The sequence below is a fragment of the Pelophylax lessonae genome (assembly GCF_965119305.1).
Source record: "Pelophylax lessonae genome assembly, chromosome: 13".
In the NCBI taxonomy this organism is placed as follows: domain Eukaryota; kingdom Metazoa; phylum Chordata; class Amphibia; order Anura; family Ranidae; genus Pelophylax; species Pelophylax lessonae.
The window spans coordinates 159,038,820-159,327,177 of record NC_138780.1 but is presented as its reverse complement, the minus strand read 5'-3'; the positions used below and the strand labels follow the sequence as shown (position 1 = coordinate 159,327,177).

Here is a 288,358-nt window from a genome sequence, read left to right as displayed (position 1 = left end):
TAAAGCGTGCTTAAAATAGGCATAGGAAACAGATATAGAGGTAGATAGATAGAGTACCACTCAGTATAGTAGATCCCTATGTAGTAAAAGAATCCCAGACATAAACAAACACCTTAACATGGCTCACCAAACTTGGAAAGGACGAGAGCTTAAAGTAGGGAGCATATCTCCTCTGCTTGTATGCCGGCTGTTAAGCACAGTAAGGTTAGAGTAAAGTCACGGGTATCAGGGAGTATAATGTTAAAGTATTGTTGCTAGCCATATATAGCTTACCCCTTGCCACGCTGTTCCCAGCTTCCGCACAGTCCTCACCGGATGGGGAACCTCCGCCATACCAGGGCTTGTAACTGGCGCCCTTAAATGGCGTGGATCCCGGGCGGTTCGTCAGAAGACGTCACCGCCCCGGCCACTCCCACCGGACATCGCTCGAGAGCAAGCGCGGGGACACCCCGGCGAAGCTCTCGGCTCTGTCACAGGTGTGTGCAGATCACACAGAGGCAGGAAATGCCTCCGTAGTCCGCTCTGGTGCCACAGGAAGTTCCGCCCAGAGAGGGCGGAACCATCCTGCGGCCTATCCGGCCGCACATATCTCACTGATGAGGCCAACCTCCATGCTTACCCACACTGCCCCCACAGGATCGGTCCGCAATTGCATGAGAATTCTAATTGCCTGAAATGAAAGACGAAACAAAACAAAACAGAAATTATATACTTAAAATGCATATATAAAAACATATTTCACTATGGTACAGAGATGTTCCTGACAAACCAGGAGATATGTATCAGTAATGTATTTATTTATCAAAAATTATGTAACCATGTTTATTTTTTATATAACATTAACCACTAGTAAGGGCATTCAATAGTAGTAGCCCTAATGGAAGAACAGGGGCTAAACTGCCCCCTACTAGGAACACTTCTATACTTCCAACCCCAAAAAAGTTGCATTTTTCGACTTATCACAAATCCTCAAGATCATAATATTGATGAGAGAGAGATTATAACATGAAAGACTATTTCTTATACATTAGGAGAAAAGGAGAGATATATGTGCCAAAGACTCTCGTTAGTGTAAAGAGGTATCGGAATAGTTAGATATACAGGGGGAGGATGACCACGCCAAAACCAAGCAGACACCCTGACCCACATATCCCACACAGGGCCATTATCGTAACCAAGGTATGCTACTCAAGATCAATTAGATCTATTAGTACTAAGTGAATGAAAAGGCCTTCATAGAAAGGGTTTGTACGACTGGGTTTCGTTCAAACCCGGTCTATATGTGGCATTGAGACGCTCTATCCAGAGAGTCTCTCTCTGGAGAATTTTTTTGTCCCAGTTGCCACCTCGAGGATCCTGAGGAATGACCTCAAGCACATAAAATCTTGCCTTTCTGGGATTGAACCTGTGGTATAGGTCAAGGTGTCTGCTCACGGGCGTGATCATCCTTCCCCCTGCTGACACGTACACATGGTCATTTATCCTCTGGCGAAGCTCTCTTATAGTTTTACCTATATAGAACATGCCACAGGCACAGTGCATCATGTATCCCACTCCACGGGTACTACAGTCAGCCCGAAATTTAGGAACAAATATTTCCCCATTAGGTAGGGTATATTGAGTATTCTCCTGTATCCAAGGACATAAGGCGCATTTGCGACATTTATAAGTACCTCTACATGTGGTTACTTTATTTCTGATGGGTTGATAGTGGCTTGTTGTAAGTTGATCTCTTAAAGATCTTGTTCTCCTAAATACAATTTGGGGGTGTTTGCCAACATATTTGTTTATAACCGGATCATCGCGGAGAAGATGCCAGTTTCGTTCAAGAATATCTCTCAATACTCTTTCATGAGAGGAGTATTTGGTTATTAGTTTAACTGTCGGTTGCGTGCTTGAGGGTTTGGCTCTAAAGATGAGGCTGTTTCTATTTTGAGAAAACGCTTTGTTGAAAGCTGCTCTCAACAAGCGTTTACTGTATCCACGAGCCATTAGGCGTTCTCGTAGGTAATTAGCCTGTATTTTGAAATCGCTGTCAGATGTACAATTACGCCGTAGGCGTATGTATTGGGCATATGGAATACTACGTATAAGCGCCCCTGGGTGGGCGCTAGACGCATGTAATATCACATTTCCGGACGTCTCCTTTCTATATAGGTTAGTCGTCAGGTGTCCATCCACATGTTTGAGCACCGTTAAGTCAAGGAAATTGTTTATGTCTGGGATTCTTTTACTACATAGGGATCTACTATACTGAGTGGTACTCTATCTATCTACCTCTATATCTGTTTCCTATGCCTATTTTAAGCACGCTTTACATATACTCATTTTGGACTCTATGTGGCAACTGTCTGTGTATATGTAACCCTGGTCACCCTCCCACTATTATGGTGAGAGGTAGGCTGGATACTAAAGTGACTACACACACATATTTACATATGTATATAAAAGTAAATTAATATACATGATATGTATTTTACTATAGGGGTGGCCCACAGACGCATGGGGAACCTCTATATGATGGTGTACATCCGTTTAGAAACGCATGACATTTGCCCATTCTTACGGTCCAGAGTAATTATGTGTTTATTCTCTAGCCCCTTTTGAGGCAGATAATCTATGGGCTCTATGGGTGCTTATATACTCTCATAACATGCATGAGGCACACTTATTCTATCACTTTGGAACACTCGAGTTTATGGGTTTAGCACTCTCACGGGCTTTCTCTTAAAACGATATCATAGAATATAAATGCCCACTATTCTGAGAAATATTGTTCTTTTGCTCTCATCCATTCAGATAATAGACATGGAGTGATTACCCTCACTACTATGTCATTATATATTGCCTATGTTTGAGCTTCCCAAAACGCACAGTCCTCCTCGTTAAAGAATTCCCTATGGAAATTGAGATATGTGCCTGACTACTATATGTACAGGTATGTATATATTTTTCGTCCGTATACTAGATACATAAACATGATATACATGCTGATACTATAACTACAGCATGGATCCCCACATATACTCACTATTGGCAGCCTCCATTGTTTCCCCTAAACCCCTCTAGTGTCTGAATGCAATCGAAGACTCAATGTTATATTGTGTTGATATAGTAAAAGTAGAAGGACTCATTTGAGATGTGTAATGCGATTGTATGTAATTAAAAGGAGAAATAAATGATATGTAATTGTAATTATAACATACTGGAAATGAGGTAACATATATATGTAACTTATCTAAACACTGTTATTTTTCACACAGACAAAAGAAATGATATGCTCCAGATGAAGCTTTTTTGTCTAAGAAAGCGAAACATGTTGAGCAAAGGTCATATGTTACATGGTGAATGTTAATCTATACTCTCAGTTGACCCCGCTGACCGGCACCTTACTACTTGGGTGTCCGCCGGCGGTTCTCTTCTGATACCGAGTAACACGTTTCCAAGAATTATATGACTACTAATGATCTTGCACTCTGAACTGTATGTAAATCACTGTTATAAGTTCTATGTACTGAGATATTGTATAGTATAGACCATTTATTGGTCTTATTGTGTCCTTAATACACAATTATCTGCCTGTATTTCTCCATGATTTTAAATATATATTGTTTTGTTGAATAAAATAATTTTTTTAAAAAAACTCTTGTGCCCGAAATCCCTGTTTCCCAATCCTTCCAAATGAATTAGTCAATTGAGGATAGGGGCACACCCTAAATAGATACGTCATGGCCAAGATGGCTGCTATCTGTGGACACATGACTTGTAAAAAAACTTCTAAAGCAAGTTTGGTCTCTGGCCGTCTCCTGTAGCATGGCTGCGGTCTCTGGCCGTCTCCTGTAGCATGGCTGCGGTCTCTGGCCGTCTCCTGTAGCATGGCTGCGGTCTCTGGCCGTCTCCTGTAGCATGGCTGCGGTCTCTGGCCGTCTCCTGTAGCATGGCTGCGGTCTCTGGCCGTCTCCTGTAGCATGGCTGCGGGCTCTGGCCGTCTCCTGTAGCATGGCTGCGGGCTCTGGCCGTCTCCTGTAGCATGGCTGCGGGCTCTGGCCGTCTCCTGTAGCATGGCTGCGGGCTCTGGCCGTCTCCTGTAGCATGGCTGCGGGCTCTGGCCGTCTCCTGTAGCATGGCTGCGGGCTCTGGCCGTCTCCTGTAGCATGGCCGCGGGCTCTGGCCGTCTCCTGTAGCATGGCCGCGGGCTCTGGCCGTCTCCTGTAGCATGGCCGCGGGCTCTGGCCGTCTCCTGTAGCATGGCCGCGGGCTCTGGCCGTCTCCTGTAGCATGGCCGCGGTCTCTGGCCGTCTCCTGTAGCATGGCCGCGGTCTCTGGCCGTCTCCTGTAGCATGGCTGCGGTCTCTGGCCGTCTCCTGTAGCATGGCTGCGGTCTCTGGCCGTCTCCTGTAGCATGGCTGCGGTCTCTGGCCGTCTCCTGTAGCATGGCTGCGGTCTCTGGCCGTCTCCTGTAGCATGGCTGCGGTCTCTGGCCGTCTCCTGTAGCATGGCTGCGGTCTCTGGCCGTCTCCTGTAGCATGGCTGCGGTCTCTGGCCGTCTCCTGTAGCATGGCTGCGGTCTCTGGCCATCTCCTGTAGCATGCCTGCGGTCTCTGACCATCTATTGCATCATTCCCATAGTCTTTGAATACATCCTGTTGTCTCTGATGATAAATATTCAATCATTTTTATGTGCAGCCCTTTGGTGAAGTCAGGAACTACACTAAAGAGCCCCCCATATCAACAAAGCTGACCACCACTGGTCTAGCAATGTGACAACAGGTAGCCAGTAAATGAATGCATAAAATATAGAGCCATGTTGTAACCAGAGGCACGAACAGAGGAATCTGTGTCTCAGTGAAACATCTTACCCTTATTAACAGCTGAGATTATATGAGGACGCACATCCAGCTGAGTCCAGTCCATGTCTTCATGAGAATTTCTAAAAGAAAACACGATTTGTTAAAAACATGACAGCGTACGCACACAGTGGTTATCTATATTCATCACCATAAGGCTCGGTTCACATCTATACAAAACGGATGCATTTTGAACCACATCTGCTTTGCATGACATGTGAATCAAACCGGCTGTCAATGGAGCTGGTTCACATATATGCGGTACAGTGCGAAATTCGCCACGGATCTAAAAAAAAAAAAAAAAAAGACTCCTGTGCGTTTTCTGAGCACTGCGGTGCAATCAGATGCAAATTCCAGGCTCATTGCACATCTCATCAGTTTTAAACACGAATTTGATCAGGGAAAAAAAAACAGCCCCCCCCCCCTAAAATAAAATCTATTTCAGGCCCGAAAGGTATAGATTTGGGGGGGACCCCCACGCCAAAAGAAAAAAAAAAACCGGCATGCCCCCCCCCCCAAAATCCATACTAGACACTTATCTGAGCAGCAGTCTTGGCAGGCCAGGAAAGGAAATGAAAAGGAGGGGGCGAGCAGGGCCCCCCCCCCCCTCCTGAACCATACCAGGCCACATTCCCTTAACCTGGAGGGCTTTGAAGTGTACAGATCCATTGTCAATGAGGACGCCGACCCAAAAAGAAAAAAAAAAAAAAAAAGCTTTGCTCGCGACGAAGGCTCCCGCTGTCTGCCTGTAAGGGTGACATCACTGACCGATGCATGTTTTCTCAGGTCGGTGGTGGTGGCAGCATAATTGACAATTGATCGGGGGACATCATTTTTGACAAGTCCTTTATTAAAAATACAGTCTGCGTTTTTATTTCCTATTGACACTTTTTTTGTTGAATGAGTAGGGTACAATGTATCCCTACTCATTCACATGGGGGGGGGGGTGGAATATTCCAGATTCATACAAGCCCCCCACAAACACCAGCCAGGGTTGTGGGGAAGAGGCCCTTGTCCCCATCAACATAGGGAGAAGGTGCTTTGGGGTCGGGGGGGGGGGGGCAGCAATGTTTTTTCTTTTACAATCGGCAGCTGGTGAGCCATCCATTGTTAGGGACCCTACGGCCGGCTTCCCAGCCCGCTTCTTACCAACCATCTAATGTTAAAGACGCAGCTCTAAAAATTTGCCTCATAACTGCATCTAAATCACAGCTGATCCGCGGCTTTGGAAATTCGCTGTGAAAACTGAGGGGAAATTCATACCGGACATGCGTGAACCTAGCCGAAGGTTCAGCTCAAGGATTTCTCAATGACGAGTCCAGGACAGGAGATATAGAGAAAATGAAACCTGGAATTTAAAGAAATACAGCAGTGGCATTCATTTTAAAAATACTAATTGCCTGGCTGCCATGCTGACCCCTTGGCTTTAATACCGAGTCTCTGAATTTCAGCAAGCACACAGATGGGGACGGTCCGAGGTCCTAACCTGTCTATATGCTCCAGTTCATTGTATTATACAATGGGGACTCACATTTTTGAAACAAAGGACAGCAATGACAGCCTCCACATCTCCCATATGACCTCTCTGTTAGTCATTGTTTTGATTGTGTATGAAGGCTGCAGATCAGGGATGGGGGGGGGGGGGGGGTCAGATTTCACTTGCTACATGCTTTATTAAGTCAGTGACTCAATGTGTTGAAGCCAGAGGATCGGGATGACAGCCGGGGGGGGGGGGGGGGTGTATTTTTAGCAGGAGGTCTGTGTTCATACTTCTGCAGGAAGATTAATGTGTAGATTTAAGTTTTTCTTTAAAGTAGAAATATAGGCAAAAAGGTTTTCCCATTGGATAGAGTAAAGGAGGGTTGTAACTCCTGTCAGGTCTCCCCCCCCCCCCCCCCCCCATAGGTGTGTCCCATTGGGGAGATTTCCCTTCACTTCCTCTCCCAAAGACACAACAGGAAGTGGGAGGAAATCTCTCCAAAGTGAGGAAATCCCTGGTTGTCAGAACTAGTGTCCCCACTGGAAGATGTCCCCTCTTTTCCTGTTCTGGTGACAACCCAAAATGTGGGATGTTTTTTTCGCCTTTCAGATGGACCAGTTTAACCCATCTCCAATATATATATATATATATATATATATATATATATATATATATATGAAAAAAAAAAAAAGTTTTACCTTTAGTTATAATTGACTGCTAAAGGGGGAGGGCTAAACGTTTCTTCATTTTGGGTGGAGCTGGCAATGGGCAAAAAAAAACAAAACAGAAATCAGGCTGGGGGTCTAACATTGGTGTCCCCTTAGAGGAGATCTTCCTTCACTTCCCATTCGGGAGACACAATAGGAAATAAGAGATCTGTCTGAAGTCAGGGGACATCCTCTCTTAAGGGCCATACACACTATACAATTTTCTTTCGATTTTTTTCCTTCAGACATACCAAAACCATATAATATGAGGTCAGACCTAAATACTTTCAATTTGTACGCAATCAGGCCGGCCCTTGCACTACATAGAAAAGGTAAATCTAAAGGAAATCTGACAACAAAAGTTGTATAGTGTGTATCCAGCTTTAGGGTACTTGTACAGATGCTTGAACATCATTATTCCTGCCAGATATTTCTTGAGTTTATTTTTTTTACGTATGTGCACAAAATAGATTCCCAGAATGCAATTCTCTCTTTAGCCACCTCAATACCTCCATACACTATATTACCAAAAGTATTGGGACGCCTGCCCTTACACACACATGAACTTTAATGGCATCCCAGGCTTATGCCTCGTACACACATGCGGATTATCTGCAGACTTACCAAAACCATATAATATGGAGGTCAAACCTAAACACTTTCAATTTGTATGCAATCCGGCAGGCCCTTGCACTACATAGAAAAGGTAAATCTGCAGACAAAAGTCTTCAGATAATCTGCACGTGTGTACGAGGCATTACTCTGTAGGGTTCAATATTGAGTTGGCCCACCCTTTGCAGCTATAACAGCTTCAACTCTTCTGGGAAGGCTGTCCACAAGGTTTAGGAGTGTGTCTATGGGAATGTTTTACCATTCTTCCAGAAGTGCATTTGTGAGGTCAGGCACTGATGTTGGGATCATGGTTGCGGTTACAGGCATGATCCTGGTGATGTTTCTTACAGTGAGACATTCTGTAATTAGTATAAGTGACCCAAGTGGCTCTACAGCTGCTGGATCACTATAACCAGAGGCAGAAACCTCCCCCAATCCCATCCCTGGCTGTCAGCAGAACTAGTGTCCCCAATGGAAGATGTCCCCTATTTTCCTGTTCTGGTGGCAACCCAAAATGTGGGATTTACTTTCAGTGATAATACAGGACAGGACAGAGAGGGTGACTCTCCCTAATGGGGACACAGACAGGGGCTCCAATCCCTCTCCACTCTTTAAAAAAAAAAAAGGGTTTTGTCTTTAGCTCTACTTAAAGCACCATAGGACAACCCCTGTAAGAGTCCCTATGGGCCCCGCTATGGGGGTCTCCGCTCACCTCTGCGGGCCCGGGTCAGCTCAGTACACACAGCTCCAGCACCCGCCTGTCCCATCTTCTACTCACTGCGAACACCGCGCCCTCTCCGCAGCCAATCACCTTCCAGACAAACAAAGGCTCCTCTCCAATCACAATCCACATCGCTGGCCGTCATATCCCACCCATTGGCAGTGACCAGGGACAACAAATGTCACGTGCTCTCCGAATCCCGCTCCCATTGGAGGCATCCCCCGTACGCGGACGCGAGTGCGGGACTTAGTTTAACTCTTCTGCTGCCAGCGGGAGTGACATGACAGCAGTCACGGCGCTGGCCCGCTCCGCCTATCCTGCTCCAACAAGGGGTTAAAGGCTGGTACAAGCGTCCTGGCCAATCCGGTGCGGCGGGGAGGCCTCCTGCTGCGCTGTGATTGGGCGGAGGCGGGCTGTCAGTCGCGGGAGATGAGTGAGGTGATTGGCGGGCGCTGTGAGGAGCTGTGAGGGAGGAAAGATGTCCACCGATGGTAAGAAGCTGGTCCGCTCCCCCAGCGGGCTCCGCATGCTGCCTGAGAACCGGGCGCTCAGCAGCCCCTTCTGCCTGGAGGAGCCGCAGTGGGTGCCGGATAAGGAGGTAGGTTGTGGCGTGCAGCTCCAGGGGAACCTCTCTGGGGACACTACAAGTCCCAGCCTGACTGAGCCCCTCCCCCCCCATACCTGGGGGACACTGACTATAAAGAGAACCTGTCACCTCACTCTGCAAACTAGATAAAGGGGGAGGAGGGGCTAAACTTTTCTTTATTTTGGGTGGATTTGGAAATGGGCTAAAAAATAAACCACAGTGCACTGGGATTTAACATGGGTGTCCCCTGGGGGGAGATCTTCCTTCACTTCCTGTCCTGGAGACACAACAGGAAGTGAGAGGAGAGAGTGCTTGGAAGTTGGGGGACCCCCACTATTAGGGTTCTTATACATTGTACTCAGGGTTCAATGCCATTATTATTATTTCCTGTGTTTATTTTGCACATATGTGCTAAAAATAGATTATATCCCCCAGAATGCAATTCTCTCTTTAACCACTTCAATACCGCTATACATAAAAAAAAAAAATATATAAATATATATACACATACACTCCGCACCCACTTTATTAGGTACATCTGTTCAATTGTTTGGTGACAAAGTGCTCATCAGCCAATCACGTGGCAGCAACTCCATGCATTAAGGCATCTAGACTTGGTAAAGACGACTTGCTGAAGTTCACATTGAGCATCAGAATGGGGAAGAAAGGGGGGTTACCTGACTTTAAATGTGGCACGGTTGTTGGTGGCAGACGAGGATTTCAAAAACTGCTGATCTCCCGGGATTCTCACGCACAACCATCTCTAGGGTTTACAGAGAATGGTCCGAGAAAAAGAGAAAATATCCAGGGAGTGGCAGCTGTGTGGAAGAAACCAGCTTGGTTCAGGATGATGGGCATAAGTAACTCAAATACCTACTTGTTACAGCCAAGGTATGCAGAATATAATCTCTGAAAGCAACACACATGGAAATTTGAAGTAGATGGGCTACAGTAGCAGAGGACCACACCGGGTGTCAGCTAAGAACAGGAAACTGAGGCTACGATTTGCACAGGATCACCAACATTGGGCAATAGAAGATTGGAAAAACATTGCCTGGTCTGATGAGTTTAGTTTTCAGCTGAGAGATTCAGATGTCAGGGTCAGAATTTGGCATAAACATGAAATCATGGATCCATCCTGCCTTGTATCAATGGTTCAGGCTGGTGGTGGTGTAATGGTGTGGGGGGATATTTTCTTGGCACACTTTGGGCCCCTTGGTACCAACTGAGCATTGGTTAAACCCCACGGCCCACCTGAGTATTGTTGCTGACCATGTCCATCTCTTTATGACTACAGTGTCCCCATCTTCTGATGGCTCCTTCCAGCAGGATAATGCACCATGTCACAAAGCTCCAATCATCTCACCACTGCTTTCTTCACCATGACAATGAGGTCACTGCACTCCAATGGCCTCCACATTCACCACATCTCATCCAATAGAATACCTTTGGGATGTGGGGGAATGGAAGATTGGCATCATGGATCTGCAGCAACTGAGTGATGCTTTCATGTCACTATGGACCAAAATCTCTGAGGAATACGTCCAACACCTTGTTAGATCTATGCCAGGAAGATTGAAGGCAGTTCTGAAAGCAAAAGGGGGTCCAACCCGGTACTAGCAAGGTGTACCTAAAGTAGCCAGTGAGTGTATGTGTGTAATTAAAAAATAGATTTATAGAATATGTACGTGTGTGTGTGTATGTATGTATGTATGTGTGTATGTATGTATGTATGTATGTGTATATATATATATATATATATATATATATATATATATATATATATATATATATATATATATATATATATATATACACTCGAGTATAAGCCGAGTTTTTCAGCACATTTTTTTGTGCTGAAAACGTCCCCCTCGGCTTATACTCGAGTCAAGGAAAAAAATGTCCTCTCCGACGGGTTTAAGGTTTAAAAATGGCGCCGCCCGTCGCATACATGTTACCGCGCACGCGCCGCCGCCGCTCGTGTAATTTCGGCTATTCCCGGCGCCGCTCGCAATGACGTGTCGGCGCCGGGCGGCGCCATTTTTAAAATGAAGGCGCCTCTGGAACAGGTAAGTGAAACAGCTTCACTACCTGCCATGGGCTGCGGGCACACTACGAGGGATGCAGTGCTGCGGGCATGGTCCACATGTACCATGTCCACAGCACTGCATCTCCTGTAGTATGCCCACAACCCCGGATCCTCTAGTACCATGCCAGTACCCTGCAATCTCCTGCACCATGCCAGTACCCTGCAATCTCCTGCACCATGCCAGTCACCCTGCATTCTCCTGCACCATGCCAGTCACCCTGCATTCTCCTGCACCATGCCAGTCACCCTGCATTCTCCTGCACCATGCCAGTCACCCTGCATTCTCCTGCACCATGCCAGTCACCCTGCATTCTCCTGCACCATGCCCGCCGCCCTGCATTCTCACCCTAGGCTTATACTCGAGTCAATGATTTTTCCCATCTTTTTGTGGTAAAAGTAGGGGTCTCGGCTTATACTCGGGTCGGCTTATACTCGAGTATATACGGTATATATATATATTCTCGATCTAGCTCTCCTTATATTGAGGTGGTATACCAGGATCTTTGTTGCAAGTACAACCATGATCCTGGTACAGTTTTTTTTTTTTTTTTTACAGGGAGCGATTGTGTGTCTAGTAAAAGTGATCCAAAAGGCTTTAGAGCCGCTAGATCACTTTTATAGGTGGCAGAAGGGTGTCCCATCACAAAGCCTGGTAAGGATACGAGAGGCGGCATCCAGTTCCTAGGACACAGTGAGAGGATGGGATGTTGTTCCTTCTGTTGTGTGATGTCAGGAATCGGGTGTGACAAGGATCTGATGCTTTGGAGGCCAGAAGAAAGGAGACCCCCGGATCTCCATATGAGGAGGACCTGTCACTGCCCATGCTGTCACAAGGGATGTTGTTCCTTTGTGATATCAATAAAAAAAACAAAAAAAAACCCTTTTAACCACTAGACGACCGCCCGCCGCAGATGTACTGCGGGAGGCAGCCGCTCCTGGGCAAAACCCCGTACATGCACAACGCTCGCTCTGGAGAGTGTAGGGGGCGAGCACGCGCCTCCGATTGCCGCCTGACACCCTTGATCGCCCCCTGCTGACAGAGAAGGACGGTCGGCTGATGTAAACACAGCCATCCGTCCGTCCGTCCTTCTGTCTGCAATGATCGCAGAGACCATGTGATCCTGCTATATAGGATCGCATGTCTCTATAATCCTTTCACAAGCCCAGCCCCCCCCCCCCCCCCCCACAGTTAGAATCACTCCCCTAGGCTTACATTTAACCCCTTGTTTACCAGTAGTATTAACCCCCCCCCCCCCCCCCCCACAGTTAGAATCACTCCCTTAGGCTTACATTTAACCCAGTGATCACCAATAGTATTAACCCCTTCCCTGCTAATGGCATTATTACAGTAACTGTGCATATGTATAGCACTGATTACTGTAGTAATGTCACTGGTCCCCCCAAAAGTGTCAAAAATGTCAGTTAGGGGTCTGATCTGTCCGCCGCAATGTTGCGGTCCCACAAAAAATCGCAGATTGCTGCTATTACTAGTTAAAAAAAAATGACATCTTTCCTGTAGTTAGTAAACGCAATAACTTTTGCGCAAATCAATCAAAATACGCTTACTGTGATTTCTTTCTTTTTTTTTTACCATCTTCCTGGCAGGATATCTTAGGTGGGTTCAGACTTGTCTGTACACGCCTGAGCTCATCACTTTATCTTAAAGCCCGGCACACTCATACCGAGCAGGAATTGGCCAAATTGCAGTACACGTGTACTGCTGACTGTCCAATAGAAGCCAGTCTTCTGTTAAACAGTCTTGCTGGAAAAGCAGCATTCGCTCAGAGCTTGCAGGCAATGGCTGATCTGTGTATTTGAGCATTGGGGAGTCCGGTGGGAATGGGGAGCGTTGTTTGCTTTTAGCCTTTGTTGTCCAGCCTATATTCGGCTGCCTATAAAGTGTAAATGGAAGTTATTTTTATGATGTTGACAATTCTGCTACAAGTCAGATTGCTGTCGCCAGAGGCGGAGGAAGCATGCTGGGGCTTGTACTGTCCTCCCCAGAGGATGTCAGGGTGTGCTGGCACTTGTAGTTGTACCTTTCTCCCATTTCCCCAGGCAGTAAAGGTATGCTGGCAGTTATAGTTCCACCACTAAGATATTCAGGGTGTGCTTGTACTTGTAGTTCTACACCTGCCAATCGCCATCTTTTCCACTATGATGGCAACATTTCATTTTTTTTTTAAATGAGGTAAAGGCTAACAGCCTGTTCACACTACTCCGACTTGTCAGGCGGCTTGGTCTCCTGGCAAGTAGCGCTCCATTCTGTGCAATGGAACCGTTCTAATCAGAGCGATTCAAGTCGCTCCGACTTAGAAAAAGGTTCCTGCACTATTTTTGGGCGAAGTCGGATCGGCTTGCATTGACTTCTATTATGAGAAGTCGTTTGCAAGCTACGATGAAGTCGTGCTGTACGGGTGACTTCAAAGTCGGGGCGACTTTGAGTCGGAGTAGTGTGAACCGGCTCTTAGTCCACCTTATTCAGAAAAATAACACCTAAATATTTACCGCGAAAACAAATTTGCATTTTTATTTTTTAACTTTCATTTAATTATATTGCATTGGAGTCTGCAAAGTACTGACCTGCAGTGATCAGTGACTGCAGTGCACAGGCTCCTGCAGACTGTTCCTCCAGCTCCCTGTCTGTACAGAAGAGCGGGATTTCAGTCACTGAGCTGGAGGAAGTATTAATGGACTACGAGCGTGCTGATCACCACATTTGTGTTCCATTGAGAATTACAAGCCTGTCCCCTGCGGTGGCAGATAGGACTTTGAAGTTTGTTCCTTCATAGATCTTTGAATAAAAAAAGCGGTGCAGGGGAGCCCCGTCACTGCCACATTTGTTTTAAAAAATGACATTGGCTGAGAGGAGAAGAACCCCCCAATTCTAAATACCGGTGTAACATGGTGCAAAAGGTGGAGTTACTGTAGCCTTTAACCACTTAGTGACCGCCCCACGCAGATATTTTGCGGCAGGGCGGCTGCTCTGTGCCAGATTACATCCCTAGTAGAGATTGACTGATTATCGGCAACACCGTTATATACTTTCCCCGATATATCTGTATCGGCATTTGGATTTGCCGATATTTAGGTAAAGTGCATGTACCGGGGTGATGCCTGCAGCTAGAGGCATCACCCCGGTACCGGTGTCCATAGCCGACGGTCGGTTGTCTTGTTTTGACAATCGATGCGGCTGAGAAGCCGCTCGGCTGTCATTACAAGGAGTGGGAGGGGACGTCCAATCCCCGTCCCCTCCCGCCACCTTCCGCGTCTCGCCCAGGTCTCCCGGGCATCCTACCTCCACCGCCGCCTAAGAGAAAACCCGATCAAAGCCGCATTCGGTTCTAATCGGGTTTCCATGTAAAAAACCTGGAAGTAATGACATGACATCACTTCCGGGTACTCAACGCCGAATTAAAAAAACTGACAGCATTCAAAACAGCCAAACTTGGCGGTTTTTTTTTTTTTTAATGCTTTTCAGTGCCGAAGAGGGGGTTGGGGTCTTTTAGACCCACAGATCCCTCCATAAGGAGTACCTAAAATAAAAAAAAATGTCCGAAAATATCGGCCGATACCGATATCTGAAATATCGGTATCGGCATTAAAAAACGATATTGGTCGATCACTAATCCCTAGTATGTGATCTGACTCTTATGGGTCTTGGGCGTGTGCCACCGGGACCCGCCGATTGTTCAGACGAAAGGCAGACCGCTGTTCTGTAAAAGGGAAATGTGCTGATTCTGTGTTCCTGCTAAGAAAGAACACTGACCTTTACATAGTCAAAGCACCTCCCCCACAGTTAGTAATCACTCCCAGGGAACACAGTTAACCCTTTGCTCGCCCCTGATGTTAACCCCTTCCCTGCCAATGTCATTAGTACAGTGACAGTGCTTATTTTTTTGCACTGATCACTGTATTGGTGTCACTGGTCCCCAAAAAGTGTCAAATGTAAGGTGTCCGATTTGTCAGCCGCAATATCGCAGTCCCGCTATAAGTCGCTGATCTCCGGCATTTTTAGTAAAGGAAAAAAAAAAATATGCCATAGTTTGTAGCCACTATAACTTTTGCACAAACCAATTAATATACATAGATTGGGATTTTTTTTTCTTTTACCAATAATATGTAGCAGAATAAATATTGGCCTAAATTGATGCAGAAATTGGATTTATTTATTTATTTTTTTCGAAATGTTTTATTGCTTAAAGTATAAAGGGTTTTTTTTTATTTTTTTTGTGTGTGTATATAGCGAAAAAAGTAAAAACGGCAGAGGTGATCAAATACCACCAAAAGAAATCTATATTTGTGGGGGGGGGGGGGAGGCATACATTTTATTTGGGCGCAGCATCACACAGTAATCAGTTGAAGTAACGCAGAAAATGGCCTTGTCATGAAGGAGGGGGGGGGGGTAAACCTTCTGGAGCTAAAGTGGTTAAACATTGTGCTGGGGTGCAACAAATCCATCCTTTTGTGTAAGTTACAAGGTAGACAAATGTATGGGAACAGATTTATGGATATCTGTGCTGGGAAATGAGGAGTGAGCTAAACAAACATTTTAGTAGTTTTAATGGTGCCACTGTTTAGGTCTTCAGCTATAACTAACAACCTTGTCTCTGTGTTTGACAATGGGAGGGGCTAATGATCAGATCAGCTGGTATCCTAAAGGCCCGTACACACTTGACGGAAATCAGACGAAATATCCTCAGATTTTTTTTTTTTTCTCTCTTGCTCAGCGTTCATAACCGTTTTTAGTTGACAGTGCATAAAAATGTTCACAAAATTTCTCGTCCAATTTTTTTTTTTTTTTATTTGGACATTTGTCCCTAGACTTCCGGGTTGTCAGCAACTTCAGATCATGCGGGGTCTTTCGTATCCGATTTTTCACGGACGTACTGCATACACATTAAACGAAAATTGGTCGTCTGGGGACGGACGATAAAAATTGAAAAATTAAAAATTGAAAATGTCGGCATCGGCTGCTGAAAGTTGTGTACACACTAGCTGAAAATCATACGATTTTTACCTCGGACGGGAATTTTCGGAAGATTTTCTACTGGTGTGTACCCCACTTTAGGCAGAATAATTTGTTGTCTGTGCTTGGTCTGCTAAAGGGATGACTGGGGATCATGGTGTCTGCCTTCACCAATGACAGCTGTGGCAAACTGAGGAAGAAGTTTTTTTTTGTTTTAACCACTTGACCGCAAGAAGACCCCCCCCCCCCCCCCTTCATGACCTGGCCATTTTTTGTGATACAGCGCTGCGTTTCTTAAATTGACAGTTGTGCGACACTGTACCCAAATAACATTTGCCCACACACACAAATAGAGCTTTCTTTTGGTGGTATTTGATCACCTCTTTGTTTTTTTGTTTTTATGCGCTATAAAAAGATTGTCAATTTTTGGAAAAAAAAAAAAATTTCACTTGCGTTCACTAATGGACACGGCTCCATTTCTTCTTAGACCCTTGGCTTATGCTGCTTTCTCTTCAGGAGTAGGACTAGGCAGAAACCATTTTGGCTACGCCCCTGAGGCAGTCCTAGAGGGTATACCATCACTTCCTACTATAGGACTTCAGTTATTTTCTGCCTTGTCAGGAGTAAGGACCTGGCTCCCTGCTGTGATCTGCGGTCCTGGCATTTTTTCCTTTTTTAAATGGAATTTTTTCTTTCTCTGTTTTCTGTTCCTCTGTGAAGCCAAAACATCCTAAAGAAATTGATTTACATTCCCTGGGTGTACCTGGCGGTGACTGAGTTGATTCAGAAATCTGATTCTTTGTTCTTTATGGATGGATCAGGCTGCATCTGCTGGGACCATTTCTAAGTGGATCAGACAGAGGGTTCTTGCAGGCCTATTCTATTAAGGGTCAGGTTCCTCCTTTCCCTGTTAGGGCTCTTTCACACAGTCCGCCTCCGTAGGCGGATCCGTGCTGCTCAGCAGGGGATCGTAAACGCAGATCCCCCGCTGAGCAGGCAGGTGAGATCTCCCTCTTCGCTCTGTGTGCGGAGAGGGAGGTGTCAGAACCCCATGGGGGAATCAGATGAGAGCGGAACGCCTGTCCGCTCTCATCCGATCCCCTGGACGGATGGAAAATAGGGTTTCCATCCGTCCAGATTTCACGGACAGGATCGGATGCAGATGGCAGCGGGTGTCACCGCTGACATCCGCTGCCCCATAGGGATGCATGGGGGATCTGATCAGATCCGCCTAAAAAACTGACAGGTGGATCTGATCGGATCGCTCGTGTGAAAGGGGCCTTAAGTGTCGGTTCACACTATGGCGACACGACTTCGGGGCGACTTGAACAAGTCGCCGTGCACCGCGACTTCGGCACGGATTGTACTGACTTCACATAATGGAAGTCAATGCAAGTCGCTCCGACTTCGGCCAAAAGTAGTGCAGGAACCTTTTTCTAAGGTTTTCTAACTTGAGTCGCTCCTATTAGAATGGTTCCAATTGCACAGCATGGAGCACTCCTGGGCCTTCCGTCATAAGGAGTGAGGTGCGGTTCAGGTGTGCAAGGTGGCTACGTGGTCATCTGCACACACATTCACAAAGATTTATAAGATGGATGTACTTGCATCTTCGGCTGCTGCGTTCGGCTGCAAATGTTTTGCAGGCTGCGGTTGCAGAGGCTCCCGCCTCTTGAGGGTGTATTTTTTTTCCCCTGTGGTGAGCTCCAGTTGTTCCTGGTTGAGCTCCTGTTTTACCTGGTTGGTTATGTTTAGCCTTGTTGGGAATTATATGTATTGCTGTGTTTTTCCCACCCCTCATGTTGATATTGCTTTGGGACATCCCAAGGGTCTAAGAAGACATGGAGCCGTGTCCGTCAGTGAAAGAAAGAGAACTGGATTTTTGTGTTACTGTAAAATCCTTTTCTCTGAGGTTCATTGACGGACACAGCATTTGTCTCTCTGTTTGGTTGAGTTTTGTATTCTTCTGACACTGCTTGTTACAAAATGAAGTCCTATAGTAGGAAATGATGGTATACCCCCTAGGACTACCTCAGGGGCCTAGACAAAATTTGTTTCTGCCTAGTCCTACTCCTGACAAGAGAGCAGCGTAAGCCAAGGGTCTAAGAAGACATGGAGCCGTGTCCGTCAGTGAACGAAAGAGAACTGGATTTTTGTCTTGCTGTACAATCCTTTTCTCTGAGGTTTACTGATGGACACAGCACCCACCTCTCTTTTGCGTTGAGTTTTGTATTCTTCTGACACTGCTGGTTACAAACTGAAGTCCTATAGCAGGAAGTGATGGTAAACCCCCTTGGACTGTCTCGGGGGCGTAGCCAAAAATGTTTCGGCCTAGTCCTACTCCTGACAAGAGAGCAGCGTAAGCCCAAGGGTCTAAGAAGACATGGAGCTGTATCCGTCTGTGAACCTCAGAAAAGGATTTTACGGTTAGACAAAAATCCCTTTTTCTTACACTCTGCTATAAAACCTGTCCTATAAAAGAATGTAAAAAAATCAAATTTCCTCATAGATTTAGGTCAATATGTATTCTTCTACATATTTTTGGCATTTTTTTTTTTTTTTATGTATATTGATTTGTGCAAAAGTTTTTTTTTTTTTTTTATCGCATCTACAAACTATGGGGTGTTTTTTTTTTTTTTTACATTTTTTTTATTTTACTAGTAATGGCAGTGATCCGCGACTTATAGTAGGACTGTGATATTGCAGCGGACATTTGGACACTTTTGACACTTTGTGGACTAGTGACACTAATACAGGGATAAAACAATATGCACTGTCACTGTACTAATGACACTGGCTGGGAAGGGGTTAACATCGGGCGTGATTAAAGGGTTAAACGTGTGCCTAACCAGTGTTTTTCTACAGTGTGGGGGATAATTTTACTAGGGTAAGATGTGGATCCATGTCCCTGCTTTGCAGGAACACAGGATTTATACCTTCTGTACTGACAGAATGGCCATCTACACCAGTGTTTCTCAACTCCGGTCCTCAGGGCACACTAAGGCCCCTTTCACATTATATATATATAATATAAATATAACAGTAAAGCAGGTATAGGGTGGCCCTCAAGTGGTTAATTCTACTGCTTCTGGCTGTTGATGGCAACAATGATTTATTGAGCATATTCATCCTGTACAGCTGGTTTGTTAAGAATCCTGGAAAGTTTGTTCACCAGTTCTACAACCCCCCCCCCCCCCCTTATCTTCTACATACCAGAGCAGCTCTAAATTATCATTAGAAAATGTTTAAATCCTATGTTATCAACAAGAAAATACAGATGTTTGGTGTGATTGAAAAGTGCAAACGAGTGAGCAAATTGTTTGTACAGATTGCGAGAAGAAACAAGATCTAAAGCCCCGTACACACGTACTGATCGTCGGCCGAACGATCGGCCGTCTTTTGTCCGGTGCTGTCGTGTCTGTTGAAAACTGCAAAAGACTGCACACACAAATGTTAAAATTGCTGCGCTAAAACCATATCAAAAATCTGCACTAATAATAAGATCAGTACATTAAAAGTCAATCTCCGGAAAGCAGCTGACACAAAAAGATAGAAAACGTGTATCTTCACAGAAATATTATAAAATGGTGTTGCGCTAGTCCATATCCAACAATGCTGATAGACAGATGAATATATGTAAGAGTAAGTCCCCATACACACGTGCAGATTATCTGCAGACTTTTGTCTGCAGACTTACCAAAACCATATAATATGAGGTCAAACCTAAACATTTTCAATTTGTATGCAATCCGGCAGGCCCTTGCACTACATAGAAAAGGTAAGTCTGCAGACAAAATACTGCAGATAATCTGCACGTGTGTATGGGGCATAAGTCCCCAAAGTGTCGGATCATTATGTTCCTCAAAATTCTACAAACCATACCTATCTTTGCAAATTTATTTAAAAAAAAATCCCAGGTACAGAAGTATTCACAGCCTTTGTCATGACACTCAAAATTGAGCTCAGGTGCATCCTGTTTTCACTGATCATCCTTGAGATGTTTCTACAACTTGATTGGAGTCCACCTGTGGTAAATTCAGATGATTGGACATTGGACACACCTGTCTAATATAAGGTCCAACATTTAACCGTGCATGTCAGAGCACAAACCAAGCCATGAAGTCCAAGGAATTGTCGGTAGACCTCCGAGATAGGATTGTAATGAGGCACAGATCTGGGGAGGGGTACAGAAAAACTTCTGCAGCATTGAAGGTCCCAATGAGCACAGTGGCCTCCATCATCTGTAAATGGAAGAAGTTTGGAACATCCAGGGCTCTTTCTAGAGCAGACCACTCGGTCAAACTGACCAATCGGGGGAGAAGGGCCCTAGTCAGGGTGTTGACCAAGAACCCAATGGTCACTCGTGACAGAGCTCCAGTGTTTCTCTTTGGAGAGAGGAGAACCTTCCAGAAGTACCAACTCTGCAGCACTCCACCAATTGGGCCACTATGGTAGAGTGGCCAAATGGAAGCTACTCCTCAGTAAAAGGCACATGACAGCCCACCTGGAGTTTCCTAAAAGGTACCTAAATGACTCTCAAACCATGACAAATTCTCTGGTCTGATGAAACAAAGATTGAACTCTTTGGCCTGAATGGCAAGCGTCATGTCTGGAGGAAGCCAGGCACCACTCATCACCTGACCAATACCATCTCAACAGTGAAGCATGGTGGTGGCAGCATCATGCTGTGGGGATGTTCTTCAGCGGCAGGAACTGGGAGAATAGTCAGGATTGAGGGAAAAAATAAATTCAGCAATGTACAGAGACCACCTTAATGAAAACCTGCTCTGGACCTCAAACTGGGGAGAAGGTTCATCTTCCAACAGGACAACGACCCTAAGCACACAGCCAAGATAACAAAGGAGTGGCTATGGGACAACTCTGAGAATGTCCTTGAGCCAGAGCCCAGAGTTGAACCAGATTGCACATCTCTGGAGAGATCTAAAAATGGCTGTGCATCGATGCTCCCCATCCAACCTGACGGTGCTTGAGATGTCCTGCAAAGAAGAGTTGGAGAAACTGCCCAAAAATAGGTGTGCCAAGCTTGTAACATCATACTCAAAAAGACTTGAGGCTGTAATTGGTGCCAAAGGTGCTTCAACAAAGTTTTGAGCAAAGGCTATGAATAGTTATGTACATGTGACTTTTCTTTTTTTTTTTTTTAATAAATTTGCAAAGATTTTAACCGGTTGCCGACCGCCGCACGACTATATACTGCGGCGGTCAGCCCCGGCCAGGCAGAGTGACGTATCGGTACGTCACTCGCCTGTCACTGACTTGCGAGCCTATAGCGAGCGAGCGCGCGCCCGCCGAGGCGCGCGCCCGCCGCGGCTCGTTCACAGGCAAGTCAGTGCGTGTGACCGGCGGACTCGATGTCCGCCGGCCACACTACGATCGCTCCTGTGAAGGGAGAAAGACAGAGCAGCTTGTGTAAACAAGCTGCCTGTCAGTTCTCCCTGTGTAAAAGTAAAGATCTGACCGTTCTACTATGTAGAACGGTTGATCTTTGCTTTTACACCAATAGCAATGTCCCTACACAGTAGAAAGCACGCCCCTAGGACACACTTAACCCCTCCCTTCCCAATAAAGTTAACCCCTTCCCTGCCAGTGTCATTTTTGCAGTAACAGTGCATATGTATAGCACTGATTACTGCAGTAATGTCACTGGTAACCCCAAAAGTGTCAAAAATGTCAGTCAAGGGTCCGATCTGTCCGCCGCAATGTCGCAGTACCCAAAAAAAAATCGCAGATCGCCGCCATTACGCGTTAAAAAAAAAAACACCAAAAATGACAAAAATCTTTCTCTTTGTTAGTAAACGCGATAACTTTTGCGCAAACCAATCAAAATACGCTTTTTGCGATTTTTTTTTTTACCAAACATAGGTAGCATAAAACAAATTGGCCGAAAAATGTTAAAAAATTTTGATTTTTACTTTTTTTTTGGGGGAATTTCATATAAAAAAATGTGAAAAATATTGTTATTTTTGCAAAATTTACGCTCTTTTTTTGTTTATAGCGCGTGATCAAAAAATCGCACAGGTGATCAAATACCACCAAAAGAAAGCTCTGTTTGTGGGGAAAAAAGGACGTCAAATTCGTTTAGGTACAGCGTCGCACGACCGCGCAATTGTCCGTTAAAGTCACGCAGTAAAAAATCGCAAAAAAACCCCTGGTCCTTTAGCAGCCAAATCCTCCGGGGCTTAAGTGGTTAAATAAACTTCTTTCACGTCATTATGGGGTATTGTTCGTAGAATTTTTGAGGAAAATAATTTAATTTAATCCATTTTGGAATAGGGCTGTAACATAACAAAATGTGGAAAAAGTGAAGCGCCTTGAATACTTTCCAGGATGCACTGTACAGTACGTATCATATAAAACCTCCTACACCCCACAGATGCCTGTAAAGTGACAATCCTGTCTATGCAGGTAGTGCTGTCCTTCCTTCCTCTGTGTTTGGTGTATAACAATCGATTTGTTTTGTTAACATATTTTACGAGCATTTGCTGTCATCACTTTACATCAACTGTAAGTAAACAGTATTTAGCTCGTAAACTCTGACTGCTAAGCACTTATAATTCTTCACCTTGCTATGATTTTAAAGAATTGCATAAAACTGGAGCTCCTCATACTCTTGTAAAATGTTAATGCTATTTAGAAAGTACATTTTTCTTTTTTCATTTAACCACTTAAGCCCCGGAAGATTTTACCCCCTTCCTGACCAGGGGGTATTTTGCGATTCGGCACTGCGTGACTTTAACGGACAATTGCGCGGTCATGCGACGCTGTACCTAAACGAATTTGACGTCCTTTTTTTTTTCCCCCACAAACAGAGCTTCCTTTTGGTGGTATTTGATCACCTGTGCGATTTTTTTTTTTTTTTTTTTCCATGCGCTATAAACAAAAAAAGTGTAAATTTTGCAAAAATAACAATATTTTTCACTTTTTTTTTTATATGAAATTCCCAAAAAAAAAATGTAAAAATCAAAATTTTTTAACATTTTCGGCCAATTTGTTTTATGCTACATATGTTTGGTAAAAAAAAAAAAATCGCGAAAAGCGTATTTTTAATGGTTTGCGCAAAAGTTATCGCGTTTACTAACAAAGGGAAAGATTTTTGTCATTTTTGTTGTAACGCGTAATTGCGGCGATCTGCGTTTTTTTTTTTTTTTTTGCAGTACTGCGACATTGGGGCGGACAGATCGGACCCTTGACTGACATTTTTGACACTTTTGGGGTTACCAGTGACATTACTGCAGTAATCAGTGCTATACATATGCACTGTTACTGTAAAATGTCACTGGTAGTGAAGGGGTTAACTTTATTTGAGAGGGAGGGGCTATGTGTGTCCCTAGGGGCGTGATTCTAACTGTGATTGGCTGTGGCTTGAGGTGTAGGAACAATGATCAACGGTCCTACATAGTAGAACCATATGATCAGTGTTTCTACACAGGGGAGAATGACAGGCGGCTTGTTTACACTAGCCGCCTGCCTTTCTCCCGCTGTCACGGACGATCGTGAGTGAGCGGCGGACATCGAGTCCGCCGCTCACACGCGCGGGGGGGGGGGGGGGTCCATGACCGCGCGTGAGCGCGCCTCCGGTGGCACGCGCTCGCTCCCCAGAGTCTCACAGGCTAGTGACATACCGGTACGTCACTTTGCCTGTGAGGGGCTGACCGACGCAGTATATGTACTTGCAGCGGTTGGCAAGTGGTTAAACTAAAATCTGATGGTGATCCTGTCACGAAGGTCCTTGTTCAGGTATTTCTTGTTCTGGGATGACAGTGTCTCCTAACTGTGCTGCTACACCCTGTCATATGGACTTCGGACTTATGATGAATTCTACATGTAGCCTTTTTTAATTCCTATAATCCTGTTTCACTGTTGTCTCCATCATTTTTGACCCTCCCCGGGAAATTCCATCCAGCCATCACTGGAGTCCATGTAAACAGGAAATGGTTGCAGGAGATCAGCAGCATTGTGGCAAAGGATGAAAAGTGCACAGAGGAAACAAAATGTCATTCTGTTAGGTTTTATACGTAGGGATCGACCGGTATCAGTTTTTCGTTGCCAATACCGATATATTTTGGCCATCGCATATCGGTATCGGCCGATATTTTGTACATCCTATGTCAGGGTCCGAGACTAGTCTTCTCCTCCTCCAACCATTAGGTGGTGGTGCACATGTAAGGGTAAAATGATATCACATAGGATAATTCCGTTTAGAAATGTTATTGAATTTGCCACTCACATAGCCCTTTGCTGTGGGGGCTCTCAACAGGAGGCAGGGGCCAGGAGCTCCAGCCAGGGACCCGAGAGGAGGAAGATCCAGGCTGCCCTGTGCAAAACCACTGCACAGCGGAGGTAAGTATAACATGTTAATAAAAAAAAAAAAAAAACAAGATTTTACAATCACTTTAAAGCAGAAGTTCCACTTTGTTACCCCCTTCTTCTTTTGGAACCTTCTTTTTTTTTTTTTTCTTTAGGGGTTATGCACAGAGTTAAAGCGTTTGTTACCCCAACGCTTCATGTGGCTGCTGTACCGTGTACTTATTTGAGAGAGTATTCTGTTCCCTTTCTATTGCTTCCTTTATGTGAAATCCCTGATGTTCCTGTCAGTCCCTCTGCTTTCCTATTAAAAACTGACCACACTAAGTAGGGATGCACCGAAATGAAATTCTTGGCCGAAGCCGAATAATAATGAAATGTTTGGCCGAAGGCCGAATACCGAACGCGGTGTTTCGCATTTTTTCCATTTATTTTACCAATTTTTTGTCCTCTCTCTTGTCCTCTCATGTCTCTCTCACTCTTTCTCTCGTCCTCTCATGTTTCTCTCTCTTTCTCTCTTTCTCTCTTTCTCTCTCTCTTCAGTGCACACTGCAGCCTTGTACCATAGGGTTAATGTTAGTGACACTGTAGGGATTGGGAAGGATGCTGGGAATGGAAATCAGGAAGCATGCAGGCAGCCTTGTAAATTTTAATTGCAGATACAGGGCACTGGGCAGGTCAGGGTTAATGTGGTAACATCAATTACTCAGTGACAGTCAGTCAGTGTCAGTGTGGACTCGATCAGATTATACAGTGACAGACAGTCTCTCATAGTGGTGGTAGTAGGAGGCTGGAGGTGGACTAGTAGGAGCCTGGAAAGGAGCACAGCCGCATACATACATTACTCACTCGTGCACTGCAGTCCGCCCCACACATTCAGTGAGTCTTACTCTCCTCCCTAGTTTTTTCAATGGCACATTCAGGAAGCCAATCACGCCGTGAGTAGCGGCACAGCGGAACCAATCAGGTGTGCAGGCACGCGTGATTGGTTCGCTGTGCAGCTAATCACGGCGTGATTGGCTTCCTGAATGTGCCATTGAAAAAACTAGGGAGGAGAGTAAGACTCACTGAATGTGTGGGGCGGGCTGCAGTGCACGAGTGAGTAATGTATGTATGCTCACCGCTGAAGTGTCCCGGCTTCCCCTGCCTAAAGGCCCGTACACACGTACCGATCGTCGTCATACAAACGTCGGCGGACGAAAGATCTGCCGATTGTACGCTTGTTAGTATGGTGCCTCCGACAGATGTCTGCGCACATTCTGCGGACAAGAGTCTTTCTTGCAAACATGAAAATTTTTGTATGCCGACACCAGAACGGACGATTGTTCGCCAGTCAGTACAGAAATCAGCCGACAGACCGCAGATTTGCAAGACTGGGCATGCTCAGAAAAGAAAAAACACAGGGAAAGTTAACCATCACATGACATCACTTCTGCAGTCAGCTGAAGTCGGCAGACAAAATTCTTGTGCTGTCTTTGCACTTTTCAACAGACATCGACATCCTGGGGAGAAAAGACGAACGTTTGTATGACGACGATCGGTACATGTGTACGGGGCTTAACACGGAAGTCTGTGAGTCCTCCTGTCCTCCTCCGAGTCCCTTCCCCCTGTAAATATCGTGACCTCGGCGATATGAATATCGCCTACGGCCACAGAACGATAGTCGATATCATATCGACTATCGTTCAGCCCTATTGTTCGGCACAAAATTATTCGGCCTTTTGACTTATTCGGCCGAACACCGAAAGTGCTATTTTTTCTATTTTCGGCCGAATAATGTTCGGCCGCCGAATATTCGGTGCATCCCTAACACTAAGCAGGAGAACCCCATGGTCAGCTCTAGCTATGCTGGGAACTCAGCCTGCTCTCCTCTAATAATCAGACTTGTCCTGACACGCCTCCGTTGCACAGCCATTCGCTGGGAAGCTCAGTGTACTGTTGCTTCTTTCCCCCCAGCTCCTAAGCAGCTGAGAACAGAGGGAATGTGAGGGAGAAAAGGTATTGAAAACGTGTGTGTGTGTGTGTGTGTTATCCACACAAAAATGTTTTACCTTTCATTTCTATTTAAAACTGAATGGGCTGTTTATACAAGGTGATCGTTTATAATCACTTTAAGCATTAGGGCCATTTTCTGCGTTCAGAGCGTACTGTATTCCATGTAAACAGTTGTGCAAAACTCCTTTTAAATAGGAGCTGTGTAAGGGGGAAAAAATTGCCTACTCTTCTGCGTATGTACCATATTTTATACTCCATTTATGTAAATCGTTGCTAAGGGCCGACATTTAAATATTAACTAGGTATAATTACGTGTTAGCCCTGAATGGTTGTCTACATCCTAGCAACTAAGGGTGCTATGTGGCAGGAGTTCCCTGTGTCCTAGTAACCAACAGGATACATTTTGCTCTGTGCACATGTAAATGTTAGCATAAACGTTTCATGCGTACGTTGCATGGGCAGAATTTTATGTAGAATCTTAATGCCAGTAATTATACACCCTGTGTGCAAAATGTGTAGACCCAATTTTTTTTCTTCCTGCTAGGGAGAATTTCCTTCACTCTCTTATGTGTAGATGCAACAAGGATTAAAGCCTTGTACACACGCGTCAAATTGGCAGGGAATTTTCGGCCAACGCCCGATCTGCCGATTTTCGGCTTGTTAGTATGATGCTTCCGACAACCGACTCCGACTTTTCGGCTGAAAAAAAAATCTGGTGTGCAGACTATAAAATTTTTGTTGGCCGTCAACACAATGGTCGATTTTCCATCAGTCAGTACAGATTTCGACAGGGAAAAATCTGATGAGCAAGACTGGGCATGCTCAGGGAAGAAAGAACACAAAGAAAGCAATCCAACACATGACATCACTTCTGAAGTAGAATTTTGTTGGGCGAGAAAATTCGTGTGCAGTCTAGGCACATTCCAACCAACAAAACACCAGTCTGGTCAAAAGACGGACGATCGGTCGGCCGATAATCGTTGCGTGTGTACGGGGCTTAAGGAGAAGTGTGCCCTAAGGGCCAGTTCACACCACAGAAAAGCAGTCAATATGCGTTTCTGCATGTGCGTTTACATGCACTTTTGACATGGTTTTTTTATGTGTTCCAGATGTGTTTTCCTCTTCTCTTCCTTCGTAATTTTTTATTTTTTTTTGATGCAATGCATTCCAGTGTGTGTTTGATGTGTTTTGCCACATTGCAGTGCGGTTCCATTTCCATAAAAAAAATTCAGCATGTTCTACTTTTGGTGACAGTACTGGAACTCCCTACAGTTGTGTGAACTAGAGATGCATCCACATTTCAGTGGCGGAAAATAGTGTTTTCGGCATTTTGCCAATAGAGAAAAGGGTGGTCATGGTGTGTTTCTCTTTCGTTCATTGACGGACACGGCTCCAGAATCTTCTTGACCATTGGGCTATGCTGCCCCCTACAGGAGTAGTACACTAGGCAGGAAAAACCTTTACCACGCCTATGGGTCAGTCCCAGAGGGGTTATACTCCCACTTCCTGCTATAGGCTTTTAGTTTGTTTTTTTTTTTCTCTGCCTAGTCAGGACCTTGTTCCATGCTGGGATCTCTGGTCCTGGAATTTTTTCCTTTTTTAAATGGAATTTTCTTTTTATTTTTTTTATTTTCTGTTCCTGTAAGAACTGCAATCAACTGCCAGACTGGATATCCTAGATTCTTATGGTCTCCCAGTCCGGCCAGCGAGCGAGACCCGACCTCAGCTCCAAGCTATGTCGACCGCGACATAGCCCCACTGAACGGGGGCTGGCCGGCGAGTTAAACGTCTCATGAGGACGCACAGACCTGGTCATGACCTGAGTCGCAGCGTGCATTCTGATGGTGCGGGGGTCTGCTTGGAGTCGTGCCCACCCGGTTTCCATGATGTGGTAAGTAGTGTCCCCCCTTCCCCTGGTGGCCTTTTGGGGTGGACGTGAGCCCCGCCTGTTCCCCTCCTTCCTGCATAGCATCCCCCCTCATTTATCGGTGTCCCCCCTGGGACCACCTCCCATTCACCCACTCCTAGCTACAGAGTCTTTTAGGAAGTCAGACTTACTATTTGCCCTCACGGATGGACCTCGCAAAGAGTTGGCTGCTTCTCCTGTGACCATTTCCATATGGATCAGACAGACATGGATTCAGGCCTATTCCATTAAGGTGGACAGTGCTTACTTGTTAGCAAATAATGTGCAAATATAATATTAAAGTGCTGCGTGCTTAACAAAATAAATGTGCAACTTTGTGCAGACACACAAGGATGGTACTCTCAACACCTAGTGCCGAGTAGATTGTACCGTCGAATGTGTCGATCATCGGATGTAAACGATCATTAGTTAGTGATAAGTGCAAAGGTGCATATGTGCAATGAGTGAATAAACGGTATATAAAAACTTTTATTGTGACCTCCTTATGCAGAGGGAACTAACATCCGTGATAAGTGTCATAAAATCAAATAGAATACAGTATGAGATGAAATGGAGGTAAAATGCGCCTTTTGCGCGTGCTAAGAGTGAGGAGTGCTAATACCGGAGGTAAAGCACTTACCAATAACCTCTCCCTTATACCACTTGGTTAACTGTTTCTCCCTCCTCCTGATGACTGCAAGATCTTTACTGTTGGTTGTTGCACAGGTATCGTTGCGCGTGTATCTAGGGAGTCAATGTACAAAAGACCAAGAGCGCTTCCATTGCGTAGTACAGTATAGCATTGAGGGAAACAAAGTAGCGACTCACTGTTAGGAAGTTCACCATCAGCTTGTTGGTGGATCTCCGGCGTGTGTGGCCGTGCGGTACTTCCGCGGTCCACCGGCCAGAGCCACCTCACCGGAAGTGACGTATGACACTCTACGCGTTTCGTCACTGCGACGTCATCTGGGGCGGTCATCTGTTGATCGACACATAGACGGTACAATCTACTCGGCACTAGGTGTTGAGAGTACCATCCTTGTGTGTCTGCACAAAGTTGCACATTTATTTTGTTAAGCACACAGCCCTTTAATATTATATTTGCACATTATTTGCTGACCAGTGAGTACTGTGCACTTTTACTTGATCACACACAACAAATTGATTTGCTGTACAAGGTGGTAGCGCCCCATACCAACACCTCCCGACCCCCCACACACAATTTTTTACCCTTGCGGTAAGTTGGAGGCAGCATAACCATCTGATCCCCACAGTTTTAAACAAACTATTGGTTCGGTATTTGTGTTACTATCCATAGCGCGGGGGCACTCCAACTCTCATATTCTTATTCCATTAAGGGTCCGGTTCCCTCTTTCTCTGTTAAGACGCACTCTACTAGGGCGCTTAGTGCCTCCTGGGCTTTTCGTCATCAGGCGTCAGTAAAGCAGGTTTGCAAGGTGGCTATCTGGTCGTCTGTGCACACGGTCACAAAGTTTTTATGAAGTGGATGTGTTGGCATCTGCAGATGTTTCCTTTGGCCGCAAAGTTTGCAGGCTGCTGTTTAGGGGGCTTGGTCCTTTGATGGAACTGTTTTTTTTTTTTTATTTTTTTTTATTTTATTTTTTTTTTTGGTGAGGTCCAGTTGTTTTATGGTTGAGCTCCATGTTGCCTGGTTGGCTATGTTTACCCTTGGGAAGTATTTTTTTCTTGTTGTTCCCACCTCATGTTTGACACTGCTTCGGGATGTCCCACGTAGTCAAGAAGATGAGAAGCTGTGTCCGTCAATGAACTAAAGAGAAAATGGCATTTTTGACTTAACATAAAATCCATTTCTCTATCGTTCATTGACGGACACAGCACCCACCCCTCTGTGGAGTTGGGTTATATTTCTTCAGACACTGCTTGCAAGAAAACTGAGTGCCTATAGCAGTAAGTGGGAGTATATCCCCCTGGGACTGCCCCATATGTGTGTGTAGCAGCATTCCCAGCCATTGTGCTGGATGTGGGTCCCCCTGGGTTACCGCTAGCAACAACAGGACATTTAAGCATGTTCTCCAAGTGTGAGCACTGAGACAATGACCAGTTCAGTATGTTTTGGGTTTTTTATATTTGAGAACTTGGATGGGAGAAGGGATGAGTGGGATACTCCTTTAGCGCAACTATGCACAATTTGCTGGGAACAACTGAAAAATGCCTGTTGACTTGATGCCGGTTAGTGCTGATTAACACTGGCCTGCTGCCTGTTATGCTGAACTGATTTCTGATCACCTCCTTGTGACTCAAAGTCCTTTTTGAAGCTCCCTTTGGCGCTCCTTGCTGAGGTAGCTACTTTATCACTCCTGCACTACTGACCACTTGTACACTTCAGGGCCCACAGCGGCACCCTCTCTCACACACTTATCTTCAGGGCTTTGACACTGGCACCCCCTTTCTAAGCCTTCTCTACTGGTTAGCTGGCTCCCGTATCCCTCTGACCTTCTGCAGTGGTCCCCTATCCTAGGCAGACCCCTGGGCAGTTTACAGTACTCACGACACGGCTTTCCTGGAAACTTCTGCCCAGCAGCTCCACTCGGTCCTCAGAACACTGGATCCCTCGCAGCCCAGCTCAACCTTCCGTCCTCTAGGCTGGCTGCCAAGGACCTTTCCTCACGCTGACAGGAGGAGAGACAACCGTCACCCCCCTCCTGGGACTCTGCTTCCCGCCAAAGATGCCCTGTCATGTGTCCCCCTCAGACTTGTATCCCTTCCCAGAAGGCCTTGCGGCAGATTCTGCCCTCTGGGATTCCAAGAGGTTTGAGACTCACCAAAATGTGCCTCTGGCTGGACGAGGATTTGCAAACCGAATGGTTAGCCAAAATGAGAGTGTGCAATAAACTATTATTGGAATCAATCATAAAGCAGAGACAGAGATATTTAGAAAAGATTCGTATAGATGTTAAAGACATACAAGAACAGTTATCTGAATTTGTAGATATAGCTTCATTTAACACATGGGATGGGAATGTAAATGAACAGGTGGTGAGCTTTGAGACTGAGCTTATCAGCAAAAAATCGGGCAAATTCGAAAGAGACAGGCAGGACTATCAAGAGGGACGGGAATTTAATTGGAAAAAAGGCCCTAGTCCGCGCTCACCATCCAGAAATGCGAGGGGGTCCAGGTGGGTCGAACACAATAACTCCCCAAGAACGGGACACACCAGTCAGGGGGAAGCTAGATCTGGAAGAGCCAAGAAGCCCGTCCCTAACTATAACAATAAAAATAAAAGAAACCCAAGGAACAACAGCTATATCAATAACACCAGGAAAGATAGATCGCAGGTTGAGACAAATGTAATAAATCTAACACAAAAAAATTGTGCAGGGACCCCCCGAGCAGGAGTTCAAACAGTGGGGCTGGTCCTGCCGGTAACCCCTCCTCCAGTGGAACAGTGGAAGATAGAACTCTTGACACCACTCCCACACAAACCAGTGCCACAGATGTGGTCGGGAGCGATGCCCAGAGTGAAGGAGCACTGTCCCAAACCCTTACTTTTTTAGGGCAGGGGGCTGTGGGGAGCTTCACCCCCACGGCCTCGAGACATCTCAATTCCCTCCCTCAGAGGTACCCTACAAGAAAAAGGGGAGAAAGGGAAAGAGAGGGAAAAGAGGAGGAAAAAAGACCAAAAAGAGGGCGGAGATAGGTGGGACCTACTCCACCATTAAAATTTATAACCTTTCTGGAACGGTATTTACCGAAAAAGAGTTAGACCTGTTAAGAAAGGGGCTTAATTTCGCCCCCCCCAGTTATCCGAATCTCTTTGAGCTATTCATTGACTTGAACAAATATGTCAGAGGGCTCACGGTCAAAAGATTCTATGCCCTTAAAAAGAACCCTGGCCCAGGATCCGTTATCCCGGAGGAATTGACCCACAATAGTGCTAGGGAAGAAGACGCACTAACCATCCTCGAGAGTCTTTTTGAGGAGGGGAGATGTGATGATCTTCCAGTAGGTCCGGAACTAATAGGAATGGACAAAGCCCTGATACACACCCCCTTTAAACCCAAGTCTTGCTTTTTCCCTCATTGGGCAAAGGGCAACTTCATACCTACATTCTATGAAGTGGTGTTGGAGGAAATCAAACAGGTCTGTCAGAATAAGAATGGGATGCTCAAAAAGCAAAATCATCAAGCAAAGGGATCCGAAACGGGCGAAAGTATGACGGACACAATTAAGAGTTTGAAAAACAATGAGGAGATTATTATCAGGCAGGCCGATAAGGGAGGGGGCCTGGTCATACAGGATCGATCTGCATACTTGGCAGAGGCCTACAAACTCTTGAATGATCAAGAGACGTACGAGAAGCTGAAGAAGGATCCTCTAGTGGAGTATATAACATCATTGAAACTACTGTTGGACAACGCGTTGGGAAATAAAGTGATTACAAAGAATGAATATCACTTTCTATTTAAGCAACACCCAAAAACCCCACATTTTTACCACATTCCCAAGGTCCACAAGGACCTAGAGAACCCCCCTGGTAGGCCGATAATAGCTGGCATTGACAGCCTAACTAGTAACTTAGGCTGTTACATAGACCATTTCCTGCAAGATCTGGTGGTGACTCTTCCATCCTATGTTAGGGACTCGAGTCATATGCTGGAGATTCTGACTCCAATGAAATGGTCTCCTCGATACAAATGGCTGTCCTTGGATGTGTCCTCATTGTATACGTCCATTGAACACATTTATGGCCTGAAGGCGGTTGAACATTACCTGAGCCTCAGCAACTTGCATCCCCTTCAAACAACATTTATAGTTGACTCCATCAACTATGTGTTGAACCACAATTATTTTTCATACGTAGGGGAATACTACAGGCAGATTAGAGGAACAGCAATGGGGGCTAGGTTCGCTCCCAGCTATGCCAATCTTTTTATGGGGTACTGGGAGGACCTATTCATTTGGAAGAATAATCCCTTCAGGGCGAATTTAGCCTTGTACGCCAGGTACATCGACGATATACTCATCATTTGGGATGGCACAAAGGAGGATCTGGCAGGCTTTGTACAACATTGTACGAATAACCCGTTCGGGATTGTTTTTACTCAGGTAATTGATGAAACCCGCTTAGTCTTTTTAGATCTAGAACTGCGAGCAGACTCCGATGGAAACATAGTCTCCAAAACTCATTTCAAGCCGAGTGGGGGTAATGCCTACCTCCATGCAACTAGCAATCACCATCCCAGATGGATAAGAAATATCCCCTTCGGGCAGTTCTGTAGATTACACAGGACCTGTACCAAAAGGACTGACTACGAAGAACAAGGTACAATCCTTAAAGAAAGATTTGTCGAGAAGGGCTATAAAGCAGAACATATTGAGGAGGCATATGTTAAATATTGGTTAATGTATGGGAGTGACCTCTTGGCCGAACACCCATCTCCGATAGATAGCCTCCAGCATACCAGCAACTCCAAGAAAAAGCCCCCCAAGGTTACTAGCACAGGGTCAGTCAGGTTCAGTACTGTCTACAGTAACAAAGCCTTTGACATCCAACGCGTGATACAGCGCAATTGGAAAATTCTTAAACAAGATCCAGTCTTGGGAAGTGTATTGCCACAAAGACCAGAAATAGTGTTTAGGAAGCCAAAAGACTTGAGGAGCCAAATCGCACCCAGTAGGGTTCGTAAACCTAAAATCTCTCGAGGGGTACCTACATCTAACCCGTGGTTCTCAGCCTTTGACCAGAAGGGAAACTTTAGGTGTGGGGTCAAAAATTGTGGGGCCTGCTCCTTCATGTGGCATCGGAAGAAGGAAGTAGCTGGGACAGACGGGCGAAGCCACGTGATCAAACAATTCATTAATTGTGGCACAAGCTACCTTATATATGCCCTAATCTGCCCATGTGGTCTACTATACATCGGACGTACCATACGACCCCTGAGAGTAAGATTCGGGGAGCACAAGTGTAGCATACTCAACAAAAAGACCAAGGAGGGACCGAGAGATCGTAACAACTACTCGGTACCCCGCCACTTTTGCCAGTTCCATGATGGAGACCCTACAGGGCTAAGGGTGTTTGGGATCGAAGCCATCAGTAAGGACCAGGATGATGGGGTGAGATTCCAGAAACTCTGCAAGAGAGAAACATACTGGATCTTCTCTCTGGGGACTTTAGCACCAGGGGGCATTAATGAGGATCTAGAGATCCATGGGGTTCTGTAAGGACAATGGGTACACTGAGTCTGATGGCTCCATTGATCCCCATACACATTTCCACATGTTCAGGTCGGATGCCGGGCCCGTAGGATAGCCTGTGCCGTGGGCACCCTACATTCGGTCTGTTCCTTCTCTGCTTTTTGATATCGGTTCTAAGGATAAAAAAACATGATCTAGATTCAATTTTCTAAATTGAATCAGGATCATGTTCTAGTTCGAGTCTCCGGAGCGGCATCCATGGATGTTGTTCTGGAGTCTCGGAAATATATTGTAGGACATGGTCCCATCCAGTTTGCAAACAGCCGTATAGTCGCAGGTTTAGCGGGAACCTGTGACTATCAGTGAATGATGATATCGGTTCACCCAGACTTGAGGACGGGTCTTTTCCCCTGGAGAGACGGAAAAGTCAATCCTCGGGTCAACCCTCAAAAGGAAGGTATATATGTACACCTACACATTCCCCTCAGCTATCAATTACTCTTTATATTGATTTTAATTGTCGGTTTTATATCGTGACCATATTGAGCATTTATCTAGATATATAGTGCAGCATATTCTTATACACGTGTTCATATCAACGGTTTTTGGACTCAGATTAACGTAGAGAAGGGCTCTGTCCATCCTATATGCATATTGTGCATATGTGGTGCTGCGTGCATGTGTGTGTGCATATGGGCATGTGATCACATGGCCGGTGTGGATCCTTGTACGTATGTATCATGCGCGCCACCACATGTATGCACTAGGACCACAATAGTACTAATAGTAAGAGGAAGCAAGTAAAATATACATATATCCATATACAATCCTCTCGAGTCCATTAGAGACGTATTGTGGTTTTAAATGGTTCCATATTAAGGGTGGAGGTCCTAGAATAAGGGACAGTGCTACAATTGAGGCTAAAATATAGGATTACTGGAATCGTTCATATGTAATCTATTAGGATATGGTGCTGTGCAGTAGGGGCGGTGCTGGTGCTCGTTGGACCAATGGAGGGCCAGGGAGGGTCACCATGGAGATGAACTACCTCGCTGTATGTAGCATCTCCATTCATGGGAAGTGACGTCAGCGGAAGTGATGTTAGCGGAAGTGACGACAGCTGGAACGCATCGCGGTAACCCGGAAGCCATGTAACGGCGTGCGTTCCACGGAGCCGGTGATCGGCATGTAATGACCGATCGGCTCCATATTCCGCATGAGTCCTCCCTCTATTAGCATTCTACGGAGCCGGGAGCCGGTGTATAATGATCGATCGGCTCCCCACCCCCGTTTTGACTCCCCCTGTTTGGTGCAGATCTTCTCCACGCCCCCCCTCCCTCTCCTGTATGATGAAAGAATTTGGGGATTGTATGGAGAGGAGTGGGTGAGACTATGGCCCAGACCACAGCAGACCAGCAAAGGTAAAAAAGGAAAATTATGGGGAGTATTACCAATAGTGATCACATTAGCTGCCCTCCATTGTCAGTTCAGGGAGCCCCTACAGTGTCTCTATATGCACTCGGCAAGCAACTCCATCAGTCTGTGATATCTGCTCATGGTAGTTTTTATGTATATGGTTTTTTATGTATATGGTTTTTTACTGTTATTATATTACATTTTAATCCTATTTTCATGCACATGATTTTAACTATATGTATACATATACATTTTTAGCATATATGTTTAGCATTGTTTTGTATCAGCATGATTGATTTATGTCACTATATACCACTAATAAGTGAGGTCATGAGAGGAAGAGCTGTAGTACTCTAGCCACTCCCCCGGGGGAAGAGACACTCCCACTTAGGGGTAGGGACTGGATCAGTACATCACTACATAAACCAAGGAGAAAGCCATGACACAGTGGCTCTGAGGAAGAGGCTGGGCCTCGAAACGCGTCAGCCGTCAACTCATCAGTTATGAACGATTGTATGGACTACACCCGGACGTTTGAGCAATTGAGCTTGATATGATTTATTTTATCTACGTCTGTGAGTAGCCATTTTTTAATGTTACTTTAATAAAGCCTTCTATTGAGGATAATGCGCTAGGTCGGTGCGCCCTTTTTTGTTTCTTTGCTTTCAGTACCGGTGGACTACCCCAGTCCGTTATGGGCAGCAAGACCTAAGCCATCTAAGAAGCCAGTTGTGAGTCCCGGGAGGAGTGTGGTCGAGGGGCCTGGATACCAAGCGCAGGAGGAGGGTGGTCACACCTTATTGTTTTTTGGACCTCTGGGATAGATGCAAGCCCTGGTGTGCTATTGGTCAGGTTTCCTCCACTGTCCAATAAGAGCCCTCATTGGACATAGAGGGGAGACTACCCAAGCTCAACAGGCACACCTGGAAAACACATGACAGCCTAGCTGAACAATCGGGCCCCCCCCATGATAAGCAGACAGGGCCTCTCTTATGGTTTTCCTAGCACCTACCTAGGAGGGTGCTACATCTGGTAACATATTTTTTTCCTGTCTAGTGTCCTACTCCTGTAGGGGGCAGCATAACCCAATAGTCAAGAAAAATCTGGAGCGGTGTCCGTCAATGAACATCAGAAAAAGGGATTTTATAGTAAGACAAAATCCCATTTTCTTTTCATAGGTCATGTGACTCAAAAATCTAACACGGGTGCTTTATTGGTGCGTTCTTGCTGCGATTTCAATGCATTTCAACGGGAGGTGCCTTGTGCTTTCTTCCTTCTTCTTTCACTGATTAAAAATGCAGCAAGCAAGACTTGTTTGTGGCACATGACCACCATGAATGTGCACTGCTCATTTTTAAACAAATAGAAGTGAGGGATTAGGAGAGGTTTGGGCACCCACAGAGGATGTCACAAAGACAAACACTGTAAAAACAATTTCACGGAGAATAAACTCTAGGACCATTAAATAGTATGAAAACCCAGCATTCCTGCCTCCTGATTTGTGCCTTCTGTACCACGTACTGGTATGAAGAAGTTTCCTGTTCTTAGTATTGCTTCCTTTGTGTGAAATCTCTGGTGGTCCTGCCAGTCCCTCTGCTTTCCTTACAAAAATTTACCACACTAAGCACGAGAGTACAGTGTGGTCAGTTCTCTAGCTGTACTGGGAACTCGGAGTGCTCTCCAATGATCGGACTTGTCCGAACACCCTTCAACCCCCCCCCCCCTGCACAGCCATTCACTGGGAAGATCAGTGTGTTGCTGGTTGCTGTTTCTCCTCCCCCAGTTCTAATGCAGCTGAGGGAGTGTGTTCACTTAATATTAGTATTTCATGTTTTTATATATCTATACACAAATGTTTTGCCTTTTCATTTCCATTTTAAACTGAATGGGTTGTTGTACGAGGTGAGGGTTTAAAATCACTTCAGGTCGTAGATGTGTAAGAATTATTTTCAGAGAATAAGGAGTTTAGTGCCTCTGTAACTTTTTAGATGTGTTGAGAAAGAAGAGCATTTTTCATTGATTTGAGACCTTCTACCTGGATATGTTGGTCATAAAATCAGCATTATGAAGCCAAAACTGTGCACGTCATGGTAAGCTTTCATCATCTTTATAGCTGGGCTTGTCCAGGAGAAGATGTGCTGCCTAAAGGTGAATCATGATTGTCACCTCTATGCAGGCCAACCTAGCAAGTCAACTTTGTTTTGTTCAGTTTGCAGTCGGTTTGCTATTTTGAGAAATGCTCTGTTCAGAAGTGATGGGGAATGACATCCAGAATGACTGACTGAATATGGAAATGTTCACAGAAAGAATAATAGAGAGGTGATTCTAAGTTCAGTAAAACCAGTATTTATCAAACAAACACTCAGAAAGAAGTGTAAATCGAGCTCCTCGCCCCACACAGACGTTGTGGTAGATCTCCTGTCACTGGCTGACCAGTAGCAGAGGGAAAGACCGATGCTGGAAGCAAAATGGCGGTTTGACAAAGGAGCTTCTGCACATGCTCTGAAACATGTAATCACCCCTTCTGATGTCTCTTACAGTCAGAAAAGTTGGTCAGTCATTTTGCTTCTGGCATCGGTCTTTCCCCCTGCTGCTGGTTGGATAGTGAGGATCCAAGAGAACTGTGACCGGAAACCTACTGCAATGTCTGTGTGGGATGAGGAGCTTGATTTAAACTTCTTTTCTGTGAATGTTTTTAACTGCATTTGTTTAACCACTTGCTGACTGCCATGTAGCAGTTTTACTGCTACAGTGCGGCAGCTGTGTGCCGGATCACATAGCTGTGACTATTCACAGCAGAGGATGGTCTGCAGGTGCAGGGCACTCAGTGCTCTTCGTTATGCCTATGTAAACCAGGGAGATCACTTTTCTGATGGGGGGGGGGGGAATTCTGTGTTCCTGCAAAGCAGGGACATAGATCCATGTCTTCCCCTAGTAAAAACAGCACACGGCTTATGTCAAAACACTGGCTAGGTACAGTTAAACCTTTGATCGCCCCTTCCCAGCCAGTGTCATTAGTACAGTGAGCGTGCATGTTGTTAGTACAGCGAGCGTGCATGTTGTTAGTACAGCGAGCGTGCATGTTGTTAGTACAGCGAGCGTGCATGTTGTTAGTACAGCGAGCGTGCATGTTGTTAGTACAGCGAGCGTGCATGTTGTTAGTACAGCGAGCGTGCATGTTGTTAGTGCAGCGAGCGCGCATGTTGTTAGTACAGCGAGCGTGCATGTTTTTAGTACAGCGAGCGTGCATGTTTTTAGTACAGTGAGCGTGCATGTTTTTAGTACAGTGAGCGTGCATGTTTTTAGTACAGTGAGCGTGCATGTTGTTAGTACAGGGAGCGTGCATGTTGTTAGTACAGGGAGCGTGCATGTTGTTAGTACAGGGAGCGTGCATGTTGTTAGTACAGCGAGCGTGCATGTTTGTAGCACTGATCACTGTATTAGTGTCACTGGTTCCCAAAACGTTTCTGTACAATTGTCCACCACAATATCGCACTCCTGCTATATATCGCTGTTCGCCGCCATTACTAGTAAAAAAATAAATAAATATAAATTTTTCAAAATTGTCAGCTTTTTTTTTTTTTAGCCCCAAAAAAAATGTAATGGTGATAAAATTCCCTTTGAAAAAGTCCATTTGTGGAGGAAAAAAATTACATAAATTTTATTTGGGTACAGCGTTGCATGACCATGCAATTGTCAAAGTAACGCAGTGCCGTATCGCAAAAAGTGGCCTGCTGAAGTGGTAATAAGTACTGGTGTTACTTCGAAGCGTGCACAAACAATGTCCATAAAGACCTGGACGAGCAAGTTTTTGCAGGCCAGTCAAGTTCTCCACCCCAGAGTCCTGACCTCAACCCAATAGAACACCCAAAAATTGTGTTTTCAGCATTTTGCCGATCGAGAAAAAAGGTGACAATAATAGTGTTGGAAATGTACACTATTTTACTGTGCTTATGGTGTGTTTTTCATGGGTCGTGTGACTCAATAACCACATCAAAAATGTAACATGGGTGCGTTATTGATGTGTTCTTGCTGCGTTTTCAATGTATTTCAATGGGGAGGTGTGTTTTTGGTGAGATTTTTTTTTTTTTTTTAACTGACCAAAAATCTCCTTGGGTTAGTTGACTCTCTGGCAGGGCGATGCATACTCTTGGGTCTGTTAATATTTTATGCTAGGAAGGCGATGGTGCTCGATTAATCAATAAGGTGATACCCCTATACAAAGCTACTTATTTGTCCCAGGGTTACCCTATGAACTTTGAGAAGGTCGGCACTTGTGCACAGATTCGGGGTGTACAACGGATGATCAGGGGTTCACAGACTGAATTCTTTCCCCCCTGCTAAGGTTTAGTTTATTATGAATGAATTTATTCCTCTGCAGGGACTCGCATTACATTTGTTCAGGTGATTCTAAACTCGAGTTAATATTCTTCCGATACATTATCCTGATGGTGGAGAGGGAACCGGAATTTCCTTATAATTCATCAACCCTTGATGTGATTTTATAAGAGAATGACAGAACGAGGTGTATGGAATGTTTTTTTTCCCCCCTTTATTTTGGGGGGGTTCTATAATAGGAGGTGTTATTAGTAGTTCTATGTTTTATGTATTAGCCGGGGAATGCCCAAAGGCTGTGTTTTGTACCTATACATCTCACTTTATCAATAAAAATAAAAAATTGACCAAAAATGCAGCAAGCTTACACCCCAATGTCCCTGTAATGCCAAAAAAAGAAATGAGGGGAATGGGGGTCCCTGTTAACAGGAAGAACTGACAACAATGAAAGCTGACACCAGTTCTAACACCAACTCTATTTCAGAAGAAGAGCGAGAAAAAAAAAGTATTGGATTGATGAGTTCTTATTCTGTGTTGGAATTGTAGGGTCTTTGGGGTTGATTTATAAAACTGGTAAAGCTGTGATCGTCCACTTATAAATTTTATCTCTTTTCTTTTAAGTAAAACAATTTGTTTTAAACACCAACATCGCACTCACTATGGTTTTCATTATTCTGTCTCTGAGCTCTCAACCAGTTTGCTGACACGTTGGCTCAGGGGTGAGATTCTTGCTGTACAGAGACAGCTCAGCCAATTTCTATCTGTTCTTTATTCTTGCTGTAGTCGGCAGATTCTACTGCTTGGCGTATTTCACTTTGTTTACTTTGCACAAAGGAAGTGATCCTGGCTGCAAATGCATGAACCACCCTCTTATCTGCCTCCGATATTCGTGTCTGTAAACCAGAACAATTAACTTTTTTCCTCTTTGGTCCATTTTTGATCTGTTAAATTTTTTGAATTGAAGGGCTTTGGCATATCTCTTAGAAGTGCACAAATACATTTTAATCCTGCCAGAAATCTTGCCCACGTATAACTTCCTGTACTGCATTTCTGAGGACTGCAGAACCCCCTACTCTTTGTTATGGAGCAGGTGACCTATGGTGACCATGCTGCAGTACCTTTTTCCTAATAGATATACAGCTGTCACATGATCCAGATCTTTCCCAGGATGTCTGCAGGGTAACCTAATCAGGAGGAGCTTCTAGTCCTCTGCTGCTGGTCAGATGTTCAGAATAAAAAAAAAAAACCTTTTGGAATACAGAGAGAAAATGTAATACAGAGAGAACATGTAATAATATCAATAAACCAGTTTTAAATTGAATTTGAATAATATATTTAAATTCAAATCTCTTTTTTTGGTGGACATAATGTGATTTGGGCAGATTTCTGCCAGTCACAAGCTGTATCGTGCCCCTCCAGCCCGTGTCTTAGAATAAGAGGGAGGTGAAGCCAACATTCATTTACATGTAATATCCCATCTCCGTTGTCTTTTAGCTGGTTAGTAGGCATGGAGGAGGAGGAGGAGAGATGGAGTGGGCTGTCATTACCCACGTGTGTGACTCTATAGTCACATGAGCTGCTCAGATGTGAAATGCTCAGCATAAAAACTCACTGAAAACTGAGCATGTGCAGAGTTGCTACCACAGCTGCAAAATCCCTAGCTGAATTAGACTTGGATGGAAGGGAGAGATGGAGAGAGCAGCAGGATCAACCAGATTTATTTTGCGGAATACAGAAAACGAATCTCAGTGACTGCGGGAGTATGAACACCATGTAATACACCATTTATTGATATTTTTTATGTTTTATGATGTGGGTTAAGTGACACTTTAAAGGAAATGAGTTTGAAGTGTGCACATTAATGCAGCCACCACATCTAATGATTGGCAGGCTGCATTATGTAATTTTTGTTCTTGGCTTTACATATGCTTTAACCACTAGCTATCAAATCGCGTACTTGTACGTTATTTGGCTTCAAGTGGTTGTACCATGGTGATGCCAGGTCCCCTGACAGCTTCCTGTACAACAGTCCCAGGCCGCCGTAGCCAAAGCATTCCATTGGGCTCTATCCAAGGGCATGCTTGGGATACATGCCACCAGAGGGCTCTATAGCTCTCTTCCAAACGCATCTCTGCCCAGACCAGCCTACTTAACTCAGCTGTCTGCTCCTTGTGCGGTTTATCTCCCAAAAACAGCACCCGCAATCCATACTGCAATCCATAATGGAGGGGAGGATTTTTCCCTGGTGTCGCTGCTCACGGGCTAGCGTTTTTCTTTCCAGAGTTCCAAGCAGATTGAATCACACCATCCTAGCAGGACCTGCTCGGACACTGGTCCCCTGTGCTGTATCCGCATCTCTCGCAACCTCCTTCCAAATTCTTCCATGGCAGCTGGTATCTGTACCTCTCCCCTTCTGCTATCCGGACCTTGGATCCCAGTGGAGGTTTGGATGTCCCACTTGACACCAATGTAACGGAACCGCGACCCCACAATGTGCTTGTGGGCTTCTGTCAGAATACCGCTTCCTTCAGTCTTGACCATAGATATGAGATATTCTAGCCGAGAATAGCTTGCATAAGATCTGGAACATTTATTGAACAAACACCAAAAAAGAAAAAAAAAAAAAAATCTATCTCTCAGGTGCCTGATTATTATGACAGGGCTTGACAAATTTTCCTGAAATCTAGGAGCCAGCTAAAAAAGTTAGGAGCCATTTTTTTTTTTTTTTAAACAGACAACCAAGCTTTATTTCCAAAAAAATAACATACTAAATTTACACATAAAGACGACTAGAACCCCACTCTCCTCTATAGTGCAATCGGATGGAAACAGACTGTCTGTCTGTTTCCATCCAATACCATCTGATCCGATCCACGGGATGGCTAGAAAATGGAACCACCATCCGTCTGTTTTTGGTGGACAGGATCAGATGGCGGCAGATTACTGCTCCATAGAGGAGACTGAAGGGTCCGATCAGGTCTGCCTGGAAAAACTGACAGGCGGACCTGATCAGACAGCCCGTGTGAAAGGGGCCTTCGGCTGTGGCATGGCGATGAGGGGAAAAAAAAATTATTATATATAATATATAATTTTTTTTTTTTTTTATAATAATTGAAAAAAAAATAGGAAAATATTTTTTTTTAATAATTTAAAAAAATAAATGAATAATAATAACCACACTCCCTGTCCACTTGCCTTTTAAGCAAAGGTAAGTGGACAGGGAGATGAAGCCTGCAAAAACTTCCCTCATCTCCTCTTGGGGAAGGAGATGGATAGGCATTGAGGAAAGGCAGGGGAAACAGCCATTAGTTACTGCTTGTCAAACTCCCTGCCACCACAAGAGAGCGCCAGTTCCCCGTTCTCTCACTGAAGAAGGCCAAAAAGCCACGGCCTCAATTTTCGGACGGCGCGGTAGTTCGTGCACTCGGTGAGTGGTTGGGGGGGCGCAAAAAGGACAGGACACCTCTTGAAGTGCACCCCAGGCGCCAGGTTGCTAATTCTACTCGCCAATGCGACCTGGCGCCCGGGGTTTGTCGAGCCCTGCATTATCATATGCAGATGAAATTGTGTACAGAAATATAATTAACATATCTAAGGAACAACCAACACAAACAGTATTCTACTTTCCCACTAGCAACTAATAGATGACGGTGATTTAATTAACTTGAGCTAATAAGCCAGCAGACTTGCGGTCATCGAGCTCATGAAGTACAATACACATTATTGGAAGTGTAAACACATCCCCACAGTAGATAATAGGAGAGTTAATCAGCACAATCAATGATGTATGGAAGACAGGTGGTTGAGCTGATATTAGCATCTGCCATGAGTCTTAATTGGCAATAGGCAGCTAGGCCTTTAACATGGATCCTAGGCCTAGAGTCCCAGAGTCTGTGTGTCTTGGGGAGATGTGGACATGAATCCAAAGTAACATTACTCCAAGAGTCCCCCCCCCCCCCCCAGGCATACACCCCACTAAGAGCAGTGTTCCCTCACAAGCCAGGGCCTGTAGGCAAGAGGCTAGCCTGCAGTCCCCTCCAAAAGCCCCTGTCCTGAGTGAGTTTGTCACAGTCACCAAATTGTTCATTCCATGCCTAGAAGACTTGGTGCTGTCCTTACAAATCATGGATGTCTTACAAAATACTAGATGTCGTTTTTGTCGTGGGGTGTATTATTACATCAACTAATTTTGAGTAAAACTGAGGCTTTTGTAATGCGTTAGATTATTAACCTTACTTTCATGTAATGATCAGAACAAATGTTCTATAAAACTCCGTTTTTTCCAAGCTTTGGAAATTGTTCTTGTGTTCATTGAGTAATTGATTAAAATATTACATTTTAAATGGGGTGTATTTACACTATACACTATATTACTAAAAGTATTGGGACACCTACTTGTTACACACACATGAACTTCATTAGCATCCCAGTCTTAAGCCTCGTACACACGATCAGATTATCGGACAAATTTATGTCCGTTTTTTGTTGCATGCTAGTCTCGTATGGAGAGTGAAGGTTACTTTCATACGAAAATTCTCGTACGACAGAATTCAACTTCAGAAGTGATGTCGTCTTGAATTGTTTTGTATGGGTTCCTTCGTTTCTGAGCATGCCTAGTCTTGCTCTTATGATTTTATTTTGAACTAAAACTGTACTAATTAAACAAAAATCAGACCTTATGTTGACGTACGGATAGCCTGCACATCCAGTTTTTGTCGTCCGAAAATTCGTAATCGGCTGTCGAAAGCACTATACTAACAATCCGAAAATCGGCAGATCGTTTGCCGGACGAAATTTTTCTTCCGATTTTCTTATCATGTGTACTAGTGATCGACCGATATCGTTTTTTTAGTACCGATATTTTGGTCATCGGATATCGGTATCTTTTTTTTTTTTTCGTTTTTTTTATTTTTCACAGGTACTATTGTGGAGGGATCTGGGGGTCTAAAAGGCCCCAAACCCCTCCTCTGCACTTAAAAGCATTCAAAACGCCAAGTTTGGCTGTTTTTGAATGCTCGCATTTTTTTTAATTTGCCGCCGAGTACCCGGAAGTGATGTCATCCCATCTCTTCTGGGTTTTTTTTACATGGAGAGCCGAATGCGGCTTTGATCGGGTCTTCTCTTCGGCACCGTGCAGGTAGCATGCCTGGGTCTCCCTGTGGGGCGGGAGACCCAGGCGAGCCACGGAAGACAGGGGGAGGGGGGAAGACATCCCCTCCCGCTCCTTGTAATGACAGCTGAGCAGCTTTTCAGCCGCATCGGCTGTAGTAACAAGACAGCCGACCTTCGGCTATGGACGCCGGTACCAGGGTGATGCCTCTAGCTGCAGGCATCGCTCCGGTACAAGCACTTTCCAAAATATCGGTAACCTCGTGCCGATTCCGATATATCGGGGACAGTGCATATCGGCCCCCGATATATTGGCATTGCCGATAATCGGGCGATCCCTAGTGTGTACGGGCCTTTAGTTTGTAGGGCTCATTATTGAGTTGGCCCACCCTTTGCAGCTATAACTTCTTCAACTCTTCTGGGAAGGCTGTCCACAAGTTTTAGGAGTGTGTCTATGGGAATGTTTGATCATTCTTCTAGAAGAGCATTTGTGAGGTCAGGCAGTGATGTGGATGAGAAGGCCTGGTTTAGCAGTCTGTTTTGGTGACCATGCTCATCAGGATAAACAGAGGGGTGAATCTTTCCAATGGGTAAACCAATATTTAAAACTTGACAGAGGATCTAACCTTTCCCCATGCCATGATACCCATGCCAAAAACAAATGGTTAGCCTAGAGTTGGTGGTTTATTTATTTATTTTTTTCTTATTTGCCTGAAATTTTACCATTTTTAAAAAATAAAAAATAATAATAACATTTAAAATAAAAGGCGTTCTTTTGATAAAGCTTTTGTTTATCTACAGGCTTCCTTTGACTGCTTACAATAATTGTGTGCCCAGTGATCTACACATTCTACTTCTCATGGGCAAGGGTCAGATTATATTTCTGTTTCAGTACTACCTTTGCACTTTTGAAAAGATACCGTTAACTCACAAATTTGCCACACCTACTAGTTTCTTAAAGATGACCTTACTTTGGATGTTTTACGCAAAGCTTTGGTAATAGACCTTGGTGGTATGGATTAAAAAAAAAAAAAAAGTAATAGATCTGCTGAAACTTTTTTTACCTGGAGGTGCTAGTCAAGTCATTTTTGCTGAAATTTGGGGGGGGGGGGGGGGGGGAGAATCAGCCAAACAGAACCTTGATCTTTCCTATTCAGAGGTCACATTACCAAATATTTAGACCTTTTGAACAAGTTACCAAATGGATGTAAAGCATTCTCTTCTTGGATGAGGTAGAGAGGTGGGGTGGTAACATCACGCTCTCCACCTCGTCCAATCAGAACACTTTTTGCATTTATTAAAAAAAATGCAAAGCATTCTCTGAATGGCACCCATGCTGAGCGGCTGACCTCCTGTACGGCACAGGGACCCAGAAGCAAGTGAAAATCGCTGGAGTAGCAGTGTCTATTTAGTGATTTCTATTTTCCGGGGGCATAGGCCTGGTATGATGTATACATAGTTATATTGATCCAAGCTAGACCAATGTATCTACGTAAAAAATATACCAAACCTGGGATTCCTTTCACTTCTATTTGCTGGTGATAATCTGCTGCCTGTCAAGTTTTTAATGCACCTGTTTTTGGATTCAGTTTTTTTATTTTTTTTTTTTTTTGTTTATCGAACTACTTAACCTTTTTTTACTTTTTTTTTCTTTGTGGCTTTTTAGTATAGCGGGTGGGCTAATATTGTGGACCTTGTTTTAAGTATTTGAATTAACAAAAATATCAATTTTCTGCATCAGATTTATATTTAGACTTGGTTGCCATTTGCCACATCCTTCATTGCTTTCTACCCCAATCATCCAGTATTCAGTTCATTTTATTTTGGATGTACTGTACACCTATAAGATTTCTATCTGTAAAGATGCAGTACTTAGAATAGATGAATATCTGCACCTAACTCTACTAGAGCTTCAAGCGGAGACTTCAGCTGTGATTTCTGTGCTCTGCTTCTGTCACTGCTTGTGAAAGTTTTTCAAGTGGCTGTCTACTCAGCTGCAAGTAATTTGTTGCTTGAAGCTGAACTGCCTGGATAAACACATGCGTGTCATCCTTTCATGACGGTTTCCATGGGTGCAGCTGTCAGAGCGCCTCTTGTCCTCACTTATGTGCAGTAGGTTGATTCGGATGCCTGTCAGCCAGAAGAAGCCAATCACAAAATGGTATTTAACGGATGGTAGATTGGTTTCACTGCAAGGAATTTTCACCTGCTTGGATGCAAAATTTTGAGGATTCGAGGAAAGAACTTTCATATGTCCTCTGCTCGGTAGTCAGGGGGTTGATATTGTGTTGATTGAGATGCTTAAATATAGTCCCATAGTCAGATGTTGGGTCTCCAGATGATTTTGGTATATCCAAACCCTTAAATGAAATAAAATATATGATGCTCGTTCGACTTGACCCGATGGATAGGCTTTCGTTATCTGCAGTTGCGACATGTGGTCAGGGCCCAGTTCCCTGTCACTCCTGTTCTACAGACGGATAGCTTGGAGGACGTGCTGGTGCAGGCTGAATTACCTAAGCCGCTATCGGCCATTTATGCTACCCTGCTGACAACTGACTCACCTGCGCTGGAGCAAATCTGGCAGCGTCCATGGACATACCTGGCCTGGATAGGGAGGACTGCTTGGGGAACTGTTCCTAATTGGTGGTAGCGTCTAGGGATAAACTCATCCAAACTAAGCTCCTCCATAGGGTGTATTTCACCCCCCAGAGGCTGCACAGAATGTATCCTGCCAGATCACCTACTTGCCCTAAATGTCTTACTGCAGAGGGTTCGTACTTTCACATGTTCTGGACATGCCCACGGGTGGCTGAGTTCTGGGGGTCGGTGTTTTGATATTCTTAATACTCGCTTGCAGCTCTCTGTCACCTGCGCCCCAGAGCTGGCGCTCCGGAGCATTCCAGATACCGTTAAACGGTCTAAATATGCTCACTTACTAATTTCACTGCTACTCTGCTATGCTAAGAAGGAGATTGTCCTTTGCTGGGTCTCCTTCCCCTCCCCCCACGACGGCCTCGTGGGAGGCCCTGGTTAACGGGGCCCTTCCGCTGTACAAACTCACCTATATCAATAGAAATTGCCCCCAGAAGTATGAGAAAATCTGGCAACCCTGGTTGGATTGTTAATATTTTTGTGTTTCTTTTGCCTTGTCTGCCCAATTCTCATGTATGCTGCTTATGCTATCTCTCTTGTATTTTATACCATTTAGTGAGCCCCCCGATTGATTGCCTTCTCTACCTGTACACCTGTCGTCCTCCCCCCCAATGTGATGATGTACACTGGCTACACTTTATTGCTGTATTCTGTATGTTTTTGCCTTGTTTTCAATAAAGAGCAACCTTGTTTTCAAAAAATAAAATATATGATAAATGCCTTGAGTCCTCTTTCTTCAAGCTTCAATCACGAGCACTTTTACCCCTTTACTCCCCGTGCCAATTTTCACCTTTTACGCTGTCACACTTTGAATGGCAAAACTGTACCTAAAATGAATTTTTTTTTTTTTTTCCACACAAATAGTTTCCTTTTGGTGGTATTTATTCACCTCTGGGTTTTTTATTTTTTGGTTTAAAAAAAAAAAAAAAAAAGCTGAACATTTAAAAAAATTTTTTAGTTTGTCAGAAAATGATGTAAATAAATAAGTCATTTTTTTTTTTCCTTCACTGTTGTGCGCTGATGAGGCTGCACTGGTAGGCTGCCATGATGGGCATTAATGAGGTGCCACTAATGCCGCACTGATAGGCATTGATGAGGAGCCACTAATGCTGCACTGAAAGGCAGCACTGTACAGTTGCATACATATAGTTAGTCAGCATGAAAAAAGATACAAGTCCATCTAATTCAACCAATGAAAAAAAATACAATCCCATATACACTATCCTATAAAACTGTGTGCCTGAAGGCAACAAAAAAAGGAAATGCATATATATTTTAAGCTTAATGGTTAGATATACTTTAGAGATCACATTTATTTCCTTGGGTTGTACTAAAAACAATGATTTTTAGTTCTGTGAGAAAATAGCGTGCTAAAACTTGGGTCCCCACCTTTGCCATAGTCTGTTTTTCAGAGAAATGTTACAGATATTTGTATTGGGTACAATACTACATTTATGGGCATTATTTGTAATTTTAGGGCCCATTCACACTGGGAACTGTATGTAAATCACACAGGAACACACTGTGGTTCCTGTGCGTTTCTCATGCAGTTCTGTGCTGTGCAGTTTCAGCCCATTCATTTTGAATGGGCTGAAAAAGCATAAAATATAGTGAATGTACCACTTTTGGAAATGCACTGCAGCCAAATTGCATGGTACCTTTGTACCATGTGATCTTGTGCAGGCAATCTTTGCCCAGACACCCATTGCAGATTCCAAGTGCAGTGCAATTGGAATGTGATGCTGGAAACCAGTTCAGAACGTGGGTTTCCTGCACGGCCTTCTAGTGTGAATGCACCCTGTTTAATTACTGGTTTAATTATTCTCCCTAGCTTTGTCCATGGGTGAATATTTAATCTCTGGTGCCAACTCAATCCATGGGTGAATATTTAATCTCTGGTGCCAATTCAGTCCATGGGTGAATATTTAATCTCTGGTGCCAATTCAGTCATACATCTGTTGAGGAATAAATGTAAGTGTCCATTTACACTAGAATGCACTGCACTTGCTATCTGCAGCGAGTGTCAGTACAAAGCTAACACCCCTAACTCGGGTCATAAACATGGTGCATTTGCCCCAACTGGATTGCATGATATCAAATCACTATGCGATCCCGTCGCAGTGCGTTTCCAAAAACACACTACTTTTGGTGCAGTGCGATTTAAAAATTATCGGGCTGAAATTGCACTGCACAGAACTGCATGTATATCGCACAGGAAGCACACCGCATTTCTGTGCGATTCACATGCAGTTTCTAGTGTGAATGGGTCCTAATACACCATGAGGAGCGATCATGTGATGAAAGTGTGCAAACTTTCCAACTCAGCAATCAGTAAAGGGAAGTTACTGGAGAGGACTCTGTTTTTAGAACACAGGGCTATGGATCTGCCATAAGTTTTGTACACTCTTTACTATAGTGTGTGTGTGTGTGTGTGTGTGTGTGTGTGTGTGTGTGTGTATATTTGTGTGTAGATAGATACAATTATTTTGTTGCAAAATATATCTCTATTTCAAAGTTTTAGTGTGCAAGGTTCACCTTCAGTGACAAAATTAACTCTAGTTCTAAAAAGTTGAAAAGTATGTCTCCATTTACACATGGCAACCAATCGGTAAGCTACAGATGAGCAAGATGATCTCTTAATGCTCTTAGTGGTTTTATTTCACAGTGCTACTTAAAATGAATCCGTTATATTTGGCCTTCCCTGGTTCCACCCTCCTCCGTCAACAACATGATAATGAATATTAAAAAAAAATAAAAAACTCTTCTGTTTTCATTGCATTCCTCATTTTGTTCCAATGATGTCATCACTAGGTCTTTCTGCACATCCTATGCAATTCACACAGATCACAGCGGGTGGGAGGGATTGACAGGGTGATAGCTTCCTGAAAACATCTCCGCACCCTGCCTTACTACCCCCTTTTAAAAGCCCTTAGCCCTGCTGCAAGGTATGCGAATATCAAAATGCCGAGATTGTCTGTCCGTCTGGAAGGAGTGGGTGTTCCTATACAAACCACCCTAGATAATGCCAACATGTGATGCTGCTGAGCCCTCCGTGATTAAAAGAACTGAAATCCAGTATGGTAATTTAAAGGGGCGGGCCAGGGAAAGTAAGGTTGGTAAGGAAAGGGCTTAGATCACGCGTGTCAAACTCAAGGCCCACCGGCCAAATCCGGCCCACCAGGCCATTTCATGAGGCCCTCTCACCCAGGGCTTCTGTTTAGCCAGAATGTTCAATTTCAGTACAAGAGAAAAGTCCATTTAACTGTGCAAAACTAAAAGTAAGGCTGAAGTTCAGCTTTAATAGGCCAGCATAAGATTGCTGGCTTTGTGTATGAATACTGATGTAAAATGTGTAACAGATGGGCTGTGGGCTGTTATAAAAATAAGCCATTCCCTTGTGAAAAGGCTGTGTGATCACTCAGTACATTGTGCGGATTTATATTAATAACACTTGGTTTTATGTCTTTCAGTGCCCAAGATGTATGCATTGTGAAGCAAAGTTTGACTTCATTAACAGAAAGGTAAGCAGTGACGTCTGAGATTCCAGCATGTTCTGATTTAGGATTCCCATCTTTTCTCTTATACTGCTAAGTGTTGTCATATTAAAGTGCTTACTCTTAAGTAAACCATCTCCAGTGATTTTGGCAAATCTCCAACTGCTTTATCTTTGTAAAAGCCCCCTTCTCTTCTCCACAGCAGCTAATAGACCTCCCCCATACAAACCAACCTGTTGGGTTCAGTGCTTTATGCATCTGCAGCTCAGCCTTTGGTATAGAAGTTCTCTGTGGCCTGGAATAATGGGGGTGCTGTCTTTGACTCTACAGTAGTCTAGATATGCTTATTTAGTTCCAAAGTGTTTTGGTGAATTACTTTGTTCTCATCCCTCCTCTAGCACCACTGCCGTAGATGTGGTAAATGTTTCTGTGACAAATGCTGCAGCAAGAAAGTGCCTCTGCCCCGCATGTGTTTTGTGGATCCGGTACGCCAGTGCGGGGAATGCTCCGTCATTTCACAAAAAGAGATGGAGTTCTACGATCGACAGATTAAAGTGCTGATGAATGGTAAGTAGTCATGCTCCTGTACTTGTGAGGAAGGGGTAAAAATATAGTTTATTATACAGCACTTCTGCACCAGCATCAAATACATCGGCTCTTTTTCTTAGAATGCTTTCTCATCGTGGGAGCGTCGCATTTTTTCATGTTTTTTTTTTTTTTTTTTTGTGCAGCATGTAGGGCAGCCAATTCCCATGAATGGACTTTGCTACAGTTCAAAAATGCACCAAAGTAGCTCCTGTACCCTTTTTTGGAGCTGGCTTTGGTGAGTTTTTGAATAGCGCGATTTTTCGAACGTTTTGTTGCGTGACAAAACTCCTGTTTCTTGCGGGTTTTTTTGTGCATTTGGTGTGTCATGAACAACAAATGACTCCTAAACACGCACTGTGCGTTTTTGGAGAGTTTTTAGCACCATCTGGAAACTTTGGCAGAATCATGTGATTCTGAGTCACTCCGATGTGAGCAGGGCCCAACATTTTCCAGAAAGGTATATGGTTTGAACAAATGATTGGGCAGCACAGTGGCTAAGTGATTAGTACTTCTGCCTTTCAGCACTAGGTTTGATACCAACCAGGGAACTACCCACATGGAGTTTGCCTGTACTTTTGTGGTACTCCAGACATATTGGTAGGCTAGTTGGCTCCTGTCTAAATTGGCCCTGGCATGTGTCTGTATGCATGTGATATGGTGACCTTTGATTGTAAGCACCTTGAAGGCAGGGACTGATATGAATGTAAATATATGCTTCATAAATTGTCAGCATTATACTGTATAACTACTTTCTATGGCTTGTACCACTTCTAGAGATGGCTTTCTCTCAAACAAAGTATAGAGAATATATCTCTAGAGAGTAGGGGACTTTAAAGGGAGTGATGACCTCATTGGAGGTAAGCATATACCACAAAGGTATTTAAAATTTATCAAAATGTATTCATATTTCAAATATTTTAATAGAAAAACATTACATCAATCAATAAAATCACATTCGCAGCGAAGACTGCGCAATTCAGTGTATAGACACTGATGTTCGTAGATGTGGTCCAACCCGTTTGGCAGAACACTGCTTCTTCAGGGAACTAATGTGTACATCTACATCTTAGATTTTCAAAGATAAGAACAAGTTATACATCTTGAATTCTTTCATTTTCTCATATGCATTATATATCCTATACATTATGCAGATCTATAATAAAAATAGCTTTATGCTCACCAACAGTCCACATTAAATTGTTGCCATCTCCAAACGATATGCCATGACCACAGCCAGATGACAGCCTACTAACACCCGGTGATGAACCAGGGTCAGAGGAATATCGGACCACACCTAGTTTGCATAGTAATCTTTTTCCAAACCGCTAAAATATACAGGTTTTAACAGGTCAGAGTGAGGCTATACACTAGGATCCAACTACCATAAAATATATTCTATCAAGTGTGATCATGCCTAGAATATATCAGTTGGTAGGGCCCCTAAAGCATGACCCCCCCCCCCAAGCCCCCCACGCCTGTTAGCCATAAGGCTACGGGGTATGAACACGCATCTAGGTATATATGGCCAGCTGTGTGTAACACCTATGTATTCTATGTCAAAACCCCCCCCCCCCCCTGCCGCTCGACCATCTAAATACGCTCCCACCAGATGCGATGAGACCGCAGGCCGGCCCATATGTCACATCTGGCGCGGGCGCCAACATAGGTGCGCATGCGTGGCCAACAGGGCACGGTCGGATGGTAAAAACCATCCCCCAACCCCCACCACTGATCGGGAGTAGGTACTCCAGTCAGATTGGATAGTCAGGAGAAACAGATTTCTCCTTCATCCAAGCTTGGTGCCCGGATATCTCTCAATTTGTACCACAGCCGCACCTGGAGCCTGCCATATCGCCTGCAGATGATCCAACACTAGAACAAAAAAAAGTCATTTTTACAAAACATAATAAATGTACATTATATTACATCACTGAATATAGAGCCCTATGTCTAGACTACCGTAAAGGGAAAAAAAAGCACCATTCTAAATTGTGTATAAATCTACCATAGTACCATAAATAAACCAATTGTACTTATGTTTAATGTATGTTATTCTCTATGTCACTATCCTTAGAGAAATGGCCTAAACAACATTGCTGTTTTAACCCTTGAGTGAAAGTTGCCTTCAAGTTAAAAATCCATCTGGCTTCTTGTTTTAGTATTTGCTTGTCATAATTCTCCCCCCCCCCCCCCCCCCGGATATTGGGGGATAGTTAGTTTCAAGGACAAAAAAGATCACTTGAGGATCATAGCTATGTCTTAGACCTACATGTTTTCCGATTAGCGTATAAAGGAACCCCCTGTTAGTATAGTATAGGTGGTCCTGTAACCTTCGCCCAAAGGTCCTTTTATTTTTTTTTCTGAATGCAGAATGATCCACATATGCACAAAGCCATGTAACCCACTCCTACTGTTTGGCAGTTAGCAAATGATATGGATTTAAAAGTACCCTCACTCAGGAGTGGAAAAAGATTTCCTTCCCTAATCCAACCCCCCCCCCCCACACCGAAATGCACCTACCCCTCCCACTGCTCCCTCTGAATCGTTGGGGGGCATATAGTGACTATGAACCAACCTGTCCCTCACTGATCAGGATCTATGAAAGACCACCTCCGGGCGGTTTTGTATGTATTTAGAAATATTATCATCCATTTGGAAGTGCCAGTTACGGGATAATATCTCCCGGACATGTTCCTGATGGGCACTAAATTTTGGGATCTTTTTTGTAGTGTTAGTTTTTCTAGTTTCCCTACAGGTTTTGAGGGGGAAGATTTAAGTGTTCTCTTTGATTTTGATTTAGTTCTATGATAAGCTTTCTTAAGAATCGGTTTACTATATCCACAGGTTAGCAGTCTATCGCGTAGAGCTTTAGCTTCACGTTAAGTCCTCTTTCCAAGTGCAATTACGCTGCAGCCTGAGATATTGGCTATAAGGGATACTATTAAACCAGGGGAGGAGGCTGGGCACTGCTTGAATGGAGAATAGTATTCCCTGCCGTCTCTTTACGGTATAGGGTAGTGTATAGGGAGCCATTTTATTGTAGGTATATTCTCACGTCCAAAAATGAAATGCAATGTGTGTCGGACTGCATGGCAAATTTTAGATGGTAGTCGTTCAAAGATAGATATGACATATATTGTGTTAGTTTGTCTGCGGTTCCTGTCCAGATGACCAGCACATTGTCAATATACCGACGCCACAATAATATGTGCTGCAGGTAGGTCGACGCTGCGTCGTCCAAAAACAGTGATCTTTCCCAACCCACCCCCCCAGGTACAGCTTGGCATACGATGGGACACAGCGTGTCCCCATCGCAACCCCCTGTACCCGGAGGTAAGTAGTCTTATTAAACAAAAAAATGTTGGACGTGAGAATATGATTTAATAGCTTACCCACAAATTCTGCTAGTGGCCAACTAGATCTAACTTGTTCACGAAGGAAAGTGGAGACTACTTCCACTCCATTCTGATGTGGTATGGATGAGTATAATGCCCTCTGTTATTGGCCACTAAAAGTGCTCCCTCAGGGATAGTGAGTCCCTCCACCATCTTTAGGAGCTCTAGGGTATCTTTAAGATATGAAGGTAGTCTGAGTTGACTGTCAACAAATCTACTGGCCATCTCAGTTTGATACCCAATTTCTGAGACTATAGGACGACCCGGAGGTTTTTGTATGGATTTATGCACTTTCGGGAGAGCATAGAAAGTGGGTGCTATTGGCCAATACTCAAAGATCCTTATCAATTATGTGTGAATAGTATGCGTCACCTAATAGGGATTTGAACTGTATCCCCAGATCTTTTATTAGAATCTGTGACACTACTTTGTACCATTCCTCATTTGAAAGAATTTTTAGACGCGTATCTTCACATTGATTTCTGTCCATGACTGTCAAATTGCCCCCCTTATCCGAAGGCTTAATAATCTGATAGTTATGGACAAGGTTATTCAAATTAACTTTAAATTATTTAGGCGCGAACGACATGATGCAAGTACGCTACGCCGCGGCCATCATTGATTATTAAAATTGTGGTAAAAAAATACTGCGCTAACAAAAATAGTGAACAAATAGCCGCTGACACTCCAACAGACTGTGATGGCAACCAAATATAAACATAAATTGTGCAGCGCTCAAATGTTAAAGTGAGTACAGTGGGATACACACTAAAATGCAAAAATAAAGTCCAATATTCAAAGTTAACCAAAAAAAGGGAAGGTGACCAGTCCCACATAGAAGAGTGAATACTTGTGATAAATCCCACACCAAAAAGAGAATATAATTCGCTCACCAGATGTCATGGACCCAAAGTACCTTACAGCAATTGGGTCATGCAGGCTGAAAGTGATGATCTCCTTGGAACAGATGGCAGAGGCTTCCACGAATTCTCCTCCAAATGGTGGATTTTTGTGGGTTTTGTAAAAATGACTTTTTTTTTTTTTTTTTTTCTAGTGGCGGATCATCTCGAGGCGATATGGCAGGCTCCAGGTGCGGCCGTGGTACAAATTGAGAGATATCTGGGCGCCAAGCTTGGATGGGGGAGAGAAAATCTGTTTCTCCTGACTATCCAATCCGACTGGAGTACCTACTCCCAATCAGTGATGGTGCTGTGCGGTGGTCGAGGGACGGTCTTTACCATGTGACTGTGCCCTGTTGGCTGTGCATGCGCACCTATCTTGATGCCCACGCCAGATGTGACCTATGGGCCAACGCGTGGTCTCGTTGCATCTGGTGGGACCGTATTTAGATGGCGAGCGGTGGGACGTGGAGTAAGGCTCGCTGCGCTAGCCTCTCTCGTCTCACCACTCTACGTGGGATAAAGTAAGGAAAGAAGATTGTTAATGGGGGAAATATTACTAGTCCCTGCAACGGTATGTCAGTAATTGGGGTTTATGCTAGAGATGTACGGTGCGTTTTTTTTATACATAGTGAGGAGTGGCGCAAGTTTGGTGAGCCAGTTTTTGCTGTGGACACATTCACTGGGAAGGGTGAGCTATGATGGTAATAGTTCATTTTGCCACCATGGGGGTCACATGGTCATGTTTGTGTACAAGCCTATATGCTATCCTTTGTGTGGAGGGAGATCCATATGCCTGGGGGGACATAGGATACATAGGTGTGACACACAGCTGGCCCTATATAACTAGATGCGTGTTCATACCCCGTAGCCTTACGGTTAATGGGGGGAGTTATGCTTTAGGGGCCCCACCAACTGATATATTCTAGGTATGGTCACGCTTTATATGATATGGTAGTTGGATCATAGTGCATAGCCTCACTCTGAGGTGTTAAAACCTGTATTACTCTTTCGTTCATTGACCGACACAGCTCCTGATTCTTATTAACCATTGGGCTAAGCTGCCCCCTACAGGAGTAGGCCACTAGGCAGGAAAAAGCTTGACCCTACCAGGGGGTGTACACCCACTCTCAGCTATAGGCACTCAGTTTTTTTTCTGCCTAGTCAGGAGTAAGGGGTTAGTTCTTTGCTGGGATTTCTGGTCCTGGCAATTCTTTCATTTAAAATGAATTTTTTTTTTCCTCTTTTTCTTTTGTTCCTGTGAGAACTACAATCAAGTACCGGACTGGGCGACAAGCTGGATAATATAGACCCTTAGGGTCTACCTAGTCTGGCCAGTGAGCGTATGCAGACCGCAGCTCCGCGCTAGGTCGGCCGCGACATAGCCCCACTGGACTGGGGTTGGCCTGCAAGCTAAACGTCCCGCGAGGACGCTTTTAAACGGGCTTCGGCCTGAGTCGTAGTGTTTCCTTCCCTGGGATGGTCGGACCCCCAGCCCCCTAAAATGTGGGTTACTGTGGGTCTCTCGGCACCCCCCCCCCCCCGGGTGAGGTCATGAGCTGGCTTTGCCACATGCTCTTAAGGGGGACTGGTTGGATTTGCTGCTGACCGGGCTTACCTGGTGCGCAACGGGGAGTTGAGCAGGGTTTTCTGCCATCCTGGGGGTCAGTGGCTAGGGCAGGGACGTCCTCTGGCCTCCCTGTGGCGGTTGTTGGGCTGGGGGAGCGGACGTTTTTACCATATGCGGCTAGGTGCGTCATGCGGCCGGATCCGGCCAAAAATTTAGGCCACAGCTTTGCATTCTACTCGTTGGAACCTATGTGAGGCAGCCCCTGTGAGGTTGGCTGAGGCCACTGCCTCCCATTTGGGCATTCACCTTCCCCTCTGCTGTCCCTGGGTGATCGGCTCCGCTGGGGCTCGAGCCCGGGCGCTATCAAAAATTTAGGCCCCCAGCTTGCGGCCTACGTCCTACTAGGCCATGCAGCAGAGTCGGGCGCCGCCATTGAGGGGGCGGCCCCAGTCCGTGTAGCTAAAGCCCCACTCTTTCTTCTTGGGCATCTGCCAGGCAATTGCGGCTGTGCCGCAATTGAAAAATTTAGGCCGCGGCTTGCTGGGCCATATTTTTAATGACCGTCTTGCCGCCATTATTGTGTGGGGCACCTGCCTTGTTTTAGCGAGGGTACCCTGCCTGCGCGTCATGGCGGGCACCCCCCTTTTAAGGGGGCTATGTCCTAGTATGTCCTCTATGAAGGGTGACCCCCCCCCCTGTTTTTTGCGGGGGTCCAATAGGTGGTCCATTTGTGGACCCTTGGCCGGCATCCCCTTTGCGGGATCACCTCCCCTAATTGTTATGTTTTCATAGTTACATAGTTAGTCAGGTTGAAAAAAGACACAAGTCCATCTGGTTCAACCAACAAAAAGAAGAAAAAAAAAACGTACTAAAAACCCAACCATACAATCCTATATACACAATCTTATACCCGCAGTTGATCCAGAGGAAGGCGAAAAAACCCTGCAAAGCAGTGTTCGTAGATGTGGTCCAATACGTTTCTCAGAACATCACTGTCTATACAGTGAATTGCGCAGTCTTCGCTGCGAATGTGATTTTATTGTATTGGTGATTCGTTTTTTCTTTTAGAATTATTTGAAATATAAATACATTTTGATAAATAAGTACCTTTTGTTGCATATGCTTACCTCCAACAATGTCATCACTCCCTTTTTAAAGTCCCCTACTCTCTGGAGATATATTCTCTATACTTTTTGGATACTGTATACATACCAGTAGTAACAATCAAGTAAATTCATTTGACGGGACCTTGAGGCTTCCCTAGAAGTGTCAAAATGGACCCTTGGGCCCTGTTCACAACTGCTTGTTTATGTGCATTGCAGTTGCAGTGTGTAGAAAGTTGCCTAATTGCTGCATCTGTAGTGTGGTTTCCAGAAAAATGTGCATTGCATGTCAAGTGTGCCTACACTGCACCCACAACAAAGAAATCTATAGGTATAGGTAGATCCTTTTTTTTTTTTTTTTTTTCCCATACATGGCAAAGTGACAATATATTTGCAGAGGACCCCTCCTTGCCTGGTACTTGCCTTACCTGGGCTACCTCTCATTCTATTGCTTCTCCACAGTAGACCCAAGTATTGTCAAAGCTGAGAAGGAGCCCCAGATAAGAGGAGGATGAGCCCTGGTTCACATTGGGTCGCTCCGACTTCGGGGGCGACCTGTGAAGTTGCGTGCACCGCGACTTCGGCGCGACTTGCACGGACTTCATATAATGAATGTCTATGCAAGTCGCTCCGAGGTCGCCCCAAAGTAGTACAGGACCCTTTTTCTAAGTCGGAGCAACTTGTGTCGCTCCTATTAGAACCGGTCCTGTACTACTCAATGAACCCGACGGTGCTCGACTTGCCAGGCTGACCAAGTCGCCTGACAAGTCTTAATAGTGTGAACCGGCTCTAAGGGGTTTGAGGAATGTAGTTTGCGAAAACATTCACTTTGCCCTTGCCATGGGAAAGGTGATTGCGTCTCCTGAGGCTGCATTCACACCTGAGCGTTGCGTTTTTGGGAGCTTTTTTGCAAAATGTGTGTAGGGTGTTTTTAAAGTGTTTTTGAGTAATTGGCTAATAGAGAATATATTCGGTTTCATCATTTGTTCTATTCTTCAGCTTTTTCATCTGCTTTTGTGTATTATTTATTTGTTTATTTTGTTTTACTTTTTATGTAAGGGGTACATTTATTATACATTTTTTGTTCTGTAAGGTTAGGGGTTAATATTAGGGTTAAGGTTAGGGTTTTTTTTTCGTTTTAATTATTATTTATTATTGCATTTGAGCAGGAAAAAATGCTCCAAAAACGTGTGACAAAACACACTAAAGCTCAAATCAAGCGTTTCCATGCATTTCTATAGAGCAAAAAAGGCTTCAAAAACACACCAATCAATTGTGCTCACATTTAAAATAATAACATGCAGACACACACTACTCAATCCTGCAGCTGATTTAATCGTTCACTTCCGTGGTTCCCTCGGTAACCATCCACCACCTTTTATGTGAACACTCAATGCAAAAAAAAAAAAACCCACTTCACAGCCCACTCAGAAGTCATGCTAAAAAAAGTTTGATGTTACAAGCTTTATTTTAGGAAGGGTCTATCCATCTGGTGGTGATCCTATTAGAAAAGATTTTGTTATATTCAGTTGAGAGACTTTGAATATTGGAACATTTCTCTGAGCTCTGTTCTTTTTAGATGTAGGTTTTAGGGTTCCAAGTTGTAGTTCAACTTCTAGAGTTTTATGTTTCTAAATCTAGTTTGCTGGCTGCGGTTTTATAAAATATTTAAGAAGCTGGCAATTTGAAAGCAGAAGACCTGAACATCATTCTTTAAAAGCACCAAATGGAGTCCTAATTTTATAATGCGTAGAATATAACTGGGGTAATATGAAGGACAAGTCTGTATACTCTGATACAATTTGGAAAAAAAAATGAAACATTAAATAGTACAAAAGTAATGAAGAAAAGATATCAAAGACCCCCAAAAACATCCAACCGTTTCAATATTTTCAAATATTTATTTACTCTCTTCTGTCTCCAGGTGCTACATTTGATATAACCCAGGGATCATCAGAGAAGTCTGAAACTGTCATGTGTCGACTTTCCAACAACCACAGGTAAAGGCAATTCCATCTGTACTTATGAACCTTCGCTGCTTATACTTTTCTTCCTGTGTTAACACACTGTGGGGGTGGGGGTCATGTGACTATAAAGGTGGCCATAGATGGATCGAAATTTGGCCTGTTCAGCAGGAACCAGATGATGTTCAATCATGTGGCCAATGTGAATTTCATTCATGTGGCCAATGTGAATTTCATTCATGTGGCCACTGCTATTGAACAAATAACTGTTGTGTGGGATAAAAGCCATTCAATCAACGGCTGCAATGCTGATCTGTGTATTCCTACAGTGGGGGGGGGGGGGGAGTCTCCCCCCTGTCTGAATACAATAGCACAGCAATGAAGATTCCACCTTCAATATTTGGATGGGGGAATCTGTGCAGTTTTTTTTTCATTCAGCCCACTGGTTGAACAAAATATCTGAACCAGATGTTGCTGGCTTAAAGGATAAATTCACCTTTAAAAAATAAATAAATTGCACATCCTTTTGCAGGTAGAAAAATGTGAATTTTTTTTGTGTATATATGTGAGTGTATATGTGTGTATGTATATATGTATATATCTATATCTATATATATATATATATATATGTGTAGCTGTGTGCTCGCAGGCAGTTACATAATGACAGGACAGGAAGGATCATTAAACTACCTAGAGCGCACTTGTAGTTCATTGAGAACTACAGGCCATCAGCCGCAATTGCTGATGGTAGTTGTAGTACTCCCATTCACAGTACTCTGTGAATGAATGACGCGGCTGGGTCCCCGCATGGCTGCGTTTTTTTTTTTTTTTTTTTTTTAATTGTGACAACGGGTGCTGGAAGAAGATCCCCGGCCCTCTGTCACAGGGACTCCTGGGGTTTGTCACGGGCTGCTCAGTTGGTAACATGTTACTAAAGGTGAACTTATCCCTTTAAAACCAATCTACTCACTGCAAATCAGGTAGGCTGGTCACTAATCGGTCATTTTACTTTTGTTTGACCCTTGTAGCAAGCTTAACAGTGGTTTGCCTTTTTGAAGCCATTCAAATTCTCATTTCGCCAAGGACAACACATTTCACTTTTCCTGTTTTCCATTTTTATATGTAGCAGTCTCTCCAGCCACAGAGGGGCAGTTTGTGAAATACTGAAGGTTGCAGAACAATTATCCGTTAACAGAGCAACAAGGGTTTGAGGTGGAAACCTTCCAGTAAATATGGCTTAAGGCAAAAGAGCTTTTACACTGCTCTTTTTTATAGGAAACCTTTTGCTGAGCAACATTCTGAAATTGCTAGTTACCTTATCATGCTGCTACTGTGGCTTCTTTGGAGAATCACGGACCCAGAGAAAAGTATGCAGCTTGGGAGTTGTGACTTTGATTGCATGCCTGTTCCTGGCTAGTGACATTTAGTGTTTTTCAGTGATAGGTCAGGAATAGTGGCCTGCTACAGCTAATAAACAATACATTCTTTTTGCTCCAAATTATATCAAAAGCCTACTTAAATAAAAAAAAAGAAAAATCAAAAATATAATCAACGCATACAGCACTCCCTTAAAGCTATTTGACCTATTTTTTTAAGGGGGTCAATTGGATTTGATAAGTTTTGTTTTTCACACAGGTAGTGACATGGTTTATGGGTACAGAAAAGAGCACCTTGAAAGAAGTGCACGGACATCAAACTGTAATAGGGACCTATGGATTCTTTGAACACTAGTTTATTGATGGACACTGAATATGGGAAGAAAAAAATATATGTGTGTGTGTGTGTGTGTGTATATGTGTGTATGTATATATATATATATATATATATATATATATATATATATATATATATATATATATATATATATATATATTATAATATATTTTCCCTTGCTTTCCTACACTGATTCCTTTTGTACATCTCTAACACAGGGGTTGATTTACTAAAACTTGTGAGTGCAAAATCCTGGTGCAGCTGTGCATAGAAACCATCTGCTTCCAGTTTTTTTTTTTGGTCAAAGCTTAATTGAAAAAGCTGAAATTTAAAGCGGATTGGCTACCATACCAAGTTGCGCCAGATTTTGCATTCTCCAGTTTTAGTAAATCAACCCCACGGTGCTTAGTATGTGTTAGGACTAAATAGCTATGTTTTCCTTTTGCCTGTAGATATTTGTTTCTTGACGGAGAGAACCATTATGAAATAGAAGTTGCACGGATTTCAGCTGTTCAGATACTCACCGAAGGGTTTACTCCTGGAGGTAAGAAGTTATTAAAACCTATTTTTCAACTATCTGGTAAGAGGTTAGTTATTTTCTCACATCAAAAAATTGTTAATGGCTGTGTGTAGAATCGCTAGACAAAACCGTCACCAATAGTGTAGGAGACAAAAGACTGGCCGCACACCAGTGATCTCAGCATTTTAATAAAACTTTGTTATAGATGTAAAAAGCACATACTGGGACATTCCCGTTCTGATATGCTTCACCCAAGGGTGAAATGTGTCAGAGCAGAGAAATCCCAGATGATAATTTTTTTTTTTTGTTTGTCCAGAACAATAAAGTTTTATTAAAGCACTGAGATCATGAGTACAGGCAGGCATTTGCAGTCAGGTTTGTGTGGGAAGCATAGAAAAGCCCCATTCTGCCTACACCTGAGTTTCCAGGCACTGGCAAACAAAGCAAGCATAACGCCACGTGCAAAAGTGGTGACATTTCTTGCTATCAACAGTGTGGGGGAAAGAGTCAGTTCCCTAAATATGATATTAATGGAAAAACATTCTACCAAGCAATCTACCTTTTTTCTAGTGACTACTAATCAACACTATTGAAAGCATGCAGAAAAAAAACTGATAAAAAAAAAAAAAAAAAACCTAAAGCAATTTAAGCAACTCTTATTGGTTGTGTGATGATGGATAAGCACATAGTCCTACATCAAAACAAGCCATAAAATTGCGTTCCAATGTCCTGAAGATGTTGCTAACTGCACTATTGGCAAGTAAAAGTTTGTGAACAAAAAAAAAGAATGGAGAAGAAGGATTAAGGGCCGGTTCACACTTCTGCGAGTGCGCCGATAGCATGTAATTCGGAGCGCACTGCTCCTTCATTACATGCGATCGGAGGTGCGGATGCGAATTCAGCCATACACTTTGTATGGCTGAATTCGCAATGTATCCGCACCAAACACGCACATGACCCTTTTTTCCAGCCGCATTCGGATCGGATCGCACAGTGGTTCACACTTGTGCGATCCGATCCTGTGCGAACTGTCAGATCGCACTGCGATATGCGATCAAACTGGGGGCGTCGTTAACATTTCATTGGCACCCCCAGCGTATCGCATATGGCAGTGTGAACTGCCAGGGGTGCGTTTGCGATGCGGGAACTTGTGCGAATTCGCAGCCTTCCCGAATCGCACAAGTGTGAACAGGGACTCAGCAGAAAACCACTCTTACTTTCCAGTTGTAATACGTATGCTTGTTGGTTTTTTCCTGTTGTGTTTTTTTTTTTTTTTTTTTTTTTAGGAACCTTTTCAGGGAGAAAAATATGACCTGCTATTGCTGACTTGTGAAAGATGCAAAATTCAGGTTCACCCTTATACTTGTTCTCTACTTGGTGTGTCACTGACTGACCTGAGACAAGCATGTAGACAGAAAAGGATCAGGACAGCTCACCTGTATACTAGTTCAAGTCAGTAATTTGATTTACTAAGTAACGGAGCATGGATAAGGATGACGGCGCTAAAGATTGCACCTTTAAAAATGTGTCCACATTGGTATTGTTTAGGACATTGCATAGATAACGCGCATAGTGCAATAAACCATAACAATAGGTCCAATTTCAGTTTATTATGGCCATATGTGTGAAACATGACTTCTGATTCGGTAGGTTGTTTTACATATTCTTCAATAGTCAGTCATTTGATTGGCACGCTTTTTATTACTGTAGCTTTTACTGACAATACCATGCATTTCTTTTTCACTTAACTAATGTGTTTTCATGAATGTATAGTATGCTCAATGATCTTTCTTTTTTCACTGCTCACGCTGCTTTGATGTACAAAGATATTCACACATACACCAGTCTGCTGGAGAGCCAATGCATCACAGAAGGTCAGAGGATGTGGGGAATGTGCCGGTCCGCATGTTGTGTCAAACCTGTGATTAGTTGCTTTCCAAATAGATATTTTTCTCCTGTATTCCAAAACCAATTCTCTTTAAAGTGGTTGTAAACCCTTACATATACCCAGTGAAGTGACTGGCCTTAGGTGATACACAGAGATGAAACAAATCCTCCTACATAGGTTGTACCATTTTATCTGCAGCCTTCCTGAATTATAAAGCTTGTCTGAGAGTTCAGAAAAAAGGAGCGGAGACCTGAAGTTACACTCTGCAGAGTTCAGTGACGAGAGCTCTGAGAGCAGATTGGAGAGAAGGACACACCCTGCCTCCACACAGGAACAGAGCTGAGGATATCAGTCAGCTGGAGCTCCCTCCCCTGTCACCATTTTTCTCTAGGTGTCAAGAAAACTTGTCAGAAGTGATTGATGCTGTGATGCTGATAGCAGAGGATTAAAGCAGCAGACAAAAGTGACACTTACTGCTTTTAATTAAGACAAGTACCCACTGTAGAGGGATATGATTTGTTCATATTTCATGTCTGAGGTTTACATCCACTTTAAATTTCACTGCAACCTAATAATAACTTACTAATCGAACAGTAGCATTCTTCAAAGGCTTCAGGCCAACGATTCCTGCAAACCTATGCTGATACTAGCCTGCATGCCTACAGTCTCCCCAGATTTGCTTTTTTTCCCTTGTGAAATTGAGATGACGCTGCACAGCAATCTACAGTAACCAATCACACTTCGATTTTTGTAATATTTTCATTTGTTGCTGTGGCTTCCTGCCATTTGTGTCTGCAGGTGTGAAATTGCAAACCGCGAATAGGCCTTTCTAGGTCAAGATTGTTTATTTTCACTCCAATGAATGCTGAACTCTAATAGCCATATAAAAGGTGCATTTACCAGAGGGTGAGATTACGTCTAAAAGAGAAAACAGTTTTGTAGTGTTGCCTGTAGTGCTTTGAGTAGAATACATATACTCCTTGTGATCTAAAGACACAGCTGTGTCCATGTATTTCTCATTGTGTACATTTTTTAACATTTCCACTGGGCAAACTGAGAGAAGGAAGAGGTTTGCCACTTTCAGATAGATCTTGGGTAACCTTTCCCACTGCTGATTGGTAAAGCTTCTTACTCAGAACACACCTGTTTGAATATGGCTGTGCCACTACCACCCATTGGAGTTGAACAATTTTTGTTGCAGGGGGTAGGACTCCAAATATTATTTACACAAAGCAAACCAGACTGTAACATTTACTAGGTCTCCATGGTTAGTCTGTAAAAAAAAAAAAAAAGATTCAGATGGTTTATCAGTGGGTGCACAGGCTTACCCACCAACATGTTAAATAATTTTGGGTCACCATTGAGTAGATTTCTAGATATGTTCCCAGCTCCTTTTTACCTGCATCATATCGTAGCAGGGCTTCTTGCTTCCTAAGACTGGGTTCACAATTATGCGAGTTGGATGCAGGTTTCTCCGCATCCAATTTTCATGGCAGAGTACAACTGGCTTTCAATGGAACCAATTCACACCGCCGGGGTGGCCGCGGTGGAAAAGGTCCTGTGCGTCTTTGGTTCCGAATCAGGTGCAAAATCAGACAGAAATTCTGACCTGATTCACACATGAATCGGTGAACAGGGGCGCACTGGACCCCCTGCTGTTAGCCGCAGCATGTGTGAACCTGGACTAATGGATTTTTTTGATTTTGGAACTTTTTTCATATTCTAGAAAATACAGCATTTTATAGTGAGACTACAAAGGGTATCAGAGCCGGAGATTCCAGGAAAGTCCGTACAGGCAGTCCCTGAGTAACAAACAGTGTTGGGGTAGTTACTCAAAAAATGTAACTAGTTACTTCTGTAAATTGTAACGAGATTACTTTACTAGTTACTGCATTTGAAAAGTAACTTCACTACTTATTACTTTACTTTCCTCTTTCTTAATTGACCGTGTAGAAGAAGATACATGACACTCTTTCTGCATAGAGTTTATTGTATAAACACAGGCTTTGGGAAACATGAGAACAAAACCTGAAAAAACAGAATAAAACATAAAGTGCAACAAAAAGTCATAAATTTCATCCCTCTCTATTCTTCGAAATAACAATTGTATCGCACGGCTTGGGTAACGCAGGAAAGCGCGTTCCTATAGCCTAGTAAAGTAGTGTAGTTACTTCCTATAGCCTAGTAAAGTAGTGTAGTTACCAATATTAGTATTGTAACTAGTTACGTTACTTCGTTACCAAAAAAAGTAATCAGTACTTTGTAACTAGTTACCCCCAACACTGGTAACAAACAAACATACAACTTACAAACAACTCATATTTACAAATGGAGGGAGAAGCTGTGAGAAGAAATCTACCCCTAGGAAGGGTAATTCAATCCTGTAAGAGTTATCTTAAAAAAAAAATAAATAAATAAAAAAGGTGTCTCCACTGAAGGTTTATCACCAATCCTTGTTTCCACAACAACCCAAAATTTTCAAATTCCAATTGTCACTGGGACAGAAAGTGAGGTGAAATCGTCTGAACAGGGGCACAGACAGCAAAACAAATGTTACAGGGGGGGTTAATCCTTCCCTATGCTATCCAAAAAAAAAAATGTAAAATTACTTTTTGGCTCGAGTTACACTTAAAAAATGTACCTGTTCCGACTTGCATACAAATTCAACTTAAGGACAAACCTACAAATCTACAGACCCTATCTTGTTTGTAACCCGGGGACTGCCTGTATCTGGCTCACACAGTGGAGGAAGAGGGAGTATCCGTATCTACTCAGCAGCAACAACCTACAATCATGTTTATCTCAACAAAACTGGTTTTCTTTTCATGCATAACTGCAATGCATTGCTCTGATCAGGTTTACTGTCTTTTGATATTGGGATTAATAAATGTAGCGGTCATTCTGCACGTTTTTTTCCTTTTTTTTTTTTTTGCCTTGTAAACAACGTGCCCTCGTTTTTGATTCTTTTGGCTTGTGAACATCAAGCAAAGTAAAGCATGAACTCTGGAAGCAGCTGTGTCTCTGCAAGCAATGTCTCAGCTTTACGCTTGCTTATTCTTGCCTTTCATAATGAAAAACAGGAATGTAACCGTATGCTGGATAATAAGCGAGAAATGAAATTCCTGGCATAATAGTAACAGAGGTCAGTGGTTGTTTACATTCCCCTGAACTGTGTGGCTTTATTTGATTTAGTTATAGACACTCAGGAGCTGGGAGGTAATGTGTGGTATTACTGTTAGGTCAGGCAGGTAATAGGGCAATGCTGTAAGACCTCAGAGGGCTACTCAGTTTTGGCTTGGGGAAACAACAGTCAAGCCTGTCTGTATTAGCAGAATGTGCTAAACACCCCCGGCAGATCTTCCTATGATGTGTTCGGTATTTTCAGCCACTTGCTATATTTTAAGAGGGAGCCTAGCCTCTTCCTCTCTCCTCCATGCATGCTCAGAAGAGCTGAGTGTTCACGTTTCTGCACCAATGTATTCAGAAATTTTGAAGTTTACAGCACTGGAACACAGAGACAGAGCTTAAAGGAGAAGTGCAGCCAAAGCTCTGTGACCCGTTTTTAGCAGGCAGAGCAGGGAGCTGCATCCAGCTACGCAAGCATGATTAAAAAAAAAAAAAAAAAAAAGATGGCCATACTTCTCTTTTTAAAGCCCACATGCAATGTGTGCATGAAAAGTAAAAGCCCATAGCGCAGACAACCTCTGGCACCATATCTTACCATCAGAAACCTCAACTACCTTGCTGTCTGCTGGTTCAGCCTCCTTTTTTAAAATGAACATTCCTATTATGTAGTGCTTGGCTGCTGACATGGGTGAGTTCCTTCTAGTGGTGTGCTGATATTTACATAGGAGCTTACAACGCTGGAACATTTTAAGGAGCTGTCCAGCAAATGTAAGGTATCATATGGTTCCAGAGGGTGTCTCCTCTGCAACTGTAATTCCTAATTCAGATTTCAAGCATACAATACAGATGCACCTTAACTGTTACATAGAGGAGTTGTTTGAGGCCAGTGATTACATAGAGGAGTTGTTTGAGGCCAGTGATTGCAAAATGAAAGTGCCTCTGTGCTTAGATACTGCGAAGAGGCCATGAAAGACTCTTGTCAGCATCATTCTGAGTTGTGTCATCCGGTAGGTACAGGAATATTAATACCAAGCACTGCCAGATACCAAAGTGCCATTTGCTAACGTTTGCAGATTTTTCCACACTCTGTCTGCAAATACCTTAGTCATCTGGATAGACGCAATGTGCTTGGGGTAAGTGCAGTCAGAATTTTAACCACAACATGCCACATTGTTGGAGAAATTGTTTATAAGGGACTGCTGCTTCCAATTTTCTAAATGAATAACCGTACAGAGGGGCTTGATAAATGCAGATATAATCTGTCTGCATTTTGAGTTCACCACTTGGCTAATGCCTAAAAAGTTTGTGGTGTCATTCCCTGTACTGAACTTGTAGGAAATATCAGATGAAGTCAGACATTTAAAATGTGTACATGAGCCAACCAGCATGCTGCTCAGGTTGTATGCTGCAGTGTGAGCATGGTAAAAGACGGGGCAAAAAAAAAAATCTCATAGGCTGACAGGCCACAGTCTTTATTTTTTTATGTCTGATATTAAATATGCTGCTGCTTGTTAAAGGTTTGTGTGGCATACATAATCTCTTTTGTGCTTGGAATATTTAAGTGTATGTCTATAGAATGGATGTGTATTAACTGGTTATGCAATATGCAGGAGGGAACAGCCGAGCTACAGGGATGCTTCTTCAGTATAAGAGTGCTGGCTCGGATGATCTCTTACAGATGAAGTTTACAACAAGTGAAGATTTTAACAGTAATAAGAAGACGTCCGCATCCTGGCTGGCCGCTATGCACAAGGTATCTGTATGATGTGTGTCATTGTGGAGGAGTCTCCTTTTTGTTTCTGCCCTGTGCATGGTATTGTGCAGGCCAGTCTGGCTAGTGCTTGTGGCCAACATTACCCTCCATTGTAGTTTGTAATGAAAAGCAATCTTTCTCTTTCTTTCATTGAAGGACACAGACCAGCATGAATCTTGACTGTAGGGTTATAGTGCCACCTTCAGGAGTAGGACACGTGGTAGGCAGAAAAAAATAAAGCATTGCATATGGGCAGACTGTGCCAGTAGCCAAATCCCCTCATCTGCTATAGGCAGCTTCGTTTTTGGTCTGTTTAGGAGTAAGGACCTAGCTGCCTGCTTGGGACCTTTTTTTAGTTCTCCCTTTTTTTTTTTACCAATCTTCGATTACACAGCTAAGCTGGTTGACAAGCTGGATAATTTAGATCCTAGTTGTCACCCCAGCTTGGCCAGCGATCACATGCAGACCACTAGTTATGTATAGCCAGTAAGTAGTCTCATGGGGGGACGCACATGACTAGATGATTTTTATTTTTTATTTTTCCCCAGCCAACAGCCATCCAACACCCCTCCTTTTGGGTGTCCCCTGTGTGGACTTCGGGACTGATGAGTCCTACCTGGGTCTTCTCCCCTGAGGTGGAGGTCGATGCAGGGGCAGTTTCTGCACCGCCAGCAGACCACGCAATGTCTGATCCAGTGTCGTTGGACAGTGAGGGTGAATCTTCTTCTGCTACTACTATTGTGCAAGAGAAAGAGCTGGTGTCTGCCTTGGGATTCCTCTGTGCTGCAAACCTTTAAAATTGAAGGGGAATATAGGGGGGCTGTTGGCTGTTCCCTTTGGTAAGCATAAACCGGTGCGTGTCGATATGGTGACTCCCTATCCTACTTTGCCAAATTTGTTAACAGGGAATGGTAGCGTCTTAAGCTGCGATTTTTGTGATACTGAAACAATTTTCAGTTCAGTGTCTTTTTCGAAGAGGCTCTTCTTAAAAAGTGGACCTCTCCCCCAGTTGTGGACCCACCTATCTCCAGGCTTTAATAAGGCTACTTTGATTCCAGTGGAAGAATCGCTGTTCAAGGACCTGGCCAACAGGAAGTCTTAAGCGGTCGCGCAATCCATTTACTGTCACTGGCTTGGCCTTGCACTGGTGTTCCAACCTCTCACAGAATGGGCAAAACATCTGCATCTGGGTTTGGGTAAGGAACAGGTATCCCCAAGCTAGGCAGGGTTAGCAGACCAACTGGGCCAGGGCCTCCAAGTACGTGTGCTAGGTGTTGCTGGATGTGGCACCTTAACACTATAAACTTTCTGTCTCAGCGGTGGTCTTGCACAGTGTTCTCTGGTTTAAGTTTTGGTTGGCGGGCCAAACCTCTTAGACAGCCCTGACTGAGTTACCCCTTTCAGGGAGATGGGCTGTTTGGTGCCACTGTGGATGACATTATCAGGAATCTCATGGGTGGTAAAAGCATCTTGCTATCACAAACTCGGAAGGGCAAGAAACCGTGGCGCAAGCAAGGACCTTCTTCACGCACAAGTGGCTTTTTTTGTTCCTCAGGCACCTAGGACAAGGAATCTAAACCCCCTATACCCCCCACAAATACCAAATGTTCCTGGCAGCACAAGCCCTCCATGACATGAATGTTTGCCCCCACTTGTTCACACAGGGTGGGATCGTCGTCTTCACTGGTTTGTAGATCTTTGGGATTCTCCTGACAAATGGGTCTGCAAGCTGAGTATGTTGGGCTAGAAGACAGAATTTCTTCTCCACCACATTCTTTCTTCCAGTCTTAGTCTTTCACCATCTGGACTACGTAATCTTTACCTAGCAGTCGAGGGCTTGCTTCATGGGGGGGGGGGGGGGGGTGAGGTCCCATTGCAGAGGGTGCAGGCAGGATCGTGGACGTTGGCCATGTTTGTGTAGTCCGTCACGTCACGGCAGCCATTTTCCCTTGGTCACGCATGACGCTGGAGACAGCCATGTGGTGATGCCGGGGCTCCTCTTTCTCCTATACCTGGGATAAATGAACTGGATGGACACTGATGGCAGTTGCTGGGTCCAAATATTTAGCGCTCCTTAGGCTGGTAGTGGTGAGTCTCTGGGGGGTCCCTATTCGCTCTCTCTCGCTCTTCCCTGCTGGGACCTGTAGTTCCATAGTGTTGTGGTTTTGTTTTTTGTTTTGTTTTTTCGTACAGAGGTCTACAATCGAAAGCCAAAAAACCAGGCTGGGTGGCAGGGTGGATAATCTAGATCCAGATCAAAAGAAACCATAATATTGGCACACAAATTGGCTGTGTAACCACTCCTGTGATATAAATAGCAGCAATATAGATTAGTCCATAAAAGTCCTTAAATGTCCATATGATTCTAAAATGCACCTGTGGCAGCCATCCCAGAGTAAGCCAACACTGTATTCTGAAAAGAAGGAAGCTGCTCTTAGGAGGTGCTTCCTTCTTTTCTCTTATCTAGATCCTGTAGTCACTCCAGCCTGGCTAATAAGTGCACACAGACCCTTTAGATATGTGCTGGGTCGGGTGCAACAGCCCTCCTGGACTGGTGTGGCCAGGGAATTAAACCTCTCGTGGGGGCACATATGACTGGGCACCTAACGTCTGTCTTGGGAGTGTTGCATAACGCCATTGATAAGTAAGCAGATGTCAAACCCCCTCCTTAGCCCAGAACAGTGCGGGGCACAGTTACTTCCTGGGGTAGTCCATCTTGTGGGATTCTCCTCCTCCCATTTTAGGTCGGTCTATCCAGCCAGTCTGTCCTATCCTTCTCTTCAGGGCTTCCTACTTCCCTGTTGGGCAAAGCTGAAGTATTTGGTGATTGCATGTGGCATTGGGACTATGCTACAGAGCGGTGAGGGAGCGCTGTGCCTGGTAGGGATGTGTGTCTGCCATGTGGTGTTGCAGCAGCTGGTGCCCATGTTTGTCATATCCAGGGTGGCTCAGCGGTGGCCATTTTTGGTTTTTCATTACATTCTGGTGCACTGTATTTTGGGTACCTGGGCTGCGGTATCCATCTTATTGGAGATTGTGGCCATTTTTGGGACCCCTAGTGATTTTTTTTTTTTTTTTCCAAATTCCTTTGCCTCTGGATCGGCTGGTGAGCTAGAACTTGTGGAACTCCTCTTCCTGGCAGTGAAGACAGCTCCCTGTGCTTCTCTGCAACCAGGGTCGTGGTAGTGATGAGTCCTAAGTACTTACAAAGGTCCTAGAATCTCTTCTTGCCCTTTTTAAGAATTTTAGGGATCCCAGGTCACTGGTTATCTAGACTACCTTCTCCCGAAGGACTCCTATCTCTTCAAGCTATCTACCAATGTCCACAGGACAATTCAGATGCTCCAATGTTTCAGCTGCGTGATCAACTTCCAGAAATCTGCTCTCTAGCTTTCTCTTCGCTTGGAATACTTGGGTGTGATCCTATGCCTGGGAATTGAGGTCAAAGACATCCCTCAGTGAGATTCTGCATGAGAGTTATAAGCCTCATGGTAGCCTCCTTTAAGGCTGTTCCATTCGCCAATTTTCATTCAAGACCTCCCCAGCATAACCTCTTAACCTGAAAAAAAGCACGCTTCTCTCAACTTACCCATCCTGCTGACCAGACAAGCAGGGGTTTTTCTTTTAGCTTGGAGGATCCTCCAGGCCAGCATTAAAACGGAACTGAATGCAAAAAAAAAAAAATGCGAACAGGCAGGCTCTTTATTGCCGAAGACGCATTCAATGTATCTTCTGGAATACAATAAACTACCTGTCTGTTCGCAATCCTCTGCATACCCTCATCCAGCACAAGGCCAGTGTGCCAGGATGGATAAACCTGGCACCAACCAATCAAGACAGCCAAAGGTCGGCGCTGGGGACAAATTGCCAGTGAAGAACCTTGCGGAAGTTGGACCGTAAGTATTTCTTGCCTTTTTAGTACCTTTTTAACAATGTGGAAGTCATTTCTTACTTATCGCTAGCAAGTTTTAAAGTCTTGTAATCTCTTTAGAAAGGCAAGAGAACAGGCCAAATGTAATTGTAAAAAGGAACTGGCTGCAATCCCCACGCTGAAACTGTTCTAGGCTATCTTTTTATTTATATTTATATATATATATATATATATATATATATATATATATATATATATATATATATATATATATAGTGGTTTGCCCATGCATCTGGCACACACCATTTTTTTTTATCTGAGTGGAAGTACTAAATGGACTGAATTTTCCTGAAAGGTTATACACTTGTAGAGTGTTTTGGAGTCTAGCAATGATTGATTACACTGGCTCTTGAAAGCATGTGCGTTTTGCTAGGGATGGCCAGGTGGTGATAAACTCCAGGAATGAACTGCACTATAAGCAGATCTGCAAATTGCACATGTCCAGAATCCGAGGCTGGACAACCAGAGCATGGATATTCACAGATGGCATGTACATTGGACACTAGACAAGTTTAGCTACTGTCATGCCTACACTGATTACAAGTAGGTCCTATGCGGGTTTGCCTCCGGTTCAGGTGCAAATTCAGGCAAACATTCTGACCTAAATCGCACCTGAAATGGTGAACAGACACACACCGGATCCCAGGCACAAACCCGTGGCCGCACATATGTGAACCCAGCCTAGAAAGCTGACTTGGATCATTTCTGTGGGGGAAAAAAAAAACTGTCAGTGTGCACACTGGCGGATTGTATTATGGTGGTCAGCACTGACACTTTCTGACACAGCTCTAGTCTGTAAAGCAGTCACTACCCTGTAATGTGTGTGGATGTTTGGGGCAACGTTGCTCAGTCTTTTATATTAAAAAAAAAAAAAAAAAAAAAGGCCATGGTGATGGTTTAATATATTTGTGCTGGCACATTTGTTTTCACCTAAATTTTTTTGATATGGTGAGAAGCATACCTTTTTATTTTAGTTACATTTTGTATACTTTTAAAGAATACGTCCAGGTATCAGAATGTTATTGGCTTGGACCAATGTAACTGTTTGTACCAAGCCTGGCCAATTCCCCTGGAAGCTGGAAATCACTGAAGTACACACTGCTGCTTCAGTAATCTCCACTTCCCCCTGGGTCTTGGGCTAAGCTGCTGCTCTCACGCATTGTAAACACAGGAAGTCAGCTGCTCCGCACGGGCATAATTCAGAGAAGGCTGTGTTGTCACGCTCTCCACCTTGTCCAATCAGAGAGCACAAATCTTTCTCTGAATGGCGCTAGTGTTAAGAGGCTGACCTCCAATGCAGCAGATTCGCCACTTATCACAGCACCTGGGAAGCAAGTAGAGATCACCAAAGTGTCTATTTCTCTTACGTCCTCCGACAGTCGCTGCCGCCTCTAAGTCATCACTAATGGGTATTGACTTCCGCTCCGCAGGAGTAGCTAGGCATAAGACTTAGTCAAAAAGAACAAAGGCATTTGCATATACACACCCATGGGGGCTGTCCCACTAGGTCAATACCCCCCTGCAGTGACCACTCCCAACTCAGTTTCTTTCTGCCTAGCGTCAGGAGATTTTGCCGGAGCCTTCCATTCAGTCCTATGGGCAGCCATTTTCCCTGAGTCATTGCAGCTTATAGTTCAGCCTTTTCTGACATCACTTCCTTTTCCTCTGAGGCAGCGACATCGGTGGTAACACACTGCGGGGCTCTGCAGACTATCTCTCTCACCCTTCTGTATTGTCATTTCTGGCTCAGTTTTCTTCTCCTGTTAGGGGGTCTTTTGTCACTGTACCTGTAGCGGTGGGCTGCGCACTCCGCAGCGGTTTTAAAGGGGCAGTACCAAATTTATTGCACTGTTTCATCTTGGGCAATGGATTCTCAGGACAGCAAATTCCCCCCAGCTTTGGTGGGGGGCCCCGGTTCTCCTGTGGCCCCTCTGAAACCTGATTTCGCCGCTGTAGTGGTGACCTTGGTGTCCAATATGGAGGTGCTGATGGCTGAACGTGCTGCTAGGAAGAGGCCCAGATTGTCTCTCCTCTGATTCAGATGGTGATATGGCTGCTGCGGCGAGCGTGCCCTTTTCAGGGTCTCGCTCATCCTTAGACCCGCTGGGGTCTGAGGGGGAGGCGGAGGTGGAGGGGGTTGATACTTCCTCCCCGGAGTCGCCTGAAGAGCGCGCGACCATGGATGAATTGATTGTTTCTGTAAAGAAAACGCTACATTTGGAGGATGAGCCCAGTCCTCCGGGCATTGTGTCCTCATTTGGGACACACAGGACCCGCAAGTCGGCGCAGGTCTTTCCCTGTCCCGATGAGTTTCATTACACTGTTAATGAACTGTGGCGCACTTTAAAACGTCCATTCCTGGTACCTAGATGGTTCAAATTGCTTTATCCTTTTGCGCCGGCTACGGAATCACGATGGTGTGTGCCTCCACAGGTGGATCACACTGTGGCTGTATTGAACAAGGCTACCTTGGTTCCTTCAGAGGATACCCCGGTTTTTCAGGATCCCACGGACCGGCGGTTGGAGTCTCTAGCCCGCCATTCCTACACGGTGGCGGGCTCGTTGCTCAAACCCATTTTCGCGTCAGTTTTGGTGGCTCAGGCGGTGGCTGATTGGACTAAGGTGCTTAGGAGCAACCTCGTGTCTGATGCTGTTCCACCTGCCCGGCTGGATATGGTGAATTAAACTCACCAAGGAATCATGTATTTGTGTGATGCGGCCTTAAATGAGGCCCCTTTGGCAGCACGCCTATCTAGTGTCTCGGTGCTTAACCGTCGACTGATCTGGCTGAAGAGCTGGTCGGCTGACCAGTCCTCACCGAAACAGTTGTTGATTTTCCCTATGCGGGTTCTCGCCTTTTTGGCGAGGCGTTGGATACCTTGGTAAAAGGCGTCACAGGGGACAAGAGCACTTTGCTGCCCCAGAACCCGAAGAACGAGTCCTTTCGTGGCAAGCGGGGTTCTGCGTCTCGATCCACTCAGGGGTCCTTTCGTGCCTTTCGAAGCCAATCGAAGGGCAAGCCTTTCGAGGGCCAGGGTAGCCAGAAGAAGCCCTGGGCGGGCTAGCAGTGCAGGACCTTCTTGCTCAGGGGGTGATTGTCCCAGTACCTCATCGGGAAAGGTTTAGAGGATTTTATTCAAATCTGTTTACTGTGCCCAGGAAGGAGGGCAAAGTACGTCCTATTCTGGACCTGAAAGCGCTGAACTGTTTTGTGCGCGTTCGGAAGTTCCGTATGGAGTCTCTCCGCTCGATGGTGTCCTCCCTGAGTCCAGGGGAATTCCTGGCCTCAATGGATCTAAAGGATGCGTATCTGCACATCCCCATTTTCGAGGGTCACCAGAGGTATCTTCGGTTTGCTATCGCAGAGGACCACTATCAGTTTGTGTGCGTTACCTTTCGGTCTCGCTTCGGCTCCAAGGGTTTTTACCAAGGTGCTGGCACCGGTTCTGGGCCTGTTGAGGGCACAGGGCATTGCGGTCTTGGGGTACCTAGACTATCTTCTTCTGAGATCGAGTGTCAGCCAGGACCTACTGCGCGATCTGTCCACCACAGTGCAGACGCTACAGGAGTTCGGATGGACAATCAACGTTCAGAAATCTACGTTGTCTCCATCGGTTCGCCTTCCCTATCTGGGAATGATTCTGGACTCTGCTCAAGCGAAGGTGTTCTTGCCGGAGGACAAGCTCCAGACCTTACAGGACGAGGTCAGGTCCCTCAGGGACAATCCGTCCTCATCACTCAGGACCTGTATGCGGGGCCTGGGGTTGATGGTTTCGGCCTTCGAGGCGATACCCTTTGCTCAGTTTCACATGCGGGCTCTCCAGGCGGAGATCCTGGCCAGGTGGGACAGACTTCCTCCGTCCCTGGATCTGAGTGTCTCATTGAGTCGTCAGACCAGATTGGCTCTTCTGTGGTGGCTCCAGTCCCCAGCGGTGTCGGAGGGCAAGTCCTTCAGTCCGTTGTTGTGGACGGTGATTACCACGGATGCCAGCCTGTTGGGCTGGGGGGAGTCCTGGGCAACCTGTCTGCCCAGGGCACTTGGTCGAAGGAGGAGTTCTCCCTCCCGATCAATGTGCTGGAATTGAGAGCGATAAAACTCGCTCTTCCAGTGGTCAGACCGACTTCGGGGCCGTCCTGTTCGGGTACAGACGGGACAATGCTATCGTGGTGGCTTACATCAACCACCAAGGGGGCACCAGGAGTGCCCGGGCGGCCCGGGAGGTGACCGACATTTTGTCTTGGGCCGAGACTCATGTCCTGGCGATTTTAGCAGTTCACATTCTGGGTGTGGAGAATTGGCAGGCCAACTGTCTGAGCTGCCAGACCCTGGACCAGGGGGAATGGTCCCTACACCCGGAGGTCTTCCAAATTCTGTGTGCGAAGTGGGGATCCCCGGACATGGATCTGTTCGCGTCTCGACTGAACCACAAGGTGGAAAGGTTCGTGGCAAGAATGCGCGATCTTCTGGCAGACGCCGCGGATACGTTGGTGGCCCCTTGGCATCAGTATTGTCTGATGTATGCCTTTCCTCCAATTCAGTTGCTGTCCAGGTTCCTCCGCAGGTTAGCCTCGGAACCACACCTGGCCACGCCGGTCCTGGTACGCCGACGTTGTTTACCTGGCAGTGGCGCCTCCGTGGGAAGATCTCCTCCTGTCACAGGGTCCGATCTTCCATCCTGCCTTACAGTTGCTGGCTTTAACGGCCTGGCTGTTGAGACCCAGGTCCTAAGGGATAGGGGTCTCTCCCCTGAGGTCATCCCTACCCTTGTCAAGGCTAGGAAAACCTCTTCTGGTAAGATCTATTCCCGTACCTGGAAGGCTTATTTCGCCTTGTGTGAGTCCAGGGGGTTCTCCCCTCGCTCGTACTCGGTGTCGAGAGTGTTGGCCTTCCTCCAGTCTGGGGTGGACCAGCGCTGGCCATAATCAAGGGCCAGGTGTCCGCACTGGCTATTCTTTTCCAACGCCCTGTGGCGTCTCATTCCCTGGTTCGCACCTTTATTCAAGGTGTGCGACATTTGGCTCCTCCCAGGAAGGAGCCCTTACCTCCATGGGACTTGAACTTGGTTCTGTCCGTGTTACAGTGTGCTCCCTTGAAAACATAAGAAATATATCGTTGCCTCTGCTGTCCAAGAAGGTTGCCTTTTTGGTGGCGATCACTTCGGCTCGCAGAGTGTCGGAACTGGCGGCGTTGTTCCCCGTACTTGGTGATTCACGAGGATAAGGTGGTCTTGCGTCCACGTCCCTCCTTTCTTCCTAAGGTGATCTCTGAGTTCCATCTTAATGAGGACATTGTCCTGCCTTCGCTTTGTACGAAGCCCAAGCATTGTACGAAGCCCAAGCATCCTAAGGAGGTTGCTCTGCATTCCTTGGATGTTGTCAGGGCGATCAGGGTTTACCTGTCGTCTACGGAATCCTTTCGCAAGACGGATTCCCTCTTTGTCCTTCCTGAGGGACCTCGGAAGGGCATGGCTGCGTCTGCAGCGACTATTGCCAAATGGATCAGACAGGCCATTGAACAGGCACCCTTCCCTGTTAAGGCGCACTCTACAAGATCTGTGAGTGCATCCTGGGCCTATTGGCATCGTGCCTCGGTGGCCCAGGTGTGCAAAGCTGCGACTTGGTGGTCGGTGCACACTTTTTCAAAATTCTACAAGGTAGATGTTCTGGCATGAGCTGATGCCTCCTTTGGCCGCAAAGTTCTCAGTGCGGCAGTGCCATAAAGGACCCTTGTTTTTTTTTTTATGGGTCCCTGGCTGTTGGTATTTGCTTTCCTGGGCTGTTGCTCCTGTTGAGCATTGTTTTCTGTTGCCCAGAAGGTTCTCTTACTGTGCGTGTAAGGTTCCTTTCTTTGATGTGGGTACTGCGTTGCCTTTTCTACGGTTGCGTCTCCCACCCCTCATATCTACACTGCTTTGGGACATCCCAATAGTGATGACTTGGAGACAGCGGCGACTGTCGGAGGACGTAAGAGAAAACCTGAATTTTTGTAAAATCTTACCTGTAAAATTCCTTTCTCTGAGTCCTCCGACAGTCGCCGCCCCTCTTTTGGGGTTTTTGTCTTATTACCTACTGCTATGCTACCAAACTGAGTTGGGAGTGGTCACTGCAGGGGGGTAGTGACCTAGTGGGACAGCCCCCATGGGTGTGTATATGCAAATGCCTTTGTTCTTTTTGACTAAGTCTTATGCCTAGCTACTCCTGCGGAGCGAAAGTCAATACCCAATAGTGATGACTTAGAGGTGGTGGCGACTGTCAGAGGACTCAGAGAAAGGAATTTTACAGGTAAGATTTTACAAATATTCTGTTTTTTTTTTATTTGCAGCTACCAGGGGCATTGACCCACTATGGTATATACATGGTTACATTGGCAATTCCTGGGCTTATTCTATAATGCTCAGTGTGATGGGGGCCCTTGGACTAATGTTTGTTTTTTGTTTTGTTTTTTTAATTTCTGCAGGCTGCAAAGCTCCTGTATGAATCCCGTGACCAGTGACCGAAGCAGGAAGATGAACAGTGCAAAGTTTTATTTGTAATTGTCATTTTTTTGATGCAATATAACAAATCTTCTATATGCCCGATATGTACAGCTAAGTTGTTAATTACAGTGTTTCTTTCATTTGCCCACTGCAGGCAGCCATTGCAGAGACAAGGACTTGGTGCTCTACAATGCAGCTTGTACCCCAATCGTTTTATGGTATATTGCAAAAGTAAATTTTCGCAATTGACAGGTTGGAAAATGTCTGGCATCAGTGTGGGCAAATGATAAGTACACCAGTCCTTTTTATAACCAGAATATTTCACTTTATTTGTGCAATATATAAATATATATAGAGAGTATATACAGTTTAATAATGCTTCAGTCTTTAAGCTCTCAAGACTGTGGGGCTCATTCAGACTCTTCCTTACTTAAGATTTAGTGTGGTTATTGTATGGAATAAGGACCACATATTGATCTGCATACAGTTACCTGTATTTATAGACTGAAAAATCTCATTCATTTAGGAATACAGACTACATTCAGAATAGGTGCAGATTCATTTGTGGGTGTTATGCGTTCTTCACTCCAATAATTTAATCAGAATCCCCAGCGATCACTGCCTGCATTTATTGTAGGAACATGAAGGTGTCCCCTCTCACACAGGCATTCAGTAAACAAGAGGAGGGTCCCTGTCCCGCTTTTGTTTAAAATTAGTATAATGCCTCGTTTCCACTGAGTGGAACGGTTTGGGTCGGTACAGTTTGGAAGGGTTAGACTGGTCCGGTCTATTCAGGTGAGCGTTTCCATTGCAAGTCAGGCCACCAGGGGTCATGCGGGGTTTACACCAAATGAGGTGTTTGTTTTGCGCTTTCGTTTGATGTGAGCATTGATGGTTTCCTGTCCGCCAATCGGTGGAATCTATCGTGTGACGCCAGTAGCTCTGCCCTAACCGTACCATACCATTTCCTAAGGCCCTACATCTGAAGGAGGACCAGGAATAGTGCAGTTTGGTTCGGTTGTATGGGCAACTTTTATAATGGAAACACTCAAGTTAGCGTACCAAACCGAACTGCTCAGTGGAAACGAGGCATAAGTGTAAAGTTAGTTATACAGAGTTGTTTTGGTCTGTTGCAATACTAGACATATCCGCAGGTAATCTTGCAGCAAAGGGGGGACCCTATTGTACAAAGTGGAGCGCTTACAGGCTTCCTGGAAATCCCATTGACCATTCTTTCACCACACTATTGCATAAGTAAGGGGCCAAACCTTTATGAATGGCAGTACAAAAGAAAATGCTGCATTTGCTTCACCAACCAGGTGTTTATCCAGCACACTGGGTTATATCTGATTGGATGTTGTTGATAAGCAGTGTTACTTTGTACTAGTGGTCTTGTCTGAGCCTCTCAATATATTTTGTTATTATTAAAGGTAGCCTTGTTTTCTCACACGAGTATGTGACTAGCCTGGATCGGAGAGCCAGGATTGCTGGAAAATTACTTTTTACACTAGATCTCAGGTTCTTTCTCTCTCGTACAAAAGCACTAACGTTTTTAGGATGAATGCAAAGCATGACTTGTTTGTAGCGGTTCATGCATCAAACCTGGGGAAGGTATTGCCCATAGTGACCAATCATTGCCTTGGAAAAATCAGATCTGAGAGGAAAAACAACAACCTTCCTTTCCTGCAGTTTGGGTGAATCAGGCTCGTGTCTTGTGACATTGTTAGAATAATGGTGGATAAAAAAATCTTCCTGTGGAATTAAAAAAAAAAAAAAAAATCTACTCACTGATCCGTTTCAGCAGTCTGAAATTCAATGACTTGAAAAACTGTACTAAAGGGCTGATTCTGGACTCAATACCTTGTGAGTTAGTGACCTGGAATAAGCAGGCACCTAGTTCATGCCCCGTACACATGCATCGATAGTTGGCCGACCGATCGGCCATCTTTTGTCCAGTGTTGTGTTGGTTGAAATGTGCTCTAGACTGCACACAAATTTTCTCGGCCAACAAAAACCAACTTCAGAAGTGATGTCATGTTCTGGTTTACTTTCCGTGTGTTTTTTCTTCTCTGAGCATGCCCAGTCTTGCTCATCAGATTTTTGTCTGCCGAAATCTGTACTGACTGACGGAAAATCGGCCGTTGTGTTGACGGCCAACAAAAATTTTATAGTCTGCACACCAGATTTTGTTCAGCCGAAAAGTCGGAGTCGGTTGTCGAAAGCATCATACTAACAAACCGAAAATCGGCCGATCGGACGTTGGCCGAAAATTCACGGCCAACTATCGATGCATGTGTACGGGCCATGAGTCTTGACTTTTGTCCTGCATGGTTCCTACATTTTGAAATGTTTTTTTCTAGAGATAACACCACTACCCCGTGTCCCGTTTTAGGAAAACTGGGAATTCTGATCTTTCTTTGACTGTCTTGAGTATCAGTTCTGGAGAAGATATTTTGTAACTGATTTTTTTTTTTTTTTTAAATTAGAAAGAGGTGTAGAGGGAAAATATGCACATTAGGCCAATCATACTGTGCCAGGTTTGTCATTTTTATGATGAAAGACCTGACAGTTCACCCTTCACCAAAGAAAAAAAAAAAAAATGTTTTTGAACTGTATATTGTAGCAACAAATTTAAAAGAACTTGTCCCAAACATGGGCCTAGGCCTCAGTAACTGTTGAACTTTGTGCTATACAGAATACACTAGAGAAGTGGTCCTCAACCCTGGTCCTCAGGGCCCACTAACAGACCAGGTTTGCAAGATAACTGAAATCCATCCCAGGTGATATAATTTGCTGCTCAGTGATTGCAGTACTCTAGTCTGCATCTCCCCAAGGTAATACTTAAAATCTGGCCTGTTAGTGGGCCCTGAGGACCGCAGTATACTCCTATCCAGCACTAGAGCACCTATGTGCTGGATAGGAGTATACTGAGAATCCATCTAAAGAAAACCTGTCTTGAGAGAAACAGAAAAGCTGACTCCTTCCCTAGCTGTCATGAATCTTGTGAAAATGTTTTGCATTTAATAATCCTTTAACGGAAACATTGTGTTGTCTGGTAAAGATTAAAAATTTGTCAGCAAAATATTTTCCCTCCTGCTCCCTCAAAATTTCTTATCACCGGGGTCAAAAAATGAATGCCAATTTGACCCTACTAATTGAATGAACATACTTTTCAAAAAAGAGTCTCCTAGTGTATGGCAAGTTAAATGAATGATCTACTGGAAGTTGTCCAAGCCTTCTGTAAGAATGAGACAATTAAGGGCCTTACTAAAATTGCATGAAGGAAGAGTGCCCATTCTCTCCAGCAATGCATTGGAATTAGGTTCCTTGGGCATGAGGATGGCAGAAGAGAATCGGGTCTGCCTCTTTCTTTCCCAGATCTAGATCGCACCTAATCGGTTAAAAAAAAAAAAAAAACTGCAGGGAAGGAATGCCCAAAGCATCTTTTTTTTCAAAGATGTTTGGGTAAGAGCATACATAGTGAGATTGTTGCTAGGGACAATGCTTTATTCCTATGTCTGCCTTTAATAGGGGAGAAATACAAAGAGTTGCAGAATTACCTTTTTGTTTTTGGAGTTCCTTCTTCCTATTTAGGCTCCATGTACACGGGACGTTGTTAAAAGTCCCTTTGAATGCTGGAATTTTTAGGACGTTTGAAACGTCCGTTCGGTCGCGTTTGTACCCGCGTTTAGCGGTGTTTGCGGGCGTTTGCGTTTAGAAGCGTTCCTAGAGGTCAAAAAAATTATTCCCCTTTAAAATGGAAAAACGCGAACGCTAAACGCGGGTCATCGCGTTCAGACGCGTTTGTAATGCCGGGAAACACACGTTCGAACACAAATAATTGCGTTCTAAAAAAAGTTCCTGAACGCAACTGCCTGCAAATGACTGTAAACGACCTGGTGTACATGGACAGATAAGATAAAATGTAGATGGGTTCAGGGGCTTCTGAAAAAAACGCCCAACTGCTCCTAAACTGCCATTTCCAGCGTCCCGTGTACATGGACCCTTATCTTGGAAATAGAACTTGATATGGGGTGGATTATTTATTTAGTTTTATCCCCCCCCCCCCCTTAAATGTTTTTAGGTGCATTTTCCATGTTTGGCGATGGTGGTGAATTGAGGTTTTAGAAGCAGCAATTACATGAAGAATTCTCTCATTATGTTTCACTCTACCAAAACTCCTTTTTTTTTTTTTTTTTTTTTTTTTGGTGCATGGATTCTTGCACCAGTGGAAAACCTGCCAGGGCCCGTTTTCAGTACAGGTTAATTTTGTGGTGCATAGTTTTAATTTAGATGTACATAATTTGCAGCAAATAACAGATTTATCAGACTTGCAATGTGTTACTCCTGGAGATGGGCTCTGGCATGTTTGGGATCCTAGTCCCAACCCACCTGCCCGATCCTGCCAGGAAGCTGACATTGCACACGACTAATGACAGGCAGTGAGACGTGGAGCGGTAAAATGTCTCTCTGCCTCTGATTAGCAGTGCGCAGTTCATCTTCCTGGCCGGATTAGGCAGGTGGGTGGGGAGTTGGATCTCGACCACACACAAGCCCATCTCTACTGAGCTGTGAAAGTAGATCTGTCCTAAAAGTTTAGAGTTGTTGGGAGTGTGGAAATAATTTCTCAGTAAGAACCCATTTGTACATTAAGACTTGTGTGCTCTTACACAACATCGATATGGAAATTGTACATCTTTTTACAAGGATTTGTAATTTTTGTAAATCTCAGATCTTTTTAGGCAGAGGAAAGCCTTAAAGGAACATGTGTAAATCAAGCTTGCGCATGTGCACTTACCTTTTTCTCCAGGTCCATTTTGCACGATGTATGATTGGATGAAGTGCTCTGCCAGCAGGGGGTGCTCACTGCATCAATGTATGATTGCTCTAGTTTAGCTGTTTGCCCCCTCCCTCCTCCTCCATACAAACAGCAGTGGGATTTATTCTGTACATCCCAGGGAGCAATTGATTCATGCCACGACTCTGTTAAATCAGTGAATGTAAAGGTCATGTAAACCGTTCAATAGCAAATAAGTTGGTTTTTCTTTACCTTATCAGAGATAAATGGGCAAACTTACTTCAGGCAACTTATCTGAAGAATGTGCTGGTTTTTCCACCAGAAAATTCCTAATTGTACACCACAGGACACAGAGGAGGTAATCATTACTACATATGCTTCAGGTCCATGGACACTGACTAGAAAACAATAAGGCATGCACCTCCCCACTGTTATTTTTTTTTTTGCTAGTGTCTAATGCACATCGCATTTTTTTTTTAGCTTCAGCACTTAACAGTGGAAAATCACCACTAGTTTTGTGGCATTCTCCTTTGGCATGTCCATTGCCCTGAGGGTTCTACCAAGGTGGGATTTTTTTTTAGAATTCCCTTTTGTAGGATACTGAGACAACTTGCTCTTCCCAGAGCAATCACATCAAAGATTGAGGCACAACATCCAAATGACTGCACAAGGCTGAAGCAGTTTGGATGGGCATGAGAAACCTTCAAGAAGGTAACCTCTGTCCTGGCCTAACGCTCAGAATATTTGGGTTTAATCCTGCATATGGATTCCACAGGAGAAGTGACTGTCTCTTTGAGCCCAGGTGGAGTCCCCTAAGGGTTTTGGAAGGTCCCTCAATCTTGACATGTATGAGAGTGTTGAGGAAGAGGGTAATAGCCTTTGAGGTGGCTCCCTACACTGGAGACAGACACATTGTCAGATCCAAGGGCTCCTACTGCTTGTCTCATACCACCAAAGATGAGGTTGGCCCTGGAATAGTGGATTCCCAGGCGGATGCAGGGAAATCCTTCTTTTCAATGAAGCGAAAGTTCTTTACAACAGATGCTAGTCTGTCAGGCTCGGTAGATGTGCAGGAGAACCTCTCTGTTCAGGGAACATGGTTGTTAGAGGAGCAGAGGTTTCAGAGAAACATCCTAGAACCTTGGGCGATTCAGCTGGCCTTCTTGCACTGGTGTTAGACTGCACCCTTCCTTGGAGACCCTGCAGGCAGACAATGCCACTGCTTCTCTTGGGCAGAACTGCACCAGATGTGGCTCTCTTGGCATCCAGATTTGACAACAAACTGGACAAGATTATGTCCTGCAAAGGGAATCTTCTGGCAATTGCAGCAGATGAACTGGTGACTTACTGGGATCTGTGTGTTTTTTTTTTTTTGGATCTATGCCTTCCCTTGAACTCCTTCCTCGCCTGTTATACAGGATAAATGTGGAGGGTGTGTTACAATGATCCTGATCACATTGATCTGGCCAGGAAGAATGTGGTACGCAAGCATTGTAGACCTCTTGGTAACCAAGGCATGGGCTCTTCTAGATCAGCCAGGCCTGCTGCTGTCTTATGGTCCTATTTATCCATCCTGCTTTACAGCTGCTGGCTTTGACAGTGTGGCTGGTTGAAGCCCACATCCTGAGAAACAGAAGAGTTTCAGACTCTGATTCCTACCCTTAGGGCTAGATGGTTAGCCTCTGGGAAGGTGTTCCTTCATACTTGGAAGGCCCATTTCACATGGTGTGAATATCATAAGTTCAATCCTCTACAGTATGTCATGAGGCAGATTGCAGCTTTTCTTCTGTCTGGTCTAGGGATGGCCTTAGCTTTGAGTACCATCTCTAGAGACAAATCTTGTCCTTGCTTTTTGGAGACCTGTCGCTTCTCATTTTCTGGTCATAGCATTTGTTCAGATCGTCACTCAGATTGTTCCTCTTGTGTGTCCTAAACTTGGCCTTTTTGGTTTTGTAGTCATCCCCCATTTGAACCCCTCTACTAGATTCCCTTGCCACTTCTTACACACACACACACAGTTGTATTTTTTGGTGGCTATTACCTCAGCTTGCAATCTTGGCGTTAAGCTGCGTTTTCCTGCATGGAGCCTTTCCGGGCTCTTCCTCAGGATAAGGTGATGTTGAGGTCTCAATTTCTCTTTCATTACACCCCAGTTGGGGTTGTTTTACTAAAACTGGAATGTGCAGGTCTGCATAGTAACCATAAAAAAGAATAAAAGTAGCGCCAAACATTAATTCGAAAGCGTCCAATATCAAGTCCAACAAACACAATGAAGTTCCCCTTGGGTGGGACTTTTTAGGCACTATTAGATCAAAAGTACACAAATATTAATTTTAAAATTAATATTTGTGTACTTTTGATCTAATAGTGCCTAAAAAGTCCCACCCAGGGGGAACTTCATTGTGTTTGTAGTTCAAGTTTGGGATGTGGCACTCAAGGGATCACTCCACATGAACAAAATGTTCTTAATATCAAGTCCAAAATCTCGCCTCTGATGATGTCAATTATTTGGACGACACGCGTCAGGCGACCCTGGAACGAACAGCACACCTTGTATACCACGGTTTCTTCATTTTGACATGCTCTTAACATATGCAAGTTTGGGTATCATTCTTTTATTAAATAAAACGCCAATCCATGCAGTCTGCACTATTGTCCTGCTTCTTTTCATCGAGGTATATCGGAGTTACATCTGAGGTGTTATGATTAGTTTTGGCGGCATATCCTTTCCTGGTTAAAGTATTTGAGTATATACATCGCCCTCTATTTGATCACCATCTGGTAAGCAGTTAGTGTGTACATCACGGCTGGGTGTTGGCTCCATCTATACTTCACCATTGGGATCTTGCTCCTACTTTTCCTCCTCCATATATCTATTGGACATTTTGGACTTGGTATTGAACGTTTTCTAATTACTGTTTGGCACTACTTTTATTCTTTTTTTTATGTCTACAAGTTTGTAATCCACTTTCTAGTTGGCTGCCATTACTAACACACCGATATATATTTATATATCACACTTATTTTATACATTTCTCCAAGCGCAGATATCCCTCTTTTTATTTTACCTGCATAGTAACCAATTCCAGTTTTTTGTTTTGTCAAAGCTTGACTGAACAAACCAAAGTTAAAAGCGGAACCAGATTTTTTTTTTTTTTTACACTCTCCAGTTTTAGTAAATAACCCTCATTATGTTTCTCTGCTTTTGTCCTACTCCTTAAGGGCTCTTTCACACGGTCCGCCTCCGCAGGCGGATCCGTGTTGCTCAGCGGGGATCGATCCGCGATCCCCGCTGAGCCGGGCGGATGACAGCTCCGTCTCCCCTTGCAGAGCGGAGAGGGAGGTGTCTCAGCACCCGCTGCCCTCTATGGGGGATCGGAGGAGAGCGGACCGCTTGTCCGCTCTCATCAGATCCCCTCCGATCCGATTACTGAACGGATGGAAAAATAGGGTTTCCATCCGTCCAGATTTCAGCACAGGATCGGATGCGGATGGCAGCGGGTGTCAGCGGAGGTGACCTCCGCTGACACCCGCTGCCCCATAGAGCTGCATGGAGGATCCGATCAGATCCGCCTAAAAAACTGATAGGCGGATCTGATCGGACCGCCCGTGTGAAAGAGCCCTTAGTGTCCAAAAAAAAGAAGGCACTCTACACTTTGGATGATGTTCACATTTATCTGAAGTCTATGGCTTTGTTTCATCAATGATTACCTGTTTGTTCTGCCTAAAGGACCTTGTAAGGGGTCAGGCTGCTACTAAATGTAATAGTTGTAGTTTGATTCTTCAGCTCATTTCTTAGGGATATGGGAAGGGTCCAAGGGTTTTAGAGGAATCTTTGTAATTTGAGGATTTGGGTTTTTCCTCCCACTTTAGGTTAACTGCTTTTGGAAAACTTTATAGCAATGAATAATCTATGCCCTATGCTGCACAATTAAGATTTCAGGTTTACCTGTAAAAATCCTTTTCATGGAGTACATCACAGAACACACAAATTTCACCCCCCACCATCCCTCTGGCTTGTTTCTCATTGCTTGCTACAAAACGAAGGTTTAGGGATTATGCCTGGCTGGAGGTTTCCTACCTTTTCTTCTGCCGTGTGCGGGTGAGGGTGACAGTCATGTAGCTGTATGACCTGTGCTCTACTCCATGGAAAGATTTTTGGTCTACCTGTAAAAATCAATTTTCTCATCATTTGTAGCTGGAGAAGTGAAACAGATGTAAGCCCTTACTAAAAGAAAATGTGTATTATGAATATTTGCCATCACGTTTCACCTTTTTTTTTGCATTTCAGTGTTTCTGATCTCCTGTAGCCTCTAAAGCTGGATACACACTATACAACTTTTGTGGTTAGATTTACCTTCAACTATGTAGTGCAAGGGCCGGCCTGACTGCATACAAATTAAAAGTGTTTAGATTTCACCTCAGATTTTATGGTCTTGGTAAATCTAAAGGAAAAAAAAAAAAATCTATAAAGACAATTGTAGTGTATATGGCCCATTAGTCCTCTCTCCATGCATTAATTGCTTAGGTCCTGCTTCCTGATAATGACAAAGAGAGACCATGCCTGCAAAATCTTTGTCAGCGTAGGTGCTTGTAGTCCCAACCAGGGGAGTGTGCAGCAGAGTGACAAATCAGCAGCACAGTTATTTGCCATTTAGTTGAAACGTCTTGGCAGAATTATTTTAATAAAGCAGCACAAAAAACTGAAGAACTTTAGAAATGATATGATAGTGATGGAGAGAATATAGGTTTTGTATTTGAAGCTGGTTGCTGTGAACAACAAACATTTCTTCCATCAAATACTCTTGCTTTAGTAAGAAAAGTTTGTTCTGGATTTCATATTGATAAAAAATAAATCAACTATTTTTCTCCTTCCTTTGGGACAAACCTGATGGGATGTCAGAACAGCTGCATTTTTTTTATAAATCCACCTGGCTCCAGCAGTGAATTTATATCACTTGTTCAATATTGCCTACGGTAGGGAAGGACAGTTGTGGGTAAAAAAAAAATAAGCGCAAATACAGTACTTAAGAGATAAATTGAGTCAGTTCTAAGGGTGATATTTTTAATATATTTCTTGTATACTACAAATACATGGCTGTGGACCAAGTCCACCCCTAGAAGCTAAAGCTTTCCTATTGTTCCAAATGTTAAGCAGCTCTTCTCTGTCTAAACTTCTATTCTGCTGAACTAGAGCCACAATCCATTGCTGTATAATGGTTGATTTCTGCCTTTCTTACATTTATTAGGGCTGCTCTGCAGCTTTTGTACAGTTAAAAGATGTTAAGTTAATAAAAAAAAAAGCACAACTGTCACACAATGTGTTGATGTATTTTTGCATAAAGTGAGTAAAGGGTTTTCAAACAGCGCTTACTGAAACCAAAGGGTTAGACCAAAAAAAAAAAACTTTTGGGTGTAGCTTACTTTTTGAACATTTCTGGCAGATCTTTATTGCCATTACCCCACTGCTACCAGACTAATGTGAAAGAGGTGAAGTCATCGCAGTGGAGCTAGATTGTGTTCCAGTACAGGGATCCTCAAATTACGGCCCTCCAGCTGTTGCAGAACTACACATCCCATGAGGCATTATAAAACTGACATTCACAGACATGACTAGGCATGATGGGAATAACAGTAATGGTTGTTGACATAGACAAGCACCTCAAGACTCTATTCAGACCCTTGCTATTCCTTTTGAATTGTACAATAGAACTTACTTTTGGATCTCAATACACAGCTATAAACCATGTATGTTGTGATGTACTATGATGGGGGGGGGGAAGCAGTCCAATAACCCCTTCCCACTGACAGTATGCATATATGTGCATATATGCAGCCTCACTGTACTGAGGTGTTTTTTTTTTTCTCATATATGCAGCATATCTGTGTTTGTGCTGTGAGGCACAGAGACCCCAGAACTCCCGATCGATGTAATAGCCTCTGATTGGCTATCGCATTGATTCTTTATCACTGCATTGAGGGAGAGATGCATTGTAAAAAAAAAAACAAAGTCAGTACATTTTGGGCAGGATTTGTTTTTATTTTTTAAAGCATTTTTTAAATTGGTATCGGGTAGGATAAGCAAAATTGTGCACTATTGTTTCTGGGCTGTACCATGGGTACATACAATTAACATACATACACTTATGTAGTATTACTGCGATCTGCAGGAGCAGAAGAATTTATTTTGAGTTGTTTTTTGGGGTAGGTTAAGGAAGGAGCAAGAAATATACAGCTACATTTAACTTTGTTTAGGGACAGTTTTCCTATAATAAAAAAAAAAAAAAAAAGTGATATAAATTACCATCTACCACCCAATTTGTCCTGGAAAAACAAAGCAAGTTATCATCACACCTACTGTGTGCATCCAGGTGGATTGTATGTACAGTTTTACTAACACATGTGAAAGATGCAAAACTCTGTTAAGGCATTAACATTTATCTTACCCTTAGGCATGAAGGGGTTAAAGCACACACACATTATGATGGTGTGTTGGCAGCCTATTTAAGGTAAATGGGTTGCTGTACCACAATACATGGAAACATCTGAATGGGCTCTATGCTCAATCATGCAAAAACTAAAATCACTGATACTTAACTTCTGCCCGCCCGCGCTATAGCCGAAAGACTGCTACAGCGCGGGCTCTAATTTCCGGGAGGCCGTCTTTAAAAACGGCCTCCCATTGAGTGACAGGCTCCCCACGCGCTCCCGTGAGCGCGCATCTGGGAAAATCTGTGTTGGCCGTGTCCCTTGGACCCAGCCAATCACAGATCGTGGTGAATGGCCAATCACAGCAGCCATTTACCACGTGATCGGACCGTGCAATGAGAGATGATCTCATATGTAAACATATGAGATCATCTCTCATTGCCAGCTCTCCTTCCTCTCACACAGAGACTGCAGTGTGAGGAAGAGGAGAGCCGATCAGCGGTAAGGGGACACAGAGGAATGTAATCAGGGCACTGATCACCAGTGCCCTGATTACACAAGAGGGGAAGAAAATGCCATCAGTGCCCATAGTGCTGCCAGTCAGAGCCTACTCATCTAGGCACTGACTAGCAGCACTATGGGCACTGAGTGTGGGCACTGATGGTGCTGCCCATCAGTGCCACCCGTCAGTGTCCATCAGTGCGGCATATTAGTACCTCCTCATCAGTGCCCATCAGTGAAGGAGAAAAATGTATTTATTTTCAAAATTTACTCACAGAAAATAAAAACTTTTTTTTTTTTTTTCAAAAATGTCTGCCTTTTTTCTTTTTTGTAAGAAATAAAAAACCCAGAGGTGATTAAATACCACCAAAAGAAAGCTCCATTTGTGTGAAAAAAAGATAAAAATTTCATATGACCGCGCAATTGTCATTCAAAATGTGAGAGCACTGAAAGCTGAAAATTGGCCTGGACAGGAAGGGGGTAAAAGTGCCCAGGAGGCAAGTGGTTAAAGTGATTTCAAAGTTTTTTTTTTTTTCTCTTATAAAAAAATGGATTTTTGTAAAATCTTACCGTAAAATCCTTTTCTCTTAAGCCCATTGACAGACGCAGTCCTCTTGATTAATATCAAATCGGGTTATGCTGCCCTCTACAGGAGTAGGACACTAGGCAGAAGGAAAACGTTCTGGCCACACCTTAGGGGCAGTCCCAGAGGGTATATCCTCTCACTTCCTGCTACAGGATGTCAGTTATGTCACAAAGCAGTGTCAGAGAATTTAACCCAACCCAACTCAAAAGTAGAGGGGCGGGTACTGCGTCTGTCAATGAGCTTAAGAGAAAAGGATTTTACAAAAATCCATTTTTCTCTGTCGCTCATTGACAGACGCAGTCCTCTTGATTAATATCAAAATCGGGACGTCCCAAAGCAGTGCCACAAATGAGGGGTGGGATAACAGAAATCAAAATCCAGAAGGCCCAACCGGAGCCAACTAGAAGCATCAAGGACTCGTCGAGCAAAAAGATGAGACCTAAGTGAAAAACCCAACAAACCCTCGAGGTAGACCAACAGTCTCCTCAAATTGCGGCCTGCAGAACCTTGCGGCCAAAAGAGGCATCCGACGATGCCATCACATCAACTTTATAAAATTTTGTAAAGGTATGAACCGCTGACCTGGTAGCCGCCTTGCAAACCTGGACCACTGACGCCTGATGGCGGAAGGCCCAGGAAGCACTAAGCGCCCGAGTGGAGCCTTAACTCGGCTTAACAGGGAACGGAGGATTCCGACCCTTAATAGAATAAGCCTGTACCACCGTCTGTCTGATCCATTTGGAGATAGTCGCAGCAGATGCAGGCAACCCCTTTTTGGGGCCATCCGTGATCACAAAAAGTGAATCAGTTTTACGAAACGAGTCCGTAGTTTTCAAGTATACCCTGATTGCCCGAACCACATCCAAGGAATGTAATGTAAACTACCGAGGATGACTGGGCTTAGGACACAGGGAAGGCAATACAATGTCCTCATTCAGATGAAACTCTGAAACCACTTTAGGAAGAAAGGATGGATTCGGACGAAGAACTACCTTATCCCTATGAACCACCAGATATGGGGGAACGACAAGATAATGCGGCCAGTTCTGGCACCCTGCGTGCAGAAGTGATAGCCACCAAGAAGGCCACCTTCTGGGATAACGTAAGCAAGGGAATCTCCCTAATATCTTCAAAGGGAGGTTTCTGAAGAACCGACAACACTAAATTAAGATCCCAGGGTGGTAAGGGTGTGCGCACTGGCGGAGCCAGGTGTCGCACCCCCTGGATGAAATTCCTCACCAAGGAATGAGTGGCCAAAGGTTTCTGAAAGAAGATTGCTAATGCTGAAACCTGACCCTTGATAGTGCTCAAGGACAATTTCTGCTCAACTCCCTGTTGCAGAAAGGCCAAGATTCGGGTCACCGAATAGGTACGTGGGGGAAATCCAAGAGATTCACACCACGCAATATAAGACCTCCATGTGCGATAATAGACTTTGCTGGAAGTCGCTTTCCTTGCTTTAATTAGAGTAGGAATAACTGAAGCTGACAAACCCTTGTCCTTCAGTACCTGAGTCTCAATGGCCAGGCCGCTGAAGCCAGCTATTGTAAAGCAAGATGGAAGATCCGTCCGTGAGACAGCAGATCCTCCTTGAGAAGAAGTCTCCAAGGAGCGTCCGCGACTAGCCTCACCAAGTCGACGTCCCATGCTCTACGAGGTCCGTCCGGAGTTACCAGGATAACTGGAATTCCCTCCACCTCTATTCTGCGAGGAAGTTCCCGCAGAAACTTGAGAGGATGGAAAGCATACCGTAGCTGATACTGCCCCAACAGGGCGATCAGCGCGCCTTTTGCATCCACTAGAGGATCGCGGGCACGTGCTACAAACCTCCGCACCTTCCTGTTGAGCCGAGATGCCAACAGATCCACATCCAGGGTGCCCCCATGAAGGCACAGCTGGTGAAATACCCCTGGATGAAGGGACCCTACCCCTTAATCCAGAGTCTGATGGATGAGATAATCTGCCTGCCAATCCTCTAGGTGATTGACCTAAGCCACAGCCGTGGCATTGTCCAACTGGATCCGAACCGGGCTGCCCTGGAGCTGCTTGGTCCAGTAAATCAGACACAGTCTGATCATTCTCAGTTCCCACACATTTATCGGAAACCTGGATACTATCGGAAGGAGTGACTTTCCCTGGGTGAGCATTGGAGACCGAAGCCACTAGACCAGAGACTCCCTGGTCCGCTCGCTCAACAGGATCCGATTGTCCAGGGAATCGGGATCCCGATTCCATTAGAAAAGAATCTCCCTTAGAAGAATTCTCCTGGAGGGAACTGGAAATGATCTTTGAAAAAAGTGAAGAAAACGTTCTGCTCAAGGAACGGGAAATACCGCTCCCTGTAGCATACGAATGTTGGAAGGGAAGACTCGCAACGGTCGAAGGGATCGAAACTCGATCTTGAATCCCGACCGTACGATCTCCTGAACCCCTTTGTCTGGGATTCAGGAAAGTCATGGATCTGGAAACCGGTGAAGACATCCCCCCACCCCAGAGATGGGTGGGGGCGTACCTTCAGGCTGTATTGGTTTTATCTTCAGGTTTGGCTGAGCCGGACTTTTGTTTCCCCGACCAGCGTCCTTTAAAACCCCCTGAAGGAGCTTTGCCCTTCTCGCTCGCCCCAGCGGAGCGAACAAACCTTTTATGAGCGGAAAAGGAAGGTCCTCGTCTGTTACGAGGTCCTTTACCCTTAGCAGTCTGTGGCAAAAAAGCGCTTTTACCCCCAGTGAGATCCTTTATAATCTCATCTAGGGTGGCCCCAAACAGGCGATCCCCCTGAAAAGGGAGATTAGCCAAGGCCTTCTTGGAACCTTGATCCGCCGACCAGCACTTTAACCACAACACGCGTCTGAGGACTACTGCTGACATCGACGCATGCCCTAACAAGGGAGTTGCGTCCAAAGCGGCGTCACAGTTCTGTAGTCCCTGTATGATCTGCTCCATCAAATCGGATGCTGCCGGGGGGATACCTCTCCCCTTTAAGTCACGGCGTAACAACTTGGCCCATTCTGTCAATGTTTGTGAAACTAAACCAATGGCCACCACTGGCCTAAAGGCTGATCCTATCAGGGAAAAAACAGAGCGGGATTCGGCTTCCACCTTCCGATTCACCGGATCCTTAAAGGACGAAGCGTCCTCCAACGGGATAACAGTGGCTTTATTTAATCTGGAGATCGGTGGGTCCACCACTGGTGGTACCGTCCATTTTTTAATGAGGGATTCCTGAAACGGATAGCGCCTAGCAATGCGTTTGGAAATAGCAAGAGTTCATTTGGGATGATACCATTCCTCAATCTTATTACCAAAGCATTTGGGTAAGGGAAAAACCTTCACCATCTTGGTAGGCTTACTAGTACCAAAGGGAATTTCCGTCTCGATTACCTCTGCCAGTGTAACCTCCAATCTTAAGGTTTCCCGGACAGCCACAACTAGTGCGTCCACCAACGCTTCTTCTTGCGCTATGGCGGAGGCATAAACGTCCTCCAAACTGTCTGAGGAGACATTACCTGAGACCACAGCCCCAGGAGGGACCTGCAGCTGCAGTGACCAGCTCAGAATCCGAATCTGAAGTATCAGATGAAATAGGGGTAGGCGGGGGTCGCTTTCTTGACCCCCGTCCCTGACAGGCCACCTCCACCCGGGATACCAAAGACTCCAAAACTGTAGATAATGCATCAATTACAAGTGGGGTACTGGAGGGTCCTGCGGCCACCTCGAGGGGATCAGGTGGGGATACATGCGTGGCAGGATCCATGATTATACAAAACACTTGCCAGGAAACAAAAAAATTTTTTTTTTTTGTAATCCCCCAGCGCAACAGCGCCCCTCAGTGTACCTGTTCCGGACCCCAGAGAGAGAGAGAGACCCCAAGGCTCACCACCTGATGCACAGAAGTTTTATCCACCTGCTCTCAGCGCTGTCTTGTTACAGACAGGAAGTCTTTTAGCACTTTTCCCGGGTAAAGGAGGCGGCCCCTTTACACGCCTCTCGGCGCTGCCCTGCTCCTCCTCGAGGTAGCTGGGCGTTTTCAAAATGGCCGCCCCCATGCAGGAGACACGAGGCTACGCCAAAATGGCGGCCTCGCGCGACCTGCGGGAGATGGCGGCAGCCTGTCACCTATGGGAAGATGGCGGCGGCCTGCGGAGGATGGTATCGGCCTGTGCGGCCTGCGGGAGGTGTGGGAGGATGGCGACCTGCGGACGGATGGCGACCTGCGGATGGCGGTAATCTAGCAGCCTTATGATCAGGTAGGATCTATCCCCCATACATGGCCATCATTCACAGTAATGCCAGCCACTGACTTCAGTCATGGTCCTTAAACAGTGCACCCTCATACAGTGACCTTAGATAGTCCGCTCCCAAACCAAGCCTCCTGACCAAAATCACACTCAAATGGGGGATTTGTAACACCTGTTATAGGATAGTGACCATCCCAGGGAGGGGCCCACGTCCACCAACACACCCGTAGGGGGAGAGGGGGAACATTTTACTCACCATACCGGAACCAGGCGGGCGCCAACTCCTGACAGAACCCCTCTCCACCAAAGTGGGGGGGCTGTCGACCAATACGGACACCGTGACTCAGTTTCCAACTGGTCGTTGGCGTCCAGGCGAGACGTTTAACTCGCAGGGTCAGTCCCTGTCCAGTGGGACTATGTCGCGGCCGACCCATCGCGGAGCTAGGGCCTGCACGCGCTCGCAGGCTGACTGGGGTGACCACTGGATCTCAGCATCCAGCCCGTCGCCCAGTTTCAGCATACTTGCTTGAAGATCTCACAGGAACAACTGGAGAAAAAAGCTGCCTAAAAAAATCTTGCCAGGACCAAAGATCCCAGCAAGGAACTTAGGTCCTTACTCCTAACTAGACAGAAAAAAACTGACATCCTGTAGCAGGAAGTGAGAGGATATAACCTCTGGGACTGCCCCTAAGGTGTGGCCAGAACGTTTTCCTTCTGCCTAGTCCTACATCGGGCAGCATAACCCGATTTGATATTAATCAAGAGGACTGCGTCTGTCAATGAGCGACAGAGAAATAAACATATACTTACCCACTCTTTTCCAGGGGATTTGCACAGACCAGCCCAGATCATCCTCTTCTCGGGTCCCTCTTCTGTGATCCTGGCCCCTCACTCCTGTTGAGTGTGCCCCCACAGCAAGCAGCTTGCTATGGGGCCACACGAGTACCATTCAGACATGAAGCCCCGACCCGGCCCCCTCGACTGATATACCCAAATGAAAATCACAAATAGTCTGTTTAAAAATACATTATGACCTTCAATTAATCACAGAGAGGCCATCAGAAATTTACGGCACACTATTACAATAGTGAATCAAGGGGCTGTGTGAAGTCCCTTATCGAAAACCAGCCATGCTGAGACTGGACTAGCTATCAGGGAGGTGTTTCCATGGATATCCATTCAGCTCAGATTTATCTATAACAGCAGCTCTGGTCCTAACACATTTCATTTTAAGGCATCATGTTTCAGAGTTTTAGGTCTGTTTTACACGGGTTTTTGCTTATATAGGAGTAGTGTGAACAGTAAGCTTTGACAGAGAATTTGCAGAGCTTTCACAATGCTTTTAAAATATCATTCAGCTCCGGTTTGTAAATGGGAGTGCTGATGGTCACATTAAACAAGCTGCTAGCAGGCTTCAGCATTTCGTGAGCTTGTTGCAAGCCTGCTAACAACTTGTTTAAAGTGGCAATCAATCAACAATTACAAACTGGAGCTGTATGGTACTCCAACAAAGCTTGCTGAAAATTCTTTGTCAAAGCATTCTCACTGCTCTTATAATCTGATGTCCATGTGAAGCAGGCCTTAGGCCTCTTTCATACGGGCTTTCCATTGCAGTCCGCCTGTCAGTTTTTCAGGTGGACCTGATCGGATGCTCCATGCCCCTATGGAGAAGCGGATTTCAGCGGTGACCTCTCCATTGATACCCACCGCTATCCGATCCGATCCTGTCCGTGAAATCTGGGCGGATGGAAACCCTATTTTCCATCCATCTGGAGGATTGGATCAGATTGAAAACTGACAGAGGAGAGCGGAGACCTAACAGCTGTCTCTGCAAAGTAAGCAGAGCCAGAGCTGTCATCCGCCTGCTCAGAGGAGATTGGCGGATCGATCCCCACTGAGCAAAGCAGAATCCATTGGGCGCACCGCCCGTGTGAAAGGGGCCTTATTATCTATCATACACAGCCTGTGAAAAAGGAAAAAACAACTTTTCCTGACAACTTCTTTAAAGTGGTAAGAAACCCCCCTCCCAGCAATGAAGAGACACCACTCTCAACCAATACGGGAACATGCTTTAGCATTTTTATTGATAATTTACATTTGTCATTTTTTCTGAAACCTATTTTCTAGATCTCTTCAGAAACCACTTCAGCGGTAGCAAATAAATTTAAACAAACACTTTTTTTTTCTTTTTTTCATTTTCACCATCACCACAATATATACACTTAATGCAAACATTGTAAGAGCATACTTAGCACAGCGTATGTGAAACTGCGTACACAGGTCTGTGGCATGGCTATGTCTGCACACCTTAGCACGCCCTAAAAAAACTTATGGTAAAGTAAATTTTAAAAATAAAAGAGAAAAAATACTTCTGGTATTAAAGCATGTACAGTGAATTCCAGTGACAGTTGTGGTTTCAGATTCACAATACAGTGTATGTAGCTTATTGCATACCTTTCATTAAAACTCACTCTGCCCAAATAACACAAACGCACCACTCTCTCCTCCTGGATTAAAACACAGTTTATATTTGAACAGCCATTAAAAAAAAAAAAATAAGTCCCAGCTCACACACCTAGACTTTATAGTTCCCCCAAACAGCAAGCATTTGTGTCCACCCTAAAAACCCCAGAAATCTTAACAGTCGTGCAAAGTGACCCCCCCATTCCCCCCTGAGCTGTAACAGCCTGATTTCGCCTATTACAAGACAGTAAAAAAACGAGGGCAGTATTTTCCCCTGCATGGATACTCTGGCTCTCATTTTACTCTACAGTGCACAACCCCTCTAAGCAATCTTTGGCTCTCAAGCTGTACAACTACAAGTCCCAGCTGCTGAAGCACCCCCATAGCCTGTAGTGTAGTTCAATACCATCTTATCACTTTTTCTACATTATGTTGTATGTTTGCCATCATCTTTCAACACACCTAAAACAATTTGTGCAGAACCTATGCCTATATAAAACAGTGTGTAATGCAGTGAGTTTTCTTCCTTAGTCATATATTACAAAGGTTGGCAATATTAATATTACAAACATGTTTCTGGTCTCAGGTTGGCGTTATTAATAAAACGTCTAAGTGTTTTCAATTGCGATTGGTCTTGAAACCAAGTTTTAAATAGTCTGACGGTACCACTAAAGCCTCATTACAGTAAATGTAGTGTGCAAACCACTAGATAGGAAAAAACAACAAGGTACTTCCTATAAGGTGTCAATTAATTTACAAACTCAATGGATGGTGCAAGCTCACCCACGGATTTACCATTGTAAGCAGAGCAGCAAAATCACATTTCTATAACAAATCATTTTCCCAATGCACCAGCTCTCTAAAGGAAATAATTTGCCATATATTTTTTCTTTCTTTAAGTTCAAAAACATAAGGGAAGCTGAAATGGCATTATGCCAGTTTCCAAAAAAAGTTTTTATATCCATTTTATTTTAAATCTATAGCACAGTGTAGAAACACACATTTCTAGAACCGTTTAATACATAAAGAAAGCTCAGAGCGCTATGGGGTTATATAGTGCAAACTCCAATGAAGGTGGCTTTATCCAAATCATTGGAAAGAGGCGTCCAAGAAGGGTTTTCTCCACATCATTCACTTTTGTAAGCTGAAATAGCTCGAGCTTTTAGGGCTTGTTCACAACATATCCATTGCACTGCATATTTCTGCACATGGATTACAACTTTTTTCTCTAGGTGTTATGTTCATACCATACATGCACAGTGACCTGCAGAAAAGCCCATCTCAATGGAACAAGTAAAATGATATACTGCAAAGTGCGAACAGAAGCCTAAAGCTCCACCTGCTGGATACATTGAAAACTACATCATCTGGCAAAAAAAAGAAAGTTTAATTTTTTTTTTCTAGTACTGACCATAATAAAGAATGTATGTATAAAAGCCATTGTACATTCCCTTTTAAAATTGCCCAAAATGTATTTTACTTTAACCCCTTGTGCCTGCACCTCCCAGCCCAGATGTTGGGGCGGGACTTATGAGATCATGTGATCGGAAAGATCCTGATCGAGCTTTCCGTTGGCGACTGGTAACTGTGTTGGGAGCACGCAGGGCACGGCTGTGTTTGCAATCGGGTACGCACATTTACGGCCACTCAGTGCCAAGGCCCATTCTGGGGGAGATTTACTAAAACTGGTGCAGCTGTGCATAGTAACCAATTCGCTTCTAGGCTTCATTAGCAAAGCTTAATTGAACAAGCTGAAGTTAGAAGCTGATTGGTTGCTATGCACAGCAGCATTAGTTTAGTAAAATATCCTTGCGTCTATGAAAAAATTCCCACTGCAACAAAAGTTGAATTTCAAAGTCCACATTGCTCACTTTAGGAGGCCTGTGCAAGACAACTGAACAAAAAAAAGATGAATGCTATGTGCTGCCCCAACATTAGATCAGAAAGGTGAATATACACTTTATACAGTATGCTCCAACTCATCCTTCTGGCTTTTTATACGGCTTAGACCAAAACCTACCTCAACCATAACTCCCAGTTCCATGCAGTGGCTTCAACCCTAAAGAAAGCCGGCCAACTGTTTCTCATATTTTCTGTATTACAATCCATTGGGGTATAACTGGACAATCCATTTAATGGCATTGTGGTAACAAACACAAGGTGCTAAAGTGACCTCTCAAGTCACAGAAAAATGGGAGCTTTTGGGTTATTCAACCCGTCACGTTCCTCTTAAAAGTGTACTATAATTTCTATGTTGAGAAGGCCTTTAAGAGAGCAGACATCGCAGTAACCCACAGCACCTAGTCCGCTTATTTGGTTTTGGCTACAGAAAACCGCTATGGGTAACTGCGATGGACAGCTCTCTTCACAGTGCTATTATCAAATAACATCCAATAACTCTTCTCCAGACATGAAAAGTGCAAACAGTAATCGGTCCCCCCCCCCATGACAATATCTATCACCAACAAAACAAAAAACACATCGCTCCGCAGCCTTCATAACCATACACTTCCAGTCCTCTCTATACACTTTGTGCAATGAACCTGCTTATTCTTCACTCTCACCTCCATCACTACCCCGTCTCAGGTATTCGTCTACTTACCAGTCCCACCACACCTGCTTCTTCCAAGTGCTGAAAACAGAACCTTTGATTACACGCTTCTGACTTGCAAATTAAAAAAAAAAAAACCCTTTTGGAAATGTGCTAAACAGACCCACAACAACTAGCACCCACGCACACACACACCAGAAAACGCCTGAGATGGAAGTGCCTTATGTAGCTGATGGTATGGGGTCCGGCCTTTACTCTATGCACTGGCACTAAAACATTACTGGCAGGAAAGCGGGCAGAATGAACAGATGCGGTAAACGCTTATTTACACCGAGGACTTCGTGTGGTACCGGAGGACAGCGTTGTCTCTCCACATCTGGACCCTGGTAAATCCGATCCGACAATAGTCCTGCAGAATCCATGAGCAGATTGTTTGAACGCTCAGCCTGTAAATGACCCAAAAGGGTATATAATACATCTCGGAATACACTGTACTTATAATGTCTGTCGTGCAGAGACAACATCCACAGATTGCCACTGATGGTCCATGAAATGTTTGTAGCTTGGTTTTCTGCCTTGCTTTCCAGTGTAAGTAGGAAATTTGAGGCTTTCTGGATTTCAAGCCAAGGTTCTCTGTCTGGGTTTTATCCGAGGGTAAAGCTGTGCAAGAGAAAATAAAGGTAAGCATGCAAATGATCAATGAATGTGGGACTCCATAAATGAAAAAGTGTTCCATGGCCCTTAGAAACCACTCTCCCTCATCGAGAAACCACTCTCCCTCATCGAGGTCTAAGGTAGCCATACATTTCTTCTGATGGAACTTTAGATTTAGAAGTAGTTTGAAGGGCTGCATGATAAAGGATGAATGGATGCTAAGGTAGGCTTAAACAAAACATAACTGTTTGTACAATCTCAGTGGTAATATTCCCATTACATTGCAATGTGTGGCTGAACAACTGGAACTGAACTTCACAGGTTGCCTCAGACAAAGGAAATACATTCATAAACCAAACTATTCAAACATGAATGAGGCCCTTGTGATTCTAACATTAAAGCATATCTAAAGCCACAAATGTAACATTGTAGCGTACTAGTCCTTGGTGTGGGGACTGCATTCATTTTCTGTTTTGTTTTTTTACAAGCTTCTTTTGCTTGATTTTCAAATGGGTACTCTGGAAATAACATATTTCCTGTCCCTGGGTGGCTATGTCATTCCTACATTGTATTTATGGAGGGAGCCACCCTAGGATGCTCTGCGGATATGGACTACAGACATTTCTGTATCTCATGACAACTGGCAGTTAACCACTTAAGCCCCGGAAGATTTTACCCCCTTCCTGACCAGGGGGTATTTTGCGATTCGGCACTGCGTGACTTTAACGGACAATTGCGCGGTCGTGCGACGCTGTACCTAAACGAATTTGGCGTCCTTTTTTTCCCACAAACAGAGCTTTCTTTTGGTGGTATTTGATCACCTGTGCGATTTTTTGATCACGCGCTATAAACAAAAAAAGAGCGTCAATTTTGCAAAAATAGCAATATTTTTCACATTTTTTTATATGAAATTCCCCCCAAAAAAAATGTAAAAATCAAAATCAAAACATCAATTGTTTTATGCTACCTATGTTTGGTAAAAAAAAAAAAAAAAAAAAAAAAAAAAAAAAAAAAAAAAAAAAAATCGCAAAAAGCGTATTTTGATTGGTTTGCGCAAAAGTTATCGCGTTTACTAACAAAGGGAAAGATTTTTGTCATTTTTGTTGTTTTTTTTTTTTAACGCGTAATGGCGGCGATCTGCGATTTTTTTTGCGGTACTGCGACATTGGGGCGGACAGATCGGACCCTTGACTGACATTTGTGACACTTTTGGGGGTCCCAGTGACATTTCTACAGTAATCAGTGCTATACATATGCACTGTTACTGTAAAAATACACTGGTAGTGAAGGGGTTAACTTTATTTGGGAGGGAGGGGCTGTGTGTGTCCCTAGGGGCGTGCTTTCTACTGTGATTGGCTGTGGCTTCAGCTGTAAGGACACTGATCAACGGATCTACATACTAGATCCGTGTGATCAGTGTCTTTACAGCGGGGAGAATGACAGGTGGCTTGTTTACACAAGCTGCCTGACATTCACCCTCTCCCCCGCCGATCGCCGAGTGACCGGCGGACATCGGGTCCGCTGGTCGCACGCGCGGGGGGGGGGTCCGTGACCACGCGGGAGCGCGCCTCCGGTGGCGCGCGCTCGCTCCCTAGACCCTCACAGGCAAGCGACGTAGACCTACGTTAGTTTGCCTGTGAGGGGCTGACCGCCGACGTAGATAGTCGTGCGGCGGTCGGCAAGTGGTTAAAAAAAGAATAGCTAGGAAGGAAGATATTCTTTGGTGCAGCTCACAGGAAGTGACAGAGGCACAGGATTTCTGGCAGGACCAACATGTATTTTCTCTATTTGCTGAAAATGTTCTTAGCTTGGGGGGAAAAAAGAAACACAAAGCCACCACATCTAAGGGCTGTAAGCTTCAATATACTGCATTTTTGATTTTTTGGGCTTACTTATCCTTATAGATTGAATTATGCATTTTACCATATATGACATGTCTATTGAAATGAATACTTTAAAAGCCGCTACTGCCACATTAATAGCAGGAGTGCGGATACATCTGTCTCCAAGAACCTAGTACAAGCCTTCTGGTGCTAAACAGAAGTGTTGGGAAGACATGCCCTTAAACCGCCTCTAACACTCTTCTCAACCAAAAGCTTGACCTAGCACATGCCCCAGTACTTATAGTTTTGAAACCATAAAAATCAAATGTATTATATGTGTCTCTGTATAGTGGAAGTTCAGACAAAATCTAACCAAGGCTTAAACCTGCTCCCACCCCCATTCTAAGACCATTCTATCCACCCTAGGAAAGAAAAGCTGCTTATACTTACCTATTTTGAAGCCACTCTGGTCCAGTCACATGATCTCTCCAGCGGCAGCTGCAGTGAAGAGGAGTGATCGCCGACAATGGCTGCAAATGCCTGTGCGGTGACGTCACCCATAGCCTTACAATGGGGCATCTGTTGTCGGTTGCCCCTCCTCTTCACTGAATTTGATGCTGGGACCGGTTTATATGACCGGAGCACTGAAACTATCAAATTACTTGTCAGCAGCTTGGTTTACCCTCTTCTGTCCTTCAAGGGTTCTAATCTCTTATGTAAATCTCTTATGTAAAGCACCTGAGCAAGAGCTTTGAGAGAATGACTTGAAAGGTTTTAACTTTGAGGATGAATTTTCCCAAAGCGCCTGCAGTTACATAGGTCAGTGAGGACTTGTTTTAATGTTCATTTGCTATTTGTTAGGAACATTTAAATACTCAATTGGACATAGGTTTGCCACAGGTTCACTTTAAACCTCAGCTCCGCTCTTAACACATTGCGTAACGAATAATATTCAAACTAACATTAAATCCCAAAGAACTAACCCTAACATTATCCCTAGGCACTATAAATTCTTTAAACCCATAATCATTGTGTCACTAGCATAAGTATTGGGTGCCAAAAGAACAATGGCCGTACCTCCAAAAACAAACCTCAAAATGCCATCAATGAAACTAGATTAACATTTGCATACCTATGGTGTGCATATACTTTATACTATTATAACCTGAACTTTTTTTGCATTTAAGAAACAGTTGATAAACGGTCTGAGTTTTTCTTCTGTTATACAAATACTGAGACAATAGCACAAAAGTAAAGACTATAATGGGACACTTACCCCCAGAAGGTTCTTAGGCACATATCCTTCCTTTTCATTAAGACGCGCCCACCACCAGTCTGTCTCTGTGTCATCTTTGCGTCTCAGAATGGTGATGGCGTCACCTTCCCGGAAGGACAGCTCATCTGCGTTTTGTGCTTCAAAATCCCACAGCGCATATACCAGTCCTTTGTTCATTACCCCCAGCTTCTCCTGTACACCTGCATTATGAAAGCACAAACACATTGACTCTTTGGCAAGGTCAATAATTGCTTTCTTATAAAATCATTGTGTTTGATGGAAGTGTTAAGGGTGAACCCCAGGTAGATCTAAAGTCTTAAAATCAACATAGCTCTGTATTCAATAATAGATCCTTAGCCACTTTAAAACCCGACTGTTTAACCAGACCAGTCCAGGCAATGTTTCAGTTTTCAGTGCTGTCAACACTTTGAATGACAATTACTCAGTTATAGGGGTTTTGGTGGTATTCAGTCACACGTTTCTCTTAGCTTTGGTTTTAAAACTTTGCAAATAAAAAAGTATTTCTTCATAAATTTGGGACAAAATTTATTTGGCTACATTTCTTTGGTGGGAAAAAAAAAAACTGGATTTTTTTACGAACTTACCATAAAATCCTTTTCTCTGAAGTCCATTGACAGACGCAGCTCTTATGCTTCTTAGACCATCGGGTAAACTGTTTTTTTCCTGCCTAGTACTACTCCTGTGGGGGGCAGCATAACCCAATGGTCTAAGAAGCATAGGAGCTGCGTCTGTCAATGGACAATTGAGAAAATCAGTATAGATTATTTAGTATGTGTAAAAATTATACAGTTTACAAAATATGGTATATATATATATATATATATATATATATATATATATATATATATATATATATATATATATATATATATATATATATATATATATTTGAAAATTGATCAGTCCTGTACTGACTTGCCCATCTAATTTCTTGAGGCCCTAAAATACCAGGACAGTACAAATAACCCCAAAATGACCCGCTTTTGGAATGTAGATCGTCCTAAGTATTTAGTAAGAGGCATAGTGAGTTTTTTTTTTTTGTTTTATTTTCTTTTTTTAAACTGACATTTTTTGGAAAATTATAAATAAAATGTGCTTTTTCCCCCAACAAAGTAGTCATTTTAAAAAGAACACACATCCTAGCTACTTCTCTTGAATATGGCAATACCACATGTGAGACTTTCCCAGCCTGGCCACAGAGGGGCCAAAATCCAAAAACCTACTGGCAGCCCCCAGGAATGCCATGTTCTCTGGCCAGGAAGTACAGGAGCCTAAAGAAGGGAAGAAAAATAGAGTTCCTGTGGTTCCAGGGGGGCAGTTGGTCACAGAGGATGGCTAGGCTAGTGTTTCCCAGGAACGTAGTCAGTGGCATGTGCAGATCGGTCACTTCAGCCCACAGGCAGAGACATAGCAAACAGGCAAAGGATCGGTCCAGGCAACAGGCACAAACAGGGTGAATAAACTGGCCAGGGTTAGTACTGGTAGCAGGCAGAGCCAACATAGCACTGGTGTGGCAATGATCAGGAACACTGCTGCTGGCTTACACTGGTCTGATGACACTGGTGCGGCAATAATCTGGGAGACCATTGCAGGCTTATATTGGTGTGGTGACACTGTGATTGGTGTGTCCGTGATCAGGGACAAAAATGACCGGTGCAGTGGCGATTACAAAATCGGAGAGTGAATGACGGTGATTAGGGCCACCGACTGGCAGCACAGGTCTGGTGATATTGTAACACTGTGGAGGTGATCAGAGACCATGGCTGGCAGCACGGACATAGAGTATTATCAGAGCAACCAGCCATTGTACATAATCACTGCTTCAGAAGTACAATGTCGCCATACTGACAAACTTACATTTTTTTTTTTTATATGTACTTCTCATGGGGAGGAAGGGGAGGGGGTTAATCGGGATTTGACACTATGATTGCTTTTTACAGTGATGATCACTGTATAAGTTATCTGCCTTCAACTATTTGGCATTCATTTATGAAGCCATTGTTTACTATTGTGAGTGATGTGACTGACCACACATATCACATGGTACAGGGTCGCTGTGATTGGCACTGTACCATGTGATCAATGACTAATCACAGAGATCACAGTAGTAAACAATGGCATCATGAATGAAAGCAATTGTTTTCTACTGGACATGGAATCACTGTGATTGGTCACAGCGCCACCGTACCAGGGCCAATTACAGTTGCTCGGTACATTGGCCAGTGATCTACTGTGTCTAGGGTACATCCTCCCAGAACGACGCTTGTCCCGTCTGACTGCTTATATACAGTGGCCTAGCGTGAAGAAGTTAAACAAGATGCTGCTCTTGAATCGAAGGTGAATGACAGTTTCAAAATACATTTGACTAATTTACCGTAAAGAAACTGTGAACATTGGATGTAGCCTTCCTCCATTTCTTCACATTTGTCAGCAGCGGTCTCGGTGTCACTAATAGTGGTGGCAAAGATGGCTGCCCCGCACTCTACCAACATCTTGCACAGGTGGACGCTATTACAAGAAGCTGCGCAGTGTAAAGGAGTCCTGGCAGGAGGAAAATACAGAGTGAGGACAAATCTGAAATCAGTACAAAATATTTATTGAAGAACTACATAATCAGTCAGGAGATTTTACTAAATCTGAGCAAACACACCCACCAATCTGTCTGTACAATCTCCACACACTTAGTGGAGGAATTCCATGGTAAAGCGAATATCTGCATTAAAAACTTGTAGTCTGGTAGAATTGTTGAAAAATGAAAGCGGACCTTTCATGCCCTATTCAAGGTTGCCAGTTTTCTGTGGGTTGGTGGGGGAAGAGAGCAGTTGAATGGTTTGTTTACTAATTGCTTTTTAATTTTATTTGCATCAGGGGGGCAGGTGCTGCCAAAAAAGCAGAACATCTGCTTTAAGGTCCTCCTTAAAGAGGAAGTAAACCCTCCTCTGCAACTTGTACCTATAGGTAAGCCTATGATAAGGCTTACCTATAGGTACTGTAAATATCTCCTAAACATGTACCGTTTAGGAGATATTTACCTTAAATGCAGTCAGACACATCACTGGCGCATGCGCTCTGAAGGAATGGCTGCTGGTGCCGTTCCTTCAGAGCCCCGTGCCGTGACCGTCGGCTCCCGTGCACATGCGCGGGAGTGACGTAACCGCGGGTCCAGCCAATCAGATGGCCGCATGCCGTGAACCAGGAAGAAGGGTGACAGAACATGTCACCCATGGGAGAGGTGAGCGGTCGGCGCTTCGGGGCTTCGTTCTAAGGTAAGTCTATCATAATGAGCTAGTATGCATGTATGCGTTTGTCTTTCAGGTGTACTTTAAAAAAAAAAAAAACAATAATAATTCTGAGGTTTACAACCTCTTTTAAGTGTTACCAAATCCAGTTAAATATATAATATAATATAAACCCAGTAATATAAAAAATGTTCATCAGTCCCCACACACTGCCCACAGCTTATAAATATATATTTTTTACATTAAAATACTGCATATATATATATACACATACATACATACATACATACATACATACACACACCTTGTTAGCTGATCTGTATACCATGGTCACGTGATACTCTGCAGAGTCCAGAGTGTTCATGTAGGAGGAGATTTCAGTGTTTCTTGAAATCCTCTATAGCCTGTGTCCTCATGCTTTTATGAGGTGGATCATCCATCAAGATGTGACATCCAACCCACTGTGTTCTTTTTTAGTTACTGGGCATGGAGGAGGAGGGAGGGTCTGGGCTGTCATTTAGGATCTGTAAACACGCCCACTTTTGTGATGTCAATACCATGTGACCTGAGTAGCTCAGCCAAAACCAGGACATGTCCTCTCAAGCAATAGAGACCAAACAGCATGTGCAGCTGAACTACACTTACGGTGTCTAATCCGAACTTGCCCAGAGTGAACTTGCGGGGGGGGGGGGATCTGTGCATACAGGATCACACAGCCTTTTCACACAATGCAGAGGATTTTTCACTTAAGTTACACAGTGAGTATAACAAGCATGCTATTATGCATCTACAGGCACATTTTACTGTTGTGGGTTTAGTAACACTTTAGAGAACTGTAGCAGACAGTAGATGTAGCACCAATTACTATGGGCTATGCAGTACAACACATTGTCTGACAGGATAGAAATTGGCCAGGTAAGCCCTCAAACTACACAGCTGCTGGTATATTTTTGAAAGTACAAAGAGATTGTGCAATCAGATTGTAAGATGTATAGCAAACTATCTGTTCAGCCATCTTTATCTGTTCTTGTTTCCAATCAGCACAGCCTGGAGCCCTTGAGAGGTTAGTAGGCTAAATTTCTGATGGTCGCAATTTGCATAATTTTAATGCCCTCATGACAATGCATACACCTCACTGTAAGGTACCTCAAGCACCAAGTGATGTATTGTGGGAAGAAGGCAAAGTACATGCATGTTCACTACCAGGACCTGGAACATATAAGGAGGGACTGACTAATGTGCTAAAATCTGTCACTGTCAGTGTTCATTATTCACAGAGACAGGTCTTAGAAAAACTCATTGTGTTTTTACACCTCAAAAGACTGGAAAAACATCCTCTGTACTGCAATTTGCTGAAGTAAAATTGCATGGGATTCAATTTCTGTCTTATTGAAGAGTTAAGCTGCCTGTGGATTATGCCAAGTCAGCAGTTAACCATACTGGGTCTAAGGAGGTAAGTTAATGCATAAAGCAGAATTTTAAAAAGAACAGTTTTCTTTCATGCCTGGGTAAAACAAAAAAACGTTCTGGAAGCAGACTGCACTTACCAGCCATCGCTGTCAGCAGCATTCACATTAACACCAAAGTCCAGCAGGAACTTAACAATGTGATGGTGTCCGGCACATACAGCGTTGTGCAGAGGGGTAATCCCCTCATCATTGGGCTTGCTGGGATCTTCCACCTGCATAAAGGCACAGTGTGTCATTACAAATCTCAAAGACACTATATCTTACCCCTATGGAGGAAGTGTCTGTACCTCATATATGATCCTCTGGACCAGGTCGAACTCCCCTTCCAGGGATGCATCAAGCAGCAGAGCTAGGGGATTGAACTTTACACGAAGTCCATGTCCTGTGCGCTCAGAATTTGGCTTCTTCAGATTAGTGCGTTTTACCTGCAGGCCAAAAAGTGAATGGTTAAACCTGAACTCCAGATAAAAAAACACCCTAAACCCAGAAATGCATTCCTTATACTTCAGTTTGTTTCCAGTGTCCTGGAAATCAGACAGAGGGTGGGACAGGATTCTGAGCCAACTAAGGCCCTACTGCTGGCAGTAAATGCTGCTGATCAACAGTTAGGACATGCTTCGAGAAAGAGAGGGCCCAGTAGAACAGCACGATTAATCGTTAAAAAATCACGATCTCCAATAACCTCTCCTCACGATCTTAATTCCGCATTTCCTCGATTCATACAGAGAAGAGATGTTCTCTGCTCACTTACAGCTGTCAATAAAAAAAAAAAAAAAAAGCCTCCAGCAAATGTTTATCAACATTTCTAAGGCTCCATGCACACAGGGCGTCATAAAAACGTGCTCCAAAGCTGTTTACTTGACGCCTGGAAAAAGCAGCTGTAAAAACGTGCTTTCAGTAGCTTTTTCCATTGGCGTTATTGCACGTTTGGCCACAGTAGCTTTTAGCAGCGTTTTTTCTGCCTCCATTCAAAATCAATGGTTCCCTATGGGAGCCTATTGATTTGAATGGAAGTCGCACCGCAAGTCGGATCAGGGTGATCAGACTTGCGGCGCGACTTGCGCTGTGAGAATCTTGAGGGGGAACTCCACGCCAAAATGGGGAAAAAAACGGCGTGGGGTTCCCCCCCAGGTTCCAAACCAGGCCCTTCGGGTCTGCTATGGAATTTGAGGGTAGCCCCACACCAAAAAAACAGCGTCGGGTCCCCCCCAAAATCCATACCAGACCCTTATCCGAGCATGCAGCCCGGCAGGCCAGGAAATGGGAGGGGACGAGCGAGCGGCCCCACCCCCCCTGGACCGTACCAGGCCACACGCCCTCAACATGGGGGGTGTGGGTGCTTTGGGGCAGGAGGGGCTCTGCACCCCCCCACCTCAAAGCACCTTGCCCCCATGTTGATGAGGACAAGGGCCTCATCCCCACAACCCTGGCCGGTGGTTGTGGGGGTCTGCGGGCAGGGGGCTCATCGGAATCTGGAAGCCCCCTTTAACAAGGGGGCCCCCCAGATCCCAGACCCCCTCCCTATGTGAATGGGTATGGGGTACACTGTACCCCTACCCATTCACCACATGTGTGTAAATAACGACAGGAGACGTTTTGGAAAGTTTATTAAAAATCTTCATCCGGTATTCTCCCTCTCCAATCTTCTGCTGTCCTCTCTTCTTGTCTTCTCCTCTCCGGTCTTCTGCTCTTTTGCTGTCCGCCCTTCTTGTGTTCTCCTCTCCGGTCTTCTGCTCTTTGGCTGTCCGCTGTTCTTGCCTTCTCCTCTCCGGTCTTCTGCTCTTTTGCTGTCGGCTCTTCTTCTTCCTCCGGTCCTCCTCCGACGATGTCTCCGGTGATTATGCCGGTCTCCAGTCTCTGCAGCTTATTATATAGCCATTAGGGGCGTGGCCGCTCGGTGACGTCATCGGGAGACCCCGCCCCCTTATGTCACAGATGATGTCATCTGTGACATAAGGGGGCGGGGTCGCTGCAGCTCCAGAACGCACAGTTCCTGGGGGTTTTTTTGGAGCTGTAAAACGCCTATGCCACTTGGAGCTCCTAAAAGCTCTATGTGTGCATGAGGCCATAGAATAACATGGATGGGCGTTCTGCAGCTGCAAAAAAAAACGTCTGACGCTGCTAACAGCAGCTCCAAAAACGTCCAGTGTGCATGAGGCCTAAGGCTTGGAGATAACTATAAACACAATGTTTTACAATGTGTCATTTCGTTCTTTTGGATCAAAGAAATGAACTTTGGTCTGGGAATAAAGGCAGTTTAACCACTTAAAGACAAAGCCTTTTTCTGACACTGGTTACAAATCAGTATTTTTTTGCTAGAAAATTACCTGGAATCCCCAAACATTATATATATTGCTTTAGCAGAGACCCTAGAGAAGAAAATGGCAGTTGTTGCAATATTTTATGTCACATGGTATTTTCGCATCGGCTTTTCAAACGCAATTTTTTGGAAAAAAAATACACTTTCAATGAATTAAAAAAAAAAACAACAAACTAAACAGTAAAGTTAGCCCAATTTTTTTGTATAATGTGAAAGAAAATGTTACGCCGAGAATCGTGATCTTTATTATAAGCAAAAATAAATAAATTGTGATTCTCATTTTATCCAGAATCGTGCACAGATATGACCTCTCTTTCGTGCTGCTTCTCTCCTGTCAGATTTATTGCTCAACTGTGATAAACAAAAGGTGAGGTCAGCTACCAGATTTTGCTGTCTGGAAGGGGTGCCTAAATTACATCACTATCTGAACACAATCCCTGGGCAGATTAATAGTTCATCCATATACAGTATATTTAACGGTGTATTTAGCCGTTTGCCTTTGAAGATGGCACATTTCAGTTAGGGTTCATTCACAACTCTGCAACCTTGCTTGCTGCATATTAATTGTGGTTTCCACCAAAACGCACCTTACTTAGGGATGAAGGCTAAAGTAAGTAAAACACACTTGAAAGTTCTAAAATGCGGTGCTATGTGCTTGGCTAAGAATTTGACTGGTTGGCCTTTGACACACCTCTATGTATACTGATGCTGGGGGCTGCCATTTTGTTAGTCATCAACCAGTCGAACTGTATTGTATGTGCAGTTTGCTCACCCTGCAACATTACCTGGCTGTCAAGAAGTGACATCTATCATGCCCAACTTAACTCCTGCTCAAAGCAGCAGCAGAGCGCCCCATGTGTAAATCTTTAAAGGGTTGCTGATGTAAATTTGGCTCCCAAGACAATTATCTTTGTTTAATAATTCTGTCTACCACTGGTTCCAAGGGGCTTTTGTGTAAGAACATGAAACAAAATTTGTCTGGTTCAACAGGAACCGGCAAATTATCGATCCATGTATGGACACTGTGGTTGTACAGAAGTGGATCTACCGATCAACTTCTGTACAAACACTCGGTCGCATTTTTCCCTCTTAAACAGTGCTGCAGGCTATAGCCTGCAATGCTGATCTGTGTATTCTGATGGTGGCGAAGTTCGCTGGTTGAAAAAAAAAAAAAAAAAAAAAAAACAGACTCATCTATGAGCGGTCTTTACAATATATTACATTAGATTAGATAGAGATGAGAAGTAGCCCTTTCAGTCCACCAGCTGTGGCCAAAAGTTATGAGAATTACACAAATATTCATTTTCACAAAGTCTGCTGCATCAGTTTTCAAGATGCCAAATTGCATATACTCCAGAACGTTCTGAAGAGTGATCAGATTAATTGCAATTAATTGCAAAGTCCCTCTTTGCCATGAAAATTAACTTAATCCTATAAAAAACATTTCCACTGAATTTGTGAAGAAGGCTTCAAGGCGCCCAAGAAAGTCCAGCAAGCGCCAGAACTGTCTCCTACAGTTGATTCAGCTGCAGGATTGGGGCCCCACCAGTGCAGAGCTTACTCAGGAATGCTAGCAGGAAGGTGTGAGCGCATCTGCACGCACAATGAGGTGAAGACTTTTGGAGGATGGCCTGGTGTCAAGAAGGGCAGCAAAGAAGCCACTTCTTTCCAGGTAAAACATCAGGGACAGACTGGTATTCTGCAAACGGTACAGGGATTGGACTGCTGAGGACTCGGGTAAAGTAATTTTCTCATATGAATACCCTTTCCATTTGTTTGGGGCATTCGGAAAAAAAACCTAGCCTGGAGAAGAAAATGTGAGATCAGTCCTGTGTCATGCCAACAGTAAAGCACCCTGAGATCATTCATGTGTGGGGTTGCTTCTCAGCCAAGGGAGTGGGCTCACTCACAGTTTTGCTTAAGAATACAGCCAAGAATAAAGAATGGTACAAAAACATCCTCCGAGAGCAACTTCTCCCAACCATCCAAGAACAGTTTGATGATGAACAATGCCTTTTCCAGCATGATACGGAGCGCATTGCAATAGGGCAAAAGTAATAACTAAGTGGCTTAGGGAACAAAACCTCAACATTTTGGGTCAGTGGCCAGGAAACTCCCCAGACCTTAATCCCATTGAGAACTTGGGGCCAATCCTCAAGAGGTGGGTGAACAAAAAAAAAACCCCCACAAATTCTGACAAACTCCAAGCATTGATTATACAAGAATAAGATGCCATCACTCAGAATGTGGCCCAGGAGTTGACTGGCAGCATGCCAGCGCGAATTGCAGAGGTCTTGAAAAAGAAGGTCAACACCGCAAATATATTTTTTTGACTCTTTGCATAAATGTAATGCAATTGTCAATAAAAGCCTTTGACACTTTGAAATGCTTGTAATTATACTTTAGTATACCATAGTAACATCTGACAAAAAGATCTAAACACAGAAGCAGCAGACTTTGTGAAACTTAATATTTGTGCCTTTCTCAAAACTTTTGGCCACAGCTGTAGATCTATGTGGCAGTAGGAGTGGTTCCAGCACCCACCAGAAGCATGTCGAGTGTAAATGAGCCCCCATGTTCCTGTGGGCTTACAAGCAGCTGCACAGTCTGCACAAATGTTTGGTGCTTTTATCGAAGCTCCACATGCCTGCCAATGGGAGATTTGTTTGGCATTATAAGTTTGAGAACAGAACTCCCTAGAAGCCCCTAGAGGAGTTTGCTCCATTAATCAGAAAAAGTGCTGTGCAGAGCAGACAACTACAGTATATGTAGCAACCAAATGCACAGACAGTAATGATTGCTGACCTGCTAAAATAGGTCTGGAGGACCAAACATGAGCGCAGGCTGGTACCCACACCTAGATATACTGCTGTATGCCAAGTTCCTCTAGGCTGCAGGATCATTAGTGAATCCAGACAGACAGCGCAAACAGGCTCTGGGGCATCAGTTCATTATACTCAACTGGAAAATGGATACAGATTCAAGTTTACTTTATCCTGCAGGACTGAAATGGTGTCCAGATCTTTTCACTAAAGGCTAACGCTAACCCAACAGCTAAAACACAGCTGAAGCAAATCTAAGAACAATTGTTTACTCTGCAAAAAATACCTGTAAAGTTAGGCATATCATTTGAGACACCCATCTATCACCATCATGTTTAAATATTACAAGAGTCTGGTTATGTAGCTACACTCTGAGTATGATGGTCAGTAATTATGAGCAAACCAAACAATGTTCGGTTCACTGGACATTCATGGAACACATGAAAAAAAAAATCTGCAAACCCAGTTAATGGGAGCCGAATCTTTTAAATATTTTTTTTTTACTTTTTCTGAGGGCAACCTGAAAGCATTTGGTGTTTTCATACACCCTAAATGGCAACATTAAAAATATACAATTCCTTTAAAAAACATGCTTGGTGGAAGCCGTAAACCTGCATGGCCGCCCTCCCTCCCCAGCAAGGCACCTTGTCCCAATAAGGGCCTCATTTGGACATCCCCAGCCCAGTGGATGTGGGGGGGGGGGTCTAAGGAGAGGGCTGATCAGAAACTGGAGGCCCATCTTAAGAGGGCCCCCAAGATATCGGCTCGTTCCCACTATGTAAATGAGCATGAAGTACATATTCATTCACAAAAAAAGCAAATAATCAAAACACACATGGTCGAAAAAGGAATTTAACAAAAAAAAAAAAAAAATTGGATTTTTGACTTACCGTAAAATCCATATCTCTGATATTCATTGACTGACAGCTTCAGATTTTCATAACCGTTGGGTTATACTACCCCCTACAGGAGTAGGACACTAGGCAGAAAAAAAGTCTGGCTACGCATGTGGGCAGTCCCAGGGGGTATACTCCCCCTCTCTCTGCTATAGGCACTCAGTTTAGTTACAAGCAGTTTCAGAAGAATTACAACTCCGCAGAGGGGTGGGTGCTGTGTCCATCAATGAACTTCGGAGAAATGGATTTTACAGTAAGTCAAAAATACCATTTTCGCTTTCGTTCATTGATGGACACAGCTTCAGATCTTCATAACCGTTGGGGTGTCCCAAAGCAGTTTTAAACATGAGGGTTGGGAACAACCAAAAAAATTCCCAAGGCTAAACAGTAGCCAACTAAGCAACAGGAGCTCAACCCAAACAACTGGAGCCCTCCTGAAAAAAACAATACACCCTCGAATAGGTCAGGTCCTCTCAACAGCAGCCTGCAAAACTTTACGGTCAAAAGAAGCATCCACAGTTGCCAACACACTTTATAAAACACTTTATAAAACTTTGTGAAAGTGTGCACCGACGACCAAGTAGCCGCCTTGCAAACCCACGTCACTAACGCCTGATGACGGAAAGCCCAGGAGGCACTAAATGCCTGAGTAGAGTGCGCCTTAACAGAGAAAGGAGGTAAGGCAGAGTCCAGAGTCAGGCCCAGATAGTCCAGCTTTGTGGATGGAACCAGGGAACACTTCTGAAAATTCTGAATCCAGCCGAACTCCTATTGTGATCTCCAGATTTTCCACCAGAGCAGAAGGAGACTCCGCTCACAGAAGGAGATCATCCAAGTAGCCCAGTACCACGATCCCCCATTGGAGTAGCAAAGCTAGCAACGGGGCTAACACTTTTGTGAAGACCCGAGGAGCAGAGGCGGGACCAAAGGGTAACACCACAAACAAAATGCTCCTCTCCCATGGCAAAGCGGAGGAAGCGCTAGTGACTGGCACATATTGGAATGTAAATGTAAGCATCCTTGATGCCGATAGAGGCGAGAAAATCCCCGACGCAGGGATGCCACCACCATGTGAATGGACTTCATTCTGAACTTCTGCACCCACACAAAGCAGTTCAGCGCCTTGAGGTCCAGGATTGGATGCACTTTGCTTTCCTTCCTGGGAACTGTAAACAGGTTTGCGTAAAAACCCCCAAAACATTCCGAAGTCGGAACCGGGACAATCACCACTTGATGTAACAAAATTTTGTACCGCCCCAAAAAGACCCTGTAAGTGGTCCGGGGACAGAGTTGGAAGGAAAAAGCCTTGCCGGGGGGGGGGGGGGGGGGATAAGAACGAAACTCGATCTTGTAGCTTCGTGGACCCACTTGTCTTGCACCAGGGAAGTCCACGGGTCCGGAAACCAGCAAAGACGTCCCCCCCACCCCCGATACAGGTGAAGGCGTACCTTCATGCGGATGGAGCCTTGTCCGCGGGTCTGGAGAAGCCCGCTCTTGGCTTGTCAGACCAGGTTCCTTTGGATCCTCCAGAGGAGGCCCTGAAAGGCTTCGAGCCCTTGTCAGTCAACCCTGAGGGATGAAAAACCTTTTTAGGCGAAAAGAGAGGCCCACGTCTAAGACGAGCTTCCTTGCCCTTAGTAGCCTGCGGAAGAAAGGTACTGTTCCCCCCTGTGAGACCTTTAATGATGTCATCCAGGGTAGCTCCAAACAGGCGATCTCCTTGAAAGGGAATATCAGTAAAGGCCTTTTTAGAAGCCTGGTCCGCAGACCAGCATTTGAGCCAAAAGATGGACCACTGCCAAAACAGAGAGCCGAGCCACTAGGGGAGCCACATTCAAAAGAGGCATCACAGATAAACCGCAGCCCCTGGACCAGCTGGTCCACCAGCTAAGCAAAAGGCAGGGGGGAGCTGTTCTCCCTCCAGGTCACGGAGTAAAAGCTTAGTCCACGCGGACAGGTTGCAACACCAGGGAAATGGTGAGTACCGGCCTCAGTGCCGAACCAGCTAGAGTGCCACAACCTCTGCCTTCCTGTCAGCCGGATCCTTAAAGACCAGGGACTCTTCAACCAGAATCATGGGTGCCTTGTTCATTCTGAAAACCAGAGGGTCCACCACCGGTGCAACAGTCCACTTCTTAAGAAGGGACTCCTCATAGGGGTGCCGCCTAGAAGGAAGCTTAGGGACCCCACTGGAACGCTTCAGATGTCCCCACTCTTTAGAGCCAATTCTGTCAAAACAGGCAGGGAAAGAAAACCCCTTTGCCGCTCTGGATGGCTTGTGAGTGCCAAAGGGAACCTGCGCCTCTGTCGCAGCTGCATCCTCCATCGTCAAGGTCTCACGCACAGATACAATCAGTGCTTCCACCAGCGCCTTTTCGTGCGCGGTTGCAGAGGATTCTGGACACGTAGTTTCAGACCCAGCAGGGTGACCCACATCCGCCGAATCAGATTCAGGATCTGATGAGACTGATGAGGCAGGGGAAGGCAAGGGGTGCTTTTTGCTAGCTCGAGGACCACCTCCAGGCAGGACACAAAGGACTCCAGGACCGCCGTCAGTGCATCGATCGAGTGTTGGGACCCGGAGGGCCACACAGCCTCAGAAAGGGGATCAGGTGGGGAGATGTGCTCCAAAGACTCCATGAGTCACCAGGGGGACGCCACAAAAAGTGTAAAGGAACAACCCCCACTGCGATGGCAGCACCACCCGGTTGCCGGCACAAACACCAAGTGATCATCAGCAGTGAGGGAGAGAACCCCCCATACTCACCACCCAGCAGAAGCCGGCATCTGCAGCCACGAGGATATCCTGCACTCCACGTGCGGCGATCAGGAAGTGAAAGGATCCAGTAGTCAGCACCAGGGGATGAGGAGGGGCTCCCACCGCCGAAATTGCCACCCACAGGGCTCCACTGTCCTGGCTGCCGCTATTTTCAATGGCAAATCACTGCAAAATTGCCGCCGGACTACACAAACATGGCCGCCGTGTATAAAAATACCGCCACGTGGCACCACGAGGGTTACAGGGACCCAGGAGGGAATTTAGGCCTCAAGAACAGACCTAGGCAGGATGGGGGACCCTGACAGGAGTCCCCACAAGGTACAACCTCCTCCAACACAGTCGATTGCCTGGTCGCCGGTGGCGCACCCCCCCCCCCCCCAGCCCCCATCACCAGCATAACGACCTGCCCCCACCCCAGGAGGTGGACCAGACCACCCAAACAGCCCCAACATATGTGGAGGGGGTGGGATGGGGGACAGATGACAAAGGGGGGGTGCCTGATGGGAAGGAGGGGAACCCGGGTGTCCGACCTTCCCAAGGAGGGGCCTATGTCCACCTCAAAACCCTCCAGGGGGAGAGGGTGGACAGCTACCAGGAACCCCCCTCGGACTGCCCCATGGGCGTAGCCATACTTTTTTCTGCCTTGTGTTCTACTCCTGTAAGAGGCAGTATAACCCAACGGTTATGAAGATCTGAAGCTGTATCCCTCAATGAACGAAATAAACTAATTTTGGCCATTTATTCCACCCATTTGCGAACAGCTTTGGTTGGGGTTGCATTAAAGTGATTGTAAATGATTACCTTGTAAAACAACCCATTAAGTTAAAAATGGAAATGAAAGGCAAAACATTTGTGTACAGATGTAATAAAAACAATATGAATACCTTCCCCCCCCCCCCCCCTTTTTCTTTTTTTAAAAAAGCGATCACATTACCTCTGTTCTCAGCTATATAAGAGCTGGGGGAAGGGAGAAGCAGCAGCATATTGAGCTTCCCGGTGAGTGGCTGTGCAGAGGGGGGGGGGGGGGGGGGGGTGTCAGGACAAGTCTGATCATTGGAGGAGAGTAGGTTGGATTCCCAGCACAGCTAGAGAACTGAACACTGTTTTATCCTGCTTAATGTGGTCAGTTTTTAATAGGAAAGCACAGGGACTGGCAGGAACACCAGGGATTCCACACAGGAAGCAATACAAGAAGAACAGGAGACATACCAGTACATAGTACAACAGGCACATATCAGGAATATGAAATGTTGTGGTAACAAACAATTTAATGGTGTGCCACCCCATTTACATTTTGTATAAACCTAATATATAGACAAGAAAACGTCTTACATGGATAACAATGGAGATTTTAGGTGGGATACTTACTGAAGGATTCTGGGGCTTCTGTGGCGGCACAGTGGCTGGTGCAGGTACCTCCTCTTTTACTGGAGATGCTTCTTCAAGTATTGGGCTTGGCGTCTTCTCATTGGAAGAGACTATGGCTGGATTATTATTATTGTCTTCAGTTGTATCTGAAATCTGGTTAATAATCTCACTACTAACCAGTTCCTCTGTGATAGGTGAGCAGACCTTGTTGTCATTGTCATCTGAGGAGACTTGTGGTTCAGGAGGTGGTGGCTGAGGAACGGGCGCTGCAGGGGGAAGAATGGGTGGCTGTAACGAGCTCGCCTCCTCCACATTGCCATTTGTGCTCGTGTTACCATTGTCCACATCGGCTGGCACGCTCACAAACTCTTGCGAGTTACACTGTTGGTAGAAGGGCGCAGCTTCCATGCCCCCTGCTAAGGTATTAAAACGCTGATACAGCAGTTTCTGTATGTTGGGGCCACTCGGACCTTCAGGCTCAGTTATAGAACTCCTCTTCTTTAAAGGTCTTGGTGCATTGGCAAGTTTTCTCCTGAGGGCCTCCAAGTCAGCATCACTTTGATACCTCATAGGTGAGTGAACGATGGGGGTCAGCTTGGTTGGACTAAGGGGACGAGGGATGTTTTCCACTCCATTACCTTCCACAACTGGAACGCTGCCATCCACTTCACCCTCTTTGTCACCACCTGGAGCTGGTGCACTATGTAAGAAAGGAAGAGGGGAGGAGTTGGACGATCCAGACTGGACGACTGGTTTGCCATATACTGGAAGAAATGGGGACAGGGTCATTAGTACAGGTTTGATATAACCATCATTGAACAAGTTTAAAGCTCAGCTCACAAGGACTCTCAGTTCTGGTATAAACAGGCCTAAAAACAAAACTGAAAAAAAAAAAAAAAATCACTTCTCATATTACTTTTATCAAAGGAGTTATGTGCAGTATAAATAATAATTAATTAGGCTGGTGGACCAGACCACTGCCAATCATAGTCCACTGCTACACCTGAAATATTAATAAATCTTAAACCAAATTCATAATCTCATTTTTTTTTCTTGCTAAGAATATATACATTATAATGACCTGGAATACAACCATGTCTACAGACTTTTGGCCTGCATAATGCTTAATGGCTCAGTCTGTATTGCAGGCTGGAAGATGAAGTAGGCCACCAGCAAGTTGAAGCACTTGGAGGGATATATCAAACACCTTGATAATCACCCTTCTAAGTAATATGACATAACATTAAATGGCAATGCAGAGATTACATAAGAGGTTTTCAGCAGCACAGCACCACGAAAGCATTGTAAAATATAAAGACACAATGGGGTTTGATTTACTAAAACTGGAGAGTGCAAAATCTGGTGCAGCTCTGCATAGAAACCAATCAGCTTCCAGGTTTTAATTTTCAAAGCTTAATTGAACAAGCTGAAGTTAGAAGCTGATTGGCTACCATGCACAGCTGCACCAGATTTTGCACTCTCAGGTTTCAGTAAATCAACCCCAATGTCGATAAGGAAGCACTTTCTTGTGCGTCTATTTGAGTCTATTGTGGCTGATAAATACTCACCATGGGTTAGAGACCTGCACCAGGCCCATTTAAACACAGCAGACCCACAGATTACAGTTACTGTCAGGTAATACCCAAAGTCCTTACTTTCGTCATATACAATTAAAAAGATCTGGATGCAAATGGTCTTGTAATCTATTTTACTACTTATGGACATTGGTCTTGGGGTAAAGAAAACCCATGCATATCAGATGTATCCTGCAAAATTTAAAAGTTAACTGCAAGACTCTACTTTGGGTCACTGCAGGCATAAATCACCTCTATAGTGGCTGTACTGTATATATACCACATCATTCAACTAATCTGCATGCAGAATACATTCCCCTTGGGCTAAACAGTTGCAAATTATGCATTAAAAAAAAAAAAAAAAAAAAGTTTTCAATAAAAAGCCAAAAACACAAAGGCTATTGGCAAAACTATCCACCCTCTTTGGTATATCATCATTTTTTGGCTCAAGTTGGAACACTGCAGTAATAATTTTCCATGTAAAATAATCAATTATTAAATCCATCCTATTGCACAAATCAAAATCAATCTTTGATCGGGGATCGGGTAAACAATAAAACAGACATATTGGGGTTTTTTGTTGCGCAGGCACATTTTTAGTTGTAATTTTTATTGTCATTTTGGATTGGGTGCTGTGGCAATGGGAGGGCCAGTACGGCTACTCAATTAATAACACAATATAATGCTTATTTATTAGATCCTATGAAGACCATCCATGAAAGGGAGGGGTGCATTATATAAAAATTACCATTTTATTGACTTTTCACCACCACACTTACCTGCTTTCACAGATTTGTTGAGGGTGTTATATACAGCTTGTTGATAGTTCTTTGGTGGCGTTGATTGTTGAAGGTACATAGAATAAATAGAACTGGAGTTTACAGTCTGTGGCCCTTTCCTAGGAGACTGTGGCCTGGATCCCTTTTCAGCAAGGAAAGGTCGGATGGCCACAGTTAAGGGAGGGTCAGGTCTAGTGTCATTTCCAGGGAACAAGGGGGAAGAGGAGGGTGGGTAGGTGGGGCTGGGCGGAACAGAAATCCTTTGCTGAATTTGCTGGGAGGAGCCTGGAGGGTGAGGATTAATTGGGGTAGGTAACGGAAGGGGGCGTGTACGTGCTGTGGGTCCAGAGCCAGGTCTGGTCAGGCTTCCATCTTTCCTCCTCTCCAAAGAATTTGTAGCACTCAAGGGAAGAGGTCCCTGGTACATGCCATAATTGTGTGGCAGCGTCTTACTCAACCCTGGGATTGGAGAGGGCAACTTCCCACCATCTGTAGACTGAAAACCAAGAACCATTAAGGCATTGAAAGAAATTCATCACAGAACTCTACAGAGTGTCACTGATGACCTCAGGAAAATTCTAGTTGTCTAGAAGTCCACATGACATGTTGTTAACACAGAGTCCCTGTACCAAAGCAATTATGCAGCACCTGAAGTCAGCGCATTCTGGCTGTGGGTCAGTGATTTTATTATAAACCAACAGCCAGCTACTAGTATTTTAAGAGGTAGGACCACGACAGCAGCTAAACGCAATGCGTAATGGAAATATAAACACGTGTACATATACTCTGTATTACCCTAGATCAGGGGTCTCCAAACAATGGCCCTCCAGTTGTTCAAGACCTGCAATTCCCATCGCTAGTCATGTCTGTGAATGTCAGAGTTTTACAATGCCTCATGGGACATGTAGTTCCGCAACAGCTGGAGGGCCGTAGTTTGGAGATCCATGCCCTAGAACAAAGGAAAGCATTCTGGCACTCTAATAGTTGATCGGCTTCGCCATCTATCTAAAATCCCTAAACAAAAAATTTTACAGGTTATTTTAAATAATTTTATTGTGAGTCGCTCCATGCAAAAGTGGTAGTCCAGTCACCAAGCACCAGAATGGTTATATGGGGAGAATCCATATACTTATGTATGTTATGTATTGACCGACTAGTAGCTGACATAGGGGGATTTTCCTGTTCTGGATTTAATTGAGCCTGTTGCTTTTTCCTGCATGGGCAAAAAAGCACATGTTCACTTAAAAGGAGAAGTTTGTCTTTTGGCAAAAAAAATAATAAATGCACATATTTTTACTGAAAAAATAAAAGTGCATTTACTATTTTGTCCTGCAGGAGTCTACATAGCATAGCACCAGCGATCGCTGAATCACGGGTGAAATGCCATGCTCCTGCAGACAAGCCCTACAGCTTGCAGCCTGTACCTCTGTATGGGCTGTCAGTTTGAAGGCTACAGGGCTTGTGAATGAACCACGAGTGCGCTACTCGGTACCCTCGTAGTTCATTGAGAACTATAAGCTGTCTGCCGTGGTGGAAGGAGGGACTTGTAGTCCCCCTCATTCACAGATTGTTGTGAATGAATGACGCAGATGTGCAGGCAGGGCTGCACCATTTTTGAAAAGTGACAGCGGGTACGGGGAGAGGATCCCTCGCATGCTGTCAGGAGTTACACATACGCAGAATCCTCCATTGTATACATGGTCTTTAAAACACAATGCAGATCTGCCAAAATAGCTTTCAAAATATTGAACAGAAAAAAAAAAAAAAAATGTGAAAACTTACCAGCTTCTCAGTGGGCCCCACTGCAGCAGACGGTAGGGGTTGGCTGGATATTGGTGCAGTTTTGAAACCAGCCTCCATATTTGTATCTTTCCAGTCAGACGTGCCAAGCGGAGGTGTTTTAACCACAGACATCGCATTCTGTTTTAGTGCAGGCCAAGTTGCGTCACCGGCTGGAAAACCAAAAAACACAAAGGTCTATAACGCATAGAACTGGGGAGCCACAATGACGAAGGAAAAAGCCTTAATTAGGATGTAATCATTAGTAATAAATATGTATACTATTGCATTAATACTAGAAAATTATAAAATTATATGTGATTGGGTGATTGTTTAAGATTGACACAAAGCGTTAATCAATTCAAATTTAACCTTTACTTTCATGTGTATGGTTTGGTGCAGCGTTAAAGGACAAGTGCACCTGTGTGATATAAATTATTGGTGATCATGTCCCTTGTAACTGAGTAAAATAATGGCACAAGCACTAAATCATCTAATCTCTGAAACAAAAGCAAAGATCCTAAGGGGAAGAAGAGATGGGCAAGGATTAAAAAAAAAAGAGGAACCAGCAGAATCACTACAGATCCCAGCAACACTTGCTAAGGACAGACAGCAAGAGCAAGGTATAGGGGAAATTATTCTCCAAATCTGCTAGTTTGGTCTGAGTAAAGCAAATAAAGTAGGTTAACGAAGACAACCATTTAAAACTATGGTCCAGTCAACTCAACACCTAATTTTTCTTTGGGTAGATACTGCTGGGTAGAATCAGGCCCCAGGACAGTGATGAACAGATATCTGCACCAAAGATCCCAGCTCCACACACAAACACGAAGAGCATTACAAGATGAAAGGGGGGATGTCTTGCCCTGTTCATTTCACATGGCAGCAATAGGGATAGGACTCTGGAAAAACGAACTTCACTTGACAAACTAGCATTTGGTTTAACCCACTGGTGTCCAACAAAATGTTTCCCAACCCAAGACCCTAGAAATGTCCAATACAAGTCCAATACAAGTTTATTTACCAGCTACCCCTATAAAATGATTAAAATTAAATCTAACTGGAAACTGTATGTTGATAGCATTATCTAGCTTCATGCTTATATGATCTATCCTATCTTTACCTAAACAGGGCTATCATTCCAGTCTGCTGGAGGTCATCTCAGCATGTAAGGCAGTGGAAAAAAGATATGAAAGTAGCATGGGAAGATTAAAAACCAGAAAAAAAACCTTTTACTTAACATCTGCGGTATGGTATTACATAGGGAAACCTGGAATAATGACACTGAACGACATCAACCGCAACCAGATGGCATGACTCCTACTCCCCAATATGTTATATAGTATAATCTAGGTAACAGAGTATTTGTTATATACTGTCCTGTATACTTTAAGCCAGTGGTCTCAAAAATGTAGCCCCGGGGGCCAGATATGGCTCTTTCCTTGCCTATATCAGGCCCTCTGAAACACTATCCCTCCCCTTGATACAAAGCTCTATTCTTCTATACCAGGGCTCTCTAAAATATGGACCTCCAGTTGTTCAGGAACTACAATTCCCATCATGCCTAGTCATGTCTGTCTGTGATTGTCAGAGTTTTACAACACCTCATGGGATGTATAGTTCTGCAACAGCTGGAGGCCTGTAGCTTGGAGATCCTTGTTCTATACCAACAATGGCGCAATATTCCTGTCACTGATACCAACAATAGGTCACTATTCATACCACTGACTCCAACAGTGGGGTACTATTTTTTCCACTGACACAAATGATAGAACACTATTCCTCCCACTGAGAACAGTGCTGGGGCACTATTCCTCCCACTGAGAACAGTGCTGGGGCACTATTCCTCCCACTGAGAACAGTGCTGGGGCACTATTCCTCCCACTGAGAACAGTGCTGGGGCACTATTCCTCCCACTGAGAACAGTGCTGGGGCACTATTCCTCCCACTGAGAACAGTGCTGGGGCACTATTCCTCCCACTGAGAACAGTGCTGGGGCACTATTCCTCCCACTGAGAACAGTGCTGGGGCACTATTCCTCCCACTGAGAACAGTGCTGGGGCACTATTCCTCCCACTGAGACCAGTGCTGGGGCACTATTCCTCCCACTGAGACCAGTGCTGGGGCACTATTCCTCCCACTGAGACCAGTGCTGGGGCACTATTCCTCCCACTGAGACCAGTGCTGGGGCACTATTCCTCCCACTGAGACCAGTGCTGGGGCACTATTCCTCCCACTGAGACCAGTGCTGGGGCACTATTCCTCCCACTGAGACCAGTGCTGGGACACTATTCCTCCCACTGAGACCAGTGCTGGGGCACTATTCCTCCCACTGAGACCAGTGCTGGGGCACTATTCCTCCCACTGAGACCAGTGCTGGGGCACTATTCCTCCCACTGAGACCAGTGCTGGGGCACTATTCCTCCCACTGAGACCAGTGCTGGGGCACTATTCCTCCCACTGAGACCAGTGCTGGGACACTATTCCTCCCACTGAGACCAGTGCTGGGACACTATTCCTCCCACTGAGACCAGTGCTGGGACACTATTCCTCCCACTGAGACCAGTGCTGGGGCACTATTCCTCCCACTGAGACCAGTGCTGGGGCACTATTCCTCCCACTGAGACCAGTGCTGGGACACTATTCCTCCCACTGAGACGAGACCAGTGCTGGGGCACTATTCCTCCCACTGAGACCAGTGCTGGGGCACTATTCCTCCCACTGAGACCAGTGCTGGGGCACTATTCCTCCCACTGAGACCAGTGCTGGGGCACTATTCCTCCCACTGAGACCAGTGCTGGGGCACTATTCCTCCCACTGAGACCAGTGCTGGGGCACTATTCCTCCCACTGAGACCAGTGCTGGGGCACTATTCCTCCCACTGAGACCAGTGCTGGGACACTATTCCTCCCACTGAGACCAGTGCTGGGACACTATTCCTCCCACTGAGACCAGTGCTGGGACACTATTCCTCCCACTGAGACCAGTGCTGGGACACTATTCCTCCCACTGAGACCAGTGATGGGACACTATTCCTCCCACTGAGACCTGTGATGGGACACTATTCCTCCCACTGAGACCTGTGATGGGACACTATTCCTCCCACTGAGACCTGTGATGGGACACTATTCCTCCCACTGAGACCAGTGATGGGACACTATTCCTCCCACTGAGACCAGTGATGGGACACTATTTCTCCCAATGAGACCAGTGATGGGACACTATTTCTCCCAATGAGACCAGTGATGGGACACTATTCCCCCCACTGAGACCAGTGATGGGACACTATTTCTCCCACTGAGACCAGTGATGGGACACTATTTCTCCCACTGAGACCAGTGATGGGACACTATTTCTCCCACTGAGACCAGTGATGGGACACTATTTCTCCCACTGAGACCAGTGATGGGACACTATTTCTCCCACTGAGACCAGTGATGGGACACTATTTCTCCCACTGAGACCAGTGATGGGACACTATTTCTCCCACTGAGACCAGTGATGGGACACTATTTCTCCCACTGAGACCAGTGATGGGACACTATTTCTCCCACTGAGACCAGTGATGGGACACTATAACTCCCACTGACACCAATGATGGGGCACTAGTCCTCCCACTGACACCAATGCAGGGGCACTACTCCTTCCACTAATGCCAATAATGGGGCATGCTCCCATTGACGCCAGGGCATTTTCTACTCACGCTGGCCACAGTCTGGCCCCCTCATAGTCTGAAGGACAGTAAACTGGCCCTTTGTTCATAAAGGTTGGAGACCCCTGCTTTAAGCTATTAACTGCCCTTTATGGGGTTGATATCCACAAACAGGAACCAAAGCAGAGATACCAATTACTAGCTTTTCGTGAAGGACTGATTAGGTGGTATGAGCAAATGCTTGACTTTTGTTCCAGTTTTGTTTGCTCTAGTTTTTGTTCGTCATCCCCAAAGTGCATCCCCTGTTCATTGTATTCAGCTGTATCAGCTATTTCCTGCAATTTGCTAATTTCCCTGCCCCAATTCCAGGTGAAGTTAATTATCAGAAAATAAAGACAATTAAAAATGTAATTAACCTAAAAAAATAGAGAACAATTATTTGAGAGTATAAACTATGATGGTGATTATCTAGAGCAAGCTTGGGCTTTATGACTGAAAAACGTCTGAAGGCCTATTGACACTTGTCCACTTTGATGCAGCAAAACACACGTATTTTGATGCATAAAAATTAAAATGAATTTCAAGTAGAAATCCAAATTTTTTTTATTTAAGGCCAGTTCACATCTATGGTTTTATGTGAAAGGCAAAAGGAAACTATATAGGCCTGTTTATGCCTACGTGTGTTAACATGCACGCTGCATGCAAACAAACAACGTGAATCCCACCAGAAGTTTAAATGCCTTGTACAACCTATAATAAGCAATCAGACTTTTACATCAATTTAGCTCCAGGTCTGATGATGGAAGGGAAAATTCTATTGGCTGCTGCAGACATTACAGACACGTTCTTTCACACATTTGATAAATGCCTATTGTGCAGCTACAGTAGCTGAAGCAAACCTGTCATTTAGAAGGCTATAGGACATGGGTCCTCAAACTACGGCTCTCCAGCTGTTGTGGAAGTACACATCCCATGAGGCAATGCAAAATTCGGAGATTCACAGACATGATGAGGCATGAGGGGAATTGTAGTTCCTGAACAATTGGAGGGCCACAGTTTGAAGACCCCTGTTATAGGATGTAATGGGACGAGGAAGAAGGTACGCACAGTAAATCTACACTATATTGTCAGAAGTATTGAGAGACACACGTGAACTTTAATGGCATCCCAGTCCTAAACCTTGTGAACAGCCTTCCCAGAAGAGTTGAAGCTGTTATAGCTGCAAAGGGTGGGCCAACTCAATATTGAACCCTACGGACCAAGACTAGGATGCCATTAAAGTTCATGTGTGTGTAAAGGTAGGTGTCCCAATACTTTTGACAATATAGTGTATATAACAGAAATCCAGTACAGCAAAGATATTTTCCTGTTTCTGCAATGTAGCTATCTAACATTAATGGTCTCTTTTCCCTTCTAATGACCCTGCCGCCTGAACCTGGATCACGTGCGAGACATAAGCATAACTCGTTCACGAGCTTCATGATAGTGTTCAAATACTTCCAAAAACTGGACTAAAACCTTTATCATTTAGACAACAATGTAAGTGCCAGCCTACTCTACTTCCCTGATTGTTACTATGGTGAATCTGCATTTCTGAAGAAGACCCAGCATGCCTATGGCAAGGAATATAGACACTTATTGCGGATTTATCACAGGAAGCCTCCTTCTGCCTCAGAGTAACAGATTAAATGAAGCAAATCTGTCAGCAAGAATTTGAGCAATTTCAAGGCAATCAGATTATTCTGTCAAATAAGACACAACATAAATTCCACAAGGTCAGACTTTGTGGACACGAGCTGGGGAGTGCTATCAAGTTCTGTCACTGTCCATATGCCTCTCTTCTTGAGTATGACACCCTCTGCACAAAACAAAAAAAAAAACACCAAAAAGATCCTCCTAAAAAAATTTGTGTTAAAAGTACACCAATAAAGGACAAAAAAAAATAAAAATTAATATAAGGGCTTACGACACCACCTACAAATATGTAAGATGTAGCTCTACAGCAGGAGAACATTTATAGGCCAAAGGACAGGTCAATGAACTAGGAGAGCACTCATCAGTGCCCCTGCAGCCCTATGAAACTAGTCTCTCTGCTGTGGTGACAGAGGGTACTTGTAGCTTATTCACTCACAGGAATCTGTGAATGAAGGATGCGGCTGTGTGGGCAGAGCCATGCACAGACATGCTGTTTTTTGAAAAATGACAGCAGGTGCAAGGAGAGGAACCCTGACTCGCTGTCATAGGGTGGGCGGTGGTGGTAAGGGGAGTGGCGGTTGGGGAGAGGAGGCAGGAGCTAGATCATGTTACATCCTAAGGGCTAGTTCACACTAAGTGTAGTCCAGTGCAACTTTTTTCGGCATCAAAAATGCATACAGTGTTTTCCATGTATTCCAATGGTCCTAGCTCACACCGGTGCAGTCAGTTTCCGGTGCAGAAAAAAAGCAGAACATGCTGCATTTTTTTCTGCACAGAACTATACTGGAACATAGCAAAAAACATCAAAAACACACCAGAACAGAGTGTGGTGTGAACTGGAAGCAAAAACCTATCCGGAACACATCTGGAGTGCTTTGGTGGAGTGGTGTGAGCTGGCCCTAAATACAGGGTGAATATGTTACATGTTCCAAAGGTGAACTTATCCTTTCATGTGACCTGAGGGAGCTGAAATTTCGAGTTTCCAAGCGACCGCCAAGAAACCTTAAAGCGGAGTTCCACCTAAAAGTGGAAGCTCCGCTTATTTGCTTCCTCCCCGCTGCTCTATTTGGCTCCTTTTTTAGGAGGGTGGGGGGGGGGGGGGAGCGGGTATCTGTTTTTGACAGGTACCCATCCCCACTTTCAGGAGACCTCGCCGCAGGAAGTTCTGCCCCGTCCTCCTTCCCCCACTACCAGGCCGTTCAGAAAGTGCTGCGCGCTTGGCGTATGCTCAGAAGGGGACCGGCTGTGAAGCCACAAGGCTTCACTGCTGGGTTTCCCTTAGAAGAAATGCCAACATCGCAGGACCCCTGAACTGATAAGTGTCCTAATATTAAAAATTAGCAGCTACAGTATTTGTAGCTGCTGACTTTTAATTTTCAAAGAGGGGCCTGGAGCTGGGCTTCAAGGATTTAGAGAACATCTGTAAAGAAGAGTGGACCAAAATCCCCCCTGAGATGTATGCAAACCTGATAACCAACTACAAAAAATGTCTTTCCTCTATGCTTGCCAACAACGGTTTCTCCACCAAGTACCAAGTCATGTTTTGCTTGGGGATCAAATACTTATCTGAACTGCAACTCAATTTATAACATTTGTATCATGTGTTCTTTCTAGATTTTTGGTTGATATTCTATCTCCATCATTTAACCACTTGCCGACCGCCGCACGACTATCTACGTGGGCGGTCAGCCCCTCACAGGCAAAGTGACGTAGGTCTACGTCGCTCGCCTGTGAGGGTTTAGGGAGCGAGCGCGCGCCGCCGGAGGCGCGCTCCCGCTCCCGCGTGGTCACGGACCCCCCCGCGCGCGTGACCGGCGGACCCGATCGCCGCCGGCCACTCTGCGATCGGCGGGGGAGAGGGAGAAAGTCAGGCAGCTTGTGTAAACAAGCTGCCTGTCATTCTCCTCTCTGTATGAGAGCTGATCACATGGATCTACTATGTAGATCCATTGATCACTCCTCATACAGTTGAAGCCACAGCCAATCACAGTTAGAATCACGCCCCTAGGGACACACACAGCCCCTCCCTCTCAAATAAAGTTAACCCCTTCACTACCAGTGCATTTTTACAGTAACAGTGCATATGTATAGCACTGATTACTGTAGAAATGTCACTGGTAACCCCAAAAGTGTCAAAAATGTCAGTCAAGGGTCCGATCTGTCCGCCGCAATGTCGCAGTACCGCAAAAAAAAATCGCAGATCGCCGCCATTACGCGTTAAAAAAAAAAACAACAAAAATGACAAAAATCTTTCCCTTTGTTAGTAAACGCAATAACTTTTGCGCAAACCAATCAAAATACGCTTTTTGCGATTTTTTTTACCAAACATAGGTAGCATAAAACAAATTGGCCGAAAATATTAAAAAATTTTGATTTTTACATTTTTTTTTGGGGGAATTTCATATAAAAAAAAGGGAAAAATATTGCTATTTTTGCAAAATTTACGCTCTTTTTTTGTTTATAGCGCGTGATCAAAAAATCGCACAGGTGATCAAATACCACCAAAAGAAAGCTCTGTTTGTGGGAAAAAAAGGACGCCAAATTCGTTTCGGTACAGCGTCGCACGACCGCGCAATTGTCCGTTAAAGTCACGCAGTGCCGAATCGCAAAATGCCCTCTGGTCGTTTAGCAGCCAAATCCTCCGGGGCTTAAGTGGTTAAAATACGCCTATGATAAAAACTATAGACCCTTCATTTCTTTGGAAGTTGGCAAACGTACAAAATCTGCAAGGGATCAAATAATTATTTCCCCACTGTAGAGCATTTACCCCTGGATGCAAACAGCGCCCAAGGGTGATCCTCTGTCCCTAACCACAGGTAATTGCTCCATGATCAGTTACATCCAAACACTGATGTGCAGCTGTAGCCTCCGTTAGCCTGTCAATCCAGCCATAAGAATTTGCAGGAATTTTGCTGCAGCTGGAGTTAAAATGCTGTGTGAATGAGATCCAACACTTCTACCAACAGGACTTCAATTCCGTTAATGTCTGGAAAAAACTGTACGTATTGCTTCACAACTAAGTTCAATTTTTATTTCATCTCACAGAATTCAACTCTTATTTCATCTCACAGTTCTATTTAGGGGTATGTGCTGACTTATTCAAATGCTTTGTTCAAAAGCACAAATAACCTGCATGATATAATCCAATCTCCATTTACTGTGGTCAAATTAAGCAAAGAATTTTTATTTTTATTGGCTGCTCGAAGTTGCTGCATTTTTGTACATTATAGATTAACCTCTGTAGTCCAATAGGCAGGGCTACCTGTACTTACATTTGATATATGATGGCATACAGCTATTTTATAATCGTAATAGTCAATTTGTGAGCGTTTTATAGCTTCTGCATACAAATGACATTTATAGGCCCATTGAATAGTCCAATAAAAAAATATCAGTTAAGGGTGAGCACTGGCTTCTTACAGCGTTACTAAACCCAGGAGCCTGCATTCACTAGATCTGGTCTCCCACAGTACATGGAAACGTAATTATTTTAATAAATTTAAACTGATAAACACCTTTTTTCATCAGCAGTATATAGCACTCTTGTGACTTCTATCAGTATCTGGGTAAAGCTTGTATACTGCTCTCACTGTCCTATAAGGCAGCAGGACCCCTGACCCTCTTTCTGGACAGTGCTGATTGGCCCTGTGCTGATCACATGCACTCTCTCAAGAAACAAAAAAAAAAAAAAAAAAAAAACACAACTCTATAGCAATACACCCCAAACTGAGCATGTGCAGCTTGTCCCCTAGTACTATGCGGATATGAGTTGGAGACAGTGGAAGGTGGTGAAAATAAGAGGAGACAGAATCAAACAGCCTTTTTACACAATGCAGAGGATTAACCCCTTAGGTTCCACAGTGAGTATAACAAGCATGTTTTACTGCATATAGAGTCTGATGTTACTGTTGTGGGTTTAGTAACACTTCAAATGAAACCGGTGTTAAAATACATAAGCTGCCATTGCTGAGCTTTCCTGAAATTGTCTGTTGCCTGGCTGACATGCTGATCAAATGGCTTTACCACAATCTCAGTCTGTGACTTGTAACAGTATGCAGAATAGATGTTCACTTGCTACCGGCTTGTTCTAGGTCAGTGACTCAAAGTATTAAAGTGTATCTCTAGGCACCCTCTGTCAAGTTATCAATGGTGTGCCTGTGTACCCATTTACGCCTCTATTTGTATTGTAATAAAGTGATAAAAAAAATCCCAAATTTTAGAATTTTCCCCTCACTTTAGATTTCCACTAACTTATTATTACATCTCTGGGAGTTGAACTGAAAGGAAATTTCCCCAATGGTACAGACAGCAAAAAAAGAAAATATGGCTGGGGTTTCAGTCCTTACCTACTCTCCCAAAAAGTTTTGGCTAAACATACTTTAAAGCCAGAGGCAGCCAGGCAACTAATGTTTTCAGAAGATCGGCAATGGCACAGTTTACATATTTCTCATTACAGGTTTTCTTTTTATCTTGCTGGGAATCCAAGGGAGGCATACATAGCCCCCCATCTCCGCCGCCATGTTACAGTTTTCTTTATGTATATAAAACCAATAGGGAGCATGAGAGCTCACCGTACCACCCACAGCAGAGGTGGAGCTGGCAACTCGGGGGGCAGAGACTTCACCGCTGATGATTCCACATGTATATAAGAATCAAGAGTGAGAGATGAATCACCCTTTGCAAATTGTAATGTCAATATTGGGTAGACTAATCTTTTGTTAGGGGTGAAACTTGCTAAAGCCACTAACTCAGCAGGCGTGAAAAGCAGGACTAAAGGGGATTTGCTTTATTGCAGTTACCTAGCAGGCTACACTACTACTAAATTATTGTTATCGGGGAAGGAAAACCTTTAAAGCTACTACAAATCAGAGGTGAATTAGTATACAGGGGCACGTTTACTAATAAAAGCTAGTTGCAATCAGCAATGGAACTACAAGAGGTCCGGCCAAGCAGACTCACTGTTTAGACTGTCAGAGAGGTCAGGTGCCTGATGGATGTGATCGGAGGACTGAAGAGAGGAAGTGGGAGATGACAGCATAGGATCCACCATAATGTCTAAATCTGAAACCTTCCAAGGACCTGGAGACTTTTTCACACACTCACCGTCTCCCTCTAGTGGAGGATGACGAGTACAGCCAGACACCCCAAGGTCAGGAAGGAAAGACATCACCGGAGAGAGAACAGTACAAAAAAAAAAAAAAGAGACAAAGACCAGGAAGAGACACAAGACATAGGACAAGACATTAGGATGCAAAAAGAAAAAGTGATGTGAGAAACGCAACACATACACTGGAACAGTACTAAAAATAAAAATTGTACTTTTTAATGAAGCAACATTGAATTTGCAAAGTAACTTTAAAAGGGAAGTATTGGGCCTCATTTTGTTTTCTATTTTATTCGTTAATTACAAATTTTTCACCCGTGACTGTTAGAAATGAGGTGGCCATATACGCTGCAAGGTGGCCAGATTATTTAGAACAGGGTATGATTTTACAGCTCTATTAGACCCCTCAAAACATAGTAATGTGAATCAGTTTGCCCCTTGTTCCAATGAACGCCATCCACTCTCATCAAAGGGTTTTTTTAAGTTTTCCTGTTGGACTGAGAGCTTAAAAAGGGCACCACTACATTTTACTAGTCAATAGCAGATATCACCACTAGATGGCACTGCAAACAGATTTAACCTCATACTCCTGGTATCCTTAGCCAATCATATTTATGAGAACAGGCAGCCAGGTTGGATTTCTATAGTCAATAGCAAACATTCTATCTAGCACCATAGTAAGCTGGGCAGGACCTGCTCCTGGACATGAATATTTGGGTAAATAGGTGGCTATGTTAAATTAATATTAATTTAAAAGGATGATTGTTTAAAAGCTGCTTCTCACCTGAATATCCAACTTCTATCTTATCTTTGGCCAACAGCCGTCAGCAGGTCGGTGTAGACTAATCTGAGTGTCCTTTAACTGCACCTTTAGCTCATCTCCCAAAATGCAAAAGGTCTTCCATTCACAAATTGGCTCTTAATGGGACTTTAAGACATTTATGAAAGCAAACTGTCATTGCTGACCCCTCCTAAAAATTGGAATTTACTTTTTTCTGGATTCAGTGATTTATGATGTGTCAAATGAGAACAAGCATACAGATCAGAAAAGAATGATCGTTTTATCTTTTGGTCAGTGACTCAAAGCACTGAAGTCAACAGGTGAGGTGATATTGCAGCCAGGCAACTAGCATGTTGAGTGAGGTTTTTAATGGTAACTTATGCTTTTCTCATGATGGGTTCCCTTTAACTATGAGGACCTTTACTTCCCCTTTAAAAATAAGACTGTAAAATCACGACATCAGATGCTGGTTAACACAGATGATGAAGAATGGTCAGATAGTTCAATACAGCATGAAACAGAATGTAGAGAATGATTAGATAAAACAAATAACCACAAAAATTACAGTCACTCCGTCTATAAGTCACTATACCCTTAAAACTGTTTTCGGCTAAAGCCTGGTACACACAGGCCAAATGTGGGGAGACATCAGCCAGTGTAAAAAAAAAAAAATGGCCGACATTTGGCCTTGTTTATTTTGGTCTGTCCGACAGAAGCTGGAAATTTGGACGCTTGGCTGGCTTCTGTCAGACCTGCATGCTGGAAAACCAGCAGCCGACGAATCCCGATTAGCGCTCTCAGCCAATGTCAGAAAGCGCTGATCGGAGTGCTCCGGCGAGGAGGGAGGGGGTGTCTCCATGGTCAGAACAATTGCTCAGCAGGGGAGATCGATTCACTAATATCGGATTGTTAGTACAGCATCTCTGTCCGGAGCTGGCAACTGTAGTGTGTACCAGGCTTAATTTACATTATAATAGACTGCAGAGCAACGGGGGTATTCTTTAGCACTGGGGGGAAGAACAAATTCAAATTGTTCTTCAGCATTCAGCCATCGAGGGAGGTGAATGAGACTTTCTTAACATATTGAACTATCACCCCATAAGTACAAGCCAAGCTGCACCTACTATGGGGTCAATTCTTACAATGTTTGTGTAATTATAATGCATGTGTTGCTGCTTTTACTGTACCTTGCTTTCACCATCTGTGTAGAATTCTAACAATGACTAAGAGCCCATTCAGACTAGCGCGACACGACTTTGGGGGGCGACCTGTAAAGTCGCGTGCACCGTGACTTGCAGAGACTTCACATAATGGAAGTCTATGCAAGTCGCTCCGAGGTCGCCCCAAAGTAGTACAGGACCCTTTTTCTAAGTCGGAGCGACTTGTGTCACTCCTATTAGAACGGGTCCTGTACTACTCAATGGACCGCGACCGAGCGCGACTTGTCAGGCTGACAAGTCGCGCTAGTCTGAATGGGCTCTTATTCACAAGATGGACAATTTGTTGTTATCTAAGCAAATAATAAATACAGTATTTCTTCCTTTATCTCGGCAATTTATTCTTATTGATATTTTAACATTTGCTAGCATGAAAATGTTTGCAAATATCAAAATGTAAAAAAAAAAAACGCACCTATAAGTTTATGAATGCAACAACATTGTCTCAATGTTTTCCCTGTCCCATCGGTCTAAAAACAGCTGACCTCCACTGATAAAGAATCTCTCTCTTCCTACTAGCCTGCAGCTGAGGACCACAGAGCTTATACCCCCTGAGGATTGCAGAGATACTGGCCTGACTCAGCAGGGCGATTGTTGGACAGCTGCAGCCAGTCCGCTGGTTTCACATAGAGAGCTGTGGTCCTTATCTGCAGGCTAGTAGCAAGGGACAGGCTGTATTAGTGGTATTAATTCTTACATTGATAGGACAGTAATTAAAAACCGGTTATACTGGGGTACCCTGAAATGATGGGTGCCACCTTACAAAAATGTTTTACCTAGGCTTCAATTCGGTCAACAAACCTTAAATATCTCCATCAGTAAAGATGAAGAGACTGTATGAAGGTTTTCATACCGTTAAATTGAGACCACTGTAGTCAGCACTTTTCTGATGCTATTGTGTACTCACCACACTCTAAAATCTGAGCTGTGAAGATACTTCCAAGGTGCTGAGGGGGTCTCCTCCATCACTATGGATTTCATGACAACTGAATAGTACCACAACATTGCAGGGGAAGAACTGAAAGAAACACTGCTATGTTCAGCATCTACAGGGCAGCAGGTCTCAGTGTTCACCCGTTACCAGTCCAAATCACCAAAAACTTCCTACAAAGATATTCAATTCAGGGCGCACTTATCCTTTCTATTTTCTTTATTGTGACAAATTTACCAAGTTTAGAAGCATTAAAAAATCCATTGGCCAATCACCGTTTTGCATGAACAAGTTAATGCTTTCTTGAGGCATAGAAGCAAAGAGTACCCTGAATATCTTTGTGGAAGGCTTTTGTAATCCTAAATAACTGGGGAGTTCCAGGAGATAGGATAAGGGAATACAATACATGCTTATTATATGAAGGGTAAAACTATTTATATGAAGAACTTTCAAGAGGATTCTTGTATGCCTAGGATATTGCATACACAGAACACAACTGTTTAATAGAAAGGAGGTTTTTACACTTCTAGTCCTATTCAAAAATATCTAAAAGAACGACTATAAATAAATCTTGTAGACCGTGCAACAAGTCTTTGTCACATTAAACCTACAAAATAAAGTTATACAGTTGAACAAAAACAATATAAACAGATGATGACATTTGTCTGTCCTTGTGTTCCATTGACCTACCAGACTTCGAGCGTGTGTGTGTTCCAGTAGCAGCAAGAGACAGGGACTGAGGTTTCACCGGATCGGCAGGCAGAGTATAATTGACTGTGCTTGGAATCTGGATGTAAGGGCCCACAGCAGCAACTCGCCCAGATGCCAAAGTAGACTGAGGAGATGGTGTCCCATTAATGCGATTCAGCTGTAAGTAAATCCAAAACATACATGAACCACTTGTCTTCTATACATTCAAATTATTTGGAGACATTCTCTCACTCTGGGAGGCATAAGGCATCTAAATCTAGGATGGTGAACCCCCATCAGAGCTTAATAGCTTAGCAGCAATTGCAACAGTGAGATCATTCTGTTAGAATATTTGCTCAGTCTTGTGAGAGGATGATAGGTGAAGTACATCCATCACCCCAATTTTTTATTTTTTTTTGTCTTACTGGCGAGATTAATGCTGTTTTGGTTCACACTGTCACCTGGACAGAAGGTGATGAGGAATCCAAGTGTTATATTTGGCTGGAAAAGTGGGAAAACTTCCACTGGGGACACATGGCCAGATGACAACTGTCTTACAGGGGATCTCATCTCACTTTCTACTGGGTTCCCTGGATGAGAAGTAAATGGAATCTTCCCAATGGTAAGAGAAAAAAAAACTACTGACAAAAGGATCTAACTCTTTCTTACTCCATCCAAACCTTAAACAAAATATAAAAAAGTTCTTGCTATAGATACATTTTAAACCACTGAACATTCCCACTACTGTGGGGCTTCGGTGACATTTTATAGGCTATGGATTCAATACAGGAAAGGATTTGCACCAACTGAAAAGTCATAACAGGGAAAATTGACTCTCCTGAGGGTTGAGCTGCAAGAATAGCAGATGAAGAATAAAGAGAAACATAGAACCTGCAAAGACTCTGCTTTGAATGACATGATGAAAATAAACAGCAAACATCATGATGGTGCTACATATCAAACTAAGTTTGTGGTAAAATGAAGTGAAATCTGGGCTAGGACAATGGTTAAACTTCGGTGGAGCACAGGGCTCAATTCACTAAAGGATATCACATGCAATATTAGGGTTATGTATCCAAATATCGCATGCAATAATGAACATGTCAATTAAATACAGGTTTAAGCAGTATTTGCCTAAAAAAAAAAAAAAAAGAAACGTACAGCCCAACTCCCTGAACAATACCAGGCCAACATGGGCCTCTTCCCCACAAGTCTGGCCCGGTGCTTGTGGGAGTGTCGCTGACTTAACAAAATTTGTAAGACCGTTTTGACAAGGAGCCCCCCAGATCTCAGCAACACCGCCAATGTGAAATTTAACGGCGAGTGTCCATGTGTGGTCAATGATGTCACCTGTTGGCCCTGTTCCCTATGATGTAATTGACCAGACATGCATAGGTCCATTTACGGTCAATGGCATCACAGGGAAGCTGCGTTTCAGTCGGGGGGAGCCAAGCGACTAAGCGGTCGTGTGGTCGGAATTTTTGTTTTCGTGCAGGTAGCGTTATCGTGATTGACGATGGATGGCATTTGGTTTTAAAGAAGGACTAGTCAAAAATTGTGTGATGCTTTTATCACAGAGGTGCTTCTATTTATACTGGTCATTTATTGGGAGAATAAGTAGGGGTATTTATTTTTGTCTTGCGGTCCTCTCCAAAATCCCTGAAGGGCTTAGTTTGAGGTGTGTGTGTGTGTGTGTGTGTGTGTGTGTGTGTGTGTGTGTGTGTGGGGGGGGGGGGGAATGGGGGGAGCTGCATGTCTTTTTCTTTTTTTTTTCTTACACCGTTTTACTGATTTGTACTGTTCATTTTCTACTTTTTACTCTTTTGTTTACATTCTGCTGTCAGCAGGGACAAGTCATGGTTGTCTAACAAACAATAACAACCAGAAACCCTAAGGCCCCGTTCACACTGGGGGCGACGCTACTTCCCGGGGCGACCTCCGAGGTCGCGGCGCGCTGCTCGCACCGCGACCTCGGAGCGGCCAGCACGGACTTCATAACATTGAAGTCTATTACATGTTCTGGAGGTAAATACTGCATGAGTTCTTTTAACGCAAACACTCCTGCAGTATTTACAGCTTAGTGAATTGAGCCCACAATGAATTCGTGAAACATCTGAAAACCAATAAAAAGACACAAAATTGGCCCATTGAATAGTTCATCTTACGGGAATGTTCTCTTTTTGACGTGCCTCAACTTTTTTCTTGTACAGCCTTTCACGCAGTTCATTTATACGTTTGTCCATAATGGCGACCTCCATATTGCGCTTGTTCAACAACTCTTTTTGCTGCTGGAGCTTCGTGTTCTGCTCCTGGTTGAGGCGATTCCTGATCTAAAATGGAAACACAGTAAACCTTCGAGTGAATGTGCCTATGAAAGGAGCTGCCTGAGATATACTACACACATTTTACTTCAGTTTTCAAATGATTGCCAGTGCAATGGCAGAAGTAAACTGAGGACAAGAGCATGGCAGAGGCAGAAACTGTCCTTTACCGTCTATAGAACACACTTACCGATAGAAATGCTAAAGGGGGCAAAGCACAGAGTGAACAGCAACAATTTAACCATGATGGAATATTTCCCTCCCTTTTGGGCACTACTGAACAGCTTATGTTGGACTTAACTGCCAACATATACTGTATTGTCTTATCATGGCTCTGCAACACTGCACTATTGCCAATGAGAGACACAGGAAAGAAACCTAAAGACTGATAGGCTTGGGGAGCTATCAAAAAATGATTTTAAAAAGGTGGCCCTGGCACATAGAAAAAAATTAAAAAGGACTTCTATGGGGCTGTTTAACTTCCCCAGGATCTGTATTTCAGGTCTATACAGTGCCAAGATGTACAAAGCACAAGCAGTCTGGAGGCCAGACTCCAGAATGCAGTACACCCGATTGGTAGTACTGCCCATACCTCTCTTAGTCTACCAGACTATTGCTGTATAGTGAATTACAGTAAACAGAAAAGAAGCCAAATTCAGGAATTTATTCCAATGGCATTTAAAATACATTGCTCAAAAAAATGTAAGGAACACTTTGAAAACACAACACATCTCAATAGGGAAAAATATCATGCTGGATATCTAGACTGATATGGACTGGGTAATGTGTTGTGTTAGGAAGGAAAGGATGCCACATTGTTTGATGGAAATGAAAATTATCAACCTACAGAGGGCTGAACTCAAAGACACCCCAAAAATCAAAGTGAAAAAATGATGCAGCAGACTAGTCCACTTTGCTGAAATTTCATTGCAGCAACTCAAAATGGTACTCCTTAGTTTGTATGGCCCCTATGTGCTTGTATGTATGTCTGAAAACTTCGGGACATTCTACTAATGAGACGATAGATGGTGCCCTGGGGTATTTCCTCCCAGATCTGGACCAGAACATCACTGAGCTCCTGAACAGACTGAGGTGCAACCTGGCAGTGTCAGATGGACCGAAACATAATGTCCCAGGACATTTATTATCCTCCAGGACCTGGCTGCATACTCTTGCCACATGAGGCTGGGCATTGTCGTACACCAGAAGGAACCCAGGACCCACTGCACCAGCGTAGGGTCTGACAATGGGTCCAAGGATTTCATCCCAATTCCTAATGGCAGTCAGAGTTTCATTGTTTAGCCTGCAGAGGTCTGTGCATCCTTCCATGGATATGCCTCCTCAAACCGCCCCTGACCCACCACCAAACCGGTCATGCTGAATGTTGTTGCAGGCAGCACAACGTTCTCCATGGCTACTACAGACCCTGTTACATGTGCTCAGGGTGAACCTGCTCTCATCTGTGAAAAGCACTGGTTGCCAGTGGCGAAGCTGCCAATTCTGGTGTTCAATGGCAAAAGCCAATTCGAGCTCCAGGGTGCCAGGCAGTGAGCACAGGGCGCACTAGAGGACATTAGGCCCCCCGGTCACCCTTATGAAGTCTGTTTCCAATTGTTTGATCAGAGACATTCATACCAGTGCCCTGCTGGAGGTCATGTTGTGGGGCTCTGGCAGTGCTCATCCTGTTCCTCCTTGAACAAAGGAGCAGATACCAGTTCTGCTGATGGGTTAAGGACCTTCTATGGCCCTGTCTAGCTCTCCTAGAATAACTGCCTGTCTCCTGGAATCTCCTCCATTTTCACGTGACTGTGCTGGGAGACACAGCAATCTTTCTGTTCCATCATGGAGCAGTTGGACTGCCTGTGCAACCTCTATAGGGTCCAGGTATTGCCTCATGCTACCAGTAGTGACTACTAGCTGACCCTAGACAAATGCAAATCTAGTAAAAACAGTCAGAAAAAGAGAGTAGGGAAAAAAAATGCCAGTGGCCTCCACTTGTAAAAGCATTCCTGTTTTGGAGGTCGTCTCATTGTTGCCAATCTAGTGCACCTGTTAATTTCATTAACACCAAAGCAGCTGAAACTAAAAACCCCCTTTGCTTCTTACCTGACCATATCAATATCCCAGGAGTTTATTTGACATGATACTATACTCGGATTAAAAAGTGTTCCTTTAATTTTTTTTGAGCAGTGTACATTTAATACTTGTTTAATACATACGTCACTACATACATTTTTTCAAATATCTGCCTGGTATTAGTCTTTAAAAACACTGCTGAGAAAAGCATGCATTTCTGCCGAAAACAGAGGCAGACATTAAAAAATTCTGCAGTTAAAAAGAACTGCAGTGAAAGAACTAGATGGGCTACTCTTGCCAACCTTTCTTTTAAAAATTCTGTCTGGCTGTCATTGTGAAGCCATGGCTTCAGTACTTTCTCAGTCACTTATTAATAACAAGTATGCAGTTCAATAGTTTTTTCATTCTCTTGCTACATGCTTAATCCAGGCCAAAATGCTAAAGTGAAAGAAAAAAAAAAAAAAAAAAAACAGTCAGCAATGGCAGCCTACATTTTTGTTCTTTTAATGGTTACTGTTGGTCACAACAGGGTCAGCCATGTGGGCATGAGCAATTTCAGATAATGCAGCTTATCAGTGCAGACTTCAGGATGCAATATTTTAGAACTTTTAAATAGCGAGATAAAAATGCTGTGATGAGCTAAGCAGGCCACAATGATTAGTGCTAGAAGCTAGAGCGGTCGGCAGTTCTCACATGTAAAAATCCAACAGGTTGGTCGTTGATCTATGGATAGATTTGGATACAACCAGCCTTCTCATAGATGACTAGAATCTCAGCTGGTCCCTACTGAACCAGCCAAGATTCTATCCATCTATAGTTGGCAAGTCAGATTAATTGACCAAAAGTCATTCAATTATCCACCAATACAAAAATCTAATCACCAAACGTTCTCCATAATTGAGAACAGGCTACTCTGTGTGCCACTCAGCAGTGATTGCCTTTAATAAGCCCGCATCGGTATACTGTATTGGCTCAAGGTAGTTCAATTTATTGCTATTTTACCACTAAGTCACTTACCTGAAGCTCTTGATACAGCTTCTTCAGCTCAATTGCTGCAGGCCCCGTCATCTGCCCATTGTAGGTCTGGAATCCATTCAACTTCCCTTTCCGCAGGTCTTCCAGCTGCTGCGTGAGTTGCTCCACTTTCTGCACTGCAGCCTGCAGCTCCTGCTGCTTCTCCTGGAAAACGTCACTGATGTGCTCAATCTCCGCAGCTGCTAGAACATAAGCAGATCATCAATAAACAGCCTCAAAACCAGTAGCATCATGCACAGAATTTTTAGGTCATTGATAAGCTCAGCTCCAGAGTAGGCAGTGGTACCAGGGTCTCCGGTATCAATTTCAAGTAAACAATGTAAGCAGATCAGTGCTCCTATTCAATGTTTATCAGCCAATAAGATATTAGGAATCGGGCCGATGGACCTATACACTTGGCCCCTCTTTTTTTTTTCTTTTTTACATATATACCAAGTCTGTATAATAACAGATTTCCTCATTGCTTACCATTTGTCAAAGGGTTCATGCAGTTTTGCACTTCATGAAACAGATTGTTTTTTTTTTTGCATATAGCAATTTTTATTGAATACAAATATTTCTGCCTATTATGTTGCTGAAGTATCGAGTGTCTTGTGTTTACTAATTATTTTGTCGCTACCTTGACTGATGAACTTACTATGTGATTGATTTTTGTACTGATGGAATCACGTTATTCCTGCAAACATCCGTGCCCTATTATAGAACCATTTGAATGAATTAGCACAGCATTTGTATGTGTAAACATAGGACATTTGTACAAGTAGTTTTATATAGTGATTGATTTCTATTGTGCAGTCTATTCACAGATATACTTTTTTATGTTGAATTTTATGCATTTTTCTTTATTTTCCTTGCATATGAATGAGTATTGTTTGCAAAGTGAAGCTTTGACTCTTTTACCAAGCTCTGGAGCAAGTGGGCTTGCAATTCACAGTATATTTGCCTTTAGTAAATCAACCCCAATGTTTATTCAAGAACAAACCTTTCCTATATAATTTTGGATAGAGTGGTAATTACAGAAAATCCTGCTGGGTATTTATTGCTGTCTGTACACCCACTGAGGATATTGTGCCCTATGTTCTGATGACCATTGTCACTAGGATAGAAATGACTGGAAATACAAAGTTCAGGGTTAACAGAAGAACGGAGGGTAAATTTTCTGAAGGATGGAAACTATAACAGAGGTGACTTCTCAATTTGGAAAAATCAAGATCAAGAGTTAAGTCTCTGCAATACAAAGTAAAGTCAAATCTCCCTAATGCAAATGCTATTGAATGCTAATATAGCAAATACAAAAAAAAACTTTTTTGTATATTCTGTGCAAATATAAAAAAAACAAAAAAAAACTTTTAGATATATTTTCAAATTAAGGCCCCTTGCACACAGGGCTGTCTATTAGCAGTGTGAACGGGAGTGAAAGATGCATCTAGCAGCCTGTGGTGCAATGGGAGCTGAGCGCTTTACCAAGTAGAAACCCGCATTAAGGCTACGTTCATATGTTAGCGTAGCGGACCGCAGCAGAATCACTGCGATTCTGCCCGCGATCCGGAAATCATTGCAAATCGCGGGACGCCTGTGTGTTGCCGTTGATTTGCAATGGCATCCCAAACGCTGTGCGATGTTGCCACGATTTCCGCCTGCCGAATCGCGGTAACATCGCGCAAACAAAATCGTGGGTCGCATGATGCCCAAAAAAGGTACAAGAGCTTCTTTGGGGCGTCATGCGACCCGCAATTTTGTTTGCGCGATGTTACCGCGATTCGCAGTGATTCTGCCGCGGTCCGCTAACATGTGAACGTAGCCTTAGGGCCCTGTGCGGTCATGGATGAAGGTCTGGAATGAAGGTCTTCTGCAAGGGGCCCAAGTTAAAGTATATCTAAGGGCAAAACTTTTTTTTTTATATATTTTTTTTTTTTTTTTTTTTTTTTTTAGGTAGAGTGGAGAGGGAACAGAATGCTTGTCAGATATGTATTTCTGTCTGTGCCCCTGTTCTAAAATTTAATCCGACCCGTGAAAATTCTGGACCCTCGTCCCTTCCGGTGACGCTACGTCACCACCAGCAGGTGCGAGCCCCGGTGCGCATGCGCACAAGACATTTTCCAGGTCCAATGAAATTTTAAGACTTAGTGAACAGATGACTGAGAGGAGGCGGGGCTGAGGCACCGGGTATGTGCGGTCCACCAACTCCACTTCCGGGTCTATGCGTTCAAGACAGATCTTTTCTTTGTTGTTTTCTTTTCTATCATTCCACACATTTACACACATTCCCTTACACACATCGAGAGAAATAATAAAATGTTTAATATTCATCGTAATGATAATTAGTATTTATATTAAGCAGAAAAGGGAAATGCAGTGCTTCTGGACCCCTGCACAGTGTGTTGGTATGTGCTTAAAAAAAAAAAAAAAAAAGTGTCCGCCTTTCCGTTCCATTGAAGTGTGTAAATGTGTGGAATGATAGAAAAGAAAACAACAAAAAAAAAAAAGAAGATCTATGTCTGGAACGCATAGACCCGGAAGTGGAGTCGGCGGACCGCACATATCAGGTGCCTTAGCCTCACCTCCTCTCAGTCAGGTGTTTGCGAAGTCTTAAAATTTCATCGGACCTGGAAAATGTCTTGTGCGCACCAGCTGGTGGTGACGTAGCGTCACCGGAAGTGACGAGGGTCTGGAATTTTCACAGGTCCGATGAAATTTTAGAACACCCCCACAAGGGAGATTCACCCTCTCCATTTGTCCGATGAAGTGAAAGTGAAAGCAAATCCCACATTTGGGTTGTCCCCAGAAAAATAATAGAGGGGAAATCATCCAATGGGGAACACTAGTTCTTTTGACCTGGGGGTCCCCGAGAAATTCCTCTCACATTCTGCTGGGCAGGAAGTGAAGGGAAATCTCCGCAATAGGATATAAAGGGCGAACAAAAAAAAAAATATGACAGGGGTTATAACCCTCCCTTGCGCTATCCAAAATGAAAACGTTTTGCCCATAGTTCTATTTTAAGAAAAATAGTGTGCAGGCCTAAACATTTTTTCAAATACATTTTATGTTTGTATCATAAATGTGTTTGTTAAATGACCTACATAGATTCCCATTAATGACTTTGCTGTAGTCCGCCTGTCCTCTCATGGCTCGAATCTTCTTCAGCTTGTTCTCCTGAGTCTCCACTCTCTCCTTCAGCTTCTGAAGTTTCTCGGTCTCTGAGACAGTTTGCAGCTGACGGCGCTCTTGCTGCTTTAGATACCGCAGACGCTGCTCCTGCCAACCCAGCAGAAAAGAGAGAAAAAAAAAAAAACGTATTAGCTGGTACAGGAAAGTCATTTTCATGATTACACAGAAATAAAACAAAGCTGGCAGTTTGGCACACACAGGAAAACAAATAGCAGCAATATAAACATGAAGTCCCACACATCTGTGGGGTTTCCTCTGTCTGCCATTTCCTGTGGCCTGAAGCCTCTTCCTGATGGAGCAAAATGGCTCCCTGTTGTCTAGTCCTGTGGACCCAGAAGTAAACAGAGATAAGAGCTGAAAAGATAATAAAGGAATGTTAACTGTGAGCAGAAAGGCAGAGATAGCAGAGGAGAATGGCTGCCAACTAAACCAACTGAAACTTATGCCAAGGTCCTGTGATTTCAGTCACTGGCATGGCTTCGGCCACATTTGACGTCACATACACTCAAAATCTATGGCGTTACGTTTGTGGACACATGACCATCACACCTATATAAGTCTATAGAACAAGTTATTATTCCAACTTATTCCCCCCCTACTAATGTGATTACAGCTTTTCATTATTCCTTATGGGGAAATTCGCTTTGATATACGAGTTGCTTTGAATTACAAGCATGTTTGCGGAACGAATTATGCTCGCAATCCAAGGCTTTACTGTATGGCAAATAAAAAAGAAAAGAAAAACAAGATGGGGAAGCACCGTGGTTTAGTGGTTGCTGCACTCCTGCATTACTGCACTGGTGTCAATCATTTAAATTACAACCTCGACATTACCTGCATGAAGTCTGCATGTCCTTCCTGTGCTTGCGTGGGTTTCCTGCCGTACTCCAAAGACATGCTGGTAGGCTTAAGCCGGCCATAGATCGATCGAATCTCGGCTGGTTCACCAGGGACTGAGATTCAATCCATCGATGGGCAGGCTGGTTGTACCCAAGTCAATCAATCAGCTTGGATACAAACCAGCCTGCCTGATTTTTTTACATGCGATTACTAGCAGTGGCTATAGCCGCTAGCAGTAATCATTGTGTTCTGCTGGCCAGGAGGGCTCCCTGCTGGCAGAACATAATAGCACTGTGGGAACAATTCTGACTTTGTTGATGAGGGAATCAAGCAATTTGATTTTCTCCCACTGTGTGTGGAAGGAAAGAAAATTGCATAATCTATGGGCTGCTTTATTGGCTCCTGCCTAAATTGACCTTAGAATGTAAGTTCTTTGAGGGCAGAGACCAGTTTAAATGTACAATATATGTAAAGCGCTTTGTAAGTTGTTGTCACTATGCAATACCTGCATAAAATAAGTAAATTCTTTCTTCTGCTACCATTGTTACAAAAAAAAAAAAAAAAAAAATCAGATTTAAGCTGGCCATAAAGAGCTCTATTTCCATGCGGTATGATGCAACATAAGCATTGAACTTGCTCACCTTAGCCACCAACATCTGTTGTTGGTTCTCGATCTGCTGCTGTTGGCGGGAGGCCATGTCTTGCAGCTCTGAGATAGTCAGCTCCACACGTGGGTTCCCCACCTACACAGGACAAAGAATACAGGAATGGTAAAGGAATGTTGGAGTAATTACAAAAACACAACATTATTTGAAAATGAGGTGTAATAAATTTTAACGAAATAACATTCTCTCCTTATTTCCTCGTGCTGGGTGCAAAAGCCTCCCATACCATTCAAAGAACAACCCCAGAACGTTCCTTCAGGTGAGAAGTTCTGGAAAAGGTAACTAGATAATCTGCTTTAAAACTCAGCTTCCTCCGCTGTCCAACATTCTTCTGATTCCAGCATCACTATGGGAATCTAGAAAATCCCTTCAGACGTACACCTCAATTCAAATGTTGGAGGTTTAAAGCAGATTATCTAGCAAAAAAGGACATTAAAATGATGTCTACTTCGCCCATGCAGGCTTCCTCAATACCAGCCTCAAAAACTGATATTTTAACTTCATTTCCCTGCTGGGGGGGGGGGGGGCACAAAGCCCCCTGTACACTCCATGTCACCAAGCACCAGCAATGGGAGCGAGTCACATATCTTATATATCCGTAGGGGCCAGATATCTTTTTTTCTTCTTCTTTCTGATATCTGTGATTAAAGAAGAAGAACTTCTCTCCCAATCAACATAGATTGTTTTTTATAACCCTCATGGTGCTAGCATTAGTAAACAGACAGAAAATGTTATTATATTTACTTGTTTTAGACTTTTTTTTTTTTACATTTCTTCAGTTACTTCCTGGTTTCTTTTCAAGGCAAATTATATCATACATCCCGAGAGTCCAGGAGTTTTCAGCTAGACACACTCGCTTGCATGCATGCTTGAGCTAAAGGTAGATGGACTCCAGGAAGTAAATGCTACATGAATCATTTGCCCTCAAATCAAATGGCCATGGCCAGAAATGCTAGGGAGGCGTTTTCTCAAAAAAAAAAAAAAAAAAGCATAGAGGGATGGATAGATGGGGGAGTTTGCTTCGTATATTAAATATAAATATATTTTTTTGGTTTGTAGTGCTCAGATGCAGTGATGATCCACTTTAAGGCCTTTTTCATACAGAGCATACATAACCGCATACCCATGGAGGGTTGTGTTTACCGACTCGGGGATGCACAGTTGTTCCATAAGGTCCCATTGCTGTCAATTGAGATGCAGCAGCTGCATGGACACAGCCACTGCTCCCAATGTGATATCTGTGCGGGCTGCAGGGGCAGGACAAGGGGTGGGCAGGAGGGACGGTTGCCCTGGGTGCAATGGTTTATTGCAGGGATGGGGGGGGGGGGGCGCCTTGACCCTAAACCTAAGGGAAGGGAGGACGCAGTTTTGCATCCTTGCCCTGGGCGCTGGATGACCTTGTCCCGGCACTGGCGGGCTGAACACATCTAGGATGTGTGGAAGTGGTGTAAAAAACAGGGGAGCGAATGTAATGAGTTTATGGTCCCCAGTTTAAAGGAAACCTGTTGAATTACTCTGCTCCAAAACACCTTTCTCCTACGCTCAAAATCCAAGCTCCCCGACTTCTCTTCCCACGGGACTCTCATATGGAGTCTCGGATGGCTGAGCTCTTGCTGCCCTAAAGCAGTGGTCCTCAACTCCGGTCCTCAGGGCCCACTAACAGGCCAGATTTTAAGCATTACCTTGGGGAGATGCAGACTAGAATACTGCAATCACTGAGCAGCAAATGATATCACCTGGGATGTATTTAAGTTATCTTGCAAACCTGGCCTGTTAGTGGGCCCTGTAGGCCAGGGTTGAGGACCACTGCCCTAAAGGACTGGGGTAGTCCAAAAGTACTGCAAACTAAAAAAAAAACAAAGAAGGGCGCACCGACCTAGCGTATTATCCTCAATATTGGCTTTATTAATGATACATAAAAATGGCTACACACAAACAGAGGTGAAAAACGATCATATCAAATGTAATCACTTGAGTGTCAGGAGTAGTCCATACAAGTGTCCATTGTCCTAATTGGATGACGCTGACGCGTTTCAAGGCATTCGCCTCTGGCTCTAGAGGCGAATGCCTAATTATGTTTTATGTACAAAAACTAGAGCGAGGCCTTATGTTTCCTCAGGTGTCCAAAACACATTTTCATCCCTTTGGGTCTTTCTTTGCTATTTTAGCAACACAACTGCTGCAGTTTTAATCTTGCTGGTTCCCATCTTTCCATGGTGTATAAAAAAATGAAATGGAGGACGGAGCGAAGCCGCAAGCACAGTTTAAAACAGTAATAAAACAAAAGCAAACATTATATTCAGCTTACTAATTCTTAGATGTGATGGCTGCATTCCTTTTCCTCTTTAGGCTCTACTTTTATTTTCACCTAGTGATCTAGCCAGTACGGCTGTTTATCAACAGAACAAGCTGTCCTGAAGATGTAGAAGAAATTTTTAAAAAACGGCTGCTGTAACTGTTTGTGTAACTACAACATGAGCCAGAGTTCTGCTTCACTTTGTTAGTGCATCTAAATCTGTTCATACAACTAACAACCCCCCCAGACTGAAAATGCTACTATCCAAATGTGTCCCCTGTGCTCCTTCCTCCAGAGTGGAGGCACTCTAATACAGGAGGTAGGTTACTGGCCAAGTCACCAGGTAAAAACTAAAAAAATAAAATGAATGCAGCCACCACATCTAAGTATTAATAAGCTGCAATATATTCAATTTTTGGTTTCGGGTTTATTGCTGCTTTAAAACCCATGTCACTATCAAACAATAAAACCCATTTTGTGTCGTAGTTTACTTTTGAGAATTCATTGAAAATATAAAATAAAAAATCAAGATGTTGAGATTTGAGATGCATATGCAAGCCGGCTCCCTTCTATGCGATTGTATTCTGTAATCTAACAGGCACCCTCAATGACCAATAGGGAGGTGGGAGAGGCTGGCCTGCCTACAGTTGTACAGGAACGTTGATATTTGCACATAGTTTAGCTGATTTTATCTGCAGATTATGCTGACATTTCATTCTGACTTTTCACTGAAGGTAGCCTATGCTCTGTTGGTCATTGTAGCTCAGTCATTATTGCAGTACCACCTTCTGGACTACAGATGGCAGTGTTGCAAATGACACAGATGGAAAACTTTTGTCTAAACAAAAACCGGTTGATTATATTTAAAGCAGATGACTACCTAGAAACCTCATGACATACCAAAATACTCAGCAGTGCAATTCCTAGCATTGCAATAGTTCTTCGGAAAGAAAGAAAAAAAAATAAAACGTACGGATTCTATCAATTTCTTAAAAACTTCCCTCAGTCATGGCAGCATATGAAGTAAATGGAAAATACACATGTACCGATCGTCGTCATACAAACGTCGGCGGACGAAAGATCTGCCGATTGTACGCTTGTTAGTATGGTGCCTCCGACAGCTGTCTGCGCACATTCTGCGGACAAGAGTCTTTCTTGCAAACATAAAAATTTTTGTATGCCGACACCAGAACGGATTGTTCGCCAGTCAGTACAGAAATCAGCCGACAGACCGCAGATTTGCAAGACTGGGCATGCTCAGAAAAGAAAAAACACAGGGAAAGTTAACCATTACATGACATCACTTCTGCAGTCAGCTGAAGTCGGCGGACAAAATTCTTGTGCTGTCTTTGCACTTTTCAACAGACATCGACATCCCGGGGAGAAAAGACGAACGTTTGTATGACGACGATCGGTACGTGTGTACGGGGCTTTAGAGGATCTTTAACCTGAAAATAAAGTTCCTTCATCTTCACTAATAGCACTTTTTTGTATGTTTCGAGTTTTTTTATTTTTATTTTTTTGTTATTGTCCCACTCCGCATGCATGTCACTCGTCTAGGTGAATGATGTGAACTGTGCTCCCTGTACCTCCTGGGGACATACATGTCACATATCCCAGGAGTCCTAGTCCTCCATTCAGAAAGGAGGAGGGGACAGCCCTAGTGGCGCATCATCGGTGGCCTGCCTGCTGAACCCGGAAGAGTGGTTAGCATCCTGATGACATCACACAAGACAGCAGTGCAGGACCCAAGTCCTGGAAGAAGGTAATCTGGGGCAAAAAAAGAAAAAAGGGGGGGTCTTCTTTAAGTATAAGCCATCACGCCAAATGCACTAAAAAGGAAATGGGCGTGGCTTACCTTTAAATTAAGCCCCACCCCTTAGGTTTAGCACCACCCATCCAGATTTAGTGCCACACATCCTCTGCCCCCCTGGTTTGTTCAAATCACTTCTTTAGTAAAATTAGAATGGAGTATTAAATAATAGCAGGCAACTGACGGTGTCTTGCTCTTTACACTGATCAGCCATAACATTATGACCACTGACAGGTTAAGGGAAGAACATTGGGATATAAGAGGCAGCACGTGAACATGTTGTTCCTGAAATTGAGGTGCTGAAAGCAGAAAAAATGGGCATCGCAGTTTGTTGTGTATTGGGCAGCGTAGCCGCAGACTGTTCAGGGTGCCAATGCTAACCCGTGTCCACAGCCAAAAGTGCTTTCAATGGCCATGTGACCATCAGAACTGGATCACGGAGCAATGGAAGAAGGGGGCCTGGTCTGATTAATCACGTTTTCTTTTACATCATGCAGATGGCCGGTTGCGTGTGACGCTTACCTGGGGAAGAGATGGCACAAGGATGCAATATAGGAAGAGGCAAGCCTGCAGATAGAGTGATGCTTTGGGCAATGTTCTGCTGGGAAACCTTGAGGCCTTCTACTTATGTACCACCTACACAAACATTTTTGCTGACCAAGTACCCCCCTTAATGGAACCCCCAAGTACACCCCATAAAATGTCGGGGTTCTATTGAGGGGTATTGGCCTTTTTTCTACAGGTTTTAATTGCGGTTTACCTACTGGGGTGTTTGACACGTCCTGCCTGAAACCTTGATCCTGCCATTTATGTGGATGTTACTTGACACGTAATACCTACTTAAAATTTTTTGTGACCAAGTATTCCCCATTCATGGAAACAGTATTCCCTGATGGCAGCGGCCTCTCTGCAGAATAATGTGCCTGACCACACTGCAAAAATGGTTCAAGAATGGTTTGAGGAACATAATGAGTTTGAGCTGTTGACGTGGCCTCCAAATTCTCCAGATCTCAATCAATCTAACATCTGCAGGACCTGCTGGAAAAAACAAGTCCAATTCATGTAGGTCCCAACTTACAGGATTTAAAGGATCCACTACTGACAGCTTGGTGTCAGATATCACAGCATACCTTAAGAGATCTAGTGGCATCCATGCCTGATCACGTCAGGGCTGTTTTGGAGGCAAAAGGGACTATTCTGTCAGTAAAAGGGGACCTATTTAATGTTAGGTGGGTGGTCTTAAAATAATGGCTGATCAGTATATATTAAAAATTAAATGTAGCAGTCAAGTTCACCTTTTCATGGCTGATCCATGTTTCTGACAAATTTGATTAGTTAGAAGTTAGTTAGTTAGATTAGTTTGAAGTTAGAGAAGTGGCAAAATAATCAATTTAATTTAATAAATGGTTTACAAGAGGTTGGCCATCACATTTAATACTTCTTGTACAGTGTTAAGGGAGCATTCACACTACATACGTTGACATGTGCAAAACATGTGCTCTCTATGTGCCCTGTTCACACCATAGCACAGCGCTGAGGTGGGTTAAAGGTGTGCCGAGTAAAAAGCAGACAGCGTTTTTTTTCCACAACACACCTCACCAAGTCGCTGTGGGGTGCATCGAGTTTGAAACCTCTCAAGGACCATTCCCTACTCCATCTAAAAGTTAGGGTGTACTCACAATAGGTGGTTTAACGATGCCTGGGCACAGTTCATCCCCTTAGTGCGGTTAGATTGTGTAGCACAGTGGTCTCCAAACTGCTGCCTGTGGGTCGGATGTGGCCCTTTGTTTGCATTTATCCAGCTCTTGAGACATTATTCCACCGACTTATACAAGGCACAATTACTTCCTCTGATACCAACAGTGGGGTGTTATTCCTCCCACAAACCAATGATGGAGCATGAATTCTTCCTCTGACATCATTAAAATTGCACTATTCCTTCGACTGAAACCAATGATGGGGCACTAGTCCTTCAACTGAAACCAACGGGGCACTGTTCCTTCCATTGACAGCAAGGATGTAGCACTATTCACCCCACTGATACCAATACTGGGGCACTATTCACCCCACTGATACCAATACTGGGGCACTATTCACCCCACTGATACCAATACTGGGGCACTATTCACCCCACTGATACCAAGACTGGGGCACTATTCACCCCACTGGTACCAATACTGGGGCACTATTCACCCCACTGATACCAATACTGGGGCACTATTCACCCCACTGATACCAATACTGGGGCACTATTCACCCCATGACAGCAACGATGTGGCCACCATTTCTCCCACTAATACTAATGATGGGGCACTATTCCTCCTCCTAACCACAGGGGTGCTGTGTACTTTTTTTTTTACTACTTTTACTGACCACTAAGCCTGAGCCATCATCTACTCCCACTAGTCACTGTCCGGCTCTGCTAAAATATGGAGGACAGTAAAATGACCCTTTGCTTAGATAGTCTGGAGACCCTTGGTGTAGCATAAGCCTTCTGAACCAGGCACGGTTAAGCTGTATTGTACACCCAGGCCCACTTAGAAGAGTTGGTTTGGAGCACAGCTCACTTGGAGCCAGGTACAATTCAGTGGTCTGCCCAGCAGAGGTGATGACATAAGTATGCCCGGTAACACTTCCTTTCAAGTATAGTGGGAGCACAGTCCAACAGGGAAGTGGGACAATCATATTCGGACACGGTTCTGATCAACCATGCCATGTCAGTACACCTTTGAGAGTCCTGGATAATTTTTACTTTAATTCACACTAGCGCGACTGACAGCCTGACAAGTCGCGCTCCCTCGCGATCCATTGACTGCTACAGGATCCGTTCTAATAGAAGCGACACAAGTCGCTCTGACTTAGAAAAAGGGTCCTGTACTACTTCGGGGCGACCTCGGAGCGACTTGCATAGACTTCCATTATGTGAAGTCCATGCAAGTCACTCCGAAGTCATGGTGCATGGGAATGCACAAGTCGCCCCCGAAGTAGTACAGAGTCGTGCCGCCCCAGTGTGAACCGACTCTTATAGTACCAAAAGCCCCACGCAAACACCATCCAGAGTCAGTTTATCCAATCTCAAAATTACAGAACCCTCTACATAAATTTTTGACACAAAATCCCACCTGTCTACTATTTCACCAGTGCAACAACTTATCCTCATCTTTGGGCACAATGCACACTTTAAAACCCAACTCCAGTTCTAATTGAAGCCTCTGTCCGCTTTTTATTACGAAACAATCCATCCCACATCAATACCTTGGACGCCTTTCTGGTAAGTGGATGGCCAAAGGAAATACCATGATATAAATGAAGAAAAAAATGCCAGTACTCCTTAACAGAACCTCAACTTTTTTCCCCAAGGTCGTATGTGCAAAAGTTCAAACGCAGAATTCATCAATCCACCAACATTTCAGAGGCACGAAGTACCCCTTTCTGTTATCTTCAATAAGGTGCCCTTTGTGCCCCCAAATATTGACTGAATGATGCTTTTTGTATTTGAACTTTTGCATATATGTCCCCATAAAAAGTTGGAGGTTCTATTGAGGAATACTGGATTTTTTTTCCCCCACAGGTTTTCATTGCCGTTTCCCTGCGGTGTTTCTTGACAGGAAAGAATGGGAAAGTTCTAACAGGCACACGGATAAAAATACATTTTTAGCAGAGTGTAGAAGTATTAGAAGAGTCTAAGTATTACAACTTCTGCCAATGCTTTTATAGTCGTCTGAAGACTTCCAGTCCTGGTGATGCCTGCATTTCCCATTTCTTCTACAGGTGTCATAGGGACAGGAGGTACATCACCCCAATGAGGTCAACTGATTCAAATTAATCAGAATTTTATTTCTCTTTTTCACTCTATTCAAAAATGTAAAAAAATAAAAAACACCTTTTGTTAGGCTCTGAGATCCTGTAAAAAGATTAGAGCAAAGAAGATATTTTTAAATTCAGGGAAGGAAAATCCCATTGTCCGATATAATGGAGATGGGATTTAATGCAGATACAAGAAAACCTGGCATGCGATTAATAAAATGAATTCCAGCTCAGACATGATGGTTTTAAATATAGCAGCAAGAATAACACATGCGGTGAATAAACTGAAGTCATGAAGAGGATTTCCTCATTAGAATGAGCCAAGCTCACAGGAAATCACTGACACAGCCTGAGGAATCAATTTCCTTTTCTAAGACATCATCAATGTAGGTAATGAACCAGAGCAATGCCAAACTGTATAATGTTACTGCTCAGTTAAATTCAGTGGAGCAAGAAACTGGCAGAAGAGAACATGCAGAGCAACAAGGAAAGCCACAGTAATCTCTGCACGGTGCTTTGGAAATCTCAAATTACAGTCCTGAAATGATAATGATAATAAAGAAGATCCCAGCCTTTTTATATACAAATACAAGTGATAGGCTGGCAATACATTATACAATTTTCTTGTACAACTTTCCTTTAGATTTACCAAAACCATATAATATAAGGTCAAACCTAAACACTTTAATTCTGCATTCACACCTTAGCGTAGCGTCCAAGTGTTTTTCCAGTGTTTTTTCACATGGTTTTATACATCGTTTTGGAGCTTTGGAGGTTTATTAGACAATAGAGAACACCATCATCTGTTTTTAGGGTTTTTTTTTAGCTTTTCCATCAGTTTTTATTTTATTTTTTTTATGATGGTTATTTATTTTTATTTTTTTGTAAAGGGTTAGAGTTACGGTTAGAGTTAGGATTAGAGTTGGGGTTAATATTATATTTGTCTTAATATATATTACTTGTTAGTGTTACAGTGTTAATACTAATAATAAAATACATTAATGTAAGGCCCCGTTCACACTGGGGCGACGCTACCTACCGGGGCTACCTTACAGGTCGCTGCGCGCTGCTCGCACAGCGACCTCGGAGCGGCCGGCAAGGACTTCATAACATTGAAGTCTATGCAGGTCGCTCCGGGTCGCCCCAAAGAAGCTCCCGACCCTTTTTCTAAGTCGGAGCAACTTGTGTCGCTCCTATTAGAACGGGTCCACAGCTTCTCTATGCGAGGCGACCTGTCAGGCGACCAGGTCGCCTGACAGGTCGCCCCAGTGTGAACGGGGGCTAAAATAAAACACATTAAAAAAAAATGTATAAATAAATTAATTAACTCCAAATCTTAACTGCTAACCTTTAAATAATAATAAACATCCTAAACACAAAATACATTTTTTTTCTTCATAATATAAAAAAAATATTAGATTAATAATAATAATAATAATAATAATAATAATAATAATAATAATAATGTGATCTTTTTAGGGTTAGGGGTTATTATTACATATTTATTTTATGATTTTTAGTTATTTGTTTTTTCAATTGAGCAGAAAGTCGCACAATTTTTTTCAATTGAGCAGAAAGTCACACAAAAAAAAGTGTGGGAAATTGTGTGTTTCCATTAAATTTCCATGGGAATAAAAATGCGCCAAAAACACGCAAATCTGCCCAATTTGAGCTACATAGAAAGCTCAAGAACTTTGAGCTTCAGACGACTTGGAGTGGCCATGTAAACCATCTCCATAGAGAATAAAAATTTTTTTTTTTTCTCCTCCAGCGTTTTGGAGCTTCTAACATCAAACTATAAAATGCTGAGGGGTGTGGAATGGGGCCTTAAGTTTTTCCCCAAAAAAAAAGAAAAACCTGGAAGCTGACTGGATTCTATGCAAAGCTGCACCAGATTTTGCACGCTCTACTTTTAGTAAATCAACCCCAATGTGTTCTACATGTACAGGTACCGTGAAAAATGACAAACTGGCTAGATATACACTCACCAGCCACTTTATTAGGTACACCTGTTCAATTGCTTGGTAACACAAATTGTTAATCAGCCAATCACACTGTAGCAACTCAATGCATTTAGGCATCTAGACGTGGTGAAGACGACCTTAAGTTCAAACCGAGCATCAGAATGGGGAAGAAAGGGGATCTAAGTGACTTTGAACGTGGTTTGGTTGTTGGTGCCAGTGAGGGCTAGTCTGAGTATTTCAAAAACTGCTGATGTACTGGGATTTTCACACACAACCATCTCTCGGGTTTACTGGGAATGGTCCGAAAAAGAGAAAATATCCAGTGAGCCTTGTTGATGTCAGAGGAGAATGGGCAGACTGGTTCAAGATGATTGAAAGGCAACAGTAACTCAAGCAACCAAACATTACAACCAAAGTATGCTGAATACCAGCATAACACATCTAACGGTTCAGACTGGTGGTGGTGGTGGTGTAATGGTGTGGGGGATATTTTCTTGGCACACTTTGGGCCCTCTTAGTACCAATTGAGCATTGTGTAAATGCCACAGCCTACCTGAGTATTGTTGCTGAGCATATCCATCCATTTATGACTACAGTGTACCCATCTTCTGATGACTTCTTCCAGCAGGATAATGCACCATGTCACAAAGCTTAAATCATCTCACCACTGCTTTCTTGAACATGGCAAAGAGGTCACTGCACTCCAATGGCCTCCATAGTCACCAGATCTCCATCGAGCCCACAAACCTGCAGCAACTGCGTGACGCTATCGCGTCAATATGGACCATGGACCAAAATCTCTAAAGAATGTTTCCAACACCTTGTTGAATCTATGCCATGAAGAATGAAGGCAAGGCAAAATGGGGTCCAACCAGGTACTAGCAAGGTGTACCTTATAAAGTGTCCGGTGAGTGTATAACCCGAAGCTTTAGGTAATCCGCAGCTTTCCTAATTTCCAGTCCTTGTCTGCGGTCATAGTGCAGACAGTGTGATACTAAACGTAAACAAGACAAGTTTTAGCTCCCATTCACACTGGCGCGACACGACTTGCTGGGGCGACCTGTGAAGTCAGGGACTTCATATAATTGAAGTCAATGCAAGTCGCCTCCAGGTCGCCCCAAAGTAGTACAGGACCCTTTTTCTAAGTCAGAGCGACTTGTGTCGCTCCTATTAGAACGGGTCCTGTACTATTCAATGGCGAGCAACCGACCGCGACTTGTCAGGCGACCAAGTCGCGCTAGTGTGAATGGACCCTTAATATTGGTCTGATTCCATGATGAAAATTCTCAAAACACAACAAAGAAAAGGCAGAAGTAAAAGGTTATAGAGCTACTTGGTATGCTTGGTCTATTTAACCACTTGCCAACCAGCTGCCGTACTTATACTGCGGCAGGTCGGCTCTGTCCTGCGAAATGATGTACCTGTATGTCATTTCGCGGGCCAGCAAGTGGGGGCACGCGCTTCGATTGGCCACAGGGGGAGCCAATCAGTGGGTAGGGAAGATGCCTGCCGGGCACCCACCATCGCTCCCCATGGAGACAGATTGCCGGTTTGCCTAAACACAACACCGCTGTTCTGTCAGTGATAAACACAGGGATCCTGTGTTCCCCCTATTTAGAAACACAGGTCTCTGTGTTTATCCAGCAAGTTCATCCAGCAAGTCCATCCCCCACAGTTAGAAAGAACCCCTAGGGACACATTTAACCCTTTGATCGCCCCTGGTGTTAACCCCTTCCCTGCCAGTGTCATTAGTACAGTAACAGTGCATATTTTTAGCACTGATTACTCTAGTGATGTCACTGGTCTCCCCAAAAGTGTAAAACATTTCAGTTAGGTGCCCGATCTGTCCTCCACATTGTCGCAGTCCTGCTAAAAATCGCTGATCACCGTCAATACTGGTAAAAAAAAATAAATAAAATAAATATTTCCCCTAGTTTGTAGACACAATAGCTTTTGCGCAAACCAATCAATATACACTAATTGGGATTTATTTTACCAAAAATATTTAGCAGAATACATATTGGCCTAAAACGATGAAGAAAAAAAAAAAAAAAAGGGATTTTTGACTTATCGTAAAATCCTTTTCTCTGATGTTCATTGATGGACACAGGTCCTAATCTTCTTAACCATTGGGTTAGAGCGAGGATGAACCCCAAGAGACTCACACCATGCGAAGTATGTCTTTCATGTAGGATGGTAGATCTTTCTAAAAGTAGATTTCCTAGCTTTTAACTGCATTGGTTTCACCGACTCAGACAAAACTCAATCCTTCAGCACCTGGCATTCAACAGCCAAGCCGTCAAAGCCAGCGAACAGGATGGAAGATTGGCCTTGGAGACAGCAGATCCTCCCTGAGAGGAAGCTTCCAAGGAACGTCGGCGACCAGCCATACCAGCTTAGCATACCAAGCCCAGTGAAGTCAGTCCGGGGCCACTAAGATGACCAGAATCCCTTCTGCCTCAATCCTGCGTAGATGTCTTGGCAGAAGCTTGAGAGGAGGGAAGGCATAAATTAGACAATACTTACCCCATGGGGGCAACCAACGCGTCTGTGGCATCCGCCAGAGGATCCTGTGACAGAGCCTTAAACCTCTGCACCTTTCTGTTGAGCCGAGATGCCAACAGATCCACCTCGGGGATGCCCCACCCAGAGACACAACTGATGAAACACCTCCAGATGAAGGGACCACTCCCCTTGGTCCAACACCTGCCGACTGAGGTAATCCGCTTGCCAGTTTTCCACCCCTGGAATGTGTACGACGAAGAGGGCTGGAACAAAACATTCTGCCCACCTTAGAATGCCAGCTACCTCAGGAGCCGCCAGGACACTTCACGTGCCCCCATGGTGATTGGCATAAGCAACGGCCGTGGCATTGTCCGAATGAATGCGCACTGGACATCCCTGAAGACGATCCATCCAATATTCCAGGCAGAGTCTGATCGCTCGGAGTTCCAGGACAATGATCAGTAGTCTGGACTCTAGTGTGGAGGATGCCTCCCCAGCCAGACAGGCTGGCATCCGTGGTGACCACTGTCCGATATAGGGGGAGGAAGGATTTGTCCAGCTAAAGCGCCAGAGAAAGAAGCCACCATATCAGGGACTCCTTCGTTCCCCGGCTTAGCTGGATCGGATTTTCCAGAGAATGCAGATTCTTGTCCCATTTGCCCAGAATCTCCCCCTTTGCAGTGACCTCGTATGAAACGGTGCCAACGAAACCACCTCGAAGGTAGACACCATCAGGCCCAGCACCAGCATGCAAGTCAGGAGGGATGACCATCTACTGGACAGCAGAAGGGAAATTGCAGCCTGCAATTTCTGGAGTTTGTCCAGAGGAAGTAACACTCTGGCTAAGGCCCAGTCCAGAGTCAGACCCAGATAGTCCAGCTTTGCGGACAGAACCAGAGCAGACTTTTGAAAACCAGCCGAACTCCCTCAGAGTTTGTGTGGTGATCTCCAGGTTTTCCACCAGAGCAGTAGGAGACTCCGCTTGCAGGAGGTGGTCGTCCAAGTAGCCCAGTACCGCACTCCCCCGTTGGCGTAACAATGCTAGCACCGGGGCTAACCCTTTTGTGAAAACCCGAGGAGCAGAGGCGAGATCAAAGGGTAATGCCACAAACTGATAATGCTCCTCTTCCACGGCAAAGCGGAGGAAGCTCTGGTGACCGGCACATATTGGAATGTGAAGGTAAGCATCCTTGATGTCGATAGAGGCAAGAAAATCGCCCTGATGCAGGGATGACACCACTATGCGAATGAAGTCCATTCTGAACCTCTGCACCACTACAAAGCAGTTCATCACCTTGAGGTCCAGAATTGGACGCACATTGCCTTCCTTCCTGGGAACTGTAAACAGGTTTGAGTAAAACTCCTGAAAAACGTTCCCATGTCAGAACTGGGAAAATCACCCCTTAAAGTAACAGGTCTTGCACTGCCCCAAAAAGACCCTGTAAGCGGTCCAGGGACAGGCGCAAGTTGGAAGGAAAAACCTTTTCGGAGAGTAAGAATGAAACTCGATCTTGTAGCCGGACCAAATTACTTTGAGGACCCACTTGTCTTGTACCAGGGAAGTCCACGGGTCTGAAAACCAACCAAGTCGACCCCTACCCCCGATACAGGTGAGGGCGCACCTTCATGCTGAAGGAGCCTTGTCCGTAGGTCTGGAAAAGCCTCCTCTCGACTTGTTAGACCAAGTTCGCTTGGATTCATCACTTGTCAGTCGGGACAAAAAAACGTATTAGCAGAGAAGGATGGCCCACGTCTATGACAAGGGTCCTTGCCCTTAAAAGATATTCTTCCCCCCTGTGAGACCCTTACTGAGGTCATCCAGGGTAGCTCCAAACAGGTGATCTCCGCAGACTAGCATTTGAGCCAAAAAATACACCGAAGGACCACTGCTGAAACAGAGCCTAGCGACTAGGGGAGCTGCATCCAAAGAGGCATCACAAATAAACTGCAGTCCCTTGAACAACTGGTCTGCCAGCTCAACAAAAGGCAGGAGAGAGCTGCTCCCCCTCCTAGTCACAGCGTAAAAGCTTAGCCCACTCGGTCAGAGTTTGCAACACCAGGGCAATGAGAAATACCGGCCTTAGTGCCGAACCAGCCACAGTGTACATATTGCGAGCCACAGCCCCTGCCTTCCTGTCATCCGGATCCTTAAAGGCTGTGTTCAACTGGAATCATGGTTGTCTTGTTCAATTTGGAGACCAGAGGGTCCACCACTGGTGGAACAGTCCGCTTTTTTAGAAGGGACTCCTCATAAGGGTACCACATAGCAAATCGATTAGGGACCAATCTTTCAAAACAGGAGTAGACAGGAAAAACCTTTGCTGCTCTGGATGGCTTGTGAGAACCCCCTGCCCCCACCCCAGGAAGTGGATCAGACCACCCCACAGTCCCAGCATAAGTGATGGAGAGGGCGGATGGGGGATGAGATGGCCCACAGGGACCACAAGATCAATGAGGGGGTGTCTAACGGGCAGGAGGGGAACCCGGGGGTCTGACCGTCCAAGGGAGATGCCCACGTACACCCCAAAACCCTCCAGGGAAGAGGGGGGGACAGTTACTTGCTATACCTGGAACCAGACGGGCACTGCTCCAGACAGAACCTCCTCTCCATCGAAATGGGGGGGGGGGGGGTGTCTGGCAGGAGGAATGCTGCGACTCGGGCGAGACCCAGTCATATGCGACCGGGAGCAGGCCAGCCCCCGTCTGATGGGGCTATGTCCCGGCCAACCTAGCGCGGAGCAAAGGTCTGCGCGCGCTACCTGGCAGACTGGGGTGACCACTGGATCTAGATTCTCCAGCCCATCGCCCAGTCTGGCAGTTGATTGTAGATCTCGTAGGAAAAAAACAGGAGAAAAAAAATCTATCTAAAAATAAAAAATTGCAAGGACAAGAGAGCCCAGCAAGGAACTAGGTCCTTGGCAGAAAAAAAAAAAAAAAACTGAGTAACTATAGCAGAGAGGGAGTATACCCCCTGGGACTGCCCATAGGAGTAGCCAGACTTTTTCTGCCTAGCGTCCTACTCCTGTAGAGGGCAGTATAACCCAATGGTTAAGAAGATTAGGAGCTATGCCCATCAATGAACGAAAGAGAATTGTGATTTTTTTACAATTTTTTTTTTTTTATTGGGAATGTTTTATAGCAGAAAGTAATTTTTTTTTGTTTTTTTTTTTCAGAATGGTCACTCATTTTGTTTATAGCACAAAAAAAAAGAAAAATCGCACAGGAGATCAAATACCACCAAAAGAAAGCTCTATTTGTGGGGAAAGAGGACATCAATTTTATTTGGGTACAGCGTCGCACGACCACGCAATTGTCAGTTAAAGTAACGGTGCCGTATCACAAAAAATGGCTTGGTCATTAAGGGGGTAAAACCTGCCAATCCAGAAGTGGTTATAGAGGTAACATATTTGAAACGCACAATTATTTCTGTATAGTTACCCTCTAAGCTTATGTTAGCATTACAATTTATATCTTTAGTATGTGTATTTTAACGTATGTGCACAGAGTTGTATCTTACATGCTTCTGTATAGTATTAACAAAAGCAAAATACACAAAGGTGTGTCAGAACAGAAAAGTCACCTTTTGAAAAGGGTGCTACCCACAGCAGAGAGAAAAGGAAACATAAAATAGACAATACAGTAAGGTGTGCCATACTGCTATTTACAGCAATGCGGAGCAGGATCTGTAATAAAAGCGATTAACCTCTTTGCAACTTGTGTGAATCACTCGCTGTAACAATGCCGTTGTGGGCTCGGACAAAGTTTTGACAGTCATTTAAAGACAGACAATTTAATTAATTTCAATGCGGTCAACATGTCAATACCAGGGACCCAAGTAACATTTATTTTTGGTACATGGGCTTTTTACACCTGGGATTTTTTTTTCAAAGTGCTATAATTTACAATACTTCAATTCAAAAGCTGCAAAGATTAATCTGTGTTAAATCCCAAAGCAAACATTATACTGCAGCTGATCAATTCTTAGATGTGCTGCCTGCATTAATTTTATTTTTATAGGCTCCCTTACTATATTTTCACTTGGTGATCTGGCCAATAAGGCTGTTAAACAGAACAAGCTGTTCTGTAAATGAACCAGGTACAGGGTTGAGATAAACTATTTTCCACTGACAGGGGTGCTTACCCACTTGCCCCCAAATCACGTACCTGGTACATCATCTGAATTCAAGTGGTTGTACCAGGGTGATGCCCCAGTACCCATTATTAGAGCCAATGGTAGGCTCTCTTGTAATAACAACCGGAGCGGCTAACCAGCCACTTGATTATTGCAAGCAGTGGGGGGGGGGGGGGGGGGCAGCTCTCTCAGGCTCTCCTGTTCCACCCGGAGACCCCAGCTTTTGGCCGGCACATCCGCCAGATAGTTTGAATGGGTTGCCACGATGGTGACCTGGATGACGTGACATCACTTCCAGTTTACAGTCATCTTAACGACGCCATTTTTTAAAATGTATTCAAAAAAGCCAATCTTGGAGTTTTGAATGCTTTCAATTGCAATCAAGGGACTGGATGTCCTATTGACCCCAGATCCCTCCATAAAGAGTACCTGTCACAAGGATGTTTACATTCCTTGCGACAGCAATAAAGGTGATCGGGAAAGAAAAAAATAAATTTGTTTTTTTTTTTTTTAGACTGTTGCTTAAAATTTTTTAAGTCACCCCCATGCTAGCGCACAAAGGTGAACGTGCGAGTTGGTTCCGCACGCAAACCGTGATTGCCTCACACATGTGAGGTATCGCCACAAACGTCGGATCATGGACATGACTCTATACATATAAAGTGTTAACCTGTAAAGGCTTTAAAAGCGTGGCCTATGTATAGTAACATTTATGTCATTTGTCACCGTTGTGTGACATTGGGTTATGTATTGTGTTTTTGCATTAAAATTTTTTTTTAAAAAAGTGTATTTTTTTTCCCCAACAAACTGCGTGAAAAAAAAAAAAAAAAAAAAAAAAAGCTGCGCAAATACTGTGCAACATAAAAAAAATTGTAAAACCCACCAATTTATTCTCTAGGGCCCCTGCTTTAAATATATGTTTGGGGGCTCTAACTTTCTACCAAAAAAAAAACTTTTTTACATGTAAAAAAAAGTGCCAGAAAATGCCTGGTCTTCAAGTGGTTACAATGATCGGGGTTTATGTAAAACCTTTATCCCAAAAAGGAAACAGTATGCTAGTATTTCTAACACTTCCCTTTCCCCAGATTACAATGCTGCTGTCCATTGGTGCCCCTGTGCTCCTTTATCCAGAGTGGAGGCACTCTAATACAGGAGATGTGTTACTGGCCAGGTGAAAAGAAGCAAAAATGCCTAAAAAAAATAAAACTAATGCAGCCACCACTTATGATTGGTAAGCTGTAATATATTCAATTTTAGGTTTAATACAGCCTAAGGCTTCTAAAAAAAATAAAAATTAGGAGAAAAATGAGAATCAAATAATTGCAAGCAAAAGTTTATAGAAAAACCTCAGTGTGCTATGACAAATTATGACAGAAGCCAATCCTGCATGCAGACTATTCTGGATTGTTTGGAAGACTAGATTTTGTAGCCACCACTGTGCACCAATAATTTCAATGAGGAAGGGGTCAGCTGTTGCTGGCTAGAAGCTATTGATTCGAACACTTTTTCTTACTGCAAACACATGTTGTCTGACCACTATGCCTACTATAATGAGTCACGTTTAAAGCGGTTGTGAACCTCAAGACATGAAATATGAACAAAGCATATCTGTCTATAGTGTCTACTTGTCTCCATTCAGAGCACCAAAGTCATTTCTGTTTGCTGCTTCATTCCTCTATCAGCATGAATCACTTCTGACAAAGTTTTCCTGACACCAAGAGAAAAATGGTGACAGGGGAGGGACCTCCAGCAGATTGACAGCCTCAGCTCTGCTCCTGTGAGCGGTGTATAGGGGGGAGGGGGTGTCTCTTCCCTCCAATCAGCTCTCAGAGCTCATCTCACTGAGATCTGCAGAGTGTAATTTCCGCTCTTTGTCCCTTTTTTCCGAACTCTTACAGAAGCTTTAAAAAAAATAGACTTTAACTTTGAATGAATGTAGAGAAAAATAGACTGACTTTGAATGAATGTAGAGAAAACTGCAGATTAAACGGGTATAACTTATGTAGGAGGATAGGTTTCATCTCTGTATATCACCTGAGGCCGGTCACTTCACTGGGTATATGTGAGGATTTACAAACACTTTAAAGCAGTAGATTGGTATAAGATGCTCTTCAACACCCCCTCCCCCCAGATACCTGTAAAATCATTCTGAAAAGAACAAAAATACATCCCACCCAGGTGACCATGTCCCAGACTGGCATTTGGCTGCTGGGGCATCATGTGCTGAACAGTAGGAAGCATGTCAAGTGTGGGGCCTCAGCATCAGATCGGGATTTTGGGAAGCACTCTACAGACAACAAACAGGAACCTCATATTTGACGCAACCAAGCCACATTCATACTTTCTCTCGCCACTAACTCCACCCAGGATAAACATGAAAAATGGTGAATTATCCAACTCTAATTATTAAAGAATATGGTGGACTGGCCCTTTACAACATTTATGGCGCTTTTCCACTGCATGGAACCGTACCGGCTCGGCACGCTTTTGTGCTTTTCCACTGCGGTACCGCATGGTATAGGGTCGGAACGGTACGGTACGGTATAGGTTTGCTTTTCCACTGCATGGAACCGAACGGTACGGTACGGCTCTGAAAAAACAGTACCTACTCGATTGTGGTTCCAACAGGTACCAAACTGGTACCATATCCCACAATCCTTTGCATGCAGTCACTACTAGCCACTGATTGGTCAGAGAATCACACCCACCCCGTTGTTATCCCACCCACTTAACTTTAGTACTACTTTAGTGGAAAAGCAAACCTATACCGTACCGTACCGAACCGTTCCGATACTATACCATGCGGTACCGCAGTGGAAAAGCAAACCGGGCCAAGCAGGGCCGAGTAGAGCCGAGCCGGTACTAGCCGGTACTTGCAGTGGAAAAGTGCCATTATTGATCTGTGGTTTCCAGTTCCTTTTTAGAACATTTGGTTTAAAACATAGGTGCTCCAAACTATCAGTTTGTAGTAAGATATAAATTGAAATACATGCCAAGGGGACATTTTGTTATTATCTGCAGCCTTCGCTCTAACCAGCTCCAACAGAAATATGCTGGAGCTACAGAAGTCACTTTTGACCGATTTATTGACAGAGATAGACGACATGATAATAGAGGTGTCTGGGGCTAAATTCTCAAGGAGGAACATGCAAACATTTCCACTCTGCTTTAGGTCTGCCCACCAGCATGCAGGAAACACACTGGAAGGGATCTCAATTAAAGCAAATTACCTTTTAAAAATATATATTTTTTTTTTTTTTATCAAGAAAAAAAATATATAACTTTTTAGTAATCAGTGGAGTCAAGAAGAAATGGCATAAAATCTTAAAGGTACAGCAGAAAACCCACTTTAGAAAACGTAGAGTTGGCAGTTCACCGCGATACAATAAGCAACTCTTGAGCAATGACCTCTTTCGATTTAGGTCCCCACCTCCCTTAGAATGACAAGGGTTACTGAGCGGAGAGAAAATCCTGAATACAATTAGCCTAGGAGCCAGCAGGAAATCCTCTTAATTCATTCAGCTTTACAGAGGCAGAAACAATGCGCTGCCACCCACTCTAAGCCCTAAAGGGAAGCAGTAAAAACAGATCCAGAATTAAAAAGAAACAAAAAAAAATCGCAGAAAACCTGAAGCTTGATGTGCTGGCTTCTCCTCCTCGCCCACATGGTGATGGAAAATGAGAGATGACGGGACAGCCAGCTAGCCCTGCCACCAAGTCTTGAGTAACTTGCGGTGTTGTGACAGATGGGTGAGCAGGTGTTGGATGCTGGAGAAGGTGCAGAGCGTGTGGCAGGCTGGAAGCCTCATACATGAGTGACAGGTAACAGGGACGTGCGAGGGATGAGCTTCACATGCCAATGAGCATCTCCTCTTGAAGGAGGCCAAACAACCTCCCTTGTATAATCCTACACATTCCAGCAGCTTAATAGCAGTCCCTGAGCATCAGACCCTCCCTCTCCAAAACCACAACAAAATCGAGACATGTGACAGCCACTGGTCATGCTAAGAAAACTCATACACTAAGGGCTTTAAAGCCTGCAACCTCCGTGACACAGGAACTCCAACTAGCTACAAGAGTGCTGGATATAAAGCCAATCTGTAGCCACCCAGTAAAGTTATATTTATATTTCAGATCCCCTAATAAGTTATTAAAATGTACTGAATGTGAATTTTAATGCCTTGTATTTGAAAATCACTTGAAGTTTTCTTTATTGCAGGGGAAACAAAAAAAAGTTTCATCCAACATGCCTCCATGTTTCTTCCAAGGCAATATTTAGGGGCCATTTACATTAGTGGGTGAGCATTATGGTGCACATATAACAAGTGCATGATGGTACGCACTATGCTTTTTTTTTTTTTCATTTTTTTTACTTTTTTTAAATTAATCTACATGTAACTATGTGTCAGGTCTGGCACTGCATTGCACCAGTCTACGTGTGGCAGTGCGTTGCCTGCATTTCATCAGAATGCACATGCTGGTGTAGGGTAGGCCTCATTGTCTTTGCACTGGGAGCAGGTCAGTCAATGCTGCCCAAAACAACCCATTGTGCACAGAACATGTAGTGGCAGTTATGGAGTGGCCATGGCATTTTTGTTTTTCTAATCCTTTCCCCAGCCTGCTTGTAAAAGCACTCTGCAGCTGGACAGTTGGGTAAAAGGTAAGGAATATGGTGGGTGACAAGAAAACAGACTTCAAGACTGGTGCCTTACATAGTATTTTATGGAGATTTTTTCTTTTTTTTCTTTTTAACACTGGTATGTGCCATGCCTGGCTGATCCATGCACAAGCTGGAAATCACTGTAGTTGACACCACCATTATCGTGATTGCTGCTGGCTTCCAGTTCCCGTGCTTAGCGGCCCAACTATTCGCAGCAAAGCCTACTTTGATTGGATAAGGTGGAGCTCATGGAGTCACCAGCCTGGCTCTCCACCTCATCCAACCAGAAAATGATTAACATTCATTGAGAAAATACAAAAGCATTCTATGAATGGCCAAGGGAACGACCCTCTGTGTTTAAGAAGCAGCAGGGCAGCCATTAAGCTCTGGACAGAGAAGCCAGCAGTGATCACTGTAGTAGCAGTGTCAATTACAGTGATTTCCAGCTTCTATGGGGATCAGCCAAGTACAACACATGCTTATGTAACCATGCAAAAATATCCATACCCATGCTTTAGTAACACACTTCCTGTCCTAGGGTGGGTCATTGTCCTGTATCAGGGCAACAGAAACCAGATAAAACTAAAGAATGCCATCCTACTCCTATTGACCATAGAATAGAGAGGTGTGGTTTTGTAGTCCTCAGCAAAGAAAGGAAGTTACCCTCTCACATGATTTCTGGTGGGATCTACAGCAAATAAAAGAAGTTCATTGTTAGAGTCTACATACACATGAAGAAGTCAACAGGTAGGATTTTTGAATGTCCCATTTAGACAAAAATGTGTTGTACAACACTCTACTTGTGTTGCTACGACAATGACATGGGGGATCTTTTGTTAGCAGTTATCAAGCTGTAAGCGGGGCTGGAGAATATCAGAACGTCAGCTGTCATGGGAATATGAAACACAGAAGGCCACCGCCTGTGCTCCAACAAATATTATACATGGTTAGGAGTTTAGCATTTTTTTTATAGTCTGCAGATTTAAACAAAGCAAACTCAAATGTTTAATCAAAGCTACGTGCTACAAAAAATGTGCCAATTAAAAAAGGAGAACTATAGCCCACATAAAATTTCTAGGATAGAAGGGGCCCCTTTTTTATGTTAATTACTGCTTTAATGTTCTTTAAATCTTTATAATTAAAGCATTACTAAACCCAGGACCCTGCATTCACTATATCTGGTCTCTAACAGTACACAGAACATGGACATGCAATTATTTTAGTAACTATAAAAACTGCTAAATACCTTTTCTCATCAGCAGTATATAGCAGTCTTGTGACTTCTATTAGTGTCCAGCCGACCACTGGTTAAAAGGTTTTAGGAGGCATTTTCATTCTCCCCTGATTGTCCTATGAGGCTGCATGACCCATGACCCTCTGTTTGGACAGTGCTGATTGGCCCTATGCCGATCACATGCACCCTCCCAAAAAAAAAAAAAAAAACACACTCTAGCAATACACACCAAACTGATGGATCCAATTAACATTGAAAGGTTAACCACAAAATCTTGGCAGTTACACACGCTCAATACCTTAAGCTTTGGGGCCCATGAATAGACCAACCCTCAGGCGAATATTGATCGCACCTTGCTTTCCATATGATCTACCTCAATAGAGGTTGCCAAGACCTACTGTCCCCCCCCCTCTTCTCCATCCTCTTTTTACCTTTTCCCTCTCGCTCCCAGGCAAGTGTTCTGCCACCCTGCCACCCTGCCACCCCCCCCTTTTTTCGCTTACTTCTTTTTCATTGCATGTCTGTTCTCCCCCTTTTAGTCACCCAATGAGGTAATCAGTCTTGCCAGCGAAGAGCAAACTCCATCATACCTGGGGCATCAATTTGGGACTTTGTGAACTTTACCCTTGCTACTTTGCTGATTTTCATAGTTGGTGATCGTTGGTACCTTTGCTACTAAAGTGTACCTTGTTTTATGACAGCCTAACTTGGCTTTTACTTGAGTACCTTCATAAAGTTACTAGTTTTGTTCATGTTCTTTCTGTACTTTTTTTCCCGGAAAAAAAATCTCTAAAAAATTATTTGTAAAAAGGTTAACCCTAAAAGTGCCAGACAAGCTAAATCAAGCCCTTACGTGTAAAATTAGAATTTTTTATCTGTCCGACACTTGGTTTATGGTTAACATTTCAATGCTAATTGGATTAGTGCAGGCATGTCCAACCTGCGGCCCAGAAGCGCAGGCAATGCGGCCCACTGCCCCCTGACAATTTATTTTCTTTGCTTGAGAGGAAGGAAGTCGGGTCGGGGGCACGGCCACAGCGGCTTCCAACCAACTGTAGGCAGAAGCTGCCTCGGAAGGGATCATCCTCTAGTTGTGTTAAATTAGTGCTGGGGGGGCGGCACCGCGGGAATAGCGTGACGGCGTTCTATTACTTGTATACCTTAACTATAGTATATATTTTATATGCGGCCCGAGAAAATTTCTCTACACTCAATGTGGCCCGGAGAAGCCAAAAGGTTGGACACCCATGGATTAGTGCAATTATGAATGCAGGGCCATTGAATGTTTAAAAACCTCCCAGTAGGCACCACTCTTGCCTCTGATTAAGCTCATTTTGGAGTGGAATGTGCTGGGACACAACCAATGTTTTGACAGCTATCAAGATTTAAAAAAACAAAACAAAAAACTTTTAGACCCCGTTCACACTGGGGCGACCTGTCGGGCGACCTGGTCGCCTGACAGGTCGCCTGGCATAGAGAAGCTGTGGACCCGTTCTAATAGGAGCGACACAAGTCGCTCCGACTTAGAAAAAGGGTCCGGAGCTTCTTTGGGGCGACCTGCATTGACTTCAATGTTATGAAGTCCGTGCCGGCTGCTCCGAGGTCGAGCTGCGCGCCGCGACCTGTGAGGTCACCCCGGGAAGTCGGATCGCCCCAGTGTGAACGGGGCCTTATTGTGATGATATTATCGGAGTGCGGCCTGTCAATTCTTGAAGTGTTCACCAAATACATCTTATCAGCAGATCACCAGCTTACAACACACGTAAAAAGATTAACGTTGAGAAAAAATAATGACACCCATCACACTATAGCACGTTCAAGAAAAAAAAAAAAAAAGTGCTTGCTATAATTTCTATGTGTTATCCCTGCTTTCTGCCATTCAAGTCAAATGAACGCAACATAGTGCATCGGATCTACATTGTCATGTGTTTCTACAAGCCCTGAAAATGAACTAAGTGTAACAAATGAGTCACTGAACTGTAAATGGTATGGCCACTATTCACTTTACTGTCCCATTAAATGTCACTTCCAAGTATGGGAAGGCACAGAGCATCCACTATACAGTGAACACACAAAGGGTAAAGTGCACTTTGGGTTGGCTTTTTTCTGCTATATAAAGTCTATTCCAGAGGCTCTGGGTGTGCGCGGCGTCCTTGTGTGTGCGGGTGGGTGTGTAGGCTTCATCCCCTCATTAACAGGAACTGACTTCAGAAGGGCCTGAACTCTGCTTATGTGAATATGCTGGAAAAAGATAGTCCTGCACACTTACAGAATAATATTTCTCTAAGAAACCAAATAGGACCCCTCCTAGGAAAGGAATTCTGTTATTCATAGGAGGATGTATTACCATTCATATCCATGCTATCAGAGCTTGTAGAGGAGGCATAGCATAACAAGCCATACTGATCTTGAAGGTTCTCTCCAGCAGACATGGGAGTAAGTCACACATGTGCAAGTCACAAGCAAGTCTTAAGTCTTAACCTTCAAGTCTCAAGCAAGTCCCAAGTTACTGTGGCGAAAAGCAAGCAAGTCAAGTAGTGTCCCTGCTAGAAGTCAAGCAAGTCAAGTCATTTATTTTGGTCAAGTCACAAATCAAGTCAAAATACTGATCTACCCCAATTTTCACCTTTAACCACTTACCCACCAGGCTTATTTTTGACACTTGGTGTTTACAAGCTAAAATCATTTTTTTCTGCTAGAAAACTACTTAGAACCCCCAAACATTATATATATTTTTTTCAGAGAATAAAATGGAGATTGTTGCAATATTTTTTATCACATCATATTTGCGCAGCGGTCTTCCAAACACAAGTTTTTTGGAAAAAATTCACTTTTTTAATTAAGAAATAAGAAAACTGTAAAGTTAGCCCAATTTTTTTCCATAATGTGAAAGATAATGTTACGCCGAGTAAATAGAAATCCAACATGTCATGCTTCAAAATTACCCACGCTCGCGGAATGGTGACAAACTTTGGTACTTAAAAATCCCCATAGGCAACAATTCAAAAATTTCTATAGGTTACCAGCTTAGAGTTACAGGGGAGATCTAGGGCTCAAATTATTGCTCTCACTCCAACGATCGCGGCGATACCTCACATGTGTGGTTTGAATAACGTTTTATAACGTTTATATATTAAAATTTTCTTTTTCCCCCCATTTATTTTATTAATTATTTTAGCTTTTTACACAGTTTAAAAAAAAAAAAAAAAAAAATCATTTTTATTCCTATTACAAGGAATGTAAAATGTAAACAGCCAGTGTCCTAAAAATCAGAACAAACAGGTGTTTTAAGTGACTGTGGTGTCAGAATCATAACAGGCACATTAATTTTGCTTTAACACATCTTGAGAAAATGCAAATATTTAATAACTTAAAGTAAAATCATTTCGAGTCATATGTCTCAAGTCAAAGTCAAGTCTCAAGTCATGAATACCAAGTCAAAGTCAAGTCTTTTATTAATTTTAGTCAAGCAAGTCTCAAGTCCTCAAACTGGTGACTTAAGTCTGACTTAAGTCATGTGACTCAAGTCCCCCACCTCTGCTCTCCAGTGAGACAAATCAGAGTCACACAATGGACATTGTGACCACCAAGTGGACCATCTCATCACTCTGGTGAGGCTCATGTGCATCCTGCTGCTAAGTAGTGCTAGTGGCCAATATAATCCTCTTTTAAGTGGCCCAAAATGTGAGCCTGTATAAATTGCAACCAGTTTGCTCACACAGTCCTCTGCAGTTTCATAAAGCTGGGAAATGCATGCCACAGAATCTTGTTCTAAGAGGCTGCATTCTTGCCTAGCATGGGGAAAAATTGTCTGAATAATATGCAGGTTAAAGCTGAATTCTAGCCTTACCTTCATTCTTAAACAGTTGCACAGACTTCTGTACTGAAATTGTTTACTCCATTTCACTGCACGCTTCTCTTCAGTGTGCTTTACAAGCTGCAACAAGTCAGAAAAAGCCTGCCTTTTTTCCTGACTGAAGGACAATGATAATTACCTAGCCCCTCCATCCCCAGTCTGACTGCCTCTGGCTTGTCCCCTTCATTCTATGGGTTTTAGCTCTTACAGATAGAGGGTTGGCGTCACATGTGGGCATTACCTAGGATAGTATGCATGCAAAATGTAGTCTGCCTAGAACACCTAGACTGACATCCATCCATCAAGGCATTTATTATTTGCATAATTCTCCCCAAGAACCAGGTACCAGAACCACTGGTGGCATTAAGTCTAAGGGGAGAAGTACTGTGTTAAGGTGCTGTGAGTTGTCAGGAAGCTATGTACCCTGCCGCCCCCTAATGACATAAAATATAACTCTTTGCCACCCAAGACAAATTAGATTGCATTTTGGCTGGAGTTCCACTTTACAGGTTAATGAGAGGACTTCCAATATTGCATTAAAAAAACACATTGCAGTGCTTCAGTGCGTGGTTTGTGTGTTGATTTTTAGATTTAAAACTACGATCACAGCAATCGGAAAACCCAGCATAAAAAAAAACCAAGATGGTGGATAACAGGCACAGTAAAGCTTTGGAGAAGTGCAAGATTAAAAACCGAACAAACAATCATACTCATCAGGGTGGATGCAGCATCGATCCAATGTTGCATCTTTCCCCTGCTGCCTCTACACAGAGAGCTGAGTGATCAAAGACCACTGATCGCTCAGTTCTTGATCTTCAGTGATCAGAGAGCCGGTGACTGTCAGTCACCAGCTCTCTGCAATGCCACACCAGTGGTCACTGGAGCGTCGGGCTTTGCAGGGGCATGAGTGGCTGGCTCAGGCTATCAGCAGTGCATTGAGAGGATGGTCCAGCTGCCAGTCAGCCATTTGGATGGATCCCAAATGGATGTCGGGATCACTCTAGAGTCTGGAATAGCTGAGTGAAATCAGTCGAGAGCAGACTTAGGCCCGCTGTTGGCTGAATACGGGTCACAGGAGAGCTGAATTAAGTGATTTACTGTGATCCAATGGAGAAGTATAGCCAAAATACCTTTGGCCCTACTTCTCCTTTAAATGCCTCCTCTAGGTAACAAAAGAGCCAAGATTCATTTATAAAGATGCGTCGGAAAAAAGGGCAAATCAAATGTTCAGGGTGTGTGTTGACAGGCTTTTGATTGCTTTCAATGAGTTTTGCATTACCATAAAAGTCAACAGCAATTCAAAACCTGCTTGAAGCAAATGTACCCATCAATGAATTTTGAAGCAGGATCTCGGAAGTCTAAAAAATGTATCCCATCAACACAAGCAAAAAGCCTGGTGACAAAGACCCTTACTTAATGATTGCTGTAAAGACAGAGAGTAAAATGGCAGACTGCGAGGACTATGTACAATATCAGAAATCACAGCAGTCAATGTGCCCTTCCTACAACCCGCTGTGTTTATACAAGGAGCGATATGCTGAATATGACATTCTTGTGCTGCTGACAGAGATAAAAGCTTATTAGCAGCCCCTGTCAGTTTTAGAGGGAGGTCAGAGGAAGAACGACCCAGAAGGCTGGAGGGGAGATATCCTAACACAACAGGCACGTGTGCAGGGATTTTCGGATTAGGCCCTTTCAGAAACTGATTCAATCGCTGCAGGTTCCTCTGGATCACTTGGTTACTCATACGGCAGGCTCATCACTAAACAAACTGGACTCTGCTTTCTCTTGCTTTAGGTGACCCCTACAATTCATTACCAGATCCTCTATAAACACTCCAATAATCCCCCAATTCAGTCCTCGAACAGAAGAATCTATTTTAGTCCCACCAGTCATTGCTAATGATGATAACACAGACCTTCTTCAAGCATCATACCTTCTCTAAAGGCCTTGTGGGAGGAAATAGAGAAACTAATGTGGAAAAATCTCAGCAATGAGATAAAAGAAGAAAGTGACTGGTTTTCAATTAACAGTACATTTATAAAAAGGTATACCTCTGTCAAAACTAAAAACATTAAACATTGTGGTGCATTCAGATAGGAGCACCCACCTTCTCAGTGCTTTAGGTTTTCATCCAGGCTTTATTATAGTGCCCCAGCCAGTCCCACTCTTTTGTGTCAGAAATCTGATAACTCCAAGTTCTGATGCAAGATGGGAATGTACAAACATACTCAATGCAGGTTAAGGGCTTTGTTCACAACAGATGCATTGGGACTATGCGGGCATCTCCAGCATAGCTCCAATGCAAAGACAAGTTAAAATGCCTCACTTCCTATGGAGTCAGTTGACATAACTGTTTTGCCATGGTGTGCAGTACTTTTTCTTTATTACTATGTGGGCTATGCACCACCTATAGGTGAACTGACACTTGCAGATCAAAACAGGAAGCCCTCCATTATATAACCCCTCCTATACAGGAAGCTACTCAGTGTTTTCTCCAGTGTCTAAAAGCTTTTTCCCTCCAGAGTGTGGAAAAGTGCCTGAGGCTGCTGTGTTTCGAGAGTATCTTGGGCCAGAAACCTTCTGGGTCTGCCTCAGAGTCATTAGGCTTGAATTGGCTCTTGGAACAGAAGTTGTGGGCTCATTATTGTAAACACTCAACCAGTAACGACCCCAAAATCAGACGGGGACAGGAGATATCAAGGCAAATTTCTAAAAACATCCTTCTGTTCAGATGAGGTCACTGTGATCAGTGGTGCCCTCTCTGCAAGAGGTAGTTTTTGGGTGTCCATAATCATCTATGACTCATATCTTCATGTGCATTTTTTTCCAGGATCAAAGGGTTCCGCGATTTGCAGTGGAGGTGTCTCATTTGAAGTTTGTTGCCTGGCCATGGCTCCTCGAGTATTCACAAAGATCCTGGCTCCAGTGTTGGACTTGCTGAAGATGAATGGAGAGGGCAATCTAAGGATACCTAAATAATTTTGCTTGGGGAGCAGTGGATTCCAGATTTAAAGCAAATATAGGAAGCAAAGGGTATCCTTCGATGTCTCTGCAGGAGGAAATTATATTCATGTTGTTGAAGCAGTTCCCTATGTGTAGTTCTACTCCAGGTCTTTCTTTAGAGGAACATCCTCTGTTTGGAACATGGAGGTCCAAACATGAGATTGCCTGAGGGCTCTGTCCCTGGAATATTGCAGAGCTTGAATTGGTATCTGGAGAAGGGGAAATTTTCCTTTCAGTGATATGTAAAGATAACTGTCTATCGCTAGTACACATTCCAGATCTAAAAAACTGGCAGGGGGTTTTTCCCAGGCATCAGCGACTAATACGGGGACAAAGGTCCCTGAATCCCGAGATGTTCTCTGCAATCTGCCAGCATTGGGGGAACTCTGCAGATGAATTTACTGGATTCCAGGTTCTATACCAAATCGGTTTGGTCCGGAACGAGAGTCCCACTATCGATAAGGTTAGATGTGCTGGTAACACCTTTGAGACCAGTTCTCTCTAGTCTACGCCTTTCCCTTGATTTAACTACTACCATTTCTTTTGCAAAGAATCTGGGAGGTGTTAACACTTAATATCGTTCGTTGGCCTAGCCCAGGTGGGCTCGGTACACCAACATTAGTAAATCTTGCAGGGGACACTCCTTGGACACTTCCGCTCCAGCCAAACCTAATGGTATTGGATCCTGTTATCTCCACACTGTTGATAATCAGGAAGCTTCCATTACAGCAGTGGTTCTCAATTCCGGTCCTCGGGACCCACTAACAGGCCAGATTTTAAGTATTACCTTGGGGGATGCAGACTAGAATACTGCAATCACTGAGCAGCAAATGAGATCACCTGTGATGTAATTTAGTTATCTTGCAAACCTGGCCTGTTGGTGGGTCCCGAGGACCGGAGTTGAGAACCACTGCATTACAGGACTTCAAAATCTTATATGCCTGGTGTGTAGCCAGGAAGTGGCACCGCGCGGTAATATGCGAGTGTGAGATTTTTTTTCCCTTTCTCCAATCAAAGAGAAATGAGATTGGCCTTAAGTATCATTAAGGGTTGGATGCCATCTCTATCCATTTTTTCCAGAGACCCTTGTTTCTCACTCCTCGATTTGTGCTTCATGCAGACTGTACCGCAGACAAGCCTGCCTGTCAGGCCACCCTTGTGTCCTTGGGATTTGAATTTAGTATTGACTGTCCTTACAGAAGCCAACTTTTGAACCAATTCGAGAAACTCAGTCCTTTACCTCAGAAGGTGTCTTCTTTGGTTTCTATCACTTCGGCAAGAAGAAAGGGTCAGAGATAGTCACTCTTTCATGTAAGGAGCGGTGTTTTCTCTCTATATTATTATTATTATACAGGATTTATATAGCGCCGACAGTATGCGCAGCGCTTTACAATATGAGAATATATATATTTATTGAAATCTGCCTTGGTAGCCTCAATGTGACAGATGTTACGCAAAGCATACAGAGGTGTTCTACAGCACCAGCTTCAAGAAGTACTCTCTTAGAGATCCTCTGAGGTGCTCTCTGGAATCTGGAAGATACCTGAAATCTCAAAAAAGGGCGATCTTTCTGACTTTCAGCTCAAAGCTGAAGTGTGTACAGAATAGAAAAGCGATTGGTGAAAACAAGGGAGTATGGTGGGAAAGATACTGGTGAAAACCAAAACGAGAAAAAGTTGAATGGGTAAACTTTCTGACTTGCACACAGCTGAAACATGCGCTGAAAAGAAAAAGCATCTACTGCTTCCTTTGTTGGCAGGAATTGCTCATTAAACCCAACATCACACTGACAAACCCCTCCAAATCTATAAAGACACACACAACAACATTTGATAAAACCACCAAAAGTTCTCCTTTCCCAGAAAAGCTGGACCAGTTAAGAGGAATAGTTATTACTGAGATTTTTATTACCATCGCACAGTATTACATCTGGCAGTTTTGCAGATATAATGATGGAATAAATAGAAAGTTGTTCGGAATCCCCATAGCAGTCTATAAAATGGCCACCCAGTTCAACTACAAACTGAAGCCTGTTTTATGCTACATAAACACAAATCAAACAATAATACAACGCGCTGTAGGTAAAACCGCAAAGCTTGGCCTTCGGAGTAAAAATATTTTGCTCCATACAGAATGATACAAACATCCCTCACCACTTCTGCTGTATTATATAACATAATACAAGTAAAGTGTTGACAGAGATATAATTTGAAGCTTTGGACTCTCTGTAAACCTGAAAAGTGGTTGCATGGCAGACAGTAAATTATGGGTGGCAGACGTGTTTATCACCATTTGCTGGGAAGGGAATAGAATGGAAACATGTCTGTGAAAATTAAAGTGATCAAATCTGTATTCCGCAGATTATAAAAACAAAACCTGCTCTGGGCACAAATATGAGTGATTTGTATTATTCATTCATGACACAAAAACAAAAAACTGCCATAAAAACAGTTATAAACCAGAATGAGGACAACCGACTTTGTTTTGGAACTTACTGCATCAAAAGTCCAACATATTCTGAGGTCATGAAAATAAACCTTTATTATAAGTTTTTGAACTAGGTTGACTCATGGCAAGAAATTATGTCCAAAGATCCATAACTACAATGGAAAAATATAGCTGAAAAACCAATACTGAATATTAACTGGTTGTAAAAATAGAGAGCCAACCCAGAGAGCGGGCAAGAGCGAGAGAGCCAACCCAGAGAGAGGGCAAGAGCGAGAGAGCCAACCCAGAGAGCGGGCAAGAGCGAGAGAGCCAACCCAGAGAGCGGGCAAGAGCGAGAGAGCCAACATAGAGAGAAAGCAAGAGGGAGAGAGCCAACATAGAGAGAAAGCAAGAGCGAGAGAGCCAACATAGAGAGAAAGCAAGAGCGAGAGAGCCAACATAGAGAGAAAGCAAGAGTGAGAGAGCCAACATAGAGAGAAAGCAAGAGCGAGAGAGCCAACATAGAGAGAAAGCAAGAGCGAGAGAGCCAACATAGAGAGAAAGCAAGAGCGAGAGAGCCAACATAGAGAGAAAGCAAGAGCGAGAGAGCCAACATAGAGAGAAAGCAAGAGCGAGAGAGGCAACAGAGAGAAAGCAAGAGCGAGAGAGCCAACACAGAAAGCAAGAGTGAGAGAGCCAACATAGAGGGAGAGCAAGAGGGAGAGAGCCAGCATAGAGAGGGTAAGAGCTAGAGAGCCAACAGAGAGTGGACAAGAGAGAGCCAAAAGAGTGGACAAGAGCAAAATAATCACCATAGAGAGGGCAAGAGTGAGAGCCAACATGGAAATAGAGAGGGCAAGTGTGAGAGGGCCAACAAAGAGGGCAAGATAACATTACAGTATTTCAATGTAAAAAAAAAAAAAAAAAAATCATTGGTCAAACTGGCCAATTTCATGCAGTTGATATCTGAATTATTTTACCAACCTGATTAATATACCAAAATCTTATATTTACATCCATAATCAGCATAAAATAGATTAGCTAAATATACAGCCAACTAGACAACACTTGTGAAGCCATCATCAATATAGCACATGACCTTGCATATCTGTTTTAGTTTTAAAGCAGGTAGTCCATAAAATAGTGTGGGGTAGAGTCATGCTGGACAGCTGCATCTTAGGAAAACCAGAAAGGTTACAGTTGAATATTCGTTGTAGTGGTGGGGAAGAAAAAAGGGGGGGGGGGGGGGAGAGCATGCATCTTCAAGGACATTCAGTACACTGTTTATTTTCGAGTAACAACCTGGCCAGCACTAACCATGCTCCAAAAAATGTTTTGCTTAGAGTGATTTTTACCTAATTTACATGTACATTATATGGCTAAAAAGGAAATATTTCCTTGTTGATCTACAGAAAGACATGGCAAAAGAACACCAACTGGCGGCAATATTGTAAACCACAAAAAAAGCTTATCATGCAACAGGTGAATTTATTGAAGAGAAAGGGAGAGAATAAAAAAAAAGGAGGGAGAGGGAGAAAAAAAAGAGAAAGGAGGGGGAGAAAACAGAGGGGATCGAGAGAATACCAGCTTTCTACAAAATAGAAAAAAAAAATTAATTAAAAAAAAAAAAGGCAACATTGTGTATCTATGAGATGAAGTAGGAAAATGAAAAGACTCATAAAAAGTGATGAATTATAAGGCTATGATCTTTTAGACGCGCTTATACATGCTGTCACATACCTTTATCCTCCTAAAATCTAATTGGTCCATTAAGGCATTTTTGGATGCAGTTAGTTCTGCACTGCACTGATATTTTTGGCAGGTACTCAAACAATACAGAACTAAGCTGGTTTTCTAGTTTCACTAAAATGTTTTTCTTTAAAAATGGAACACAATACAGAGAGATCAGATTCAATATTTACCGTAGTAGTGATGCTCCCCCATGTGACCGTGTAGGAAGAAACTTTAATTTTGCTGCATTCCCCATCAGAAGTAAACTCCTGAACGCTTTCCAAATGCATTAATTCCATGGCGCCTTTTTCCTCTCAAAAAAGGACGTCCCCAAAGTGGGGAAAAAAAACAATCCAGAAAAAGAAAAAAAGTTACGTAACTAAACACGTACAACCATACAGTGGTGGACCGGTCAGGCAAGAAATTTAAATTTAAATTTTATGTCGGTGTGCAAGTCCATCCATTACTGAAGTATACAATAAGCAAAACTGTCCTTGTGCGTAGATCAGCAATCAGCACATGGAAAAGGCTAGTGGATTTTGCCAGCAGTCAGACACCTAATCAAGGCGAGATCAAACCAGCTGTCAGCTTCGATCAGTGTGATGACCTGCACTCTCCATACTTGCTGGGTCTGGGCGCCAAGATCACACGGCATCCCTCCCCATCTCCGCTACTGCTATATTGCTATATGTGGACACCCTCATTATACATTTTATTTGCATTATTCCAAGAAAATAGGAACATGAATTTAAAATGTGCAAATATGCCGTAGGCTTAGTAAATACAAAACTACATTTTCCATTAAGAGTCTCCAAAATATTAATATTGTTTTATGAAAGGGAACTCAACATCGCTATCAAAATAAAAGTAATATTTAGATCTTAGTTACAATTCATAAGTGTGATTTAATTAAAACATTTGTTAGAAATTATGTGTGGCATCACTGTTCTCCAACTATAAAAGATTAATTTTAACAGACTGGGATTAAAAAAGCACTAGTGAAGAGCGAAACATGTTGGCTACCATTGCTGGCTGCCTACTGAAATCGCTGGATGTCTGACTTCTACCTTTCCGAGTCACAGACTCATATCAAGCATGTAGAGATATAATGGTGGTATGGCGCTCATAGATAATGCAGGGGAATATACAATAACATTACAGAAAGAAGTGGTATGTCTTAAATGAATGGCCGGGACAATATTCAGCGTGTTGTTATGGGCTGTACTGACACTTGGCACAAGGTGGGGATAATAAATCCATTGTGCAAGTCTCTGAGGATAAAAGGGAAATAAATGACCTGGAATCCAATAAAGGATAAGCAGATACAGGGTAGATCCAAGGATGGATGGATGGATGGGTCACAAGGCACTCGGGGCTGCTGTCCAGGAGAGTGAAGTCGACTCTGAGCAGTAGATAAAGAGAAAAGGGAAGCGCCTCTTGAGTGTGGTAAAAAGCACAATTTTAATACAAAGCAATATAGTAACTTACATATAAGTAAGCAGGTACGTGCATGGCTCTCCGAGGGCGGCTGCTGGGGATTGCATCCAAGTTTCCAGGTGTCCAGGCGTAGGCTTGATGTCCGGGAACTGGTGGAGACTTTTGCTCAATCCTTCCGGAAGTGCTGTGCAGCGGTGGAGACTTGTGCGGCGGCCGGGAGTCAGCGGAGGCGTCTGACGTCACAAGGTGGTGTGGGCAGTCTGGGCTTCACAAATAGTTTCAGAGCATGCGCGAGAGTCCGGTCCCGGACCTGCGCTCTCCATTCTCAAGTCGACTCAAGGCGAGAGTCCGGTCCCGGACCTGCGCTCTCCTTTCTCAAGTCGACTTGAGAAAGGAGAGCGCAGGTCCGGGACCGGACTCTCGCGCACGCTCTGAAACTAGTTGTGAAGCCCAGACTGCCCACACCACCTTGTGACGTCAGACGCCTCCGCTGACTTCCGGCCGCCGCACAAGTCTCCACCGCTGCACGGCACTTCCGGAAGGATTGAGCAAAAGTCTCCACCAGTTCCCAGACAACAAGCCTACGCCTGGACACCTGGACACTTTGATGCAATCCCCAGCAGCCGCCCTCGGAGAGCCATGCACGTACCTGCTTACTTATATGTAAGTTACTATATTGCTTTGTAATAAATTGTGCTTTTTACCACACTCAAGAGGCGCTTCCCTTTTCTCTTCATATCAAGCATGGACCATATGAATATCAGAGAAGAACCAGTCCCCTTCTAATCTCTATACTGCCGACTCAATGTATTGAAGCCAAGCCCAGCAACTAGTATTTCAATGTTACGTCTGTCTGTTGGTAATCATTAAAAGTGCTGCATAGTAAGTGCTATACTAATTAAAATATCCAGTGCTAAATTAATTTGTAAGATATATAAAAACAACACACATGATAAATCATCACACACACAAATAAAAAGGAATAGCGATATCAATGAAAGTAAATCGTGAAGGATTATAAAAATTGATGAGGTGGTGATATATGATCCCAATCACCAGTGCTGTGAAAATAGTTGAAACCATATAATAGCATGTCTGATGTGTCACCTCCACTCTTTTGACCCCCTAATGGGTGGGTTCTCACCTCAAATGTGACCTTGCAATTAAGCTTGGTCTAAAAGAGCTGGTATACCCTGACAGGGTGATGGTGGATAGTTTCCTTTGTTCCTCTTTTAATCCAAGCTCCCAGTGTTCGATATATAGCTCCAGCAGCTCTCTCACATATGGGAAGAAACAAAACCATGGTGCAAATAACATATGGTAAAATCAGCTTTATTAAAAAACATGGATTCACTCACATGCAGTTGGTGCTTGAGCGCACCAAGCTATCCCAGCAGGAAATATACTGATGGTATATATGTATATGACTGATGTCCGAGCGCAGACCCTCTTCAGTGGGATCCGTTCCAACGTACCTGCCACTGTGGAGTACTCAGATCACCGACACTCGCCTTGGGAGGGGCCAGCCGTTCACATGGGTAAAGAGCCAAGTCATTGACTTTACCAAGATCAGGGTCGCACCATACCTAGCAACACAGCGCGGCCACGATCGCCGCACTGCGCGCCCCCGCGGGCGAGAGAGGCTGTTCTGGTGCGCCGACGTATGACGGCATCCCAGAAAAGCCGCACCGCTCCACCTTCATTTGACGGTAGGCGGGCAGGAAGTAGTTAAATAAGTCCAATGGCAGTAAAGCTCCTTTTATCTAGGACCTTGTCAGAAGAGCATCTAATACTAATGCTTCAATAATTATAAATTTGAAATTAAAAATTACATTTTATTTAAAGCGGAAGTCCAGCCTAATATCTTAAATTCTCCCCTACAATCATTAGGTGTCAAAATTAAAAAAAAAAACCCAGGTTTTTCTACCTTTTTCAGTTTTCAGTGCTGTCACATGATACCTATTCCTTATCCTGCTGAGTCCAAGATCAGCAAGTGGGTGTGGTTACTGAAAGCCAGTGACATCACTTCCAGGGAGGGACACTGTCTGTGTAGCCAGTGGGTGTATACAGAATAGGAGGAGCTAATCATAAGTTCCCTATTGGGGGGAAGGGGGGGGAATCAAAAGTTGCATTAAAGTCGCACTCTAAATCCCAATAGTGGAAACGTAGACTAAAGCTCCAATTCCACTAGTGTTACTTGTCATGCGTCTTTGGACACACAAAGTCACATGACAATTCACAGCCCATTGATTTCAATGGCACCCGTTCCCATCTATGTGACTTTAAAAGTTATCGACATTGAAAAAGGTACCTGCTCTACTTTGATGCAACTTTGATCCAGAGAGTGTAAAGTTGGATCAAAGCTGCACTCCAAAGTCAAACTCTAGCCTGGTAGCTACGTTTCCACTAGTGCGACTCTTAAGTTGTGCAATTTAGAGTGCGACTGAGTGCAGCTTTAATCCAACTTTACATTCTCTGGATCAAAGTCGCATCAGTAGTGCAGGCACCTTTTCAAAGCCGTTGATTTTTAAAGTGGCACAGATGGGAACGGGTGCCATTGAAACCAATGGGCTGTGACTTGTAATGTGACTTTATGTGTCCAAAGTCGCGCTAGTGGAAACGGGGGCCTAAAACTCATTACTCACATGTAATGAGCAATAGAAATCGATCTGTATCCTCCTAAACTTTCAAAAATGTTCCTTTGTAGCTTATTTCTTTCATATACTGTGCTGGTCACGTGAACCCCCCCCCGAATGAATAAAATAAATACATTATATGCATTCCCCTTTAGGATAATAGTACCAGGAAGAGAACAGATTTTTTTGTTGTGTGTGCAAAGATGAAGCAAAGCAGAACAAAGAGCCGTGTGTACTCAGGAGTGCTGAATGTGGTGTAGCAGGTAAAGACTTGCTTCCTCATAATTACCTATAAACATAACACCAGTCTGCCCAATTCAAGCACTCACCCCCCCCCCCCATTCTACCCAAGTCTACACAGAGTGGTACTCTATTCTGCTCAGCTTAGTGCAACACAATGTGATGTGGGTCAAACAAAAATCCTAACGATAATACACATGTGAGAACAGCTGTGCTGTCAGGATACAAAATTATCAACTTATTTTTCCATATTCTGATCTGCAAGCATTACCCAGGCTGAGGAATCCAATCCACATAGTACAATTAATGAGACTCTTCTCTGCATCCTTGTAGCAACAACGAGTTGGTTTAAAGCGGAGTTCTGCCTCCCCCTCCAAAAATTAAAAGTCAGCAGCTACACATACTGTAACTGCTGACTTTTAATATTAGCACACTTACCTGTCCTGGAGTCCAGCGATGTCGGCACCGCAGCCAATGTTTCCAGCGGCTGTCGGGTGCTGCCGCCGCCATTGCCAGTAAGGGAACCGGCAGTGAAGCCAATTGGGTCGGCGGCGGAGGATGGAGGAGGGGGCCGAACTTCTGAGGGACAGCGCCGCAGCGCTGTATCCCGGAAGTTGGGAAGGGTACCTGTCAAAAAAAAGGTACCCGTTCCCCCCCCTTCCCCCTGAAAGATGCCAAATTTGGCACCGGAGGGGGGGAGGAAACAAAAGAGTGGAAGTTCCACTTTTGGGTGGAACTCCGCTTTAAATTCCTGGTCTCAGCCGAATCAAGGATCCCTCTAATAGCCAACATGTCGGCCTCATGATGCGTATGGGGAACCCCTGATAACCAGGTAGGGCAAGTCACAGATGAAAGTTTAAGAGTGGAATTCAAACCAGTCAACTGTTGGAAGTCTGGCAAGGATCTACAGGGTCAGACCAATGAAGCAAACATTGGGTAGATATATAAACCATCATTAATAGTTAAAGTGATTGTAAACGACCACCTAGTAAAACAACCTGTTCAGTTTAATCACTGCCATATCGGGCCTGTTCTGGCACTCCTCTCCTACATGTAAAATTCATTATTTGTTTTGCTAGAAAATTACTCAGAACCCCCAAACATATTTTCTTTTAGCAAAGACGCTAGGGAATACAATGGCAGTCATTGCAACTTTTTATGTCACACTGTATTTGCGCAGCAACTTTTCAAACGCTTTTTTTTTTGGGGGGGGGGGAAACGTTTTCATGAATAAAAAAAAAAAAAACCAAAAACCACTTAAGTTAGCCCAGTTTTTTTTGTATGTGAAAGAGGATGTTACACCGAGTAAATAGATACCCAACAGGCTGTGCTTTAAAATTGCACACACTTGTGGAATGGCGCCAAACTTCCGTACTTCAAAATCTCCATAGGCGTCGCTTTAAAATATTTTTTACAGGTTACCAGTTTAGCGTTACAGAGGAAGTCTTGGGTAAGAATTGATAAGAGCTAAACCTATGCGCTACCAATAGAGAGAAGAATTTTCGTTTACCAGGAAGAAATATGGAAGACTCTCATAGTGTAGTAAATTAATAAAGTATTTAATAGGTCAAAATAAAGTTGCACTTACAATTAGGCAGAGTAAAATTCGCATTCAAAGAAGAAGAAATGCCACCGATGCGGTCAGTTCCAGTACTTCCAGTCTCGGCCGTAGACCGGAAGTGACGTCACCATGGCTTTTCCGACGCGTTGCGTCACAATCACACGTGACTTTATCAAGGGTAATTTACTACACTATGAGAGTCCTCCATATTTCTTCCTGGTAAACGAGTACCTTAAGAGTCTTACAGCAGATGTTACATACCGGAGACCACTATAGAAGATCATTATTTGATGCATTCGGTGTACCCACTTACTTGATGAAAACAGATGAGAGATCTCCTAAGTCTGCAGGTTGACTATTGATACCTGAAACGCTCTTCTGAGTGTTCATGGAGGTGAGCGGCCATTGCACTTAATTGTGGATTTGTAGCTCACCAAAGTCCGCACTTGGGTCACCGGAAGTATCCTGGTCACCGCACCACATATGAACTTTGTTTCTTCACTTTTTAGCATTGGGTGCACTTTTTGCATTTTATTCTGGGACTTTTATATATTATTTTTATTACACTAATCACAGTGTATATATTCAACACTTGGAGCTACATTGATTATCATCACTTATTTTTCACTGCTAATCAAAATATATTTTCTGTTGTGCAACCAAAGAGTCGCAGTGGTTTACTCTTCATAGGGCACTCTTTGAATTTTCATTTTTTTCACCTTTTGCTATTTTATTTTTACCAACACTTGATCAGAATTATTGTATTTATTCACCCGTGTAACTGAAAAGTCACAGTGGTACACTTTTCACAGGATATTCACTCAGTTGCAATTAATATATTCTACTCTTTGTTTCTTATTGATCACCTTTGAACTACTTAATTGCACGATTATTTACCATCTTTACTGATATTTAATTGGCACATGCGCACTTTGACATTGTTTTATCATATTTAGAGGATTGATGAAGATTTTATAGTATTTATACACAAACTTTATTTATGGTTCACCGATTTTATAATATTTGCGCCGATTCTTTTATTCCTTTTAAACTTGGGTAAGAATTGTTACACATGCTCGAACGTTGGCAGTGATACCTCACGTGTGGTTTGAACGGTGTGTACATATGTGGGCACAACTAACGTATGCGTTCGTTTCTGTGTGCGAGCATGCGGGGGAAATGGGCGCTTTAAAAACTTTTTTTTGACTATTTTATTTTTTTCAACTTTCCCTTTAAATTTTTTTTCTTTGATTGCTTTTATTTTTTATTACTACAAGGAAAGTAAACATCCCTTCACAATATGCTTCTTTCTTCGCTTTTCACTGTGGTAAGTCGTTGACCCAGCTGCATTACTTTAACTGCATATAGGTAGAATGAAGTCAAGGAACAGGCTACACTCTTTGGCAGAGGTGACTGGATCATGAGATGTGGAAACAAATTTTGAAATATATTACCAGGTAAAACCATTCTTTCAAAAAGGTATTTAAATAAGAAAGCCAAATTATAGGCATTCCACTAAACACATTGTTAGGGAGCCAAACCATCTAACAATGTATTTAATTTCTGCTCTCTGGGACTTTAGTAGCAAATTCTGTTCAACTTCCCCTTTAAATAAGGACTGAGCCATTACTAAAATCCCAAATTACTTAGCGAAAATGCCAAGTACGAGCTAGAGTATTCTCTGAGCACTAATAGACAGATAAACCTGTTAGTCACAGCGGTAAGCTTAGCACACTTCAAATGCCAGCAGCCACAAAGGATTTGCAGTCTTTTAGGAGTTCTTTAACACTTCCATCGCTTGGTAAATCCTGGGACAAATGCCGTCATTGCCAACAGTTGATCATTTTATCATTTTAGCCCTCCCCACTCTGGTAAAGTTTAAAATTAGGATGGGTAACTATTTTTCTGGCCATATTTGAGTAAACAAAGCTGTGTAAAACCATCTGGGGTTCCCGCTATCCTGGTGTTCTAGGAACACTATACAAAAGCCTACGGAATTGTGCAGAGAATTTGTCCCTAAACTGTGGGCCGGATGTGGCCCTTCGGGCACAATTCCTTCCACTGACACCAATGATGTGGTACCATTTCTCCCACTGACACCAATGACGTGGTACCATTTCTCCCACTGACACCAATGATGGGGGACCATTCCTCCCTTGAATTCCAAAAAGGGGCACCATTCTTCCCACTGATACTAAAAAAGTGTCACTAACCCTCTTACTAAAACCAAAGATGGGGCATGGTTTACTCGCACTGATGCCGGGGCATTTTCTACTCCCACTGGCCACACAAAATTTGGAGACCCCAGGTGCAGAGCATAGACTAAACCTCCACCCTAGGTGATCTTTTTTCAAATAATGCCCTCCTCTGACTATTAAGATAAGAGGTACTCATGTTCCTGCTCTATCCACTGCAGCCTCCAGAGAGTGCAAATTAAGAGATGCAGAATTATTTATTACAGGTACTTACAGTATATAGTGCCATCAATGTATTATACATTCACATCAGTCCCTGTCCCCTAGGAGCTTACAATTGAAGGTCCCTAACTCACATTCACACACATACTAGGGCCAATTTAAACAGGATCCAATTAACCTACCAACGGGCCTTTGGAGTGAGGGGGGGAAACCGGAGTACCTGGAGGAAAGCCACACAGGCACAGGGAGAACATGCAAAATTCACGCAGGTAGTGCCGTGGCCCAATCGCAAGTGCAGATTTAAGAAGGAAGTTTCCCAACCAGAATAAATGAAAAGAGGCTGTAATTCCGCCAAGAAAGCCTTGCTTGATCATGAGAAATTACATAAAAGTTTAATTCTCTCCCTGTGCCTTAGCACGTACTGCAAGCCACCACAAAAACTTGGTACCCAGTTCTAGTTCAGAAACCTTTAATGTTTTGGCAGGATTCACATCTCAGCGTTCCTAGAATGCAGGCAGAAATGTGTGCTTCTGCCTAAAATTTCCGGCAACATGCCAACAACGCATCAAAATGAGCACTGCGCATGTGGTGGCCTTTTTTCTTAAAAGGCACCCCAAACGTGGGTAGCAGTCCCAAGTTTGTCATGCGGCAAAACAAGCAATACAAAACATGCTTGGCTCAGTGCCAAAGAAAAAAGTACATGAGATATTTTTGCAAATTTTTCAAGTAGGGCAGCCCATTCACTTGAATGCTGTCGCCCAACAAACTAGCCAAATAATGAGCTAAAAAAGCTGCCAGCTGCTTATAGCCAACACATACAAAAACACATTTTCTGTTTCACAAATACTTAAAGCCCAACTCCATGCAAACCCTCCCTATTATCCCTTCCTCTTTAACCAACCCTACCAGGCTAGATTTTCTTTAACAGCTGAAGTAAATTATACTCACTAAGGACCCATTATCTAGGCCCCCTGATGACTCAGTTTCTCCCTGTAAAGACCACCAAGCCATCTACGCTTGGGCTGGTGTCAATGATAGTTCCTGAGGTAACCCATCCAGTGGACCGCAAATGGAAATTGTTAACATTACACAGATAGTGTTGTGGACTCCCAAAAAAGTCCAGATGGACCAGTGCTATTCGAATGTTCATGTGAACCATGGCTTAAGGTAAGTGAAAAGGGGAACAGAAAAACATTTTCTCCCCATCCCAGTGATCAATGAGGGGGGGGGGGGGGAGGTGTAGGAGGGAGGTGTAAAGAGGGGGTCATTTTATCCTGCATTGGGTTTTAATATAGTTGTAAAACAAAGTAATTCTCTTCATGCAGGCTATCTGTATCTAACTGGGACTTCAGACTGAAACATCCAAAAGAGAGACGTTACTCCTCTAAATGACTGCTAGTGTTTAAGCAAAAATTTCTGTTCGAGCTACTGTTCTCTGTAAACATTTTTTTTTTTACAACACTTATCCAAAAGATTGTCTAGGTTTATTATGTCGTTTTCAAGTACAGTTTAACATTTTCTAATTAAATGAAACCTTTATTATGGTATCTTGTGTCCAAGGCATTCCTATTTTGTTACCTCTTACTCCACTTCCTAGCCATGTCGATCCACTTCCTAGCCATGTCGATAATGCTGTTGTAAAATTTAAAAGATGCACCCCAACTACTCCTTCATTTACTTCCATTTACCAGAATCAAAAAATAAATTTCTTAGTCCATAACAAAGTATGCACAAAAGTGTCATAGGGAAGTCCCCTATATTAACAGCTGCCAACTTTGAAAAGCCATCTTGATTAATTTGCAGTTGCAGTGCAACCATTAACATTCCACTATACAGCTTTTTCCACAGAAATAGAACACAGGAAGTTCTTGTTTGGTCTGAAGCCAAAGATAGGAGGAGGAAGAGCCTGGATCCCCAGGGAGGAAACTCCCATAGAGAGATTCAGATCTGTTGTAGCAGCCGCAGGGGGCTTTAGCGTGTTGATTTCCCTCCAAAACCTAGAGAACAGTTTGGGTGCATTAGGCCTTTCAAGCAAAATTCCTTTCTTTAAATAAATGAATGGTATATAAAATTGCGAAACAAGCCATTTTATAATCAAACTTTATAAAAATAGCCTTCCATCTCAACCTGCAGCTGCTCGAACTTCATATCACGTTAATGCAATATTGCAATGCCCCCCTACTTTCACACTTCTTGGCTCAAGTAAAATTTTAGGCATCCTCTGCAAAGAATTTCATCTTGTTGAAATACTCCCCAAGGCTGTGTACTACAGTGATGCATGCAGCTTTCCTTGTTAGAACGAATATTTGCTCAGGTTATTACAATGACTATCGACCACATCCCCCCCATTCATTAATCAGTCTGGAAAGAACATGGTGAAACAAACCACAATTTCTACAGAACAGCAAAAGCTAGAAATCTGCAAGACAGTTTGCTAAAATTCTTGCAGTGAACATTTATCACCTAGAGGGGTTTGTTTTTTGACTCAAAAAAAGCGGAGTCACACTTAAAGACGATTATTAAAATACGTCACGTTGATGGAAATCTCACCTGAAATGAACTTAGCAACTATGCAATGAGAAATGTAGAGGCTGTGTGGAAAAATTAGAGGTATTTGGAGCTTAGGATTGAAAACATTTTAATCTCCGGCCAAATTCATCAGAGTGAGATGGCTATAACACATGGACCTCCAATGAGACATGAGCTTGGCCTTGTTTGGCTGTTGGGAAAAAGCTGATTGTAGGCATTATTACGTGTATTAATGAGATGACCCCCTTACCTGTCCATACTGCTCCCAGAAAGTGAAACTCAAGCCAAAGAGCTGAATACACTCTTTAAATACCTACACAACTACTTTTCAACATGCACCAAACAAATCTGTGCAGCCAATTTCAAGATTTATAAAAGGATCAATTTCTTGCTAAGGCAATGCAGCCTTCTATGTTAAACATATTCAATGGACAATGAGCCAGCATCATCACCTGTCCAGTTAGTAGGGAAGAGATCCAAGAAATAGTAAATCCTAACAGTGTTCTTTATAGCTATATAATGTGGCTGAGGTATGCAAATCCTAATAGTTCATTTTCTCTTTTTTTTTGGGTGGGGGTGCAAGAGTAGTGTTGGTACCTGCTCCCATTTTTTCAATCCTCACCTAGGCAAGGATGATATCACTTATTCTGCCCTACCCCCCCACCTGCAGCCTAATGGGATAATACAAGTCCCAACAGGCTACACGACCAGTCTCCATGCTCTGTGGGATCTCACGCATGCGCAGTGTTGTGACCTTGAGAAGAACAGGCTACAGGAAGACAGCTCTAGAATCTATGGACTGGTAAGTACCTGATTTGTCAAAGTCTGAAACAAGAAGAAACCCACAAACATTTGGATTACGTAGGCCCAAAGTCAACGTATATCAGTAGTAAACATCCAAAACCGAACAAAAGCAAAAATGGCAATTTTTATTCAAGAAAATTCTTTAAAAAAAACATAGTAAATGACTGGTGCAACAACACCTCAAAGTGACACACAGTGATACATAAAATTCTAGACATAAATTGTCATCCTGGTGCATGAGCCATGACTGCTCAATACAGCATTGCATAGAAACATCTGATGCGTTTCAGAATTTACATTCTTTCTTCAGGGGTTATGGAAGCAACATATGAATCACGTATGTCCTTTAGGGGTGGAAAACACATGTACAGCAGCCGTACAGGTTAAAAACCAACAGTGGCATCCATCATAGCAGCAGGAGGAGAGCACATCCCAAATGCCCATATGGGGGGGCTCAAAACAAGGACAGGTACAAGGTCACGTCTAAAAAGCTGCACATCAACCCCAACATATCTAAGACAGAAACAGTGAAAGTGCAGAAGCCTCAAACAGCCTGCTCCTGTGTGTGTCCTAGATGAATGGCACCCCAATGGCTGCAGGACCAGTCTCCATGCTCTGTGGGATCTCACACATGCACAGTGGGGAGCCAGCTGTTATTTATCAGGAAGTCAAAGCCAGCTCCTAAATCCAGTATGGGGACACCAGGGACCTGCAGCCTTGAGAAGAACTGGCTGCGGAAAGACAGCATGAGAATCTATGGACTGATTCGTCAAAGTCAACAGCTACAGTATTTGTAGTTGACTTTATTTTTTTTAAAACTTGTTGAAATTCCTGTCTGCAGAAAACAGGTGACCAAAGTAAAGACATTTGGTCATGTGACCTGCACTAAGGGGAGCACAGAGCAGTCGTTTCTGCTGTAAAATAAAAGCATTGTAGGAAATTCAGTTTCCATGTATGCATTTTAAGTCAGCTGGAAGACCAAGATGGGTGGATTTCAGCAATGATCTGCTTTAATAGTTAAAAAAAAAAAAATGGAAAAAAAAAAAACCACCAGAGGGTCACCATTCTCTACTTTTGCATGTGTCAGATTCTACCTAAAAATAACAAAGGGCAAGACTCATAGAAAATGATTTACTGCACCTAGTTATGTACTGCACAAACACATATGCCGTTTATAACCTCAAATAAAGTGTCCTGTGTAGCATATGTGCAATGACTTTAAATACCAGACTAACACTACCAGGATGTGATCCACATGAGAACGTAGCTAAATCAAGTCTACACTGAAAAAGTAGAACCTGTTCAATTGGACTCACGACAGAGAAAGCTAACCCAACGTGGTATTCCATAGACTCTCAGTCTAGACACTTGGTTTGCAGTTTTAAGTATTCTATGATATCAACATAAAAATGTTGTGACTACATCACAAAATGAACAAACCAGTGTTTTCTATTCCTTGATCTCTGAGTAAATGAATATGAAAGCATCATGGCAATAGCAGCCACACATTTTGATTGCTGTGGATAAAAATATATCCCTTCCTAGATTTTCTCTGGTGTTCCGCCATTCCCTGGGATTTTCCTTTTAAAAGTCCAAAGTGTCAATAGTTAGCATGAGCAAAAAACTATTTCCACTGCCAGCAGGGGACAAGTACCCTTTAAATCCGGGCATGACAAACTTTCTTTGAATCTAGGAGCCAGTTAAAGTTAAGAATCAGCTTACAGTATTTGTCGAGCCCTGTCATAGGGGGTGATCCCAGCGCTCACCATGGGGGGGGGGCTCCGCTGATCGCCACGCTCACCATGGGGGGGGGGGGCTCTACTGATCACCATGCTCTCACCGGGGGGGTGGCGTTATCCGCTGATCCCCGCGCTCACCGGGGGGGGGGGGGTTTGGGCGTTATCCGCTGATCCCCGCGCTCACCGGGGGGGTGCTCCGCTGATCCCTGCGCTCACCATGGGGGCTCCGCTGATCCCCCACGCTCACCAAGGGGGCTCCGCTGATCCCCCACGCTCACCAAGGGGGCTCCGCTGATCCCCCACGCTCACCAAGGGGGCTCCGCTGATCCCCCACGCTCACCAAGGGGGCTCCGCTGATCCCCCACGCTCACCATGGGGGCTCCGCTGATCCCCCACGCTCACCATGGGGGGGCTCCGCTGATCCCCCACGCTCACCATGGGGGGGCTCCGCTGATCCCCCACGCTCACCATGGGGGGGCTCCGCTAAACCCCGCGCTCACCATGGGGGGTCGAGGGGATGATCCTTTACACATAAGTTCAAGGGTTCCTACTTAGACCCGCCTACAGCATATTTTGTCAGTACAGTTTTTTTTTTTTTTTTTGGGGGGGGGGGGGGAATACTGAAGCAGCTAGGGCCCCTGAGTATTGTACACTGTCTGCCCAGACCTCTGCAGTTGCATGGTGTGAATGGGCCCCAGCAGAGGATGGGAGAGATAAGCAGAGGGCTCCGCCCTGAATACATGCAGTACTACAAGGCAGAGACTGAAGGAAGGAGCTCCCTGCACCGCATACACTGGGGGCTGAGCTAGGCTATCCTCACCTCACACAGGAGACCTGCACTGAATGGCTACGTGTGTGTGTGTGTGTGTGTGTGTGTGTGTGTGTGTGTGTGTGTGTGTGTGTGTGTGTGTGTGTGTGTGTGTGTGTGCCTCTACCGCACTCTATACAGGAGACAAGTCACTGTACCGGTAGATGTTGGCTGTCTCGCTCCGCTCTCTTCCTGCATCTTCTCAGTACCCCCCTTTCTGTCCCCGCTTGTCAGAGTGACGGGCTGTAAGTCTGGTTCCGGAACCAAACAGCCTTGCTAACTGCACCCCGAACTGAGGTCTGACCGAGCCCTCCCAGAGAAAAAAAAAAAAAAAAGGGGGGTGGGGGCCGGCCAGCAAAAACAGTAATAAGAGAAGAAGAAATTCCGCCCTTGTGACCTGTGGGCGGAGAAATAATGGGCGTGACATTCATGGTGCTGGCATGCGATAGGCTGAGGGACAGTGGCTTTAGGAATTACTCGTGCCTGGTGCTAACAAGTGAATAGGCTGACAGGCCAAGGCGCCAGAAGGCAATTTCTAGTTGCAATTGCGACCTGGCACCTGGGATTTGTCAAGCCCTGTTTAAATAACACTGAGTTGAAACAAAACCTTGTAGATAAACCAACAAAATTCCTGTGTTTACAAATCCCACCACATGGAAATGAGATGTCATTTTGAATACATTGTACTAATGTGTTATGAGGCTTTTCAAAGACAAGACAGGGGTCTTGTTGTAGGGCACTGTATGACCGCCCAGGAAAAGTCTGCAGTGTAAGGCCCCAGTTCACACCAGTTTGTAGGCACGTTTCCCTGTTGCTGTTCAATGCTAAACATCAAGATTCCCATTGTATTTAATGGTGCCTGTTCACACCTCAGTGTTGCATGGCTTAAAGCTTGCAGCTTTTAGGCCTCTATTCACTTCAAACAGGAGCACCATAACAATGTGTGAAAACATTCTTTCCTTCATCTAGTAGTTTTCCATTGGCTAAAACAAAAATACTTACGCTTAAAAAATGCAAGTACAAATGAGCATATAAACATCTGCTTGAAGAAACACAAAGTCAAGTGTGAACCTAGCCCAATGCCAATGGGTTGATTTAGGTTACTGGTCTTAGTTGCCACTGTACAAAGTCCCAAAGAAATCTAAAAAAATTATTATAACCTTCTTTATGATCTTTGTGTGGACTGACCCTTTTTTCCAGCAACTACTTTTAAAAACACTTACACGCGCTCTGAATCTGATGGTAAACAAGAAAATAAATGACCATATCAATAGAATTATTGTATATGCTGAATGTACATACCCCATTTTCAAGACGTTTTTCACCGGTCAGACTATTTCTCTGGTTTGGGGCTTGACGGGCCGCTAAAAAAGAAACATAACATTCATTGTCATTTGATGTATAAACGTACTAAAGTGCTCCTGTCAGGCAGACAATGTGACAGAGACTTAATGATGCCTAAATGTAATTTTCTTAAAGTGACATTAAAGGTTAAGACTTAAAAAAATAAACACGTTATACTTACCTGCTCTGTGCAATAGTTTTGCACAGAGTATCCTTGATCCTCCGCTTCTCAGGACCCCTGCAGGAACTCCTGGCTCCCCCCCCCCCTGACTGGTGTTCCCAATAGCAAGCCGCTTGCTGTGGGGGGCACTGGTGCATGCTCGCTCCCAAGCCTAGCTCTATGTGTCCACAAGACACACAGAGTCATAGTTTCGGCACTGACCCCCCCCCCCTTCCTCAATGACTCACTGGCTGTGATTGACAGCAGAGAGAGCCAATGGCAAAGTCGTTCCAGAACAGCCGAGTCTCTCGTGCACATCGCTGGATCAAGAGGGGGCTCAGGTGAGTATTAGGGGCTGGGGGTATCAGCACACAAAAGGTTTTTTTCACTGTCATGCATAGATTGCATAAAGGTAAAAAAAAAAAAAAAAAAAAAAAAACTTCGCTTTAAAGTGATTGGAATGGCTGGAGTTCCAGCCTGAATTTTTTTTTTTTAAGATAAAAATACCCCCGGGACAGTCAGGGCAGTGCATTTAAGCAACGATCGCCTCTGAACTGTCCCCTGTTTCACTTACCTGTAAGAAGAAATACTTACCTTGAAAATGTCTTGTCCAGAGCTGCCATCTCAGGTGTGGGCAGCTGAAGCCAGAACATCCCCTTCGGTGACGTCGGAGTCACAGAATGCCCTGCTCGTCACTTCCGGGGCAGGCGCGTCATCCCTGCACAGCTTCCCAGAAGCTGTTTTGCAGGGAATGACGCACCTGCCCCGGAAGTGACGAGCAAGGCCGCTGCAGGCGCATTGACTCCTGGGATCGATGACGCTTATCTCCCAGGAGTCAATGCAAGCAGGAAGTGATGGCGGCGGCAGTGTCCGCAGACGGAGGAAGAGGAAGGAAGGTAAGTATATTTTCTTTAAAAACAAGGTAAGTGAATCAAAAATGAAGTGAAAAAATTTTTAATAATCCAATTATTTTTCAGGTAATTTAGAGCAAGCGGATGGGGAAAGTTATATTTGAGGGTGGAACTTCGCTTTAAGTTTCCTTTCCAAGGACTTTAGGAGCTATCAAGTTTTCAGTACCAGCCAATATCTTTTTTGTGCGTTCAATCAGACCATTTCTTTTATTGTTTGAAAATTCTTTTTATCCAGCATTTGAAATTTAAAATACAAAAACTGAGGATATTCGCCATACCCAGGTTTATACGGTACACACACAAAAAGCCTAAGAAAAAAAACCCCCACAAAAACAGCGCTTAGCGCATCTATTCACTTGGCAACCAAGGTATGGGTTTGGATATAGCTCATCGGCATATACATGACCAAGGATAACATTGATCAAACCTCCTCCACCATTCAGGTGTTTCTCAAAAGAATAGAAGTAAGGAGATGGAAAAATCATATTGAAGCATCCCCAGAAGGAGTCACTACAGAAGAGTCAAACCAGATATCCCCAATTTTGGAGAATTTCCTGCCGCAACCCCTAGATTCATAAGTGTATTTATAGAGAAATACTGCTGAACTGACCAGAGTTTTCCAGAAGTCAAGCGTAGGTGCCTTCGAGGACTCTAATTTGACCAAGATGGCCTTGCAGGAATAAAATAGCAGTAAACCTATCAGCGTTCTTATTGCTCTAGACATGGCCAATAAGTGGACTAGACCAAGTACACAGACATCCACCATTAGTGGTACAGATATCAATGTATACTATTATTTTATACACCCAGAAAACTTTACAAAAGGACTGGACCATTGGACACAGCCAAACATGTATAAACGTTACTGGGGCTTCTGGAAAAATCAGTTTATTTCAATAGTGCATAAAGTGCAATGGCTTCTCTGAAGCTTTAGCTTCTCTGTTCAAATCGAAAATAAAAACCGGAAATTTTTAATTTTTTATTTTTTTTAGATCTGTTAAATATACATAGCAGATCTGTTTGAGAAGTGCAAAAAATAATACCGGTTGATCCTGCCAGAAATCAAAATGAACTGATAATTTCCTGGACAGGACAAGAAGCATATTACTAGAAGGATCACTAGGTGAAAATATAGGGAAAAAAAAGAAAAAAAAAAAAGAAAGAAAAAAAAAAAAAAGTTTATGCAGCCACCTCATCTAATAATTAGCAAGCTGAAATATATACTGTATTTTTGTTGTTGGGTTTAGATATTCTTTAATCAACATACAGAGGCAAAGGAAACAGTGCCAGACACCAATCAGATCGGTATTGATTACCCCAGTTCTCAGTAGTCAATACAGTCACTCCCATAATTTGACTGGTTTTGAATATGAGGTTGTGTCCAGAAGCATTTTATAAAACAGAAAACTACAGGCAAAGAGATAACTCAGCCAACTGTGCGTAGGATAGGGCCACTACAAGGAAATTATTTTACAAAAATTCCAGTGTTCAGCTTTAACTAGAAATACTGAACTAAACAAATATACTAAAAAAACAACAAAAAAGACTGCCTTTTTCACAATTAAAGACCTATAGATAGTTTCCTGTGATACAGCCTAAATTTTTCATTCGTAAAAGTGTCTGCTGTTACCTTTGTCTCCAGCATGCATCAACCGTTTAAAATAATTTCTTAAAAAAGAAAGACTCTCAACTTACAGGATTTAGTACCATTAAGGCAGTATATCAATGACCCGATTTAAATAAACAGACATAACCCCTGCCTGCAGCAAGACAAACTGCTAAGCTTAAGCGTGCCACAAGGACCGAGTGCCTTGGCACGAGTCCTGCTATACATCTAGCTTTAAAGTGTCATGAATATAAAGTGAGATGGCATTCCGCCAGACCACAAAACAAAAACAGCTCACATTCCTACCCTGCGCTAATCTGACGCTACCACTCTTACTGCCTGGAAACAGTCTGGCTTTATAGGAAACAGGGAAAAAAACTCACTCCCCACCCCCACACCACAAAAAAATAAGTAAAATAAAAAATGATGGTCTTCCTATTTAAAATTACCAATAAATAACTTAAAAAAATATAGCCCATGATCAAAAAAAAGACCTAATAATTTGGGTGAATTTTATACTTTTTTGTTTGTTTAAACCATTAAACTTTATTTCCTTTTTTTTAATAATTAAACAGTTAATACATGAAAAATGATTGCCAGAGCAGAAAGAAAAAAAGTTTTGCTCATGGATGTCGCCAAAAAGTGTCGGTAATGCACAGTGAGCTACACTGTGCAACACATTCAAAAGAAGTCATAGATGAGGATTAAACCCAAATGTTCTAGATTTGGGATAATGAGGAGGACGTTCTACATTTTGTTTGACAGTGTCATCTTAGTTGAAAGCTTTTTGATTTCCTTTTGTTTATCTCAGGACAGAAGAAGAATAGTTGTTTTGTTGCCTTTAGGCTCGGTTTCCACTAGTGCGGCTACGAAGTCGTGCTACTTCTAGCGCGACTTCGTAGCTAAAGTTGTTTGCGGCTTTCAGTGAGACTTGTCCCTCATTATAGAGGGAAGTCGCACTGAAGACGGCTCAAAAGTAGTGCACGAACTACTTTTGAAGTCGCTGCAACTCAAGTCGCGGCAGTGGAAACGGGCCAGATAGAAATCAATGGCTTTTGACTTGCTGTGCGACTTGACATGTGTCAAGTCGCACAGCAAGTCGCACTAGTGGAAACCGAGCCTTACTTAGCTATTGGTTTTTTTTTTCATCAAGAAGGGGAAGGAATTTGGGTACAAAACGTAAACTCATTAAGGCTACGTCTTGGCGTTGCTATTACAGGCGTTTTTATGGGCGTTTTTTCAGGCGTTTTCTGTGCAGGCATTTTTAGATCGACTAGAGACCAATGGAAAACGCCTGTAATCTGCCCAAAAAGAAGCTCATGTACTTTGAGCGTTGGGCATTTTGCTCACGGCGTCAAAACGCTCAGATGTGAACAGGGGCCATTGAAATTAATAGGATTTGTCTTGTTGGGCTTGTTGAGAGCTGATCCTAGAGCAGAAAAACGCCCCCAAAATGCCTACATGTGAATGGAGCCTAAATCAATGCAACCTTTTTAACACCTAGAGGAACCCTTAAAATACTTTGAGTCTCAAGGAACCCCTGATAACAATTACTATTGCGAAAGCTCACAGTACGTTGACATGAACAAAGAATGTGGCACATAGCGAAGCCCTTGGTGTCAATTTAGGTATAACAAAGATATTTTCAGTTAATAAAAATAATAATTTGATACTAGATTATATCATTTTAATACCAATTTACTTATTAATGAAAATAAAGTAGTGTAGTTTCCTCAAAATTGTGGTACGTCAAAAAGTGTCCCCTTACACTGCGGGTCAGAGAAGAGTGCCCTTACTTCGGTGATGACTGGAGCAGGATCCCCCCCCTAACATTTATGAGAATTGGGAGAAGGACCCCAACAGTGGAAAGAATGTCGTCCTTACAGCTAGCTAGACAGTGGTAACCATTGGCGTCAGTGGCTACTAATCTCAGAGGCAAAAATTGCTTATTTCTAAGGGAACCTCTACCAACCTCTGGAGGAACCCTGGAAGAGTAAGGCTGGTCTAGTTACAAACTGTGACATGATATAAGTTAGACACCTTAACACCGCTGTCCCAACTAAGTTCATACTTACTCTGATCATTGCCCTCCGCTGGGAATTCCTCATGACGCAGAAAGAACTTCACCTCTTCTCTGCGTGGGCCCCACTTCTGCAAGTGATCAAACATCAGATGATCAAAGGGCAGGGGTCGTTCTGTAAAAAAATAAGAAGGAAAAGGGTTACAAATAAGCTCCAGTCCAGCATTTTTAAGAATAGATCTAGTTTGGATTTTCTTCTACTTTAGGTCACTCTAAAAGCCTAGACAAAGTACTTGTAGGTTGCTTTTTGCCCACTAGGTAAGTGGAAATAATAAATTGAAGTAAACTGGAGAGAGATAGCAAGTTCCACGGGAGCTAGGAGCAACAAATCCAAAAGGTGGAAGGGTGAGGGACTTTTTTTAAGAATACATATAAATTAGGGTTTTTATTCACTGTGAAGTATACTTAAAGGCAACATGTTTTTATTTTTTTTTGGTTTTTAACCTTCTGGTTCTGGATTGTTAAACTCTCTACAAATGTTTGAGTATTTTTGTCCATTTTGAAAAAGTGTGTTTTATCGTATCCCAAAAACTTTCCAATTACATAGTATTTAAACAGGTTTAATGACTAAATCAAGCACAATTACAAGGCTTGAGAAAGAGCGTCTAAAACCTCATACACAAGATAAGCATATCGAACAAATGATTGCCTGTTTTTTTGCATGCTATTCTCATATCAAAAATTAAGAGGTTACTCATTCTTTCAATGTATTCTTTCACTTATTTTTCGAACATGCATAGTCTTCGTCTTCCATTTTTTTTGGACAAATACTCCGATTAAACAAAAACCGTGTTATCTGGTATCTTACGGGAAAAACTTTGGTACTTGTCCCTTCGGATAATTTCAGAAGAACTGTCTTGATTGGCTCTCGAAAACTGTGTACCAACAATAAGATTATCGTACGATTGCTTAGAAAGCGGTATTTTTCATCTGAATTTCTGATCGTGTGTTCTAGGCTTAATTTTGACCAATCTTACAGATGCCTCAATGTACCTGGTGGTCCCCCAAGTAGGTAATCACTGCAAGTTACAACAAGCTTTATCAGTTATACTGATTAAAATCCATGAAGCCAGATTTTCAAAAGACTTCAGACATTTGACAATGTGTTGACAATGTGTTTCAATTTGCTTTATCAAGTTTTAAGCTATAGGTAAAGCAGAGTTCTGGTTCTTGTGGGCTTCATAAATACCACCTGGCAAGTGTTCCTTACTCCCACATAAAGAGGTATCAAACTGGAATCCGGCAGAGGGCAAAGCACTGGTCACCAGTAGTCCCTGTGGTCTCCCTGCTGCTGACCTTTCCACCATTACAGACTAACCGTGCCTTGTTCTAACAGTGTTTTGGTATGAAGGTGGCCATCTTGGTTCCTCATGTCAAAGCCTCCAGCAAGAGGACCAGGGAGCAGCCTAATAATGACACCACCAAATCTCACTCCACGAGAGACCTCCTGAAATTAGAAGTCAGAGGCAGTAAAGCCTTAGCTCCCACACTGTACATATACAGCTGCTATATAAGGCTGTAGGTACAGAAGTGCCTAGACACACTCACATACCAGGAAACGCACTGCTATGTTTCAGAAAGAACTCCTAAAAGGAACTGCTCAGTCAAAAGGAACATATTCCTTATAACATGCAAAGTCTTTACTTTGAGTTCAAATCCATTTTAAGGCCCCGTTCATACCAGAACTCGGTGCAGGCTTCCCACACCATGTTCCAAACAATCTGCAGCTGGTATAAATGTTACCGTGTTACTGAATCCAGGAGCCTGCATTCACTATATCTGGTCTACCACAGTACACCGAGCATAAAAATGCATTTATTTAAGGAAATATAAACTTCTAAATACCTTTTTTTTTAACAGCAGTATATAGCAGTCTCGCAACTTCTATCAGTGCCTGGTTAAAGCTTGTAGGAGGAATTTTCATACTGCACTGGCTGTCCAGGACCCCTGACCCTCTGTCTGGGCAGTGGTGATTGGCCCTGCCTCACATGCACTCTCCCAAGAAAAAAAAAATGCTCTAGCAATACACACCAAACTGAGTATGTGCAGCCCGACTCCATTTACTCTCTCCTATCTAGAAAAGTTTTGGGGGCAATGCAAGAAAGGGAGAATCTGTGCATACAGGATCAAAGAGCCCTTTTACAAAATGCAGAGGCTTAACCCCTTAAGTTCCACAGTGAGTTTAAAAAGCATGCTTTACTGCACATTCAGACTGATTTTACTGTTGTGGGTTTAGTAGCACTTTAGCGACATCCCAAATGCAGGTTGCAGTTAATTTGCCTGCACCAGATCTCATGGTACAGAAGTACCATGTGATCCAGTAGAAGTGTGCTTCCCAAAGTAGCGCATGAACTGTTTTGGTGCAGTGCAATTTGAGCCCATTCAAAATAAAGGAGCTAAAATAGCACTGAATTGAATAGCATGCATTACGTGTTCCTGTGCGATTCCTAGTGTGAACCGGCCCCAGCAATAAACCTACATGGTGGATCAAAAAAGTTGTGTGATCTGTCTGTCTCGCAAAATCAAACAGTGTTTGCAGCACCTGGCAGGCGTGGTCACTGAGGCTTTCTGATCTATGCCTTTGCTCGGAAGGAAGCAGTAGTGGAAGCCAGGATGGGATATACAAATACTCTATGTAATCAGACTTCGCTTATACAAAACAGCAATACCAGAAACATATCCTACATAGACAGCAATCTCCCAATCTTCCCTTAAATAAAATATATCCTGATTGTTATTTTACTGAAACTTTAACCTATTAAAAACACAGAAAATGTTACTGAGCCGTGCTTAGGACTGAGTGTCCCTTTAAGGTTTTCTAAAAACATTACCTACGTTGACAAGTATTTTCTTATGAAGACATTCCATTCCTTATATTCAAGTATGAGATAACAATGTGGGGAGGAAGACAAGGACAGATTGGAACCATCATAAAAGGAGAAAAGCTTTTATCTGCTGGTACAGAGTGGTGTGAATATCCCGGAGGAGGACAGGAAGGCAGGTGAGAAGATCTAAATAATACCCAGAAGGACCAGTCTCATCCTGTAACAGAACAATACGCCTAATGTTCACAATCAAGAGTATGGAACACTGTTTGCTAAAGAAAACAAGAGTTAAAGCGGAAAAAGCCACCAAAAAAAATTTCAATGAAAATACCCCCGGGACAGTCAGGACTAGTACATTCCACAATGGATAGCCTCTGATCTGTCCTGGTTCGCACTTACCTTTTTGAAGAAATTACCTTGAAAATTTCTTCTCCAGCGCTGCCATCTCAAGTGTGGGCAGCTTGAAGCCAGCGCGATCCTCTTCTGCGTCCTCTTCCGTCCCATGATGCAATGCGCCGGCCCCGCCTTCCCTTCCGGGGCTGCAGCGTCATCCCTGCACAGCTTCTGGGCATGCCCAGAAGCAGTTTAGCAAGGTATGACGCGCCTGCACCGGAACCGACGTCGGGGCCGGTGCAGGCGCATTGATTCCTGGTAGCGATGACGTTCAACTCCCAGGAATCATTGGAAAGCGGAAGTGACGGCGCGGGCCGCGGCCGCCGAGGGAGGAAGTGGAAGAAAGGCGAGTATATTTTTCTGCAATTACAAGGTAAGTAAAAAAAAAAAAAATCGTAATTACCCATTTCTTTTTCAGGTGACCTAGAAGAAAGCGGATGGCCCAAAATCAACTATGTTGATTTTGGGGCCGGAACTCTGCTTTAACCACTTGCCGACTGCCTAACGCCGATCTACGTCGGCAGTCAGCCCCTCACAGGCAAAGTGACGTAGGGCTACGTCACTAGCTTGTGAGGGTCTAGGGAGCGAGCACGCGCCTCCGGAGGCGCGCTCCCGCGTGGTCACGGACCCCCCCACGCGTGTGACCGGCGTCACTCTGCGATCGGCGGGGGAGAGGGAGAAAGTCAGGCGGCTTGTGTAAACAAGCTGCCTGTCATTCTCCCCTGTGTATGAAGGATGATCATACGGTTCTACTATGTAGAACCGTTGATCACTCTTCATACATCTGAAGCCACAGCCAATCACAGTAGAAAGCATGCCCCTAGGGACACACATAGCCCCTCCCTTTCAAAAAAAGTTAACCCCTTCACTGCCAGTGTATTTTTACAGTAACAGTGCATATGTATAGCACTGATTACTGTAGAATTGTCACTGGTAACCCCAAAAGTGTCAAAAATGTCAGTCAAGGGTCCGATCTGTCCGCCGCAATGTCGCAGTACTGCAAAAAAAAAAAAAAATCGCAGATCGCCGCCATTACGCGTGAAAAAAAAAAAAAACAACAAAAATCTTTCCCTTTGTTAGTAAACACGATAACTTTTGCGCAAACCAATCAAAATATGCTTTTTGCGATTTTTTTTTACCAAACACAGGTAGCATAAAACAAATTGGCCGAAAATGTTAAAAAATTTTGATTTTTACATTTTTTTGGGGGGTAATTTCATATAAAAAAAATGTAAAAAATATTGTTATTTTTGCAAAATTGACGCTCTTTTTTTGTTTATAGCGCATGATCAAAAAATCGCACAGGTAATCAAATACCACCAAAAGAAAGCTCTGTTTGTGGGAAAAAAGGACGGCAAATTCGTTTAGATACAGCGTCGCACGACCGCGCAATTGTCCGTTAAAGTCACGCAGTGCCGAATCGCAAAATACCCCCTGGTCGTTTAGCAGCCAAATCCTCCGGGGCTTAAGTGGTTAAAAAGTGAATACCTGGGCAAAATAAACAGATGCAGTACAACCCTGCAAAGAACATGTAAATTTTATCTTTTTAACCACTTCCTTACCGAGTCATGTAAAATGACGTCGGCAAAGTGGTTGTCTAGATCCGGGCCGCCGTCATATGACGTCGGCCCGTTCTAGCTGCTACTGCGCGCCCCCGGCGGCGCGCAGCGGCGCGATCAGGGATGAGGCTCGTCCCTCGGACATAGCCCATCACTGATCAAGGTAAACAGCCAATAGAAATTGGCTGTTTACCACGTGATCGGCTGTGTCAATCACAGCCGATCACATGAGCGGCTCCAGCACGAGCCGCTCGTTCTCTCTGCAATGCGCGCCCCCGGGGGCGCGCAGAGCAGCGATCGGGGACGAGGCTCGTCCCTCGGACAGAGTCGATCCCCGATCTAGGTAAAGAGCCAATGAAATTGGCTCTTTACCACGTGACCGGCTGTGTCCAATCACAGCCGGTCACAAATGTCAACAGAGAACACGGTAACTAGCTGTCACCGTGTTCTCCTCCTCACACACTGATCCTGTGTGAGGAAGAGAGTGTGGTAACAGCTAGTTACCAACTACAGTGCACCCCAACCACACTGATTGCCCCCCCCCCCCAATAAAGAGCACATGTCACTAGCCCATCAAAGTACCCGAGTACCTGTCATCAGGTACTCAGATGACAGGTACTCGGGTACTCTGATGGGCTGATGACGGGTACTCGGGTACTCTGATGGGCTGGTGACAGGTACTCGGGTACTCGGGTACTCTGATGACGGGTACTCGGGTACTCGGGTACTCTGATGACGGGTACTCGGGTACTCTGATGACGGGTACTCGGGTACTCTGATGACGGGTACTCGGGTACTCTGATGACGGGTACTCGGGTACTCTGATGACGGGTACTCGGGTACTCTGATGACGGGTACTCGGGTACTCTGATGACGGGTACTCGGGTACTCTGATGACGGGTACTCGGGTACTCTGATGACGGGTACTCGGGTACTCTGATGACGGGTACTCGGGTACTCTGATGACAGGTACTCGGGTACTCTGATGACAGGTACTCGGGTACTCTGATGACAGGTACTCGGGTACTTTGAGTACCTGTCAACGGAGTACCCGTCATCAGAGTACCTGAGTACCTGTCACCTACCCATTAGAGTACCCGAGTACCTTCCACCTGCTCATCAGAGTACCTGACGCCTGAAGTACCCAAGTACTTGCCGCCTGCTCATCAGTACCCATCACTACTCATCAGTACTCATCAGTACCTATCACGTATCAGTACTGATCATCAGTACCCATCAGTACAGTATCACCTATCACCTGTCAGTGAGTACTACTCATCAGTACCTATCACCTGCCTGTCACCTGCCCATCAGAGTACCCGAGTACCTGTCACCTGCCTATCGGAGTACCCGAGTACCTGCCACCTGCTCATCAGTACCAGAGTACCTGTCACCTGCCCAACAAAGTACCCGAGTACCTGTCACCCTTCATACAGCCACCATGTCCAAGTCCAAAAAGGTTTATATACGTCGTCCGTTTAAACCTAAATACCGGTGTTATGGCAGCAGATAGCTGCCATAACCCTGGTATTTTTTTAAACGGTGGACGGTTGGCTTTCCGATAAGGGTGGTCCCAGCGGCGGATTCGCCGTGGGATCACCCTTCCGGGATGGCGGAAGAGGCGCCCCCCCCCCCTCCCGACGCGTTCCGGTCCTTTTCCCCGCTTACCGGACCCGCCGACAGCGGGGAAAACGATCCGGTCCCGAATCCTCACAGACAGGATGTCGAGTGAGGGCAAGCTTGCCCTCACTTGACTCTATGGTCTTGGAGGACCGGAGCTACGGAAAATGTTGTTGCCTAGCAACCGGTGTAAAGGTCCTTTTTTTTTTTTTTTTTCATTTTATATTATAATTATTTTTATTTTTTTTTCTATCTTTTAGTGTACTTGTGAGATCTGAGGACTTTTTACATTTCTTTTAATAGAAATAAAAATGATCAATTTTTTTTTTTTTTTTTTAAACGGTGTAAAAATAAAAAATAATAAATAAAATAAATAGTAAAAAAAAAAAAAAAAAAAATTAAAGCGCCCTGTCCCCGTTAGCTCGCGCGCAGAAGCGAATGCATACAGAAACCCCGCCCACATATGTAAACGGTGTTCAAACCACACATGTGAGGTATCGCCGCGATCGTTAGAGCAAGGGGAATAATTTGAGCCCTAGACCTCCTCTGTAACTCAAAGATGGCAACCTGTAGAAATTTTTAAATTGTCGCCTATGGGGATTTTTAAGTACCAAAGTTTGTCACCATTCCGTGAGCGTGCGCAATTTTGAAACATGACATGTTGGGTATCTATTTACTCGGCGTAACATTATCTTTCACATTATGGAAAAAAATTGGGCTAACTTTACTGGTTTCTTATTTTTTAATTAAAAAAAGTGAATTTTTTCCAAAAAAACTGCGTTTGGAAGACCGCTACGCAAATACGGTGTGATAAAAAATAGTGCAATAATCTCCATTTTATTCTCTAGGGTCTCTGCTAAAAAAAAATATATAATGTTTGGGGGTTCTAAGCAGTTTTCTAGCAAAACAACTGATTTTAGCTTGTAAACACCAAATGTCAAAAATAGGCCTAGGCAAGTGGCTAGGATGCATGATGATGCTCCTTGGATGTTCGGCCCCTCTATATGGCTAGGCTGTGAAAAAGTCTCACACATGTGGTATTGCCATACTCAGGAGGAGTGGCAGAATGTATTTTGGGGTGTCATTTTTGCTGTGTACATGCTATGTGTTAGGAATATCCTATAAATTGACAACTTTGTGTAAAAAAAAAAAAAGTTTTCATTTTTTTCCCACATTTTCCAAAAACCTGTGGAAAAAAATGATATGTTCAAAGGACCCATAATGCCTCATAGAATATACGTTGGAGTGTTTGCTTTCCAAAATGGGGTCATTTTGTGGACTTTTCCATTGTATTGGTGCTCTAGGGCCTTGAAAAGTGTGATAGGTAGTAAGAAAGTTTTATGTGTATTTATGCTCCTAGAACGCCTGAATGTGCTTCTTGGACGTGGAGTCTCTTTTTGTGGCCAGGCTGTGTAAAAGTCTCACACATGTGGTATCGCCATACTCAGAAGGAGTAGCAGAATGTATTTTTGGGTGTAATTTTTGCTGTGTACATGCTATGTGTTAGAAATAGCTTATAAATTGACAACTTTGTGGGAAAAAAAAGAAAAAAAAATTTTTTTCTTCATTTTCCCAAGTATTGTGGGAAAAAATTGCAACTTCAAAAAACTCACCATGCCTCTTACTAAATACCTTGGACTGTCTACTTTACAAAAAGGGGTCATTTGGTTGGTATTTGTACTGTCCTGACATTTCAGGGCCTCAAGAAAGGAGATAGGCAGTCAGTACATCTGGTGTGATCAATTTTCAGTAATTGGTACCATAGCTTCTAAACTCAATAACTTTCACACAGACTAAATAATATACACTAATTTGGGTTAATTTTACCAGAGACATGTAGCAGTATACATTTTGGCCCAAATGTATGAAGAAAAATTTATTTTTTGCAAAATTTCATAATTGAAACTAAAAAAAAGTGTTTTTATTTCCAAATTTTTGCTCTTTTTTTGCATATATCACGAAAAAAAAAAAACCCAGTTGTGATCAAATACCACCAAAAGAAAGCTCTATTTGTGTGAAAAAATGATAAAAATTTTGTTTGGTTATAGTGTAGCATGACTGAGCAATTGTCATTCAAAGTGTGAGAGTGCTGAAAGCTGAAAATTGGTCTGGGCAGGAAGGGGGTCTAACTGCTCTGTATGGAAGCGGTTAAAAATGCTGCAATACCTGGTAATTCTGCCAGAAATCCAGGGAGCTCTTAGCTTCCTGTAGTCAGCTGCCAACGCTGCCTCTGCTGCAATGAAATATCAAGCAGTATTGACAGCCCTGCCTGAGGTATCTGTTGGGACTACTCTTAAATCCTAGAAATAAAGGGAGATGTTTTGTAGTCTAGCAGGAGAAAACCCCATCAGCACACAGATGAGGTCATCTTTTACACCCTGCCCTCCTGTTAGCACATATCCTAGTGTTAGACTGACAATTATATAGATTCTACAGCGTCCGAGGTATGTTGGAGATGTTCCTCAGGTAGGGGCACAAAGCTACATAAATGGTGGCACTGCCCCCAAATCCTGAAGTTATGGGAAAATGTTTTTGTTTTGTACTGCAGGTTGACAGAGACCACAATGACTCCTTCCCCTGAGATAGCTCTGTTATCCTTGATACCGGGACCTCTCAGGTTGGTTAAATTAGATCTCCTACGCCATTTTTTGGCTGCTATGAGAAATGTGATCCCTAGATACTGGAGACAATCAGAAGTGCCTTCTCTGATGGAGTGGGTGATAGAGGTGGATAAAATGAAAGCCTTGGAACGTTTACTTGTGCAAGAACTTGATGATTTGGAATCTTTTGCGAATACTTGGTCCGTGTGGGCTGAGTTTCAGGATTCAGCTGAGTTTGTTACGCGGGTCACTGATATATCATCATAGCGGAGTGCGCACTTTCTGTGCATATTTTTGGGGGTTTTTTTTCTTTTTCCCCCTGTTCGGTTGTGAGTGTTTTACATCATGCCATTGAGCCAACTAAGATATTTTGACGTATTTGTAAATCAGGATTAAGTGATATATTCAGAGGAGCATTTAGTTATGGGATTATAATTATGATGAGTTGGTTTTACTATAATCTATTAACCGATTGCCGGCCAGGCAAAGTGACGTACCGGTACGTCACTCGCCTGTGAGCCAATAGGGGGCGAGCGTGCGCCGCCGGAGGCACGCTCCCGCCCCTGCTCCTTCACGGACACCTTCGCGCGAGTGACCGGTGGACCCGATGTCTGCCGGTCACTCGTGATCGTCAGTTACAGAGGGAGAAAGGCAGGCGGCTAATGTAAACAAAGCCGCCTGTCATTCCCCCCTGTGTAACAGCAGAGATCATACGGCCCCGCTATGTAGGATCGTAGATCTCTGCTGTTACATGAAAAGCCACATCCAATCACAGTTAGAATCACGCCCCTAGGGACACACTTAACCCCTCCTTCTCCAATAAAGTTAACCCCTTCCCTGCCAGTGTCATTTTTACAGTAACAGTGCATATGTATAGCACTGATTACTGTAGTAATGTCACTGGTACCCCCAAAAGTGTCAAAAATGTCAGTCAAGGGTCCGATCTGTCCGCCACAATGTCGCAGTCCCGAAAAAAAAAAACGCAGATCGCCGCCATTACGGCGTTAAAAAAAAAAGTACAACAAAAATGACAAAAATCTTTACCTTAGTTTAGAAAACGCAATAACTTTGGCGCAAACCAAGCAAAATACACTTATTGCGATTTTTTTTACCAAACATATGTAGCAGAAAACAAAATTGGACAAAAATGTTATAAAATTTTGATTTTTACATTTTTTGGGGGAATTTCAAATAAAAAAAAAAAATGTGGAAAATATTAGTTTTGCAAAATTGTCGCTCTTTTTTAGTTTATAGCGCAGGATCAAAAAAAAAAAAAAAAAAAAAAAAAAAAAAAAAAAAAAAATCGCACAGGTGGTCAAATACCACCAAAAGAAAGCTCTGTTTGTGGGGAAAAAAAAGGACGTCAAATTAGTTTAGGTGCAGCGTTGTCCGTTAAAGTCAAAGTCACGCAGTGCCGAATCGCAAAATAGGGCCTGGTCAGGAAGGGGATAAAATCTTCCGGGGCTTAAGTGGTTAAGGTTTTGTAAGATAAAGTACTCTGTGTAGCTATAATGTTTGATGGATATTAAATGTTTGATATCTATATTTCTAACATGAACATGAAATACTTGGTATCATGTTGTATTTCATGTTAAAGTGGTATTAAGTAAGATGGTTCTGGAGAGAATTTTTGTCTTCCCTTTTTCTTGTGTTTACTTTTATTTTCTAATAAAATAAGATTGAAAACAGACTGACAACGCAAAGGAATCGAGCCTGTATTCCAATTCCTGGCCCTTTTTGTCTCAGTGCAAGCACTACTGTGAATAGCAGTACAAGAAACAGTTACCAAGGCAGGAACTTGAACTAACTGCATTTGATTTTAAATGAATACACAGGAAAAAAAAAAAAATCTAAGTAGTATTTAATAGCTCCACAATATAAAGTGATGTCCCTGTAGATACCCTTTTTACATGCTAGAAGACCTTTTTTTTTTTGTTTCTTAAATTTAAAATCACAAAAAAAATAAAAATAGAAAAAAATAAAAAGCTTTATTTTTCCTTTATAGCGTGTGCTTGTCGCAATCCAGAGCACTAAAGCCCCGTACACACGTACCGATGGTCGGCTTACAAATGTTCCTCTTTTCTCCCCGGGATGTCGGTGTCTGCTGAAAAGTGCAAAGACAGCACAAGGACAGCACAAGAATTTTGTCCGCCGACTGCAGAAGTGATGTCATGTAATGGTTAACTTTCCCTGTGTTTTCTATTTTCTGAGCATGCCCAGTCTTGCAAATCTGCGGTCTGTCGGCCGAATTGTGTACTGACAGGCGAACAATCGTCCGTTCTGGTGTCGGCATACAAATATTTTCATGTTTGCACGAAAGACTTTTGTCCGCGGATTGTGCGCAGACATCTGTCGGAGGCACCATACTAACACACGTACAATCGGCAGATCCTTCGTCCACCGACGTTTGTATGCCGACGATCGGTACGTGTGTACGGGCCTTAAGTGTCAGTTCTGTTTGCTGCCTATTTCCTCTGCAATCACAGCATGAATCACTTCTCAGGTTTTCATGATACAACGAGGTAAAAAGGTAACACAGGTGGGATCTCTAGCACACAGCCTGTGATTGACATCCCCAGCTCTGTTCCTGTGTGCAGGGGGGTTGCGTCCCTTCCCTCCAATCAGCTCTCCCCTTTGCAGAGTGTGACTTCAGCTTCCCACCCACTGATTTCTGAAAGCTCAGCAAGCCGTATAAGTGCTGCACTTTGAAAAGCTGTAGAGAAGAGAGGGGGCGGCAGATAAACAGGTACAACTTAAGTATGGAGACTGGATTTATCTTTGAGTATCACCTGAGACCAGATATCTCACTGGATAGGGTAAAGGTTTTTAACCACTTTAAGGCTGCATTCACACTTGAGCGTAGCGTTTTACAGTGTTTTTTACCGCGATTTTCAGGCGTTTTTGGAGGCAGGCATTGACATCTATCAAAAACGCTGGTAATCAGCCCAAAAAGAAGCTCATGAACTTTTTTCAGCTACAGGCGTTTTGCAAAACGCTCAGATGTGAACAGGGGCCATTTAAATGAATGGGGTTTTACTTGTTGGGCGTTTTGGAACATTTTTTTTTGAGCGTTTTTGGAGCTGAAAAACACTCAAAAACGCCCAGGTGTGAATGGAGCCTAAGTGTTGTTTACACCAGCAGAGTGCATAGCCGCACAGCCACTGCTGAGCAATATGAAGACAATGGTATTGATGCACTGTAACCTTTCTATTTTTGTTAGAACCAAAATGAAATGTCAAACTGAAATTTGATTCAGTTTTAGTGGTGGTACTGTGCGATTGATTGCATCACACCGTGCTACACTGAAAAAAAAAAAACAGTACTACATGCCATACTTCTCAGAATATAGCATGGCAGCCGGTTGATCTGATTTACCATAAGGAACAAGGCTTTTTGCCTACTCTATTGCGTTGATACTGCACTGGATAAGGCTGCCTAGACTGGACAAGGCTGCCTAGCACATCTGGTGTGAACAAGCCCTTCTATGTATCATTGCTGCTGTCTGCATTTCACAGAGCTTCTCTGAATTTCTAAATTGGCAGTGCATCGGATGATTGTTGTTCTTTAGTATGCTGACATCTAATGGCAGTTTTGGGCCACTACAGCTTGTTTGCTAATGTGATTTTGGCATCTCACTCTGTCCTCCCCTCCTATTTAGTGCCAGGTTAGTTAAGTTCTAGCTACACATTTCCTCGGTCAGTGTTCGTACTTCACAGAAAAAAGGCTCAGGAAAGTAAATGGTTTTCTTATACTTCAAAAGACTAGAAAAATATCCACTGTACTGCCATTAGTAGACAGGAGTTTTAAAGGCAGAAGGTTTTTTTTATCTTCATGCATTCTATGCATGAAGATAAAAAGCCTTCTGTGTGCAGCAGCCCCCCTAATACTTACCTGAGCCCCATCTCTGTCCAGCGACGTCCATGAGTCCCTCGGCCATCCGGGACTCTCCCTCCCAACTGGCTAAGACGCAGCAGTGGCTTTCAAAGTCGGTTAGCCAATCAGGAGAGAGAGGAGAGGACCGAATGGCACCTCTGCCAGAATGGGCACAAGGAGCTGCAGCTTGGCTCAGGTACTCCCACAGCAAGCGGCTTGCTGTGGGGGCCCTCGACAGGAGGAAGGGGCCAGGAGCAGCTAAGAGGGACCCGAGAAGAGGGGGATCCAGGCTGCCCTGTGAAAAACCACTTTACAGGGTAGGAAAGTAGAACATGTTCGGTATAAAAAAAAAAGAAAAAAACACGAGACTTTACAATTACTTGGAGTAAAATTGAATTGGATTCATCTTCTGTGTCCGTTTGAAGAGTTAGGCTGCCTGTGGGTGGTGCCATGTAAGCAGGTGACCATACTGGTCAGACAAACTGGGTCTTTTGAGGAATGTCAAGGCATAAAGCGGCATTTGAAACAGAACACTATCCCACATTTTGACGTCAGGTCTACATGTCCCATGAACGTTTGCACACAGTATCAGCTGGTGGGTGAAGCAGACATCTGCTGCTGGTCTATTCCACCTGTGTGTCAGTGCATAGAGCAGCTTCCTGTTCCTCTGTAATCCGATGCGGGGAGTGTCCACTTTGGGTGGCATGAAGCCCCCACTAGTCAATGTAGACACTTGCAAATCAAAAGTCTGGTACTGAATCCTTTGACTTTATCTTGAGCTGAACAGAGGAGATTGAGCATATAAGAGAAGTAGTATGTCAATAACCTTTTATGCTAAATCTCTTTATAGGGGCAGTAAACTCTGATTTAAAAAATTCCCATTCAAGTATGTAGTTTTAACTCAGAAAAGTCCCTGCTATTAATCTCCACCTCCTTCAAATTCTTTTCTTTTAATGCTGTAACTCAGCTTCGTGTTAGAGGGTGGCTATATTTGTTCTCCATGGTCCTACCATATCTAGGAACACAGCCACCCTCCCTTGCTCGCTCCCGAGATGAACTATGGCACATATGTCAAACACAAGGCCCACGGGCCAAATTTGGCCCTCCAGGCCTTTTCATGTGGCCCTTGCACCCAGGTTTGCATCCTTCGAACCCTGTACATAGCGCACTTCCAAACCCTGCACTCCTGTACGCAGCGCACCCCAGATACAACCGGCCCTTTAAGGGCAACCAAACTGATGCTTCCTGCAACGAAATTGAGTTTGACCACCCCAGGACTCTGGGATCTGTAGTTGGCATAGAAAAAAAATTGGATTTTTGTAAGATCTTACCGTAAAATCCTTTTCTCTTAGCTCATTGACAGACGTAGTCCTCTTTGATTCTCATCAATAGGGTTATGCTGCCTCCGCAGGAGTAGGACTAGGCAGAAAGAAAAACGTTCTGGCTCCACCCTAGGGGCAGTCCCAGAGGGTAGATCCTCCCTCTCTCTGCTACAGGGAATCAGTTCTGTTACAAAGCAGTGTCAGAGAATTTAACCCAACTCAATGATAGAGGGGCGGGTACTACGTCTGTCAATGAGCTAAGAGAAAAGGATTTTACGGTAAGATCTTACAAAAATCCAATTTTCTCTGTCGCTCATTGACAGACGTAGTCCTCTTTGATTCTCATCAATAGGGACGTCCCAAAGCAGTGCCACAAATGAGGGGTGGGATTGACAGAAATCAAAATCCAATCTAGAAGGCCCAACCGGTGCCAACTAGAAGTTTAAAGGCTCATTATAAACAAAGAATGAGACTCAAATAAAAATTCCAACGGAAAAAAACCCTCGAGGTAGACCACTTGTCTCCTCAAATTGCGGCCTGCAAAACCTTGCGGCCAAACGAGGCATCCGACGATGCCATTACATCAACTTTATAATGTTTTGTAAAGGTATGCACCGACGACCAGGTAGCCGCCTTGCACACCTGGACCACTGACGCCTGATGGCGAAAGGCCCATGTCGCACTAAGCGCCCGAGTGGAATGCGCCTTAACAGGGAACGGGGGCTCCCGACCCTTAATAGAATAAGCCTGTACCACCGTCTTTCTGATCCATTTGGAAATAGTTGCGGCAGATGCAGGCAACCCCTTTTTGGGTCCATCCGGGACCACAAAAAGTGAATCCGTTTTGCGAAACGAGTCTGTCGTTTTCAAGTATACCCTGATCGCCCGAACCACATCCAAGGAGTGTAAAGCAAACTCCCGATGATGGCTGGGCTTAGGACACAGGGAAGGTAATACAATTTCCTCATTCAGATGAAAATCTGAAATTACTTTAGGTAGGAAAGATGGATTCGGGCGTAGAACCACCTTATCTCTATGAACCACCAGATATGGGGAACGACAAGATAATGCGGCCAGTTCTGACACCATGCGAGCAGAAGTGATAGCCACCAAGAAGGCCACCTTCTGGGACAACGTAGGTAAAGGAATCTCCCTAATATCTTCAAAGGGAGGTTTCTGAAGAACCGACAATACTAGATTAAGATCCCAGGGTGGTAACGGCGCGCGCACTGGCGGAGCCAGATGTCGCACCCCCTGGATGAAATTCCGCACCAAGGAATGAGTAGCCAAAGGTTTCTGAAAGAAGATAGCTAATGCTGAAACCTGACCCTTGATAGTGCTCAAGGCCAGTTTCTGCTCAACCCCTTGTTGCAGAAAGGCTAATATTCGATTAACCGAATAGGAACGTGGGTGGAACCCCAGAGACTTCCATGTGCGATGATAAATCTTTCTGGAAGTCGCTTTCTTGAATGTGTCGCGGCCGACCAAGCGTGATGCTATGGTCTGCGTGCGCTCGTAGGCCGGCTGGGGTGACCACTGGATCTCAACATCCAGCCCGTCGCCCAGATCCGGCGTAATTTGCTTGAAGATCTCACAGGAAAAAAAACTGGAGAAACTACCTAAAAAATATTTTTTCTAAAAAAATCTTGCCAGGACCAAAAAAGATCCCAGCAAGGAACTTAGGTCCTTACTCCTGACTAGACAGAAAAAAACTGATTCCCTGTAGCAGAGAGAGGGAGGATATACCCTCTGGGACTGCCCCTAGGGTGGAGCCAGAACGTTTTTCTTTCTGCCTAGTCCTACTCCTGCGGAGGCAGCATAACCCTATTGATGAGAATCAAAGAGGACTACATCTGTCAATGAGCGACAGAGAAATTGGGGTTTGGGAGCTTATGGAGGATGCTACAAGGAGGCAGAAAAACACATTAAGAAGCTATTTCATTTTAAAAAATATGTTACAGGATCATTAAGTTATGAATATGTATAAATTATATTTGGAGAAGTATGTTGTTTAGTGTCCTTTAAAGTGTGCCGATTAATTTTCCTGATGTTCAACTATAAAATAAAAGTTAGCTCTTCAGAAAAAAAAAAAAAAAAATATGTCTTTGATGACCTTGATTGCGGCTGATTATCCCAAACGCTAACAGCTGTCTGGGCAAGATGAGCAACAGAGCCTCAAACGTGATTTATTAAGGTTCAAAAACCATTAACCAGAATGAGTCATTGGTACGGAATTGAACAAACTAGACAAAACTATGAGTCAACCCCGTTCGGTTCATGGTTTTATTTAGTGGTTCTGTCAGGAAGCCGGCTTGTTGTGCTCGTAACCGATGTGTGCGCTAATACGGCTCAGCATCAAACATCTGGAAGCTGAAGCCTGCGGCGTTAACAAACTTTAAAAAGCACGAAGTGCCCCGAGAGATGGGACGTGGGCCGCATGGTGCGGGGCCCTTCACAATCAGTTAGCTAAACTGTCCCTTATTTCAGATGCACCAGAGCAGGAATTATGGAAGGGAACATTGTTATTCACCCGAAATGTTATTAGGGAACAAAAAAGGAAACTCAGAGAAGCACAGCAGCATCGTGCATAGCATTATCGCCTCGTAGGCCCGGGTCCCGGATTCAAACCCCATGCAAATACTGCGGGCATAGAGTTTGTGTGGGTTTCTATTGCGTGCTATCATTGCCTTTCAGAGTCAAAATATAGATGTTTAATCAGCTTCCATCCAAACTGAGCTCATTGTATGTGCGTCTTTAGATCTAGTACACGACTTAAAGCGGTTGTAAACCTCCGACAAAATATGAACAAAGCATATCCCTCTATAGCAGGGATCCTCAAACTATGGCCCTCCAGCTGTTGCAGAACTACACATCCCATGAGGCATTGGAAAGCTCTGACATTCACAAACATGTCTAGGCATGATGGGAATTGCAGTTCGTGAACAACTGGAGGGCCGTAGTTTGAAGACCCCTACTCTATAGGGTATACTTGTCTCCATCCAGAGCACTAATTATAATTTCTGTCTGCCGCCTCCTTCCTCTGCCATCAGCATGAATCGCTTCCGAGAAGTTTTCCTGACACCAAGAGAAAAAAGGTGGCGGGGAGGGATCTCCAGCTGACTGACAGCCTCAGCTCTATTCCTGCTGTGTGAAGGGGGTGTGTCTTTCCTCCAATCAGCTCTCTGAGGTCTTCCCACTAAGATCTAAAGGAGGGTCATTTCAGCTCTCCATCCCATTTTCTTATAGCTGAGACAAGCGTTATAAATTATGCACTTGGAATGGATGTACAGAAGACTGCAGATAAAAAAAAGGTACAATTTATAAAGGGAGGATTTGTTTAATCTCTGTGTATTACCGGAAGAGTCACTTCACTGGATATATGCAAGGGTTTGCAACCACTTTAAAGCTGAACCTGGGAACAAACAAAAACTGCCCAATAAAACAGGCATGTGTATTAATGTGTAGGAATGTATACATTCACATGCCTAACTTTCTGCTGCATCATGGGACCATAAAACATTTTTATGCAAAAAGTTCCTCTACATGAATGTTCAAAATTTTGCAATTAATCGTTCAACAAAATCCTATAGGTGTGATGGCCAGGTGTCCAAAAACTTTTGGCAATATAGTACAAGAATTTGGAGTGGACAATATAGACTAGACTAATCTCATCAGAAGGGTTTGGATAAATAAGGCATAAAGTGACAGGTTTTAAACTTCTTATAATATACAGTACATTGCTATTAAGAAGCACAGGGACTAAAGACAGTATTAAAGAATGCAACCCTTTAGTGGTCCTTAGGCTGCCCATAGACTGACCGATAAAAGCTAGCACCCTAACCCATTTGCGCATGTTCTGCATCAAGTTGGCTATGCACAGATGTGGAGATCAGCTATTCCAATCCTCAGAGGAAATAGTGTACAGGGTCTCACTACTACAGAGTCCTCTTTTTATACTATCAATGTGGTACCAATAGTTTTTTTGACACACTGGCTCCTTGTATCAGGTGGTGTTCAACCTATTTCCCGGGAGCTGCGATGTATAAAGAGGGAGGCCCCGCCTCCCTTGCTGTCCCCGCCCCTCCCCCCCCATTGGGAGGAGCGGGTCCACCCTTACATCGGCGTCATGCCGCACCTCCAGCGCCGCACGTCGGCATCCTTACTGACGTGCCCACGCTGCTGCGTGCCGTCATATCTGCGGGAAGGAGAGGTCTGCATCCCAGCGTTCCTCTCCTACATGCGATCACAGTTGCTCAGGCTCTGATAGATCTGCATACACCCGCGACATGACGTTAGGGTCCCTCTTTTGCTGCCAGCCATGGAGATACCCGACAGGTGAGTCACCGACCCCTTCCCCCACCATTTTCCCCCCCACGGTTTTCACCTTCTCCCTCACCCACTTTTCACAGCCTAGCACTTCACCTTGACCCTTCATCCACTCATATTCCTCACATTACCTCACCCCTGTCACACATTACCACTTATCCTCTGTTATCACCTCATGGCTCTGGGCTTCCCTTCTTCCCTCTTCCCCCCCCCCCTTATTTTCCTATCTCTTCCCTCCCTTCCCCCCTCTTCCCCCCTCTTTCCCCCTTTCTCCTTCCCTTCCTCCCCATCCCCCCCAGCCTTCCTCCCCCCTTCCCCTTTCCCTCTTCCCCATTCCTTCCCTTTCCTTTTCCCCTCCCTCTCCCGCCTTTCCCTTCCTTCCCCCCCCCCCCTCCCGCCTTTCCCTTCCCCCCCCCCTCTCCCCTTTCCTTTCCCTTCCTTCCCATCCCTCTATTCCTTCCTCCCATTCTCCTTCTTTCCCTTTCCTTCAACCCCCCCCACTTTCCTCACCCCCACTTGGTCACTTCCCTCTCCTCACATATCTATTACACCACCCCTTCCTACTTATAATATCACATATGCCTTTCAATTATTGGTAGCCTACACGCTACACCTTGAACACTTTGTTAATTATATACACACAATAGGTATGGAAGGACCCCCTTCACACACACACTTGCCTGCCTTGGACCCCCCCTCTCTGGCTGCTGTCATATTGGGACCCTTCAGTTCCCGGGTTAGACGAGATGCACCACTGCCATACAGGAGTGTATTTTTTGCTATTTGAGCTCCGTTGAGTTGTGAGTATACAGTACTCCTTTTAGCTCCCATTTTTTGATTGAACTCTATTCCAATTCCATACCTACTGTAGACTTTAACATATTATTATTTTCCATAGAGATACCTTTAACGTATTGGTCTCTGAGGAAGGGAGATGTTGCTCCCGAAACGCGTCAGACCACAATGTACATTCTAACTGTATCAATTATGGCATTTTTCATCAAGAGGACACACCAAGATGCATATCAAATAAGTTATGAATGTATCATTCATGTCATATGCCATTCATATTTGAGCCTTTGAGCTATATCATGTGTTTTTGAGCATATATTGCCATGTTTGTTTATAATGCAATTAAATGTTTTACTGTTTTTATTCATATACTGTGCATGTCATTATTCCAGCCACTGAGCACGACCTCATATAAAGTCCCACGGGCCATTTTTCTTGTTTTGATTTATATTTAGGGATGGAGGAGTGCTCTGGAAGAAACCAGACCATTACCCCTTTTGTGCATCATGGGACCATAAAACATTTTTATGCAAAAAGTTCCTCTACATGAATGTTCAAAATTTTGCAATTAATCGTTCAACAAAATCCTATAGGTGTGATGGCCAGGTGTCCAAAAACTTTTGGCAATATAGTACAAGAATTTGGAGTGGACAATATAGACTAGACTAATCTCATCAGAAGGGTTTGGATAAATAAGGCATAAAGTGACAGGTTTTAAACTTCTTATAATATACAGTACATTGCTATTAAGAAGCACAGGGACTAAAGACAGTATTAAAGAATGCAACCCTTTAGTGGTCCTTAGGCTGCCCATAGACTGACCGATAAAAGCTAGCACCCTAACCCATTTGCGCATGTTCTGCATCAAGTTGGCTATGCACAGATGTGGAGATCAGCTATTCCAATCCTCAGAGGAAATAGTGTACAGGGGTATTGAAAGAGTGTATCAATGTGCCTTAATGAAATATTAAATTTCATGATACCAGAGAAATACATTTTTAGCTAGTGCCCACTTTACAATGGAATGTGGTCTCTTGCAAATTACATTAACACATCTCATTCATCCTGGACACTCAATAGTTAGGCTTCGCATACAGATTACAGACACGTTGATAAGTGTTTACATATTAAAACACATCTCAGTCATTCATCTTGGACACTTAACAGTCAGACTTTTGCATATGAATTACAGACAACGCCTGAAAACATTGACAATTACTTACGTCTTAACACATCAGACAGCTGAGCAGAGACGGAACGGCCCTTCCACAAACGCAATTTCAGACACACTACACCCCACATTTACAGCAATATGTTAGGGAAAACAAAAACCTTTTCGTGTATTGTTTTAGTAGATATATTCTATTGTTAAACTGACCCATGGATTGTACACTAGTTTGAACTGTTTTTTCCCTCTCAAATGGCCCATAAATATGTGAGCCGGAATGAAATAAATCAGATGTATCTCCATTAAGCTTGAGTGCTATATGCTTTTACGTCTCCTGGCCAGAGGAGAGAAAATTCACTACACGGGGAGTTAGGACTGAAGGGTCGTAAATCATCTTGCAATTGCCTCCTGACGTAAATGAGCTAACAGGTATTATACAACATAGGATAAAATCATGATGTGTCCTGGAACCGATCAATTGGAGGATCCCCATGCCTCATGACTAATCTCAACAAATCTGTCAATTTAGGATAAAGCTTAATTTGAACCATTGCTTGGAGCAACGGCTTTACTTCAACACCACCTCTCTTTTTAATCCAAAAGCTTAAAAGTGGAACTAAAACTGTATCCGAGCACCACAAACTGAAACCGTAATTAAATTATTTTAAAAATTCTAAAGAAAACTCATCCATGTCTCCAACACCTCTCTAGCATTTCTAGCCTCTGCCATCTTGAGTAAGGGCAGAGGATTCATGCAGCATTTACTTCCTGGAATCCATCCAGGCAGGGGGATATGTTTAATTGAGAAAGCCCTGTCTACAGAAGAAAAAGAAATGCCAATGAAGATTCCTGGAATGTATAATTTTGGCCAGAAACCAGGAAGCAAATGAAGAAATGTAAAAAAAGTTTAAAAACAAGTAAATATATTATACCTTCCTACCTATTTACTAATGCTAGGATTAAAAATAGTTCACGTTGATTGAGAGTGGTTCGTTCTGCTTTAACTGCAGTGCTCTCCATCCTGCATTTGCTCATGTTGCCTTCACCCCCTATCTGCTTTGTTCAGTTTCTGGAACCATGAGTAAACCTGTAATCAGCATGGGGGATCAGGTGAACCTCTACCCAATAATGTCAGAATCCACCCAGATGCCTGATTGGCAGCTGGCTCAGCACGCAGCTCAGAGTCTAGGCCAGCCATTCCCACCCTCTCCCCAGCCAGGCAGTGTTCATTTCGTTGATGAAAATATTTTCATCAACTAAATTAACACTATTTATTAGACTAAAATATGACTAAAACATGTCACATGAGTAAAATAATGGCTAACGCAGTGTTTTTTTAGTACATGTTCAAACCTTAATACTATAAATAACAACATATTATAAGATTTTTACTCCAAAAATATAAAGTAAGTTCGGAAATTCTAGAGAAATGCCTAAATAATGCATTAAATTTAACGAAACCCATTAGATGTTGACAAAAAGGATTTTAGCTGACAAAAGCGTACCGGAGATGGTCGTCGACAAAAGCGTACCAGAGATGGTCGTCGACAAAAGCGTACCAGAGATGGTCGTCGACAAAAGCGTACCAGAGATGGTCGTCGACAAAAACGTACCGGAGATGGTCGTCGACAAAAACGTACCGGAGATGGTCGTCGACAAAAACGTACCGGAGATGGTCGTCGACGAAAACGTACCGGAGATGGTCGTCGACGAAAACGTACCGGAGATGGTCGTCGACAAGAATACAAATAAAACTAAAAAAAAAATGTCATTTTAGTCAAAAGACTGACTAAAACTAAATCAAAATATGAATTCAAAATTAACACTGCACCCTGGCCCTGCAGTGCTAGAGGGGCACTGATAGTTTTTGGTCCTCTGAGCAGGGAGCGGTGACTAAGTGACCAGCAGTCATGTAATTGCCCAGTTCTCAGGCTTAGAGCCAGAGGGGGACAGCTGTAGCGTCACAGTGATACTGCAGCTATAGGAGGCGAGTATAAATGTTTAATTTTTTTTTTTTATTCCAACACATTTACGTTTTTACGGGTATCACTTAGATCGGTTGTATCCTTCCTCCCCCCCCAAAAAAAAAAAACCCTGCAGGATAATGGCAAAATGTGCATACTAGCACATTATGAAATAATTCCCTTAAAACTAAGCCCCCATACGTTCGCCCGGACACCGCTGAGGGAGCCGACAGGTTCCCTTGGTGTCTCCTCCGGGTTAGGTGGCTCCAGCCCTGTGTTGCCCGGAGCCGTGATTATGTCACTCCCCCACATGTGCGCAAGTTCACTTTCCGGCAAGGAGCTCTGAAGGTCTGGCAAGATACGCTGGCCCTTCACAGCACATGCACCGCTGGTGTCAGCGGCTGCATGCAGGGTGAATATCTCCTAAACCGTACAGGTTTAGGCGATATTAATTTTACCTATAGGTAAGCCTTATTATAGGGCTGAGTTTAAAAAGCCTAGCCACCCATACCTCAAACCAGCTCTGAGGAAGGGGGGACACCCCCAAAACGCATAAGCAGTTTTTTGGAGGTTTACATCCCACCACGGCCCGCACCGTTTCCAGTGGACCTTTATTGCACATATTTTGATCGCGTTTCACATTTGCTTTGTGAGTATGAGGTGTATGCTGTCTTATTTAAATAAACTGTTGTAAAGGTAATGCGCTAGGCTGGTGCGCCCTTTGTATGTTTTTGAGAGTCTTATTTGGGTTTCCACAATCTGTTGAGAGTGCCAGCACAGCTGGAACGATGACCATTACATCTGAGTCACATCTCCAGGAAACTAGTCGCATGACAACCCCTCAAGTGCAGGAGTCATTTCTTTCTTTTATTATAGGCTTACCTGTAGGGAAAAATTAAAAAGCGGAGTATACTACCGCTTTAAACTCCAAATTTTCTTTCCATGGTGGATTGCATTTTCAGAGGGAGATTGACGGGAAATGAGGAGATGTTCTGTAGCCTCCTCACCACCTGTCTTAAACCCAAAAAAACCCAAACTACCATTCCACAACCGCGTGCTTTGCACATGGTGGAACTGTTGCAATATGGCCCCATTCAGTTGAATATGTCATTCAGGAGGGGTACTGCAACATGTGTACATTCCTGTGTGCTGCGGCAAGTCGGCTCTGTCTTGCTAAAAGATATACCCGTACAATGTTTTGTAGCCCGCTAGTAGGGGCACGCGCATCACCTGCTCCGGCGGCCACAATGTCTGCCAGGCACCCGCGATTGCTCCCCATGTAGACAGAACGGTGGTCTGCCATTGTAAACACGGCAGACCGTTGTTCTGTCAGTAATGAACGCAGGGATCCTGTGTTCCTCCTATTTAAGAACACAGGTCTCTGTGTTCATTTAGCAAGCCCATCCCCCACACAGTTAGAAGGCATCCCCTAGGGACTGATTTAACCCTTTGATCGCCCCTGGTGTTAACCCCTTCCCTGTCAGTGTCATTAGTACAGTACATATTTTTATCACTGATTATTGTAGTCACTGGTCCCCCCAAAAATGTGAAAAAAATATCAGGTGCCTGATCTGTCCGCTGCAATGTCGCAGTCCCACTACAAATCGCTGATCGCTGCTATTACTAGTAAAAAATAAATAAATAAAAATGACAAATCTTTCCCCTACTTTATAGACGCGATAACTTTTGCACAAACCAATCAATAATACACTTATTGGGATTTTTTTTTAACCAAAAATATGTAGCAGAATACATATTGGCCTAAAATGATGAAAAAATGATATTTGTTTTTAATGACCCCCAACGCAGTATTACAACAGCGAGCAACACACCCACATTGAAGCACAGCCTTCAAAAAAAGGGTGTTAAGGTACACTTGCCGGTATTCTATCAGATTACCGCTTGCCAACAGAATGTGTAACAGGAGTGACGTTCGGACCAAAAAATACTTACTTCACATGCGCTATGTGTTCCAAACGCTTCACGATCTGATAGAACACCCATACGGACATCTTACTACACCCAGCTACGTCTTCAATTTTAGGATAATTTTAGCAATAAAGTGAGCGTATATAAATATAGTATTTTGATATCTCTGACGCTGTTTAGATGTTTCATTTTAAAGCATAAAAGTTTAGCGCTGAGCAGTGTAGGGTGTACAAACATGGCCTCCGCCACCTTCCTACTGCTGGCGTCCAGCTTCTTTCAAATTGTAACATCAAACAGCATCACAGATGTCAATATACTAGATTTTATTTATATACGCTCAATTTATTGCGAAGATTAAAAAACTGAGATTCAAGACGTAGCTGGGTGTAGTAAGATGTCCGCATAGTTTTTCAATAAGATTACCGCTACCCGTCATGGAACGCATGTGTTTTTTGTCAGAAAGTCACAATCTGATGGTTAATGGTAATCTGGCAGAGAAAGTAAATGGGATGCCTTAATGTGCAGTAACACAAAGCAAATTGTGAAAATGGTTTCTTATTTCTAAAGCTGCTGACGGACTGTGTGGGTTTAATAAATATTCTCTGAAATATTTATTGAAAATTAATGACATTTGAAATATTTATTGAAAATTAATGACATTTCTATAATCTATCTACAAAAACAAATCACTGGATGACGGGAAAAAAACAAAAAAAAAAAAACAATGCAGCTATTGCTCAAATTGGAAAGTTTTTGGGTGTTCCCGCAACTCGCATTGCATTTTCCATATAATTAGGTATAAAAATAATCCAGCTAGGAGAGTTATTTTTAAAAGCATTATAAAGTTGCCATTAACCAGAACTCACCATTGCCACGCCAAACTTCCGCCAGATAACACGCCCCTTCCCCAGGCTCCTTGCAAAACTCCACCACATCTCGGCATGTTGTCTCCGGGGTTATTGGGACTTCTGTTAATATTTGTTCATTGTTGCTTAGAAACACTGTTAATATTGTCTGCAAGAGAAAATACAAAAACGACAGTTAAACTGGATCCAAGAACTGAACAGGTTTTAAGAACTGAACAGTGGGAAGGAAAAAAAAAAAAGAAATCACCATTTTCCTCTGTAACAATACAATTAAGATGACGACTTAGTTGTTACTATGGATACAGCCTTGAGCCCCATTTCATTTTTTTTTTCTATGTAAACCTACATTGATATGAACATGGAGGCCGAGGCAGCTGACCTCACTTTACTACATTGATTTTCAGCTTCCACAGGGATCCCATTGGTATAGCACATCCATATCTACATTAGTAACTATGTAAAAATTGCCATTCCTGGAATTCACCTTTAAGTAGATTTTTTTTTTTAATTCATGCTATCTAAAAAAAGGGAATATATAATAAAAATAGGTAGAGAACTTTTAAATTAGTTGCAAAAATGGAAATACACTTTAAGCCAATTCTTTCCTACTATCTATTTCAGAGGAGGAATCAGGAAGAATGGGAGGGGTCGTCTATTCTATGTAATGTGTCATGCTGTATGGTATGTGAATGTCTACATCACATTATTTCCACGTGGCACTCCATGTCATGCACATGCTGCATTTACATACCACAACACTTTTCATTGCTGCTCAACCCAAGAGTTAAACAAAAACTACAGACTAATAAAACTTTATCCTGCTCTTTAAACACTGAACTCTATTCAGATATTAACAAAAAAAAAAATACCCTTTTACCACTTCCATCCCAAACCAATTCTGGCACCAATCTCCTACATGTAAAAAAAACTATTTCTTTTGCTAGAAAATCACTCAGAACCCCCAAATATTATATAGGTTTTTTTATCAGAGACCCTAGGGAATAAAAAGGCAGTCGTTGAAACTTTATGTCACACGGTATTTGCACAGCAATTTTTGAAACCCGATTTACAAAAAGAAACAAAACACTAAATTTAGCCCCATTTTTTTGTAGAATGTGAAAGATGATATCACACAGAGTAGATCGATACCTAACATGTCATGCTTTAAAATTGCACACACACTTGTGGAATGGTGAAAAAATTCAGTACATAAAAATCTCCATAGGCGACACTTTACACATGTTAAACAGGTTGTTTAGTTACTTAGAGTTAGAGAACTTGTGCTAGAATTATTGCTCTGACTAACGTTCACAGCGATAACTCACATGTGTGGTTTGAACGCCTTTTACATATGCAGGGGCTTCTGCGTGTGAGCCTGCGTGGATGGCAACGCCTTACTTTTTTTTTTTATACGGTTTATTTTTTTTTACACTTGGATATTAAAAAAAAAAAAAAAAAATTAACACTTTTTTTCCTATTACAATGAACGTAAACATCAGAGATACCCCACATCTCTCGTATAGGCTGGAAAGCCTGAAATTAAAAAAATATATATTATATTGTTTATATATACATACATACACACACACACACACACACACACACACACACACACACACACACACATATATATATATATATATATATATATATATATATATATATATATATATATATATATATATATATATATATACACACACACACACACACACGATCTCTACCTTTCCAGATGAAAAGTGTTTACATCTGCCAGTGCCGGAAGTGACATCATAAAGTCGCATCCGTCCTCCGAGAGTCAGAGATGGCCGGGGACCATCTGCTCCTTGGTCAGCTCTATGATGAACTTCCGCTGCTGGCAGATTAATTCCCTGGCTCACTGATTGCACGGGCAAGCCAGTAAAAGCACTGGAGGGCGGCGGGAGAGAATGTCCCCCCCCCCCATAAAAAACAAACAATCAAGCGGCTAATTGCCCCTATGATTGTTTTTACTGGCATCATTCAGATATCAACCCCCAAAGTCCAGGATGTCATATGACGTCCTATGGGTGGGAAGTGGTTAAAGTATATGTGAATCCACATCTTGCAAAATAACCCAATCAGTTTAAAATAGAAATGAAAGACAAAAACATCTGTGTGCAGATATAAAAATAAAAAAATATATCACTTGTATAAAAGATAATTGAATTTTATTTAAGATCACATACACTCTGTTCTCAGCTGCATAAGGAGCTTAGAGGAGGCTAGGGGAAGAGAAACAGCAGCACACACATGGTCCCGGTGATTGGGGGTGTCAGTACAAGTCTGATCATCCGATTCTCAGCACTGCCAGAAACCTGACCACATTGTTCTCATGCCTAGAGTGTCCCGTTATTAATAGAAAAGCAGAGGGATTGGAAGGATCACCAGAGATTTCACACAAAGGAAGCAAAACAAAGAGAACAGGATACTTAATCATACAAGTACATGGTACAGCAGCCACATATCAGGAATATGAAATGTTGGGTAACCTTTAAATACCAGTTTAAGCAAAAAAAAAAAAAAAAGCGTGTTCAGATTTTTGGCTGTGCTGAAAACTCAGTCTGCTCCCCTCCAAGGATCAGATCAGCCCCCACTACACAGCCAGTCAATATGAAGATCAGTGCATTGCTGTTTCACTTCCCCTAGCTCTCAAAAAAAAAAAAAAAACGAATAAGTATTCCACAAGATTTTTAGAGACAGATAGTATTACAAAAATCAGTTTACAATGATCCCTTCCAGACCACAATGGTGATAGTGATGGTGGAGTCAATGAGGCTCACCTGCCTCATTGTCAATCTAACATCGGACAGGAAGAGAGACCATTGACTGGGTTAAATTAGAACCTCATCAGTGTGCAGATTCTCTTACACTGTCCAATCGGCAGGCTAGGAGCAAGTCCTTGGCCAAGCCATTATGTGCAGCATAGCCTTCATGGAGGTCCAGGGCCTGGCTGCGCTTGGTGTTGATCCCAATGGCCAGGTGGGTGACATAAAGATTACCAAAGCTGAAATTGGAAATCCTGGTCTCCTACACCTGGCTAGACAACATGGCAAGGGGGTGCGATTATTCAAAGAACCAAATTAAGCAAATGACCGGTCATTAGACAGGTAAGAAAGCTCACATGTAAGTTCTGACTTTGTATTTGTCTTTTTGTCTGGAGTTCCACTTTATTCAGCCGAAACATCTTTATTTGTTGCAGTTTAGTCTCCATGTACTGAAGCTGCACACCAGACAGGAGCATGTCTGACTGTGTACACATAATTCTGACTCAAGAACTAGGTCACCCGAGTTGATGTCTTCTCATGCGTCACAAAACATTTAAATTCGTTAGCCGGCATGAACACTGCGCTCGTGACACATAGCAAAGTTTAACTCAATAATGCCATAAAAAGAGGAAATCAAGCCCGATCTGTTCAGAAAAACGGTCAGAAAAAACAGAAAGAAAAGTCCACCCAACTACTGAGCTACTTTTGAACGATCAAATGCCATATACCGATTCTACAAAAGGAATAAAGAAAACTTGTGCTGGGAGAAATCGGTAGGCTGCTGTTGCTGCCTTGCTTTCAAACATGCTAGTCGCCTGGCTGTCTTTGGCTTAAAACCAGAACAAGCATGCTCTTCCCCCCCTTTAGGACCAGGCCATTTTTTGCGATACAGCATTGCGTTATTTTAAGTGATAATTGTACGGTCGAGTGACGCTGTAACCAAATAAAATGTATGCCCTTTTTTCCCCAGAAACAAAGCTCTCTTTTGGTGGTATTTGATTAGCTCTGCATTTTTTTTATTAATATATATATATATAAAAAATATATATATATATATATATATATATATATATATATATATATATATATATATATATATATATATATATATATATATATATATATAGTCCTTTCACAAGGGCAGTCTGTATGTCCGTTTTTCCTCACATCCGTTTGCGGATAAAAAACGGACATAATGTATGTCTATGGGATTGCGGACGTTAGCCAATGACCATCCGCTGACATCCGTTTTGTGTCCATTCCGTTCAGTTCAGTTTTTTTGGGACGGAAGAGAACCCTATTTTTCTTCTCTTTAAAAAAACGTAACGGACGCAAAAACGGATGTCATCGGTGTCATTCGTTAACATCCGCAATCCCATAAATATACTTTGTTTTTCATCAGCAAAACGGATGGATGAAAAACGGACACATGGAACGGACCCTACAAAAGTGTCATCCGTGTCCGTTTAAAAAAAAAAAAAAAAAAAGTCACCGAGCGGGAAAAATAAAAATAAAAAAAAAAGGACTATGCCGTGTGAAAGGACCCTTACTGCTATAAAACACATCCAATAAAACAAAAAAAAAAAAGTCTTCATAAATTTAGGCCAATATGTATTCTGCTACATATTTTTGGCAAAAAAAACCACAATAAAATGTGTATTGATTGGTTTGTGCAAAAGTTATAGCGTCTACAAACTATGGAATATTTATTTTTTACTAGTAATGGCGGCGATCAGCAACTTATAGCTGGACTGCCACGTTGGGCGGACATTGACACTTTTTGGGGACCAGTGACACTAATATAGTGATCAGTCATCAGTGCTTAAAAAAAAAAAAAAAAATATAAACTGTACGAATGACCCTGGCAGGGAAGGTGTTAAAATCAGGGGCGATCAAAGGGATAACTATGTGCATAGAGAGAGAGAGAGAGAGAGAGAAAGGTGGCAGCACATCCAGAAAATATGTAAATCCATAAAGAAAAAAAAAAAAAAAAACACATGACACACACAGTCCAAAGGTGCCAAGTAAGCGCAATTTAGACTCTCGTGCTAACTCTGTTACTCCTTACCCTGTGTGCCTAGCTAGAGTTTTTCTAAACTGTGAGAGGTGCTTTTACTAGAGGAAGACATGGATCCTTACCCTTGCTTTGCAGAGACATCGGGTTCATGCCTTCCCTCCTGTCAGAACAGTAATCTGCCTTGTTTACATAGTCAGAACGCTGTTCTGTCTCTCTGAAGGATGCTCGGCGGGTGCCGGCAGACAGAGTCCACGGTACCTGCTGATCAGGTCCCGCTGTGTGTAACCCGAAGTGTAGGAACACACACACATTTTATATATATATATATATATATATATATATATATATATATATATATATATATATATATATATATATATATATATATATATATATATATATATACACATACATACATACATACATATACATACACACACACACACACACACACATACACACACACGTGGTTGTGCACACAGCTGCCGCTCTGTAGCAGTAAAACCGCTATAGGGTGGTCAATAAGTGGTTAAAAAAAGAATCACAATGAAGTCCAAATTTAAAATCGATATACTTGCTCTAAGTTAGAGATTCAGAAGGTCCTAAGCCCAACGAGCCACTAAATCCTAGAGCAAGAATCAGCTTCTCTGCACAGATTCACGGTTCTCATTTTTAACTGAAGCGAAGCCCTGATAAAGGGAGAGCTCTTTTGGACTCTGAAACGTGTTGGTTGTATATATCTGGCCACATGCAAAATACTCTACATAGGTGTCCCAGTCCGCCGATGACAGCAATTTACAGACGCTGGAGGTGCTCACAGGGCTGGAGGAGATGTAGAGGCAGTCTGCCACCAAGCTGACATCACTAATGCCCTGTACCCACGGGGTCCAGGAACTTCTCCAGCGGCCCCAATTTGCTAACATGGGTGGACTGGGAAACCCAAGTAGAATATGTTGCATGCAGTTTGGTGTGGCTACAGAATATGTACTGAGCGATCTAACTTTTTTTTTTTAAACGGCCCACTAGATGGCACTTTTCCCTTACACACACACACACACACACACACCCATCCACACATGAGAAGTGATGGAAATCACATGGGATTCAGACAGGAATCACACCGCATTCCTGTTCAAATTGCATGAGATTCTTTGCAATGGGATTTGCGCCAATTTTTTTTTTTGTATTAATGCAAGTCACACCGCAAAAGTAAAATTTAAAGACAAAAAAAAAAAAAAAACACACAACCATAGAATCCTATATACACAATCCTATACCCACAGTTTATCCAGAGGAAGGCGAAAAAAATCCCAGCAAAGCATGATCCAATTTGCTACAGCAAGGGAAATCGGATATTCCCTGGATCATCTTTTAAAATGTGAGTACCCAGTTATGTTTATTTAGGAAAGAATCCATGCCTTTATTTAAAGCAATCTACTGAGCTGGCCAGAACCTCCTCTGGAGGGAGTCTATTCCACATTTTTACAGTTCTTACTGTGAAGAAACCTTTCCATATTTGGAGATTAAATCTCTTCTCCTCCAGACGTAAAAGTGGCCCCTTGTCCTCTGTGATGACCTTAAAATGAATAACTCAACAAGTTCATTATATGGACCACTTATGTATTTATACTCTTCTCAAGATGGAATAAATTCAGTTCCTCTAATCTTTCCTCATATCTGAGCTCCTCCATGCCTCTTATCAATTTTGTTGCCCTTCTCTGCACTCTCTCCAGTTTCCCGATATCCTTTTTCCCTTCTAGATTGTAAGCTCTAATGAGCAGGGCCCTCTAATTCCTCCTGTAATGAATTGTATTGTAACTGTATTGTTTTCCCTCACATTGTAAAGCGCTGCGCAAACTGTTGGCGCTATGTAAATCCTGAATAATAACTGGTGTCCAAAACTGAACTGCATATTCCAGATGAGTATCTTGACCGAAAGCATCGGTATTCACATTAGCCGATAAAAAAATGGTAATGGCGCAACCCTAACATATCAATAAATAAATCTGGAATTTTATCTTTTGGTCTGGTGCTCCTTCCATATATGAACGTCTTTTTCACGTAATCACCTTTGTCCCCCCCCCCCCCAAGATAAGCTGCCTTTATCGCTCATCTCCTCTTTAAAACAGAGGGCTCCATGGTGCTCCAAAAGCAGTCATGACGCACCTGCGTGAAACTGCCAGCTTAAGTTTATGTATGAGTTTGGAAAAAAAAATAAATGCCTCCAATAAGATAACCTCATCAACTTATTTTGTTGGGTGTGTTCTTGCAAAGCAAATATCTGTCGCATGATCACGGTGCTGCTGAACAGCTGCGATTCCACACATACGGCCAGAAACGCGGACTAATATTGCTGCAACAGTTTGGTGTGGCTACAGAACCTCACCAAGTTGTGTTTTTGTGGCTTGGAAAAAAAAAATACTTTAGCCAATCAAAGGTTAAGAAATTCCAGTTTTTCAGCGCCAATTGATGCAGTGAGAAAAGCGAACTATAGACTTGCACGCATCAGCAGCTTCCCAATGTTATCCAAAACGCAGCTGGCAATGGCCGACCACTCAAATCTGCACAAACCAGCGCTGTTACTAGCTATAGCGGCAACTCCATAGAAGAAACAAATCAAAAGAGAAAATAACCTCGAACTGTGAGGAATCTCTGCTACGTAGCTGCATGCATGACATGGCCCTCGAGGGCAACGCTTTATCTAATCGTCCCCTAAAGCTGGGGACTCTCCCCACCAGTGTCAGACCAGTTTTATCTTTGGAAAAGAGACGATTGCCCCAATTTTGTTACCAGGAAACAAAAATAAAATCGTCACTTATGTTTATTTATAGCTGGAACAAAGAAAATGGATTGTTTATTCATCTCTGCCTTACAATGCAAATGCCCTTGCCTTATCTCTGTATTAGTGCCGGTTCACATATATGCGATGCAATAACCCTGCAAATCCACTGCGGGTTCCCGCATCGCATTCAAATCACAGGCAGTTCACACTGCCATATGCCAATCGCTGGGGGTGTCAATACAAGGGTATCGACACCCCCAGATCAGTTTGCAGATCGCAGTGCGAACTGTCAGTTCAGACATAATTCGGATCGCATTGGTGTGAACCACCATGCGATCAGATTCTGCTGCGGACCAAAAAAAGGGTCCTGTGCGTGTTGTGTCTGAATCCGATGCAAATTCAGCCATGCAATCTGTATGGCTGAATTCGAATTGCACAGACATCGCATGTGCTTATCAGAGCAGTGTGCTCCGAATCACATGAGATGTCTGGCATAGCTATAGTGTGATCATGGACTAAATGTTTACATACTAGAAGAGATGCATACTGTATGGCTGTACTGTATGTATAGCACCGTATAACTGTATGGCGGTACCCTCTCCGCCATATAGGGGCGTATGGGCACTTTACCCACAAGAACTTTAGCAAGGAAAATACATTCCACATTAATAATTATGCTACCAAAATAAATTTGAGCTGCAAATTGCCCTCAGTATTGTATGGAAATAAAATGTCAGCGCTGTTCCTATGTCAAACCAACATCAATAAACTGTGCAAAAATGAGCTATAAATGTAATGAAAAAAAAATATATATAAAATTATATATATATATCATCAATTGTGCCAAAGTGCTACGTGCAATAAAGTGACAAAATATGTGCAAATTAAAAGTCCATTTAACACCCATGTTCTGTCTGAGCAGTCTCCAATAAAGTTTCTTGTGGATGATACTAGCGATCGACCGATATTTTTTTAATGCCAATACCGATACTTTGGTCATCGGCCGATATTTTCGGACATTTAAAATAAATAAATACATTTATTTTTTTCCACAGGTACTGTTGTGGAGGGATCTGGGGATCTAAAAGACCCCAAACCCCTCCTCTACACTTAAAAGCATTCAAAACGCCAAATTTGGCTGTTTTGAATACTGTCATTTTTTTTAATTTGGCGCCAAGTACCCGGAAGTGATGTCATGACATCACTTCCGGGTTTTTTTACATGGAGACCCCATCAGAGCCGAATGCGGCTTTGATCGGGTCTTCTCTTCTGCGGTAGGATGCCCGTGTCTCCAGGTGGGACGGGAGACCCAAGCGAGCTGCAGAAGGCGGGGCAGGAGAGGGGGGGGGCCATCCCCTCCCGCTCCTTGTAATGACAGCCGAGCGGCTTTTCAGTCACATCGGTCCTCATTACAAGACAGCCAACCTTCGGCTATTGAAGCCGGTACCAGGGTGATGCCTCTAGCTGCAGGTATCACTCTGGTACAAGCACTTTCCTGAAATATCGGCAATATCGGTAACCTCCGGGGCCGATTCCGATATATTGGGGAAAGTGCATATCAGCCCCTGATATAGCAGTGTTGCCGATAATCGGTCGATCCCTAGATGATACCAGCGATGTGCAACCCTCCTTTTCAGACTTGCATCGTCTGTGGGCCCCGTGCCTGTCTGCACCTGTCCTTCACAGCTTAAGTCTTAAGCTATAACTAGAACCATTAATAGTCAAATGCAGTCAATCATCAGGGTTGCACTGATACCGATACCAGTATTGGTGTTGATACTTGTTTTCGTGCAAATGCAATGATCCCTGAAACAAACACCTTAGCGTTTCGACTGGAGCCCATACAAAATGAATGGGCTCAAATCGCACTGCAAAGAATTGCATGTTCTTTGAACAGGAATGCAGTGCGATTCCTGCCCGAATCACACGCAGTTTCCCCCACTGCTCCTGTCTGTGTGAACCCAGGTTGGTCATAGTGACTTAAGCCTCATTTCCACTGAGCGGGACGGTTCGGTGCAGTTCAGTACGGTTCGGTACACCTTGATCAGGCCTGCGTTTCCAACACCAACAGTACCTCAGCTCAACAGTACCTCAACAGTGTAGCTCCTCCCTGTTGGTACGGTACTATTGTGCTTGGTACCCCAACGAAAGGGTCCCCAAAAAAGTGGCAAGGTATGGTTCAAAATTAGGGTACCATTCACAACTTTTGACAATGGAAACGGCAAACATTGCGCACCGTACCGAACCGTACCACTCAGTGGAAACGAGGCATTTGAGCTTACTGGAAAAGTTCATCGGTCTAGTACTGCCTCCTTTTGTCTGTCTTGCTTATTATTATCATCCAACCTCCTAACTGTTTGGAATGCTGCTGCAAAACAAACCAAAACAATAATAACAAACTGCAATAACAAACACTAATCAGCCACATATCTCAAGAAGCGCAATGTTAAGTACCATACAGCTATAGATAGATCACTGTAAGTGCCGGTTATTTTAAGTGTTCATCTCAAAAATGGCAAGCAATGAAAGCATTAACACTTCTTGATCACAGAAAAGCAATTGTTACACAAATGCAGGATTATATATATATATATATATATATATATATATATATATATATATATATATATATATAAAGCCAAGATGGGAGCTAGACACACAGTTGATGCAGAACTTCCAGTGACATATGGAAAAGGGACTTGTATTAGACAAGAAGCAGTAAACAAATCTAAACAAATCAAAAAGAAAGGAAAAAACACAAGAAGAGGATTTACATAACCCACAATCCTTCGCTTATCAAACCACACTGCATACCCAAATGATGCTTTAAGGGCCCATTCACACTGGCTGGCGGATGCATGGAATAATGTAAACTAAACTCAAAAAGGTAGACGAAGGAGTCCTGTATTGTATTATTTGTCTGAGTTCCGGTTCACACCGGTGCGATGCGGGAAACCCTGCCAATCAGTGCCGGTTCCCACATCACACCAGAATCGCACAGTGGTTCACACTGAGAGCCGCGAATCGCTGACGGTGTCAATGTAAAGCTAATGACACCCCCAGATTGGTTCGCAGATCGCAGTGCGAACTGTAAAAGGGTGCAGGGATCAGACACGCATGTGATCCGATTCCAGTGGGGAACCAAAAAAAAGGGTCCTGTACCATTTTGGTTTGAATGCAATGCGATTTCAGCCATACATTTTGTATGGCTGAAACCGCATCACACAGACATCGCAGCAATGTGGTGCAAATCACATGCGATGTCTGGCATCGCATTAGTGTGAACTGGTACAGATGGTCTCTTTTTGTTTGTTTGCAGCTGTATCATGTAAACAACCATGAGATGTGCTAAGTGTCTGGTTGTAAACGTCTAAGGCAGACCATACAGGGTATATAGGTATATCGAATTCAAACCATGTATGGGCAGGCTGAATGTTCCAAGTTGATCGATCAATTGATTAAAGAGGAAGTAAACCCTCCTCTGTAACTTGTACCTATAGGTAAAGCCTATGATAAGGCTTACCTATAGGTACTGTAAATATCTCCTAAACATGTACCGTTTAGGAGATATTTACCTTACATGCAGCCAGTGACGTCACTGGCGCATGCACTCTGAAGGAACCGCTCGTGCCATGACTGTCGGCTCGCATGCGCGGGAGTGACGTCACCGGGGCTCTGGCCAATCAGATGGCCGGATGCAGCGATCCCAGAAGACGGGCAAATGGACATGTCGCCCGTCATACAGGTAAGCGGACGGCACGGTGGGGGCTTGTTCTAAGGTAAGTATTTCATAGGTTGCAAGAAGAAAAGAAAAATGTTTTGGGGGTTTACAACCTCTTTAACTTGGATACAACCAGCATGCCAAGTTTTACCTGTGATTATCGCAAGCGGCTGCTACAGCTGCTAGCAAAATTCACTGTCTTAACCCCCCCGCCGGCGGGAGAAGATAATGGCCCGGCAGAAGAGATTCCTGTATGATTAGCACTGTCTGTCTTGATTGGGGAATCAAGCGAATTTCCTTGCAGGAAAGAAATTCACCAGCCTAAAATCGATAAAAATCTAACCGTGAAGCAGTTCACACTGCCAAACACATTTCACACTAAAATACATGTAAAAAAAAAAAATGGGGATGGTGGGCCGTGAAAATAGGCAACTGTGCTAGACAGGGTTTTACACAACTTGCGGGAAAATTTATACCCTCCTATTGTGCTCACCAAACCCATTCAAGCAGTGGTGCAGGTTTCCAGGATTCCCAGACACCTGTCAACTGACCCCCCCTAACCAGGGATCCACCATGGATCGCTTTCTCAGAGGGGCAGTAAGGGCTGCTGCAAGTGTGAATGAGTCTTAAAGCTGCCTATACATGGTTTGAATCTTGGCTGGTTCAGCAGGGATCAGCCGAGATTTGAACCAGGTATGGGCAGACTGAATGTACCAAGTTAACCACTTAAGGACTAGGCCTATTTCTGACACTTGCTGTTTACAAGTTAAAATCTGGATTTTTTGATAGAAAATTACTTAGAACCCCCAAACATTGTATATATTTTTTTTTTAGCAGAGACCCTAGAGAATAAAATAGAGATTGTTACAATACTTTATGTCACACCATATTTGCACAGCAGTCTTACAATTGCAATTATTTTGGAAAAAAATACACTTTTTTTTTTTTTAAATTAAAAAAATAAGAACACAGTAAAGTTAGTCCAATTTGTTTCTAGAATGTGAAAGCCTGTTACGTCGAGTAAGTTGATATCCAACATGTCATGCTTCAAAATTGCACATGCTTGTGGAATGGCGACAAACATTGGTACTCAAAAAATCTCCATAGGCGACAATTTAAAAATGTCTACAGATTACCAGTTTAAAGTTTCAGAGGATGTCTAGGGCTCAAATCATTGCTCTCGCTCTAACAATCGCGGCGATACCACACGTGTGGCTTGAACACAGTTTACATATATAGGCGCAACTTGTGTATGCATTCGCTTCTGCGCGCAAGCTCAGAGGGATGGGGCGATTTACTTTTTTCTAATTTTACCTTTTATTTTTACACTGTCCCTTTAAAAAACAAATATGTTTTTGATCACTTTCCTATTACAAGGATTGTAAACATCACTTGTAATAGAAATAAGCAGGACAGGTGGTCTTTAATGTGAGATCTGGGGTCAAAAAGATCTCACATCTACACCTAAAAGCAAAAAATAAATAAATAAATAAGTCAATCAAGGCAAAAAAAGAAAAATACGTTTTTCTGAAAGAAAAAAAAAAAAAATGGTCCCTTTAAGGCCATTGGGCGGAAGTGACGTATGACGGCGCTCCGGTCCTCCAAGGCCATAGAGTCGAGTGGGGGCTATCTTGCCCTCACTCAACTTCCTGCCTGGGACTGGAGGGGACCAGATAGCTTTCCCCGCTACTGACGGCTCCAGTAAGCAGGGAAACGACCGGGAAGTGGTGGGAGGGGGGTGGCCAACTGTCCCAGTGGTGGCGAATCCACCACTGGGACCACTTTTATGTGAAAGAGGACCGCTGGCCGTGTAGAAAAATATCAGGGTTATGGCAGCTATCTGCTGCCATAACACTGGTATTTAACGTCAAAGTACCAATGTAAATACACGGTGGGCGATCCGGAAGTGGTTATATCGTTCGATTACCTTGGGTACAACCAGCCTGTCAACATTTTCATGTGATTGTTGCCAGCAGCTATAGCCTCTAGCAATAACTGTGTTCTCCCAAAAGGGACAGCTTCCCTCACCCCACCAACCCCTGGGAGAACACAACTCTACAGGAGGTATCCCCTCCTCATCAACAGTAATTGTGTAGATGGGGTGAAAGCGAGCGATTTTCTTTCCTGCAAACAATTGCACCATCTATGGCCGGCTTTACAGTACAGATTCAAACAATGCTCCTACTGTAAGGTTTCATCAGTTAAATGAAAAATGTCAATATTCTTTGAGAAAAAAAAAAAAAGTTTACATTTCGTCCCATAATTCTAGCTTACTGCTGAGAATTGCAGAATGAATAGAAGATATTCCGTTATGCATAGCGGTTTACTTTGCTACCAAAACTGAAACCCATATTCCATGGCGCCAACTGCCTGCGGCCTTCTATGTGAGACACTGAATACTCAAGAATGAAGGTCCAGAACGCAGAAGACCTAAAAGCACATGGCCTAAAATGTCAGTACCCCCCAGTACACTGTTCGGGCCAAAGGAGGCCTGGGCACTGCACCTCTGCCTCAAGTAAAACATTTTTTCCATCTGCCCTGTACGAAACAAGCTGCTAACTTGCAAGGGATATTTTTTTTCATTTTATTGCCAGGAGTTGGGCTTTAAAGGCACACCTGCCAAGACTGAAGAAGTAGAATCACATACCTTCACATACCACAACTCTGGCTTTCATAGTCAGAGTCCCCGACCCAACACAGTTCTACAGATCAGTACAAGTAATTTATCTGCATGCTGGTTTTGGGTCAGGGACTAAAAACCCAGCCATTCAACAGAACAGCAAGACAACTAGCATTTTCAGAATGGGCTTTAGCTGCAAAACAGCCCCCATATTTCTCCTATAGCAGGGGTCTTCAAACTTTCTAAAAACACAGGGCCAGTTTACAGCCCTTCAGACTTTAGGGGGCCACTGGGAGTAGAAAATGTCAGTCGAAAAATACAATGCCCCATCGTTGACATCAATGGAAGGATTGGCGTCAATTGGAGAAATCGTGCCCCATTGTTGGTGTCACTGGGAGAAACAGTGCCGCATCATTGGTATCATTAAGCCCTATTTTTAGTGTCAGTGGTGGCATTTATACCTCATTGTTGGCATCCATGGATAAAATAGTGCCCCAAGGGCCAGATGAAAAACAAGCAAAGGGCCGCATATGACTCTTGGGTCGCAGTTTGGAGATCAATGTCCTATAGGATGCCTTTAATACAAGTTATCAACAATTCTGAAGGCTGCAAGGAGACTTAATATCTACTAAAGCAGCACTATTGGTGGCCATATGCACCTTGTTAAATGGTCAATTTATTTTCGGGTCGATCACTTCCCATAGGAATAATCGATCTATAGACAACAGCCCATTAGATCAATATACCAAACACATGGAAGTGGATTCCAATCAATCGTCAAGTACGATCGTAGCTTACAATCACAAGTTATTGATCGCATCTCTGTTTCCACTGTGCTTCCAATTGATGTAAAACCATTGAAAATATTCAGCCCTGGCTGATTGTCTCTATTTAATCCAATCCAGTAGAAAAAGTTTAAATTGAAATGGCTATTCGACTGCTTGCGCATTCAATTGTTGGGATTAAACGGCACATGGAATAAAAAAAAAGGAAGAAGGATCACAGGAAAACATGTACACAATTAGAAGTATCAAGAAAAAACAACACACAACACAATCTCTAGTCAGGACTCTCCCAACCATTACATTTTGTACCCTACCATGAATCAACAACAATCACAAACCTTCCCCGTGTTCAGACTGGATGGGGCAGACTTGCAGTGGGCATCACAGCACAAATTTCATTATCAGCCTCGACTAAAACAGAAGTTTTAAAGACTTCCGACCAAAGAATAAAAAGTGAAAATGTATACATCCAAGACCACTTTTTCTTGCACGCTGAGCATTAGCTACGGATAAACAAACCAGAAAATAATTAAAAGAACTACGAAGGGAGTCTAGAATTCATTACGCATCCAAAAAAAAAAATCCATGCTGGATAACAAAGGCTACAACCAAGATCCTTGGTAAAAGTTGTTTGATGACTTCTCTGTGTCAATCCTACACCCTCCATGTAATGGTCTTACCTTCTTTAGGATGACCTTCTCTTTTTTTCTGTTACAAGATTTTGAAGTATGTTTATCACAGGGCTGGCTCTTGTCCTTGGGTTTGTTCAAAAGGCTCTGCAGTATCATGGTGAAATAATTCTTCATGTGTAGGTCAGTTGTTATAGGAGTGCATTTACAAAATGTTCCAAACCATAAAACAGCCCTGTAACGGAACTTGTACTGCGATCCTCCTGCCTCTTAGACTGCTGGTATCTGGCGCTGGCTGCAGCTATGCACACTGATAAGGAGCACAGAGGACAGAAAGCAGGCCATGGATATGACAGCTTGATGATACGGTGGATTACGGTTTGCCTAATTAGGCAAACAAGTGTTAGCCGAGATGTATTGGAAATCGCTTGGCCCAGACAACACGTGGGGTGGGAAGTCATCCAAAACAAAACAACCTGCATTGCTTACTGGCTGATGAAGTACACAAGGCCACCGCTAACAGGAATTGGTAGTACTGCAACATTCTCAGATTCTCAAAATAGAATTAAAAATAAAGCTTCAAGAGAATTAGTCATGACTGGACCTAAAAAAGAACCCAAATATTTAGTCTCAAATCATAATTGTAAACTTTATAGCTGCCTCTTCAGTTAGTCTGATACTAAATTACACAGTTAAGGTAGCATCACTATTTACATAAACAATTTGATCCACAAGTGTTAAAGCGGAGTTCCACCCTGGGAAAGCTTTTTTTAATAAAAATACCCCCGGGACAGTCAGGGATAGTGCATTCCACAATGGCTAGCCTCTGATCTGTCCCAGGTTGCACTTAACTTTTAGGAGAAATACTTACCTTGAAAAAGTATTGTCCAGCACTGCCATCTCAGGTGTGGGCAGCTTGAAGCCAGCGCGATCCTCTTCTGTGTCCTCTTCCGTCTTCTTCGGTCCCACGATGCACTGCACCGGCCCCGCTGTCACTTCCGGTGCCGCAGCGTCATTCCTGCACAGCTTCTGGGCATGCCCAGAAGCTGTTTAGCAAGGTATGATGGCGCCAGCACCGGAACTGACGTCGGGGCTGGTGCAGGCGCATTGATTCCTGGGAGCGATGACGTTCAGCTCCCAGGAATCATTGCAAGCCAGGAAGTGAAGAATCGCCGTGGCCGCCGAGGGGAGGAAGAGGAAGTAAGGTAAGTATATTTTCTTCTAAACCAGGTAAGTAAAAAAAAAAAATTGCGATTATCCATTTGTTTTTCAGGTGACCCCATGAAGATGGAGGCAAGTTTAATTTTAGGGTGGAACTACGCTTTAACTTAAAGTGATTGTAAGGTTTTTTTATTTTTTTATTTTTTTTTTTTTTTAATAACATGTTTTGTTACGTTTACCTGCTCTGTGCAACAGTTTTGCACAAAGCAGCCCCGATCCTCCTCTCCTGGGGTGCCCCCACAGAGAGCCGCTTTCAATGGGGGCACCTGTGTGCGGGCACGCTCCCGAGTCCTGCTGCTGCGTCCATTGACACAGACAGCAGGACTCGGCCCCGTCCCCGCTCTCATGTTACTGGATTTGACTGACAGCAGCATGGCTCCCGCTGCTATCAATCTATCCAATGAGGATTTGAGACAACGGCTGGAGCTGCTGGGCTCGTGCGCGTCGCTGGAACATTCAGGGTTCAGGTAAGAATAAACGGAGGAATCTGGGGGCAGCTGCAACCAAGAAGGTTTTTCACCTTAAAGCATAGAAGGCATTAAAGCGAAAAACCTTGAGACTTTACAATTCCTTTAAACCTCATAGCATGCTTATCCACTATCCTCCGGAAGATTTAACCCTCCCCTCCCTTTATGACCAGGCTGTTTTTTGCGATACCGCACTGCATTACTTTAACGGACAACTGCGCGTTCGTGCAACGCTTTACCAAAATAAAAATGTCTGTCCTTTTGTTTTCCACAAAATAGTTTTCTTTTGGTGGCATTTGATCACCAGTGCAGTTTTTATTTTTTGGCCAATGTAGCAAATATGTATTCTGCTACATATTTTTTTTTTTTTTTTTTTTAAATCAAATACCCCCCCCCCCCCCAAAAAAAAAGCATATATTGATTGGAGCATCTACAAATCGGATTATTTTTTTCTTCCGTTTTTATTTTTTTACTAGTATTGGCGGCGATCAGCGACTTATAGTGAGACTGTGATATTGCGGGGGACCAGTGCTAAAAATATACACTGTCACTATACTAATACTGGATAGGAAGGGGTTAAACATCAGGGGCGAACAAAAGGTTAACTGTGTGCCCCTCTGGTGTGTTTGTGTACTGTGGGGGGAGGTGCTTTTACAAGGAGAAGGCATAGATTCACGTTTCTGCTTTGCAAGAACAAGGGATCCATGCTTTCCCTACTGGCAGGACGACAATCTGCCTTGTTTACATAGGCAGAGAGCCAGAACGGTGATCTGCCTAAGGATCGGACGTTATACTGCCGGCAAGTGGTTATCTGTAATTTGGCGCAACCAGTTTATGATCAAGGTGCCCCTTGTGCCACACAGTACAACCAGATCCTGAATCTCTACTGCAACATTACTTTATTCAATTAACAGACTGTGGGGTGTTCAAGACCAATTTAAAATCTGTGGAAAACAGGGGATGTCATCCCACTGCTCTCTCCTCCAGTCAGCATATACGCATGAAGTGAAACCTTATTGGCAGATAAAGAAAAATTCCGGAATCCACGGCACTCCTTGTTAACTTTATTTGGAATCATAGCAATAGATGGGAATTTGGAATCATAGTAATAGCTGGGAATTGGAGCTAGAATGAGCGCTGTTTGTAGCGCTTAACACGTTTAGTTTTGGCTGCCCCTGCAGTGTATGTGTTTTTAATGATTGTTTCCAATTAAAATCATCATTGAGGAGTGCAGCGGATTCCAGAATTCGGGGGCTGTGTATTGCGGTGTACGGTATTTGGACCACCATATCGACAGCAAAGAGCAGCATGGTTACTATATGCAGCAGTTGCCTGGAAGGATGACCAGGATATTTGGAGTGAGTTCACCTTTTAATTTTTTTGCGATAAGGTGAAGTTACCCTTTAATGATATCCCCTGGAACCCTTTAACTTGGGGTGTGTCACTAGCACACTAATGCCTCGTACACACGCAACGATTATCGGCCAACCGATCTGCCGTCTTTTGTTCAGTGTTGTTGTGTTGGTTGGAATGTGCTCTATACTGCACACAAATTTTTTCAGCCAAGTACAACCAACTTCAGAAGTGATGTCATGTTCTAGTTTACTTTCCGTGTGTTTTTTCTTCTCTGAGCATGCCCAGTCTTGCTCATCTGATTTTTTGTCTGCCGAAATCTGTACTGACTGACGAACAATCGGCCGTTCTGTTGACGGCCAACAAAAATTTTATAGCATGCACACCAGATTTTGTTCGGCAAAAAAGTCGCAGTTGGTTGTCGGAAGCATCATACTAACAAGCCGACAATCGGCCGATCGGACGTTGGCCGAAAATTCATGGCCAACAATCGTTGCGTGTGAACGAGGCATAAGTGCCTGGGTTTTTTTTTTTTGTTTTAGGAAGGTGAAAAAAAAAAAAAAAGGTACGTACTGTCTTTACTAGTGCCCCCTTACTAGTCCTCCTCGTTACACGTTTCATTATACATATTCGGGTGTGGAAGATGTAAACTATGGGCCCAGCTGTGAAAACATTCAGAGCTTTCTGCTGACTTCTGGGACCAGTATTCCAATCTGACCTCTGGTACAGATGTATATCTGATATTGGCCGGTAGATTTTGGCATATTTCCCCTCTGCATTCAATAGCATGACTGCACTAGACAATAATGCGATGAGACAGCTCCAGGAAGGAAGAGGGGAGGTGTGGCACTGCGGCCTAACAAAACATTCAGCCTTTGTGTGGAGAATCTATAGATTCTGCTTGAAACTGTATTGCTGTGACGCTCTGACATTGTTAAGAAAACATCTTTACAACTCATTTGAAAGATATGCTTATTACATAGATACATACATAGTCAGATTGAAGAAAAGACAAGCCCATCTGGCTCAACCAATAAAAACAAAAAAAAACAGTAAAGAAAACTCAACCATACAATCCTATACCCGAAGTCTATCCAGAGGAAGGCGAAAAACCTCAGCAAATCATCCAATTTGCTACAGCAGGGGAAAAAATTCCTTCCTGAGCCGCTGAGAGGCAATCGGATAATCCCTGGATCAACTTTACCTATAAATATTAGTACCCATTTATGTTGCATAGTTACATAGTTAGTGAGGTTGAAAAAAGACATCAGTCCATCCAGTTCAACCTATGATGTGTGTGTGTGTTTGCTTTTAACCGTACATTGTGTACCCCTGTATGTTGTGGTCTCCAAGGTGCCCATCTAATAGTTTTTTGAAACTATCAATGCTCCCAGCTGATACGACTGCTTGTGGAAGAGAATTCCACATCCTTACCGCTCTTACAGTGAAGAACCCCTTACGCATTTTAAGGTTAAACCGCCTTTCCTCTAGTTTTAGTGAATGGCCACGTGTCTTATTGTATCTCCTCTCTCTGAATAGTTTGTTCCTTATGCTAAGGTCGCCAGTACAGTATTTGTACATTGATATCATATCCCCCCTCAATCGTCTCTTCTCCAGAGAGAATAAGTTCAGTGCTTGTAGTCTTTCCTCATAGCTGATGTCCTCCATTCCCCTAATTATTTTTGCTGCCCTTCTCTGGACTCTTTCCAATTCCAGCACATCCTTCCTGAGGAACGGTGCCCAGAACTGGACAGCATACCCCAAATGTGGCCGGACCAGAGTCTTGTAGAGTGGGAGAATAATCTCTTTATTTCTGGAGTGAATCCCCTTTTTTATACATCCCAGTATTCTGTTGGCTTTGCTTGCAGCGGCTTGGCATTGCATGCCACTGCCAAGCCTGTTGTCTACCAGTACCCCCAGGTCCCTTTCCATCCTAGACTCACCCAGAGGTTCCCCCCCTAGTGAGTAGCTTGCTTTCTGGTTTCTGGCCCCCAAGTGCATTACTTTACATTTTTCAACATTAAACCTCATCTGCCATGTAGTTGCCCACCCCGTTATTTTGTTCAGGTCCGCTTGTAAGGTTTCCACATCCTGCATAGAAGATATTGGCATGCTTAGTTTAGTATCATCTGCAAATACTGAGATTGTACTAGATATCCCCTCCTCTAGATCATTTAGGAATAAATTAAAACAGGATTGGTCCCAGGACAGAACCCTGGGGGACCCCACTTTCCACACCCGCCCAATCCGAGTACTCCCCATTAATCACCACCCTCTGGACTCTCCCCTGGAGCCAGTTCTCTATCCAGGTACTCACCCTATGGTCCATAGCTACCTTCCTTAGTTTGTACAGTAAGCGTTTGTGGGGAACGGTGTCAAAGGCCTTAGCAAAGTCCAGATACGCCACATACACAGGCTTACCTTTATCTAGGTGGCAGCTCACTTCATCATAGAAGGTTAATAGATTGGTTTGGCAAGAACGATTTTTCATGAATCCATGCTGATTACTACTAATAATACCATTTTCATTACTAAAGTCTTGTATGTGGTCCCTTAACATCCCCTCCAAAATCTTGCAGACTACAGATGTTAGGCTGACCGGCCTATAGTTACCTGGGATACATCTCGGCCCCTTTTTAAATATTGGTACCACGTTGGCTTTTTTCCAATCAGCTGGCAACATACCCGTCTGTAAACTATCCTTAAAGATCAAGAATAATGGTCTGGCAATCACCTGGCTGAGCTCTTTCAGAACCCTCGGGTGCAAGCCATCCGGTCCCGGTGATTTATTTATGTTAAGTTTCCCTAGTTTAGTTTAAGTCTATCTTCTGTTAGCCATGGCGGTATTTCCTGAGGTGTGTTGTTTAGTTCGGCCTTACAAGCTAGGTTTGTGTAGCCCCCCGATTCTTTTGTGAAGACTGAAGAGAAGAAATTATTTAACACTTCCGCCTTTTCTCTGTCCTCAGTGGTCATATTTCCTTTGTCATCTTTTATGGGGCCAATGTGTTCTGGCCTCGCTTTCTTACTGTTAATATACTTAAACTTCTTGGGGTTCTTTTTACTCTCCTCCGCTACATGTCTCTCGTGTTCTATTTTAGCCGCCCTGATTTCATCTTTACATTTCTTATTACACTCTTTGTAATGCTTAAATGCTGCCAATGACCCCTCAGTCTTGTATTTTTTGAAGGCCTTTTCTTTAGCACTAATATACATTTTTATGTTGGAGTTTAGCCACCCAGGGTTTAATTTTGCTCTTTTAAATTTATTTCCCTTTGGAATGCACTGGCCAATCCCCTTGTTAAGTATGCTCTTGAAGCACTCCCATTTTTCCTCCGTGTTCTTTGTTCCCAGGGTTCTATCCCAATTGATATTTTCTAGCAGTGAGCGCAGTTTTGGGAAATTGGCTCTTTTGAAATTCAGCGTCTTAATATTACCCTTGTGCTTCCTATTACTGTAATTAATACTGAAACTTATTGACCTATGGTCACTGTTTCCTAAGTTCTCCTGTATTTCTATATCCGTGAGCAGGTCTGCATTGTTAGTAATCAGTAGGTCAAGTACCGCATTGTTTCTTGTCGGTGCATTCACCATCTGACCCATGAAATTGTCCTGCAAAACATTTAGGAACTGCCTAGCCTTGGCTGAGTGTGCGGTTCCTTCTGCCCAGTCTATATCAGGATAATTAAAGTCCCCCATTATAATGACATTTCCCATCCTTGCTGCCAATCCTATCTGTAAAATGAGGTCCACCTCCCCCTCCTCCCTCTGGTGGGGGGGCCTATAGCATACGCCCAATATTACCTTCCCCACCGTGCCTTCCCTTTGAAGCTCTACCCATAGGGATTCTGCCTCGTCCTTAGCTCCATTATTAATATCATCCCTCATATTTACCTGTATACTGTTCTTAATATACAAACATACCCCTCCCCCTTTTTTACCTGCTCTATCTCTGCGATAAAAGGAATACCCCTGAATGGTCGCCATCCAGTCATGAGAGCTGTCAAACCAAGTCTCTGTTATCCCCACAAAATCTAAGTCCTCCTCAAACATCAGCAGCTCCAGCTCTCCCATCTTGTTGGCCAGGCTTCTGGCATTGGTATACAAACCTCGTAATTTTGACCGGTTACAAATATCCTCATTTGATGTTTTTAGGCTGCTCTTGTGGTTTTTCACCTAGGAAAGAATCCAGCCCTTTTTTAAAGCAATCTACTGAGCTGGCTAGAATCACCTCTGGAGGGAGTCTACTGAACATTTTCTCTTTTACTCTAGACGTAAAGAGTGCCCCTTTGTCCTCAGTGATGACCTTAAAGTGAATAACTCAACACCAAGCTCACTATATGGACCCCTTACATGTTGATCATATCCCCCCTCAATCTCCTCTTCTCAAGAGTGAATAAATTCAGTTCCTCTAATCTTTCCTCATAGCTGAGCTCCTCAATGCCTCTTATCAGTTTGGTTGCCCTTCTCTGCACTTTCTCCAGTTCCCAGTAGAGCTGCACGATTAATCGTATGAAAATCACGATCTCAATTCACCCCCCCTGACGATCTAAACCTGACTTATGCTCGATTCTTTGCATAGCTGAGGGAGCAGAGAAAACAGCTGTGGAAAACTCCCAGTAACTATAAACAAAATGATTACATTGTATCTTTCCTCCCGCAAACGCCTATCGGCATAAGTCTCCCAGTAACTATAAACAAAATGATTACATTTTTTAAACAGGAAGTTTAACCTCTTAAAGACTAGACCTTTTTTTGACATTTGTTGCTTGCAAGTTAAAATCAGTTTTTTTTGCTAGAAAAGTACTTAGAACCCCCAAACATTTTAAATATTTTTTTAGCAGAGACCCTACAGAATAAAATGGAGATTGTTGTAATATTTTATGTCACACTGTATTTGCGCAGCAGTCTTTCAAACGCAATTAATAAACTTTAATGAATTAAAAAAAAAAAACGTAACAGTAAAGTTATCCCAATTTTTTTTTGTTACACAGAGAATCGTGAGAGAATCGTGATCTTTATTCCAAGCTAAAAAATCGTGATTCTCATTTTGGCCAGAATCGTGCAGCTCTAGTTCCCAGATATCCTTTTTGAGAACTGGTGCCAAAAACTTTACTGCATATTCCAGATAAGGTCTTACTAATGATTTGTACATGGGCAAAATTATATCTCTCTCTCTGGAGTCCATGCCTCTGTTAATACAAGAAAGGACTTTGCTTGCTTTGGAAACAGCAGCTTGGCATTGCATGCTATTATTAAGCTTATGATCTACCAGGACACCCAGACCCTTCTCCATTACTTTGGAGACGTACTTTGCTTCATACATAATTTCTTTTAATGTTTTCCTCTTCAGGGAAGATAAATATGTAAAATTAAATATCTGTATGGCAATGCATTTAGCACACAACTTTATTCTGAAAAATATGCAACTAGAGATACATTGCAGCTTCCATCGGAGACGTCCCACATATTTGGCATGGATGACAAATGGCCGTTAAAATAATCTTTTGTGGTCAACTCAACTTTGACTTTATTCACGTTTTATTTTTCTTCATGGGAAACTGTACACACATGGATCGGCTTAGCAACACAGTTTCATTTTCCTAAGAACTTTAGACAGCTACAGGCTCCCACAACAAGAGCTAAAAACGCATTACTGAGCACAGCCATTTTCATTGTTGGCTTTTAGCCTCTGTTCACACTAGAATGTTGTGCAGGAAACCCACAGTCACCGCAGGTTTCCCACATCGCATTCAAATTGAACTGCCCTTGTGATCTGTAGCAGGTGTCAGTGCAATCTTAACTCCACAAAGGCAGTGCATTTGCCTGCACCGAATCGCAAGGTACAAAAGGACCATGCGATCCTTTTGCATAGCATTCCTAAAATTGCTGCATGCACAATTTTGGTGCGGATGTGGTGCGACTTGAGCCATTCAAAATGAATAGGCTCAAATCTCATCTCAATGAATGGCATTGTGAGTTGTATAGAAATGCGGCGTGGTTCCTGTGCGATTCTAATGCAATTCATAGTGTGACCCTAGGCTTAAAGCGGAACTTTACCCATAACTACTTTATAAAAAAAATAATTTTAGCAAAGAACATACATTCCACATTATTATGCTACCAAAATTAGTGTGGGCTGTAAATTGCCTCCAGCTTCTTCTAGCTGGAAGCTGCCATTTGCTGAAGCCCAGAGCCCCTGAACAGCAGTAAATCATAAAGCAGAACTATACCCATCAATTTAACGGTTTAAAAAAACAGTTACATTCATGAAATGCCGGGATTGCTTACTGTCACATTTGCTTGTGTGCTCAACTGAACCGTTAAACCATCAAATGGCTGGTATCATAACTGACCACATGTGCAGCACCATGGCAGTTGCAGATCAAACAGACACAGCAAAATTGGCTGAAAATGATAGGAGAGTTTAATTCCACTTTAAGGCTATTAATAGATTAGCCTCTACAAAAAAATGGAGAGCAACTGAGCAAGTGCAGAGCAGTGTGAGACAATGTATTACTGGATCTTAAATATATAGGCACTTATTTTAACCGGTTGCCGACCGCCGCACGACTATATACTGCGGCGGTCAGCCCCGGCCAGGCAGAGTGACGTATCGGTACGTCACTCGCCTGTCACTGACTTGCGAGCCTATCGCGGGCGGGCGCGCGCCCGCCGAGGCTCGTTCACAGACAAGTCAGTGCGTGTGACCGGCGGACTCGATGTCCGCCAGTCACACTGCGATCGCTCCTGTGAAGGGAGAAAGACAGAGCGGCTTGTGTAAACAAGCTGCCTGTCAGTTCTCCCTGTGTAAAAGTGAAGATCTGTCCGTTCTACTATGTAGAACGGTTGATCTTTGCTTTTACACCAATAGGAATGTCCCTGCACAGTTAGAATCACGCCCCTAGGACACACTTAACCCCTCCCTGTCCAATAAAGTTAACCCCTTCCCTGCCAGTGTCATTTTTGCAGTAACAGTGCATATGTATAGCACTGATTACTGCAGTAATGTCACTGGTACCCCCAAAAGTGTCAAAAATGTCAGTCAAGGGTCCGATCTGTCCGCTGCAATGTCGCAGTACCGAAAAAGAATCGCAGATCGCCGCCATTACGCGTTAAAAAAAAAAAACACAAAAAATGAGAAAAATCTTTCCCTTTGTTAGTAAACGCGATAACTTTTGCGCAAACCAATCAAAATACGCTTTTTGCGATTTTTTTTACCAAACATAGGTAGCGTAAAACAAATTGGCCGAAAAATGTTAAAAAATTTTGATTTTTACTTTTTTTTGGGGAATTTCATATAAAAAAATGTGAAAAATATTGTTATTTTTGCAAAATTTACGCTCTTTTTTTGTTTATAGCGCGTGATCAAAAAATCGCACAGGTGATCAAATACCACCAAAAGAAAGCTCTGTTTGTGGGAAAAAAAGGACGTCAAATTCGTTTAGGTACAGCATCGCACGACCGCGCAATTGTCCGTTAAAGTCACGCAGTAAAAAAAAAAAATCGCAAAAAAACCCCTGGTCCTTTAGCAGCCAAATCCTCCGGGGCTTAAGTGGTTAAATGTTTTACATAGCTATACCTGCAAAAGGGGCCAGCCTGAGGTCATCTAGCAGGACTTCATTTTCTGACTAGAGTTCCACTTTAAAGGCCTCGCGCACGCTGGATGTTTTTAAAGCTGCTGCTTTTTGGCGTCAGACATTTTTTTCTGCAGCCAGTAAACTCCCCAGTGGGTTTTAACCACTTAAGCCCCGGAGGATTTGGCTGCTAAAAGACCAGGGGGTATTTTGCGATTTTGAATTTAACGGACAATTGCGCGGTCGTGCGACGCTGTACCTAAACGAATTTGACGTCCTTTTTTTCCCACAAACAGAGCTTTCTTTTGGTGGTATTTGATCACCTGTGAGATTTTTTGATCACGCGCTATAAACAAAAAAAGAGCGTCAATTTTGCAAAAATAACAATATTTTTCACATTTTTTTTATATGAAATTCCCCAAAAAAAAAAAAAAAAAGTAAAAATCAAAATTTTTTAACATTTTCGGCCAATTTGTTTTATGCTACATATGTTTGGAAAAAAAAAATAATCGCAAAAAGCTTATTTTGATTGGTTTGCGCAAAAGTTATCGCGTTTACTAACAAAAGGGAAAGATTTTTGTCATTTTTGTTGTTTTTTTTTTTTTTTAAGGCGTAATGGCGGCGATCTGCGATTTTTTTGCGGTACTGCGACATTGGGGCGGACAGATCGGACCCTTGCCTGACATTTTTGACACTTTTGGGGTTACCAGTGACATTTCTACAGTAATTAGTGCTATATATATGCACTGTTACTGTAAAATTACACTGGCAGTGAAGGGGTTAACTTTATTTGAGAGGGAGGGGCTGTGTGTGTCCCTAGGGGCGTGATTCTAACTGGGATTGGCTGTGGCTTGAGCTGTAGGAACACTGATCAACGGTCCTACATAGTAGAACCGTATGATCAGTGTTTGTACACAGGGGAGAATGACAGGCAGCTTGTTTACACAAGCTGCCTGCCTTTCTCCCTCTCCCCCGACGATCACAGAGTCACACGCGCGGGGGTCCGTGACCGTGCGGGAGCGTGCCGCCGCCGGCGCGCTCGCTCCCCAGAGTCTCACAGGCTAGTGACGTATATATACGTCACTTTGCCTGTGAGGGGCTGACCGCCGCAGTATATCTACTTGCGGCGGTCAGCAAGCGGTTAAAATGCGTTTTTCAGCTGTAAAAACACTAACTGATAAAAACTTAAAAACGCCAAACAACGCAGAAAAACGCGGCTATTCTGCATTTACAAACATTTTTGAACCACAAGCTTTTGTGGGAGTATAGTTTTGCTAAAGCTAAAAAAAAAAAAAAAAAAAAAAAAAAACGCTACTGCAGAAATACGGAAAAAAGTTTTAAACTCCTACAGCTTTCTACTGACGTTTTGATAACGTCCAGTGCGCATGAGGCCTAAAAGTTAAACTATATTTGAGCATCACAAACTGAAAACGCTATTTAATTCATTTTTAATATTTAAAGCAAACTCCCCTATCCATCCATGTCTCCATGCTTTATTCTATTGAGATTTCCCTCCCCCCTAGCATTTCTAGCCATGGCCATCTTGAGCAAGGGCAGATGATTCATGGAGCATTTACTCCCTGGAATTATTCTGCCCTTAGCTCATGAGATGTTTGACATAATTTTGGCCTGGGCCAGAAACCAGTAAGAAACTGTAAAAATGCAAAAGCAAATAGAAAAAAAAAAAAGTTAAAAGATAAATATACCTTCTACCGTATATACTTGAGTATAAGCTGACCCCAATATAAAAGGCACCTAATTGTAACCACAAAAAAACTGGGAAAACTTATTGACTTGAGTATAAGCCTAGGGTGGGAAATGCAGCTGCAACTGGACCACCACGAGACCCAAAACAAGGGCTACGGGCATGGTGCAGGGGCTGTGGGCATGGTACAGGAGATGGTTCAGGCATGGCACAGATATGGTACACAGGCATGGCACAGATATGGTACACAGGCATGGCACAGATATGGTACACAGGCATGGCACAGATATGGCGCAGGAGAATCGCATGCGCACTGATGGGAAAAAGGTAAGCGAGACCATGACTCGAGTATAAGCCGAGGGGGGCTTTTTAAGCATAAAAAAAAAACATACTGAAAAAGTCGGCTTAGTGCCGGTTTACACTAGTGCAGCTGCGGCGATCGCATGTAATGTCGGAGCGCACTGCTCCTGCATTACATGCGATCGGCTGTGCGGTGCGAGTTTAGCCATACACTTTGTATGGCTAAATTTGCACCGCACCAAAGACGCACAGGACCCTTTTTTGCAGCCGCATCAGGATCGGATCGCACAGTGGTTCACACTTGTGCGATCCGATCCTGTGCGAACTGTAAGATCGCACTGCGATATGCGATCAAACTGGGGGTGTCGTTAAGATTACATTGACACCCCCAGCGTATCGCATATGGCAGTGTGAACTGCCAGGGGTGCGTTTGCGATGCAGGAACAGGCTGCAAATTCGCAGCCTTCCCGCATCACATAAGTGTGAACCGGGGCTAATACTCGAGTATATACGGTATCTTATTTACTAATAATTTAAAATAAGGCCTCATGCACACTGGACACTGGACTGTATTCATCGACCACAGTAGATACCATGTAGATCTCCGACAGATGAAATTATTCAGAGGCTCCACTTCCACATAATGGGTGATGAATCCCAAAATTCTTTTTTTGTGATGTCCCTTCCTTCTTTTTGGGATTCATCACCCATTATGTGGAAGTGGAGCCTCTGAATAATTTCATCTGTCGGAGATCTACATGGTATCTATTGTGGTCGATGAATACTGTGGGGACACCTCATCATCTCTAAGCCTGTTTGACTCCTATACTATAAGGTATTTGGGGTCCCATCTATCTGGTGAGTGCAATTTTATTCTCACTTTCACCGGTGTTGGGAATTGCTGCACTATTTGATGTACACCATCCAGTTTATTGGATCCTATATCACCACCGTATTTTTCACCTTTATGGAATGTTCTTTGTGATTGGACAATTTATTTTGTTGGACATTTCCATTTTTAGCGCTACACATTTTTTGCATTGTATTGCATTTTGCTTCAGTTTTTTTTGTGCTAAAAAAAAGGTGCAGATAACAGCCAACAAATTCATATTCATTGAATTTCATGATATTAATTAAAAAAAGTTGAATATATAAAAAAAAAAAAAAACACAAAAAACACACTAACACTGTCATTTTAGTTTTTGTCCAACGGCATCCTGAATTTTCAATTTTGACACCAAATTTCCATTCAGTGCACCTCTAGTAGGTACAAAAATCGATGGCGATGTGAGAGGTAATATGGAGTTCATAACTGAGCTTATAGATTAGAGAAGTAATGCTCAAATCCACTTTGTGTGCAGTAGAAATAGAAGTAAAACTCTTTGCTGTACATATGGAAGGGGCCCAGAAGCTCCACCCACTATAGGTTGCCTGCAGAAAACTACAGTAGGGTATGGAGACCAGACCAATCACCCTGCACATGGGGAGAGAGCTGTAGGGAGCAGTCTTTTTTAAAGGAAGCTCCCGGACAGAGGCGAAACGTCACACTGGATTACTACACAAATCTAGAAGAAATACACAAAACAAACCAAGATTCTAGTAAGAATAAAAAGAATTGGGGTTCCTGTAGCCCCCTATTCTTTATGGGATGGGGGAAAGGGGTAGTAGGTCCTTAATAAATGTTTTATTAAAGGGTTAATCCTAGTAAGTTCTGAGGGCTAGCCTGTCAGCCATATTAATGGTTAGAAATGTGAACTCTTGAGCCAGGTCATTCTAGTGGGGATTCCCGCCCAAATTAACCTAGTAGCTGGGCAGTTTTTGTGCAATTTAAGCTATTCCCGCCTTTTAGGATAGCTGTATCTGGGCAGTTTTGCGCGTGGAGCTGGTCTCCTGCTCAAACTGCCCGCTCTTTTGGTTAGGAAACTAGCTCAGTCCGGTTCTGGGAGCGCTATTTAAACAAGTGGCCGCGGGACTCCGGGTCACTCTTCGCCTCAGGATTGATCTTCCACGTTCCCCCACCCTCCCGCCCCTTTGTTGTCGCGGCCTGTTTATAATTTATGGCTCGTTCGGTCGCCTTAGCAAGTGGCTTTGGTGGACGTTAGTAAGTTTTAGTATGTATCTAAAGTTGGATAATGGCTTTAAAAATTTGAGTGAAGTTTGTCAACCTGAGCCGTAGGGGCTAGGTTGCGGTTTATGTTATCTGAAGATGTAATAAAAACAGGAGTATGAAATTCTATTTATGCATGTTAAGCCATTAATTAAAACAGCTGCGGCCTTTTAACTCCAAAACAAAGTCTCTGGTCAATTTTTATTATTATTTAGTCTAAGTAAGTTATTGAATTATTTGGTATAGTACATCACATCTTTCATACCATTCCCATACACCAGTCATACCCAAAGTCCAGCCCGCGGGCCAGTTGCGGTCCTTGCTTCAGTTTAATACGGCCCCAGGGAGACCGCTGACTTTTCTCAATGTCTCGCTGAGACTCGTCACATCCCTGCCCTGATGCCGATGCAATGGGTGTGGATGGGTCCCAAGGGCTCACGTAGATCGGAAAATGCAGTGAGCTTTCAGGCGCATTCAGCTTGCAATAGAGATCAGTTTAAGAAGCTTTCACTGATGCATATAACCTGCAGTTACCTTCCTAAAGCAGCATTGAGCTGCTTTTCCATTGACTTTTATGGGGAGAAAGGCAGTGCCAACATGAACAAAAGCCCATGTATACAGTCCATTATAGCCTTAGGTGCCAGAAAAACATCTTCCCATTTAATTTTTCCCCCCCTGTGCCAAAATGTCCTGTGCTTTGCTCCTCTTGCCAAAAGCCAACAAGGGTCCCAGAGAAGTCGATTTCAATTTTAACAAATAAAGAGGCTTTAAAGTGGAGTTCCACCCTAATTTTATACTTACCTCCATCTTCTCGCTCCGGGTCACCTGAAAAACAAATGGCTAATCGCATATTTTTTTTTTACTTACCTCGTAGCGAAGAAAATATACTTACCTTACTTCCTTCTTCCTCGGCCGCGGCCCGTCGTCACTTCCTGGCTCTGCAATGATTCCTGGGAGCTGAACGTCATCGCTCCCAGGAATCATTGCGCCTGCACCGGCCCGGACGTCAGTTCCGGGGCGCGCGCGTCATCCCCTTCTAAACAGCTTCTGGGCATGCGCCCATAAGTGACGGCGGGGCCGGCGCAGGACATCGTGGGACCGAAGAAGGCGGAAGAGGACGCTGAAGAGGATCGCGCTGGCTTCAAGCTGCCCACATCTGAGATGGCAGCGCTGGACAAGACTTTTTCAAGGTAAGTATTTGTCCTAACAGGTAAGTGCAATCCCGGGACAGATCAGAGGCTAGCCATTGTGGAATGCACTAGCCCTGACTGTCCCGGGGGTATTAAAAAAAAAAAAAATCTAGGGTGGAACTCCGCTTTAAGGGAACTTCCATGACTAAAGTCAAATGAGCATCTGCAACACTATAAATGGAACCAAGCTTACAGCAGCTATACAGACAAGGCGTGCATCCGTTCTTTCTTCTGCCCAATTTGGGGGTATTTCTCCCCCCCCCCCCCCCCAAGATGCTAGCGGCCAAAAGCACACAAAAAAAAAAATTAGTTCAGATCCAACCCCACCGCCATCTCAAATCTATGGTATGCTTTGGCCACCCGTCAATTAATCAGCTCGAGAAAAATAAAAGAAGACAATCCCAACACACTGAGATAATTGAATTAGCATTATACAAGAGCTAAAGGTTCTAATAATAATTTGCTGTTATAATGCTGCTTAACTATGGCTAATGCTGTCAGTGCTGCCTGCGCATCTCACTGGGGTCCCTTGGAATAAATAGATTTTCTGCTTTCTGCTCTGCTGCTTTCCAGATCATTATTGAAATGGTCTTCCGACTGCTCCAGCTTTATTTTTAGCTCTTGTTCCCGACGATAAATAATAGAATCTCGGCTGGGTCTTTGGAACAATCCATTTTATCCGAGACCGTCTCTCTCATCCTGCAGCACCGACTTCAAATTGCTTCTTTGTTGTGGAACTCAGTCTTCTCTTCCTTTCCTCTTTTTTTTTCCTATTACTAATTTAAACCAACAAGCCATCTCTCTTCTGAAATGCACTCACCATAATGCTGCTGGGTATCCTGGGATATTTACTGCAGCTGCTCAGGCGATTTAGTAAATGACATGTTGCACGATTTTCTTCAAGTCCATTGACTTTGAAGAGTTTTATTACCCAGAACTAAACATCCCCGATTTAGGTTCACTTCAGCAAAAAACCAAAGCTCAACTCCATGCTACTGGGTATCACAGGGTTGAAATAAAATAAATAAGTGGAAATTCCTTTACTTAACAAATGATTTGTATTAATAATGTCCATTCCTGAGATTTACACAGCTCTGCCCCACAATATAGCCACCCAGCTATTCTCCACAGTAGTTTAGCATTACAGTCTACACCCAACCTGCGATTTGCTAGCAAAGGAGCAGCAGAACACTGAAGGTCTCTTGCAGAGGGCTATAAAAGCACAGAATTTGATCATACAGTGTAAATTACGTCAGTTCTTGTGGTGCTTGGGAGTCACAACTGCAGCCTTTTTGTTTGCCCAAGGTAATGCATCACATAAAACGCCGTGCGTGCACAACCGCTGTCCCAGATGCTGTAAAGCAGGGATCTTCAAACTACGGCCCTCAAGCTGTTGTGGAATCATAAATCCCACGAGGCATTGTAAAAACTATGACATTGACAGGCATGGCTAGGCATGATGGGATTTGAAGTTCCTGAAAAACTGAAGGGCCATAGTTTGGAGATCCCTGCTGTAAAGCATTTCTATGAGCAACATTACGCTGCAGTTTTGACTTCTAGGTGCCATAACAGACTTAAAGTGGGGGAAATTATTATTTGATCCCCTGCAGATTTTGTAAGTTTGACCACTTACAAAAAAATGAAGGGTCTATAATTGTTATCAAATGTGTATTTTAAATTATAAAGACAGAATATCAACCAAAAATCCAGAAAAAAAAATACATGATACAAACGGAGTTGCGGTTCAGTGAGTAAAATAAGTATTTAAATTCCCTACTAACCAACAATAATTCTGGCACCCACAGACCAGCTACAGTATATGCTCATGTGGTACACAGATTAGTCCTGTCAATTTAAGAAGGTGTGCTTGGAGGAAGAAAAATGCTGACTATGACCCTAAGAACATCATCCCTACAGTCAAGCATGGAGGTGGAAACATTATGCTTTGGGCTTGTTTCTCTGTTAAAAAGGTACAACCCGACTTTGCCATAATGAGTGGCCATTGGACGAGGCCATGTATTGTAGAATCTTGGATGAGAACCTTCTTTCCTCAGCCAGAACACTGAAGATGGGTCTTCTTCTAGCATGACAATGACCCAAAACATACCGCCAAGGGAACAATGGAGTGGCTTAATAAGAAGCACATTAAGGTCATTGAGTGGCCTAGCCAAACCCCAGACCCTAATCCTATAGAAAATTTATGGAGGTAGCTGAAACTTCAAGCTGCCAAACAGCAGCCAAGAAACCTTGCGGATTTAGAAGAGTGGACCATCCTGAGATGTGTGCAAACCTGGTAACCAACTACAAGAAACGTCTTACCTCTGTGCTTGCCAACAATGGTTTCTCTACCAAGTACTAAGTCGTGTTTTGCTTGGGGATCAATACTTATTTTACTTGCTGAAATGCAATTAAATTTTTAACATTTGTATCATGTGTTTTTTTCTGGATTTTTGGTTGATATTCTGTCTCTATCTTTTAAAATATACCTATGATAAAATTATAGACCCTTCAGTTATTTGTAAGTGGGCAAACTTACAAAATCTATAAGGGATCAAATAATTATTTTCCCCGCTGTGATTTACACTGTACGGCCATAGGCAGTGCTTTACAGCCACGTGCAAGAGGCCTAAAGATGAACTTCGGGTAAAATACAAAGTTCTCCCCACACTGCAAGGATTAAATGCTCGTCTTTTCTAGGAGAACATTCAGTTTTTATTAGCTTATCCTTTGCTCATGCAGGCCTTCTCCCAACTGCACAATCGGTTTCCAAAAACAGCTTCTCTTTGCAGCTCAGTCAATCTCTGGTACTCAATATATAATGTAGAATGACATTGGAATGAAGTTTGCCCAGTGCAAACTTTGTGGTATAAGTTAGTCTTGCCACCAAACGTTTTTAAATTACCACTGTGTACCGTCCACCACTCATATGGATTCACTGCTTACCAGAGAATATGGACTCAAGATACTATAAGCACTGAGTCAACCGCATTTGCCAGGTACAGCCAGGGATGGTGCATACAGGTAAATCTGGAAATAACACAACTTCATTCCATGGTAGGACCGCCACTCAGGGAACTTAAAAAAGGTAGAAAACTTACATCATATCCAAATAACGAACGCTTGCATCATCATCATCCAACATGTAGAATTAAGGTGCAATGGCCTGAATGACTAGGAACCCGACGCGTTTCGTCTTCTAAGATATGCTCTGGGGTCATGTCTTAGGGTTAACTGTGTGCCTAGGTTGTGCTTACTCACTTCAGGGGGAGGTGTTTTGACTAGGGGAAGACAAAGATCGGTGTTTCTGCTTAGCAGAAACACAGGATCAATACCTTCCCCTCTGACAGAATGACAATTTGCTTTGTTTACATAGGTAGATTGTTGTTCTGCCTGTGCAAATCAGCGGGTGCCAGCGGACAGTCTGCGGTACCCACTGCTGGGCTCTTGCTGTGTATAATCACAGCAGGAGCCTGTAGCCAGCGGTGTGTGCGTGTGCCCTAGTCCTGGAAGTGGTAGATCATGTACTAGGTACGTGATCTGATGCAGAACAGCCGCCCTGCCACATTAAATGTACGTCAGTTTACTCCCAGCAGCCCATAGGGCAGAGCAGGCTCTGCAGACACCGAGTGGACACAGATAGGTCATCTGCCCGCTCTGCTCGGATCCGCGTGGTATCAGTTCACATATCCCCCTGCTGATCACAACGGAATCCGCCCCATGTGAAAGTGGCCTTAGGGATAACTATGTTAGGAACCACTGATGTATACATTTACAAGTCCAAATGTTTTTTTATTTTTACTTTAAAGCATTCTCACCAAGTATCTATCCTACCCAACTCCTCCCACTGCTTCAGCACCGCTCCTTACACTGCCTGGTCTTCTAGGAGACATTGAAGGCAGTGGAGCCATAGGCTCCTGCAGCTGTCAGTCAGACTTCTGTGAGGAGGGAGCGAGGGCGTGGCTTACCTGCACTGTGTGTGACTATGTGATTGTGTTTGACCAATATCGTTTTTTTAATGCCAATACAGATATTTTGATCATCGGATATCGGTTTTGGCTGATACAGTATTTTCAATTTTTTTTTTTTTTCTACAGGTACCTTTGTGTATCTGGGGGGGGGGGGTCTAAAAAGACCCCAAACCCCTCCTCCGCACTTAAAAGCATTCAAAACGCCAAGTTTGGCTGTTTTGAATGCTCGCATTTTTTTTTACATCACTTCCAGGTTTTTTTTACATGGAGACCCGATCAGAGCTGAACGCGGCTTTGATATCGGGTCTTCTCTTCAGCGGTCGTGCAGGTAGGATGGCCGGGTCTCACGGTGGGACGGGAGACCCCGGCGAGCCGCTGAAGGCGGCGGGAGGGGGGGGGGAAAGATGTCCCCTCCCGCTCCTTGTAATGACAGCCGAGCGGCTTCTCATGGTTTAGGAAGGGCCAGACATTATGAGCTCACATATTTAAAGTATTAAACCCACAACAGTAAAATCAGTATGTATATGCAGCAGCGCATGCTTGTTATACTCAGTGGAACCTAAGGGGTAATCCTCTGCATTGTGTACAAAGGCTGTGTGATCCTGTCTCTCTGTACCGCCTCCTCTTCCACTGTCCCCTAATCACACAAGCTGCACATGCTCAGTTTGGTGTGTATTGCTAGAGAGCTTTTTTTTTTTTTTTTTTCCTTGAGTGCATGTGATCAGCACAGGGCCAATTAGCACTGTCCAGACAGAGGGTCAGGGGAGAATAACAACTCCTCCTTCAAGCTTTACTAGGAACTGATATAAGTCACAAGACTGCTACATACTGCTGATGAGGAAAGGTATTTAGCAGTTTATATTTACTAAAATAATTGCATGTCCATGTTCTGTGTACTGTGGGAGACCAGATCTAGTTAATGCAGGCTCCTGGGTTTAGGAACACTTAAAGCTCGAATCATTTATCCGTTGGATCTCAGCGACTACATTAAATCCATCCTGACTAATATCTACTTGACAAGACGGCCCCAGAAAGCAGCTACGCATTTGTCGGCACAAAAAATGATCTAAAGTGACAGCAGACAAAATAGGCTTGCTGTGTGTCCCAGAATTCCATGCCAAGTTCCACCCATGACAAACAAGCAGAGGAACAATACATAACCCACAACCTTATATATACTTAGTAAATCATTACCTTAGAGACTTAACATTTATCATCATACACTGTAAATCACATTGTTATGACATATGCAGTCTGTACTGTAGAATAACACAGCGATGTATATACTTTGTGTGACGCCAGTAACGAAATAACATGAACAAGATATTAGTCATTGCTCAGACAGTACTGTAAGGCAATACAGAGATGATTTATAAATAAAGGAGCAGAGCACAAATAACACTAACAGCCACAGTAACCAATCAAAATTTAGAATTCATACTCCAACCTGCGCTGGAAACCCAAAAGTATCTGGATCCTACAGGCAATGCCTCTTCTGCTTTAATTCATTGGCCCCCTTTCTGCCATCTGAATCACCATGGGGAAAAATTTCCTGTACTTCCTGTTTTGAGACACAACAGACCTAATGTAAGGGAAATCCTATCTGACGTTGTCACCAGAACAAGTGTACCCATTGAGAAATATCTCCTCTAATTCTGTTTTCAATGACTTACAATTTGGTATTCTTAAAAAGGATAAAACCTGGGAAAACATGCATACAGTAACTCCAGACATAAGCATAACAAGCTTCCAATAGCCGTAAACATATATGCGGCAATAGGGCAGGTGGGCCTAAACGATGAGCCTCTGCACATATGCATCTATGGAGGTATTTCTGTGCAAAGAGCTTACTGTTTGCTCCAAGCACAGTGACCGAGCGGTCATTGTTTACACTTGGGAGAATATGTTTATGTGACCACTGTGACAGCCAATCACAACAGTCACATGATCGGGAGGGCCATCTCAGTCTCCAGGCATTAAGACACTTTTTAAGGAGTTGCCGGGTTGTGGCAGCAAAAGCTTTTAAACCCAAAAGAACCTAAAGCCCCGTACACACGTACTGATCGTCAGCCGAACGATCGGCCGTCTTTTGTCCAGGGCTGCCTTGTCTGTTGAAAACTGCAAAAGACTGCACACAAATTTTGTCGGCCAACAACAGCCGACTGCAGAAGTGATGTCATGTGATGGTTAACTTTCCTTGTCTTTTTTCTTTTCTGAGCATGCCCAGTCTTGCTAATCTGCTGTCTGTCGGCCGAAATCTGTACTGACTGGCGAACAATCGGCCGTTTTGGTGATGGCCAACAAATATTTTAAAGTCTGAACGACAGATTCTGTTCAGCCGAAAATGCGCTGTCGGCAGCATCATACTAACAAGCCTACAATCGGCCGGTTGGTCGGGGGCCGAATATTTACGGCCGACAATCGGTACGTGTGTACGGGGCTTTAGTTTAAATTTCAGGTTCAAGAAAACAAAAAGGTTTATTGTCTTACATGTTATTTATTTATTTTTTTTAACGTTTAAGTGCCTTTTTGACACCAGCGGGCTGATCGAGTCCACCTTTCTGTTTTTCAGTCAGACCAGATCGGACCACCCATTGTTCTCTATGGGGAGGCAGATGTTAGCAGACATGCGTCCGTTTACACCTGCCTGCATTTAATCAGACAGATGAGGGATCTGTGCCCCTTCCATCTGGCAGATCGGATGACAGTTGGATAGAAACAGACCGGCTGTTTCCATCTGACCGGCCAATAGAGAACAGCGGGCTCTGTCTGTGTCCGCTCTGCATCAGCGGAGCAGACACAGACCTGTCATCTGCCTGTTCAGCAGGGGATAAGCAGACAGATCTGTTAGATTAAATCCACCCCGTGTGAAAAGGGGCCTAAAGCAGCCACATACTAAGCAGAAAACCCTATCCCCTGCAGCTGCGGAGTGGAACCCTTGATCCCTATATAGAGGTAGTGGTCTCTCTGCAGAGAAATCACATGTCGAATCAGATCTATAGCCCTTCAATCAGCAAAGGTCATGTGGCCAGTTAGTTGGAAAGCTCTGACTCAGTATGAAGTATGTCAGACCTCTGCAGAGAGGTCACTGTTTCTACACAGATATCAAGGGTCAATCTTTGCAGCATGCTGGCAGAAAACAGCCTTTTCTACTCAAACGTGTTGCTTATTTTTCAAAGCAACAAACTGTAAGACAATGCACACTTTTTGGTCCAGTTCACACAAGTCAAATGACATGTCAAATTAAAATGTTTCCCTATGAGAGCCGTCTTAAAATGATCCTACACAAGTCAATCCGACTTTAGAAAAGGTTCCTGCACTTCGCATTAAAGCCCCGTACACACTATAATAAAATTAGGTCAACATTTTAGTCCGGGGGAAGGATCGTATGATTTTCGGATAGTGTGTACACAACTTTCAACCTGTCGAATGAAAATTTCCATAAGGCCAAACTTCAAAATTTCTCTCTTATGGGAGCCAAAACTAACGATTTTCATTTAAAGAGGAAGTAAACCCTCCTCTGCAACTTTTACCTATAGGTAAGCCTATGATAAGGCTTACCTATAGGTACTGTAAATATCTCCTAAACATGTACCGTTTAGGAGATATTTACCTTAAATTTAGCCAGTGACATCACTGGCGCATGCGCTCTGAAGGAACGGCCGCTGGTGCCGTTCCTTCAGAGCCCCGTGCTGTGACCGTTGGCTCCCGCGCGCATGAGTGGGAGTGACGTAATTGCGGGACCGGCCAATCAGATGGCCGGATGCCGCAATCCCAGAAGACGGGCGACTGAACATGTCGCCTGTCATACAGGTAAGCGAGCGGCACGGCGGGGGCTCGTTCCAAGGTAAGTATTTCATAATGAACTAGTATGCGATGCATACTAGCTCATGTGTTTCTCTTTCAGGTTGGAAAAAAAAAAAAAAAATGTTTAATGAGTTTACAACCTCTTTAATGTGTACCAATTTAGATGAGAAAACTCAGAAACTAGGACTGCACATGATCAGAAACCACAAAAAAAAAAAAAAAAAAAAACCCTTTGTTGTATGAGAATTTTCGTACATTATTTCCTTTTTTTGTTCAGACTTGCTGATAAATGATGAGTAAAATTAGACGATCGTTGGGCTGATTTTCTTCTAGTGTGTACCCCGCTTATGTCCACTCAGTCAGACTGAAGTGGAAGGGCAAAGTGGGATCAGAAGTAGCGTGTGCAGTGTGAACCTTGGCTTTATTTGGATCAACCTGCAATGTTTTTAGTGAAAATTTAGGCCCCTTTCACACTTGTGCGACTTGTCCTGCGATTTGGGACTGCAAAGTTGCATGGCAAGTCATACTCTATAATTTCCAATGAGTACCATCCAGATCTGTGCGACTTCAAGTTGCAACGACTTCAAAGTAATCCCTGCACTACTTTGGTCCGACTTTGATGCGTTTTGAGGTCTACAGACATAGGCATTGCTTCAAGTCCAGTCAAAATGGCGGCAAAAAAAGTTGCAGTAAAGTCACGGCAAAAATCGCACGACTTTTAGGTTGCAAAAGTGCGAAAGGGGCCTTAAACTGAAAGTTCAATTGTGTTTACAGAAAAAGTAGTTAACAGATGCATTGTCTCCTGTACAGTAAAGGGTGGCTGGCCCAGCAAATTGCTTAGGAATTTATTAAAACCAATCCTCTGTGCCCACAACAAGTATTCCCCACCTGCAGAGCCAGCATTAAATAATCTCACCACTATCGCAGTAAAGCAGGCTCTCTCCTTACAGTAAAGGCACAATAGCGTTGATTGCTGCATTCTTCCCATCTGTGGATCCCATTATACGTCACCCTACCGTGCCAGGAGAAGAGAACATCACACAAACACAATGTGGGATATCACACAGCTGCATCCTGCGGTATAGACCCAGGTGTTCTCACTGCACCACAGTCTCCAAATCTACAAAGACCAGAGCAGGATTCATAGCTCACACGAAATTGGTAAAAAGACAACTCCGGGGTACCGAAGAAAAAAAATGAACCTTATAGTGGTGGAGCTTTGTGTGGGCTGCAAGGATTAAGGCCCCATTCACACTTGGACATCAAAGTCACATGAGAAGCCGTTCCCCATATTTTCCAATGGTAGCCATTCATATATGTGCGACTTAAAAGGGGAGCGATTTCAAAGTAGATCATGCACTACTTTGGTCCAACTTTTGAGCAATATCTAGCTTTGTGCTGGGAGCCCGGCGCACAGCGTGATCCCAGCACAAAGACCAGAGTGTCAGTGGGAGCCCCGAGTCCATTTCCATCCCTCTCTCTCCCCTCGCAGAGAAGAAAAAAAAAAAAAAAAACAGAGTAAAAAATAAAAATTAATATTTAAAAAAAAAAAAAAAAATTATAATATAATATATATATATATATATATATCTCTAGGTATGATCTAGGTCAGTGCAAGGGTTAGTGTTTTTTGTCAAAGGTCATAATGAGTATATTTTGTGCAGAATTTAAAAAAAAAAAAAAAAAAAAAAAAAAAAAAAACACATTTTAGTATGATTAGGATCAGTTAGCGTCAGTGTGTTTTGGGTAGGATAAAAATAAAAAATGCACGCCATTGTTTTTAGGTTACAACAAGGGTACAGTACATACCACAACTAACATACACATATGTGATATTGCTGCAATAGTCCGGAGCAGGAGGATTTTTTTTTTTTTTTTTTTTTTGAGTTGTTCTTTGGTGGTAGGTTACGTTAATTACAAGAAACATACAATTTATTTTAAAAAAATAAATAAAAATAATGATTTTTTCTACTATATTGGGCCAGTTTTTCTATGATAAAAAAAATAAATAAATCAGGAAATATCCATTGCGATTTACCACCAAATGAAAGCCCACCAATTGTGGAAACTTCACACTGGACCTCATGCAACTTGAATTCTGTGCATCTCCACTCTTCTTCGAGACTCTGGGACCTTGATTTCCAAATGAAATGCACAGTCCTTGATGATTTGTAGAGTCATGTCATCTGCTGTTGTTGGACCACTGTGTTTTAGCAAGTCCAAAGTCAGCGTAGCCCTCTACCAGGAAATTCTAGAGCACTTCATGAGAAGTGAGATAGAGAATCTGTGGGGTATTGTCAAGAGGATGAGACACCAGACTCAACAATGCAGATGGGCTGAAGGCCTCTATTAAACCAACCTGGGCTTCCAAAACACCTCAGCAGTGCCACAGGCTGATCACCTCCATGCCACGCCACATTAATGCAGTAATTCATGCAAAAGGAGCCCCGACCAAGTATTGAGTGCATACTATATTGCACATAGACATACTTTGCTTCAGTAAGCCAACATTTCAGTATTAAAAATATTTTTTTTTTTTTTTTATTTTTTTTTATTGGTTTTATGTAATATCCTAATTTTCTAAGATCCTGAATTTTGGGTTTTCACTAGCTGTAAGCCATAATCAAATTAAAAGAAAGAATTGCTTGAAAAATAATATCACTCTAACATCTATATAAAATATCAGTTTCACTTTTTGAATTGAATTACCTAAATATTAACTTTTTGATCATATTCTAATTTTATGAGATACACCTGTATGTAGTAGTTCAAGGGCTTACCGAATTTGATACAAATGGAATTGTTTAGGTTTGTCCTCATATGACATAATTTTGGTAAGCCTAAAGGAGATTGGACAATCAGATTTAAAAAAAATAGAGACTGCTTTTTAAAGTATTTTATCTGCGTATTTTCATGCTTGCCCTGAGTTCAGGATTTTGTATAGAGGTATACAGCTAGTGAGTATAACATGCCTTTATAACCCGAGGCTTGTGAAACTGCACAGGGCAGCAGTACAATTTACAACGCGTCCTTTTAAACAGCAGCGACACAACTGTACTAGAACAATGACAAGGCTGAATGGGGAACAATCAACTCAGTGACTGATTTACTGCCATCAGCTTCACTATTGAAGAGCAATTTTTATTTTTAAACTGATCAAGAGAAAAACAGCCTTCCTTTGCCAATTTTTTCCTAAAATTGCTAGTTGCCTGGCTGACACACTGACCCTTTATCTTTAGTACTCCACGTCGCTGACCAGGAGCAAGTATGCAGATAAGTACACCGATCAACCATCACTTTATAACCAATAACCACCCACCCAATATTAAGTAGGTCCCACTTTTGCCAACAAAACAGGCCTGATCCATAGAAGCATTGACTCAACTACACCTCTGAAGGTATGCAGTGTTATCTGGCACCAAGCCATAGGTGGATGATCTTTTAAATCCTGTAAGTTTTGAGGAAGGGCCTCCATGGATTGGATTTGTTTTTCTGGCACATCCCAAAGATGCTCGATTGCATTAAGATCTGGAGAATTCAGAGCCCGAATCAACACCTCAAACTCGTTGTGTTCCTCAAACCATTCTTGAACCATTTTTGCTGTGTGGCTTGGTGCGTTTTCCTGCTGAAAGAAGTCACTGCTGTCTGGGAAAACCGTATACTTGGTCAGCAACAATGTTTAGGTAGGTGGTACATGTCAACTAACATCTACTTGAATGGCAGGACCCAAAGGTTTCCCAGCAGAACATTACTCTAAGCATCCCACTGCCTCCGCTGGTTTATCGTCCTCCCATACTGCATCCCGGTGCCATCTCTTCCCCAGGTAAGGGATGCTTATGCCCCGGCCATCCACATGGTGTAAAAGAAAATGTGATTCATCAGACCAGGCCACCTTCTTCCATTGCTCCAGTTCTGATGCTCACATGCCCATTGTAGGCTCTTTTGGCTGTGGACAAGGGTCAACATGGGCACCCTGAGCGGTCTGCGGCTACAAACCCCAATACACAAACTGCGATGCCCATTTTTTCTGCTTTCAATACATAAACCTCAGGGACAACATTGTTCACTTGCTGCCTAATATATTTCACTGATTTACAGATGCCAATGTAATGAGATAATATTCACTTAAACTGTTATGGCTGAATGGTGTATATTCGATCAAGGTTTGTGAAAATGTGAAAATGTTAAGTGTACTAAACCCACAACAGTAAAATCAGTCTGTATATGCAGTAAAACATGCCTGTTATATTCACTGTAGAACCTAAGGGGTTATCCCTCTGCATTGTGTAAAAAAGGCTGTTTGATCCCGGCTTCTCCTATCCTCCCCTTTTTCCACTGTCCCCAATCCATCTCCTGATAAGACAGCCTTCGGAGTCACTCTGCACATGCTCAGTTTGGTGTGTATTGCTAAAGTGTTCTTGGGAGGGTGAATGTGATCAGCACTTTCACAACATTGGGTCCGGTGCGTATCTGTTCTCCGATTAGGGTACAAATTTTTGCCTGAAATCACACCTGCACGGTTTAGGAGATATTCAACCTTCATGCAGCCACTGAGGTCTGCGGCGCATGCGCTCTGAAGGTCCGGCATGTCAGCTCCCTCAGCGTTGTACAGACGACCATGCCGGGGCTTCGTTCTAAGGTAAGTATTTCATAATGAGCTAGTATGCAAGTATACAACAGCTTTAAGGTTAAGAAAAAAACAAAATGAGGGGGGGGGGGGATGCACTGGACTGCATCAAAAACGCACATGCATAAAGAACGCATGCAGGAAAACATCTAGAACTCATCCGGACTGAGTTTCTTTGGTGTGAACCGTCCGTAAATTAGACTTTCGTGTCTGAGATAGATCTACTTTATATTACAGAAATGCTCCTGGAGTCACACATTAGTATTTACATCAGCTGAAAAAAAAAAAATTAAAAAAAAAAAAGGAGAGACACATAAGTAACCTCCAGGTAACAGGTATCGCCATCTCGTCTTTAAACCCATTATCTTACAGAAGCGAAAATGGCAAATTCAGAAAATAAAACCATAGTGCCATTTCTAGAAGAGACCAGAGAAAGGCTGGAACCAGACTGTGCTTGGTTACCATAGAAACAGCAAAAGCTAAAATGAAAAATGTTGAAATCCTTAAAGAAAAAAAAAAAAAAAAAAAAAAAAGGAAGGAATAAAAAACTGTGCAATACTAGGAACATCACTATAGTCCAGATCTCCTCAAAAATAGAGTAAACATCAGTTATACCCCAAAGATGAGCACGCCTTAAAGCGACATTAAGCTTCATTTTTCCAAAAACATTTTATTAAAAATTTTAACAAATGCAGCCAGACATTTCCAGGTACAATATCAAAGTACATAGGCATACATTGTCAGATAAATTGCCATCAGATCACCAGGAAGTAGGGAAAACGAAATATAAACTTAAGTCCCGCACACACGATAAGAAAATCTGTAGGGAAAATTCGTCCGACGACCGATCTGCCGATTTTCGGATTGTTAGTATGGTGCTTTCGACAGCCGACTCCAACTTTTCGGCTGACAAAATCCTGATGTGCAGGCTATATAATTTTTGTCGTCCGTCAAAACAACGTCCAATTTTCGTCTCATTAGTACAGATTTAGACGGAAAAAAATCTTAAGAGCAAGACTAGGCATGCTCAGAGACTAAAGAACACATACAAAGCAATCCTACACATGACATCACTTCTGAAGTAGAATTCTGTCGTACGTGAAAATTCATATGAAAATAACCTCTTCACTTTCCACATCAGACTAGCATGCCACAAAAAAAATGGACGACAGATCGTTCGATAATCTGATCGTGTGTACGGGGCTTTAGTTAACAGAACACAAGGCTATCAGTGAGAACGACCCATAGCACTGGGGAAACCTCCAAAAATGTATTATAACTGTCAACCGACGGGTGCAATGAACAGAACTGTTTTATATGGAGGTTCAGGTAGATGGGCTTTATCCATCATCACATTTACAGGAGGCCTTCACGGCCTGTTCACCCATCCAGCTGGAACATCCAATAGAAGGCTGAGCGTATGCATGGGAAAGGGAGGATTCCTTGGTACTGAGGGAGGAAGAAAAGGGGGGGGGGGACAAGAAATGGGGGTGCACACACAGATGTCTATTGAACTCGCCCCCGAACTCGCCAAAAAGTAGTGCAGGAACTACTTTTGGGAATTAGCGTGGGGCCGCATTTGGACGGTGCTGTGTCGCACCAATTCAGACGGTGCCGTTGCCAGAAATAGGCTCCAATTTGGCATGTGATTTGACATGTCAAATCGGCCCAATGTGAAAGGGGGCTCGGCCCAATGTTAAAGGGGGCTCAACTGACTGGGGTGCCCTGCAACGACATGCAATGCAGGTGTGATGGTGCAGAATGTAGGCGGTTAAAACAGGCAATGCAACGCCTCCTCACCTCCTGTCTACTGCCCTCTGAAGAGCAATAAAACGTCAATGGCTTTTCAAAAGACAAAAGCAAGTGTAAAATGAGGCCTAATAAAGTGGTTACATTGGACAAAGTGTTACATTCTGTTTGCAGCTCATTCTATTGTCTATACAGGGACCAGTTAAATCTAAAACGACGCCAAGTCATCCCGTGAAGCGTGCACCTTTCCATGTACTCATCATTTGTACAGCACGAAAGATGTAATCACACCAATAAGAACAGACTTTTATATGTATGTAAAACTATCAGAATGCAATTCCTCTAATGACTAAACAAGCTGACATTTCCACGGCATCATCCTCCCTGTAATTGGCTGTGTGAAGTGTCATGGGTGGAATGCCGATTTGTTTTACTACAGCTTGTGTCAAACTTGATTTGTATGTAATTATGGCTGCAGGTACTTGTAGGCCGAAACAATGGAATCCTGCTGCTTTCTGTTGGCTGTTTCACCACTTTCTCTGATCAGTTACAAAACAAGGAGCTGCATTATTCAAAATGAACAAAACCGCAATCCTGAAAGACAAGGACCAATCAAAAGTAGCAAAGTGCTGCCAAGTCAGCCTGAGATCCAAAAGGGTACAGAAGAATCAAAATAAACCCAGCCAGTAATGTAGCATTCCATTGTTAAATGCAGAGAAACATAGGCTGCCATTTCTGGTCTTTTAAAAATGCAGGCTGCCTGGCTGTTATGCTGACCCCTTTACCTTCAATAATTCGAGTGGCTCACCCAGAACAAGCAAGAAAAATCAAAACTCCTTCTCTGCATACTTGGTCCAGGTCACAGACTTAGAAAGCCAGGGGTCATCTTAAAGCACACCTTCACTCAATAGATACACTAGGCGCGTCCCCACTGAAGACATTTCCCGCAATTCCTGCCAAGGTAATGGGAGTCAGAGTAAGAAGCTAATTGAAAATGTCTTAAATGGGCACAAACCGCAAAAACAAAAGGGTTATAAGCGTTCCCAACTTGGGGTGCTTCAGTAAAAAAAAAAAAAAAACAAACAAACACGTGGTTTTTGGACTCCAATCATACACCTGTAAAACCTGAGCATGCGACTCAAAAAACGCACCAAAAACATACCGCAGTTGCGAAAGTGGGAGTGGGTACCTGTCAAAAATCGGGTACCCGCTCCCCCCACCCCCTTCCCTCCCCACAAGCTCTATTTCACAAACAGGAACTGGGGAGGAGGTCTTAAAGCGGAACTTCCTATTTTCGGTGAAGCTCCGCTTCAATCACATTATTTTGAGTTAGGTCGGGCTTTGTACAATTTTAAAGCAGACCTTTAAGCCTAGAACACACAATAAGAAAAATCAGACAAAAGAATACAGTTTTCAGAGCAATGGTCCGATACTCTGATCGTAGTGCATAGATTTCGAGAGCTGATCACAACAGTTACCGTAATATAAAATTATATGAAGGAACAAGCTCAAAAAATGTTCTCGTGCGATAACAGAACGAACGATTTTCGTTTAATCAGTACAGTATTCTCCCATTTTAACATGTGTGGCTAGCCTAATGAGGAGCTCCAGGCTCTCCCCACAAAAAACAAAAATATTAAAGTTAGCAGCTACAAATACTTCAGCTGCTGACTTACTTACCTGTCCAGGAATCCAGCAGTGTCATCACCTGAGCCGATTTTACCATCGGCTATTGGGTGCTGTTGCCACCATCTTGACTAAGGGAAACCAGCACTGAAGCCCTACTGCTTCACAGCGGGTTCCCTACTGTGCTTTGTGAATAAGCTGGTTGGTGGGGGGGGGGGGGGGAGTCTGCCCCAACTTCCAGCTCAGTCGCAGCAAAAACCAGGTACCCACGTCCCCCCCCCCACCAAAAAGGTGCCAAATGTGGCAACCTGAGGGAGGAGGCGGCAGAAGGGCAAAGATTCTGCTTTAAAGTGGAAATAAATCTAAAATGTTCAAAAATCGCCAGAAGGCAGCTCTTTATTGAAGGAAACATTGAATTTACATTAACCTGCGAATGCGCACCTCTGCATGCATTCCCCGCACAGTTTGGCATAGATAATTGACTAATGTGCATGTGTGAGATGTCAACCCCCCGCCACCAAATAAAGAGGCTGAAAACCCAGCACCCCGGTGGAAGTGGACAGCAGATGGCAAAGGATGTAACCATCAAATTTCTGGAAGGTGGAGGCAAGTATTTTGCCGCGTTTAGTATCAGCAGCTAACACAAACAGGCACCTAAGACTAGATAATCTTGCAAGAAGCCACAAAGATTGACCAAAAATCGATCCAACCACAAAGACTAAAAAAAGATTTGAAACTGGAATTATAAACCTAAAAAAAAAAAAAAAAAAAAAAAAAAAAAATGTATGTTAATTATGCCAACAGGAGTATAAAATTAACATCAACACAGATACTGATCATTCCTGCCATGGCACCATCACCTAGGACAGTGATGGCAAACCTTGGCACCCCAGATGTTTTAGAACTACACTTCCCACGATGCTCAACTACATTGCAGAGAACATGAGCATCATGGGAAATGTAGTTCCAAAACATCTGGGGTGCCAAGTTTCACCATCACTGACCTAGGAGGATTGATCATAAACTCCTGTGTTGTCGCATGACACTCAGCAAGCATGCAAAGGGGCGTATATACGAAGAGCTTGCATAAACATGTCTCGTTGCCCATAGCAACTGGCCAGAAACCTTGTTTCATTTTCATCTACTCACTGCAGACAGCATGCAAACTGGTAACTATAGGCAACAACAAGCAAATATTCTCACATATAAACCTCAAAGTAGACAAGGAGCTCCAATGATCAGTAACAGGCTTCCAGAGCCTTGGGAAGTTGGGTGATTAAAGCGACAACCGGAAGTGAAAAAAAAAAAATAAAAAATTAAAAAAAAAAAAACTTTTAAATAATGCACACAAAAAAACAAAGAAAAACCGCACACGCACGCACAAAGTGCGTACCCAGCCTTAGGGCCCACTCACATCAGAAAGTGAGCATTATGCTCTGCATAGGGCATACCCGCTGGTGTGAAGGCTTTGCGATGCGTCAGTTAGTTGACCTTTTTTTTTTTTTTTTTTTTTTAACTTTATTGAAATCTAACAAAATTACATTTACTTTACCTATAAGCACCACAGCATGTTGCGATGGAGCGTAGTGTGTGGCAATGCGCTGCACAGAAATGTAACCCGTCCTACTATTTTTTTGGTCACAGCACGCCAACACAGCATGCCGATGTGAAGTAAACCAATAGGATGCATGGCAAATTTCTTTGTCTTTGCCCTGGGCAACCCTTTACTAAAGTTTGGGTAACAAACAAGAAAAATGCAACTACAGTTAAAGAAAAATAACTGAAAATATAAATCCTAGCAAAGGATAACGGCAACGCACAAAAGGGGGAATTTTAAAAAAACTGCAGCAGACAGAATCTGCAGCAGAGCATGTCAACCAATCAGCTTCTATCTTCAGCTTGTTCAGTTAAACTTTGCAAATGAAAGATAGAAGCTGATTGGTTGCCATGCACAACTGCTCCAGTTTTGATAAATTCCTCTCAACCTTCCTACAAACATCCAGCACCTTCCAAATCAAAGAATTTCTCATGTAACCAGAAAAACAGCTGATGACTGGGGATTCCACTACAGCGTCCGCTGAAAGAAGAACGACTGCTTGACCGAGGTCATCTACGGCCTCAATCATTTTGACAAATATACGCTTATTACAAGAAATCAAACTGTTGAATATATTGATCCCCCCCACCAAGCATGTTCCCTGGAGTCATAAAGTAATCAAAAAGAGCGTGGAGTCAGGCGTAATTAAAAGCAAAACCCCAACACATGCTACCCACAGCTGCCACAAAGGTCACCCATTAATCCCTATATTTTTATTACTAGATAAGTCAACTGTGTCTCTCAGTCAGTGTCCTTGTTTCTGGGAGATGAGGATCAGGAGCACTGCACTGCTATGCCAATCAAACATACTGAAAGAAGATTAAATTAAAGCCTAGCTCAACCCAAAAACAAAAAATATGTAATATACTGCAGCTTGCCAGTCCATAGATGAGGTGACTGCATCAGTCTTCCTTTTTTAGGGTCCTTTCACACGGGTGCTCTGTTTTCTTCATCAGTTCCATCACATTTTTTTTTTTGTTAGAAAATCAGATGAAAAACGGATGCGGACTTAGGTTTTTACATTCATTTTCTAACGAATTTCTAATTTTTGGAACAATCAGAATTCAAATTGGTGGAAAACGCTATTCCTGGTAGGACCAACGAACGTTTTCTGCACTTGTTAAAATTGTACTTAGTGCGAGTTACTAATGGCACTTTTCCACTGCAAGTACCAGCTCGGCTCTACTCGGCCCGGCTTGCTTTTCCACTGCTTGTACCGCATGGTACGGTACAGTATGGTTTGCTTTTCCACTAAAGTAGTACTAAAGTTAAGTGGATGGGATAACAACGGGGTGGGTGGGATTCTCTGACCAATCAGTGGCTAGAAGTGACTGCATGCAAAGCATTGTGGGATATGGTACCTCTTGGAACCACAATCAAGGTGGTACTGTTTTTGAGAGCCGTACCGTTCGGTTCCATGCAGTGGAAAAGCGCTGCCCTACCGTACCGAACCGAACCATTCCTACACCATACCATGCGGTACCAGCAGTGGAAAAGCACAAAAGCGAGCCGAACCATTCGGTTCCATGCAGTGGAAAAGCGCCATAAGGGTCCTTTCACACAGTGCACCGTCCGACGAGGTCCGTTCTGCTCAGAGGGGGAATCGATCCGCTGATCCCCGCTGAGCAGGCGGATGACAGCTCCGTCTGTGCTCTGTGTGCGGAGACGGAGCTGTCAGATCCCCGCTGTCCTCTATGGGGAGATCGGATGAGAACAGACCACCTGTCCATTCTCATCAGATCCCCCAGACGGATGGAAAATAGATCCGATCCTGTCCGTGAAATTCGGACGGATGGAAATCCTGAGAGCAGCGGGTGTCAGCGGACATCCCCATAGGGATGCATGGAGCATCCAATCAGGTCCGCCTGAAAAACTGACAGGCGGATCGGATCGCCCGTGTGAAAGGACCCTATGACAGGTTTAAAATCGCGCTCAAACCGGCATTTTCAGTCCGACTTCGGGGACAATTTCACAGATATCTGTGCGGGTTCCTGCACAGAAGTCTATTGAAATCGCTCCTCGAAGTTGCCAAACGCAGTGCAGAAACTACTTTTGGAAATCAGTGCGGCTTCGCTTCAATTGGGATGGCGCCATTGGCTCCGATTTAACATGCAATTTGACATGTCAAATCGCATGTTAAAACAGACCAAAATAAACGTGGGCTTAGGCTTAGTCTTACTAATGAAGCCACTACATCTAAGGACTGGTAAACTGGAATATACACCCACCGGCCACTTTATTCGGTATACCTGTTCAATTGCTTGGTAACACAAATTGCTAATCAGCCAATCACATGGCAGCAACAATGCATTTAGGCATCTAGATGTGGTAAAGACAACTTGCTGAAGTTCAAACCGAGCATCAGAATGGGGAAGAAAGGAGATATAAGGGACTTTGAATGTGGCATGGTTGTTGGTGCCAGACAGGCTAGTCTGAGTATTTCAAAAACTTCTGATCTTCCGGGATTTTCACACACAACTATCTCCAGGATTTACAGAGAATGGTCAGCGAAAAGAGAAAATATCCAGTGAGCGGCAGTTGTGTGGAGAAAAATGCTTTGTTGATGTCAGAGGAGAATGGGCAGACTGGTTTGAGATAATAAGGCAACAGTAACTCAAATTCCCACTCGTTACATCCAAGGGATGCAGAATACCATCTCTGAACGCACAACACATCGAACCTTAAAGCAGATGGGCTACAGCAGCAGAAGACCACACAGGGTGCCACTCCTGTCAGCTAAAAACAGGAAACGGAGACTACAATTTGCATAGGCTCACCAAAATTGTACAATAGAAGATTGGAAAAACATTGCCTGGTCTGAGGAGTTTCGATTTCAGCTGCGACATTCAGAATTTGGTGTAAACAGCATGAAATAATAGATCTGTCCTGCCTTGTATCAACAGTTCAGGCTGGCGGTGGTGGTGGTGGAATGGTGTGGGGGGATATTTTCTTGGCACACTTTGGGCCCCTTAGTACCAATTGAGCATCGTTTATCCACCACAGCCCACCTGAGTATTGTTGCTGACCATGTCCATCTCTTTATGACTACAGTGTCCCCATCTTCTGATGGCTCCTTCCAGCAGGATAATGCCACAAAGCTCAAATCATCTCACCACTGATTTCCTGAACAGGACAATGAGGTCACTGCACTCCAATGGCCTCCACACTCACCAGATCTCAATCCAACAGAGCATCTTTGGGATGTGTTGGAATGGGAGATTTGAATCATGGATGTGCAGCCGACAAATCTGCAGCAACTGCGTGATCCTATAATGTCACTATGGACCAAAATCTCTGAGGAATGTTTCCAACACCTTTTGGAATCTATGAAAAGAATGACGAAGGCAGTTCTTAAAGCAAAAGGGGGTCCAACCCAGTATTAGCAAGGAGTACCTATTAAAGTAGCCAGTGAGTGTATATAATTTATGTTCTTGGGTTTAGATATACTTTAAGGCCCCTTTCACACTTGTATGACCTTAAAGTCAAGCGACTTTAAGCAACGGCAGTGTAATCTTGAGGTCTATGAACCTCAAGTCGCATCAAAGTCGGCCCAAAAGTAATGCAGGGAGGGACTACTTTGAAGTCGCACAGATATGAATGGAACTCACTGGAAATCATGGGGTACAACTTGTCATGCGACTTTGCAGTCACAAGTCACAGAACAAGTAGTAAAAGTGTGAAAGGGGCCTTTGGCAGCTTCAACAGGGAATCCATTGAAATCACAGCATTCCTAATTTTGGCCATACATGCTTCTATATTTTTTTTATGTAGTATTAAACCTACTTTTTAGAAACTTGCTGACAGGAAGGGCATTTATGACAGTAGAGACCATATTGGTCTAATTTTTTGAACGATAAGAATTTCAATCGACTAATCTGAATTCTATTTGAAGAATAGCTGGTTGCTAAGGAGCCGGCTGGCAAGCTAGCTGCCGCGTCCTTAACAACCGTTGACTCCTGAAAGGTCTCTTCTGGAAATGATAAATCAATGGGTTAAGTTCCACTTAAAGCGGAGTTCCAGTCATTTTTTTTTGTTTATTAAAAGTCAGCAGCTACAAAAAGTGTAGGTGCTGGCTTTTAATAAACAGCCAATTGCCTGTCCCACGATCCAGTGGTGTACTCACTAGGGATGCACCGATCCAACTTTTTTGGACCCGATACCGATATCTGGCATTGTGAAATCGCTGATACCGGAACAGATCCGGAGCTACACACAAAGCAAGCGGCTGCAGTACAGAGCAAAGCCGCTGCTTCATGTGTATGGTTCCTCCATTCACAGGCGGAGTGAATCTGATATCACTCCGCCTGTGAGCCGGACCTATATAGGAAGTAGCGGCTCCCATCCCATACTACTACTGCACCTAGTAAGGGATGGCTGAGCCGTTACCAAGCAAAAACCGGATCGGCCTGTGGATCGGTCAATGTTACCGATCCCCCGACCCATCTAAAATGGCCATATTGGCGCCGATATCCGATCATCGCATCGGTGCATCCCTAGTACTCATCCCAGCCGTCTTTGCCCCGTTTCCTCCCACGGTGGCGCCGGCATTTCTTCTATGGGCACCCGGGCCATGACAGCTTGCAGCTTCACAGCCTGGTGCCCACTGCGCGAGCGGTGCTGTGCTCTGCGACTGGTCCCAAAGTCTTCTAGGACCGGTCATGTGTCCCAGAAGACTTCGGGAAGGAGACTTCTGCTTATGATTGCCTAAGGCGACCAAAATGGAAGTGGGAGCACGTATCTATCAAAATTGGGTACCTGCCCCAACCCCTAAAGTTCAGTTTCACAAACAGGAACCGGGAAGGAGGCCTAAAAGCGTAAGTTTCACTTTTGGGTGGAACTCCACTTTAAGACCTAATGCACACAGAACGTTTAAAAAAAATGCCAGCACTGCTGCCAGGAAAAAGCAGCGTTAATAACAGACTTTTAGCCACGTTTTTGAAAAGCATGTAGAGGCGTTTATGTGCGTTTAGCCACGTTAGTGTTTTTACCGTAAAATGTAAAAGCGCCTAAAAACGCCAAAATGCAGCTAAAAGCTTGTTACAGCGTTAAGCCACATTTAGCGTTTTTTACAGCCAACAACCTCTGCTCCTGGATGCGTTTTTGAATAGCGCGTACGGGCGTGTATGCACGTTCAGCCGTGTTAACGTTATTACAGTAAAAACACCCCCTATAATGTAAAAAAGCCAAATATGGCTAAAAGCTTGTTACAGTATCAAGCTGTGTTAAACATTTTTACATCCAAAAGTCCCCGTTCCTGGATTTATTTATTTTTTTACTATCCCAAAACGCTTATGCCTTCAAACTTCTCTGAATGTTTGTGTGTGCATGGACACATAGGTTAACATGGAGGAGAGTTCAGAGGCAGAAAAAAAAAAAAAAAAAAAAAAAACACGTCAGATGTTCAATTAGGCTTTGACAATAAGCCCACGATCACACAGAATCTGCCTTTGAAATCGTGCGAGTTCACTTGAAATCACAGGATTACAAAGCCGCAGGTCAGTGCAACTTGGCTGACATCTGTGGGACTTCAAGCACAAATGTCCATGAAAGTCGCACCTTAAGGCCCCTTTCACACGGGCGATCCGATCCAATCCGCCTGTCAGTTTTTCAGGTGGACCGGATCGGATGCTCCATGCACCCCTATGGGGCAGCGGACACCCGCTGCTATCCAATTCCGATCCTGTCCGTGAAATCCAGATGGATGGAAACCCTATTTTCCAGCCGTTTGGCGGATGGGATGGGATCAGATGAGAAAGGACAGGTGGTCCGCTCTCATCTAATCTCCCCATAGAGGACAGCGGGGATCTGACAGCTCCATTTCTGCACACAGAGCTGTCATCCACCTGCTCAGCGGATCGATCCCCCCGCTGAGAAGAACAGAGTCCATTCCGTGTGAAAGGACCCTAAATTGCAAAAATTAATAATTACATTTTCTTTTTTTAAATCAGTGCAGCACCGCACCAATTTGAACAGTCCCCCCCACCCCCCCACCCGGTATTTCTCTATTGCATTACAGACCTGTCAGCCCACCAAATAGTTTTTCACATTGTCAAAGTTCTGCTTTAACATACGACTCAAATGGCTTGTTTCCACTGAGCTTTCTGGTACGGTTCGCTATTTATGCCGTTTCCATTATGAATGGTACCCTAATTCCGAACCGTACCACTTTTTGGTACCCTTTCGTTGGGGTACCAAGCACATTAGTACCGTACCAACAGGGTGGAGCTACACTCTGCAGAACTTTGATTGGTTGACAGAGCCTGCTACACCACGCCTATCATGAAAGGGTACTATTGGCAGTGGAAACGCAATGTGTACCATTCCGAACCGTACCGTACCACTCAGTGGAAATGAGGCAAAAGTGACCAAACTGGCAAGGAGCCATAACTTTCCTTCCAATCGATTAAGATCGCCAGGAGCCAACTGACCAGGATGGAGAATTAATGATCGATCGGCAGCACAGGTCATGAATCCGATTCCATTCCAACTGATCAGGAGATGCGATCTATAACCTACAATCATATCCTACAACGATTGATATCCACTTCCCTATGGGTGACATATCGATAATTTGGGTTGTTGATTATTGATTGATTACGGATATTGACTGGGAAGGAACCCAATCATTTATTGAAGTGTGTATGGCCACCATAAGACTTTCCCCCTGCCATCTAATCCTCCTCCAAGCAATCAGCAGGCCTCCAGCACCATACAGAGCCATCTCCCAGCCCTGCACACACCATTTCCATCCTAGTCTTCTATGGCATCTTGTGTTTGCCAGCTAATCAGGAGGATGACCATATAGAAGGGGGGGGGGAGATCTGCCATCAGCTGGGCACTGCAGTGTCCTTCATTGGGGGAAATGGGCAGAAACCTCTGCAATGCATAGAGAGACCTGTCACTGTACACCCCCCCCCCCCCCCCCCATACACTGCACTGACTGTCATCTCTATCAGGGTATACACAGTGCTGGTATATATGTATATGGACAGAGATCTCAGGAGAACATATACAATGTAGCAGTGCATACAACCAATCACAGCACAGCACACATAGATTATACATTACTGGAACAATCATCTATAAGGCACATGCAGGGTCTATACAATGCACACCAGCCATCTTACCGGCATCATCTCTGCAGCGGGGGTGTGGGGATGATCGGGATGACAGATGGGGGGTGCCCGGTGTCTGGGCTGTGTCCCCCCCGCCCTGGCTCTCCTGCACTCCCTTCCAGCAATGGAATCGGGAAGCCCCAAACGTGAAATGGCTGCAAATCCGCAGAGCAGGCCTCTCCTCCCGCTTCCTCCTCCCTCCTTCTCCTTGTCGGCGGATGGGAATGGGGAAAGGTACGGCCGCGGCCACAGGTTGGGAGGAAGGATGCGGCTGTGGAAAGGGGAAGTGGGGAGGAGCCGGGGGCGTGCCCAATCCCCGGGCAAGGCGAAGACAGGGCGGGGTTTCAGGTAGCACCGGAGGATGATTGACAGCTCTGTTCAGCCTGCTGTCAGGTCCGGCGTGACGTCAGTGGCGACAAATGTTGGGAATGCGGAATAGGTGGCTTTGGCCCCGCCCAGGTCAGGTGGAGAATGGCTGGGAGGACATGTGTGTGTGTGCTGGATGGGTGACTCAGGGTGACAACAGGCTGAGCAGTGTCTGTGCTATGACTGTTGTCATGTGGTGGTGCACCGATACAGATCATCACATCCTCAGTGACCCTTTTTGGGAGGATCGTCTTCTCTAAAGCAGAACTAAGGCTGGCCATACACGTACAATTTTCTTAACCACCTAAGCCCCGGAAGATTTTACCCCCTTCCTGACCAGGGACTATTTTGCGATTCGGCACTGCGTGACTTTAATGGACAATTGCGCGGTCGTGCGACGCTGTACCCAAATGAAATTGACGTCCATTTTTTCCCACAAACAGAGCTTTCTTCTGGTGGTATTTGATCACCTGTGCGATTTTTTAGTCATGCGCTATAAACAAAAAAAGAGCGACAATTTGGAATTTGGAGGTTGCTGAGAGCAAGGGACATTTTTGTGTTAGGAATACATACTTGTATAGAAATTTTTGTTTACAAAAAACAGAATGTTCTTTTATTGAACCAAAGACATGGTACTAAAAACTTCACTCTCCCTATCAACATTGATTATTTTCAATCCTCATGCTGCTAGCATTAGTAAATAGGAAATTATATCATATTTACTTGTTTTAAACTTTTTTTTTTACATTTCTTCAGTTACTTCCTCGTTTCTTGCCTAGGCAAATTATGTCATACATCCCAGGAGTCTTCAGGAGGGGAAGAAGGGAGTAGGGGAGGGGAGTTTTCTTAGCTACACACACTCTCCTGCATGCATACCTGAGCTAAGGGCAGATGGATTCCAGGAAGTAAACGCTACATTAATCATTTGCCCTTACTCAAGATGGCCATAGCCAGAAATGCTCGGGGCTTGTTTTTGAAAGTAATTTCTCAACAAAATAAAACATGGGGACATGGATGGATTGGGGAGTTTGCTTTGAATATTGAAAATGAACTATCAGTAAATAGTGTTTTTGGTTTGTGGTGCTCAGATGCAGTGTAGTTCCGCTTTAAAGTAGTACAGCGCACATTTGACAATGACAGAAGTGACAGTTGTCCATGGCTGCCATACCTTCTTTTGTTAGGGCAGTTCCTTCCAATATAGATCTAATTATAAAATGGAAGAGCAGCATTGATAGACTTTTTTCATGAATCCACAGAGGCAGGGAGACAGGAATGCCATTTGAGAACAATCTCCCTTTTTGCATAATAAAACAAGTATTAGAGTAACAGTTTGGGGGAATCTAGGCCTCTGTTCATCATCCTGGATACCCAGTAGAGCCAGTCCAGGAGAGACCTGGAGGAACAGCTGGAGGTGGATGTTGATGAGTTCCACCACCGCACCCCAAATGGGCCATCTGCGGACAGCTCCAGAACATGTAATAAATAGGTACATACCCCATCCCCACAGCGAGTGCAATCCTGTGATATCTGAGGATATATACTATGTAGCCTCTGGGGGGGGGGGGTATAGTAAACCCTGTGCAAGAATTTTATTTGGATGAGTTTGTCCATAGAGGAAATCAATAGTTTGGTATTGTCTTCAAGACAGTTCTTCCAATCTTGTCAAAATCAGGAATGTCAATCTTCCATAAATCCTACAACCTCTCCATCTTAGGGGATCCGACACTAAGCAGGGCTAAGTAAATAGCTGACAAGAGTTTTGGTAAAAATTATTGTGCAAGGAGCTTCTCGATGGGATCCATGGTAAGACTCAGAGAGGCATAAAATTGACCATGGGCTGCATGGTGCAGTTGGAAGTAGCGAACAAGTAGCCACCCTGGAAGTTTAACCACTCTACTACCGCTCACAGTAATACTACTGCGGCAGAGTGGCTCGTTCCCGTCCAGCCACGTAGTATTAACGTGACTGGACTCCTCCCCTTCTGGGCGGCGCTTGCGCGCCGCCGGAGGCTCGCTCCCGCTGTTTTCATTCACAGCGGGAGTCGGGCCAGGGGAGGAGCAGCGGCGATCGCCGCTGCTCTTACCCGATCGTCGGGGATCGAGTCTGGAGATCCGCCCGCTGTGTGTAAACACAGCGGGCGGATCTCCATAGTGACAGGGAGTGACAAATCGGACTGTTCAGCATAGCTGGACATCCGATCTGTCCATGAATCACATAGTCACCTCCCCCCCTACACGTCAGTAAGCACCAGGCATACATTAACCCCTCCCTCTCCAATAAAATTAACCCCTTCCCTGCCAGTGTCATTTTTACAGTAACAGTGCATATATATAGCACTGATTACTGCAGTAATGTCACTGGTACCCCCAAAAGTGTCAAAAATGTCAGTCAGGGGTCCGGTCTGTCCGCCGCAATGTCGCAGTCCCGCAAAAAAAATCGCAGATCGCCGCCATTACGCGTTAAAAAAAAAACACCAAAAATGACAGAAATCTTTCCCTTTGTTAGTAAACGCAATAACTTTTGCGCAAACCAATCAAAATACGCTTATTGCAATTTTTTTTACCAAACATATGTAGCATAAAACAAATTGGCCAAAAACTTTTAAAAAAATTGGTTTTTACATCTTTTTTGGGGGGAATTTCATATAAAAAAATGTGAAAAATATTGTTATTTTTTCAAAATAAATGCTCTTTTTTTGTTTATAGCGCAAAAAGTAAAAATCGCACAGGTGATCAAATACCACCAAAAGAAAGCTCTGTTTGTGGGAAAAAAAGGACGTAAATTTCGTTTGGGTACGGCGTCGCACGACCGCGCAATTGTCAGTTGAAGTCGCACAGCGCCGAATCGCAAAAAGTGGCCTGGACGGAAGACAGCAAAATCCTCCGGTTGTAAAGTGGTTAAACTTGGCCCTAAGGTCAGAAAAGGAGAGTAGACCTCCCGTTGAGAGCCCTTCCTGAAAGGGTTTGACCCCATGCCTGGCCCAAAGCTGAGGATCTGGCAAGAAGCAAAAGTGTGGAAGGTTGGGATTTTCCCAAATTGGGCAGAAAGGCGACCAGCTATTGGGCCGAAGAAAAATACGCCTAGCGTATTACCCAGACCCTGAACATCTAGAATTTTTAGTTTAGTGTTACTTTAATAGATCCTGCTGCATCCCAAACAAGGCAACATAAAGAAGAGAAAACCCAGTCTCTCAACTGCTTAATTGAAGTCAATTAGATTTTGTTGACCTGCATTTAATGTGCATTCCAAACACTTGTCAAACACAGAAACACAACACTTGCTGATGACATGAAAGCTACTCCTCAATGATGTGCAGCGGACAATAGAGCGAGTACATGTAGGCTGGAAGTGGCTTAAAGAAGCCCCAGGTAATCAGCAGCATTGAGATAGGAAAATTCATAAACAAAATAAGAAAAGCATTTTATGAAAAAAAAAAAAATTAGAAATAGCTTATAATACACAGTGCACTGAAGAAACTAGCTGTCATGCAGTTAAAGCCCTACTTTGGTCAGCAGAAAATAAAAAAAAAAAACCCTTGCAGTAGGGCCTCCCTGCACTGTAAGAGTTAAATGTTTTAGGGTTAAAAGAGAGGAGTCTAGGGGTAGAGTAATAGGGTGTAATACTTACCTTTTTCCTCATTGCGGTAGGTTCTTCAGGTGGCGTGACTGGTCCCCCAAAGCCGCTTCTCGATGGCCAGTGGTCGCACTCTGACTTTTTCAAGTAAAATGTTGGACCAGCAGTCCTGATTTGTATGTCAGGATGGGAAGGGCCGGGCTACAACTGTGACAGTCAGAGAAAAAATGGGAGTACCTGCGGCCAGGATAGTGAGGAATAAGGTAAGTCATACCGCTTACTCTACCCCTGATGCGTTTCAGCCTGATTTGACTCTTTTTACGAATAAGGGGCATGGCTTAGGGTGGGGACAATGGCTTAGTGTCAAAAGCCAACTACACTGATTAAACTTCATTGTGACTTTGAGGAATGCGGCTCTGTTCTTTGTTTTGCTATACAAGCCAATCATAATGGCCATGTGACTTAGAAGTCTATTTTGCCCTCCGATAGACCAACTTGGAGGTACTCCGGGGCCAGGCGAGAGGGGTTAAAGTGAACATGTACAGTGCCTGGACTAAGTAAAGACACAGATTCCCATACTAGCAGGCACCATAAGTTGTTTTTAATTACCTTTATTGTTCCAACATATCCCCCCCCCCCCTCTCCCCATTCCATTTGTCAAGGTCTTACCTTGCCCTCCTTTTGGCAGCCATCTTGGACATGTGCAGACTGCTGCCTCTTATAAACGCTGATTGCATCATCACTTGCCTGCTGCCTGGGTGTCGCACAGTGATGATGCTGCATACCTGACTATATCTATCACCTGATGGGTTGCAGTCCTTGCCCTTGTGTTTGTGCTCCAAGGTA

The 288,358-nt window shown here is 43.6% G+C and overlaps 3 protein-coding genes across 7 annotated transcripts in view; 1 reads left to right on the top strand and 2 right to left on the bottom strand.

Moving 5' to 3' along the window:
* The window catches only part of XRCC3 (X-ray repair cross complementing 3), a 30,331-nt gene extending 21,811 nt beyond the window's left edge, over positions 1-8,520 (bottom strand). Inside the window, 4 exon segments of the mRNA XM_082242950.1 lie at positions 4,860-4,930; positions 8,359-8,379; positions 8,381-8,472; positions 8,474-8,520. Coding sequence (XP_082099076.1) covers positions 4,860-4,930; positions 8,359-8,379; positions 8,381-8,472; positions 8,474-8,512 — 223 coding nt within the window. The 5' untranslated portion in view covers positions 8,513-8,520.
* A 185-nt stretch (positions 8,521-8,705) lies between these two features.
* On the top strand, positions 8,706-80,945 carry ZFYVE21 (zinc finger FYVE-type containing 21). 2 transcript variants are annotated; one of them, XM_082242951.1, is made up of 8 exons: positions 8,706-8,965; positions 51,398-51,448; positions 51,820-51,988; positions 60,901-60,976; positions 63,106-63,197; positions 65,000-65,047; positions 69,798-69,940; positions 80,329-80,945. In XM_082242951.1, the coding sequence occupies exons 1-8, from the start codon at positions 8,846-8,848 to the stop codon at positions 80,362-80,364; spliced, it is 735 nt and encodes a 244-aa protein (XP_082099077.1). In that variant the 5' UTR covers positions 8,706-8,845; the 3' UTR covers positions 80,365-80,945. The 2 variants fall into 2 exon arrangements, with proteins under 2 accessions (XP_082099077.1, XP_082099078.1); XM_082242952.1 differs by lacking the exon at positions 65,000-65,047.
* A 20,445-nt stretch (positions 80,946-101,390) lies between these two features.
* On the bottom strand, positions 101,391-283,870 carry PPP1R13B (protein phosphatase 1 regulatory subunit 13B). 4 transcript variants are annotated; one of them, XM_082275547.1, is made up of 18 exons: positions 283,586-283,870; positions 227,828-227,975; positions 202,586-202,705; positions 197,792-197,853; positions 148,864-148,965; positions 147,295-147,469; positions 144,197-144,396; positions 140,948-141,112; positions 138,783-138,960; positions 135,019-135,171; positions 124,716-124,885; positions 122,934-123,429; positions 120,581-121,344; positions 110,683-110,820; positions 110,474-110,607; positions 108,062-108,228; positions 105,667-105,866; positions 101,391-102,573 (listed from the first exon to the last, which is right to left on the bottom strand). In XM_082275547.1, the coding sequence occupies exons 1-18, from the start codon at positions 283,592-283,594 to the stop codon at positions 102,532-102,534; spliced, it is 3,423 nt and encodes a 1,140-aa protein (XP_082131673.1). In that variant the 5' UTR covers positions 283,595-283,870; the 3' UTR covers positions 101,391-102,531. The 4 variants fall into 4 exon arrangements, with proteins under 4 accessions (XP_082131673.1, XP_082131674.1, XP_082131675.1 ...); XM_082275548.1 differs by having other exon boundaries at positions 144,197-144,393; XM_082275549.1 differs by lacking the exon at positions 135,019-135,171.
* Between the last annotated feature and the right edge of the window lie 4,488 nt (positions 283,871-288,358).

Coding starts and splice junctions, on each gene's coding strand:
- ZFYVE21 (XM_082242951.1), top strand. CDS start 8,846: ATGTCCACCGATGGTAAGAAGCTGGTCCGCTCCCCCAGCGGGCTCCGC. Junction 60,977..63,105: donor CGACTTTCCAACAACCACAG/GTAAAGGCAATT, acceptor TTTTGCCTGTAG/ATATTTGTTTCTTGACGGAG. Junction 63,198..64,999: donor CGAAGGGTTTACTCCTGGAG/GTAAGAAGTTAT, acceptor TGATGTACAAAG/ATATTCACACATACACCAGT.
- PPP1R13B (XM_082275547.1), bottom strand. Junction 147,470..148,863: donor AACAGATGTTGGTGGCTAAG/GTGAGCAAGTTC, acceptor CTGGGTTGGCAG/GAGCAGCGTCTGCGGTATCT. Junction 102,574..105,666: donor TGCCTAAGAACCTTCTGGGG/GTAAGTGTCCCA, acceptor TCTCTTGCACAG/CTTTACCCTCGGATAAAACC.